At 45.4% G+C, this 288358-nt stretch overlaps 1 protein-coding gene across 1 annotated transcript; it reads right to left on the bottom strand.

Moving 5' to 3' along the window:
• Positions 1-69410: 69410 nt before the first annotated feature.
• LOC146830278 (E3 ubiquitin-protein ligase TRIM39-like) lies at positions 69411-279961 on the bottom strand. The gene is made up of 6 exons (XM_085604036.1): positions 279496-279961; positions 144754-144849; positions 104796-105026; positions 85395-85417; positions 72477-72583; positions 69411-69971 (listed from the first exon to the last, which is right to left on the bottom strand). The coding sequence occupies exons 1-6, from the start codon at positions 279901-279903 to the stop codon at positions 69460-69462; spliced, it is 1377 nt and encodes a 458-aa protein (XP_085460162.1). The 5' UTR covers positions 279904-279961; the 3' UTR covers positions 69411-69459.
• Between the last annotated feature and the right edge of the window lie 8397 nt (positions 279962-288358).

The raw sequence follows: 288358 nt of genomic DNA, 5'->3' as shown, positions 1-288358 counted from the left end.
ATTTCAGAAAATGTCCCTATGTTAACTTTGACTGGTTCAGTAAGGTACGTTTTTATCTGCCTGTTTGATACACCAACTACTTGGATTGTTTCATCCAAGAGAGGAAGATTTTTAACATCAGCTGACCTAACAGTTGAACGAGTAGCACTAGTATCTACTAGGAAAGTAATGTTTTCGTCATTTACCTTTCCATCCACAAAAGGGCCTGTCTGGTCTACTTCTAGAGTTGTGCCAAGCACGCACCCTTCTTCCTCCCTTCGGCACCGTCAATAGCTTTCGTCTGATTCACTCTCATTGCATTGTAGCCAATACTGCGAAACAGCACTGGCGCGCGGCAGCTTAGTTACCTGTTCTTTGTTGTAGAATCCTGTCTAATTACTGTATTTCTGAGGATTTACGCTCTGTGGAAAAGGTGGTTTTGGCACCTGACTCTGTTGGGCAACAACCTGTTGCTGTCGTTATGATTGACAACTCACCTCATTCGGCACCTGTGGATTCAATGATGCATTATCTCCATTAGCACTTGGGGGAAATTTACACTCGTTCTTCCAATGCCCTATCCTTCCGCAATTATGACATGGCCATTTCTTTTTAGCTTCATCTATATTTACTTGTCCTTTTCCTTTCACAAAATTGGATTTTTGTCTCATGCCCCGACTATTTGCTTGTTCCATTAATTGTGCTTCCTATCTTTCTGCTACCTTTACCTGAGCCCACATGGCTTTTTCTTTTAATTTACGCTGTTTTGCTTCGATTTCATCACTAAAATATTTTGCATGTCTCAATACTTCATCTATCTTCTTTTTTTGTCAATCTACAGTATGTTGTTTAATCATTTTGCTTATTTCAGGACGCAATCCATACACGAATCGATATACAAAATGACTCAAATCATTTTCACTCAAATTTTCATCACCACTAAACTGCTTAAAGGCAAGAATCAACCTTTCATAATAGGCATGTACAGATTCTTTCACTTCTCGATGTGTTCTATCAATTTTTACCCAATCAATTTCTTTAGGAGGTACTTTGTTTTTCAAAAAGATAATTACTTGTTCATATTTTCTCATTACTTCTGGATCAGGAGCACCTGTTTTTGAATCTCTTGGGTATTCTTGTGTAGGCCAACTTATAGTTATCTTACACTCTGCCCATAAATATGCTGGTACAATGATGTCAAATAGACTATTCAAATCAATCCATAATACTTTTGATAAGTTTACAAATCTGTCTACCTGCCGGTACCACTCGACCGGTTTCTCGCGCAGTCGGTGAAAATCATTGGTAAATGACAAAATATCTTGTCTAGTCCAGGGGACATGTCCATAACCTCCACCTGGAATCTCTCTCATGGGACATTCTGTTACTACTTTTTCCTTTTCTCTTACTGGGAAAGCTGCAAACGTTTTGTCTGATGCATCGTCTCGTTTTCGAAACCACCTACTTTTCCATTTATCTACATCTCCCCATTTTCTTAATAAAATGATTACATCTTTAATCTGGGTTGTTCGTCCCGTAGTATTTAGATTTTCAATATATTTTTCAGAACAATCTACTCGGTATGGTTTCTGTAAAGACTTTACCTTTTCAAAGTCGATACCCATTTCATTTGCTACTTCTTCAAGCCTCTCATGTAAGTTTCTTGCTCTCCACGTTATACTTTTGCATAGAAACATTAATTCTTCATCCTGATAAGCTTTTAATTTTTCTGTGGGTATGGTTCCTTCTATTAATTCTTCTAGAACTATTTTTAATTGAGCCACATCTAAAGGACGCGGTTCAGCATCTTTTTGCTGTAAACTCCTAAACCATTCACTTAAGTCATCAGAAGTAGGACCTACAGGATTCATTTCAATTCGTTTTGGTTCTAAACTTTTTGGTGATCCTGGTACTGATTTTGTCATCATAATTGCCCTATTCACTAGACTCTGATTTACAGTCAAATTTTTAGGAGTACTTTGTTTGGAAATACCTACTACTTGTCCCCATTGATTTTCTCTGGAATCTCTTTTCTGTGTTTCATTTTCTTTAGTACTGACGTAAGGAATCGTCAGACAATGCTCATTATCCTTTTGCTTATCAAAAATGGGCATTACAGGTCCTATTGTTACAGGAACGGTTACAGCTTCCATGTTTTTTGTCAGTTCTCTAATCTTTTCAGTTAATTCTAAGGTAGTCCTTGCTAATTCTGCTGAATTTTCATTAGTCATTTTACCAGTTTGCATATTTTCTGTCTCTCTAAATGGATTATTTTTCCCTACATCATGTGATATTGTCTCAAATTTCATATTCTGTGGTGATTCTTTTACTGGGGCACTTGGTGTCAATAACGGGGAATTCTGTTGATACGGGGTGGATTTTTATAAAGCATGCCCTCAAGAACATCATCCTCCGATTTATGCACACCATACCTATATTCCACTGGTCCTGTATTGTTTCTTTTCTCCGTACATTTCCTACCACTAGTCTCTTCAGTACTTCTCATAGGAAACATACCATCAGTCATATTCGCACTTCGCCATCTCCTCATTCTATCATCATGATTCTCCTATCCGTACGACCTACCAAACATATATCTGTACCTTCTGCCACTCCGCTACCATTCTCTGTCATGCATCTCATCTTCCCATTCTGTTAATGCTTCAAACTGAGTTGGCCTATGTCTCGGTTCTAATTTCATCATTCTTTCTCTCAAATTCCTCAATACTGCTAAATTAAATGAACCATGTTCTGGAAATGCTAAAACTCCATCATCTTTTGTATATTTCGCCCAATTGTCCAACCAAATACATGTATGATATCCATATTTCGCAATCATGAAAGATGCGGGCGATTTCGGTGAAGGAAGTCATTGTCCCTCTCTAGTCACAATTGGTTTGTCCTTTTTAAATAAACACTTAATCTTTCCAAACCAGGACTTTTTCTCCTTTTCTGGTGGCTCGTAATACATTATTTTGTCTTTTCAATATCGCTAGACTTCTCCTACGACTAGTCTGTTGTTTTAACCAATCGTAGCGCGATTTACACTAACGCACCAATCCGGAGCGTCTATGTCACTTCTGTAATTCTCCAATCCCAGCGCGACTCACACTAACGCACCAATCTGGAGTGTCTACGTTGTTCTACAGCTGGCCAATCCCAGCGCGGTCTTCCTGACATCAGCTTTTCTCGCTACTCCTGCTTCTGCTGACCCCTCCTTTACAAAATTTATCGGCAAACTTTCTTACGTTCTTTCTGACTTACAAATCTGTTAGTAACGACATAAAAACACCACCATCATCTGTTTCGCTAACAAAAGTATAGTTAATTACCTTTTTCACAAGAATTCCGTCTTTCCCGAGAGCAGCGCTTAGCTCTTCCCTACTACGGAATCGTTACTTCCATTGATAAAGTAGCACATCCCTCTACCTTACCCTTCTAAAAAGCAATACCTAACCGTTTCTCTAGAATTAAGACACCTGTTGGAGACGCTCTGCTCCTGAGAAATAAAACCAGAGTTTCACAATTAGCCTGAATGCTATTTCATTCACGCACTTTCATACGGAAAATGTAGTTCACTCACACAGAATTCTGTCTTTCCCGAGAGCAACGCTTACCTCTGCCCTACTACAGAATTATTACACTCGTTAATAAAGTAGCACTTCCCTCTACTTTATCCTTCTATCAAGTTTAGTGAACACCTATTACCTTCCCAGTGATAAGCGTAATCAGAGTGTCTTTTGGACTCCTGGTACCTAAGACCAGAATTTCATAGGCGACCTTCGCTACCCATACACCTCTTTCATACAGAAATGTCCCTAACTGTAACACACAAAGACGTTACCAAATCGAACCCAGACAATGCGTCCGAGTCTGCGCAGTAGACTTCGCGCTTCACAAGACGGTGGCCACTTCTGAACTCGGTTTCTGCTGCCATATTGCGTTAGGCCCAGATGTTAACTTAAGCGAAACAAACACAAAGAGTAATAAAATACAAAGAAATGATGCTTCTAATGTTATACCCTTACTAATCCCTTTATGTATTAGTATTTACCTAGCATATAGCGACATTTAAAGCATTATATTCACCTTTTCGGTCCTCCACGAAGATGCAAACGTCACAAAAGCCACATAAATCATGTAATACCTAATTACCACATATACTAATATTAATATGCGTACATATTTTAGTTATTAGAATTATTTTGCCATGCAAATTGCAAGTTCCCCCGTGTAATTTGTGTATGCAAATGGTTAGTTTTAATACATCACCGCACACAATTAATAAATTATAATAAGTAGGTTATTCAATTAATACGTTCATGCAAAATAGAGGAGGTATACAAAATGTTGCACTACCTGCTCCATCACTTGCACTGTTGTGTAAACCAAGTGATGGCTTATGTTTATTTACAGTCGGTGGAGGTCAGTGCCCTGATTGATGGTATGTTTGTGATACTGCACCTAGAGGCCCATCAGATGAATAAAGGCACTATCTTCTACACTATAATGTTTCATGGATCAGTCCTGTAAGGACTTAATCAATAGTTTCAACAGTTCAGATAATCAATAAAGGCCCCTTGGAGCCCGTGGGGATTTAAACCCCCTCCAGCTCCAAGAGGCCTTCCTAGAAGATTCTGTCCTCTAGGGGTGAAATGTTCTAATAGACTTAGAGTCCCCCATCGCGGGGGCTCTACCACCCATTAAATGCCTGGTCTCTTGATAAAGGCCTTCGACTCGGGTCTTTAACATTGGAGAGGGCCTTTAATGGCAGGTAGAGCCCGCTACAGAGGGCTCAAATGCTATACAACAAAGGTCTCAGGTAGCCCAAGAGGTTTGAAATCCCATTGGGCTCCGTGAGGCCTTTGTTCATAGCAACAGCTCTGAACGACAACATTGCAATTTTGGAGCTCCGGGCTTCTACCGGCCGATAGAAGTCCAGAGGGCTCCATTGTTTTCAGTGGAGCTCCAAACATTCCAATGTTCTAATATATAAAATACCACTTTAGCATGTGAACACACACGTCTAAAAAACTTCTTAATTCTGAACAACTTTATCTTATGTTCAAAGCATGTTTACAGTCATTCTGAGATACGAAGAGTCGAGGGACGTTATCTGATTTTGTTGGAGCACAGCACAGCTCTTCCACACCGCAGTTCCCTCAAGTCATTTAGAGGAAGAAGAACCACTAGATTTCCAATGGCAATGATGTTGTATATTTCGTGCAATGCTTACATTATTGGCAATACATTGTGAAGATGCAGAGCTGTTCAGGATATTGAAAGTAGTGCAATTTATGTGGTGCAGTCTGTCTAGTTAATACTTAAGAGTGCTGCGTAAAATGTGAAAAAAGGAATTCTTATGGTAAGTGGTACAGGTATTTGTTGCTTTGACACTATGAATTCCTTTCTGTTGGGTTCAGTGTTCCTATGTTTAACAGCGGTGAGAAAACATGCAGTACAAGTCTCAGCATGCACTTGGGATGGTTTATACCAATATACAAGATCCTAGCTGTCTGAGGCGTGATGCCTAGGTGCTGCGTCCTAGTGGAGCAGTAGTTGGGCCGGTGAGAGTGCACTAGGTAAAAGCGAACTTATTCAGGTACAGTATATACAAGTGATGGAATGTGCATGAGTGTGACCATGTACACATTGCTTAGACACTGTGCACACTTGGAAATTCTGGGTGTCTAAGCTGTAGGGTATAGGTAAGTTAATTCAGGCCTCCATGGTGTAAACTGGTAGCTGACAGGGCCTGAATCTCAATGGTGCTAGGTATACTCAAATCTATTGAGGAAGAGTGTAAACTAGTGAATGACAGTGTGTGAGTCTCAAAGGAGAGAGGTGTACTCAAACCTATTGAGGGAGTGTGTACACTAGTGAATGACAGGGTGTGGGTCTCTAAGGAGATAGGTGTACATGAACCTATTGAGGGAGTGTGTATATTAGTGAATGACTGGATAGAGGTCAAAGTTCATTCATGCTGGTGTTGCATACTCCAGTCAATTACTGGGTGTGAGACTATAGAATGTGAGGTATATGTAAGTATATGCTGGATGGAACTGTGTATAACCATGGATAATTAGGTGCAACTGCCTATTTATTTATTTTATTTTAGAGGTTTTATTTAGCGCTAGCTTCACCCAGGGGTATCTGAGCACTTTACATTGGAATGATGATAGTAAATGGAATACAAAACAATGGTAAACGAAATGCATCAATAAGATATGGTACACTTGAAGAACAAAAAGAGTAATATATCTTTCTTTGGACATGAGTGCAACATGTAGCTATTTATGAAACAACATATAAATACAGTAATAACAAAATTAACAAGCATTGGCATAGCCAATGGGTCTCACCTTTGGGACCTTATAAGTGTTTAGTTATCTAGCACAATATCCTTGGTGCAACAACATCTAGTGTTGCATGGCTAAAATATTATAAGGTACCAAAGGCGAGAGCTATTGGCTATGCCAATGCTTATTTTGAGTGAGTGGCTCGTGCAGGTATGCCACTGTGAGCTAGAGATGCTACGAGTGCTTTTACAGGAGCCCCTGTGACCCTGCTCCTCTTCAAAATGTATCTTGGGTCTGGTGTAATACTTCTGGCCCCTATTCCCATCTTCTCGCACTCAATACATCCTTAATTGTCCCATGTACAGCCGGGGATAACACTCCTATTACCCCTGCCCTCCAGTGACGCTTTACCTGTCATGGGTGGTGGTGGTGGACGTGGTGGTGGTGGTGGACGTGATGGTGGTGGATGTGGTGGTTGTGGACGTGGTGGTGGATGTGGTGGTGGACGTGGTAGTGGTGGACGTGGTGGTGGTGGACGTGGTGGTGGTGGACATGGTGGTGGTGGTGGACATGGTGGTGGTGGATGTGGTGGTGATGGACGGGGTGGTGGTGGTGCACGTGGTGATGGTGGTGGATGTGTTGGTGGACATGGTGGTGGTTGTGGACGTGGTGGTGGTGGTGGATGTGGTGGTGGTGGACGTGGATGGTGGTGGTGGATGTGGTGGTGGTGGATGTGGTGGACGTGGTGGTGGACGTGGTAGTGGTGGTGGTGGATGTGGTGGCGGTGGACGTGGTGGTGGTGGTGGACATGGTGGTGGATGTGGTGGTGGTGGATATGGTGGTGGTGGACGTGGTGGTGGACGTGGTGGTGGTGGATGTGGTGGTGGACATGGTGGTGGTGGTGGTCGACGTGGTGGTGGTGGTTGACGTGGTGGTAATGGACATGGTGGTGGACATGGTGGTGGTAGACATGGTGGAGGATGTAGTGGTGGTAGTCATGGTGGATGTGGTGGTGGTGGACATGGTGGAGGTGGACGTGGTGGATGTGGTGGTGGTGAATGTGGTGGAGGACATGGTGGCAGTGGAAATGCTGGTGGTGGAGGTGTGGTGGTGGACATGGTGGTGGTGGAAGTGCTGGTAGTGGAGGTGGTAGTGGTGGAGGATGTGGAGGTCGACGTGTTGGTGGTGGACATGGTGGTGGACGTGGTGGTGGTGGTGGACGTGGTGGTGGTGGACATGGTGGTTGTGGACGTGGTGCTGGACATGGAGGTGGACATGGTGGTGGTGGTGGTGGTGGACGTGGTGATGGATGTAGTGGTGGACATGGTGGTGGTGGATGTGGTGGTGGACGTGGTGGTGGACGTGGTGGTGTTGGTGGACATGATGGCGGTGGATGTGGTGGTGGTGGTGGTGTTTGCGGTGGACGTGGTGGTGGTGGACGTGGTGGTGGGGGACTTGGTGGTGGACGTGGTGGTGGTGGTAGATGTTGTGGGGGTGGTGGTGGATGTGGTGGTAGTGGCGGTGGACGTGGTGGTGGACATGGTGGTGGTGAACGTGGTGGTGGTGGACGTGGTGGACGTGGTTGTGGACGTGGTGGTGGTGGACATGGTGGTGGTGGAGGTGGTGGTCGTGGTGGATGTGGTGGACATGGTGGTGGTGATGGTGGTGGTGGTGGTCGGCGTGGTGGACGTGGTGATGGATGTGGTGGTGTTGGTGAACATGGTGGTGGTGGTGGACATGGTGGACATGGTGGTGGACGTGGTGGTGGTGGTGGATGTGCTGGTGGACGTGGTGGTGGGTGTGGCGGTGGTGGCAGACGACTATTGGATAGGAGGGTGCTGACAGAAAGCGGAAGGAGACGAGGATCTCGAAGGGTGCACATGGTAGAGCAGAAAGAGGCCGAATATTATCCGGTTCTCAGTTCTAACATATTTATTCAAAGTATTGGTTCCTAAAGGCATTTGATTCTTGCTGAGAAAAGAAACTTAATTGGCCCTTCAAACACTGACATTAATTTCTGTTTGCATGCTCATATACTCATTCGTCCAAGTCAAGCGTGTCTGTGCACTATAAAATATAATGCTTTGGATTTTGTATCATATTTCTGCTTCCAGGGAGCTATCAGAGGAGGAAAGGGTAACCTCCGCCATTTAGCGATATCTGTTTTAGCCAGCTGAAAATATAAGTTAATATAGTGCGGAAGAGCACAAAACAAAATAAAACATTACAAATATACAGAGCCAATCGCAGCACGGGAGGGGTAAAGACCAAAATGGCAGAAGGGGGTAGAGGTGCAGCATGAGGCGTGCAATCGAATTAAAAGGCAACTGCCATGGTCTGCATCCCAGACACACACAGCATTTCCCTTACGGGAGTGAGCAGGGGCACCATCTGTTTTCAACATAATTACAAACAGATGGCGCCAAAGCTCGCTCCCGCAAAGGAAACGCCAAACATGCAAAAGTTGTAATAGAAAGCAATGCAAAACGTGCACGTTTTTGGCCAAAATGCTGATCGATTGCAAAAGTTCCCCTCCTACGCAACGCATGCGTGCTGCGTAGGCGAGACCTAAAAACAATATTCATATAAATATTTTGAAACATTTGATTTAATCAACCAATCAAATATTTAAAGAGCACGTCAGGTACTCTTATGAATGTTCTGGCGCACATGCCTGGAGGACAGTCCCGGCCATCCTGAACCCTAGATGTACCAGCCCAGGCCGCTACCCCTGAACATGCACCCTATGCCCCCTGAATGGGAGATAAAGGCCCAAATCAATTCCGCGGAAAAAAATTGTATGCTACTCTTGCCCAACAAAGATAAATATTACAATGCTCAAAATCAAAGAATGGATAATAGACTGCAGTGACCCTGAGATGCAAACCTAGCCTTTTCAAATGATCAATAGGTGTAATCCCATACACGCTAGATGAACACATGAGGAGTCAAAATAATTGGTGTCATTCATGGCTGGCAATCACTGACTCAACATTGCTAATGAAAGATTAGTTGGAGTTTCTGGCCCGGGAGAAGTCAGAGAAACCTTTACCCATTCCCCTTTTCCCCTTTACTTTTTTTTCCTTTTCCTTTCCTTGAAGTAACTAAACAGTAGCATTATAAACCTACTGCTAGACTTGGTACCACAATTCCAGCCAGGGCTTTAGGTGGGCTGAAGAAACTGGGTGATCTCTCAGAGGGGCATGGCCAATGTAATGCACGGCGTAACTTGAAACACGCATGTGAAATATCTTAGCATAGTGTGCCGCCCGACAGCTATTTTGTTGCTTCTGACTAGGCGCCCCCCTCGCCTAGTGGAGGGGCGCCCTTAGTCGCGCCATGAAACCGAGCTTCAGTTTGAGGGGATGGTTTGGGTGGTCAGATTTCGCGATGACGTGTGGTATACGTTTGGAAACCGAAACTTATCTCACTGTGGTATATAAGGTGGCGTCCCTGGGGTCTCCTCCTCTTTGTCTCTCTGGACCCAGGGAAACCGCAACAACGTCGGAAACCACCCACCCACCCTGCAGAAGAGAAAGGCGGAGCGCTGGCAGTTAACACCAAAGGGGGCATGCCCAGCAATGGAGGGTCAGCAACTGGATGAACCCCAAGAGGGGGTACGATGGAACTGTGCATTGGATAGGCAGGGAGGGGACTGACCTGCTGGGGGTCCTGGACTCTACTGCCAAGGGTAGGCGCGGTGACGGAACTGACCTGCCGGTGGTCCTGTCTCTACTGCCCTATCCCGCAATGTATGGATTGTGTGGACTCTTTGGGAGGCTGCCTGTGTTCAGGTACCTCGGTGGGCCGGTGCGCTAAGCGGTGCCCAGTATTTCAAGCTATTCAATGTTTGCTGTAGTGCGTTGGGGCCTGCCGGCACAATGTGCGCAACTGAGTGAGTCGGCCGAGTCGGCCAACAAATTTAAGTACATGTGTATGGTGAAGCTGAAATCAATTATAATGTTATGCCTAATGTCTTACTGCCTTTGACATGTGGATGTCGCAAAAAGTCTGTTGCTGTGGTTCATGATATATATCCAAGTAGTACTTTACTACCGTAGTGGTTGTGTAGATTTATATGATTTGATGTGAATAAAAGTCTATTCCTTGGACAACATAACCGATGTTTGCATATTCTTGGGCCCAGTGGGCGATGAGGGGTGTCAGAAGTGAGGGGGAGTGAATGTTTCATTGTGCGCGTACTATGTAATTGCATCCAGATATATAAAACAACAAGTAGCATTACACCTACCGCACGTCAAAACTATTGGCTTTGTCAATGGTTTTTAGTCGCATAAGCAACAACTATGACTTTGTTGAATATAATATGACAATTCTTCAGTTCTGAAATGATGAGACTGTGAAAGAACTTTAAGGAGCCTCTTCGAAGTTGCCCCAAAGGCAGTGAAGGGTGGCACTGCTGCAGAGTTAAGATTTTTACCCGGAGGGTGATGGCAAAAATGGAGAGCCCGATAGGGACCTGTCTCAGGACCGGCGAGACCCACTTCAAGCCCGGATTCCAGCCATGCATACAGAGCTACTGTTGAATGGGGTAAGTGCAGGAATGACGTTTATGAGTGAAATTATGTCTGTGGGTGAGTAGGGGCGAGGATGGTGGACGCTGAGGAAGGTGGTCCCTTTTTACACGCCCACCCCAGCTTGGATTATATGGTAATACGAGCTCCCACATCATTGGCACTTAGACTTTTAAATGCCTATCCTTAGGTCCTGTGCTAAAAGCACTGTGGGCCACCGGCGGAGACATCAGGGCCGGAGACACCAATATTAAGATTTTGTGAGGCCAGAAGCAGGGAAAACATCTACCAGGTCCCCTGCCATAAGTATTTCCCGGAGAAAAATATACATATAACCCCCTTGGTTTTACGGGCAGACTCATAAATAGAGCCTTATGAGTTTAACATTATATGGTGCATTAATATCTGTATCATCGACGGTCAAAACCTATCGTTATTTAAAAGAATAAGTGTGAATATGTTTATGACATAGATAATAAATGCTATAAAGATGTGCATAGTTTCAAATTGTACACTTACGTGACAGCAAAAATGTAAATGTGTGTATAATTCAATTATAAGAAGCATAAACAATTGCAAACATTGTCAGGGGGTTGTGTCAGCTGCTTTATCACATTTATCTTGCAATTAAAATGTGTCTTTCCATTGTATCTGCGGACAATGATTCACAATCCATGTGAAGGGACAGTTTTAGTGAAATATTAGGAAATTGCAATCATTTTTATGGGATTACAGTCGCCTTACATGTAATTTCGAAGTAATGTTACGATGTCATTCTTCAGGTATCATGTGTTTGACCTACGTCCATGATGTCACTTGGTGTGATGGAGTCAGAGCCAGTGCCAGGCAATGTCACTTCTTGTGGCCGGAAAGATCACTTGGTGTCATTTCCTGTGCTGTAATCAAGGTAGAAAGTGTGTCTGATGTCACTTCCTCTATCTGTATTATTTTAGTGCAACAAGCCTCATGTCTGAACCCACCTTTTTGGGCCATAAAAAGGGGCATGGAATTGCAGATTACAGTTTTTATTTAATATGCGATGAGATCATAAACACAGTCTTAAGTGTTCTAAGCATGTCACTGTCAGTGAATTTTGATATATTGAACCGTGTTTGTTTTTTAACCCAACAGGGAGCTGGCTAGCAGCGACTGGAGGAACAGAGAACATGCCAGAAAGAAAACCAAAATCAAACGGGTTTTTAAACGTTGAGGAAACGGCAGAACACGAACCAGACTCCGACTTGAAGCCCACAGACCCTGCCGGAAACATATACAGCCACGAATAGATGACAGCCAGCTCTGACTTCACCCGGTATCAGCATGTGTGGGAGTCGCCCACAGATCGAAGGATGGACATACAGACACACTGACAGACAGGAAGACAGGAGGACAGGGACACTGACGTACTGTGGTCCGTCGGCTGCGCTGCCGACTTTGGTGCAGAAAACCAGGGTTCGAGCCTCGAGGTCGCGTCCACATCCTGTGATTCTGGGCAAATCACTTCATCTCCCCGTGCCTGAATATGTAATGTAAATACGGTGCTATGTAAAGCGCTCCAATACCTTCGGGTCGAGTTCGCGCTATATAAAAAAAGATGCAAAAAAAAAAAAAGCATATAGGCAACAGATCCGTAGACAGGTAGACAGTTTGACAGACAGGTTAACCATCGCAGATTGACAGAAAGCTGCAGACAGAAGTATGTGCAAACAGTCATGGAGTGAGATTGGTAACTTCGCCAGATAAAAGCCAGATACAAAAATCAGACAGTTAAGAAACAGGAGTGAGTGACACATTAACAGGTAGACATGGGTTGGCAGACACACGGAGCAGAGAGAATAATAAAGAAAGTCAGACACACAAGGGTTTTGTAACAGGCTGGTCCCGGACGGTTACATAATGCAGACATCTATTATATTTCCATATGTTTCATTATATTATGTTGTTATTCACAGACACTCAAGTGCTAAAAATAATAAAGAATCTAAAATCGGAGGGAGCCCCAGGTCCAAATGGCCTACCGAACGCCTTGTTCCGACATGACCCTGCATTCTGGTCCCAAGTTTTAACTCCCTTTTATTCCAAAATCACAGCAGATTGTCTGATCCCCGAGTCCTAGAGAGGAAGTATCCTTACCCCAATCCATAAGTCGGGTCCACGTTCGGACCCCTCTAACTATAGACTGATCGCTTCAATAGATGTAGAGGCGAACATTTACACATCTAATCTCTTAGTAGAACTAGAGGCCTGGGTTAGTCTAAAAAACCAAATACCTCCAACGCAAACTGGATTTTGGGCGGGGATGGGCACCTTGACGAATATCTCCGCTGTCACTCTCTTAGCCAATCAGGCCTTCGAAAAATCAAGGCCCCTGTATGCCTGCTTCGTGGACCTTAAGGCGGCCTTCGATAAGGTTTCGAGAGCCGCTCTATGGGCTAAGATGCAGGCCTGGGGGGTTCCGCCGAGACTCCTGGAGGCCATCATCAACCTGTACTCTAACACCTGGGTGCAAATTAAGAAAGGAGACGGGTTAAGGGTCACCGGTAAGATTTCAACTCTGAACGGGCTAAAACAAGGTTGCGTCTTAGCGCTGCTTGTTTAATATCTACACGTCAGATCTCGACAAATACCTTCAGTTAATTCCAGCTGACCCCCCAAAATTGGGCAAAATACCAACGCCATACCTTCAGTACGCCGACGACATAGTACTACTAGCACAAACACCAGCTGGCCTGCAGAAACGGATCACGGGACTAGGAGCCTATACCACCTCCAACCAATTTACGATCAACCATCAAAAGACAAAAGTAATGCGTTTTTCAAAACATAACAAAACCTCGTCCAGGTACTCCTTTTCCTGGAAATTGGGCGAACAACGATTGGCCTGCGTAACTTCCTATAAATATCTAGGCTTTCTGCTAGATAGCAAGTGAAACTTCAAACAACACATGGAACAAGGAAGTATAAAAGCAAAACAACTGCTGTTCGCCTTTAAAGTCTTGAAAAAAAAGCTCACAGGTTGTTCAACCAGCCACCTGCTTCAAGTGATCGCTGCAAAATTTTTGCCCTCCATCTCGAACGGTTCAGAAATCCTGAATACCAAAGATGCAACTACCCTAAATACAGTACAATCCGTATTCTTCATATGATTGTTTACAATTCCGCTACACATCTCACAAGACCAAATCCGCCTAGAATTTGGATTAAAAAAACAGAGCATGGCCAGACAAGGTGCTTTAGTGAAGTACTATTGGAGGATGAGGGAGGCAGAAGATAATACCCTAGCTCATCGTTGTTGGGTTGAGATCGAAAGTCAAGCTAGACATGCCAACTCGACGACGAGAACACTGCAGGAATCCTTGTCGGCGTTACAGCTAGAGGAGGTCTGGTCAATACCAGTAACGTATTCTGGTTTTAAAAATGTGGTAAATTCCGCAATCAAGAGGAACTCCCTACTAACTGACAAAAAATCTTTTTCCCAAAAATATCACGCCTGGGCCCTGATTCAGACATACCAGAGGCTAAAACCGCAACGGTATCTGACTGAACATATTTCTTACTATAAAAAGCATTACTTGATGTTACTACGACTGGGTTCATTCCCCTCAAAAGATTTAACCCTGCAATGGAAATACGCATGGCCATCGAAGGAATGTCGCCTTTGCTGTCAAGGGGAGGAGTCACTATTACACTTATTATGCATATGCCCTATTTTATTGAAAACACGTAAATCCATCCTCCGGGAGATTTTAAAGAAAGAACAGATCAGAACATGCAGAGTTGCGGTCATCAGGTGTCTTGGATGGTTCTCAATTCCACTCTCCTGCAGCGCTATAAAATTTTGGAAAGCAGCAGCAAACGAATTGGACAAAATGTCTTCATGATAAGCAAACATAAAACTCTTTGATGGACTCTTTACTGTGATCATGGCTTTCTTTTCCAATGATTTCTTCCAGATCTAGGTTTCAAAATGATGCAAAAAATAATAAGAATAACTTTTTAAAATAATTATATCTTTTATAGACACATGTTTACATAATGTCTAGAACTAGAATTTTATGATGGTTTGCCATCCTTTTATGATTTTTAAAGAATTAATAAAAGTATTTTTGACTTGACTTGCCATTATATTATGTTGTTTTACACACTGCCGTGTTGTCCATTTTCACCATGGTCGTGCAATGATTACAGGGGTCAGTCACCCTTCACAAGCTCCAGGATGTTCTGCTCGAGTCTGTCTCGAGTCGAGTCTGTGCTCATTTTAAAGAATGTATGTAGTGATGGTGAAGACAGCTGACGCCGCGCCTTGAGGCGCTGTGAGGCACATAGCCTGTCTCTTGTCCTTCGTGTTGGGGAGCAGTGCACTGCTTACAGAGGAATGAACGGACAGACAGGCGGACCCAGAAGCGTCTCCAGGCCCGGGGTGCAGTGCTGCATCTCTCGTCAGCTGTGAGTCTGAGATGAAGCACTGTAGCTCAGGAGAGGAGGGATGTCTGCGTCACGGAAGAGACACTGACCAGGAGAACGACGGAGCACCTTGAAAGAGCAAATTAGGAGACGGTGTGCTATATATAAGTAGCTGCCACAGAAACTCGAAAAAGATAGGGTGGTTTCAGAAATGCATTTTGTTAACACCAGGTTTCATGTAACCTTACTTTTGATGAAGCAGCTTTATAATGTGGACAGAACTGTTTTATATGTAAGTGCTCTAAACTTTGCAAATAGAATATAGTATGATATGTGCTTTCTTCTCCAAATCAAAACAAGCATTGGCCGAGTGCGCGCCTCGCGCTCAAAGTTAAACAAGTAGGGGGTGGGGGTGAGTGCGGCCGAGAGCAGGCAGCGTTTACCTTCGGGAACGAGCGCGATTGCTACCAGATAGCGGCGCTCGCTCCTGCAAGGTAATCGCCAAACGTGCACGCGTTGCCATTCAAAGCAGTGCAACGCGTGCACGTTTTTGCCTCAAAAAAGGAATCGACGGCTAAAGGTCTCTTTCCTATGCTACGTAGGCGAGACCTAAAAACAGTATATAGAGGTAGACTTGTTTTTGTCAAAGGAAGGGTGAAGCGAGTGTGGAAAAAAATGGAGGGGCAGCAGAGTGCTTAAATAGTGGTGGAAGTGGGGAAGAAGAAGGTGAGGATGGTTAAGGTAGGGGGTGAGTAGGTGAGGTAAAGCACAGGAGGGGTGAAAGTGAAGGGGGAAGGAGTGGATTCAGAAAGAAGGGAGAGAACAGCAAGTATGGTAATAGACGGATTAAGGACCCCAATCTTTGTTGAGGAGGTACATTTTAAGATCTTTTTTTAAACTGACGTATGAAGGGTTAAGTCGTAGATCTTTAAGGAAGGCATTCCAGATGATGGGGGCCTTACCAGAGAAGGAGCAAGATTGCGCTGCTTTCTTTTTTAACAGGGGGGGACGAGGAGGAGAGAGTTGGTGCTTCTCATCGGGTGGGTACTACCTGCTTTTTTGAGTTTGTTTGAGAGGTAGGGTGGAGTCTTTTGATGGAGGGCTTTGTATGTAATGCAGGCTATTTTATATGAGGATCTACCTTCGATAGGAAGCCATTTAAGGGTCTTAAGTACCGGTGAGATGTGGTTAGAGCGTTTGGAGTTAGTTGTAAGCCTTGCGCGAAGGTTGAGAACAGATTTTAGTGGGGAGAGGTGAACTTTGGGAGATTCGGAGAGTAGGGCGTTGCCATAGTCAAGAGGACTAGGGATTGAACAACAGATTTGAAATCTTCCTCTGGAATGAAGGGTTTGATTTTTTGAGATGTTGGAGCGTAAAAAGTGCTCCTTTTGCCGAATTTTTTATGTGTGAGTTGAGCGTCAATTTATTGTCGATGGTGATGCCAAGGGAGTTTACTGATTCGGCTAGGGAAAGTGTACAGTTTAGGGCATTAAGGTCAGTGATCCAAGCTTGGATGGGGAGAGGGTTGTTTTTAAGAGAGAAAAGAATGATTTTAATTTTTTTAGGATTAAGTTTGCGATGGTTGGAATAGAACCAGGTTTGGGTATTAGTCTGGGCGGTGTTAAGGTGCAATACATCAGAATGGGATTTGATTTTATAGTACAATTGGGTATCATCCGCATAGAGGTGATAGCTAATACCGGCTTGTTTGAGAATGAGGGTAAGGGGTTCCATGAATAGGTTGAAGAGAGCAGGAGAGTGGATAGATCCTTGGTGGACACCGATTGAGACCGGAGTGGGACTAGAGAGGCAGCTTTGGATTTTGACTTGTTGTGTTCTATGTTGAAAATAGGATTTGAACCAGTTGAGGACGGTGCCATTAAGGCCGAACAGAAGTTTAAGTGTATTGAGTAAGGTTGAATGGTTGACAGTGTCGAAAGCTGCAGAGAGGTCAAGGAGAATGAGGAGGCAGGACTCGCCATTATCTAGGGCATGGTGGATGTCATCAAATATGTTTAGCAATACAGTTTCAGTGCTGCAGCCTTTACGGAAGCCGTATTGTAGAGGGTTGAGTAGGTTGTAAGTACCAATGTGTTCGTCCAATTGCAGAGGGGCACATTTTTCAACGGCTTTTGAGAGAATGGGGAGGTTTGAGATGGGGCGGAGGTTATTGGGGTCATTAGGGTCGGCCTTAGGGTTTTTTGGAATGGGGGTGATTTGTCCGAGTTGGAGGGAGATAGGAACGCACCCTGAGGAGAGGGAGGAGTTGATGATATTGTTCCAATAAGGGACAATAACGTGCTTAAGATATTCGATGAGGGAAGATGGGAGAGGGTCTTTAGTGTGGGAGGGCGGTCTTAATTTGGACAGGATGTTGAAGACTTCTAGTTCGGAAACATGGTGGAAATTCTGGCACGAAGCATTGTTTATGGGCTGAGGGTTTTCAGGTGAATTTTCAGGAGGGGTTAAGGAGAGTGGGGGTGGGGAGGAAGCAGGAGGTATGATCAGAGGTGAGGGAGTTGAAGTATTATCAGGGGCACATGGGGAGTTGGGAGGGATCTGAGTTAGAATGAAGGTCCATTTTGGCGATTTTATCTGAGAAGAAGTTAGCTATTTCTTCGCATTTTTCCGTAAATGCTGTCATGATGGAAGGGGCAGGGGAAGTTTGGTTTCTAATAATGTTGAACAGTACTCTAGGTCTATTTTTGGCACGCGTGAGTTGTGAATGGAAGAATGAAGCCGAGGACAAGGTTGAAGGGGGACGGGTGTTGTCTCCAAGTTCTTTCTGCCAGTCTAAGTGCTCGTCTTTCTTTGTGGAGATCTGAGTTAAACCATGATTTGGAAGGGATATTTTTGAGAGTTTTCAGTTTGGGTGGAGCAAGTTGATCAAGAACCTCAGTGACAGTTTTATTATAATGCTCAGTGAGTACATTTGCATTGAGAGAGGGAGGGGTGAAACAGAGTTGTGTTAGTAGTTTGGCCTCCCGTACACCAGGGGGAATAAGATTGAGGTTTCTGTATGAGTTCCGTTGAACGGGGGTATGTTCTTGCCATCCTTTGCAGAGTACAGATGCCTCAGGGCTTTATCAACTGGATCAGGTTGTTATACTGTCGTCTTGTAGTTCGTATCAGGATAAATAGTATGAGGACCCCTCCAATAGCAATTTCTTGTGGAACTAGGCATGGTTGTCCACTGCCTCTCATCCTGTTCGTGTTAGCCCTGAGACCCCCTAACTCAGGCATTATTTGGACTGTGCACTCAGTTACACCAGCCATTAGAGTTCTAATTTCACTTTAATCTGTCGATACGAGTCTCAATATGAAGGACCCTATAATGCATAAGTTTACAATGTTAGGGAATACTTCATATCATCATAAATTGTGGTAAGTCTCAGATATTCTGACTTTTCGCTGGCACCAGTGAGTCTGCTTCAGAGTTTTCTCTGGAATGGTGTGAGGGTTCAGTTAAATGCCCAGCGTTATGGGTCATTTGAGAAATCTATTTTAGCCACAGAATGATGATGCCATTTTCACCAAATGGGAAGACCAGGTTCCTTGGTTGAAGTCTGAGCCTGGGTCAAGATGAAAGTAAAAGCTGGACTGGAATAATCTACGCTCCCACTGTCTTATCATCCAATACTGAGATGACACGTGAGAAGAAAGTAGTCGCACAGCTGTAGCTGTAGTGTGGGATTTATACAAACATGGGCACTTTATTGGCTTTAAATCCATCATATATACAACAAACCTTACAACTCTAGACGTTTTCCTATATTATTGTCTTCATTGTTCAATGTGTTGTCAAAACAGCGCATGACCAAACGCGATCTCTATCCGTGGAGCGTGAAATGCAAGATCACTCGGCAACCTCTCTCACACCGAGCACTGTGGGATCAACCTCTCCCACACCGAGCACTGGGGGACTTACACCGTCAATGTTTGCTGTAAGATGGCTATTTGTCTTTATTGTGCTGCAAGGTCAATACTTAATAACATGGGGAACTTCCCAAAGATACAAGGCAAGGTAAAATAAAAACATTTTTATATGAAGTAGGGTCAAGATTTGGAGCTGCGTTTTGTTTTTAATGAAAATCAAAATACTGTAAATGGTCGCTTCCCAGCACTGAGACGTACACTCAGAAGCTGCACATTTCTTGCGTCTGTGCACGGATCAGCTGCACTGGAATCAGCAGCGCCTGCGCTTGGAGTCAGCAGTGCCTCTGCTTGAATCAGTAGTGCATGGTGCGCCTATCGTCAAGTGCCTGCACTGGAGTCAGCAGTGCCTGCGCTTGAATCAGCAGTGCATGGTGTGCCTATCGTCAAGTGCCTGCGCTTGGAGTCAGCAGTGCCTGTGCTTGAATCAGTAGTGCATGGTGCTCCTATCGTCAAGTGCCTGTGCTTGGAGTCAGCAGTGCCTGCGCTTGAATCAGCAGTGCATGGTGCGCCTATCGTCAAGTGCCTGCGCTTGGAGTCAGCAGTGCCTGCACTTGAATCAGTAGTGCATGGTGCGCCTATCGTCAAGTGCCTGCGCTTGGAGTCAGCAGTGCCTGTGCTTGAATCAGCAGTGCATTGTGCGCCTATCGTCAAGTGCCTGCGCTTGGAGTCAGCAGTGCCGTACAGCATTGGCTATGACGAAGTCAGCAGTGCCTGTGCTTGAATCAGCAGTGCATGGTGCGCATATCATCAAGTGCCTGCTCTTGGAGTCAGCAGTGCCTGCGCTTGAATCAGTAGTGCATGGTGCGCCTATCGTCAAGTGCCTGCGCTTGGAGTCAGCAGTGCCTGTGCTTGAATCAGTAGTCCATGCCTGCTCCTATCGTCAAGTGCCTGCGCTTGGAGTCAGCAGTGCCTGTGCTTGAATCAGCAGTGCATGGTGCGCCTATCATCAAGGGCCTGCGCTTGGAGTCAGCAGTGCCGTACAGCATTGGCTGTGATGAAGTCAGCAGTGCCTGTGTTGTGAATCAGCAGGACCTGTGCTTGGAGTCCTTGGATCAGGTCAGGTAGCAGCAGTGGAGCCAGGAGGGTGCGCCCGTGCTTCTGGGCAGGATCTGCTGTGCATGGGCGAGGAATGTCTGTGCTTGGAGTCATCAGTGCCTGTGCTAGGAGTCATGTGATACAAGCTTTATTAGATTCAGCAGTGCTCTGACTGGAGTCACAATTAGTTCTATTGGTGCCAGGAGTTATTGTCTGTGCTTGTTCTCAAGGGTGCCTGCGCATCAATCAGGAGTGCTTGTGCTGGGGGTCAGGATTCGCTGAATTTGAGTGCGTTCGCCTTGAAATCTGGTCAGACTACCTGTACTGGAGTATGATATGAGTGTGCTTGGAGCCAACATCAGCTGCACTGGAGCCAGGTGTGATCATTATTGAAGGTTAATTTGTAGAGTCGGTAGTGACGGCTGTGCCTGTAATCAGAGACTGTGCTTGGAATCGAGATCAGCAGGCATGCCAGTGCTCAGAGCCAGCAGTGCCTGTGATGGAATCAGTAGTGTGTGCACCTATCATCAAGTGCCTGCACTTGCAGTCAGCAGTGCCGTATAGCTTTAGCTGTGATGAAGTCAGCATGCCTGTATTTTGAATTAGCAGTGCCTGTGTTTGGAGGCAGGAGTGCCTGTGTATGGAGTCTGGATTACTCCTTACCAAAGCATTTGCTTAGACTCCGGTCAGACTAGCGGCACTGGAGTCAGGAGAGTTTGTTCTTAGTGTCAAGTGCGTCTGTGCTCCAAGTCAGCAGTGCCTGTGCTTGGCGTAAAAAGTGCTGCTACTGGAAATCAGGAAGGTCTGTGCTTGGAGTCCTCAGCGCCTCTGCTGGGAGTCAAGTCATACCACCTGTAAGAGATTCAGGAGTGCCTATGATCAGTGTCCCAATTAGCTGCGTTGGTGCAGGAGTGCCTGTCCGTGCTGGTTCTCACGTGTTCCTCGGCATTGATGAGGAGCGCCTGCACTTTAAATCAGGATTAGCAGAATTTGTGTGCGTTCTGCTGGAAATCAGTTTCAGAATACTTGTAATGGCGTCAGACATGCGTGTGACTGGAGCCACGATCCGCTGCACTGGAGTCAGAAGTGATCAATGTTGGAGTCAGGAGTGCTGTGTTTGGAGTCAGCAGTGCTGTGTTTGGAGTCAGCAGTGCTGTGTTTGGAGTCAGGAGTGCTGTGTTTGGAGTCAGGAGTGCTGTGTTTGGAGTCAGGAGTGCTGTATTTGAGGTCAGCAGTGCCTGTTCTTGGAGTCTGCATTAGTTGTACTAGAGTCAGCAACATCTGTGATTGGAGACAGGAACAGCTGTACTGGAGTCTCAAGTTCTCTTGAGTCACAATTCATTGAATTTGATTCAGGAATGGCCGTATTTCAGTTCAGGTTCCATGACCTGTTCAGGATCCCTTCTTGAGTGTGCTTTGATGCAAGAATTAGAGGCACTGAAGTCAGGAGTGTCTGTATATGGGGTCCATATTATCAATACTGGAGTCAAGCTGTACCGGATTGGAGTGTGAGTGCGCGTTAGGCAGGAGTGCCTGTGCTTGTGTTATGAGTGCCTGTAAGTAATTGTGCTTGGGATCAGGAAGGAGTGACGATGCTTCGAGTTAGGATTAGCCGTAGTGGAGTAAGGAAGGATTGTGCTTGGATTAACTGTACTTGAGTCAGGAGTGTCTGTGCAAGGACTCTAGATTAGCTATATTGGAGTCAAGCAGTACTGGAATAAGGCATGCCTGTGCTTTAGGCAGGAGTGCCTGCACTTGGAATTAAAAGTAATTGTACTGGGAATCAGGATAGAAAGTCTCTATATGTGGAGTCAGGATTTGCTGCATTCAGGAAGGATTGTGCTTGGATTAACTGTACCTGAGTCAGGAGTAACTGTTCTTGGAATTAGGAGTAACTGTGCTGTCGTTGGGAGTACCAGTGATGTGGTAAAAAGGACCTGTGCTCTAATGAGGAGTGCCTGTGCTGTGGTGAGGAGTGCTTGTGCTCTAATGAGGAGTGCCTGTGCTGTGGTGAGGAGTGCTTGTGCTGTGGTAAGGAGTGCTTGTGCTGTAGTGAGGAGTGCTTGTGCTGTGGTAAGGAGTGCTTGTGCTGTAGTGAGGAGTGCCTGTGCTGTGGTGAGGAGTGCTTGTGCTGTGGTGAGGAGTGCTTGTGCTGTGGTAAGGAGTGCTTGTGCTGTAGTGAGGAGTGCCTGTGCTGTGGTGAGGAGTGCTTGTGCTGTGGTGAGGAGTGCTTGTGCTGTGGTAAGGAGTGCTTGTGCTGTAGTGAGGAGTGCCTGTGCTCGTGTGAGGAGTGCATGTCACTTGATGTGTGACATGATCGTGATTGTAAACAGAATCATGACTGGAACGGAACCTCCTTCCAATCTGGATTCTGCAGTAACCACAGCACCAAGATGGCCTCATCATGGCTACCAACAACATCTGAGCCCTCCTCGACCGAGGAAAGAGTGCAGCTCTGATCCTCCTAGACCTCCAAGCAGCTTTCGATACGATCTCCCTCCACACACTCATCACAAGGCTGCAGAACTTAGGCATCCACGGAGGCACTCTTAGATGGATTGCCTCTTTTCCCACCAGAAGAAGGCAAAATGTCTGCCATCCGCCCTTCACCTCCGAACCCAAGAAAACAATCTGTGGAATACCCCAAGGATCCTCGCATAGCCCCACCCTCTTCAACACTTAATTGACACCTTTGCCCAGCATCGCCAAATCCCACATACTCAATGTCATATCCTATGCCGAAAACACACAACTCATCTTCACTCATCCTCTCCATTGCCACAGACACCACCAAGACCAACTTCCACAACTGCATGACGGACATCACCGACTGGATGAAGGACAACTGGCTGGAGCTCAACATGGACAAGACAGAGGTACTGATTTTATCAAACAAAATTCCCATGAAATGCATACTGTGAGAAGTTGGCCTGGCATATGCTGGTCACTAGTTATAGTGGCCACCTTGCACCAGTCCAATTCGACTCTTATGGTGGTAGGTTTAAGACAACCTTTTAAAGAAAGCTATCCTAGTGGTAGCTGTGGAGAGCAGCCTTCAGGCTAAGTCTCAGAGGAAGGTAAAGCAGTTTGTTTTACCTTATAATCTCTTGAATTACCAAATGAAAGGACACCACACAGGTATATATATCAAATATATATGTATTTATTACTAGACACACTCTACTAATCTCTTTATGAGATTAGAAGTCAAGAACATATGCAAATATCAACGTTTCACAATAGGTTAAGCACAAATATGACTGGGGCCCTAGGGGCGTACCAGACCATATACTAAAAAAGGGGTTTAGTAATGTCAACATGCAAGGGGACAAGGCCTAGGACCTGTAGAATCGCTAGGGCCTCACTAATCCACCCAAGGCAGGTAAGTAAAGGACCCACGGGAGACGCGTGCAGTGTGAGAACACAGCCGTGGGTTCCCTATTAATTTCAATAGAGCAAGTCGCGGTTGGAATTTTAAAGTTTTAGGATTCTTCGGGAGAGTCTACAAGCAAGCCACTTACAAGGTAAGTAATTCGGGGGCCAACACGCACAGGAGCACCAGAGTGCACAAGTTACCTCACCCAGGGAAGCCGGGTGCATAGGTGTCTTTTGGTGTCTGGTCCCGTCGTAGTTTTCAATGGAAGCCGAAGAAGATTTGCTGTTTGCGAAGACTGGAGAAGTGTCTGGTGGAATCCAAGGCTGGATTCAGAAGGAAGAAGACCTGAAAGCAGAGAAGACAGTGTTCAAGGTCACTTGCCAGTGACACGGGCCAGGAAGATGGATGCCCACAGTCGTCGGGTGATTTCAGGTGATCAAGTGCGTTTTGACTCTTCAGCCACGAGGTCCAGGAGGCATCGACGATGACCAGGACCTAGATTCGGAGTGTCCCACAAAGTCTGCAGCTTATTGAGGTGTCGGCAACTGGATTGGAGTCAACAAGCCTTGGCAACAGCAAGTCTTGTGGAAACTGAAGAAAGTCAGCGGTGCAGACCAGCAAGGTCTGAGGGACTCACCCAGCGGGGGTAAGGTAGGGCAGGCCTGGAGCAACCAGGTGAGCTCTTTGGTTTGATGAGTAAGTCTTCGGGAGACCCACAAGCCAATGGGCAAGGGATCAGAAAAATGCCTCATGAGGATTCACTTCACAGGAGCCCACTGTCATTCGGGCGGGGTAGGCCTCTGATTTTTGGTGGAAATCCTGCTGGAGGCTGTGACCACACATGGTCCAATGCACAAGTTCGTAGAACGTCGTGAAGGGGTTGCACTCGACAATAGTGCACGGTACCCGGGTATTGCTGTTCCTCATTACTCGTGGGGTCCACTCACCTCAGGTTTGCTGGGGACTCACAATGGCCGTCAAGAAGTCAGGAAATCTACTTCCAGGGCTGCAGCGACTTCGGACTCTGGCGGGAGCAGGAAAGTTTGCGACCGTTGGTTCAAAGTTTTGGTGCCTGCCAAGCAGGGGAGTCATTTCTTGACTCCAAGGGAGATTCTTCAGTCTTCCAAAGGTAGTGGAATGTCGAAGGTCCAGAATTCATCTTGTAGAGCGTCATCCAGGAATATCTAACTTGCAATGGCAAGGGTTCCCGATCTTATACTAAAGAAAAGGGAGGGACTAGCTCTATGACCCCTCCTATGGGAGGGTCAGGGGAGTGGGTGGTTACACCCACTTCCTTTTGTCCAGTTTTGCACCAGAGTAGGGACAGGTAGCCCCTGAACCGGTTTGAGCTGGCATATGCACAGAGGAGAATACTGCTCCCCAGTGCAGGACTTCAAAGCACTCTAGGAGTGCACCCACCCAGCCCCAATACACTAAATCCTGTCTGGAAGGAGGTGACACCTCCCTGTGACAGGATGCCTATTGTTGGGCCTACTCCACTGCGAGTTTCAGTCAGCAGCAGGAGGGCAGCCCAGTGTCTGTGCCGGTGGCATCCATTTTGTGATGCCGGGGCTCTTTCAGATTTCTACTGTGTTTCCACAGTAGGTACATGTCTTCCCCTCTAGAAGGGTGGGATCATACTCCCACACCAGTTACTGGTGTGGGGTTATGATTCACCCCCTCACATGTAAACCAAGCACCCTGCCCTCAGGATTGATAGGCCCTGCCTTAGGGGTGACTGATAGGTTTATATGTGTGTGTAAGGTGAGATATAGGGAACCTATACCTCAGTGAGGAGTGCTAACACTACCTCACCCAGGCTGCTTCCCAGGGGTGGCACAATACATGCTTCAGCCCCTGGTAGGCCTGTGAAGTACCTATGCCCTTGGTACCTAAGGTACCATATACTAGGGCCTCATAAGGTACCACAGTATACAATCACTAGTGCATCTAATATACACTCCAAGTTGTTTAGAGAGAACAGAGAGGCTGGGGCCCTGATTAGCAGGGACCCAGCCAGACTATAGCCAGAAACCAGTGTTAAAATCAGAAAAAAGTGGGGGCAACATAAGTGCAGATCCTACTCTCCTACACCCCCCCCCCCCAAACGCAGGGACACTAAACTAACCTTGACCAGTTGAGTCTTCGTGTTCTAAGTGGAAATACCTTGAGGGTCCATCTACATTGGCATGTTGGTTCCCAGGTCTATGTTCCATTGTATAGTTCATCCCATGTAGAGAAATGGACCACCTTAAATGTTTAGGGATTTCACCTTTCATCTGTTTGAGCCATAGGAGGGGCCTGTGGTTAGTCTGAACTATAAAGTGAGTGCCAAACAAGTATGGCCTCAGCTTCTTCAGGGCCCACACCACAGCAAAGGCCTCCCTCTCTATTGCTGACCAACATTTCTCTCTAGGGGTCAGCCTTCTGCTTATAAAAGCTACTGGCTGGTCTTGACCTTCATCATTCAGTTGAGACAGTACAGCTCCCACACCCAGCTCAGAAGCATCTGTTTGGACAATTAACTTCCTGGTGTAGTCTGGACTATGTAAGATGGGGGCAGTGCACATGGCCTGTTTTAGGCCTTCAAATGCCTTCTGACAGCTAGCTGTACACTGAACCTTTTTTGGCATTTTCTTTGAGGTAAGATCATTTAAGGGGGTCACTATAGATCCATGTCCCTTAACAAACCTCCTATAATACCCAGTCAGGCCTAAAAAGGCTCTCACCTGTGTCTGGGTGGTTGGAGCTACCCATTCCATTATAGTCTGGATTTTGCACTGCAATGGTTGAACCTGGCCCCCACCTACAAGGTGGCCCAGGTACACAACCTGACTCTGCCCTATCTGGCACTTAGTGGCCTTGATAGCGAGACCTGCTTTGTGCAGGGCCTCTAAAACATTTCTGAGGTGGACCAGGTGATCCTTCCAGGTGGAACTAAAGACAGCAATATCATCTAGATAAGCTGAGCAATAAGTTTCAATCCCTGTCAGATCTTTATTCACCAACCTCTGAAAAGTGGAAGGTGCATTCTTCAAACCAAAGGGCATCACCACAAAGTGGTAGTGCCCACCAGGGGTTGAAGATACTGTTTTGGCCTTGGCATCATCAGCTAACTTGATTTGCCAGTAGCCAGCTGTTAGGTCAAATGTACTCAGATATTTGGCTGAGGTCAAAGTATCAATGAGCTCATCTGCTCTGGGAATTGGATAGGCATCAGTCCTGGTGACTGCATTGAGGCCTCTGTAGTCTACACAAAACCTCATTTCTTTCTTACCACTCTGGGTTGAGGTTTGAGCACAAGGACTACTGGGCTAGCCCAAGGGCTATCTGAAGGCACAATTACACCTAGTTCCAACATTTTCTGGACTTCAGTCCAGATACAGTCCCTGAAATGGTCAGGTTGCCTGTAGATTTTACTCTTTACAGGCAGACTGTCTCCAGTGTCCACCTCATGGGTGCACCAGGAAGTCTGACTAGGGGTCAGGCTAAGCATATGTCTGAGCTGCTGCAGGACTTGTCTGTATTCAGTTTGCTGATGGTCAGTGAGGCTGCTTGCCAAAGCAACACCATCTACTGACCCATCATCAGGGTTCTGTGAGAGCAGGTCAGGGAGAGGGTCACTCTCCTCCTCTGGTTCCTCATCAGTTGCCATGAGCAAGCCCATGTCAGCTCTGTCAACATATGATTTCAATCTGTTGATATGGAGCACCCTAAGGGGGCTCCTGGGAGTTCCAAGATTCACCAAGTAGGTGACTTCTCCCTTTTGCTCAACAATTGTATGGGGGCCACTCCACTTGTCTTGGAGAGCTGCTGGGGCCACAGGCTCCAACACCCACACTTTCTATCCTGGCTGGTATACAGTCAGCACAGCCCCAACACCCACACTTTCTATCCTGGCTGGTATACAGCCAGCACAGCCTTTTGGTCATGCCAAGTTTTTTGTAGTTCTTGGCTTGCCTCCAGGTTTTTAGTTGCCTTCTTCATGTATTCAGCCATCCTGGAGCGGAGACCAAGTACATAATCCATCACATCCTGTGTGGGAGGATTGAGAGGTAACTCCCAGCCAAACATAATGGACCTCTTACAGGATGCCCAAACAGAAGTTCAAAAGGGCTGTAGTTAACCCACTTCTGTGGGACCTCTATATATACAAACAGAAGGCAGGGAAGTAAAAGGTCCCAATTTCACCTAAGCTTTTCTGGGAGGCCTTTAATCATTCCCTTTAGGGTTTTGTTGAACCTTTCAACTAACCCATTGCATTGTGGGTGATAGGGAGTAGTGAATTTATAAGTTACACCACACTCCTTCCACATTGCATTTAGATACCCTGACATGAAGTTGGTACCTCTGTCAGATATTACCTCCTTTGGGAAACCCACTCTAGAGAAAACTCCAATGAGGGCTCTTGCCACCACAGGGGCTGTGGTGGTCTTTAGGGGAATTGCTTCTGGGTACCTGGTGGCATGATCCACTACCACCAGTATAAACCTGTGCCCAGATGCTGTTGGAGGGTCAAGGGGACCAACAATGTCAATTCATACCCTTTCAAAGGGAACCCCCACCACAGGTAGTGGTATCAGGGGGGCCTTTGTTGTGCCACCTGACTTGCCACTGGCTTGGCAAGTGAAATAGGAGTGACAAAACTTCTTGGTGTCCTCTGACATGTGTGGCCAATGAAAATGTGGAACACGCCTGTCCTAGGTCTTGTTTTGGCCCAAGTGTCCTGCTAAAGGGATGTCATGTGCTAGGGTCAAGAGGAACCCCCTAAACTTCTGAGGTATTACCAACTTCCTGGTGGCTCCAGGGGTTGGATCTCTAGCCTCAGAATATAGGAGTCCCTCATCCCAATAAACTTTATGGGACCCACTAGCACTCCCAGCAGCCTCAGCAGCAGCCTGCTGTCTGAGGGGTTCAAGAGAGGGGCAGCACTGTTGCTCCTTACCCAGATCTTCCCTGGAAGGTCCCCCTGCCCCCAAGAACTCAACCTGATCAAGCTCAAGTCCCTCTGGGGCAGTTCCTTCTTCAGGATCTGCTTCTCCTCCCTCAGGAGGGGAATCTGAGATCTGAGACAGAGGGGAAGGCACTGCCTTAACCCTACTGCTCCTCCTCTTGGGTAGCACCTGGTCCATACTTTCAGGATCCAGAGCTGATTCAGTGTGATGCATTTTGGTTTGTGACCTAGTCATAGCAAATACCTCTGCAGGTATGCCCAACATCTCTGCATGAGTCCATAACTCTACTTCAGACCAGGCTGAAGTCTCTAGATCATTGCCCAATAGACATTCGACAGGGAGGTCTGCACTGACTATTACCTTCTTGAGGCCAGTTACCCCTCCCCAGGAGAAATTCACAACTACCAGACTATGGTTGGTCCTGACATTGCTTGCATTGGTAACCTGGTAGATTTCACCCAGGATGATCTGCCCAGGGTCCACAAGATCCTCTGCCACCATGGTGACACTAGCACCTGCGTCCCTGAATGCCAAAGCCTGTTTGCCATTTATTACAGGCTGCTGTTTGTATTTGCCCAGACTACTGGGGCTCACTAGGAATTACATATCAATGTCTCCATCACAAATCAGCAATGCCTGAGTGGGAACTCTGACTAGGCCAGAGTCCACTTCAGAACCCAGGGTCAATCCTACTACACCCTTATTCTGAGTACCAACTCCACCAGTAGCTGAACTAGGGGGAACAGATGCCTTAGGGGCTGGAGTGGTGGTGGTTTGGTCTTTGGACTTGTTACAATCAGAAGTCCAGTGCCCTTTCTGTTTACAGAATTTGCATCATGGCTTCTTTTGTCCTTTTCCTTTTGTAGACTGTGAATCCCCATCAGATGGAGATTTTTGGGGCCCTTGTGAAGACTTCTGGTCTTTTGACTTATCCCCACCTTTATCTGAGCCTTTAGGATCTTGCTTCTTAGTGTCACCACCTTGGTTCTGGGTTTTCTGCCTCACCCTGGTTCTGACCCATTTGTCTGCCTTCTTTCCCATTTCTTGGGGAGAGGTCAGATCAGAGTCCATCAGGTATTCATGCAACAACTGGTTTTGGCAGTTATTAAGGATCTGTTCTCTCATCATAATATTATACAATGCCTTAAAATCAGTAACTCTACTACCAACCAGCCAACCCTCCAGAGCCTTGGTTGCACAATCTACAAAGTCTGTCCAGTCCTGATTCTGTGCTTTCTGGGTATCTCTGAACTTCAACCTCTACTGCTCAGTTGTTAAGCCAAACCCATCTATTAATGCACTTTTCAGGACTTCATAGTCATCAGCATCCTCTTCTCTAACAGTGAGGAGCTCGTCTCTATCTTTATCAGAAAAGGAGAGCCACAAGATTGCTGCCCACTGTTTCTGGGGGACCTGTTGTATTCTACAGGCCCTCTCCATAGCAGTTATCCATTTGTGGATATCATCCCCACTCTGGTAGGGAGGAACAACCTTGGACAGGTTCCAATGGTCTGGAATGTATTCTATGACTCTAGGGGCACTGTTGCTACCACCAGGGGGTTCTAACCCCTCTTTTCTAGAAGCTCTCTGGAGCTCAAAGGCTTCTTTATCTAATGCCAACTGCTTGGCCTTAAGGGCAAATCTTGCTTCCTCATACTGGAGCAGTTTGTACATTCTTTCAGTGGAGGTCTCTCTTCTATTAACCCCTTGTGTGCCCTTGACGGAACCACGCCGTCATGAGCCACGGGCAAGTGTTTGACACCAAACATGACATGTTTTGATGCAGCCATCCCAGAGTTAGCATTAACCGCAAGGTTATAATGCACTTAGGAGTATATAGTTTAACCGCATCCACAAACAGCCACAGAGAATAGACTCTGAGAGCTGGAGAGGGGCCCTGCTCAGGCAGAGGCACCCCCTCATATGGAAACCAAGCACCCTGCCCTCAGGATTGATAGGACCTGCCTTAGGGGTGACTGATAGGTTTATATGTGTGTGTAAGGTGAGATATAGGGAACCTATACCTCAGTAAGGAGTGCTAACACTACCTCACCCAGGCTGCAGTAGCAGGCCTGTGGTGTCAGATTTAGTCTGCTTCCCAGAGGTGGCATAATACATGCTTCAGCCCCTGGTAGGACTGTGGAGTACCTATGCCCTTGGTACCTAAGGTACCATATACTAGTGGCTCATAAGGTACCACAGTATCCAATCACTAGTGCATCTAATATGCACTCCAAGTTGTTTAGAGAGAACCGAGAGGCAGGGCCCTGATTATTAGGGACCCAGACAGACTATAGCTAGAAACCAGTGTTAACATCAGAAAAAAGTGGGGGCAACATAAGTGCAGATCCTACTCTCCTACACATCCTGGTGGCTCTTATAGCTTGGTCCTACTCCTACCCCCACTGGCCACGCTATTCTGGACAGCAAGCTAACCATGATGGCTCAGGTCAACTCCGTCTCCTCCTCCTGCTTCTTATCCTCTGCCTGCCTCGGAAGATAGTCAAATGGCTACCCAGGCCCTCATCTTCAGCTGACTGGAGTATGGCAATGCTCTCTATGCAGGGATAGCAGCTCATTTCCTCCGACAACTACAGACCATATAGAAAGCTGTGACCAGACTCATCCTGGATCTTTCTAGACCAACACAAATCACCCCCTACCTCAGGGAACTCCACTGGCTCTCTATTCAGAAAATATGCTAGTTAAAGCTCCTGACCCATGCATGCACGGCCCTACACAACTGCAGACCCACCTACTTAAACCACTGCCTGAACTTACATCAGCCCACCAGACACCCCTGTTCCACATCGCTTTCTCTAACCCTCCCCCGCATCTGATGTAACAGATGCTGAGGTTGCGCTTTCTTCTGCGTAGCAGCCAAGATATGGAATGAGCTACCCTTTCATATACAGACCTCCCCATCCTTTCTAGAGTTCCAAAAGTCCTTGAGGACCTAGCTATTCAGCTAATAAACTGTACCCAGCCAGCGCCTGGACACCCACACATTTGACACGTGGCACTCTACAATTCTACTAATTGATTGATGAGTGATAGAATTTGAGTCAGGGTTAGCTGTACTGAACTCAGGAGTGTTTATAATTGAGTAACACTGCCTTTATTGTGAGGCATTGTGCCTGTACTTAGCACCAAGAGTCAGACGTGCCTGTGTTTGGAATCAATAGCAACCTTACTTAGAGTGAGTAGTTACTGAGCCTGGAGTCACTAGTGACAGTACTTAGAGTGAGTAGAGTCTGTGCCTGCAGTCACCAGTACATGTATTTTAATCAGCAGTGCCTATGCTTGGACTCAGCAGTGCATCTGCTTAGAATCAGTGATATCTATAAGTGAATCAGAGGTGCCTGTGTTTTGAGTCAGAAATGTCTATGTTTCAATTAGCAGTGCCTATGCTTAGATTCAGCAGGGCCTGTGTTCAAATGAATATTTCTGTAATTATGTCAGCAGTATCTTTGCGTGAAATGAGAAAGGCCTGTGTTTTGAGTCACCACTGTCTGTGTTTGGAGTTAAGAATATGTATAATTGACCCAGCAGTGTCTGTGTTGTGAGTCAGCAATGCATTTCCTTGTGCCTCAACAGTGCCTTTGATTCAATTAGTAGTGCCTTTGTTTGGATTCAACAGAGCCTATGCTTGAAATCAGTGTTTCTGTAACTGGGTCATTAGTAGCTGTGCTTGGAGTGAACAGTGCCCATATTTTGTGTCAGCACTGCCCGTGCTTGGAGTCAGGGTAATATATAACCGAGTCAGCAGTGTCTGTGCTTGGAGTCACCATTAGATGTACTGGTGTCAGGTGTGTCTGTGCTTGAAGCCAGCTTTATCTGTAATTTAGTGAGTCACCAGCATGTGTTTGGAGTCAGCAGTGACTGTGCTTGGAGTCACCATTAGATGTACTGGTGTCAGGTGTGTCTGTGCTGGAAGCCAGCTTTATCTGTAATTTAGTGAGTCACCAGCATGTGTTTGGAGTCAGCAGTGTCTGTGCTTGGAGTCACCATTAGATGTACTGGTGTCAGGTGTGTCTGTGCTTGAAGCCTGCTTTATCTGTAATTCAGTGAGTCACCAGCATGTGTTTGGAGTCAGCAGTGACTGTGGTGGGAGAGAGTAGCGCCTGTGGTTTTGAATGAGTAGGGCCTGTGCCTTTAATCAATAGTGCCTTTGCTTGGACTCAATGGTTATCTGAAATTGAGTCAGCAGTGTTTTTCTGGAGCCATCAGTGCCTATGTTTTGAATCGGAAGTGCCTGTGTTTGTATAAAGAGTGCCTATGTGTAGGAGAGTAGGATCTGCACCTTATGTTGCCCCCACTTTTTTTCTGATGTTTACACTGGTTTCTTGCTATAGTCTGGCTGGGACCCTGCTAATCAGGGCCCCAGCCTCTCTGTTCTTTCTAAACAACTTGGAGTGCATATTAGATGCACTAGTGATTGGATACTGTGGTACCTTATGAGCCCCTAGTATATGGTACCTTAGGTACCAAGAGCATAGGTACTTCGCAGGATTACCAGGGGCTGAAGCATGTTTTATGCCACCCCTGGGAAGCAGACTAAATCTGACACCACAGGCCTGCTACTGCAGCCTGAGTGAGGTAGTGTTAGCACTCCTCACTGAGATATAGGTACACTATATCTCTACCTGCACACACATATAAACCTATCAGTCACCCCTAAGGCAGGCCCTATCAATCCTGAGGGCAGGGTGCTTGGTTTCCATGCGAGGGGGTGCCTCTGCCTGAGCAGGGCCCCTCTGCAGCTCTCAGAGTCTATTCGGTGTAGCTGTTTGTGTATGCGGTTAAACCATATACTCCTAAGTGCATTATAACCTCGGGGTTAATGCTAACTCTGGGATGGCTGCATCAAAACATGTCATGTTTGGTGTCAAACGCTTTGGAATTATACCCCCATATCAGTAACTGATGTGGGAGTATGATACCACCCTTCTAGAGGGATAGACATGTACCTACTGTGGAAACACGGTAGAATCCTGAAGAGCCCTGGCATCACAAAATGGATGCCACCAGCACAGACACTGAGCTGCCCTCCTGCTGCTGACCGAAACTCGCAGTGGAGGAGGTACAACAATAGGCATCCTGTCACAGGGAGGTGTAACCACCTCCCAGACAGGATTTAGTGTATTGGGGCTGGGTGGGTGCACTCCTAGAGTGCTTTGAAGTCCTGCACTGGGGGAGCAGTGGACTCCTCTGTGCATATGCCAGCTCAAACCGGCTCAGGGGCTCCCTGCTCCTGCTCTGGCGCGAAACTGGACAAAGGGAAGTGGGTGTAACCACCCACTCCCCTGACCCTCCCATAGGAGGGGTCATAGAGCTAGTCCCTCCCTTTCTTTTAGTATAAGTTAGGGAACCTTTGCCATTGCAAACTAGATATCCCTGGACGATGCTCTGAAGAAGAATTCTGGCCCTTCGACATTCCACTACCTCTGGAAGACTGAAGAATCTCCCTTGGAGTCAAGGAGTGACTCCCCTGCTTGGCAGGCACTAAAACTTTGCATCAGCAGTCGCAAACTTTCCCACTCCTACTGGAGTCCGAAGTCCCTGCAGCCCCGGAAGTGGATTTCCTGACTTCTCCAAAGCCATCGTGAGTTCCCAGTGAAGCTGAGGGAAGTGAACCTCACGAGTGACGGGGAGCCGCAATACCTGGGTTACGTGCACTATTTTCAAGTGCAACCCCTTCACAACATTCTATGAACTTGTGCATTGGACCAAGTGTGGTCCAAGCTTCCAGCAGGATTTCCACCGAAGATCAGAGGCCTACCCTGTCCCAAGTGACCGTGGGCCCCTGTTGAGTGAATCCTCCCGAGGCATCTTTGCGATCCCTTGCCGGTTGGCTTGTGGGTCCCCTGAAGACTTTTCTACAAAACCAAAGGGCTCCTCTGGTTGCTCCCTGACTTACACTTGCTGGGTGAGTCCCTCAGACCTTGCCGGTCTGCGCCGCTGACTTTTTACACTTTCCACAAGACTTGCTGTTGCCAAGGCTTGTTGGATCCAATCTGGTCACTGACACCGCAGTAAGCTGCAGACTTTGGGTGCCCACCGAATCCAGCTCCTGGTTGTCGTCGACGCCTCCTGGGCTTCGTGGCTGAAGAGTCAAGACACCCGTGATCACCTGAAATCATCCGACGACTGTGGGCATCCAGCTTCCTTGCCCCGGGTCACTGCCAATTCACTTTGAACACTGTCCCCTCTGCTTTCAGGTCTTCTTTCTTCTGAATCCAGCCTTGGATTCCACCGGACACTTCTCCTGTCTTCACAAGCAGCAAGTCTTCTTTGGCTCCCATTGAAAACGACGCCGCGACCCGACACCAAAAGACACCTGTGCAACCGGCTTCCCTGGGTGAGATAACTCCTGCACTACGGTGCTCCTGTGTGTGTTGGCTCTAGAACTACTTATTCTGTAAGTGACTTGCTTGTAGACTCTCCCGAAGTATCCTTAAACTTTAAAATTCCAACCACGACTTGCTCCATTGTAGTCTAATGTGATCCGCGGCTGTGTTCTCACACTGCATGCGTCTCCCGTGTGTCCTTTACTTACCTGCCTTGGGTGGATTAGTGAGGCCCCAGCGCTTCTGAAGGCCCTAGGCCTTGTCCCCTCGCAAGTCGATATTCCTAAACCTCTTTTTTAGTATATGGTCTGGTACGCCCCTAGGGCCCCTGTAGGAGAGTAGGATCTGCTTCACATGGGTACCCCCACTTTTTGATGGTGTTTCACTGTTTTTCGACTTTAGTCTGGCTGTGGCCCTGCTAATCAGGACCACAGCATAGCTGCTTCCTCTCTAAAATGGTTTCCATGTACATTAGGTACATATCTAATTGGATTCTGGAGTGCCTTATAAGCCCCTAGTATATGGTATACTTTGTACCTAGGGCATAGGTACCTCAGAGGCCTACCAGGGGCTGCAGCATGTATTATGCCACCCCTGGGAAGCACTCCAAAATGACACCACAGGTCTGCTACTGCAACCTGGGTAAGGGTGTGCTTGCACACCTTACTGTGGTATAGGCTACCTATACCACTACCTTATACAGTCACATATAAACCTATAAGCCACTCCTATGGCAGGCCTTGACAATCCTGAAGGCAGAGTGCTTGGTTTTATGTGAGAGGGTGCCCAAGCATGAGCTGAGCCCCTCTGCAGCATTTGGAAATCCTTCCTTATGCCTGTTCTGTGATACAGCCATACCATATACTCTTAAGTGCATTATAACCTCGCGATAAAAGCTAACTTTGGAATGGCTGCATCAAAACATGTCATGTTTGGTGTCAAACGCTTTGGAATACTCCCCCCCGCCAGTTCTGGCGGCAGGGGTAGCATTCCACCCTTCTAGAGGGAGAGACATGTTCACACTGACTAAACCCGGTTAAATCCTTTCAAAGCCCTGGCATCACAAAATGGATGCCACAGACACGGGTCTGGCCTCCTGCTGCTGACCGAAACTCCAGCAGGAGAGGCCTAGATAATAGGTTTCCTGTCACGAGGAGGTGTAACCACCTCCCCAGACAGGCAGATGTGTATTGGGGCAGGGTGGGTGCATTCACAGAATGCTTTTGAGACACTGCCTGGGGCACACAAGGTGTCCCTGTGCAAAGCCCGGTTCAAACTGGTTGCAGGGGCACTCAGCCCCTGCTATGGTGCGAAACTGGACTAAAGGGGAAGGGGTGTAACCACCCCCACCCCAGGCCCACCCATAGGTGGGGCCTTAGAGGTAGTCCATCCCCTAAACTTAGTATAAGTATAGGAACCCCGTCCCTAGGAATTTAGATTACCCTGGATGAACCTCTGAAACATATATCCTGGACCTTTGACTTTCTATCTCGACTAGAAGACGGAAGAAATCTCCCTTGGGGTCAAGGAGTGACTCCCCTGCTTGGCAGGCACCAAAGAAGCAACTGACCTGTCTGCATTGCTGAAGCTCCCGCCGGATGCCGAAGTCTCTGCATCACCAGAGGTGGATTTCCAGACTTCCCCGAGGCTACCCTGAGTCCACAGCAAAGCTGAGGCCTGTGGGTAATGTGGGTAACGTGGAACCATGACCCCTGGACACGGTGAACTTTTGCAGCAACAACACCTTCCTGGTCATCCTCAAAGTTGTGCTTTGGGCTCTGAGTAGCCCCAGCCTTGAGCACTTCCTTCACTGAAGATTATTGGCCTCCACTCCACGAGTGACCCGTGGGCCAGCTCCAAGTGCGACTGCTCAAGGCTCCTTCGTGATCACTAGCCTGTTGGCTAACAGGTCCCCACGAAGGCAACTCCACTTCTAACTGTGCTTTTCTGGTTACTCCAGACTTGTGCTTACTTACCCTTGCTGGGTGAGTCCATCAGACCTTGCTGGTCTGCACCGAAGTCCTTTCTCTGATTTCCTGAGACTTGCCGTTGCCAAGGCTTGTTGGGTCCTTCCGGGTCGCCGACACTGCAGCACTCAACAGACTTTGTGGGACAGTTCAAATCCAGCTCGTGGACTTTGTCAACGCCTCCTGGACCTCCTGGCTGAAGAGTCAAGACACTCGACAACTCACCTGAAGCACCTGACATCTGTGGGCATTGGTCCATCCTGCCCTAGGTCACTGTCAAGTGACCCAGACTCTGTCCCCTCTGCTTTCAGGTTCCTTACATCCTAGATCCAGGCTTGGATCTCTGCGGACACTTCTCCTCTTCTCGGCAGCAGCAGTTCTTTGCAGGCTTCCATTGGAATCGATGACGCGACCCGACAACAAAAGGCACCTATGCACCCGGCTTCCCTGGGTGAGGTAACTCCAGTACTCCGGTACTCTCGAGGGTGCTAGCCCTAGAACTGTCTAAGTCCAAAAGGGTTTGGTCCTAGTTCGATTTGAAGTGTCTCTAATCTGTAAAATTCCAACCGCGACATTCCCCATTGAAAGTAATAGTAACCCACGGTTGTGTTTCCACACTGCATACGGCTCCTGTGAGTCCCCGACGTCCCTACCTTGGGTGGTTCTTTGGGGTCCCAGCCATTCTAGAGGCGATAGGCACCTTGCCTATCTCAGTCGTGGTTCTTATACCTCTATTTTAGTATATGGTTTGGTACGCCCCTAGGGCCCAAACGTGTATTTGTGCTTTTACTGATGCTTAAACACTTGTACCTGAAGTACTTCGAACTCCAGTTTCATAAAGAGACTAGAGGGGTGTGATTTATCTTAAATACATATATTTTGAATATATACCTGGTGTGGTTGTCTTTTCATTTGATCTTTCAAGAGATTATAGACTGGTAAAACAAGCTGCTTTACATTCCTTCAAGACTTAGCCTGAAGGCTGCTCTCCATAGCTACCACTAGGATAGCTTTCACATAAGGTTGTCTTTTACCTATCACCATAAGGGGTTGTTTGGACTGATACAAGGTGCCCACTAGAACTAGTGGACAGCATATATCAGGCCACCTTCTTACATTGGTGTGCAGCGTGTGGGATTCCAGCCTGCTATTGTTTTACCAGATAATCTCAATTGAATTGATCAACTGAAAACCACTAAAGGTACCTGAGGTACATATAATATCAAGTTTAGCTAAAGTAAGTTCTACTGAACTTAGAGTTGTGTGTCAAGGGATAGCACACCCTTTCTACAACTCAAGAGAGTTTAGTAGGCCACACTAGTGTAGGTAGTGCAGTACACCACACCACATTAGTAATGTCTAACCAGCCAGGAACCACTGATTCCCTACCAGGGACCAGTGGGCTCCTTCCCTACAAGTATGAGGATGTCTCCTTTGCTAGACTTAGGGCCTTATGCAGAATTAGGAAGCTGAAGACAGGCAAAAGTCCATCCACACAGCATTTTATAGAGATACTGAAACTGGATGACATTACAAGTCCAAGTGGGCCTGTAGATGGAGACAGTGTGGGTGGGGCAGCACTTGAGACTGGGTCAAGGGGTGGAAACTCTCCTGACCCTAACTCTGATGCTGACCAGACTGGTGACAATGACCAGACTCTGGTGGACACAGACCATCAGGATGAGGATGAGGACAATAATGCTCCTTCCTTCATTCCTCCTGGTAGGCCTGAACACAGGGCTAAAAGGGATAGATTTCTTTCAAGGGGATCTATTCAGTCTAACACCTCTATTGGAACCTCTATTTCTTCTCATAGAGGGAGAGAAAACTCTCAGGAGAGGAGAGAGAGACTGCTGAAGTATGAGCTGAGCCTGGGTAAAGCACTACGCTACGCTCGCGTAGTTTGCGAAGTTCGCGCTACTTCGCACTACGCGAATTGCACGTAGCACAGTGCGAACATGCGTAGCGTAGTGTTGCGTAGTGCTGCGGTCATTTTTTGCTTGCTCGCGGTCCTCAACGTCAAGTTGGCGACCGCGAGCAAGCAAAATGACATCCCGGCGAGACTTTTTCCTTGTTCTCGATCAGCAACATCAAGTTGGCGATCGCGAGCATGGAAAGTAAACCTCCAGGCGAGATTCCCAACGTGAGGAGGTCAGGTTTCTCATTGCGAGTGGTCGCGTATGCTTGCGACCGCTCGTGATGAGAAACTACCAGTTCGCGTTGAGAAAGCTGCCGCTCGAGTAAAAATCTACTCGAGCAGCAGAAAACTACCGCTCGCACTGTGCAAGATGCCATTTTCAATGATTGCACAGTGCCGGTTGCTTGTCCGCACTGTGCAATCATTGAAAACGGCATCTGGCACAGTGCGAACAAGGTACTACGCAGTTCGCGAAGTGCTACGCGTAGCTCGCGTAGTGCGAAGTGCACTTTGCGTAGCTTCGCGAAGTGCTACTTCGCGAACTACGCCCAGGGTTAGTATGAGCAAGACAAGTTCAACCTCAGAAAGCAGCAGATGGCCTTAGATAGGGAAGCCCTGGAGCTCTACAGAGCTACTAAAAAGGAGGGACTAGAGTCCCTTGGTGGCAGCAATTTCCCTAGAGATAGGGAGAGGTCTTATGACCATAGAAACCCAAGTAAGATTGTCCCTCCCTACCAGAGTGGGGATGACATCCACAAATGGATAATTGCCTTGGAGAGGGCCTGTAAAGTACAGAAGGTCCCTCAAGGTCAGTGGCCAGCAATCTTATGGCTATCCTTTGCAGACAAAGGTAGAGACAAGCTCCTCACTGTAAGAGAAGAGGATGCTGATGATTACAAAGTCTTGAAAAGTGCTCTGATAGATGGGTTTGGCCTAACCACTGAACAATACAGGTTAAAGTTCAGAGATACCCAAAAGGCACAGAATCAGAACTGGGTTGACTTTGTTCACTGTGCTACTAAGGCTCTGGAAGGTTGGTTATTGGGCAGTAACGTGTGTGACTTCAAAGGATTGTATAATCTGATAATGAGGGAGCAGATTCTTAATAACTGTCAAAATCAGCTGTTGCACCAGTACCTGGTAGACTCTGATCTGACCTCTCCCCAAGAATTGGGAAAGAAGGCAGACAAATGGGTCAGAACCAGGGTGAGGCAGAAAGTACAGAACCAAGGTGGTAACCCTAAGAAGCCAGATTCTAAAAACTCTGATAAGGGTGGGGACTAGGGTAAAGACCAGAAGTCTTCACAAGGGCCCCAAAAATCTTCTTCGGGGGTGATTCCCAGTCAGGAAAGGGAAAAGGCCAAAAGAAGCCCTGGAGCAAAATCTGCAAGCACAAAACTCACTGGACTAGTGACTCCACCATGGCTAAAGAAAATACTCCAACCACCACCAATGCCCCTAAGGCACCTGTTCCCCCTAGTACAGTTACAATTGGTAGTGGGAATACACAGAATAAGGGTGTAGTAGGGTTGACCCTGGTTTCTGAGATGGACTCTGGCCTAGTCAGGGTACCATCTCAGGCTGTGCTTGTCAGTGATGGGGGCATGGATATGTCCCCCTTTCTGAGCTCCAGTAAACTGGGCAAATACAGACAGCAGCCATTAATTAATGGAGTAGAAGCTTGGGCATTCAGGGACACAGGAGCAAATGTCACCATGGTGACAAAACATCTTGTGGATCTTGTGCAGATAATACTTGGTGAAATGTGCCAAGTGACCAATGCTAGCAATGTCAGAACAGACCATTCTCTGGCAGTTGTTAACTTCTCCTGTGGAGGGGTAACTGGCCTTAAGAAGGTTGTAGTAAGTGCAGACCTACTAGTACAGTGCTTGCTTAGAAATGATCTGGAAAATTCAGCTTGGGCTGAAGTGGAACTCAGGACTCATGCAGAAATGTTAGGGATCCCTGGACATGTCTTTGCTGTGACTAGGTCACAGGCTAAAATGTCAAATGCTGGACAGGCCAGGATTCTGGAATAATGGACCAGGTGCCTCACAAGAGGAGGAGCAGTAGGGTCAAGGCAGAGCCTTCCCACCTGTCTCATGAAACTGATCAGTCTCCTCAGGGAGATGATCTTGAGCCTGCAGAAGGAACTGTCCCAGAGGAGTTTGAACCTGACCAGGTTGAGTTCTTGGGGACAGGGGGCCCTTCCAGGTCTGATCTGAGCCAGGAGCAGAACACCTGCCCCTCTCTTGAAACCCTCAGAAAGCAAGCTGCTGATGAGGCTGCTGGGAATGCAAGTGGCACCCATAAAGGTTATTGGGATGATGGACTCCTTTACTCAGAGAGTAGAGACCCCAAGCCTGGTGCATCCAGGAGGTTGGTTATTACCTCTGAAGTTTAGGAGTTTCCTATTGACACTAGCCCATGATATTCCCTTAGCAGGACACTTAGGCCAGAACAAGACTTGGAACAGAATTGTTCCTCACTTTCACTGGCCCCACATGTCTGAAGACACAAAGGAGTTTTGTCGCTCCTGTGTAACCTGCCAGGCCAGTGGCAAAGCAGGTGGCACTACAAAGGCCCCCCTGATACCACTACCTGTGGTGGGGGTTCCCTTTGAGAGGGTAGGGATTGACATTGTTGGTCCCATGGATCCTCAAACAGCATCTGGGCACAGGTTTATACTGGTGGTAGTGCCACCAGGTATCCAGAAGCTATACCCCTAAGGACCACTACAGCACCTATAGTGGCAAGAGCTCTCTTGAGTGTGTTCTCAAGAGTAGGTTTTCCAAAGGAGGTTGTATCTGACAGAGATGCAAACTTTATGTCAAGTTACTTAACTGCTATGTGGAAGGAGTGTGGAGTGAATTACAAATTCATGCAATGGTTTAGTTGAAAGGTTCAACAAAACCTTAAAGGGCATGATTAAAGGACTCCCAGAGAAGCTTAGGTGAAAATGGGACCTTCTCTTGCCCTGCCTTTTATTTGCATACAGGGAGGTGCCTCAGAAGGGGGTTGGCTACAGCCCTTTTGAACTTCTGTTTGGTCACCCTGTCAGGGGTCCAGTGTGTTTGGTGAAGTAAGGATGGGAGTTACCTCTCAAGCCCCCAAAGCAAGACATAGTGGACTATGTACTTGGTCTCCGCTGCCGGATGGCTGAGTATATGAAAAAGGCAAACAAAAACCTTGAGGCTAGCCAGGAACTGCAAAAAGCCTGGCATGACCAAAAGGCTGTACTGATTGTGTATCAGCCAGGACAGAACGTGTGGGTGTTGGAGCCTGTGGCCCCAGCAGCTCTCCAGGACAAGTGGAATGGACCCCACACTATTGTTGAACAGAAAGGGGAGGTTACCTACTTAGTAGACCTTGGAACCCCTAGGAGTCCCCATAGGGTTCTCCATGTCAACAGGCTGAAGCCATATGTGGACAGGGCTGACATGGGCTTGCTCATGGAAACTGATGAGGGACAGGAGGAAGAGAGTGACCCACTCCCTGGCCTCCTCTCACAGAACCCTGATGATGGGTCAGTTGATGGTGTAGCCTTGGCAGGCAGCCTCACTGCCCAGCAGCAAACTGATTGCAGACATGTTCTCAATCAGTACAGGCACATGTTTTCACTGACTCCAAGTCAGACTACCTGGTTCACTCATGAAGTGGACACTGGGGACAGTCTGCCTATTAAAAATAAGATTTATGGGCAACCTGACCATGTCAGGGACTGTATCAGGACAGACGTCCAGAAAATGTTGGATCTGGGTGTGATTGAGCCCTCAGATAGCCCTTGGGCTAGTCCAGTGGTCCTTGTACCAAAACCTCACACCAGTGGGGAAAAAAGAGAGGTGAGGTTTTGTGTGGACTACAGAGGCCTCAATGCAGTCACTAGGACTGATGTCCATCCAATACCAAGGGCAGATGAGCTTATAGATACTTTGGCCTCAGCCAAGTACCTTAGCACATTTGACTTGACAGCTGGCTACTGGCAGATCAGACTAGCTGATGATGCAAAGCCAAAAACAGCATTTTCTACCCCTAGTGGGCATTGTCAATTTGTGGTAATGCCCTTTGGTTTGAAGAATGCACCTGCCACTTTCCAAAGGTTGGTGAATACAGTTCTCACAGGCCTGGAAGCCTTTAGTGCAGCATATCTAGATGATATTGCTATCTTTAGCTCCACCTGGGAGGATCACCTAGTCCACCTAAGGAATGTGTTGGAGGCCCTGCAAAAAGCAGGCCTACCTATCAAGGCTACTAAGTGCCAGATAGGGCAGAGTGAGGTTGTATACCTGGGCCACCTTGTAGGTGGAGGCCAGGTTCAACCATTACAGAGCAAAATCCAGACCATAATGGAATGGACTGCTCCAACTACCCAGACTCATGTGAGAGCCTTCTTAGGCCTGACTGGGTACTATAGGAGGTTTGTCAAAGGGTATGGATCAATAGTGACACCCTTGAATGACTTAACGTCTAACAAAATGCCCAAAAAGGTTCAGTGGACAGCTAGCTGTCAAAAGGCATTTGATGACCTGAAGCAGGCCATGTGTACTGCTCCCATTCTGCAGAGTCCCGACTACTCCAAAAAGTTCATTGTTCAAACTGATGCATCTGAATTGGGGGTTGGGGATGTACTGTCACTATTGAATGAAGAAGGTCAGGATCAGCCAGTAGCTTTTATAAGCAGAAGGCTGACCCCTAGAGAGAAACGTTGGTCAGCCATTGAGAGGGAGGTCTTTGCTGTGGTTTGGGCTCTGAAGAAGTTGAGGCCATACTTATTTGGTACTCACTTCCTTGTTCAGACAGACCATAAGCCCCTCTTATGGCTAAAACAGATGAAGGGTGAAAATCCCAAACTGCTAAGGTGGTCCATTTCCCTACAGGGGATGGACTTTACAGCGGAACATAGACCCGGGAGTAACCATGCCAATGCAGATGGACTTTCTAGGTATTTCCACTTAGAACATGAAGACTCAACTGGTCAAGGTTAGTTTAATGTCCTGACGTTTCGGGGGGGGGGGGGGGTTGTGTAGGAGAGTAGGATCTGCTTCACATGGGTACCCCCACTTTTTGCTGGTGTTTCACTGTTTTTTGACTTTAGTCTGGCTGTGGCCTGATAATCAGGACCACAGCCTAGCTGCTTCCTCTCTACAATGGTTTCCATGTACATTAGGTACATATCTAATTGGATTCTGGAGTGCCGTATGAGCCCCTAGTATATGGTATGCTATGTACCTAGGGCATAGGTACCTCAGAGGCCTACCAGGTGCACTCCAAAATGACGCCACAGGTCTGCTACTGCAACCTGGGTAAGGGTGTTCTTACACCCCTTACTGTGGTATAGGCTACCTATACCACTACCTTATACAGATACATATAAACCTATAAGCCACTCCTATGGCAGGCCTTGACAATCCTGAAGGCAGAGTGCTTGGTTTTATGTGAGAGGGTGCCCAAGCATGAGCTGAGCCCCTCAGCAGCATTTGGAAATCCTTCCTTATGCCTGTTCTGTGATACAGCCATACCATATACTCTTAAGTGCATTATAACCTCGCGATAAAAGCTAACTTTGGAATGGCTGCATCAAAACGTGTCGTGTTTGGTGTCAAACGCTTTGGAATACTACCCCCCGCCAGTTCTGGCGGCAGGGGTAGCATTCCACCCTTCTAGAGGGAAAGACATGTTCACACTGACTAAACCCGGTTAAATCCTTTCAAAGCCCTGGCATCACAAAATGGATGCCACTGCCACAGACACGGGTCTGGCCTCCTGTTGCTGACTGAAACTCCAGCAGGAGAGGCCTAGATAATAGGTCACGAGGAGGTGTAACCACCTCCCCAGACAGGCAGATGTGTATTGGGGCAGGGTGGGTGCATTCACAGAATGCTTTTGAGACACTGCCTGGGGCACACAAGGTATCCCTGTGCAAAGCCCGGTACAAACTGGTTGCAGGGGCACTCAGCTCCTGCTCTGGCACGAAACTGGACAAAGGGGAAGGGGTGTATCCACCCCCACCCCAGGCCCACCCATAGGTGGGGCCTTACAGGTAGTCCATCCCCTAAACTTTGTATAAGTATAGGAACCCCGTCCCTAGGACTTTAGATTACCCTGGACGAACCTCTGAAACATATGTCCTGGATCTTCGACTTTCTATCTCGGCTAGAAGATGGAAGAAATCTCCCTTGGGGTCAAGGAGTGACTCCCCTGCTTGGCAGGCACCAAAGAAGCAACTGACTGGTCTGCATTGCTGAAGCTCTCGCCGGACGCCGAAGTCTCTGCATCACCAGAGGTGAATTTACAGACTTCCCCGAGGCTACCCAGAGTTCACAGCAAAGCTGAGGCCCGTGGCTATCGTGGGTAACGTGGAACCGTGACCCCCGGACAGCGTGAACTTTTGCAGTAACAACACCTTCCTGGTCATCCTTGAAGTTGTGCTTTGGGCTCCGAGTAGCCCCAGCCTTGAGCACTTTCTGTATCGAAGATTGTTGGCCTCCACTCCATGAGTGACCCGTGGGCCAGCTCCAAGTGCGACCGCTCGAGGCTCCTTCGCGATCTCTAGCCCGTTGGCTAGCAGTGCCCCACGAAGGCAAATTTACTTCTAACTGTGCTTTTCTGATTGCTCTGATGAATACAAGCCCCAGCTAGGCCCGCAAGAGACAAGGGTTCGCTCTTCTGTAACGAAATCTATAAGGAAGTTGGCACGGAAACTGCAAAGTACAAAAACAACGTTTATTAACCCTTAAGGGTGGTCCTACAATCCACACAACACTCTTCAGTATTGCAAGGAGTAGCACACAGAACTTGCGTACATTGTCCCCTTTTATACACAACAGAGGGGCTCATAAGTGGGTGGATACAACATGAGGCCGAAGAACATTACCATTTATGGTCATTCTCGATACTGAATCAATACATGGGCGGAGCTAACACACTCCTTGGACCCGCGAAAACACATGGTCAAGCAAAGCTAATTATAACAGATGTGGTCAAGTCTGGGCATGCGCCAGACGGACGAGAGAGAGCTATTTATAAACTGTTGCTAGGCAGATTACAAGAGCAACTAACACAGAGGTCGGACTCTCCTCGTGGTGAACACGTGGCAGCATGTCAATACAAAATGGAGTCCGGACTTCGGCCAACATAATGAGGAAAACACAATAAAAGGGAAGCATTAATGTTTTCAGTAAATGCTTAATCACATTCTGCTTTAATTTACAACAGACGACCCTTTCAGCATTTACTGAAGACATCTGGCTTCCAAGAATAATCATCGTATATGTCAATTATCATCATTCCTTTAACCTCTTTAGCTAGACCCTTCTGGCGGGCAACATCGGCAATAGCTTTCTTATCTGGAATGCAGAATGAAATGCATACGGAACAGCACAATGGTCCACATTGAATGCACATACAGAAAAGGAACAGAATTGCTACAATAATACAGAGACCAGTTAGAACCTTCCAACCCCAGGCAGTAACCAACGCCCAAAACCATCCAGAAAAGGACCAAGTGCCGTTTTCTGTGTGGATTTCAGCTGCTATTTTGTGCAGTTTATTAATGGCATTATAAACGGATGGCGTATGATCAGGGATGAACACACAGCAGCTACTTCCAATAATTTTACAGGCTCCTCCTCGATCAGCTAGCATTACGTCTAATACCATACGATTCTGCAATGCAACAATCCTAGTAATTTGTAATTCTTCCGTAAGATTCCCAAGAGCAGCAGCAGTTTGATTAGTCACAGCTTCTACCACTCTCGTCAATCTTCGGATCTTCCTACTATTCAAAGCGGCTCCAACAAAAAAGAACAATCCTAAATTAAAATCAATATACTGTTGCAAACTGGTATCTGTTTGATCCACCTCATCAATTGATAGAGTACGTTTATATCTATTTACAGTCACATTATTCAACAGTTTTAAATCCTTATGGTATGACGCGGGTGCTAAAAATACAGGAGGTAATAGGAATGATACATAGCATACCCCAGACCACCCAGCCGGCAAACGGTAATAACCTTTATTTCCACATACAAAGTAGGTATTATGGGATGCTAGGAAGGTGCTGTTATTTAACCCATCGATGTTTAACACAGTTATACAATCACTGACACCAACAGGGATAAAACCCACACTCTGGACACACAGGTCCGCTTGGGCTTGTGCTACTTGGATTACGAATTTGTCCTTCCCCACAGTGTCTCTGGTGTTCGTGAAGATATAGGGGATGGATTCATTGTCCGGTCGGTACTCTTCCCATTCCCAAATTGTCCCATTCGCTTGTGGATATCCATTCTTGTCCTGATGGCATTCTTTATTAAGTCTGAAAAGCAATCGTCCCACTGTCGGTTTCCGAGTGGCAAACAACAAAGTGTACCATGCTCTACAAGAGCCATTGTGAGAGAAAGGAAGTGGTATGAATGGCGTACCTCCTTTCTTCTGATGGGCTGGCATCATCCCACATATCCAACAGTTCGTAGCATTTGTAGCAACGTGGGTGTGATGCAGCATCTGAATGAAAGTGTTATTCAGATAGGACTGTCGATGCTTCAACTCTTGATATGGCAATGTATAAAAGTAGTGCTCCGCAGGCACTGGAGTCGTCAACACAAGTGTCTCTCGGGCAGGAGTGGCCTCCTCCACAAACCATGTGGTTATACCAACGATAGCTACTGTTAGCATGAACCCCAACGCACAAAAAATTTTCTTCTTCTCCATGTCAAAGGAAACAATACCCTGATATCTTCCTGAAACTAAAAGTCTGTCAGAACTCTTCCCCTTGGGCAGCGGTTGATTTCTTCACCAGCGGGCCAAGACGGGTGTCACTACACTAATGCAGGGCTGATCCCCCCCCCCTTGCCTCATTGGCTCTCCGTTTCACTAACCCAAGGGCCGTTCTGACAGTATGTCCCGGTACTGGAAACCTCACTTCCTTGGTCGCAGATGATATCGCCTTCCTCCAGAAGTCGTATGGTCCGGAAAGAGCTCCTCAGTGTCGTTTGGCTCTGCAGCACGGCCTGTCTCTGCTGCTAGGATGTCTCGTTGATCGGTCAGCACGGCAGACTCCACCAATCCGGGCGGTACCTTTCGACAGTGCAGGGAATGGATCCAATTCTTCCTGTTCGAGACTCGCACTGCCGTCCTTGTTGCAAGGAGGACCTGCTCAGGTCCGACCCATCTCGGCTCCAAACTGTTCGTTCTGTCGAAGACCTTCACCATGACATGATCCCCAGGCCGGAGACCATGTCCTTCGCCGGTAGACCGATCAGGGAGCGCCTCTCGGACCTGTTGATGAATAGAAACCAAGTTATCCGTTAACTGTGCCAGATAATCACTCATCATCACACAAGGTACATCATACACAGCCTTAGGCCTTGGTGGACCCCAAATATTCATTGGGCGTCCAAATACAATCTCATAGGGTGTAAGGCCGGTTCGAGAGTGTGGCACCGACCTAATTGACAATAACGCCAGTGGCAAGGCGTCTGGCCAAGTCAAAGATGTTGAAGCTTGGATTTTGGCGATCTTAAGCTTCAGTGTACCATTATATTTCTCGACTAGTCCTGCAGACTGAGGGTGGAACACGGCGTGGAACTTCTGGGTGATGCCTAGGCCCTTCAAGACATACTTTATAACATCTGCTACAAAGTGAGGGCCATTATCACTCCACAGAAGTCTACAGACGCCGTATCGGGGGAAAAACTCTTTCAGCAATAGCTTCGCTGTAGTCATTGCAGTATTGTCTTTCGCAGGGTACGCCTCAACCCATTTACTGAAGGCGCAAACCACTACTAGAACATACTTCAAATTGTTACAGCGCTCAAGCTGGATGTAATCCATCTGCAGAACCTCAAAGGGTGCAGTGGGTGTCGCAAATCCTCCTGCTGGAGTTCGAGTGCCTTTCCCTGGGTTATACTTCAGACAGATCATACAGGTCTGCACCACCCTCTTTGCCGTGCTAGCAATCTCTGGATGCTCCCAAACTTGGGTAAGCAATTTCACAATTGCGGAAGCTCCAACATGTGCTAGCCCATGTGCCATCTGGACCATAGGTTGTACGAAAGCCGTGGGTAACTTCCATCTATCCATCTGCTTATTTCTCCAGCAACCCTCGTCATCCAGTTCTCCTTCACTAGCCCATTGTTCCCGCTCTTTGTCAGAAGCGGTCTTTTGTATTTCTCGCACTTCCTCCTTCGCATCATGCCATCTCTTCACCTGTGACTTCACTACATACATGGCAGTAGTACCGGGCTGCATCGCAGTCTCCCGTGCTACTCGATCCGCTAACGCATTTCCTTCTCCAACCTTATCAACCACTTTCCTATGGGCGCTACACTTAACAATGGCGATTTTCTTTGGGTATGTCAATGCAGTTAAAAGATTGTGGACTAACTCCCCATACATTATCTGTACCCCATGTGACGTTAGAAAACCTCTCTCCTTCCAGAGTAGGCCGAAATCGTGCGCTACTCCGAAGGCATAGCGGCTGTCTGTGTAAACATTCACACACAATCCTGTACTGAGCTCACACGCTCGTGTTAACGCTATCAGTTCCGCTGCTTGAGCTGATTTCTGTGGTATGCGTGCTGTCTCCACTATCGTCTGTAACGTGGTAATTGCATACGCTGCTGAAGTCGTACCATCTGGTAGCTTCAGGCATGATCCATCTACCCACAACTCTCCATCTACTTCTGAAAAGGGCGTATCCTGGAGATCAATACGACCCTTTGTTTGTTCCTCAGTCACAAGAATACAATCATGCGCTTTCTGTGCCTCAGGCTGAGTCTCGGGGTATGGCAACAATGTGGCCGGGTTTAATGTCACGCACCTTTTTAACGTAATGTGAGGAGCTAAAAGCGTCAACTCATATCCCGTTAAACGGGCACTGGTCAAATGCTGCGTCTTTGTTTGATTAAGCAGGGCATCAACAGCGTGGGGAACTAACACCAACAGTTTATGGGATAACACAATTCCTTCACTCTGCCGTATTGACACAGCTGTCGCCGCAACCGAGCGAAAACACCCTGGCAATGCTCGGGCGACAGGATCAAGTACAGCCGAAAAGTATGCACAAGGGCGCTGCTTATCGCCGTGCATCTGCACTAAGACTGATAATGCACATCCATCTTTCTCATGCACATACAACGAAAAGGGTTTTGCATAATCAGGGGTCCCTAACACTGGTGCTGAACAAAGGGCCTGTCTCAATTGCTGAAAAGCAGCGTCACACTCATCTGACCAGGGGATCGGGATGGGCGTGTCTTTTGTCAAGAGCGCTAGTAATGGCTTAGCTATGTGTGAAAACCCCAATATCCACTGTCTACAAAAAGAAACAAGACCCAAAAATGCACGCACATCCTTCTGCGTGGATGGCCTTGGTGTGTCCAAAATTACTTGGATACGATCTGGTGTGAGTGCACGCCCCTCCTTAGACAAAAGGTGACCCAAATAAGTCACCTTTGGTCTACAGAATTGCAATTTCTTCCTAGAGACCTTGTGATTGTGGGATGCTAAAAAGGAAAGTAAGGCTATCGTGCTTTTCTCGCACAATTCCAGGGTGTCAGCCGCCAACAGGATGTCATCGACATATTGAATGAGGGCGACCCCCTCGAGTAAAACAAAGGAATCCAACTGTCGCTTCAAAGCCTGACTATAAATACTAGGGCTTTCTGTATAGCCTTGGGGAATTCTACAAAAACGATAAGATCTATTGTTTAATGTGAACCCAAAAAGAAATCGGCTATCAGGGTGAATGGGAATAGAAAAGAAGGCATTTTTCAAATCAATCACTGAGAACATGGTCGCCGTAGGCGGGACCAAGGTAAGCAACGTCGTGATATCGGAAACCACCGGATACTGAGGTATCACGATCTTGTTCACCTCCCTCAAATCAATTATGAACCGATAGACCCTTGCATCCGTGTCCTTTTTCAGAATAGGGAGAATCGGACTGTTACAGATATTATAGGGAACTTCTTCCACTACTCCTACTGTGATCAAATCTTGCACAATCTGTATGAGAGCCTCCTCGCCCTCCTGGGAAATACGATACTGTGGGAGGCGCGGTAGTACCGCCCCCTCCTGGACACTAATGTGGACCGGAGGAATCACCATTTGTCCGACATCTGTGTCCGAAGTCGCCCATAAAGCTTGGGGGAGGGTAGCCAACAACGCATCCTCTGATATCGTACACATCCGCCCAGATCGGGGGTAGTTGTCATTTAAAATCACCCTCACACCCTCAGGGGAACAGCGGATTGTAGCCCTAAAATGCTTTAACATATCAAGGCCCATAATGTTATCCGGTGTGTACGGAGCAAGCAGAAACGGACAAGGCGCAGAAAAACAATCAACTTTAAATGCAAGGGGCTGTGAAAGAGGGCTTCGGGAGAGTGTACCGTCAAACCCTACCGATGTAACTATTGAGCCGGATGGGGGAGCCCCCGGAACCAAGTACCTAGACAATGCACTACGTGTCGCTCCTGTATCCACTAGGAACTGATCAGTAGAACCTAAAACCTCAGCCGATACATAAGGACCCGTCTGATCGACCGGCACCTCAACTGATTCGGACCCCCATCCTACGCATTCCTATGCATGCTGAGAATCATGATATCCCGATCGATCGATGTCCGATACATGATACTGGTGCTGGCGATCAAAAACATTTGAGCTATCTCGGTGCTGTCCAGCAGTATCGAAACGGACATTATCGTTGGAATTCCCTCTAAAGTTCGAGAAGCCCCCTCTACCTCTCGGGCCACCTGGAGTGTGCCCCTGACGCGAAGCACGCAACGCTGGGCAATCCCTGGCCCAATGGCCCAACTGCTTGCAATACGCACACTGGTTCCTATTCAAATCAGATCGGCCCGAAGGGGGACCATAAGATCCGCCCCTTCCCCTATTATTATTACCCCGGCGGGGCGGGCCATATACTTGCGCTAACATCACTTTGGTTTTAAGATCTTTCGATTTCTTCTCCTCCTGGCCCTTCGCCTCGTGCTCCTGACGCTCATAATACTGGGCGATGGTCAGAAGGGCCGTCGGTGTCGCGGAGGACCAAGAACTCTCACTCGCTTTTAACCGGGCCGCAACTGCCGGCAGCAGATTAGCCACATATTTGTCCGCGAAAAGGTGGCGGCCCGTGTCGTCAGTAAGCGACTGGCCACTAAAATCATGAAACGTCTCCTCAAAACGCGTAAAGAAGTCCGCGACTGACTCGTCAACTTTCTGTTTACATGCAGCTAACATATTCCAGTCAATCTTTTTAGGGGGGATAATCGTCTTCAACTTAGCCACAATAGCCGCAGGGAGATCTAAAATATTCTGGGGTGGTTTCTGTGCGGGCTTCCGTTCCCTATCCTCATCCTCAAGGTCAGACCACCGGGCCTTGAAGGCAACCGCATCATCTACCTTCCGGACAGAGCGCCACGTATCCGGCGGTAGGATAAGGCCAAAGAACAGGTCTATATCCGCCAAGGTCATAATGCAAGAATTCAAGGCCCCCTCGACTTCTTCATAGAAGGCCGCTGGATTCTTGCGGGGGTCAGGCAGCGCATTCTTTAACGCCATAACATCGGCCCTATGCCATGGAGTATAAACCCAATTGTATACAAAATATCCCCTTGCATCGGCGGAGTTAATATCCGAGCTAGTCCCTGCTCCCTTAGGAGGAACATACAAAGGTGCCGCCTCTCGCATTGGTTTAACATGCACTATGTCATCCTTATCTGACTGGGAGGCGGATGGGTGGCCCCCTGCTGCAGACGAATCCGACTGCTTCTCCTCCTCCGTTTGTTGACGTGCTTTCTCTCTAAGGGCCAGCACCTCGTCCCGCAAAGCGAACAGCCGCCGAGCCGCCTCAGAAGCCTTAGGGGGAGAAAAAACACCATTACGTAATGCTCCGGCATCCGAAGACACGTCGTCAGGCTCAAGGACACTAGAATATTTTCGGAAAGCAGCAATTACTTCTTCTGAAAAATGAGACAGAAAATACACCCTCTCTCTATCGTGCCACGACCCCCAAGCATGGAACAACTCATCCATAGACATCTTGCCCTTAAGTGCACGGAGGGAGAGTTTCCGAAGATCAGCCATATGCTCGGTCGATAACATGGACCGTGTGTCGACCTTACCCGGGGCCGGGCCAGAATCTTGCGGCCGCGGAGCAGATGCGCCAACATAAGGGGGCGGAGAGCGATCTAGTAAATGAAAATCATCATCAGGATTATTAAGGACAGGATAAAGTGGCTGACGAACAACATATTGACCCGAAACTTGTAGCCTACGCTCTTTCTCTTGTCTGTCCGTTTGCTCTTTGTCCTCCCGATGCTTCGCTTCCTGCGCTCGCATATGATCATTCTTTCGCTGCTCCTTATCAAACAGCGCTTTCTCACGTTTCTCTCGCTCACGCACTTCCTTCACCCATAATCGCACACACTCAAACATATCCTGACGAGCACGTCGCTTACACATACACTGTTCCACATACTCAATCTTACGTATATCAAACGATCCATACAAAGGCCATCGCAACTCAGGATCCTTCCTCGTATATTTCCTCCATAACGTGCTGTACATTATGGAAGAAAGACCATGCTTCACGTACATATCCCTATTAGGAGTCCCCTCTGGGGGAGCTGGAGCAGATTCCTGGAGGTTCAACCGGTTCCCAAGACAGCAGCACCACTTACGAAGTGCGCTAAAAGCAGGCATGCTAGGAATAATGCAAAATATGCAGTATTATCAAGAAAAATGGCACTTAATCGTTGCGCCGTTCAAAGTTTACACAGCTCCGGAGAAATTTCTCCACATTACCTGCCTATATGTGTTGCAACGCATATATTTTCACAAAGACAAATTCAAAATATGACTAGTCACCATCAATCAAACTCAAATAGCCAGACCAGGCTTCAAAACTCGGAGCAAGTACCGTACAACGGTTCTTACCAATCAAGAGTCCAGGTTCCAACTGCCAAGCTCCACAATCGCCCAAACGGCTCTCACGGCAGGACCGACAGAAGAGGTCTCAGTCGATGACCGGCGCCACCCAGACGGTCAGCTCGGAAGGGAAGGAAGAAAAACCTCGGGATGCCAAGGCTAAGACGCCGCTGGCAGTGATCACGTCCCCGGCCAAACTCCTCACCTTCGTCGCGACCAGTCCTTCGAGCATCCGAGTCGCCGATGAGCCCCACGTTGGGCGCCAATTGATGAATACAAGCCCCAGCTAGGCCCGCAAGAGACAAGGGTTCGCTCTTCTGTAACGAAATCTATAAGGAAGTTGGCACGGAAACTGCAAAGTACAAAAACAACGTTTATTAACCCTTAAGGGTGGTCCTACAATCCACACAACACTCTTCAGTATTGCAAGGAGTAGCACACAGAACTTGCGTACATTGTCCCCTTTTATACACAACAGAGGGGCTCATAAGTGGGTGGATACAACATGAGGCCGAAGAACATTACCATTTATGGTCATTCTCGATACTGAATCAATACATGGGCGGAGCTAACACACTCCTTGGACCCGCGAAAACACATGGTCAAGCAAAGCTAATTATAACAGATGTGGTCAAGTCTGGGCATGCGCCAGACGGACGAGAGAGAGCTATTTATAAACTGTTGCTAGGCAGATTACAAGAGCAACTAACACAGAGGTCGGACTCTCCTCGTGGTGAACACGTGGCAGCATGTCAATACAAAATGGAGTCCGGACTTCGGCCAACATAATGAGGAAAACACAATAAAAGGGAAGCATTAATGTTTTCAGTAAATGCTATTTACAACAGCTCCAGACTTGTGCCTACTTACCCTCGCTGAGTGAGTCCATCAGACCTTTCTGGTCTGCACCGCAGTCCTTTCTCTGATTTCCTGAGACTTGCCGTTGACAAGGCTTGTTGGGTCCTTCCGGGTCGCTGACACAGCAGCACTCGCCAGACTTTGTAGGACAGCTCAAATCTGGCTCATGGACTTCGTCAACACCTCCTGGACCTCGTGGCTGAAGAGTCAAGACACTTGACAACTCACCTGAAGCACCCGACATCTGTGGGCATTGGTCCATCCTGCCCTAGGTCACTGGCAAGTGACCCAGACTCTGTCCCCTCGGCTTTCAGGTTCCTTACATCCTAGATCCAGGCTTGGATCTCTGCGGACAGCAGCAGTTTTTTGCAGGCTTCCATTGGAATCGATGACGCAACCAGACACCAAAAGGCACCTATGCACCCGGCTTCCCTGGGTGAGGTACCTCCAGTACTCCGGTACTCTCGAGGGTGCTAGCCCTAGAACTGTCTAGTGCCTTTGTTTTGAATCAGCAATGCCTACATTTTGAATCAAAAGTGCACGTGGTAGCAGTAGCTGTTCTTCAATCAGCAGTGCCTGTGTTTGCAATCAGCAGTGCCTAATTTTTTTAATCAGACATGCATATGTAGGAGTGAGGAGTGTGTGTGCTTGTTACTGCAGTACCTTTGCATAGAATCAGAAGTGCTTATGTTTTGAATCAAAAGTCCCTGCACTTGAAGACAGCAGTGTCTGCGTTTTAATTGGGAAGTGCCTGTGACTTGAGTCAGGATTACATGTGCCGGGCACCAGCAGCCCCTCTGTTTGAATCAGAAGTGCCTGTGCTTGGAGTCAGCATTAGCAGTACTAGAGTCAGGAGTGCCTGTGCTTGGAATCTGGAGTGCCTGTATCTGGAGTCAGCAGTGGGTTCTGTCTGTTCATTACAGATACCCTAACTCCGAGGCACAGCTGACTCCAGACACAGAGTGATCAATAAATGAGTCAGAAATGTCTGTGTTTAGAGTCAGAATTTGAAGTACTGGAGTCAGGAGTGCCTGTGATCGGAGTTAGGATTCTCTGTAATTGATTAGGGACAGGTACTGAAGAGAGTATTATCTGTAACTGAAACATAAGTAATTGTGCTTGAAGTCAGCTGGGCTTGAGTTTTAAATCAGCAGTCCTTGTGTTTGTAATCAGGAGTGCCTGTGCTTGGAGTCAGGAGGGCCAGTGTTTCGCATCAGAGGTGTCTGTGCCTGAAATCATCAGAGCCTGTGGTTGACATCACAAGTGCCTATGTTGCGAATCATCAATTCCGTGTGACTCAGAAGTCATCAGTGACTTTGCTTTGAGTTAGAAGATTGTGAGAAAGGAGTGCCTGTTTGGAAAAGGGAATGTCTGTGCTTTGAGTGAGAGCACAGGTTACTGTGCGTACAGTCAGCAGTGCCTGTGGTTTGAATCAGTAGTGCATGAAGTCAATAGTGACTCTGCTTGGAGTCACAGTTATCTGTAATTGAGTCAAGAGTAGCCAGCAGTGCCTGATACTGAATTGGATAAGCCTGTGTTTTGAATCAGAAATGCTGGTGTTTGGAAACAGCAGTGCCTTTGTGTTGAATGAGGGGTGCTAATCTTGCAGTCAGGGGTATCTGTTAAGGAGTCAGCAGTGCGTCTTCTTAAAGTGAGCAGTTTTTGAGCTTGGAGTCAGGAGTGCTTGTGCCTTGAGCCAGAATTAGCGTTGATTGAGTCAGGACTGTTTGTGTTTGGAGTGATCAATCCCTATTTTTTTAACTAGAAGTCCCTCTCCTAAGAAGCATGATAGTCTGAGCTTGGAGTCAGCAGCACCTGCAGTTTGAGTCAGGAGTGTCTGTATTTCAAGTCATCAGTGCCTATGTTTTCCATTAATGGTGCTTTTGCTTGGCATCAGGAGTGTCTCAACCTAGCAGTGCCTGGTTTGAATTAGTAGCACTTGAAGCCAGGAGTCCCTGTGTTTGGGATCAGCAGTGACTATTTTGAATCAGCAGTGCCTATCTTTCAAATAGCTGCTTCTGCCTAGGGTAAGCAGTGCCTGTCAAACATACTTGTTTTTTAAATCAGCAGTGCTTGTGCTTCGAAGATGCAGTATGTATACTCAGAGCCAGGGTTATCTGTAATTGAGTAAGATGTGCATGTGCTTGGAGTCACCCGTGCCTGATATTGGGATCAGAGTTATTGTGTTTCTGTCAGTAATGACTACATTTGGAGCCAAAAGTGCCTTTGCTAGGAGTCAGCTGTGCTAATGCTCGGACTTTGCAGTGTCTGCTGCTGTGATTAGACCAGTAATTCCTGTTTTTTTTTTATCAGCAATGCCTGTGCATGTAGTCAGACCTGTTTGTGCCTGGAGTCTACATTTTCTGTGATTTAAAGCTGAAGTGCCAATAGCTGGAGTCAGGAGTGTCTGTGCCTGCAATCAGCAATGACTGTGTTTGGAATCAGAAGTTCCTGTATTGGAATTTGGAGTGCTTGTGCCTGGAGTCTGCTGTGGCTGTCATCTCTGACACCAAAAAAGGCACTGTTGACTACAAGCACTAGGTTATCACTAATTAAATCAGAGGAGCCTATGATTTGAGTTAGTATTAGTTAAGTATCCAGAGCCCATGTTTTGAATCAGCAGTGCCTGTGCTTGGATTCAGCATTAGGAGTATGCAGTCAGAAGTGTCTGTGCTTGGATGCAACATTAGCCATATGCAGTGCCTGTGATTGGATGTAGCATTAGCAGTATGCAGTCAGCAGCGCCTCTGTCTATAGACAGGAATCCCTGAGCTTGGTTTTCAATTTCTATTTTTGGTACATTCTGGTGGGTTTTTTTCAGTGTTTTCAAGTTATTTTAATACCTTAAAAAACGTGGTTATCAGTGGTTACACATTTTTGCTCATTTAAAAACAACAGAAGCTGTGTTTTTCCAGTGTTTAGGGAATGTTTTACTTTTATTTTTGCTTTGTACACTGATAGTGCATAGTATATAGACAGTGTACGTACAGTGTATATGAGGTCCAAATAAATTTTTACAATCTAAATTATTGTAGTAAACCATACAACACTTCTCCAGTGAGTCTTTGGTCATGCACTATTGCTCTTTCCTTCCAATGTAAACGTTTACCTTTTGAAAGGCCCCCTCAACATTGGCACTTGAGACGTGCAACGCCAAAAGAGTCAGTACACAATTTGCTAACTCTGGCCACTGACATTGCTTTCCATGCCAATATTGGTGCACCTGAAGATTGTGATTTTCTGGGACAGGTTCTGCAAGAAATGCGTTGAAGTGGGCGCATATGCACTCAGTGTTATTGAAGCGGTCAAAAATGAAGCAGCATGTTATAAAGTCAGTTGAAAATTCCCCTTTAGGAAAGGGATCTAGAACTTTTGCAGAGTACCACAGTGAGGCTTCATTGACTTCATATGCCATGGTTGGTGAAAGGACATGTCTATGCATTATTGCAAGCCATTTCTCATACATTGTAAAATAAAATCTCCTGAATTGCTCCTCAACATTTCATTGCTTTGGCAAGCACTATAACATGGAACATGTTGGAGTGCTAAAGTCATTAAAAGTGTCGCCCACCCTACTCTCAAGGAGATGTTTCACATCTACACCAATTATGCTGAACACTTAGTAGACAAGAGAGTTTTCAGACTCTAGTTTTTTATGTCCACTACAGCAGTTATGAGTTTCTGTAAAAATGTAAGAATGCAGTGTTCTTCATTTCACATCACTATCAATTGCTGACCGAAGATCCTCACATTTCTTGCCTTTGGCATCATCACTCAGCAAAAATGCTGTACACAGTTGCCACGTGGATAATATAGCAATCACGGACTCTAGGACTAAGAACCACCAGGTAAATGACACAGTTGGAAAGACTCTTCCTCTGATGCCACAAAAAGCACAAAATGAGAAATATTTGTGTGTTAGTTCTCACGCATAACAGAACAGTGCACCAACATAACATTCTTCATTACCTCTGGAGATTGTAAAGATGCTTTGAGCATACCATCTAGCAAGTGGCAATGATCTCTTAGAGGGAAGGACTTCGGCTCAGGTATCGATTTTTACATCTCATCAAACAACTGTTTCCTATACGTAGCTGAATCACTGCAAATACAATCAATATCTCTCCAATCATGTTTTAACTTGGTGAGAACGTTTTGCAGTGGCATTCCAAGTGACACTGTGTTCCATGTTTTCCAAAAGTCTGTTGTCATGTTTTAACCACTATCCCAGATGCTTGGTGACATCACTCTTTTCACATATCCCTGTCACTTTACTTCGCACTGATTTTTTAAAACCTGGGGTGTTCAGAAATTCACCTACTATCAATACTGACTCACTAGAAAAGGAGGCTGGTATATCAAGAGGTTTTACCCATTCTCTGTGGGTAAATATGATGGTACATCTTGGGAAAGATTCTTATGAGACCAGCAATTTAACTTATCAGTGAAAGAATCAAACATAGCCAAAATATCAAATATGATTTTGATTTTTCCTGATTCTCTACAGTTTATAAACTAATTAAACAAGACATAAAACATGCTTATAAACCCTGCATCTTTAGACCAAAGACCATAAAACTGAAAAAAGGAAGAAGAAACAATATTTTAGTGACATCCCTAAACAACAAAATACACACAGAATAATGTTAGCCCAGTCTTTCTTGCTGCTACCTTGTATAACAAAGTTGCATTGCATTGGCCCCTTCAGGAAGAAATAAAAGTGACTCTTTCACTCTCTTTTTCCTTTCTTTGAATGGCATTTAGTTTGAGGTCATGCAGGTGTTTTTTCAGTGTTATATGTTTACACTGGTGAGGGCTATTTCACTTTCAGTGGGGTTTATCAGTTATTATAGGTTTAAACCTAAAACAGGATAGCCTAATCATATGTAATGAGTATGGGGTGATTGTGATTGGAGTCAAAATTATCTTTAATTAAGGCAGCAGCGCCTGTACAGGATCGAACAATGCCTTTGTTTGCAATCAGGATTACCTGTACGTTAGTTAACGGTGCCTATGCCTGGAGTGAGCATTAAGTGTACCTTAGTCAGCAGGGTCTGTGCTTTCAGAAATAATTATTTATAATTGAGAGAGCACTGAATGTGGTTGAGTCAGCAATTCCTGTGTTTGGAGGCAGTGTCTTGTTGTTCCTCATAATCCGTAGGGCCTGCGTGTAGGACAACATAAACTTTGGGCGAGGTGCCTAGACTGCCTCTGGGCATCCCAGCAGGATATGTCGGCCTAGAGACCAGCTATCTCACAGTGTCCCCACTAATCTTACCAGGGAGGGAATAGTTTCTGGAAACCACTGAACAGGACAACCCTTACCCCTCAGGGATCATGGAAGCAGATCAGAACCTTTCACTCAGTCACTCGTGCTTTCTCGTTCTCAGAGAAATATACAGAATACACAGTGGGACTTTTCAATATATTTATTGAACCAATGTTATTCTGGAATAAAATACATGTGCTGCAATAATCAGTAGACAGAGGCAGGAGAAAGTGATTGCAACCAACAAAAACTTGCATAGTAGATACAGTTCTGCCATGGTGTTAAAACAGTGTAAATATGCAGGCATGTAAATAAGGCAGTAATCAGGTGTACTCCTATTATGCAAAAACCCTACTCTAAGTGTACCTAGAGTGTTTGTAGGTATGAAGTCAAGAATCCCTCCAGAATCCCCATTATCTGACGGGAGACAAAGTAGGAGCCTTTCTTGGTCATGAACTGGACAACCCCTCACGGAGATGTCAAACCACTGATTGGTCAAGTCTCAGCATGCAGGGACCCTTGGTGTCAGCTGAAGTGCTTCCTCTACTAATTTTAGGGGATGCTCTTAGATTTATGATAGGAAGAAGCCTTCTGATGTGCATGTATATTAGTGATGTTATGGATATGTAGATAGCCCTGTCACCCCGTGGATGAAGATAGAAATGACATTTGTACATACACCGTAGAAGGGCTTTGTACATGATGTTCGAGACATCGTGATAATGTTTTGTGAAGCTAGATTTGCAAACAAAGTAGTATCAGAGAACCTAATGCAACATTGTAGTGCATGCAAATATGTGCAAAAGGTCACAACAGAAATGTTACTGTGAAAATAGGACAATGTGAGAAATGAGCAACTTCGCATCACGGGCCTAGCCCGGACCCATAACACCCACTCCTCATACTAAGGGTCGATATGTATAAAAGTTATATAAAAACCAGTAGACCAAAATGAAATTAAACTAAAGATTACTAGAATCACTTTTAAAACCATTTAAAAGCAAGCTTCCATTTAAAATATACATAAAAAGCCTTAAAAAGTCATTATACTACTTGAAATCTCAAGCACTCAGAAAGCCATGGTGTCTAGAAAAATAAAGCAAAAGCTGTTTGGATTCATTTTGTTTAAAAAACAGACCAAATTGTTCCCACCACATGGAAAAGCCAATTGTTTAAGTGAGCAGACCCAATTTTACTGTTGCCCATAACCATAGACAACAGTCCCAGAGGCGCACCTCGAAGCAGGTTAATGGAGCAAAGGTGATTCAATCCAGTTTCCACAGCAGATGCTGAGGAAGGGACTGCATCCTGTAAGTGTATCGTTGAGCCATAATCCATTTCAATAGAAGCCAAAGCATCCCTGGGTAGCTCGAAGAACTCATTTATCAGCAATGGACTACGCTGGGGACAACAATACCCATATGCCTTTCAGGGGTACATTTGCATTTCAGTGTTCAGTGGCTCAACTGATTGTGTTCCTAGGCGTAGATCCAGTATACACTCATGGCTGCAAAGCAGGCAGTAGAATACAGGTTGTTCACAGTGAAGCCAAGCAGGCCTGATGGACAAGAACCAGTGCTCATTCAGTTCTGTAAGCCGAGGTGTGCCAAAGCAGTGTGCCATTAGCTCACAGCATCGCAGCACAAACAGTGCTGTCTCAATTTGAGTTGAAATGGGGCGTCCATTGCGGAGCAGAACATTTAGAATCAGGATTCCCACCACAAGTAGTAGGATAAGTGGGAGCCCTCCAAAAACTCTTCCCAACACGGAGTGTATGAAAGATGGTATAACTCCCAAAATTGTCTGAAAGGTGCTATCCAGTCCAGAGATGATACCTTTAAGAAAGCGTACTATTCCCTTTGTATCTGACATATTAAATATATGGTGAACCAGCTCCCCAAAATGCAGCTGGAAGTTAGTGTGGTGTAGTGTCAGAACATAGCGTTTTCAACGTCCAGCTCAATATTACAATGGACCGTAGTTATGACTGTCCATGCTGTCCATGCTGGTAACCCCCCATTCACTCCCGTTGCGCCACCCCCGATAAACATTTTAAATAGTTTTTATTAAATTGCAGATCCCTGCTTAAACATACTGCAGATCTGTTCATCCTGCTAATGGATGAAGGCCCTGATGCTTTGTTTCTCACTGAAACCTGGCTGAACGCTGGCTCAGAGCCCGACATTGTCCAAGCCCTCCCCCCTGACTATGTTAAACAGAGGTTGGACAGGGTCTCCGCTAAAGGGGGCGGCATTGCCATCATCTATAAAAACCACCTCAATTATCTGACTTTTGGGAGCCCTTTACCTGACTGTTAGAACCTTCATTTCTCAATAGGATTCATGCCTACGCTCTCCCTTTCGGGCATCCTAATTTATCGTCCCCCTGGATCTATGGGCCAGTTCTGCAAATCATTACCTGAAATGGTCCCCAAACTCGCTAGCATCGCCTCAAATTTCACTATTCTGGGCGATTTCAATATCCATTTCGATGATTTGGCTTTGAAGGCTGCATCCAAGTTGTCCTTGGACCTTGCGGCCTATCAGCTCACACAAAGGTGCTACATGTAACACATTCGAATGCGCACCTCCTAGACCCCATTTTTTCCAATCTGGAGGAATTACTCTGTCAGAAACCGGCCCCTATTCCTTGGTTGGACAATTTTCTGATCCCATTTGGTCTCCTATCCATGCTACCTCCCCAATCAGGCCAATGCAGATTATGTCCCGCCACTGGCCAAAACTTTCTTTAGAAAAGTGGGTGTCAGCATTGGAAAATTCCAAGCCGCTCCCTGACTTCGATCCTGTGGTGGCTAATGAGAGATTCAACAACTGGATTAAAGGGACATTAGACCATATCCTTTCGAAGAAAATCACCCAGTCCTGTAAAGGGCATAATAGAACGGCCTGGTACACCCCTAAACTCCGAGAATTAAAGCAAATCTGTAAATGAACTGAGAGTCTGGAGAAAGGACTTCTCCCCTACCAAGAAAAAGGAATATAGGGAGGCTATTAAAATCTACAAACTCGAAATTAAAAAAGCCCAGGCCTCTTATTTTGAGGAAAAAATCTCCTTGGCAGCTAACTCCTCACGAAACATTTTGAATTGCAAAAAAACTACTGAGTGCTCCCGCTCCCCCTGCCACGCCCACAGCTACGGACAAACGTTGCAATGAACTTGCAGAGTACTTTTATAACAAAATTCAAACGATCTAAGGATCTTTCGCTTTGACCGACCATCATATCACCCTTTATTCTGAGGAGTCTTACACATGGAGTAAGGAACGTTCTCTAAAGGCATTTCCCTTAATGGACTGTGAATCACTTCAGACTACCTCTGTACTCGTAAAGAGTGGGTCGCCTAGAGACCCTGCCTGCCTAAGATTTTGAATCAGGTGGCTGAATCAGTTGGTCCAGTCATTATGGATTTGACCAACTCCTCCATATCTGCTGGGGTGGTCCCCCCTCTGTGGAAAAAAGCCATGGTTAAATCCCTCTTGAAAAAACCTAGCCTGGATCCAGACTGTCTTGGTAACTATCGACCAATCTCGCTTCTCACAGGGATTAGCAAAATAGTGGAGAAGTATGTTAATTCGGTGCTTTCCACACATCTGGAATCTTATAACGTTCTCCATCCCTCTCAAACTGGCTTCTGCCCCCGCCTAGGAACGGAAACGGCTCTACTGGCAGTCGTGGAAGAATCCAGAAAGATTCTCGATGCTGGGGGCTCCGCGACCGTGATTCTTTTAGATCTCAGTGCGGCCTTTGATACGGTCAACCACCTCATTCTGGTCCAACGACTTAGAGGTTGGAGTGTGTCCGGAGTAGCCCTAACCTGGCTGCAATCCTTCCTGGAGGAAAGATCTTTCCAGGTTTTCGAGGGTGAGGCCATCTCAAAATCCTGGCCCCTCCACTGTGGGGTTCCTCAGGGGTCCTCCCTGAGCCCCACTCTTTTTAACACATACATAGCTCCTCTTGCGGACATCGTTCTTCCCTATGGTGTGCATATTGTGACCTATGCTGATGACACCCAACTGGCTGTTCCGCTTAATCACTCAGACAGGGCTTCCACTTGCCTCTGTCCCTGCCTTGAAGAAGTAGCCAATTGGATGAAACATTCATATCAATGGTGATAAGACCGAGCTTATGCTCCTTGGCAATCCTTCTCTTTTCAAGGCAGACATTATGTGACCAGCTGCAATGGGTTCTGCACCTACCCCCAAGTCAGAGATAAAGAGCTTAGGATTCTGGTTGGACTCAAACCTCAGCTTCAAAGTCCAATCCAAAAAGGTTGTGGCCTCCTGCTTTGGCATCATAAGGATGCTTCCTAAAGTGCTCCCTCTGCTCCCCTTCCAGGTAAGAAAGCTCATGGTCCAGGCGCCTATCCTTTCACGCCTTATACCTTGGTGCCTCTAGTTCGGTCCTTGCTAAACTTCAAACAGTACAGAACTGTACCGCAAGGATCCTCATGGGGACTCCGAGTAGGCAGTCTGCAAAACCTGCTATGAAAGCTCTCCATTGGCTCCCCGTCCGGGAGAGAGTTCACTTCATAGCCTTGTGTATCACCCACAAGATGATAGGAAGGAAAGGACCAGAGATTATTTCCTCTGTGGTCAAGCCCCATCGAGCTAAAAGGCGACTGCGCCAAGGCGAGCAATACCTGGCCATCGTCCCCAGAATCAAGAGGGCTAGAAGGGGTGGCCGGGTACTTTCGTATAATGCTGCCAACCTATGGAATTCCCTTCTTCTTCAGCTACGAAGGGAACCCATGCATATAGCCTTCCGTAAGCTGTTGAAAACATGGCTCTTTCCTAAGTGATTTTTGAAGATTCAGTTATTTCTCAGCACTGGGATGCCTACGGGTAGCTACGCGCTCTATAAGTGCTTCTTCATTCATGCTGTAAAATGGACATATCTTGCTGTAATATGTTGATTGCAGATGATACAATGTTTCCCAGTGAATACATCCTGGATCATAATGTGGTCATACCGTTATCAACCACAGCTAAAGCCTTTTTTACATTAACCATGTCCATCTTCATAATCAGCAGCTTGCTGTTGAGACATTTTCCACAGCTCATTGTATATTCCAGACAAGAAGCACTTTTGAGTGGGTTCCAGGGACCTAATTGAAAATCTCTGAGATCCATGTCATCAGAAAGAAGGGACAAGTGTTGCTTCAACTGAGAGAGTGATGAGGTTTTTAGTCAATAGAGGCACAACTTACCAATACTTTATGATGTCACCACACCAAGGGCCATATGTAGGTAATTTCTATTTACCGATTCCTAAATACCGAATTTTACCGATTTGGTATTTAAGAATCGGTAAATAGAATGTAGGTAAACAATCGGTGAATTTTACCGATTCGGTAATATTCTTTATTACCGATTCGGTATTTACCGAATCGGTAATAAGGAATATCTTCCCATTCATTCCTATGGGCCTGGAGGCCCATAGGAATGAATCGGAAGCCATTCACTATTACCGATTCGGTAAATACCGAATCGGTAATAGGGGGAGCATATTCAAGGGTGGCAGGGTGTCACATTGACACCCTGTTGCACCCCTGAATCGTGCATGTGTGCACATGTGGCGCACATACATGCCCTAAGGGCATGTATGTCTGCCACATGGTACTTTGAATAAAGCAAAAAATTCCCTAAAATACCGAATCAGTAAATTATAGAATCCTTTAATCCAACCTCCTACATCGCAAAGGGCTAAATACCGGTCGGTAACGGGAAATTTAATGATTTTTGGCCGTTACCGACCGGTATTAGCCCACCTACATATGGCCCTAGGTGTTCTGATTGTATGTATCGTTGATCAGGCCTATTGATCCTAAACCCTTCGGTGATATCCAGGAATCTCGATTGGCACCCGTTTGTGTCCACAGTCCAAACCAACCACCCCATCCAATTAGGATCTGATGAATTAAAAGAACCATTTCGTATCATGGTATCTAGTGTATCTTCACTAAAGTGTGTTAGATGCTGCCAGTTCTCAAAGCGTGAGAATGAAGGGAATACGAAATGTGTTCAAATCCATAATATTTGTTATTCCTAGACAGGAAGTTTGCTGCACTGTTTTATTCAGGAAAATTATTTGATGTGGTATGAGCCATGCTCTAAATAAGGCCTCCGTTCCCTGAACCTGGCAATCCTTGGTCCCCCAGATAGATTTTGTGTTTATGGTGGCTTGCCAAAAGTCGAAACCTTGTATGGACAGTTGTGAAATAAAGGAAACAGAGAATGTCAGCTTGGTGATTGTCAGCATATTTTTCAATGCAGGTGTAGGTGCAAGCCTATAATAATAATGTTGTGCAAAGCTAGATGTGTAAACAAAATCGTTTCAGAGAAACTGATCCAACATTGTCATGCACGCAAATATGTGCAAAGGGTCAAAGCAGAAATGTTATTGTGAAAAAAAGGACAATGTAAGAAATGAGCAGCTTCGCTACATGGGCCTAGCCCGGGCACATAGCAGCAGTGCTTTGCTTGAAGTCAGCGTTAAACTTAAGTTTAATTGAGACAAATTCCTAGTCATAAAGTTTGGATTTTGTCTCAGTTAAACTTAAGTTTGTCTTAAGTTTAACTTAAGACCAAAACTTAAGATTGGCTGAGACAGAATCCTAACTTTAGTACTCCTAAATGCCTTCTGTGAATACCGAAAGTCGTAAAGTTAGGCTTTGTCTCAGATGACTTTTGTGAATCGGGCCCAATGTTAGCTATAACGGAGTCATCAGTACCTGTGTTTTGCATCAGCAGTGCCTGTGTTTGAAGTCAGGAATGCCTGTAGTGCTCATGCTGGAAGACTGGAGTTCCTGTGACTGGAGTTAGAAGTACCCACGTTTGGAGAGAGATTATCTGTAATTGAGTGAGCAGTGCCTGTTTGTGGATTGAGTAGTGACAGTATTTTGCATCAGTAGTGCCCTTGTTTAGCAGCGGATGTATTTGCAGTCAGCATTATCTGTAATGAGTCTTGAGTGACTGTTCTTGGAGTGAGCAGTGCCTGTGTTTTGAAAGATAAGTGTCTGGGCTTGGAGCCGAAAGCCATTGAGTGGAGTCAGTAGTGTTTGTGTTTTGAGTTAGCAGTGCCTGCATTTGGAGTCAAGGTTATCTGTAACTGAGGCAGCAGTGCCTGTGCTTGGGAGTCAGCACTAGATGCACTGGAGACAGTGGTGTTCTGTATTGGGTGTAAGAAGTATCCATAACAGAGTGAGCAGTGCCTGTTCTTGGAATCAGGACGGACTATGACTTGAGGGTTATCTGAAACTGAGTCACCAGTGCATGTGTTTAGATTCAGCAGTGCTTGTAATTTGATTCAGCAGTGCCTGTGGTTGAAGTCAGTTTTGCCAGTATCAGCTGTGTTTATTTTGAATGAGCAGTGCCTGTGTCTGAAGACAGTAGTTCCTGTGTTTTCAATCAGATGTATTTGTTTCTTGCATCAGCAATGCCTGGTTGGGGTCAGCATTAGCAGTACCGTATTCAGCAGTGCCTGTGCTTGCAATCAGGAGTGCCTGTCATTGTAGTTTGAGTTATGTGTGAGCAGTGCCTGTTCATGGAGTAAACAGTGACAGTGTTTTACATTGGTAGTCCACGTGTTTGGAGTCAGCAGTGCCTGTTCTTGAAGTCCACGTTAGCTGTAATGGAGTCAGCAATGCCTGTGTATTGAATAAAAAGTATTTAGAATGAGCAGTGCCCGTGACTGGAAACAGCAGTTCCCACTTTGCATCAGCAGTAATTAATGTTGAATCAGCAGTGCCTGTGCTTTGAGCTAGCATTGTCTGTGCCTGGAGTCAGGTGTATCTGTGCTTCGGTTCAGGAGTGCGTGGGGTTAGCAGTGCACATGTGTGGAGTTGTGAGTGCCCATGACAGGAGTCTGTTATACTTGTGCCTGGAGTTAGGGTTATCTGCATTTGAGTGTGCAGTGCCTGTGTAGGAGTATGTAGTGACAGTAGTGTCCATGTTTAGTTAGCAGTGCCTGGATTTGAAGTTAGGGCTATCTGTAACTGAACAAGCAGTGCCCGTGTCTGGAGCGATCATTATCGTTAATGAGACTGGAGTACCTGTGACTAGGATGAGGAGTGCCTCTGACTGGAGTCTGTAATGCCTGTATTTGGAGTCAGTGTTGTTTGAAATGGAGCCGTGCTGTGTCAGGAACCAGCAGTGCCTGTGGTTGCAGTGCCTACATTTAGGGTGTGCTGTGGAGTCAGTGCGGAATGTTAAATAAATGACAAATCAGGAGCAGAAGGGGTTAAATCTAAGCTGAGAGATGGAATGTCACTGCCCCGCCCCCACACAAGACAGATCCTCCCCCACATGAGACTCATAGACACAGCTCCCCCATATGAGCCACAAGGAGGGTCATTCCTCCCACACTGAAATCAAAGCCCCTCCCCACATGAGCCTTCGAAACATCCCTTCCCATATGAACAACAAGCAGGCTCACCCGTTCCCCACAATGGGGTCACAGCCCTCCCCATATGAGACTTATAGGCACAGCACGCCCTATATGAACCACTAGCAGGGTCCCCCTCCCCCACACAGAAGTCACTGCCCCTCCCCATGTGACCTGGCACCCCTCACCCACACTTGGGTCAGAGCCTCTCCCCCACACAGGAATCACACACCCTCTCCCAAACAGGAGTCACAACCCCTCCTCCATGAGACATATAAACACAGCCCCCCCCCCATATGAACCACTAGTAGGGTCCCCCTACTGGGGTCACAGCCTCTTCCCCACACAGATGTCTCTGCCCTTGCCTCACACAGGAGTCACAGCCCCTCCCCCACACTGGAGTCACAACTCCTCCCCCACATTGGAGTCACAGCCCCTCCCCACACAGGATCCACTGCCCCTCCCCACACAGGAGTCTCTGCCCCTTCCCCACACCGGAATCACTGCCCCACCTCCACACAGAATTCACTGCCTGTCCCCCACACAGAAATTACTGCCCCTCCCCCACACATAGGTCATAGCCCCGCCCCACATGAGACTCATTGACACAGCCCCTTCCCTATGACCCACTAGCAGGGTCACCTCTCCCAACCAGTGGAGTCACAGCTCCCCCACGAGACTCCAGCAAGGGGTACTCCTCCCCCAGGGACCTCTAGGGGTGGGGGAGGGGAGCATGATTGCAGTTGTCAGGGATGGGAAGGGGCTGCAGCTTCTACACCAGCCTCAGCTCTTCTTCTTGGAGGGAGAGGGGCTGCAGTTCCTACTCTCGCCCACTGGTTAATTTGTTTAAAAAAATAAGTACATGAGCACTTGTCAAGAGGTAGCTTGGACAAGCCCATTTATCATGTTACGCCGCTTAAAATAGAGGCAACAACAAACCATGAAGTGGGGAGAGGATGTGGCGTAATGGCCAGAACTGCCCGCTTCAGAGCTGGGGAACCAGGGTAGAGCCTTGACATCAGCTCAACATTCTGTAATTCAGGGCAAATCACGTAATCTCCTACACCAGTCTCAGCTCTGCTCCTGGGGGGGGGGGGGGGGGAGAGCAGCAGTTCCTGCACCAGCCTCTGCTCTGCTCCTGGGGGGGGCTTCAGCTCCTACACCAGACTCAGCTCTACCCCTGGGGGGGCTGCAGCTCCTACACCAGCCTCAGCGCTGCTCCTGGGGGGGCTGGAGCTCCTACACCAGCCTCAGCTCTGCTCCCCAGAGATAGAAAAATGGGAAGAGCCTGGAAGTATAGTGTGCCCGGGGGAAAGTGTAGAGGTGCTCTGTGGAGTCTGCATTGTACAGGGACAGCTGCCCCCCCTCGTAGTCCAGATATACCCCCAGCTTGAGGGGTTTCTCATGAGGGGACAGAGGAGTCCCAGGTGATGTGAGAGCCCAGTACTGATCATTCCACTCCCTCCTCACAACCCAGACTCCCCCCTCAGGTGACCATGTGATCCCTCCCTTCCTCGCCACAGACTCTGCGGCGACCCCCACAGTCCATCCTCCTCCCTCCTGCAGCAGCTGCACCTCCCAGTAATGTCTGCCCGAGGTGATCCCCTCCATCCCCAGCACACATGGACAGGAGGTGAATCTCTTGGGGGTGTCCAGCCAGAATTGTGGTCCGTTTGCCCATCCCACACGTCTCCCCCCCTCAGACAGGAGGAGCTCAGGATGCGCTGTGTCTGGATCCAGAGTCACCGTCACTGCAGAGAAGAGATTCAGAATTAGAGATTTGATCTGCAGCACAGAGGGCCAATCACAAAGAACCACACTGTAATTTACACTGCACTATACAGCATCTATGCAGGAGCACACTGTACTCTACAATATACTGCACCAAGCTGGAAAAAGCGCATTGCACTCTACGGCAATTACATGGAAGGAGGGCACCACACAGTAGACTGTACTGAAAAAGGTCATTGTACTACAGAACGCACGGCAGACAGTAGCTTGTCCTAGGCAGCCACTGTACTACACAGAACACTGCAAGACAGGCCACTGTGGTATTTACTGTGCTAGAGCATCCACTGTGCTAAGAGGTACACTGTCCTAGATGGTGCAGTACACTAGACAGCAAAATCTAATACAGAGCACACTGCAGAGAGTACATAGAGCGAAAAATACCCACTGTCCTAGATGGTAGACTGCACTAGACAGCTTGCTGTACTACAGAACGCACTGCAGACAGTACACTGTGCTAGAGTATCCTCCACTGTCCTAGACAGAACACTGTCCTTGAGAGCCCACTGCGCTAAGCACTGTGATACTCACAGTACTAAACTGCACACTACCCTATACTACTCTTTGCACAGTAGTACTTAGTAATACACGGTAGACCCTAGTATAAAGCTCAATGCACATGCACTAGCCGGCACACTCTATTAGATGGTGCACAGCTCTAGACAGCACATCCCAAAAGAACACTGTATTTGATGTTAAGCTGCACAGTATATCATAAAGATAAAGAAAGTTCACTGTACGAAATGACACACAACACATCACTGTGTAATTTAGTAGAGGGAACGCTGCAAAGCTGCACTCTGCTCTAGACAACACACAATGATAAGCAGCACACTGCACTAGATGGTTTGCTGCACTTGACATTACAGTGCAGTAGAGAGCACATAGTCCTAGATGCACACTGCACTATTAAGCATACTATACTAGACCACACACTCCATTCATCCGAACCGTAAAATAGTGCAATGTACCAGACAGTGCACTGCACCAATTAGCACATTGAATGAGACTGCTTCTGCAATATGCAGCCCAAAGTGCTACACAATACACTGCACAAGAACTAACACTATATTAGACAGCGCATTGCACTGGAAAACACACTATACAAGACAGCACATAGTTCTAGGTAGCACATAGCACTAGAGAGCCCAACACAATAGACAATACGCTATTTCACAAGATGCTGCACCAGACAGCACACTGTACTATGTGTCACACTGTACTAGATGACGCATTGCTCTAGACAGCAAACTGCATTACACAGTAAATTATACTACTCTGTTCACAGTGCTGCACTAGACAGTACATTGTAGTAAATGTTAGATTTGCTGCACCATCTCCATTCCCAGCCACATTGTTTATCTTTTGAAAACAGCTCAAGACCTTTCCGCTCATGCACAACTTCCATTTTGGGTAGTCTCTGCTTTTGTCCATATAACCGCAGCACTAGCAAACACTTTCCTGTATGGAAGACAGCACTAGAAGGATCACTGTACAAGATAGTGCAGTGCACAGGATATTACTGGCAAGAACACAGTACTGTATGGAACACTTCCCTAAGAGCAAACTTCACATGGCAGTACAATGCACAAGACAGCATGAGTAGGAACACTACTTATGGAACACTGCACTAGAGAGCACGCTGTACAAGACAGTAGAGTTCAGAAGACAGCATTAACAAGAACACAACACTGTATGGCACACTGCCCTTGAGGGCACACTGTACAAGACAGTATAATTAGCAAGAACACTGTGCTGTGTGGAACACACTGTACAAGGCAGTACGGTGCACAAGACAGAATTAACAAGAACACTGCACTGTATGGGCTAACTCCCCGAGAGGGCACGCTGTACATGACAGTACAGTGCAAAAGACAGCACTAGCAAAAACACTGCAGTGTGTGGAACACTGCCCTAGAGGGCACACTGTGCAAGAAAGTAAATGCAGACCAGTGGCTGACCTGAGGGAATGGCTCCAGGATATCTAGTGGCATGTTCCACTATCACTAGGATGCACCTATTTGCTGAAGTTGCGGCAGGGTCCATGGGACCAACAATGTCAATCCCTACCCTCTCAGAAGGTGTCCCCACCACTGACGGTGGTATCAGGGGAGCCTTGGGTTTGCGTCGCGCCTTGACACTGGCTTGGCAGGTCACACAGGATCGACAAAACTCCATCACCTTCTCAGACATCTGGGGCCAGTTGAAGTGGTTGACCAGCCTCTCCCACGTCCCAGTCACTACCAGATGCCCAGCCAAGGGGATAACATGGGCTAATGTTAAGAAGGAATTCCCTGTTCTGCTGAGGGACCACCAGCAGCTGAGGAGGTCAGCGTGTGACCCTGCACTCGCCAATTGGTTGGCCAGGTCTTTCCACCGTAAAAGCTGTAGTTGTAGCTGGTGGAGGCCCACAGAAGGTCTCAGTGTGCCTACCAAATTATAATTACAATCAACACAACTCTATTTACATTTATATTTCTTCATCGCCTCTTCAGGTTTCTGAATTTTCATAATTTTGTTTTCCTTTCTTTTCTTCATCTCCTGCTCTGGGCCCTGAAACTTCACATTTTTACACCTGGAAGGACACAAATCATTTTAGTATTACAGAACGCAAAGAGGCTACAGGATCTGAAAAGAAGCACAAGCGCCATGTTATTGAAAATAAAATACTGTAATTACAGGAACTCCTGCAGGACAGCAGTTGGTGTGTCTTTCTATACACATACACGTACAATAAATACCAGCAGCTCTAGGGGCCATACACAAGTGTCACACATTATCTTTTCCACTATGAACGCCCTTCTGTTCAGAATCATGTAGGGATTAGAACAAGATAACACAAGCTTCAGGATCTCAGAGGAAACAGTGAAAAACTCAGCTACCAACACACATGACCACTCTCTCTCACTCTACATCTCCTTTTCTGTTTATTCATCTGATTACCTGTATAACTCTCACATCACTTTGTGTTTCTTGCTCTCGCTGGCCCTCTCTTTCAGAAACCTCCAGATATCTCAAAGGTATTTGTGATTGTTGCCTGTTACTACAAACACTCACACACTAACTCTTTGTGCCATGCTGTCTAAATTTTAATTTATTCTCCCACCTTACTTCATTTTACCTCTCTCTCTCTCTCTCTCTCTTTGCGACTCTAACAGCAAAATCATAATTGTGTACTATTACAGTTATTACCCCAAAACTCTCCATCTTTGTCTGAGCATATATTTCTCTCTCTGTCCCTCTTGGCTTCTCTGTAACTGAATAATACTTGTCACCCCCAGACATACACATACAGACAGACACACGCACACACATACACCCACATCAGATGGACACACACACACACACACGCACACACACACACACATACACACACACTTTTTCTCTATCACTGATGGTTAGTTTGTCTCTTTCTCTGACAGTTCATGAGATCTCAATCAATCAATCAATCAAAACATTTATAGAGCGCGCTACTCACCCGTGAGGGTCTCAAGGCGCTAAGGGGAGGGGTGCTGTCACTGCTTGAATAGCCAGGTCTTGAGGTGTTTCCTGAAGGTGAGGTGGTCCTGGGTCATTCGTAGGTGTGTGGGAAGTGAGTTCCATGTCTTGGCGGCCAGGTGGGAGAACGATCTTCCTCCGGCGGTGGTCCTGCGGATCCGTGGGATGGCGGCGAGGGCGAGGTCGGCTGATCGGAGCTGGCGGGTGGGAGTGTAGAACGAGAGGCGGTTGTTGAGGTATTCGGGTTCTTTGTCGTGGAGCACTTTTTGTGCGTGGGTGAGGAGCCTGAATGGGATCCTCTTGCTGACGGGGAGCCAGGGCAGGTTTCTCCGGTGGGCGGATATGTGGTTGTGGCGGGGGATGTCGAGGACGAATCGGGCGGAAGCGTTCTGTATGCGCTGGAGTCGTTTCTGAAGATTGGCTGTGGTTCCTGCGTAGAGGGTGTTTCCGTAGTCCAGTCGGCTGGTGATCCATTGGAAGATTTTTCAGAGCATGCGTAGGGTGTTGAAGCAGGATGATGAAATGGCGTTGACTTCCTTGGTCATCGAGAGGGAGGAGTCCAGGATGAATCCCAGGTTACGTGCGTGGTCAGTGGGAGTAGGTGCAGAGCCCAGTGCTGTGGGCCACCAGGAGTCATCCCAGGCGGAGGGGGAATGTCCGAGGATGAGGATCTCTGTCTTGTCTGAGTTCAGCTTCAGGCGACTGAGCTTCATCCATTCTGCGTCGTCTTTCATTCCTTCCTGGAGGTTGGTTTTGGCGGTGTCTGGGTCCTTGGTGAGGAAGAGTATCAGTTGGGTGTCGTCGGCGTAGGAGATGATGTTGATGTTGTGTTTGCATGCGATGGCGGCGAGGGGGCTTATGTAGATATTGAAGAGTATTGGGCTACGACGCAGATGATCTTGGTGGCCGTTGAGCGGAAGGGAGGGAGGCGGACTCTCTGGGTTCTGTCGGAGAGGAAGGTGGTGATCCATTCCAGGGCCTTTCCTTGGATCCCGGTGCGGAAGAGGCAGGTTATCAGGGTGCGGTGGCAGACGGTGTCAAAAGCTGCCGAGAGGTCTAGGAGAATGAGGGCGGTTGTTTCTCCGTTGTCCATCAGGGTCCTGATGTCGTCGGTGGCTGCGATGAGGGCGGTCTCGGTGCTGTGGTTGGCTCGAAATTCGGACTGTGATGGGTCGAGTGAGTTGTTTGTCTCGAGGAAAGCAGTCAGCTGTTTATTGACGGTTTTCTCAATGACTTTAGCCGGGAAGGGAAGAAGAGAGATGGGGCGGAAGTTCTTGAGGTCTTTGGGGTCCGCTGTGGGTTTTTTCAGAAGGACGTTGATTTCGGCGTGCTTCCAGCTTTCAGGGAAGGTGGCTGACGTGAAGGAGTTGTTTATGACGTTCCGGAGATGGGGTGCGATGATGTTGTCAGCTTTGTTGAAGATGTGATGGGGGCATGGGTCCGAGGGGGATCCGGAGTGGATGGTGTTCATGACGTGCATGGTGTCTTCAGTACTGATGGGGGTCCAAGCGCTGATGGTGGTGGTGGGGGTCGTTGGTTCGTGGCTGGAGGCGGAGAATGGGGTCCGAAGCTGTCGTGTATATCTGAGATCTTACGGTGGAAGAATGTGGCGAGGAAGTTGCAGAGGTCTTGTGACGGTGTGACGTCGTTGTTGCTGGCGCTGGGGTTGACGATGCTGAAGAGTTCCTTGCTGTTGTGGGTGTTGTTGTCTAGTCGCTCTTTGAATGATGTCCTTTTGGTGGTGCGGATCAGCTGGTGGTGTTTGCGGGTGGCGTTTTTGAGGGCTGTCATGTTTCCTGTGGTCCGATAGTGGCGCCAGGTTTTTTCGAGCGTCCGGCAGGATTTCTTTGATTCTTTGAGGGCGTCTGTGAACCATGAGGTTTTTCTGTTGTCGGTCTTGCCTGAGGGGTTCTTCAGTGGAGCGAGGTCGTCGTGGTCGTGATGATGATGGTGTTTTTGCAGATGATGGCGATTCCTCCTCCGGTTTAGTTGGTGCGGTCCTTTCGGGTGATCTTGTAACCGTCCGGGATGGCTATGGCGATATCTGGGGCTGAGGATGCGTTCATCCAGGTCTCTGTGAGAAAGGTGACGTCTGGTGCCGTTGAGTCGAGGAGATCCCAGAGTTCGACGGCGTGCTTGTGGACGGAGCGTGTGTTGAGGAGGATGCACTTGAGGTTGTTGTTGCTGATGTTAGGTCCGGCGGGCGGTGTGCAGGTTCGGAGGCAGGTGAATCTGCAGGAGAGGCAGGTGAAGGGTCTGTGTGTGCGCTTCGGGGTGGCTCGGTAGCAGGCCGGTGGTCGTCCGGTGTTGAGTGCGTTGAGGGTGGCGATGTCGTATTTCAGTCGGGTTCCATGGTTCCGGCGGGGGCCAGGAGTCCTGGCCCTGGGCGCGGTCCAGGTGCGGACTGGCGCAGATGGGCTTGCCTTAGGCGCGCCTTCGGGGCGCCAACGGCGCGGCCGCACAGCGGCCTACATTATGTAGGGGTAGAGGGAGGGAGGAGCAGCTGGGAGGGGGAGCGGGGACCAATCGGGAGTCAGGGGGCAGGGCCACAGGGGACGCAGCCGCGGGAACGAAGGAGCAACGGTGGGGGGAAAACTACAGTGGGACGGGCACAGGACGCGAAAGGGAAATACAAACAATACAACAGACGCAGCAGGGCACAGAACGCAAAAGGATATACAATAAATCAGTACAATCAGCAGTAGATACAGTAAAGAGATAGAAGGAGGCAAAGCTTACGATCACTGGACCACCAGGGATCGAACCGGCGGCAGCAGCAGCGAGGCACAGGGGCACAAGGACAAAGCACTAGCAGGGTGTGCTAGCGCGGTGGGGGGCGACCTGGCCTGAAAACAGGGTCATGGGTCGCTCCCTTAGCGCGCAGCGGCCTGCATTATGTAGGGGTCGAGGGAGGGAGGAGCAGCTCGGAGGGGGAGCGGGGACCAATCGGGGGTCAGGGGGTGGGGCCGCAGGGGACGCAGCGGCAGGAACGAAGGAGCAATGGCAGGGGAAAACTACAGTGGGACGGGCACAGGACGCGAAAGGGAAATACAAAAAATACAACAGACGCAGCAGGGCACAGAACGCAAAAGGAAATACAATAAATCAGTACAATCAGCAGTAGATACAGTAAAGAGATAGAAGGAGGCAAAGCTTACAATCACTGGACCACCAGGGATCGAACCGGCGGCAGTAGCAGCGAGGCACAGGGGCACAAGGACACAGCACTAGCAGGGTGTGCTAGCGCGGAGGGGGGGTGACCTGGCCTGCCTCAAAGGCAGATGTGAATAATCACACACACTCCATCTTTTTCACTCGCTTTTTCTCTCGATATATATTTTTATATATATATATCTCCCAATATTCTACTAACTCTCACGCTCTCCAGCATTTGTCAGTCTCGCTCTCTCTCTTTCTGTCTCTCTCCCTCTCTTGCTTTCTTCCTATCCCATTTAGACCTCCTGTAAAATCTCAGTAGTGCTGAGAATTAGTATCCATGAAATCTTGCATCCTGCACCTTGTCTGTGAAAGCTTTCAACCTGGAAATACTAAATGCCCTGCATCTTTGAATCATTGAGCTCCTCCACCTCGGGATCTCTGAAATCCAATACCGTGAAATCTTTTGATCCCTGCACCTTAGAATCTGTAAACGCCCTGCACTTTCAAATCCCAGAGATCTTGTATCTTGAAATACTTGAAGTCCTACACCTTGGGATCTCTACAGTCATGATCCTTGGAATCTCTGCATTTCTGCACCTTGAAATTTCTGGTTCCCTGTATTTAGGAAATTGTGGATCCATGTATCTTAGAATCGCTGGATTCCTGTATCTTGGGATCTCTGGATCCCTGTACCTTGGAATCTTTGGATCCCTGTTCATTGGAATAGCTGAAGGCTGTACCTTGAAATCTCTAAACAGCTAAACATTGGACTTATATAAATCATGCATCTTAGAGTCTCTGGGATTCTGCACATTGATTCTCTGGATCCCTGCACACTGGACTCACTGAAGTTATGTAACTCGAATATATCAAGGAATGCACATAGGAGTCTATGAGCTTCACCCTGAGAACTCGGAGGTCCTGCACCCAGGGACGCGGACGTCCTGTACCTTGGGGACACTGAGGTCCTGCACCTTGGGGACACTGAGGTCCTGCACCTTGGGGACACTGAGGTCCTGCACCTTGGGGACTTTGAGGTGCTGAACCTTGGAGACTTGAGGTCCTGCACCCTTAGGACTCTGAGGTCCTGCACCCTGAGTTCCTGCACCTTTGGGACACTGAGTTCCTGCACCTTGTGGACTCTGAGGTGGTGCACCTTGGGGACTCTGAGGTGCTGCACCTTGGGGACTCTGAGGTGGACCCACTGCATATTCTGTTTGCAGACATCTCATTTCAAGGCTTGGACCTTTAGTTTGACTACTTCTTGGTGGCTGCTTCTAACACCTGCACACACGATCTTTGGGGAAGAGGAGAAGACATCTTTAGGTGTACAGCAAGGGATGCACCTTGATGCAAGTGTGACTACAGGGGTCCCTTTACCCTCCTCACATGTGGCAATTAGGACCATATATTAGGGTATATAGGAACACCAGTTTTTATTAGCGGATGACACAGGTCACCCTAAAATATTGGCAATATTTGGAACCAATCTTGTAAGATAGGAGCCTGAATCCCATCCTGATGAATGCCATGGGCTCACTTGAGCATCAGCAGAAACATGTTGACGACAAGAGTGGTGATGGGGTAATAGTTCCCCTAGTTCCTACATTCTAGTTTTTACCACCAAGTAATACCTTACAATTTGGGATAATACAATGTTTTTTAAATCACTATTGCACGGGCTCCCACTTATATTATTAGAAGGGCCCCCCTGTCCCAGGTGTAGGCCCGCTCTCTATCAAACTGGGTTTTTAGAGAGCGAGGACTGCCTATGAAGAAGTGTGACACTTGATGGTGTGTGAGGACAGTCCTGAACATTTTTTGAGATGCCCAACACTCAATCCATTTCGTACTTTTTGGGGATACTGTTACACTATGTAAGTGACCATTATTTCAGGGTAGCTTCTATTGTGTGTGCCTTTGATAGTTTTGGGGACCAGCTCACCATGAAAACACCGTAGCCTGTAGTTCCCTCCCTTGGATACATTCCAAGGGTTTTGTGTTTAGGTGCTTCTAACACCTCCCTAACATAGAGCCTCAATTTTTCTTCTATTTCTTGTTGCTGTGAACTGCTCCCAGGTGCCATTTTCTACGCTATCAGAGGATTAGCTCCTCTGTTAGGACCCAAACTGCTTTCAGACTATCCTAAACCACATGCACTGGATATTCACTCCAGGGCAGCTCCAAACGTGAAATGGGACTTGCCTGAGTTTCTTTTGATTGCCTCCTCAACAGCTTCCTCTGCATCTCTCTCTTCTTCTCATTCACTTCCTGTTCATCTACCCTTGTCTCTTTTTATACATCTCTTTCTCATTTCACCTTCTCTATCTTTCAGAATAATTTAGTCTCCATCTCTCCCCCTCTCTTTTCTGATGCCAGAAGTGAGGGTGCTGGACGCTTTCAGAGGTTTAAAGATTGATTTGGTGCTGATCCCTGCAGACGCTGAGCTGGAGGGAAGTTATTGAGGGCCGAAGAAAGGTTTCTTACCACCAGAAGCAGTCTGAGGAACAGAGTTAGGTTTACGAGGACTGGAGGAGCCCTTTGAGGACTGGAGTGATATTACAAAAGAATGAGTCACCATAAAAGTAGGCACAAATTGAAAAGTATGCACAGGAATTGATATCCACATTAAAGGAACTAAAACTGACAACCCATGGAACAGTGCAGAAATGATAAAGTGTCATTTTTAACAATGGCCATTAGACTTTTTCATACCTGTATTTTGGCCAAATGCATGAGATTGTGACTCAGAGACAGATACAAGTCCCTTTCCGTGCTGAGTGCTACGTTCACTAGTCCAGAGCAGTTTCTCTAAGTGCCATTCCTTCATGTGCAGCTTTATGACACTGAATGATACTGGCATAAGCCATGCCCATTTTATATTGTCTCTTTTTTCAGGAGGTGTTGCACTCTACACCCTTCTCTTATTTATAAACCTTTTTCTCACTGGAGCTGAAACTGGTGGCTTCAGGTGCGGTGCATTACACATGTGTTAGGTGAACATATCGCCTTAAGAGTAGAGGTGTGCTTTAAATTTTAATAACTGTTCTAATGCTTTTCTCCTGGGAAAGCTCTAATGTTGATCACAAGTGGGTGAAAAGTGTTTCGGCAAAGCCTCCTGAACATAAAGCATCTGTGTGGAATGTGCCATTATGTATAAACCTCTGAATATGAAATATTAAGCCTGAATAACAAATGTAATAAAATATTGGGACTCAGCAACCACATCACTTTGCATCAGTTTGAACAAGTTTAGTACAAGTATCTATACTATACCCGTCATCATTGTTTCAGAATAAGTTTCTTTCATTCAGCTTCTAATTACCCTGAAAACCTTTCAAAATTGGGACCTCTTTAATTGTTGATAGTGATTTAACTCTGGGTACTGGGGCCACTTGCAGTCACATAGGAACATGCAATACATTTTGTATGTTCCTTAAACTGGGGCATAAAACTAGGTTTGTAAGCCCTATAGAGCCCTACACAGGCTCCATACTAAAGTATGAGACAGGTTTAGGAGAGGATTCGGGTTTTAGACAATTCCAATGATATTTCAAACCACTAGAAAGATCTTTGAGGATTGTCATTGGCATCAAAAAGTATGGAAGGAGGTTTTAAGGACTGTGGAATATGGAAAATTTGAGGTCGTTTCTTTGGACAAGGGTGCTTTTCCTGGAGACAAGAGCGTTTCCCTGGATTCAGGGGGTATTTTCATAAGACTAGAGGGTATATTTACAAGAACGTGTGATAACTACCGCAAGAGTAGCGTAACGCAACTTTCAATAACGCTGTCTATCATGGAAAAATAACCCCGTGACAACGTGGGATTCACAACAAGGCGGTAGCATGCGATAGTCTGCCGAAACCGGGGACAATGTCTGTGATAAAACCACTTTGATGGAGATAAAAACACAAACCACAACACCAAAAAACCTGCGATGGGCCAAAGCGCGATGAGGAAATCAGTGACAAGCAGCTCCAGGCCTGCAACACACACCTGGCAGGTGGGAAAAATCTCCATAAAAGCAGAAAAAACACCCACACACAAACTGACCTACACCCAAGCACCATGGACGCAGCCGGAGCAGGTTCAGAGGACGAGCGCAACCCCACAAGCACCCCGGACGACCAGCCTGGGACCTCGGGGACAGGGAAGGGCAAGGACAAGAAGACGAGGAAGACAAAGTTCAATCCACTGGCGAACAGGAGTCACAGAGGTGATGGAACACCATCAACAACTCTTCGTCACCGCCAACGTGTCACTGGGCACCAAAACTGCAATATGGCGGGACATCGTCGACAAGGTGACTGCCACCGGAGAGCACAAGAGGACAGTGGACGAGGTCAAGAGGCGATGAAATGACATCAAGCAGAAGACCATGGAGAAACTCTCCGCCAACCAGAAGGTAGCAACGCAGACTGGAGGTGGGGGCCCAGCACCACAGCTGGACCCAGATGACATGGAGGAGCTGGTGTCGACAGTCCTCAGTGTGGAGACTGTGGCCGGAGTCGGGGTACCGGACACTGCTCGACAGGACACAACACAACAGAGTGAGTGACCACCACGTACTGGGGGGACAGGTGGAGATGGGCACAATGGCACACATGCGCAATCAAGCAGAGCACAGTGCACACCCACAATGACTCTGGGTCATCTCCCAGATCTTCAGACTGTCACAATGTACAATGCCGTGCTGTCTGAATGTCAACCTGTACCATGCGTCTACACACATGTGGACACATTGTAATACACCATCTCCCCTTCACATCACAGGAGCACCGTCAACACCTCCTGCAAAGCAGTCCCAGACACTCTTCACGTATGACGAGGAGGACAACACCAGCATCGATGCCCAAACCATTCAAGACATCATTGACCTCATCCGCCACTCACCTCCAGGCTGAGGGCAGCCCAGCTACATCGATGAGACCCCCACACCACCCAAACCACCCAGCAGGAGGCACCCACAGCCTCGGCACCCTCCAAAGACCTCCAGGAACATAACATGGCCTTCCAAAGCCGTGTGGTGGAGTACCAGATGGAGACGACTGAGCAGGTGAGGGTGGGCTTCGGCATCATGGCTGCCAAACTAGACGCCATCATTGGGTGTCTATGTCCGCCCCATGGTCTCCAAACGAGCCCTGACTGACATCGCTGGAGTCATGGCGCGGAGAGAAGAACACCTGTCTGCTCAGAGTGGCTCCGCCATGCCAGCCATGAGCTGGCACACATATGGAGGCTCATGGAGGACATGGTGCGGATTGAGGCGGAAAAGATGGCAGCCACCGCTGCACATCATTGAAATGTAGCTGGGATCTATCATGCCCTACTGACCTTCACCATGGCACTGCCGCCACAAGGTGTGGCGTTGATAAATGTTGCTGCGCCCACACCATCCACATCCCCGCCCCCTGGTGTGTCATTGCCTCCCAGTGCGGCAGCCATATCCACTCAGGCCCTTAATGTGTCAGTGGCACACAGTACGGCAGCCGATTCTGCAACACCCACAGGTGGGGCAGGGCACACACCCGGGGATGAGGACGTGGATGGGACTGTGGTCAGAAGGACCAGGCACTAGCATTCATCACCACCACCTGGCCTGTGTCTGCTTGGTCCCGCACATGGCCTCATGACCTTCCACTGACCCACGATACTCTCCGATGCACTCACCTTGGACAGCGACATGGACTGACACTTCTGGATTGATGCCCAATGACACGGCGACAAGGCTGCAGACTGTACCCTTTCCTTCAGCAGGACTTGTCATTCCCAGATGGACTCTGGCTGGCCCTCCACGGGCCCACATTGTTTAGTGTGCTGGCCATTGCCCTGAAACACTCCAGCAGCATTACTGCACTGGATGTGCAATAAACATCCATTGACGCACTGCTGTGTCATGTCTATCATCAGTCATGTATGCATGTGTGGATAAATGTAGGGACAGTGATTTCCCTTGCCTCAATGATGCGTATCCTGTGGGATGCCAGTCAAAGGGTGCTACATTGCATTTTGTGTACCAGTTCCCGTGGACACTACAACTGGGACACACACATCACTCACTTTCTTGTCCCGACATGGACTGAACCATGCCCAGAGCCCACTTGTCATTGTGGCAAGTCCTGCGCTGGTCTGGCGTACGGCAGGCCAGATCACTCCACTTGTGTTCCGAGGGGGGGCCCTCATTGCTACCCATCACAGCCATACTAGCTGGTGGTGTGCAGGTCACTGGTCTAGTTGTCAGCATGTCACAGCCACTCCCTGAGGGCAGGTTTGCACGCACACCACACCCATCCGGCACAGGCGTCACAGGCCCTGTCACTCCGCCCACATAAGCGGCCAACAACGTCATATTCTCCTCTTCCCGTGGTGACTGGATGATGGACGTCACAGTTCCCAATCATAAAGGCCACAAGAGTTTTGTTGTGCACAGGGTTAGTGGGATCCCAGGCCTGGGTACGGGACGGGCCGACCACCATGTGGTGCTGACTGGGGTTGCACAGGGTTAGTGGCAACCCAGGCATGTGTACCGCATGGGCCGACCACCACGAGGCGCTGAATGGGGTTGCACAGGGTTAGTGGCAACCCAGGCCTGCGTACGGCAAGGGCTGACCACCACGTGGCGCTGACTGGGGTTGCACATGGTTAGTTGCATCCGGCGCATTGTGGCAGGCGCAAGCACCCCACCATGGGACGGTGACTTTGGGTGCACTGAGTCAGTGGCACCTTAAGCTGCTGAGCGGGTGGGCACCCTGCGATGATGCCCTGCCCTGGCGGTCCGGGCAACTCAGGTTTCATGTGCCCTGCTGGACCGCAGTGTAGGCCAGAGCCAGCGGGCAGCGCAGGCCTACTGCCACGCGGCCTCGTGTCGGGGTCACAGACTTAGTGGCACCTATTGGGCTGATTGGGTGTGCAAAAGACACACAATTGATGTATGTAATGCTGAACAGAGCAAAACTGAGCGGGTGTGCAGCCTGCGATGTTGCCGGGTGCACTGGTATGTCCACAGCCATGGAGCATTCAAGACCCAGACACACGTGAGACCTGGTGGCCTGCAGAGCGTGGCTGCATGGTGTGGAGGGTGCCATGTCTGCGGGCTCCGGGCTTGTGGCTTGCAGAGGCACGTGGTGGGACATCCAGTCTACACGCCATTGGCGGAAGGTGGGCAGTGAGGCCTGGGTGTGCATGGGCAGGCATGCTCCGTGGGCGGCGGGTGCCTTTGTGATGCCTATGCCTGGGTGTGCATGGGCGGGTAGGCGCTTTTGTCTTGTGCGAGTGTGTGTACTGTGCCCGTCATGTATCTGGACTCTGTTTCAGATGACAGCTCTGACTCAGATCTGTGACCTAATGGACTGCACTACATGCCGGCAAGTGGTTGGAAACACACCGGTGGCAGCAGGTAAGCTGTGTGGCCTGGGTGCGCAGGGGCAATTCTCCCTCTTATTCTCTCTCTTACTCTCCCTCTCTTCTTCTCTCTCTCTCCCTCCTCTCTTCTTCTCACTCTCTATCTCTCTCCCTCTCTTCTTGTCTCTCTCTCTCTCCCTCTCTTCTTCTCTCTCTCTCTCTCTCTCTCACTCTCCCCCTCTCTTCTTCTCTCTCTCTCTCTCTCTCCTTCTCTCTCTCTCTTCTTCTCTCTCTCTCCCCCTCTCTTCTTCTCTCTCTCTCTCCCTCTCTTCTTCTCTCTCTCTCCTTCACTCTCTCTCTGTCCTTTGATGTGCGCAGGACACACCTTCTCATCATGTTTTTTGTCTTGCAGGCTGTGACCTACGGACAGTCCCGCGGGGAGCCGCCATGTGTTTTCATTTGATTTCGGTGTTCATTTCAATAAAAACATTTTTATTGCTTCAGAAGTGAATGTGTGATGCTCATTCTGTGTCGACACATGCATATCAACTGTTGTGATTGTGCGACATCATTCAGAATATTTTGTACATGTTTTTGTGAAGTTGATGTGGCATATCTTTGTTGAGGGAGTATGCCAGGAAGGGGTGGTTCGGGGGGTGGTGTCGGTGGGTGTTGTGGCCCTCTTGGGTGTCCTGGCCGCACGATGTGTGACTCGATGGCATCTGTTGCACTTCCGATGTGGCCCTGGGTTGGTCTCCCTTTTGTGGTGCTGGCTGCCATCCGACTTTACACCAGGTCAGAGCAGGTGTAGATTTCCTGGTGCTAACACGCCTTTCGCCGGTTTTGTGTTCTTATCGCCGATCTGTCTGGTCGTTGAGAATGTTGAGGCGTGGTGTTGTTGCTGCTTTTGGCACGGGAAAGCCTATTCTCATTAGCGATAGTTGAGGGTATCCTCTGTGGCAATGTTTTTTGCGGCTGCTATCGCGGGTAAACTGATGCTGTGGGCTGTTAGCATCAGCTTGTGAATGGGGAGGTAAATTTATCACGACTTTGGTTGCGATAAAGTGCAATTAATTCGGCGATAGCTCCTCATGAATATGGCCCTAGGAGTTTAAAGAGTATCAAGGTCATTTTTTGAAAACTCAACTAATGTTTCTTAGAATGAAATAGTTTTTAAAGACTGTGGGTGTTTTGAGAACAAGCCAGGGGGCCTCAGCACTGTTTAAAAGATGGGAGATTAGCTATGAGGTGATCTATATATAATAATTGTGTGAGGTAGTATTACTCTGGCAGCAGAGTGGATTTCTGTGAGCTCAGTAATGACATTTCCACACTGCAGCCAGACCTGCTCTTACACACTGAGAGGAGGACAATAAACAAAACGTACCTGTCCAGGGTGCTTCTAACATCCTGCAAAACATAAGAACAGACAGAAGGATATCAGTTTCCACAAACAATTTTAAATTCTCACAGACGTTTAGGTATTAGCTGTGCAATTCAGGTTAATGTGACCACACATGCAAGTATCTCATCCAAGGAGTCCCTAAGGTGACGATCTCACACCTCAACACACATAGTTTGTGATATTGTGAATAGGGTCACATGACACAGCAGTTTGTGATATTCCAAATGGGCCAACAAGGCAGCAGAGCTTTTAAATTCTGATGATGATGAGAGTACAGTCTGATATATTCTGAATGTGTAATGTATTATAGTCTCATGTTCATGAGATCAGGCGGCACATCCTGCTAAGACTTGTGCATCACTAGAAATAATTGGTGCAATACCAGAGAAAGAAATAGTATCCATACTCAAAGTATACCACACCGAAATACTTCTAATGCTCTCACATGGAATTAAATAAACAGGGATTTTAAATAAAGCACAGGATAGGACCTCAAGACAATCAATGAATCGATCAAAAAATGTTGTATAGCGCAGCACTATCATCCCAGGAGGTATCCGATCGCTGAGATTTTACAGGTCTTAGTCAAATAGCCAGGTCTTGAGGCTGCCTCTGAAGTCCGCCAGAGAGGGAGCAGTATGGAGGTGGAGGGGTAGATCGGTCCAGGTCTTAGCAGCGATGTAGGAGAAGGCATGAACATCGTTGAGGGTGCAACAGATGTGGGGATATGAGTGAAGCTCAGGGCGGGGGAACGAAGGTGTGTGGCGCGAAGGTGGAAGTTTACTCAGTAGTTGAGGGAAGCCGGTCTTTGATTGTGTGGAACTTTGTAGGCGTGTGTGAGCAGCTTGAACTGACATCTCTTCTGGATGGGGAGCCAGTGGAGGTTCTTTAGGTGGAGGGTGATGTGGGTTAGTTTGGGAAGGTTGAGTACGAGTCTGGCTGCTGCATTCTGTATCATCTGAGTCCTTTGAGGAGGTGAGTGGAGATGCCGGAGTAGAGAGCCGTAGTCTAGCTGGCTGGTAATACAGGCCTGGGTGACGGTCTTTCTGGTGTTGATCCAGCTAAATATTCTGTGGAGCATGCGGAAGGTGTGGAAACAGGAGGAGCCAACTGTGTTGATTAGAAACTTAATGATGAGTTTTTCATTGAGGATGATGCCGGGCGTGCGTGGCATGGTCCGTTGGTGTGGGTCTAAGCTTGGAGGGGCACCAGCTGTCGTCCCAATGGAAGCTGTTATTCCTGAAGTTTAGTACTTCCGTCTTGTCAAAATTGAATTTTAAGCAGTTATTTCTCATCCATTCAGCGACACTGGTTATGGCATTGCGGAAGTTTGTTCTGGTTGTGGGGGGTCTTCGGTGAGTGAGAGGATGAGTTGTGTGTTGTCCACGTATGATATAATGCTGAGTCCGTGGGATCTGACGATATTTGAGAGGGGGGTTAGATAGGTGTTGAATCGGGTGGTGCTGAGGGACGATCTCTGGGGTAGTAGCAGATGATGCTCTTCTGCTCACAGGAGAAGGGTGTCAGGCGGATTCACTGTGTTTATCTCGTGAATAAGGAAGGAAGCGATCCAAGTCTCTTGTTTCTATTAGGAAACATCTACCCATGCAAGCTGCAACACTGTAAGTGGGCTTAACCAGTACTAAGGAAAAAACACCACTGTCTCCTATCTCAGGGTGTTTTTGTTCATAACAGGTTGCTCTTCATACTCTTGGAGAATTGCTCAAACTTGAACTGGATCAACCTCAGTCATTAAATGATGTTCTAAGTAAAAAGTTGAACTTCGCTCAGAATTGTTGCAGTTGTAAGAAAACAATAGGAAATGAATTGACTCACGTGAGTCAGGTCAGGAAGTCTTTAAGACCACGTGCACCAGAGCTTAATTACAGTTTGGATAAACAGTACTGAACCTTTTTAAAAAGCATGAAACTTATTGTTGATACAACTGTACCAAAGTATGTAACATTATTTCACAATGTGATATTTCTATGAGAAACTTCTTTCTCATCTTTGCACACATGATTTGTTGTTAAAAGAGGCCTGGTAATGTGAGCTCCCGCCTTGCTCTGTGGCTGAAGCAAAGTCAAGAGTAACTTTATTTTGGTTCAGAGAACCATAAAAGTTTGACAAAGCCAATAAAATGCTTCAGTTCATAAAACAATCACTATAAAAAGAAAAAAACAATTCATAAACTTACAGCAGCATATTGTTATTTGAATACAACAGTCAATTTTAACGTGAAAATAATGCACTAGTGATTTTATATGGGTTCACTCATATCTCTTTCTAATTACAATAGAGCACTTTATATAATTCGCTACCACAATACAAATTTCTGCGGTAGCCAATGGGTGTAGGAAATTATAACCATAAATATATGAACAAGGGCAGATATTCCTTAATAATGGAAGCAAAAATATTGTTCTCAATGATTAATATAAAGTGCAAAATAATACAAAGTGCAACGTGCTTTGGCTGGAATAATTATTGCATGGGCAAGGCGTAAGTTTGTCCGACCACCCTTCTTGGCGAGGGAATGCCAACAGAAAGTGCACAGTGCGTAAGCTGGATCTTGTTAGATAAAATCTGAACTGAGAATTAGTAGAGAAAGTTAAATAAAATTGCAGAGGGGCAGGAGACAGGTGGGACACTCCCCTATCGCCTGAGTGATGATCGATGCCTATTACCCCTAAAGCGGTGCGCCTCTTTGATAAGAGCCTTAGCATTAGGTGGGATGCTTTCAGGGTTTTCAAAAAGATATCCTAAACCAATTTCATGGAATCTTTCCTTCAGATAATGGAGCCAGGTATCTTTAGGGCATTTTCCAGGTTTAGACAATCTTTGATGACTGCTCTAGAAAACATTAGGTCATCTGAGAGCCAAATCTTGGTCCATAAAAATAGGGGGGGCGCTGCCTATGCAATCTTCTAGGAACTCTAGACCCAGTTCCTGATGACAAAATTGGGTGGGGGCACTAATCGGGGTCATCAGCAATCGTTTGGTAAATTTATTCTCAATTCCTTGAAGCTGTTGGCTTTTGTTGTATCCCTAAACCTCATCCCTGATAGAGAGTTGCGATAGAGAGAGTGATTAATTCCTTTATAGGTTTATGTCCCAATTTACAAGCAACTCTAAATAGAGCACCTACTGCCCTACTAGTCTGTTGTGCTTTAATGGTTAAAAGTGGTCTCCAACTCAGTTGATTATTAAATAAATTACCCAAATACAAAAAAAACATTTGCTTTTTCTATCCTTTTACCCTGTAAAGTGAAAGTTTTTGTTTTTATAATCTTAGGGCCACATACCATTATATATGACTTGATAAATCGATTTTAAGATCTAGGGAAGACATAAAATCAGTAAAAGTGTCAAAGGATTTCTGTAAGCTTATGGCTGTCCTTGCCAGTAAAACTGTACTGTGTGCATACGATACCAAAGGAACCGGTTTATTGCCAATTTTGGGGAAGTCAAGCTCCCTGATTAATAGAAAAGCAGGAATGGGACTAGGATACATCCTTGCCGGACACCCGCTGTCGAGATAATTGGATGAGTTTTTTTCAATTTATTGCCATGTCTTATGGTAATGATAGTATTGGTGTGAAACCTACGCAGGAGGATTACTAATGCCTTTTCGACACCCATGACTTCCATAATGGCCCACAATTTATCCCGATTAACAGTGTCAAAGGCACTAGATAAGTCCATGAAGGCCAGGTGGATGAAGCCCTTCCTGGTCCTCATGTGCTTACAACAATTAGAGACAAATTAAGACATTGCTCAGTCATGCCCATCCCCCTCCTTCAACCATATTGTGTGTTAGATATAATTCCTGTAGTGGGGGCCCCATCTTCTAAGCGGGCAAGGAGGACCCTACCCAGTACTTTAGCTGCGGCATCAATCAATTAAAAAGGCCTATAGCATGCTGGACCGTTCCCATTGCCCTTTTTAAAAACAGGGACCACTATTGCCTCCTTCCAAGATGCGGGCAAAGTGACAATAATGGATGCTTTAAAGGCATTTGTAAGTAAAAGTGCCAATAGACTTGGATTTCTTTTAAAAAGGTCAAGGGGGACCCCATCTGGGCCATGGGCTTTCAAGCAAATACCCTGCCCTAAGGCCTCCTCCACCTCAGCGACGTAATAGACGAACCCTAGTTGGATGGTTATAATGATATCATTGGGTATATCTCTTTGGTCTGCCTTTATTACCTTGTCATTTTAACACTTTCAGCGTACTTACTTCTATTGAAGTTAATAAAATCCTGCTATCCACCAAGTCACAGTCCCTGAAGGATCCGTGTCCACCAACTGTTATGCATGTGGTTTCTGGGTCTATTAGCAGACATTTAACACCCATTTTAAATCAAGTAATTGAATCGGGGAGTTATCCGTCAGTCTGGGGCTGTTTGTGAATGCGGTCAAACCATATACTCTTAAGTGCATTATAATCTTGTGGTAAATGCTAACTCCGGAATGGCTGCATCAAAACATGTTCTGTTTGGTGTCAAACGCTTTGGAATCATACCCCCACACCAGTAACTGGTGTGGGAGTATGATCCCACCCTTCTAGAGGGATAGACATGTACCTACTGTGGAAACGCGGTAGCATCCTGAAGAGCCCTGGCATCACAAAATGGATGCCACCAGTCACAGACACTGGCCTGCCCTCCTGCTGATGACTGAAACTCGCAGTGGAGGAGGCCCAACAATACGTATCCTGTCACAGGGAGGTGTGACCACCTCCCAGACAGGGTTTAGTGTATTGGGGCTGGGCGGGTGCACTCCTGGAGTGCTTTGAAGACCTGCACTGGGGGAGCAGTAGGCTCCTCTGTGCCTACACCAGTTCAAACCGGCTCAGGGGCTACCTGCCCCTGCTCTGGCACGCAACTGGACAAAGGGAAGTGGGTGTAAACACCCACTCCCCTGACCCTCCTATAGGTGGGGTCTTAGAGCTCGTCCCTCCCTTCCGTCTAGTATAAGTTAGGGAACCCTTGCCATTGCAAACTAGATACCCCTGGACAACGCTCTGAAGATGAATGCTGGACCTTCTACATTCCACTACCTCTGGAAGATGGAAGAATCTCTCTTGGAGTCAAGGAGTGACTCCCCTGCTTGGCACGCACCAAAAACTACAAACAACGGCCGCAAACTCCACCGCTCCCGCCGGATCCTGAAGTCCCTGCAGCCCAGGAAGAGGATTTCCTGACTTCTCCCAGGCCATCATGAGACCCCGCGACGCTAAGGCCAGTGGACCCCACGAGTGATGAGGAACCGCAATCCCTGGGTACCTTGCACTATTTTTGAGTGCAACCCCTTCACGACATTCTATGAACCTGTGCATTGGCCCACGTGTGGTCCAAGCCTCTAGCAGGGATCCCTCCAAAGATCAGAGGCCTACCCCATCCCGAGTGACCATAGGTCCCTGTTGAGTGGATCCTCCTAAGGCGTCTTTGCGATCCCTTGCCGATTGGCTTGTGGGTCCCCTGAAGACTTTCTACAGTTCCAAAGGGCTCCCCTGATTGCTCCAGGCCTGCCCTGACTTACCCTTGCTGGGTGAGTCCCCCAGACCTTGCTTGTCTGCACCGCTGACTTTTTGTCCTTTCCATGAGACTTACTGTTACCAAAGCTTGTTGGCACCAATCTGGTCACCGACACCGCAGTAAGCTGAAGACTTTGTGGGACACGCCGAATCCAGCTCCTGGTCATCATCGACGCCTCCTGGACCTCGTGGCTGAAGAGTCAAGACACCCGTGGACTACCTGACACCCGACGACTGTGGGCATCCATCTTCCTTGCCCCTGGTAACTGCCAAGTGACTTTGAACACTGTCCCCTCTGCTTTCAGGTCTTCCTTCTTCTGAATCCAGGCTTCGATTCCACCGGACACTTCTCCTGTCTTCACAAGCAGCAAGTCTTCATTGGCTCCTATTGAAAACGATGCCGCGACCCGACACCAAAAGACACCTATGCACCCGGCTTCCCTGGGTGAGGTAACTCCAGCACTATGGTGCTCCTGTGGGTGTTGGCTCTAGAACTACTTACCCTGTAATTGACTTGCTTGAAGACTCTCCCGAAGTATCCTTAAACTCTTAATTTCCATTTGCGACTTGCTCCATTGAAGTCAATAGGGATTCGCGGCTGTGTTAACACACTGCAGGCGTCCCCCGTGGGTCCTTTACTTACCTGCCTTGGGTGGTTTTGTGAGGCCCCAATGTCTCTGAAGGCCCTAGGCCTTGCCCCTTTGCAAGTCGTTATCTCTAAGTCTCTTTTTAGATATATGGGGGCAGATTTATGTTGCCTGGCGCATCCCTGCAAATCAGCAAGGATGCGCCAGGAATGATGCGTCACGCAAGTTTACCCTTGCGCCACACATGATGCGCCGCATTTACAATGCGGCGCATCATGGCGCAGGAATAAACAGATGCGTGACGCATCCGATGGCGTAAGGTTGGCGCAGTGCTTCAGTTGCGTCGCAAGCGCGACGCAACTCCAGCACTGTTCCAACCTACCCTATCCCTAACATGGTGCGTCAAGCCTTACGCCTGCTTCAAGCAGGCGCAGGGTTTTGGCGCATCAGCGTTGGGAAAGTGACTCAGTCAAATCTTATAGATTTGACTGAGTCACTTTTCAGGGGCGTTCCTGCGACGGAACGCCCCCCCCTCCGTCGACACGCCCACGTGAAACCTGACGCAGGTTTTACGTGGCGCAGGGCTTTACATCGTGACGCATCTCCATAGATGCGTCCCGATGTAAATATGGCGCAACGTGGCGCAGGGTTTACACCGCCGCTGCGTCACAAAAGTGACGCAACGGCGGCGTAAAAGTGGCGCATCTCCGATATAGATCTGCCCCAAGGTCTGGTACGCCCCTAGGGCCCCAGCCATATTTGTGCTTAATTTATTGTGAAACATTGATTTATGCATATGTTCCTGCCTTCTAATCTCATAAAGAGATTAGCAGAGAGTTGTTTAGTAATAAATACATATATATTTGATATATATACCTGAGTGGTGTCCTTTCATTTGGTAATTCAAGAGATTATATGGTAAAACAAGCTGCTTTACATTCCTCTAAAGACATGGGGGCAGATTTATGTTGCCTGGCGCATCCCTGCAAATCAGCAAGGATGCGCCAGGAATGATGCGTCACGCAAGTTTACCCTTGCGCCACACATGATGCGCCGCATTTACAATGCGGCGCATCATGGCGCAGGAATAAACAGATGCGTGACGCATCCGATGGCGTAAGGTTGGCGCAGTGCTTCAGTTGCGTCGCAAGCGCGACGCAACTCCAGCACTGTTTCAACCTACCCTATCCCTAACATGGTGCGTCAAGCCTTACGCCTGCTTCAAGCAGGCGCAGGGTTTTGGCGCATCAGCGTTGGGAAAGTGACTCAGTCAAACCTTATAGATTTGACTGAGTCACTTTTCAGGGGCGTTCCTGCGACGGAACGCCCCCCCCTCCGTCGACACGCCCACGTGAAACCTGACGCAGGTTTTACGTGGCGCAGGGCTTTACATCGTGACGCATCTCCATAGATGCGTCCCGATGTAAATATGGCGCAACGTGGCGCAGGGTTTACACCGCCGCTGCGTCACAAAAGTGACGCAACGGCGGCGTAAAAGTGGCGCATCTCCGATATAGATCTGCCCCTTAGATTGAAGGCTGTCTCCACAGCTACCACTAGGATAGCTTTCTTTAAAGGTTGTCTTAAACCTACTACCATAAGAGTCGAATTGTACTGGTGCAAGGTGTCCACTTTAATTAGTGAACAGCATATACCAGGCCAACTTCTCACAAAAGTGTTTTCCACCCACTCTAAACAATAAAGCACCTTTTTATGCCTTGTCTAATGTAAATATTCTATAAGACTGATATAGCACTGTTATTGAGTTCATCACTAAAGTAAACCCTGATGCCCCAAATGATTATTTCTAAGAATAGAGGTATAATTTGTTGGAGAGATGGCATGCTTGCGCAATGGCACTTTTTTTTCTCATGGTGGAATAGGCGCTGTAGGGTCTTAGACAGTTTATGCCCTACTTGCTCTATAGGATATGTGAACCTGGTGGTTTGCATTTATCACCCACGTGTTGCCTTGTGATGGGCAGGGTTGACCTACTTTTGATGCTCACTTTAAGTTCTGGTAAGTGCCACTCGCTGTGGGTGGCTATCCGAGTGACACTAATTATGGACCGGGCTATTATCCCCTCTCCTAATGAGCGGTGAACCTTGAGCAAAATTAAGAGGTCGGTGTTGGTGATTGTTTTACACCTCGGCCCCACGGGTATGCGCTGGGGAGTAGCGCAGGGCATCGAGTCTCCCAGTTTGCTGTAGAGCTGAGTTCACCTGATCCGATCACCTGCAGCGTCTGCTAGTGAGATTGGAGTAACCGGAGCTGCCCAGTATCACAGGGCCACAGTCATGTGAAGTCGCTTCATTCACCGCTCTTTGGTCCTTCGGCTGCGACTGTTGCCTTGAGTGTTCCCATGCATGCGTCACCTGTTAAGTATTACCTGATGTGTTAAGGGTTTTGGTGTTGGGTTGCGAGTTCTAGGTGCTTTGTCACTCTTGCTTTTTCTTTGCGCCTTCCTCTCTTTGTCCCGTTCTTCCGCCATTGATCTGTTGGACTAAAAACAATTAACCAGCACTTCATCTCTGCTCCTCCCTTTGCTTGTTCCTTGTCCAGTACCAGTCATTCCCTTTTATTAGGTCTCACCTAGTGTTGCAGCTCGAATGCGCTGCCATTGCTTTGCGAGGCATGCAGTATATACTGTAGTGTGGAAGCTTCATGGAACCCCGGCCCACTCTCCGCCTACTCTCTGCCCATTGGCTTTTGTCTTAAATGCTGCCTTCCGATTGGTTTGAGGCTTGTTAGTCCCTTCTAATTCATCATTTCTATCCTTCCACGGTTATTGGCCCCTTTACTCCTGACACTATTTTCTTTTAGGTCTTGCCTAGCGTTGCGGCGCGAATGCACTGCCTTCGCTTTGCGAGACATGCATTATATACCGTAGTGTGTAAGCTTCATGGAAGCTCCACCCACTCTCTGCCCATTGGCTTTTGTCTTAAATGCTGCCTCCGATTGGTTTGAGGCTTGTTAGTCCCTCATTCATCATTTGTATCCTTCCAAGGCTATTGGCCCCTTTTCTCCTAACTCTATTTTGCCCACCGCCCCCTCCCTGTGTCTGTGACTTCTCACCCTCCCCCGTTCGTGTTTTCTTGCCTGCCAGAACTTCCATTTTCATCTTTATTATTGCCACTTTGAAATATGTGAGTTCAAGATGTGTGCTGTACAAAAACTTCTTGTGTTTAATGAACTAGATTTTAATGTTACTCTAAATATAATAAGACTCTAGGCAACATTCAGGGTATGCAAGGCAACTGACGCCTCCTAGTTCGCAAATGACATTGTTGTCGGGCGGGAGGAGCATCAGTGTTTTAACTCATGCTTAAAACGAGCACTTTTAATAACTTCCTCTCGATTCAGTGCTATAATCTTGTGTACTGAGGTGACGTGCTAAAGAAATGCACTTTTTTGAATTCTGAAGGGACATTATCGCACATTTATATCATCTTTACTGTATGATTAACATGAAGATCATTTTCACGGCTCACCCACTGGCTCATATATGCTTGGCTTGTCTCCTGCTGGCTCTACCTGTTAATTAATATATTGGCTCGTGCACCTCTAACAAAGAGAGATGAATGGCAGTGAGCCCGGTAGATGGTAAAGAAACAGACCGGTGCAGACAAACAGACAAAGTCAGTCACAATTGCCTCACGTTAGAATCATCACTTTCAATAACCTGGAACTCTGCCGGCGACTCCCGCATGCTCCAACCTCATCCCCCTCACCTATTCTTAGCAGAAGCGGCAGATTGTGAGCTGGGCCCTGCTGGTGCAGAGGAGCACGGCAGAGTCTGTAGAAGCGCTGGGATCCCTAGCCTCTCTGGGCAGGCACCTAAGCCTTCCGGGTGTCTTCACACTCAGGATAAATGAATACATTTTGTGCTGTGCTTTAGTCGTCCCTCTGTGAGCACTGTCTGGTAGATGAACCTCTGTGTTAATAAACACATTCAGAGAAGTGGTTTTGTACAAACAAACAACAGCCACAATACCGTACGTTTTGAACGTGTAATTAAATACCTGCTCACCAAGTGCCTCATTGGCTTATCATTCCATGGCACTACCAAAATTACATTTAGACACATTTGCTCAACTGTAAAGCACTCCCTTCTATGGGTCTTTTACCAACTCAGGGTTTTGGGGTTAGGTAACCTACTTTGGATGCTGTTTAAAAGAGAAAATACAAAAATGAATGCAATAAAACTGAGCAACCAGTACTATCTAAAACACTGTGAAAACTGACACGCATTCTAGCATTTTGTTTAGTTAATCTCATAGATGCGTGCAAAGTACTCTTAATATCTTAATGAAATCTACACTCTTTTATCTGATAGCACCGGGCGACCTTTGACAACTAGGCAATGAATGCATTTTCATGTACCCCTGAAGCCCCCCTGCCCCCCGCCCCCTTGGCAAACTTCATTGCCTCCCAGTGTTTGGGGGATAACCAAGATGCAGGAGAGTGAGTCAAATAGTCTAGAAAATGAAAGAGAAGCCGGGATTCGAATTCACATGCTCCGATCCGATCGCGTTGTTTAGTCTGTAAGCACTACTTTTACTAATGAGTTTTGCATTAGTAAAGCACCACGGTGTGCATGTGTGGTGACACTTCACCCATGAGGTACGTGCCAAGCAATTGTTGACACAATCCACACTTTGCGTCTTTTTCAATATATTTATTACAAAGTGCAGGACCTTTCCAAGGGATTTTGCACACTGCATACATTCACTCCAAAAATAAAAGGCGTAGGTAAAAAACATTGCCATTTATAAAGTCAGTAGCTCAAACTCACAAATGCGAGACCTATTTGCATTGCAAATGCTTGTTTACTTATGTGGCTCTCCCTTATTACCCCGTTGTCAAAGCCAGCAAGAGGTCGAGATGGAGTAAAGTAACAAAGAGTGTGCTGGGTAAAAGGAGTGTGCTGGGTAAAAGGAGTGTGCTGGAAGCCTCGTCTGGTGTCTAGACTTGTGAACTGACTCCGTGAATCTGTGATGACCTCATGGTCCCATGCTCGAATCTCAGTGCGTTCTGGCGGCCTTTCATCCTTCTGAGCTGATTAAAATGATTACCTTTGAGTGAAAGTGTGCTTTACAAGTAGACGTTATGTAAGCCTAGTAGAGAGGGTCCCCACCCTTGTGGGTGGCTATCCGAGTGACACTAATTATGGACCGGGCTGTTATCCCCTCTCCAAATGAGCGGTGAACCTTGAGCGAAATTAAGAGGTCGGTGTTGGTGATTGTTTTACACCTCGGCCCCACGGATACGGGCTGGGGAGGAGCGCGCGGCGTCGAGTCTCCCGGTTTTCTGTTGAGTTGAGTTCACCTGATCCAAGCCCCTGCAGCGTCTGCTAGTGAGATCGGAGTAACCGGAGCTGCCCAGGATCACAGGGCCACAGTCATGCAAAGCCGCTTCATTCAACCGCTCTTTGGTCCTTCGGCTGCGACTGTTGCCTTGAGTGTTCCTCCCAAGCACGCGTCACCTGTTAAGTGTTACCTGATGTGTTAAGTGCTTTGGTGTCGGTTTGCGAGTTCTAGGCGTTTTGTGTAACTCTTGCTCTTTCTTTGCACCTGCTTCTCTTTGTCCCGCTCTTCGTCCATTTATCTGTGGGGCTAAAAACGTTTAACCATCAATTTTTATTATCACTTTTCAACATGATGCACAGCAGCCACAATGTTCTAAAACATAGCCAAAGTTCTGGCTAAACACATAACGTCCCAAAGGCGAGACCTAATGGCTATGCCAATGCTTGTTTTGCAATACGTCCATTTAGAGGAGGAAAAAAATAAAAGGTGTGAGGGGTGAGGAAAGAAGGGGGGAGATGAGAATAAGAGAGGGGGGACAGGAAGTAAAGGGGGGAAAGAAGCTAAAGAATTAAGGAATAGGTGTTGCACTGCAACCTGTGGGCAGTCAGTGGGGGCCAAACAGACCCTAGGCCCTCTGGGAAAAGTGGAGTTAAGAAAACTTGCCGGAATCAGGGTTCAAACATCAAGGCGGTTGGGAGTTTCAGCAGCCTGAGGCGGAGCACTAGGTTCCATGTAGGCTGAGGGTGGAGTGGAGGTGTGGCAGAAGCGGTCGAGGCAGCGTTGATGCCGCCTGCAGTACATCTACTTCCTACTCAGGAGTTTCTCCTTTTTAAATACCCTCTTGGCAAAACCTTTGCCGCGGCGGCATTTCCCCCCCGCCCAGAGAACCAGAAACAAGGAACAATCTCTCTCCCCCCACCCACCGACAGTGATCTACTGGATATCTATATAGCAGAGCTCACCGTCATCAGCTGCTGGCCCCTGCAGGGATTCTTCTCTGAAAACGCGTGCGCATGATAAGAACCTTATAGGGGACAAGGGGCAAAAACGACAAATAAGTTACCAGAGTAGCAAATCTTGAAGGAAGGGACCCGACGTGATATATCCCTTTACAGATCTAAGCATAAAACAGGGGATACAATGGACTATGCTTCCAGTCCCGATACCTCCCCCTACACTGCCACCATTTCGGCCAGATGGTAAAGTACTTCAGAAGCTTGGTGGGGGATGGATAAATTGTCATATCCCCTCTCAACATTGGGAGGAGTAAAAGGAGGAATGAAAGACAGCAACATGACAGCGGTGCCCCCTGCCACTAGGAAAATACAGGCAGCGCAACCTAACAGCAATACGGGTGCAGGAGAAACTGCAGAGAATGTAAATAATGAACTGGCTTCACACATGCAGGCTAACATACTTGCATATCCTCAAGCTCTGATTCTAAGCTCAGGGCAATCAGTATCAACTCCCCCCACAATTGAGATGACTTTGAATCAGATACTTCAAGAATTGCAAGATGAAGCTATCTCAGGAGGATGCCCATAGAACTACCAATGAACAGCTGGGACAGATCAGCGAAAATATCCAACAAATTCCGTCTTGGATGTCACAGGTAGAACTAAAGGTTTTAGAGCTCGAGGACACCAATGTCATATAGGACGAGGCCTTCTTGAGAATTCAAGCAGAACTAGAGGATCTACAGTTCAAGACAGACGATGTCGAAAACAAAGCCAGACGCACCAATCTAAGACTTGTAGGAATACCAGAAGATCATGAGGCGGGACAATCCACAATAAAATGGGGTATCTTCCAATTATGTAAACTTAAAGTACTTCACAAGGGCCAATGTCCCGGGTCTAATTTGCACTATATAAAACAAAAAAAAAAAAAGGTCGGACTCACAGATTTGAATCAGTAAATCAGGCTAGGGCCAGACTCACATATTTTTATCAGGGTAAGGGACTTTTTGGCTTTATTTAGAAAAGAAGGTGGCCACACAGAAAGCAATGGTGTCAGATGAAAAAGATGGGGGAGGGAGTGGAGGGAAGAAGGAGAAGATGAGCCAGCTAAATGTTCAATACTAGGCAATTGGAATGTTAGAGGCCAAGAAATCTGATTCAGCAGGGTAACATGTATGCAGCGCCCTGCAGCGTAAAAGTTCACCCTATAGCAGATACTCTCCGGGGAGGTGCGGGGGGTGCAGAGAGTATTATACCAAGGTACTCAAGTAGGGGGAGGGATATGGGGGTAGGGGTGGCACAAAGGGTGGAGGGACGTTGGGGAGGAAACCGGAGGCAGGGAAGCATGTAGGAAGGGATGGGAGTGAGGATGGGGGTTCTTGGGGCAAGGGGTGATTTGGCAGAGAGTGAGGGGGAAATATCGGGAGAAATGGCTTTCTGGCTCAAGCTATCATGATCCCCTTAAAAAAAGAGGAAAAAAGATGCAGCTGGAATAAATAGAATTATACAGTTAAAGCAAGAACATTAGTAAAGGGAGATTCAATGAGGATTCAAGAAGAACATGGCAGATAGACACTTAAGAATTATTTCTTGCAATGCTAATGGCTTAAATAATACAATTGAGGAAAGAGCAATGCTGGCCCGGTTTAAATCACTGCCGGCAAATATTGTCTTTTTTCAAGAAACACATCTAAAGAATGATACTCTCTTATTTAATAACTTGGGGTGTTTTCAGCATGCAGTATATGCGTTCACAAATGCTGCTGTGAATGGAGTCGCAATTCTAATCGCTAGAGAAGTACCCTGTGAAATAATGAAAGTAAATAGGGACCCAGGCGCGCAGTTGGGTTTGGGTACAGAGTAAGGAGACAAATCAATTGATTAACTTAACGAGCTAGTATGGTCCTATAGAAGACTCTCTAGGGGACCTGGACAAATTATTCAATTTTTGCGAAAGGAGAGCAAGACGATTGGATAATAGGGGGCGATTTTAATGTGGTTCCTGATATCAAACTTGATGCGTCTCGCCCTAATAGAAATCAAAATAAGCCAAAAACCTGTAACGTTTTTTAATCACTTAATGAAGGATTTTGCTCTGATCGATCTTTGGCGTACCTCCCACCCAAATGAGAGACTCTATACATGCCATTCAAAAAAATTAAATTCCTCATCGCGCATAGATTTCTTTCTAGCCTCCCATTCGGTACACAAAATGCAATCCAAATTTATTAACCCTTTTTTGGACCATTCACTGGTCATCTTGAGCTTCATAACTATAGATCTGGGCAAAGAAAAACGTAGATGGGTTTTCGACAAATCTCTTTCAGCAAATATAACATGGGTGGATCAAACGCATACAATATTAAGCCAGCTCTTAGAGCGAAATCTTGAAACCGCGACTGATTTCTCCATATGGGGGGGCTCTAAGAGCCGTCTTCAGGGGGGAAGTGACAACAATTACTATAGGGCTGAAAAGGGTAGAAAGGGAAGGGACACAGCAACTACAAACATGTTTTAACAAGGCTACAGCAGATTTGTTAGTAGCCCCTTCAAGACAGGCTAAGTGCCTCGCAATAACGGCACAGAATCAAATAAAGGATCATTTTTGGGCTAGAGAGATTCAAAATCATAATACAATCTTTCAACACAGGTACGAAGAAAATAAACATATTGGGAAATATTTGGCATGGGAGGTCAAGCGGAGGTCCAATCTCAATTGCATAAAGAAAAAAAAAGACCCTAAAGAGGATAGTATAAGAACTGAAATACAAGGGATAGCAGAGGTGTTTGTTCAGCATTATGAGAATATATACTCAGGGGCATATGACATATCTCCATAGCAGTGATTAGTATGCTGGATAGGTTAGATTTACCGACCTTACCAAGAGAGCGGGCGGAAGCACTTCTTGCTCCAATCAGCCAGAAGAGGTGGTACAGGTAGTTCATTCCACCCAGAACCCAAAGTCTGCACAAGTTTAGAAAGTGTTCTCTCCCCAGCTTAATACTTTTTTAGTAGGACTGTTCAACAGTATTATGAGGGGAGCGGTGATCCACACTTCTTTCACTGTTCTTTATCCATGGGGACCACAATGGTTTCATCTTGGACAGACAGATGGCAGACATCACACACTATCTAACACAGGAAATAGACGACTGCTCCTCACGTGACATTGAAGCCGCAGTGATAATGCTGGATGCGGAGAAAGCCTTCGACTGCGTCCACTGGAGTGTTTTATTCACGATTTTGAGGAGATTTGGATCCCCAGCCGCATGCATTTCAGTTGTAAGTAATCGATACGTATGAGTAAAGGCCAATATAACTATGAATGGAAAAACAGCAGGAAATACCATTGTAAGGTGCGGGACCCGTCAGGGATGCGCATTGTCACCAATCCTCTTCGAGTTGTCTATTGAACCTCTCGCACGCGCCATACGTCACGAGCCCAGTATCAGGTCACCTGTTCCAGAGACTTCAAAACTAACATTATTTGTGGATGATATGCTGCTGTATTTAAAGGTGGAGGAAGTTAATCTCTCTAATGTAATGAAAAAGATAGAAGTCTTCTCCAACCTGGGAGGGTATAAAATAAATCATGCAAAATCCAAAGCTCTCCTTTATAAGTGCACAACAGATGTATCACCCAATACTATGCAATCATACTTCTCGCAGAATAGACCGTCACCCATAAGATACTTGGGAATATTCGTCACTGATGACATGGGTGGTCTGTTCAGCCTAAATCATTTATCCACGCTCGACAAGATTCGTAGTCGGCTGCGGCTGAACAGATGGCAGAATGGTTCCATGACGATTATGGGATGAGTAGCTTTGGTGAAAATGAATATTCTACCATTCTTGCTGTTCCTGTTAACTAATGTACGGACCAAAGTCCCTCAGTCCTTTATTCTGTCAATTAATTGGTCCACCTGCCATTTTATTTGGCAGGGCAAAAAAAACGAGATTAAACCTAGAGGCCATTGAGCTGCACTATGAGGTTGAAGGACTAGCACTGCCCAACATAAACTGATACTATCAGGCGGCCTTCATGAAGTGGTTAGTGAGGTCTTATTCCAACATCTTGTTCCTAGCGAGGCTAACTTTTATCTAGAACAGATAGTGAAGACATCAAAAATCAACCTTCCCCCTTTCCTGTTTATGCCAAGACTTCTGAAGAAAAAAAGATATAGGACACCTCGTATTATTGTAACGGCGATAACGGGCTTGATAATATGCTCTATGGAATTCCAATTGAAGCCCATGTTAGATGTGAAGGACATCTAACATGGGCTTCTATTGGAATTGTCTGTGGCATATTATCAAGCCCATTATCGCCGTTTTAGCAGCAGTTTTCTGCCGCTAAAGAGGCGATCATTTTATCACCTGTCTTGATAATATGCCCCATTGGCTTTTAGGAGTGCAATTATCTACAGTTACGTGTAGTTAAGTGGTATAGAGCAGGATATAGGAGGAATAGTGATTTCTTTTGTAATAATGAATTCATGACCTGGCAGCAATTGGGTAACTCAGATCCCGTTCTTATCCCTTCGCTTCGTTTTAGTTTTCTCTCAATCAAGAATTTTTGCGAGGGCTGTATTATAGAGGAGCGGGTCCTTATCAAACCTCTCAGTTCAGCGCATTTTGGGCCTCATGTAGGTACCTCAATACCGGTCGGTAACGGCCGAAAATCGGTAAATATCCCGTTACTGACCGGTATTGAGGCACTTGAGATGTAGGTGGCTGATTTCTGGATTCGGTATTTACTGAATCGGAATTTTAAGAAATCGGTAAAATACCGAATCGGTAAATACCGAATCCAGAAGTGCAATGTAGGGGGCACTCAAGTGAGTGCATTATTGGTGTCTGGATTCGTTATTTACCACCAACTACAAGTTGATGGTAAATGACGAATACCTTACAAAAAGCATTTTTGTGCTATTTGTAAAGTGCCATGTGGCAGACATACATGCCCTTAGGGCATGTATGTGCGCCACATGTGCACACATGCACGAATCAGGGGTGCAACAGGGTGTCAATGTGACACCCTGCCACCCATGATAATGCCTCCCCTATTACCGATTCGGTATTTACCGAATCAGTAATAGTAACTGGCTTCCCATTCATTCCTATGGGCCGCCAGGCCCATAGGAATGAATGGGAAGGGATGCATTATTACCGATTCGGTAAATACCGATTCATAAATACCGATATTTACCGAATCGGTAATAATTACCGATTATTTACCTACATACTATTTACCGATTCATAAATACCGAATCGGTAAAATTCGGTATTTATGAATCGGTAAATAGTATGTTACCTACATGAGGCCCTTTGTATCTAAATTAGCAGGCATAGAACATTGGTACAAATTGCTGCAGTAATATATCACAGTACGATATCTGAGTTATTACATTGGATTGAATCCTCTACTGGGTGCAAAGTGGATATCTCACAGTGGAGGTTCTTTAATCGCATTCGTGCTAAGGTGGTTAAAGCCGCTAATCTAAGAAGAATGTCATTTTATAGCAAGTGACTGCTGTTTCATACCCCAGTGAACGGCATAAACTCTACCCCGAGGTGGAGCCCATCGTTTTGGCGCAATGATAGGACTGGCGACTGGCTCCACACTATATTCACCTGCAGCCATCTAAGGGATTATTGGCATGATATTTTTGCTAGCTCGAAAAAAGGGGTAAATATTTGCCTAAATCCATACGGAGCCCTTTTGTGCTAGTAGTTCGGAAAGGAGACCTCTCTATTAGACAGCAACAAATATTCTTCATTTCAATATTGGTGGCTAAATTGCTGATCTTAGCAAACATGAACTGGGATAAGATCCCCACTTTCTTGCAGTGGATGAACAAGATGCACAAAGTACATTCTAACGAAGTGCTGTACGGTAAAAGTATGGGATCCTTACAGAAAATAGATCAAATCTGGAAGACATGGGAGGTACCAACATCCGAAGTACACAAGGGTTGAGAGTGGACTGCGGAGAGGGTGGTGCTAGATCATTGGGCTCATTGGCTTTTTGTACTGTATATGCGTGATATGCTAAGCTTATTGTACTTGGTTATTCGCTTCTTTTTTTTGGGGGGGGGGTCTGTTTTTTTATCTATGTATACCATGCATGAATATTTATATATCAATTAATTGGACTAAGTTCGATCGATATAAATACATTTAAAAAAATTAAAATGTAAAAAAAGAAAATTGGTGTTAAATGTTAATAAGGGAAGGTGGAACGGTGTTAACGGGATTGAGCAAAACGGCACACACTGTAGTAATTATATTCATAGGTTCAACCAGTTAATGAATGTCCCCAGCGATCACTCTATTTATTTAAATTCCAATGATAATTGCACCAATTACAAATCTATCAAATGTGTTAATATCATAATATTTCAGCTTAAGAACAAAATTGAAATATATTTATATTTTACACTGTTTTATCCTCTTTGCTGCGGCGCAAATTGCGCAGCAGCGCCGCCGCAGTGCTGGACATTCCATTCCTGGGCGTGGTCATGACGTCTCCCGGCCGTCGTCCGCACACGCCCATCGTGACTCATGACGGCCGGGAGACGTCATGAGCATGGAAGAGGTTAAGGATGTTCATTGTTGACCTCCATAGAAGATTTTTAGCAATACAAAATAATCCGTAACCACATTCTGAATAAGATCACACAGCACAGCACAGTGTGATATTGTGAATGAAGTCACATGATGCAGCGCAGTATTGGGCTGTCAGCATACAAGTAGGCTCCTCTGTGCTGAATCGGTGTGTACATTGCGTTGGGCTGTCAGTGCAGAAGGATCTGCTGTTAGTTTAACTTGTCTGCATATTTTGTTGAGTTGTCAGAATACAGGAGGTCAGTGTATATTAACCCTGTCTGTTGATCATGCATGTTCTCCACTTACATTCAACGCCTCACACATCATATAAATGCAGCTCTTCTGTATTGTCTTGTATTTACCAAGCGGTGTCTCACCTTCAGGAGGTCTAACGCTGATTCCTCACATTTCTTCTCTAGATCTGTTATCAGGGCATTAAGAGAAGCAATTTGATTGGACAGTTTGGAGATATTTTCATTTTCTACCATGATAATTGTCTTCTCCATCTGCTCCAGTCTTTCATACAGTGTCTGTTCTTTATCTCTCAGGAGCTGGTGCAGCTGTTCAAGCTCAGTCGCAATTTTCTGCTTCTCAGCTCTCACCTTGTCCTGTCAGGATCAGAGAAATGATGGTTAGATCCCGGGAAGATTTCAATGAGCAATGCCATATGCAGCTGCCCACTCTTGCTAACTTCCTTTCTATGATCTTAGTTCTCTGCGCCACACTGGACAGTGCACTGCCCACCAATACAGACCCCCCACTGAGCGGTTCCTTAACCACCCACCTCTCCTACTGAGCTGTGCACTAACCACCCACCCCCCCCCCCACTGAGCCGTGCACTGCCCACCAACACAGACCCACCCCCCACTGAGCTGTACACTACCCACCCACCTCCCCCACTGAGCTGTGCACTGCCCACCAACACAGACCCACCTCCCAATGAGCTGTGCACTACCCATCCACCTCCCACCGCTGAGCCGTGCAAGATCCATTCACACAGAACTTTATGGAGTTGTGCTTTGATCACCACACTACCCTCCAGTGAGCTGCGTATTTACATAGCCTCTGACTAAGCTGCACATTTTCACCTACTCAGGTCCCACTGAGCTGTGCACTGTGCTCCACCCTCAGACCACTGAGCTGTACACTGCCACCCACCAAATTCCACACATAAACCCCACCCTGAGCTGTGTACTGCCTGCCCAATAGCCCAACTGAGCTGTGCACTGTCGTCCCAGGCAGCGTTCTACTGAGCTGGATACCACCAACCCGCATAGCCCTTCACTGACTGACCTGAGCACTGCCAACCCACACAGCCCTCTCCCAAGCTGAGCACTGCCCACCTACATAGCCTTCCACTGTTGTGTGCACTTCACACCTACATTCCCAATGAGCAATACACAACCCACCCACACAGAACTTCTTCGGACTGTGCATTGCCAACACACAGACCCCAAACAGCACCTGCTGCATTGAGTTGTGCATGGCCCACACACAGCTCCCCACTGAGCTCTGTACTTTCCGCCCACAACACCTCCCCCACTGAGCTGTGCGCTGTTCATCCATACAGCCCCCATTGAGCCGTGCACTGGTCATCCATACAGCCCCCATTGAGCCGTGCACTGGTCATCCACACAGCCCCCAATGAGCCGTGCACTGGTCATCCACACAGCCCCCCGTCGTGTGTGGCAGCCCAGGATGAGACAGCTTCCCAGGGCACACACAGCCGCACCCGAGCACTTCACAGGTAAAAGTCCATTTTCATGTTAATGAGGCCTCGCTGTTGTTTCAGCCCTTCTAAGAGCCCCTGCAGCTCCACTCTGCCTATGGCTTAAAAGATTCAGACCCCCCCCGAAATTTTTTCTTAGCCCCCCCCCCCCCCCTCCCGAAATTTGGCTCTAGTTGCGCCTCTGGTCTTAACCTCTATTGGATGAGCCCATGGGGACACCGCACTGATGTAGTAAATGTATGAAGTCTGCGTTTGTTTTGCTATAAAAGAGACCGATTTCTTCTGTTTAAGATGAGATCCTTTCTTCATTGTATAAAGGAGAATCTATGCCCGATTTTGTATTGAATCTTGCTGGACTACGTGCACCTGCTACTTGCTTATGGCTACATTCAGTGCTTTTACACATTCTGAGTAAACCTTTAAAACGTACATCGTTGTGTGTCATCTGTGATTGGACTCCTTTGTTTAAGGGACGGCCTCTCTCTGACAGCCCGGTTGTGAAACTGGTCCAGAGTCATGAAAAGGGACTACACCTCTCCCGACCCAGAATCCTTTGTGCGCAGCCCCTGGAAGGGAGACATTTCGCAGGGCCCAGGAGGCAGAGATGCTGCTGAGAGATCTGGGAGCAGAGCTGATGGTTCCGACTTGATCCTGAGGAGACCTGTGCAGGCAAACTGGACTTGGAGCCAAACACCCGACCTGCATGGTATAGGCTGTTGTGCCCCGAGATTTAAATTGCCCCTGCCCACATCTCAGTCCGCATCAGAGACAAGGTGGTCGGTGCGGTGAACCGAAGACAGCGACGTGAGTATCAATAGGGACTATTGAGTATGTGTGAGTGAGAGTGGAGTGACCGCAGTGCAGTTTGGGACTTGTAGTGCTATAGATGGACTTGTAGTGAAATATTATGTGCTTTTATTTTTGGGATTTGTAGGAACAGCTGTCGTCATTTTAATGTTGGAATTTTAATTTGAATTCCGGAGCTAGAAAATGTATTGTATTGTCTGCCAAGGTGAGGTGCACTGTGAGGCTTTATCAGTGACACCAAGATACGGACGTCATTTATTAATGGATGGCTGTTCTAACTAGATGCCAGGTGCCATTTGATTTGAAGTGCATGTGGGCGGAGGAGCTGGTTGAAGCAAGCTCTAGCAGGTCGAGAGATTGCTATTGCATGAATGTGCTCAGAAATCCAGTTGTTGAGCACAATCTTACTGTCTTTAGAATTGCAGGCAAGGTTGAGCTAGGGAAACAAGCGAAAAAAGAGGGTCAAACTAGAGTAAAATCTGATCATGCACAGACAGTGAAGCCACACAGAGACAGGCCGACAGGGCGTCAAGTACCACGCGCCTCTTGGTAGGCTTTTGAGCTGGTTGTGCTGTCATTGGTGGACTAGTTGTACGCTCTTGGAACGTAGGAAAGCTTCAGAAGAAGGGCAAACAATTGTTTTAGGGGATGAAATGGGTGCAGCACCCACAAAAGCACAGTCAAGATAGAAAAGGGAGACAAGTTGCTGCCCGAAGGAACACCAGCTAGGGAAATGGCGGTCAAAAAAGGGTTACGTATCTGTATCTGGTTGAAGCAGTGATGCCAGAATTCTAGGAAAGGTGGAAACTTGCAGTTTCCTGAAAAAGGCTCCTTTAAGAGACCGAGGGGCATACTAACAAGCGGCAGCGATAATTATTGCCGGACGCTCTAAGCGAGAAAAATGTTATCGCTGGCTATTGCAGAAAATTATCGCCATGCTAGCGTTGTATTAACAACGCATAGCGCAATGGCGATAATTTCCCAGCGATAGCGATGTTTTCCATGGAACATCGCTGTTTTTCCAGCGATGTTCCATGGAAAACGGCGATAACCTTGCTGATATGACCCTGTAGTCGTATCAGCATAATCCACCCCAATGGTAAGTATAGCTAAGTCTGCATTTTAGCAGACGTTAGTTTTTGGAGAAAACAGCTGTTTTCTCCAAAAACATTCTCTTTCTCAACTACTTGAGAAAGAGAATGTTTATTATGAATCCTCCCCCTTAGACCCACGCAGTTTGAGGAGTTATATCGATGTGAACAGATGGCGAGAGAAAAGCACGATGGAGATTTGAGCTAAGGACACGAAGGAAGTTTTATTCATGCTTTAACATTCAGAGTGACGAGAATCAACAGGGATTGTGAGAATGCATGGTTGAGACAGTAGGAGCATACCCAGCAATAGATAGTTAGACCTCTGATGACGAAAAAATAGGCTCAAAGAAAGACTCACCCGAAGAGTCAGACCCGGTCAGTGAACATGAAGGAGAGGCTTCTATAGAGGAGCTCTTGCAAGCTCCACCACTCCCGTACTATGCGGCCCCTGTGCACCCTCTAAATATGGAGAATCTGTGGGCACTCAGACCCCAACCGTACTTACAACTCCAGCACAGGCAGTTGGATTTCCCCCTCAGACCGAGTGCGTCACCATAAGGCAGACCCCCATTGTACCCCAACTTATGCCGGTTTCACAGAACACTATGCCAAGATGGCAGGACACCCTAAGGAAGGAAGATGACTCTCCAGAAGGAGCAACTCCTAGAAGGATTAGCATAACTCAGCTAAAGACTGAATTCGAAAAGATGGTTAAGGGAAATGTGTAATTATACTTTTTAGGTCACTACGCAGAAGACAAGCTGATGTCTTTGAGCAAGGAAGCTGCCAGAGTAGCGTGAAATACATATCCTAAGTTGGAAAGGCTGGCAAATGAATGTGGATATGATTTGACCTAGAGGTAGAAGCTGAGGTGAAATTCCAGAATGTCAATGGCTGACAAGGAGATTAAGGTTTCTAAGCCAAGAGGGTTGAGGACGCATGTGAAGGAGTTTATTGAGTGCATCAGAGAATTGGGGGATCTGGCGAAGTTTAGGGAACAGTGGTCTAAGAAAGAGAGGGCAAAGATGAAGTTAAGGGATGAGTTTCAGAGGTCAGGAGAAGAGAAGGTCACAGAATCAATGATTAAAGAGTACCCCTTACGAAGGTACGTGGAGGAGCTTTTGTGCATGTCGCCTGGTCTTGGGCAGATTTTTTAAATTTTGTAAACTTGCTTTTGAAAGTAAGAGAGAACCCTGACAAATGGCACATGCAGATAGATATGAGTGTGACAGTATCAAAGGTGTTGTGGAAAGACTTTGATGTACTCTTTGAAGTAGGGGTCCACAGAGATTTATGGGCAGAGTTACAAAGCGCAGTTGATTGGTTAGCTGAAGAACCACTGAGAGTAGCAGGGATGTATGTTGTGTCACACATTTTTAAGGCAAAGAACAAAAGCTGTCATTAATCACCTAAAAACAAAAATGCCCCTGAATGAAATAGATTGGCCAAAGATTTTTATAACAAGGCAGGAAGCCAAGGAATTGGTACATGTCTACTTTCACCACCTGATGCAGGTTTTCTGAGAGCACGAGGGAATGAATGACCCAGTGGAAAATAACCTCCGGATATATTTCTAAAGACAGTGGTCCCTAGACAAGGATGAATGAGAGCAAACAATAAATATAGACCCAATCAGTATTATATTTTACAGCTGTTCAGCCGGACAAGTGTTTTTAATATATAGTTGCTTAAATATACACAAAATTCAGCAAGAAACAAATAAAGTGGGACACAATCCTGTATCCAACTTAGTGGGAATTACGGACAACATGAAACAAAAACACTGAGGCAGAGTAAATTTTTTGTATGAGACACATTTTGGTAGGACAAAAAAATTATAGTGGAGACACCATTACACATAATAAGTATTAAATAAAGAGGTGTATATGGTGTACAACAAGCAGACGGCGTTTTTATCCTTACAAAATATATAGGATCATCATCAGGACATTGACAATGGTATACCTGTATACATTTTGCTTATATCCAGGTCAGAGTGACTTGAAGGAGGTTTGTTTCAGGCGAAGACCGAGTAGAAGTCCAGGCCAAGTATAAGGAAAGTAAAGGATGCAGACAGCCGCCACCGCGGTCTGTGCAGTTGGATGCTGGGTCAGAGTAAACATTTTGCAGTGGGCTGCTGTATATCAGGGATGGCAAGCCAGTAACCTGTGAGCCGTTCTGCGGTCTCTAGTGACAAGGAATGGGGTCAAGACCAATCTGTGAACAACTTCTGTTACAGCATGTCTTGCCGGTTGGGATATCCCTGATCCCGACAGGCAAGACATGCTGTAAGAGAGGTTGTTCACAGATTGGCCTCGACCCCATTCCTTGTCGCTAGAGACCGCGGACGCAGCTCATAGGTTACTATCTATCTAACCGATCTATCAACAACACTTGACCCCGTAACTACAGCTTTGCCTAGTTATCTTAAAGTGGATGCAGCGGTACGCTTGAGTATCCAACAAACCGAGGGAACTGTCGTGGGTCACCCAATGCTAGTGATGGTGCTGCATTCAATTGAGATCCTACTGAGCAAGACGCCTACCCAACAGCTTAAATAGCCACCTAACTCTGCATGAGATAAGCATTTTGGCCACAGTAAATGTCTCCCTAAGGTATAGTGATGTTCTGAGCTCTGCCAAATTGATGCCCCAACCAGATGAAGAGGATGAGACTGAATATGATCAGTCAGTCAAAATCACTTTATTCGGGTATTTAAAACCATAAAAGCATGTTAAAATATTAAAATATCCATCACATAAAAGCCAAATATTACACAATCATAAAACGAAAATCAATCATAGTTAATATACAATCCCACTTAAAAATACACATGATTAGAAACAGGAACATGCAAAAACAGGTAAAGCTCAAGCTTTCTGGTGTTTGACAGCCAAACTGTACCAAAAGAAAATTTGAACAAGTAATGTTAAAGGCATTTCTTTTTTGTTTGGATCTAGATTTTGTTTGCTTTCAACATTAGTTTATGTGAAATTCAGTGTATAACCAGCTTTTTACTCTCACTGTAGGAAAACCATTGTAAAGGTGACTTGTTAGATACTTAGAGGACTAGTGCATGATATTACATTATGACATATTCACATAGGGGCGTGGTTACGACGCCGATCAAGATGGCAGCGTAACTCCGAGGCTCCTAGACCGGGCTCCGCTCGCAACTTCTCCCTGTACGTGGAACACTGTCTGCACACCTGAAATGTAGGTCAAAGCGCTTTACAACCAACGCGCGCCCGCATTTCGGACATTATGCCTTAGTTTTGAGCATTTTCTCCACTTCGCGACTTTCCCTTCATAACAGCCGCCATTTCGAGCGCGAAGCATTTCAATGTCGCCTTCGCTCCACATTTGTTTTACATGCCTTATTGTTGCATGTATCCATAGCGCTTCTCCTATGACTGCTCCCGATCTCTTAATGTGCTCTACCACTTATTTATGCTTTTTTGGCAATTATCTCATTTTTAAAGTTTAATGGCTTTACATGGCAGCCATTTTGTGACCCTCCCATTTTCACCATATTTGGACACGTTTAATGTCCTGATATGCTCTCCTCATTATTGATTTTTATTCTCTACCATTGAGCATTTTAGTTCCATTTGACTCCCGTTACTATATGTTTTTTTCTCTCACTGGGGCATGACTCTTCCTTATATTTGGTTCCCATATGTCGTCTGTTGGAGGTCCACCAATTACAACTTTCGGTCACCTACTCCATGACCGGTGAACACACTTCAGAATTTTTGTCAAACTTCCAACAAAGTAGACGCTACTTGCCGCAACTAACTAAAAGGCTTTTGAAGATTTTTGGTACTGCGACAAGTGACTTTTCTGTGTTTTGAGTGGACCTCATATGGGAAGGCTGAAAAACCTTAAACTAAGCTCCTCATCTAAACCTGCGAAACCTTGTATGTACTCTGACTCAGATTCCGCTCTTAACGACATGGAAGACTCTTCATCTCACAAACCTGATCTCCCCACAGGTGCCATCCCAAAGTCTTCTATCACCAGTAATCTTCCTGCGATCTTCACAAAGCGCACGAAAAAAGATCCTCCTTCTCTTGTGAATTCTTCCTCGCCCGCCATGGATATCATTCATGAGGAAATACGCACTCTGAAACCCTTCATAAAAGATACTAAAAAGATGACAAATGGTCTTCGCTGGAGTCACGTGTGCTTGTGGTTGAACAAAAGACTGACTCTCTTCAAACTTCTTGTTCTCGTCTCTCTACTCTGGAATCTGAGATATCTTTGCTCAAGAAACAAACCGAAGATTTGGAAAACCGGAATCGCCGAAACAATCTTAGAATTTACGGCCTTCCAGAAAATATTGAAGGATCTAGTCCTACAACTTTCTTTCAGTCTTTTTTGTCACAAATCTTGGGCATGTCTCCTATTTCTCCCTTAAACATTCAAAGAGCTCACAGACAACGTCCCAAAATTTCAACAAGATCTTGTGGAGTCATTATGTTCTTCTTACAATACACAGATCTCATGCAAGTTTTATCTATAGTTAAATAAAAAAAAAAAGTTTTTGGGGAGGGTCTCTGACTTTATCTTTCTCAAGATGTGGCCAAGGTTACAGCGGATCATCGCAAACAATTTCTGGATCTTCGACCTCAACTACGTTCCCTTAATGCTCGTTTTGGATTAATTCATCCCTGCATTTTCAAAGTCACTGATAAAGATAAAACCAGGACTTTCAATGATCTAAACTTCCTGAAAGAATTCCTCCGTCAACAAGGAGCTATGGCCATGGACACCTCTTGACCTACCTGATTGGTTTTCTTACATTGTTTTATCTGATTGTTTTGTGACTGTATAATTCTCTTTGTTGTTTACTGTTTTTTGGTATCATGTTGTTTTGTCCTTTCTTTCTCTCTCTCATATACCTTCATATTTTTTCTTCCCTTACAGGTATATTCCGTCTTCATCTCATACTCCTATATGGTTTCTCCCTTAAGTTGTTTTATCCCGGATTCGTTTGGAGTTCGGTGGAGCTCTGCTGGTTCAGTCATCAACTCCCTGGTGTCGCCATCACCCTCTCTTGTTCTGTGTTATCCGTATGTGTTTCAGTCATTTCAGTTGTTTGAATATTTTTATCCTCACATATTCTTGTATGACTTGTACTGTTTTCTTGTTCTCTGTTTTCTTCTTATTTCCTTTCTGATTCTCTATGCCTATAACCTACTTCTTTTGTTTCTCTTTCTTTTTCACCTTGTTATTAGCATCTCCCTTTTTTTTCTCAATTTAGAATATGAATATGACACTGTATGCTTATTGTTGGTTTCTGTTCTTCTTTTCTGGTTACCTTCAGAGTTACAACTTGGAATATTAAAGGGTTAGGTAACCCAATTAGCTAAGTTACAAACTGACATTGCTCTTCTCCAAGAGACACATTTATCCAATGCTGAAGCTACTAAACTTAAAAAATGTTGGGTTGGTAATGTTTTTTCTTCCCCAGCCCTTGGTAAGAAAAATGGTGTATTAATTTTGTGCCATAAAAAATTCCATGTTAATGTTGTTCATCAAGAATCTGATTCTGAGGGTCATTGGGTCATTATTAGACTACTTATAGATAAAGTACCGCTAGTTATTTTTAATGTTTATGGTCCAGTTTCTGTCGATAAAAAATTCTGGTCTTCAATTTCTGACAAGTTAATTACATTTGATGATGATTACATTATTTTTGGTGGCGATTGTCACCAAGTCTGTGACCCCATATTAGACAGACACTAAATTTGTAAGCAATAAGATGCATTCACAATTCACCTCCACCATACGCCGTAAACCTTTAGTGGATATCTGGAGTATATGCCATCCAGACCTTAGAGAGTGCAGCTTTTACTCACACCTACATCATTCCCAATCCGGCATGGACTATTTATTCTTAAGTGAATCCCTAACTCATTATCCAATCCAAGATAGGCTCTATTTTGATATCGGACCACGCTCCGGTTTGGGTTGAATTTGATTTGCTGCCCTTTGTCCCCGGTGCTGGTAGATGGCGCTTTTATAATGCATTGCTTACAGACCGTGATTTTTCCAGCCAATTCAACTCCTTTGCCTCTAAATTTGTTGTTATTAATATGACTCCAAATTCCACCCCTGTACTGGTTTGGGATTCCTTTAAAGCTGCTGTAAGCGGTTTTATAATCAATTTTGTTTCACGTAAGAAAAAAGGTCTTGAGAAACAAACTAACCAACGTCTCATGAAAATTAAGTAACTGGAGTATGCTTATTAGCACTCAAATACTGAATCTTCTTTGCAGGATCTCCTTAAGGCCATACTCACCTTTAATCAACTTTCTACAGAAGCCGCCTCCTCTTATCTTTTGAAAAGTAGTTCTTGCTATTACAGTGGTCAAAATAAGATGGGAGAGTTATTAGCAAACTACTTAAAAAAGAGACGAGATCACACTAAAATAGAATTGTTGCAAAGCTCTAATGGTTCTCCACTTTGTAAGGACGAAGACATTTTAAACAAATTTGGCTCTTTTTAAAAACATTTATATTTGCCTGAATCTTTGCCATCCCAATCAGATTTGTCTTCTTATTTCTAATCCATTACTCCCCCTCCTTCCCACGACATTGACTTTGATTCCATAGATACTGATATCTCTCTAACTGAATTTCCTCATGCTATATCAGTATTACGCCGTGGTAAAACCCCTGGACCTGACGGATTTACATTTGAATTTTATGAACACTTTTCTAAACTTCTCCTTCCACATCTTCACCTTCTGTTTAATTATTTCATTTCCCTTGGTTCTTCGCAAGGTTCTTTCCAAAAAGCTTTGATCTGTTTAATTCCAAAGGAAAATACTGTCCCATCTCCTTAGTTATCACAGATTACAAGATTTTTGCGAAACTTTTAGCTTTACTAATTGCCCCTATCCTTCCTGATCTTATTGGCCCAGAACAATCGGGCTATGTTAAAGGTCGTTTATCTTCTGATAATTCCTGTGTTTTCTTTAATGTTCTCAGTAAAGCCTCTTCTTTAGATTATCCTCTTGCTGCTAAAGCCTTGGACGCTGAGAAGGCTTTCGATAGAATAGGTTGGGATTTTATGTTTCATGTGTTGAAATGGATTGGCTTCCCCCCCAAATTGATCTCATTGATTTCCCTTTTGTATTCCGGCCCTAAATCATCTATCTTTGTAAATGGTAAGATCTCAAAATATTTCTCACTTTCTAGGAGGGTCCAACAGGGATGTCCCCTTTCACCCATACTGTTTATAGTGGCTTTGGAACCTTTTCTAATTAAAATTATGCAAGATACTCAAATCTCTGGATTTCAACTTGGCCCTCAACAAGCTATCTCCCTCCCTCCTTTCTTACAACAAGTTGATATTTTTTCTTGCTTTTCTGGTTACCCCCTTAATTAAGATAAATGTGAAATTTTGCCTCTTAATGTTTTATGTCTTAAACACTCTTTTCTTCATACAGGCTACTCCTGGCAACCTTCTAAGATAAAGGGGCAGATTTATGTTGCACTTGCGCCACTTTTGCGCCGCCGTTGCGTCACTTTTGTGACGCAGCAGCGGCGCAAATCCTTCGCCATGGTGCGGGGTATTTACAACGTTGTAAAGCCCTGCGCCACATGTAGGCGTTCCAGGGCAGGTGGGGGCGTTCCGGCGCAGGAACGCCTCCTAAAAGTGGCTGAGTGAAATCTACAAGATTTCACTCAGTCACTTTTAGGCCCTTGCTGCGTCAAAACCCTGCGCTTGCTTGAAGCAGGCGTAAGGATTGACGCAGCATTGTACAGATAGGGCCCCCCAGAACATTGCTGGAGCTGCGTCGCGCTTGCGACGCAACTCCAGCAATGCGCCACTTTTACGGAACAGATGCGTCACGCATCTGTGCCGTTTTTGCCCCATGGTGCGCCGCATTATAAATGCGGCGCATCCATGGTGGCGCAGCTGTGGCACATTATAACTGGCGCATCCCTGCTGATATGCAGGGATGCGCCAGTTATCATAAATCTGCCCCAAAGTACTTAGGCTTATGGTTTTCCTCCAATATCTCGGAAACTCTAAAATTGAATTTTAATTCTATTATTAAGGCATCAAGTGACTCCATTACCAGGTGTCATCCTTTTTGTCTTTCCTGGTGGGGTCGCTTAGATTCAATTAAGATGATGCTTACTCCTTTAACCCCTTTGCCGCGGGGGTAATTCCCCCACGGCGCAGAGGGGGCGCGCGGAGCCGCGGTGCTCGTGACGAGCCCAGCTCGTCATGAGGCACAGTGGAGCTGTGCTCATGACGAGCTGAGCTCGTCACGACCCCGCCCTCTGATTGATTCTCCCGCACAGGGGAATCAATCGCACGTGGGCGGGCCGTGACCGTTATGATGAGCCCAGCTCGTCATGACCACAGCACCACTGTGCCTCATGACGAGCTGGGCTCGTGATGAGCATGGAGGCGGTTAATTCTTTACTCTCTCTCCATGATTTCTGCCCATATGCCTGGACATTACTTTAAGAAAATTGATTCACTATTAGTAAAATTCCTTTTGAACAACAAACGACCCCGTTTAGCCTTGTCCATGCTGAAGAAAGATAAATATCATGGTGGTCTTAAATTCCCTGATTTTAATTCTTATCACTATGCCTCTTCCCTTAAACAAGCTTCTCACTAGATTTCCTCTGCTATTTCTACACATCCCCCGGTGTGGTTAACCATAGAAGAAAATTGTGTCTCCCCTTTTGATTTTCAAGAAATCCTTACCTTTACTCACACTTTTTCCTCTTTGTGCTCTTTTGTCATCGCTCATACTTGTAAGCTGTTAAACCCTCTTCTGCCCTCTTCTTATCCTTCTATGACTTTGTTATCTCAACAACCTATTTGGCACAATAAATCTTTACAAATCAAACACCGTTCTATTTACTGGAAATCTTGGCACTCCAAGGGTCTAACTTGGATTTCCCAACTCTTGGAGCATCAAACTCCTTTATCTTTTCTTGCTCTTCAATCCAAATTCTCTCTCCCTAATACTTTCAAAGCTCAATATAATATCTTGCTTCCCTCACTTAATCAATATCTCCTCCTTCTTCCACCTGTCTCTAACCCTCCTTTATTATGTTCTACCATTTTTCCCCATTTAGATTCTTCCCCCTCAGCATCTTCCATCCATAAATGTTTATTATCAAACCTTGAGCGACAAAAAACAAGGACTGAATTGGCATGTGAACAGGATCTCCTGCAATGTTGGTCGGCCTCCACTTGGGACAAGTTATGGCTCAAGATTCACAAAACTTCACGTGCTGCTAATACCACCCAAATACTCTATTTCATTTACACCGTCTCTTACTTTCCCCTGCAAAACTATCTTCTTTCTCCTCTACCACTCCCTCTACTTGCTGCTCATGTCACTGCCCTTCTGCTAATTTAAAACACATGTTATTCAAATGCCCTCCTATTTCCCAATTTTGGCACTCTGTTTGGTCACAAATACGCAAGGATTTTAAAGTCCACGTCCCTTTTTCCTTATCTAACATCTTGCTTGGTTCACTCTAACTTCAATGGCCCCAGTCACCATCTCATTTTCAGTTAATAGATTTATTAAGAGCTATCGCCTTTCATTTAATTACTTCAAATTGGAAACAAGCTCATAAAGTCACTGTTAAAGCTTGGTGGAATGCTGTGTGTTTTCATCATAGACTCGACACTAACTATGTTACCCCCATTTCTCTTGCAATTAAAAGAGATTTGTTATGGCTTCCTTTTACTACATATTTCTCATTGCTCGCTTCTCTGAATATCTCCACTGTGAATGCTGTTAATACATCAGATGATGTTCGGAAACCACCATGATTGCACCCCGTTGTTCTTTTATTGGTTTTGATGTTTTATTTTATAGCAATGTCATGTCTGCCTATTTATTCTGCCTACAGTGTTTAATTTCATATTTTCTTCGTTAATCTTTATAATATGATGATGTACTCCCCCCTTCCTTCCCTCCCCCCTCTTCCTTCCCGCCCCCCTCCCCTCCTTACACTTCCTTTATTCATCATTTGTTTTTTATTATGTCACTATTGTATTGTTCTTTATCCTCTGGTTTTCAATAAACTCAAACTAAAAAAAAAAAACATATTCACATAGCGCCTGAAACTGTAGATTTGTTTATCGAATATTCACAATCACAAATGTGTTCCCCTTCATGACTGGAATTCTTGCTGCAATAGTAAAAATTAAACTGCTGTTCTGACTATTTTCACCATTCAATTGGTAAAAATAAAAAAATATTCTCCTAAATAAAAAACACATGATTAAAAGAAATCTGTAAAAAGTTCGGACAATGTAATGTAAAGTGCATATTATATGAGAGAAAACATTTCACATTAAACAAGCATTGGCATAGCCAATAGGTCTCGCATTTGGGACCTTATACGTTTTTAGCTATGCAATAGTTGATGTTATTGTACCAAGGATATTGTGCTGCATAACTAAATACTTATAAGGTCCCAAAAGCGAGACCTATTGGCTATGCCAATGCTTGTTTTTGTATGGCCACCTTCACTATCCTCACTGTGTGCCCACACTGAGCGCATATCTTTTCCCATTATTTATTACTGATGAAATGTTTACACAATGGTTTGGAATATTTGTTTATATGAACACAATTCTTGAATAAATGTCATATTTTTCGTGTTTTCCTCGGTTTGCATTTGTGGGGTTTATAATGTACTGAAGGTATTTTATAAATATTCAGTTTTTCTATATTCATTCCCTCATGCACATTATTGATGCCAAATGTTAGTAACCCCGTCCATTGGGGTCTGTGGGGTGCTCCTGTGGCATCTTCTAGTTTTGGAGATTAGTGATGGAGGTGTGGGGTACACAATCCGTGCGAGGGTCCTTATGTCTCACCCCAAAGTGATGAACCCTCATCCTCTGCCTTGAATGTACCTCGAAGCCTCTCACTTGCTTCAGTGATACACGGATGCATTCTCATTAGTAAGACGAGGCTTCATTTTGTGTTCCTGTGTCCTGCTCTTTACTGTGGTGTTCGGAGCTCGGGGTGGGTGTGGTGCAGTTTCACGCAGGGACTTGTGATCATGTGATTGCACACCTGTTGCACGGATCACATCGCTGTACAGTGTAACCTCAGCTGTAAATATGTTCCAGCCTTTCAGCTACTTGTGAAAAAACCTTCTAGTATCTAGCATTATTTATTACGATTTCTTTCAAATATAGTAGGTGTATTTCAGACACGGTGGATGTGAGGCTGTGGTTCAACACCTGTGTCCCGGAATAGTTGCTTGCTTCAGATTGCACAGAACGTGATAAGAGCACACTGTGCGTCAGTCATATGATAGGTTTGTCCCCCGTGGTGAATGCGATGCTTCCCGAATCTTGCACAGCTGGTGAGATGACTTAAGATCACACAGCGCGTTAGGAACGTGAAACCAGATTTGTAGTTCACTGCTGAAGGGCCACCAGTGTGGTGACCCCCGGGGTAATGACGTGACAGCGGACGTTAAAGCTGAACAGTTTTTGATAGAAGGTGAACCCGGCTACGAGCGGAAATGCATAAGGTGAAAAACAGCAAAGAGCATTGAAAGTCACCGAGTTAAAGAACCTGCGTAGGAAAGAAAAGTCAAGATATTGGAAGTTTATAGTCCGCCTTCAGTGGGGAGGGCGCGTGCTTGGAGTGGGTCCTGCAAGCAGGTTTAAGGGCATCGCTGTGTGGTTCTTTAGTTCCATGTGTTGAGCCGGTCTGCCTCTCCTTGGGATTGTCTATCCAAAAATAAATTTGAATATTGTTTGCGATGAGTTGGGCTTGTAGGATTTCTCTTGTAGAGGTCCATATAGAAATCCTGAAAGCAACAGTTTTAGCTACCTCTCGTGAGCGCTTTATCCATTACTGTCTCTAACTTCTAGTATGAAGCTTTTTGCCTGTCACGCTCTGAGGAAGTTGGCCAGGAGTGTTTGGTTTGTTACTAAAACGCAAAGGGAGGGGGTGGCAAATGGTGAGCACTTTCGCGGCCGCTTTGATGTTCTCAGTGACCGCGCGGCTCACTGAGAACATCAAAGCGGCCGCGAAAGTGAATCGGCAAGCTGACAAATGATGCGCGCGCCCGGCGCACATGCACTGTATTTGGAGGCCTGAAAAGCACTAGTTTGCACTTCCAAATCCCCCGTTTACTAAAGCTCTGGCTCAGGCGAGCCCCAAAAAAAGATATACATTGAATATGATCATAACTGTGCTGATGTGACTGAATTATGCACAAAAGCAAGACCTGACTAGCTGGTTCATGTCTAAGAGTCAGATGTGCCATTTTAAGAGCAGCCTATTCTGTCGGTACCATTGCGGTAGTTGTTAAAGTGCCAGACCTATGTCATGTGACATCTGTTTAAGTATCAGAACAGATTGCACTTACTAGAACCTGTTATGCATCTAAGGGATTGGGAGTCACAATCTATACAAACAGCTAGTATGGATTTGGTGTTGTGCATGACTTTTGGCAAATATGGTCCCAAAGGTGTTTCCGGACATATGTGGGTTCCCAAATATGCAACAGCATATATATTTCAAATTTACTGAATGCTTCTTCTCTGCAGATTGCAGTAGCAAAGTGTGCTTCTCATCAGAGTGGATTTGACTTTTTAACCAGAGGCAACATGTATGCAGATGAAATGCCTCTCTACTGTGCCCTGGAAGCTAATTCATTCCTTTTAAATGAAGTGGATGGTGAGAGGGATGCTATATCAAACATGTTGTTGAATACTATACACACCTTTGATGAAATGCGAGAATTACAACACTACATGCCCATAACAGACCAGTCTGAATGGGAAAAGGTGAAATGTGTAAAGAATGCCAGTGATATTTGGGTACCAAGTGAGGGAAAACCTGTTTTCCCCAATTCCATGTTGTCCAGAATGGTCCAACACGTGCATGACCAGACACACATGGGGACGGATGGCATGGTCCTGTTATTCAGAAAATATTGGAACAATCTCCATGTCCAGAGTATGGCCGAAAGTCTGTGTCAAAGATTGTGGTGTGTCAACGACAGGATGTGGAGAACAGAGTCACTGTAACCACAAGTCATATTGACAAGTCAGATGGACACTTTAGTAGGCACCAGATTGACTTCTTTGAGATACCGTGGAATAATCAACTGAGGTATGTTTTGGTAAAAGTCTATTTGTTTTCTAGGTGGGTTGAGAAATACCCCACTAGGAGATATGATAGTCTGACGTTTGCCAAGCTACTCCTCGTTTTGGCATGCCAGCCTGTCGAGAATCATATCAAGGTACTTACTTCAAGAATGAGATTGTGTAGCTGTTGTGCAGGACATTAGGGATTGACCAAAGATTTCACTGCCGTTATCAACCAGAGGCTACAGGTGTTGTAGAGAGTGTTAACAGGACGAACAGAGCAAAACTGGCCAAAGTGTGTGCTTCAAGGTCTTTGAAATGGTCAGATGCCCTTCCCTTAGTATTGATGAGCATCTGAAATACTCCATGCAAGAGAACAGGACTTTCCCCACATGAACTATTAATGGGGAGAGCAAAGAGAATACCGTCTGCACCAACTGCTGCACTTCTCAATATCGCTGATGATGTACTACTTAAATACTGTAAAGGAATGGCTGACACAGTGTTTTTTGTTTCTCGCCTGGTTGACTTTGCCACCCCAGTTGTGAGTGTGATTCCCTGCCTTGATCTGAACCCTGGAGAATGGGTTCATGTGAAACCTCATGTCCGCTAGTATTGACTGGAAGAGCGTTGGTGCGGTCTCTACCAGATTATTCTGATGACCGATACTGCTGTGAAGTGTGCTGGATTACTGAACTGGATCCATGCATCCCTTTTAATGAGGGCAAGACGTGCTGAGGAGGACAAGGACCCACCGGCAGAGTCAATATAGAGGCTTCATTTTGAAGTGTCTGATCCGTCAAAGGGGATGGGCTCTTTATTCAGGAGGTCTGGGGTAAAGGTTGTGGTGTGACCTTTCTCTGTATTTTGGTGGTTGAGGTTGATGATGTTCACACCTGTGTGTTTCCAGTGATTGAACTCTGTGGGCCCTTGTCCATTGCCACTCGTTGTGCGTTGTTCAATAAATGTAATATCACATGGAATTTTCTCAGATGTGTACTGCTTTTATATTTTGATTTTGTTTCTCACATTTAATTTCCACCATTGTTGGAATGGTAATGTCACTTTCGTGAAGTACAGTTGTGTCCCCTACATATACCTGTGATCCTGTTTTTATACATTTTTGGTGAAGCCACACACCGATCCTGTGTGCCTGCGGTGATCTAGGCCTGGTCTGTGACAATGATCAGTTCTAGAAACTGTTCTGAATTGCACACCCTCACAGTGAACGTTGGTGTTGTAGGTTTCACGCATGAAGCATGGTGTTAGCAGCGTACCATGGATGTTGAATTATACAGACAGGCCTTTTACCTGTGAGACGTCATTACACACTTACAGGCACATTTATCTAAAGTTACGCTGCACACGATGAACCACTAATCTTCAACAATGACATCCCGGGTGTTGTACATGTGATGTGCTTATGTGCCAGGATAGATAGTGTGGCGTGCACAAGTGTTACAGGCCTGCGGGATTCATTTTGGGAGGACACAGCCTGTACTAGAGACAAGATGCAGAAGAGGTTGCTTTTCCTAGACCTCATATGTATATTGCTGCCATCTCCTAAATGGAAGGGGGAGCACCAGGCACTGTAGTAAGGAAAGAGGAGACAGGCTTTCTTTAGAAGTTTCAGAACCGTTCCTGATATATTGGACAATAAATGAGCCTGACTACAGCTTCTGGTAGGAGATGGTAGGGGGTGCAGGGTGAGGCCTGCAGTATCTGTTGAGAGGGAAAGGAGTCCTTTGCAAAGGCAAAGATTCTTGTGTCTGTTTTGATCTATGTAATCTGGGTGAAGCCTGCTCACACCCCCCTAAGGTGGTCCCTCCACCTGGAAACCATCCTGCAGGGCAGAGCTTCATTGCAGACAAAGGCCAGGCCTGGAAGGTGGCCTGGCCAGGACACACAAAAAGGGAAACCAACCCAAACTGGTTCCAAGGAAGTAGACATGGAAAACAAATCATCCATCTGTGAAATCGATAGACAGGGTGGGACTCCAAAACCCATTGTTGTTGTGATTTCTTCTACTGAGTAAGGGGTACTCGGCAGAGTACTCAGGCAGTACTAAGCAGCCAAGGGTTGGTGTTGTACTGGCCGCCAACTCCCCAGACATAAGAGAACATCACCTGGACTCCGATCTGAAGGATGAGCCACTGTCTTGGGTGCCAGGATATCCTGCCTGAGAATGAGAAAAGGAAGAACCAACCCTGCAGGAGGATCTGATTGTGGAAGGGACTGTTGCAGGAGTAGAGTCCATCCAAAACTGACTCCCTAAGCAAGTGTGCTGGAGTAATCACTGTACTGTCTGACATGGCAGTAGGATCTTTGTTGTTTATCCCTGTTGTTTATCCCTGTCATACCAACCAAGTCACCTGGAGCTGTTTGCCTGCATGGCAGGCCCAACTGAAGCTGTGATAAATGCCTGCTGGTGGCCTGCGTGCCCCACAAGTGGACCGCATGACTGACGGATGGCCGAAGTTTGTCTTTGGGTCGGGACTAGTCCTGAAGACTAGGTGAAAGCAGAGTTGCCCCATGGGTGCCTCGTGAAGACTCGCGGGTGTCATCTTAAGAATGTGTCTTAAGAATGTGTATGCCAATGATAGTGACTGGAATCTGCCATGTTAAAGAATCACCACCTGCAGGCATGTGGCTATTATGCCCAAGAAGAAGTACCAAATACTCACCAAAGTGTCAAGAGTGAGCCGCACAATGAGTCAACACCCACCGGTGTGTTGGAGTGAGTCGTACCATAAGTCAAGCATTCATGGAGTGCCAGAGCGAGACATGACCTACAGCCAGATGCCAACTAGATGGCCACAGATAGAAGCTGCCACTCCTGCTGCGACCCTCCAAGTCACAAGCTGCCCAGGCACAGTTACCTGAAAAAATGTTGTGTGTGCCTGGAAGTTTCCTGCTACTGGGTGAGATTTTACTGCTGCAGGAGGGCTGAATGCACCCCACTGCTGCTCCTACGAAATTGGTGAGAAACTGAAAGGGCCTTGGTTTGAGACATCGAATGCTAAAGGCACTGTCAGTGTGAATTTTCATGAGAGGTATTTTTACTGTGGCTTGATGTCTGATTCTTAAAGGAAGTAGCGGCACACTATGCCTGTTACCTATATGGTGTTAGGCATCTAAAAAAGTGTAAGGACTATCCTCACACACCACCAGGTGTCATGCTTCATCATCGGCAGTCCTCGCTCTCTAAAAATCGTGTTTGATAGAGAGCGGGAGACAGGGAGGCACTTCTACAACTAAGTGGGGGCCCATGCTAGGAAAGTGAGTGAGTGGTATAAAAATCGATGCAAATGCAACATGTAAATTTTAATTGTGCAGTATTTGCTCAATATTAAAACTAATAGAGAGACTCAGGGGTTTAGTACCCCATCCCCATCATTGTTGCCAACATGTTTCCACCATGATGGCCAGGAGGGTCCATGGCATTCATTAGGGCGTGAGAAAATGGGCTCCTGTCTAGTCTCTAGCTGGCACATGCATCAAGCAAAATTGTCCTCGCTAAATTAGCAAATCGCTAAAATAGGCCGTTAGCGAACGCCAAACAACAGATTCCAATGCATCAACCCCAATAGCGAAAAAACTAAAGAATCTCTAAAATAAACCCCGGTAAATTACTGAATTGCAAACTAAATAATCGTAAATAGCGAAAACACCAATTGCGCTTGCCAATAGCGATTAGCAAACAAAGAATCGCAAAAGAATGCATCAAAAATCGCTAATATCAAAAACCATCAAAATCGCTATTTATCATGAGCAGAATAAGGGGAATCTCAACCAGGAGGTAAAGTTGCTGAAACACCAAAAAAAAAGAAAAGTGTACCACAGGTGTAATGAATCAGAAACCCTTCAAAAATGGCCCTGGAGACCCCGTATTCTTTTCCAAAATGGCAGCCCTCTACGTGCTCGCAAGGAGGATGAGAATAAATGCAGCAGCACAGCGCAGGAGGAGGATCCAGGAGAGGGTATTCAGAGTGCGCATTACATTGCTGGGCCAAAATGAGAATGAAGTATATGACAAGTACCGTCTGAATCGTGCAATGATAATGCGCCTAATTGCTGACCTGGAACCACTACTGCAGCACCTGACCCGTAGGACCAATGCCATTCCTGCGGACGTCCAGATCCTAGGCAGCCTGCACCTACTGGCGTCTGGAAGTTTCCAGGGGGTCGTAGCGGTAGCGGGAGGCGTCTCACAAAGCGCACCTTCACGCTTCTTCCATAAATTCATTGATGCCATGCTGACAATGATACATACCCACATCACCTTCCCCACAACCCCACAGCAGTTGAACCAGACCAAACAGGACTTCTACCAGGTGGCCCAATTCCCCCATGTCATAGGATGCATTGACTGCACGCATGTCCCCATCTGTCCCCCCTCAGCCAATGAGTACATCTTCCGTAACAGGAAGTCCTATCACTCAATCAACGTGCAGGTGATGTACAATGCCAAGCACATAATTACAGACATAGTGGCACAATTTCCAGGGAGCACACACGACTCGTATATATTCAGACACAGTGGCATCCACAGGCGTCTGCTCAATGGTGAATTCGGACTGGGACTCCTGCTTGGTACATACTCATACCTATTCATTACATCAGTATCACATATGTATTTGTATTACTGCCGCTAAGCCTTTGCTTCCCCCCCCTGTAGGTGACAGCGCATACGCCTTACGGGAATATATCCTCACCCCCTACCTCAACCCAGCAACACCACAGGAGCAACGCTACAATGCGGCACATATTAGCACCAGAAATATGGTTGAGAGAACATTTGGGATCCTGAAGAGTCGCTTCAGGATCTTACATAAGACTGGTGGTGCTTTGCAATATAACCCTGAGACCTGCTGCAGGATTGTAGCAGTATGTGCCATGCTGCACAACATTGCAACCAGAAGGGGGATAGCCATAGAGATGGACAGAAATGACAACGATCGGGATGACCAACCACCCGCACAACACCGACAGTCACACTTGCCAAACACAGCTGAAGGTCAAAGGAGGCGGACATACATCACACAACATTACTTCAGAACCAGGTAAGAATGAGCCATGACAATATATTGTGGAGTGCTAATGTTTACTTCACATGAGCACTTGTCAAAGTGAATTTACATGAGTAGAAAACATGACAGTGATTCTACACATTGTGGAAAAAGCAGATCCGTTGGCATCACGGGAGTACAAATGCAATATGCAAGTGGCCCATGGTTACACCAGCATGGACAAATAGGCGGGACTGAATGTCTAGTGCCACTTCCCACGTACCCCCAGCCTCCTGTCGCGTGTATCCTCTACCTCACCACGCTGTGTGTCTGTGGCTGTAGAGCTGCGCGAACTGCGCCTCCTGTTACTGGTCTCCGGCACGGACACGCTACTCACACTCGATGCCGCCTCACTGCCCTCCTCCCCTCCCAAGTTTCTGGCACTAAATGTGCCAGACTGTAAGTGTCCAACTGCAGTGGTCACCTGGCCTAAGGCCTTCGCTACATCCCCACAGTAATGCCCTAGGTCGACCTGCAGTGACACGGAGCGGCGCGAAAAAACTGCAGTGCTGTTGCAGAGCTTGGTGATGGCCCTGGTAGATGCAGTAGTACGGAGCAAGTTCTGCCGATGCCTCCTGCGCTCACTGTGTTGTCCTGCTAGGATGGCACGGGTGAGCTCCTGTAAGCTCTTGTTGATGTCACGATTCCCCTCGGCTACAACTGTGGTCATGTGACGCTCAGCGTCTGTCAAAATACACATGTGTTTTGTCAGTTTGGAGAGATTGAGGTTAATTGTTCCCATATGTCTCCACTGGAAGGCGCTCAACAGCAGCATCTGGGCCTCTACACCACCATAGACGTTTGTTGGCTGTTCGGAGAGCTCAGCAATACTGCGCATGGACCTGTGCCGCTGTGTGACTCGGCCACATGCTGTCGGAGTGACACGTGTCTGACTGGGAACACTTGTGGGTGCTGGTCTCGGCTCTGTATCCATCACCTGCAGGAAGGGGACATGTGCCCTGCGTCTTGGTGATGTTGTCGGTGGTGGTGGTGGTGTTGTTGTCGGTGGTGGTGGTGGTGGTGTTGTCGGTGGTGGTGGTGTGGATTGACGTTCCTGCGGAGTCTCTCTATCGGTCTCTGCCGGTGTCTCGGAGATGATGAGGCGCTCGCTGTCATCAGAGTCCACCGGAGATGCATCTGTGTGTGAAACAGTGCATTGTTAGTTTATTTTGTAACTATATCTGTTTATCATTCCGCATACTTTTACTACAATAAATGACATATTTAGACACACTGTTGGGCCTGTACTGCTGGTCTCATTTATTGTGCATTGGTGATCATACATGCACACTTGGCTAACATGACTACAACTCCCATGATGCAATACTAATGTGAGGGTATATGTGTTATGCACTTCTCCCTGCACACTGTGATTAACCTGGGGGGATGGGCATGGGTATACAATGCGCAGCGTATCAGCGCAGGCATGCATCTTACCTTGTTCTGTGGCTGCTGCACCGGAGGTGTCCATTTGGGTTACTCCGACGACTGCCTCTGGCTCAATGGTCCCCTCAACGAGCTCCTCCAGGGCTGTGTTGGCAGGTACTCTGGATGGCCCCCCTCCTGTGCCAGCTGCTTCCTTCACCCTTTCGGCAATGCACTCCTTTGCCCTTTCCCTGAGGTCATACCACCTCTTCTTCAGGTCGTCTCTGCTGCGGTGCGTGACTTCAACAGCATTCACCCTCTCCCTAATGCGCAGCCATATCTTGCGCTTCTCGGCTTCGGGCACCTTGAGTGACAGCTTCCCAAACAGCTTATCATGCTGTCTGCTCACCCCCTCTATCAAATGCTCCAGTTCCCTGTCAGAGAACTTTCTCTTCCTCTTCCTGGGCGTCGCTGATGGATTAGATGCATTCTTGTCCATCCTGGATAACTGTAGTCTGGCTGGGTTGTGAGGGTGAAGTCTCTTAGCTCAGCTTCTATGCTCTGCCTCCTCCTCTGAGCTCCTCAGGGTAATGAATGAGGCATGGGCTGGATGACTTCCTGGTTGGGATGTCATCAGCCTGCTTAAGGGGCGACCCGTTTTTTGCGAATTCGCTATTTCCGAATTCGCAAATACCGAATTTGGTAATACCGAATTCGGTATTTGCTATTCTTTATTTTAAGGAATCCCTATTGTGTTTTCGGTTAGTTTTAGCGATTTTTAAGGAATCGCAAAATTTTACCGAATCTGTACATGCATCCCGAACAACAAATCCTTATTTGCGATTCCTTATTTATCGCTAATAAGGACTCGCTTTTCAGAATTTTGATGCATGTGCACCTTACAGACTAAGACGAATCCACTAAAGTAGGGTGACCTTTGTCTGACTCTACTATGAGACTCCAAAAACCTGTAAAGATAAGGTAAATCACAGTATCAGAAAGAGTTTAAGCTAACACTGGAGAACATGCAAATATACATTATAATTCATGTGATTGTGAACAAGCGTGTCACTGCTAATGAATGGTGCACATGAAGAATCAAACGTCGTGAGACCAGTTCACAATCTTACCCCAGATTAGGGATAGGGATGTCCCCTGTAGTCACATTCTGTAGACCGAGTTGGGAGAGATTAAAAAACAATATATACATTTTGTTAGGACTTTGTCACAGCGATTCATTCATACTGGAAAAGGAGGCAAACTCCAGGCTTTTTATCAAGCATTCATACAACCCCTTACTGCCTCAAGGTTCATGCATCGCGATGCTCCTACGTACTCTCCTCCTTGCCTCCCCGCTGGTAAATGAAGGAGGCAGGGAGCAGGGTTTATAAATGCTTCCAAAACGTTAATTGAATCATTGAGGTGTGGGAGTGCGCCGCCCAAATTACTAATGGGTTGCAGCTGGGATAAATAACCCTTTTTGTGCCTTATGACGCTCAGAAAGATCGACTCGCATCCGCTGTCATGAGGTCTGCCTGACTGGCGTGTCGTAAGAAGGAGACACACTGGTATGTAATTAGCGCCTTACTGCAGCGTATCATGCTGAAAGGTGGCGGGTGCAGTCATTTGCATAACCCCACAGTAGTGGTACTGTGTCCGTGCCGCAGTGATAGCGGACTGGCGGGGTCATGCGCATTGCCCCATGGGAGAGGTCCTGTGTCTGCGCCGGTGAAATTGAGTTGCGGGTGCGGTGTGCGCCCGCGCAGAATGAGAGAGGTGTAAAGACTCTCCTCCGAGTCCAGAGCAATATACATAGATCGGGTATTAATAGCATAAATAACGAGAATGGACTTTAGGAAAGCGGGAGTTACCCAGACTGAGGGCAGCTAGCAGGACGTTGTGTACTTCAGCGTCCTTAAGATCTAAGGGCTTTATGAAAGGGCTGGTGGGGTTAGGAATGAGAATAAAGGCAGAATGTCAGGGTGTAAGTACTGAACAGTGAAAGAACGATGCCCTAAAGGGAAGATGTTGTGTTAAAGATATACACAGTCTGCAGAAATGATGATGAAACCAGGCATATGTGTTCCATCCCTCAGAAGGGAGGTAGAGACCACTCCATCCCTCAGGCTTTGGTTGTTTAACCTATCTGGAGCCATGGGATATCATTGTTTAAGCCCTGATTACAAGACTTAAGGTGGTACACCCAACGTTGTTCGCAGAAGTGTAATTTCCTTTGTATGTTTGGGGTGCCTGTGTGCATCTTCTCCAGGATTACCCATTCTAGGTCTTTACCACAGTGTCCGTGCTCCAAGAAGTGGCGTGTCAGGTTTGTGTTGCTCTCCTTGCATCTGATGGTGCTTCGATGCTTGTTAATTCTTATTTTAAGTTTCCGGAGTGTCATGCCCACGTAGAAGAGGTTGCAGGGGCATTTGATTAGCTATACCGCATTCTCACTGTTACAGTTTGTAAGGTTCCTTAGAACCCATGGTCTACCCGTTTGTATGTCAACTTCATTGGTGTGATGGGTATATTGACACGTCACACAGTTTCCACAGGGGTAATGTCCAACCGGTCTCTGATGATCCCATAAAGTTTGCTGGGTCTGAGTCTTTTGCTATGATGTTTTGGCATGGACTAGTTTGTCTCGGATGTTGGAGTTCCTCTTGAATGCGAACATTGGTGCAGGCCATTGTTTACCTGCCCCATTAAGTATGCACCAGTGTTTACGAATGATGCTCTGCACTTTGTTAGAAATTGGAATATATGTGGAAACACATACCACCTTATCATTTTCTTCTTTCTCATGATGTTCCAACAGTGCCTCTCGATTGTTGTTACAGGTTTTTTTCCCACCCTTGTTATCATTTTTCTTGGATAGTGGTGTTGGATCAGTTTGCTTTCCAGGGATTGGGCTTGGTTGTCATATGTTTCAAAAGAAGAGCAGTTCCTCCTCACGCGTAGGATCTGTCCCACCGGGAGGTTTTGTTTCAGTGCCCTCGGATGGAAGCTCTCATACTAAGAAGTCTATTCTTGTCAGTTGGTTTGTTATGAACTTTCGTTCTAAACCCTTCTTCGTCTAGGGTGATCATCAGATCCAGAAATACAGCTTTGTCTTTGCTAATGCTGTGTGTAAATTTGAGGTGTTTGTCTCTCGTGTTTACCCATTCACAAAACTCCATTGCTTGTTGTTGGTTTCCATGCCAGACGATGAGGACGTTGTCAATATACCTACACCATAACTTCTGTTGTTGTTTGAAGAGGTTTTCTTGGCAGTATATGTGGTCTTCCTCAAACTGATGTACATAGAGGCACACCATGCTGGGAGCAAAGGTGCTTCCCATAGACATGTCCCTGATCTGGTGGTAACTGGTATCCTAATATTCAAAAATGTTTTCTGTGAAAGCAATCTCTGCGAACACCATGATGAAGTTACGTGGGGTTAGGAAGTCCCACTCCTTTTCCTTAAGGAGGTGTTTGACTACTGCCAGTGTGCGTTTTTGCAGGATGCTCGTGTATTGTGCTTCTCTGTCCATCGTGATCAGCCAGTCTTCATTGGGGTCAATATCCATGTATTTTAGAACACATAAGACATCCTTGGCATCCTTAACATAGGATGCCGAGGTTTGAACAATAGGCTTCAAGAACCAGTTGCAAAACTGCTATGAGGGTTCGAGCACCGAGCCGATACCAGACACAATTGGTCTTCCTGGTGGTGAGTCCTTGTTCTTGTGACTTTTTGGCAGGGTGTAGAATCTTGGTGTGCATGGGGCATCACCCACAAGAAATTCTGCATGGTGTATTGTGATTTAATCATTGCCGAGGCCTTCCTCAACCAGGGTGTTGACCTTGGTGGTAAGTCTTGGTTTGGGGTCCATTGTAGCGACCTCATAGTTGTCCCGGTCTGATAGGAGATGCATACATTCTGTTTGGTATCTATGTTAGTCCATTACAACAAGTGCTCCACCCTTATCAGCTAGTTTTATGACCAGTTGTGTGTTCCTTGTCAAGTTCTCAAGTGCTGTCCTTTCCCCGCATCCGAGGTTCTGAAACCCTTTGTTTTGTGTGCAGTTGATGGCATAGACTTCCTTCAGAACCACCTGTTTGAAATCCAATATGTGGCAAGGGATTGATTGTGTGTGGGATACAAAAGTAGACTTTTTTCTGAAACCCGTGGTGTTAGTTGCTTGTTCCTTGTCGAGATCCTTCTCCTCGAAGAAATCCCTTAGTTTGATTTTCCTGAAAAACTGTGCCAGTTCGGTGCGAAGGGTAAAAAGATCATTTTTAGGCATAGTTACAAACCCTAATGCTTTTGAGAAAACTGCCTCCTCATCTTGCGTCAGGGTGTGGTTGCTCAGGTTTACCACATTTGATGCTTTTTACTCGTTGATGGTCCCAGGTCTCTCCCTCTGCTCCTTGTCATGACTATGTTGGGTGTTTGGTCTCCCCAGTGGACTCGGGCCACTTGTCTTTGGTTCTTTTGTCATCCTCTGCCGTGGTTTTGGCCTCTGTATAAAAAAGGCAGTGGGCCTTGTTGTAACGGGAAACCCTGTGGGTAAAAGGGTTGCCTCCAATAGCCTATTTGTGGTGTCGGAGGTGGTAGTTGCGGTTCTTGATAGAATTGTCTCTGTCCTCTCGTCGAAGTTCCCTCATCTCCATTCTCACTGCTACTCTGTTCATCCCCGGAGCTGAAGGTCCAGCTCATTGGGGTAGGTCGGGGTCTTGGTTGTTTTTTAATTGTTGTCTGGCTTTGCGGTCTCTCGTAGTATTCTTCTATAACAAACGGGTCCGTGGTCTCATGGCTGAATTTCTGCACATCATTCTTCAATTTTGTCAGTTTAGATTGTGTCAGATAGTCTCTGTACTCATTGTGTTGGTTATTAATCTCTTCCAACTTCTTTTTGAAAACAGAGATGTGTAGAGTTGTTTTCAAATTGTTCTCACTTGTTTGAATATCCACTAGTAAAAGATCGGCTAGTTTTCGTGCCGTATTGATGAGAAGTACGAGCCTTTTGTGCACTTCCATGTAATGTATGACCTGTTTTTTCTAAACTCTTTGTTATTGAGAAAAATGTGAGGTTTGTTGGTTACTATCAGTCCCCTGGGTGCGCTGTTTTTTCTCAGATATTCAGTCATGAAGGCGCCATGGAAAGCAGAGCGGACCTGTTCTTTCTTACTCACCGCAAGTGCTTCCCATTCATCAGAGTTCTTAAGTGTCTGTGTGATTACATTGTCTGCTAACAAAGATGGTGTTCTCAAGTTCTCGACTATGGTGGCTTCATCAAAAGCCAGTTCATTAGCCTAGTCCATGTTGACTACAGGGAAAGTCCGGAATTAATCAATTCTATTAATTCTATCAGTGAGTGTGACAAAATTGGTCACCTTAAATGCCCCAAATGTGTTCCCACAACCGACAGCTGTACAATCACATATACGGGGAGAGAACAAGAGGCTACAGGGCAGTCAGGGTAAGCTGGCCTCCAAATAACATGTAACATGTAACACACAGCAAGAAGCTACCCTGGGTCAGTGTCTGATTCTTAAAGGAAGTAGCGGCGCACTATGCCTGATACTTGTGTTGGGCATCTCAAAACAATTTAAGGACTGTCCTCACACACCACCAGGTGTCATGTTTCATTATCGACAGTTCTCGCTCTCTAAAAAGCGAAAAGTGAATGAGTAGTATCAAAATCGATGCAAATTCTACATGTAGATTTTAATTGTGCAGTATTTTCTCAATATTAAAACTAATTGAGGGGACTCGGGGGGTTTAGTACCCCATCTCCATCAGTGTTGCCAACATGTTTCTGCCATCGTGGACCGGAGGGTCCATGGCATTCATCAGGGTGTGAGAAAATGGGCTCCTATCTAGTCTGAAAGAGACTAAGATGAATCCCTCATGCCCTGATGAATGCCATGTACTAAACCCTGAGTCCCCTCTCTTAGTATTAATATTGAGCAAATACTGCGTAATTACAATTTACATGTATCATTTAAATCGATGTTTATACTACTCACTCTCTTTCCTAGCACGGGCTCCCACTTAGTTGTAAAAGTGCCTCCCTGTCTCCAGGTGAAGGCCCACTCTCTATCAAACGCGGTTTTTAGAGAGCGAGGACTGCCGATGATGAAGCATGACACCTGGTGGTGTGTGAGGACAGTCCTTACATTTTTGGAGTTGCCCAACACCACATAGGTAACAGGCATAGTATGCCGCTACTTCCTTTAAAAATCAGACACCGAGCCTGGGTAGCTTCTTGTTGTGTGTTACATGTTATTTGGGGGCCAGCTTACCCTGACTGCCCCATAGCCTCTTGTTCCCTCCCCCTTTTGAATATCAGGGGTTTTGTGCGTATAGGTGTTTTTACTGCCCTTCTTCATGTACATTTAAACAAACTGTGTATCAAGATTGACTTTTTTCTCTGCAGTTAGCACTCAAGACCTGCAACCAACCCGCAGAATACTTTACTCTGACATTATGACAAACCAGCTGAATTTTGGAAATTCACTAGTCAGAGGTAAGAGGCCTACAGCCAGACTTTGCCCACCACCAGTATGACCATTCCTCCCACCATCAAATGCTCATGACACATTAACCAGGCCTTAGGACTCAACAGTCAGGCCGCAAGACATGCCGGTATGGCCCAGAATACACCAGCCAGGCTGCTGGGCACACCAGTCTGGGCATCAGGCTCACCATCATGATCTCAGAACCAACCAGTTGGATCTTGACACCCTACAGCAGGATATCTAACAACAGACAGACTTTGTGACCACTAAACAGATCTTGCAACCCTAAAGATGGATCTGAGGCCCCTCTGGACTAATCTCTGCTCCTAGCAGCTGAACCTTAGCGCACAACAGTAGGACCTCATGATCCATAGACATAACACCAGGGCCCAGCAGTCGCATCTCAGCATCCATCATCCAAACCTCTACCTCCTTGTCAGACCTCCCAGTCAGACCTTGTTACTGACCACATGGGCCACGCAGCCCATGATCAGAATCTCCTGAGCCTACTCCTCCTCCAATACTCCTGGTGCTGGGCCTCCTGGTGCTGGTCCATGCCCTTCCCCTTATGGTCCTTGCGCCTGTTCCTGATAATCATCCAGGTTGAACTTATTTGATTCCTTTCCTCCTGATCCTCCAGGTCATGACCATCCTGGCCTTACTCCTCATTATAATGCTCCTATTCTTCACCCTCTTGGTTGTTTTACTCCTGGTTCTCTTTCTCCTGCTACTGGTCCTTCTATACCTATTCCTAGCTGGTGTCCTACTGGTCTTCTACTTCCTGGTTACATTGGTGGTCTCCACAGTCTCCTCTCACACTCCACTCATCTCCACACCTACCTTAGGGCCAGGAAGAGCCATCCATCAAGCATCTCATACAGATACAACTGTTATCGATTCTTACGCTGATGGGCATGTTTAAGATGGAAAAGAAACATCTGTAGTGACTTGACTTAGCAATGTCTGTTTTAGCTTTACTAGTGCTGAACCCCAGGCATCTCAGATCCATTAATGTACTAGGTCCACCTCTCTGGGATACCTTACCCTATTTTTGGAGAGCCATGAACACCATCCCAAAATATTTCTCTTTGAATTCTGGACCTTGAAGAGATGAACGAATAATAGGATGAACTTGTCCATAGGCCCTAGATTGAGAAGAACATATTTTTGTCTCAATATGGTACTTGCACACAGACCTCCCTCCACCTGCCACCTGGTAATGAATCAGACCTCACTTTTTGATACTCAGCACACATTATGCACGGTACCACCCACCACCCCTTGTTCTCCCACCACTCTTCTGGATCCTCAGCACATTCTTCAAGGGGCCACTGGACACCGCTTGTTCTCCACCACCCCTTCTTCTCCACTACTCTTCTAGATCCTCAACACAGATTCTGCATGAGGCCACCCACCACCTCTTGTTCTCCACCACCCCTTGTTCTACACCACTCTTCTGGATCCTTGGCATACATTCTTCACGGGACCAGCCACCAGCCCTTGTTCTCAGCCAGTCCTCTGGATCATCAGCATACATTCTATATGGAGACACCCCCCCACCCCTTGTTCTCCAGTCAATCAATCAAGGTTTGTATAGCGTGACTACTCACCTGTGAGGGTCTCAAGGCACTGAAGGGGGAATGGGGTGCTGCTGATCCGTCTGGGTGCTGGGGTTCAGTCGAAGAGCCAGGTCTTGAGATCCTTCCTAAATTGGGTCAGCATGGGGGCTTGTCTGAGGTGCAGAGGCAGGGTGTTCCAAGTCTTGGTGGCAAGGTAGGAGAAGGATCTTCTTCTGGTCCTGGTCTTGCAGATCTGTGGGATGGTGGCCAGGGCCAGTTGGACGAAGCGGAGGTGTCTGGTGGGTATGTATAGTGAGAGGCGGTGGTTCAGAAATGCTGGTCCTGCGTCATGGAGGGCTTTGTATACGTGAGTGAGAAGCTTGAAAGTGACTCTTTTGTTGACTGGGAGCCAGTGGAGTTCGCGCAGTTGTTTGGTGATGTGGCTATGGTGGGGGGTGTTGAGGACCAGTCTGGCTGTGGCATTTTGAACATTGTGCAGTTTCCTGAGGAGTTTCTGGGTGTTGCCGGCATAGAGTGCATTGCCGTAGTTGTGTCTGCTGTTGATAAGTTCATGGGTGACCGTCTTTCTGGATTTGGTGGGAGTCCATATGAACATCTTTTGAAGCATGTGGAAGCATGATGAGGAGATGGCGTTGATCTGGCAGTACATTGTGAACGAGGAGTCCAGTATGATGGTGAGGTTTTGTTCGTGGTCCGCGTGTGTGAGTGGAGTTCCTAGCACAGTGGACCACCAGGAGTCAGCACAGCTGTGGAGGTGGGTCCCAGCATGAGGACTTGAGTCTTGATCGAGTTGAGTTTAAGGCAGATGTCTCTCATTCAGGTGGTGATGGCCTTCATCCCATTGTGTACGTTTTTTCTGGTGTCAGTGGATTTTTTGGTGATGGAGCAGATAAGCTGGGTGTCATTGGTGTAGGAGACAATGTTGAGTCTGTCGTCCCTGATGATGGCTGCGAGTGAGGCCATGTAGACGTTGAAGATGTCCTCCACCAAACCTTGTTCTCCACCACCCCTTGTTCCCTCACAACCCCTTGTTCTCCACAATCCCTAGTTCTCCACCACTCTTTTTGATCTTCAGTAGCTCCTCTCCATACACTCCAAAATAAGGCATGAAACCCCTGACTCTAGAAACAAAAATGGGTTAAATTTCCCAATACTTGCTCTAAATCTCCCTCTCATGTTTTCTCAAATAATGGTGTTAATGTTTATCCTTCCTTAAGGTTAAAAGGCTAACAACATTGTTTTCACAGCTTAAGCTATAAAACTACAAGTGTGGAAATACGTTCTTCTCATCATAATATAAAACATTTGATTCAGTCATTAAATCGTTCCTGCGTGTAAAATAACACACCCGCAAAAATATATTTGGGTTTTATTTTATACATGAATCTCCTAAAAAAAACATACAACCAATCATCACTGTTCTCTGTATTCATACAACCGTCAGGCCCTCCAAACAGAAGTTAAAACAGTATTAATCACTGGCAGCTCACTAAACCCTACTAACAGTGGCATTTTATAGTGCCAAATAGAAAGTAGGCAACAATGCTTATCAACCAAACCCAGACAGCAACATAAGCATCCCTCCCACATGCAATGCGTAGAGCATGGAAAGCAGCATTGCAGGCTTTCCTCCTTCGCACAACAGGTACAGCCTGGAAAGCAGAATGTTGGGATATAATATCGCTTTTTAAATATTTTTTAAAAAAATATGGTTACTACCAAATATATCATGAAAAGGTATATTGTAGTCAAGAATACCATTTTTTGAAGATAATTTAATTTTCAGGATTATTGTTGTTTTTAATATCGTTTCTTTAACATAACTGTAAAAATATTGTTTTTTTAATTACTTTAATGTGTTTTAGTAATTCATTTTTTAATTTAATTAGTAATTTACGGTGTATTAGCAGGTTGTGGGGTTGTAGGGGTAAGATGGAAAGTTAACTAAAATCTGCATAATTTTGATTGTATAGTTAATCGCTTTTTATTGTGAATTAATTATTTAATTAATTATTCTTTATGTAAATTGTTTCATTTTTATATTATATTTTTTAATTAATTTGTTAATTCTTATGTATATTTTATTGTTAGTAATGCTAATTTATATTTTAGTTGTTGGGTTTGTAAGGGAATCTGGTGAGTAGTTAATTGAAATAAAATGTATTTAAATGTAATAATACCTTATTTTTAGGTAAATTATATATTTTGTGAATATTAATTCTGTAAAATACTGATTTTTGTAATTGTTGGGTAATTGTTTTAACATTGTATTCCATATAATGATTATTTTAATGTGGATATGTTTATTGCATATGCATTTTTTAATACTGTGGTACTTATTTGAGGGGCCTACGGTGGTAAGATATTAACTTCTAATATGCCATATATTAATTGGTATTTCGATGTAATTGATAGTTAATTGTGTATAATTGTACTCTTTTACTTGCATTAGTTCTTTGCTTTTTTCATTCACAATTAAATTAATGTTTAGGTTTTTTTCTGAAACTCTTTTAATTAATTTCGCTCATAAGACCATACAATTTTAGAACCACATATGATTGTGCATCATTAGGTTGCTTCAACACAATAATGTCCCCTAAGTGGGGTATAGGGCATTCCGCCTCCCGGAACCCAAAAGGAACAGAACAATCCCGACAAATGTCATACTTTTATATACCGTCTCCTCAGCTCATTGGTACCAGTCCAGATCTCTTTCCCATTCATTCAAAGACGAAGTTTGGGGAGCTCCCCATCTTCTTGCAATGTTTCTCTTAGCGACCCATGCGGCTAGGGCTCACCAAAGACCGATGTATCTGGGGTGGTCTGTCTCTCCCTTCATCATCAATAGGAGCTATCTAGCATCCATTGGGACCTCTACTCCGGACACTTTGGACATTACTGTTGTGACCCCCTGCCAGAACCAGGAGACCCCAAGGCACTCCCATAGGATGTTGAAAAAGGAACCCTAAATAAACTAAATAATTTGGCACTTATTTTATTATTTTGAATTTTTGTAGTTAGAGAAGTGAATGGTATTATTTTATAATTTATTAAGTAACAATATTTGTTTATATATAATATTATTTAATATTTTCTTTATTAGATATAACAATATTTTAGTAAATGATTAGGATTTGTAATCTTTATATGTAATTACTTTGAAGTCCAAAACTTTCCCTCCTGTTGGAGTGAGAACAGTAAATCTAACCACTTTGAAGTGCAACACTTAACTAACTGTTGCTTGGACTGCAGTATGAATAGTGAATCTAGCCCCTCCAAAGTCAGTATAGGGACACCTTACTGTGTTAAACAATATTTTTGACACAATATTTTTGTCAACTAACTTTTTTACCACGATATTGTATCAGTGATCACAAAGTATTTCACATGGAAATAAATCTCTTTAGAAGTTTCACCAGCCGTTGTTTTTATAGACGCTTAATGTAACAGGGTCAAAGAAACATATTTCCATAGAAAAATATATTATTTATTTTTCAAAATATCTTTACTTTTTTACTGTAATCAACAAGAAATAGTGCTTGTGCTTTTCAGTGGAGAGAAGGTGTAGTGGGGTGTGATGGATGTAATAACAAACAGGACATCGCTTAAAAAAAGACAAAAGACTCCTATCTGGATCGACGATTCGACCTCCATTATTCTGAGCTATTCATCAGGACAGAGCAAGAGCGCTATAGATCTCTATATAGGAGCCAAGAGCAACATTAAATGATCCAGAATAGGCGTGTTGATGAAGCTCATGTGCGAACGACACAGACAGTCACTTGCATCAGACCGGGACGAGGGATCAAAGCCTATGTCCTCAAGGCCAGCCCGCCAAAGACAAAACCATAATTTACTTGATGTGGCTCTAATTCAGCGATAAGGGGGTATCACGCATGCCTAAGTAGTATGTGGGTTCCTAAGATATAGATGCACTTAATGCAGAGCCAGCATCAGTGTAAGAATCATACGTATTAGAATGCAGATATAAAGGCTTATTTAAATGAAAGCCGAAAAAATTGACTCTAACCCTCATGAGCAATCAGCGGTATGGTAGTCAAAATCTTCTCTCTGGAACCAGCATTACAATCTTTCCTCCCTCGCATGGTGGACTCTGCTTGGCAAGCAGTATTACAAGATTTCCACACTCTCACAATGGGCACAACAGTATTACAAGCTTCCCTCAATTACACAACAGATGCAGCAGCATTGCAAGCTACCCTCCCTTACACAAAGGATACAGCAGCATTAGGTTTTGAGAAAAAATTGTGATAAATGGTCAGACATTTATGCCAAAACAAATATAAAATAGCACACCAAGAATTACATGTGAGTGATTTATAGTGATTGGTGCTTCTAGAACAGACACATTTAACCCAAGAAAACTGTCTGGTGGCAGCACAGGTGTTTAGGGGCTGGGCTTGCTATGAGAAGGCGGGTTTGGTCATTCCTAGACAGTCAAGGGTCATAGAATGGGCAACTAGCAGAATGAGAGAAGGGGGATTTGGAGCAAGCTTGTTTTGCAGTTGTGACTAGACACATGGGTTCCAGAGTGATTCTGAGCCGAACATTCAACGGGAGAATATGTTTCCTCTTTTATCCTCTTTTGTGTCTACCTCCTCTGCTTCCATTTCTCACTTTTCTCAATCTCTTCTCATGTTTATTCTTCGCTTCTGTTGTCACACTCTTCTCTCACATTCTTTATTCTTACATGCCTCTTTCCCACTCTCTTCTCACCTTTCCCATCCTATTCTCTTACACCTTTTCTGTGTCACACTTCCTTTTTCCTTTCTGTCCCACCCATTCCTTCCCTTACTCCCTCCTATCTAGTACTTCACTCTTCCTCTCCGCCTCCTAGGACAGGTGCAAGGATTTCCTGCCCTGGAAAAAGTAGCAGTTTTCTCTACCACTGTTCCCCCAAGCAATGGAGCCATATTTTCTCCTGAAACTAGTAATATGAAATCCTCAGCCAGCAGCAGCATAGGTGTTCATTTATTATTCCTTCTGCAAAGCTTACTCAATCCACTCCCCTCCACATCATGTTTCCTTTCTCTTCTTTTTTTATATCATTTTTATTGAAATTTCCCAGAGATGCCAAATATTCCCCTAAATTGACAGCTCACCTTTCACACAGAATAGAAATAATTATAAAGTTTAAACCTGAGTGAACAGGTCGCCGCATGGTCAGCGAATGGGTTACAAACAGGAATATCCACCTTCCCCGATTCCCGCCAACCCCATCGCCGCCACAAAAATTCCTCTATAATATCACCAAGCTGTCCATATCTTAGCATGTTTCTTCAGGAAGTCGTAGATTACCACCTTCTTCTTAATCACACATTTCTCCCACTGCTCTGCGAGGCATGCTGTATCCAGTGTATGGGCATTCAGCATGCTCATCGCTTTTGATTGGCTTCTTCATGTGTAGTGCTGCTAGCTGCTTCTCTGGTCCAGTCAGTTATTCCTAATTCTAATTACTCTAGGCAGTACTGCTAGCTGCTTCGTTGTTCCCAGTGGTAATTTCTCATTCTAAGTCCTCTAGACAGTGCTGCTAGCTGCAACTCAGGTCCCATTGGTTATTCCTCATTCTACGTCCTCTAGGCAGTGCTGCAGCTGTCTCTCTGGTCACAGTGGTAATTCCCTGTTCATATTCCTCTAGGCAGTGCTGCTAGCTGCTTCTCTGGGCCCAGTGATAATTCCTCTTTCTTAGTCCTCTAGACAGTGCTGCAGCAACGTCTCTAGTTTTAGTGGTAATTCCTCATTCTAAGTCTTCTAGACAGTGCAGCAGCTGCTTCTCCGGTCCTAGTAGTCATTCCTCATTGTTAGTCCTCAAGGATGTGATGCTGACTGCTTCTCTAGTCCCTTCGGTAATTATTATTCCATGTCCTCTAGACCGTGCTGCTAGCTGCTACCCTGGTCCTGCCTGCAATTCCTCATTCTAAGTCCTCTAGGCTGTGCTGCTAGCTGCCTCTCTGGTCGCAGTGGTAATTCCTCATTCTAAGGCCTCTTGACAGTACTGTTAGCTGCTACTCTGCTCCTGTCGGTAATTCCTCCTTCTAAGTCTTCTTAGCAGTGCTTCTAGCTCCTTCTCTGGTCCCACTGGCAATTCCTCATTTTGTTTCCTCTAGACAGTGCTGGAGCAACTTTTCTGGTCACAGTGGTAATTCCTCATTCTTAGTCCTCAAGGATGTGCTGCTGTGCTGCTGACTACTTCTCTAGTCCTAAGCTGCTACTCTGGTCCCGTTGGTAAATCCTCATTGTTAGCCCTCTAGACAGTGCTGATAGCTGCATGCCTGATTCCAATGGTAACCCCGCATTCTAGGTCCTCTAGAATTTTCTACTAGCTACTTCTCTTTTCCTCTCAGTAACTCCTCCATTCTAAGTCCTCTGGGCAGTGCTTCAGCTGTGTATCTGTTCCCAGTGGTAATTCCCCTTTCTTAGTCCTCTGGGCAGTGCTGCAGCAACAATTCTGTTCACGGTGGAATTTCCTGATTCTTAGTCCTACACCAAGTGCTGCTAGCTGCTTCTCTGGTCCTGTCTGTAATTGCTCATTATAAGTGCTCTTGTCAGCGTTGCTAGCTGTGACTCTAGTCCCAGTGGTATTTACTGATTCTAAGACTTCTAGGCAGTGCTGCTAGCTGCTTCTCTAGTCCCAGTGAGACTCATTTTAAGTCCTCAGTACAATGCTGCTAGCTTCTACTCTGGTTACGTCTGTAATTTCCAATTCTAAGTCCTCTAGACAGTGCAGTAGCTGTGTCTCTGGTCTCAGTGGCAATTTCTCATTCTTAGTCCTCTAGGAAATGCTGCTAGCTGCTTCTTTTGTCTTGTTGGTAATTCCTCATTCTAAGCCTTCCAGACAGTGCTGCTAGCTGCTACTGTGGTCCCGTCGGTAATTCCACTTTCTGAGTCCTCAAAACAGTACTGCTCGCTGTTTCTATAGTGCTAGTGGTAATTCCTCATTCTAAGTCTTCCAAACCGTACTGCTAGCTGCTATTCTGGTTCCAGTGGTAATTCCTCATTCTATGTCCTCTAGACAGTAATGCTAGCTGCTTCTCGTGTCCCATCGGTAACTCCTTCATTCTAAGTCCTCAGTGCTGCAGCTGTATATCTGTTCCCAGTAGTAATTTCCCATTCTTATTCCACCTGGCAGTACTTCCAGCTACTTCGTTGTTCCCAGTGGTAATTGCTCCTTCTCAGGCCTCTAGGCAGTGCTGCTATCTCCTTGTCAGGTCCTAGTGGTAATTCCTCATTCTTAGTCCTCTAGTGAGTGCTGCAGCCACTTCTCTGGTCCTCAGTGGTAATTCCTCATTTTAAGCCTTCTAGACAGTGCTGCTGCTGTTTCTCTTGTCCCAGTGGTAATTCCTTATTTTAAGTCCTCTAGACAGTGGTGCTAGCTGCTTGCTAGTCTGGCCCCATAGGTAATTCCTCATTCTAAGCCCTCTTAGCAGTGCTGTTACCTGCTTCTCTGGTCACATCTGTAATTCCCCATTGTACGTCCTCTAGACAGTGCTGCTAGCTGCTTCTCTAGTCCTAGTGGTAATTCCTCATTCAAAGTCTTCTAGACAGTGCTGCTAGCTGCTTCTCTAGTCCTAGTGGTAATTCCTCATTCAAAGTCTTCTAGACAGTGCTGCTAGCTTCTACTCTGATTCCTTTGGTAATTTATCATACAAAGTCTTCCAGACAGTGCTGGTAGCGCTACTCTGGTCCCATTCGTAATTCCTCATTGTAAGTCCTCTAGACAGTACTGATAGCTGCTTTCCTGGACCCAATGGAAATTCCTCGCTCTAAGTCCTCTAGACAGTACTTCTAGCTGCTCCTCTGGTCTCATCAGTAACTCCTCTATTCTAAGTCCTATTGGCAGTGTTGCAGCTGTGTCTCTGTTGCAAGTGGTAATTCCCCATTCTTAGTCCTCTAGGCAGTGCTGCAGCTGCGTCTTGACATGACAATTTGGCCGGCCATCTCGGGCTGGTCAGACCGCCATGAGCACTTTGCTTGTTCTCCACCCAGGCTGCATTACAGTCTGGTAGGGGTGTGTGCCCAGGCTCCCATTCCCTCGCTGAGCATCAAACCACGGTGCTCAGACCAATCACAAGGCTGCATGCAGCATTGTGATTGTGTACGGGGAGCCTGGTGCTTCAAGCCCTGGAGTCCTGGAAGCGGGTGCAGAGGACCGAGAGGCAGCAGAAGTGGCATCAGCAGCGATATAGTGGTAAGTGGTTCATTATTATTTTTTATACCCCGCGATTCGCCCCCGACGGCCGTTAAATACACGCCACCACTAAAAGAAGCATATTATGTTGCTAGTGACAAGCTGATCATAAGCACACATCAGCAATAATGTAATCAGTATTCTGGAATCCTGATCTAGTTATGGTGACCTTTTGGAATACAGAATATGACAGCAGAAGAAAAGTGCAAAGAAACATATAAATAAATACCCAAAATTGAGACACAGCTGCATATCTGCATATACAAACTTACTGACAGGGGATTCCAGACCCATTCAGACACAAACTCAGTGATGCACACACACACAAATGCACATGTGCACATACACAGTCACAGATTTTTCCATACCCAAGCAGACACAAACCTGTAGTCAGACATGTACAGACATAGGCAAGTGCACGTTCACAAAGAGATGACTAATTACTCATGCACACACACTGACAAATGATTGTTGTCATACACATACAAGCACACCAACAGAAAAATGTGTGGAAATAACAGACACACGCCTCCATGGACACACTTACAGTCAGTAGCCCACGGTCCATGCAAACAAATTCTGACACAGACCATGTAATCATTTGATTATTACGTAAAGCTCGGGAGAGTAATACTTGTATTTGATTCTTTCAGAGAGACCCCTGAAAAGATCTGGGCCCCTTCGCCTCTCTGACAGTGACTCCCCACCCAGTATATTTATCTGGTAGAAGCAAGACCCAGGCTGGGGGTGAACCATTGGCTTCTCTATATCTCTAACCTAAACAGGCACATGCACAGATCTGCATATAGAAAATGGCAGATCTTTAATTGCACAGGACTCAAGGCTGCCACTCACCCTCATGGTGTAATATTGTTCCTCTTCCTTGAGTTTAGACTCCAGCATGTATCCCATCTCTCCCCTCAGAGGACACAGCCAGTCCTGCAGCTTCACCTGTAAGGAGGAAGAACACAAATGACAACGGTATACCTCTAAAGTGAAGTTTTTCATAATTCACTACAAAATCACATCTTCTATTACCAGCCACTCACATCTTGATTATAAGTTTTAGGCAAAGCTTTCCAAAATAGAAGTATAAACCACACTTATCTGACTGATAAGTACGAAGCCACACATGTACACATTGTAAGTATAAGGTCACATGTTTCCAGATCATGTGTACCAGCCACACATGTACAGATTGTTGTAAGTATCAGGTCACATGTTTCCACATCATGTGTACATATTGTAAGTATCAGGTCACATGTTTCTAGATCATGTGTACCAGACACACATGTACAGATTGTAAGTACCAGGTCACATGTTTCCAGATTATGTGCACAAACCATACGTGTGCAGATTGTAAATATCAGGTTACATGTTTCCAGATCATGTAGGCTAGCCACACATGTACAGATTGTAAGTCTCAGAGCAAACACAAGGAGATGATGGACGGAGCACTGAAACTTAACAGACACTCATCCCCAGTCACAGATCTAGGTTGAATCCATCATCGTTCTTTAGCTCACTTCACCACCCCGGCCATATGCAAATCAGTCTTGACCCTGTGCCTCATGGGAACGGTCCAGCCCAAACTTCCAGGCCAGATCAGGCTACATGATTCCATATCAATTATACCAGCCACACATGGACAGATTTTAACTACCAGATCACAGGTTTCCAGATCTGTGTACTAACCACACATGTACATGTTGTAAATAACAGGCCACGCCTGTACAGACTGTAAATTCCTGCCCTATATATGTTTAGATTGTAAGTACCAAGTCACATGTTTCCAGATCATATGTACCAGCTGCACATATTCAGGCTGGGATTTCCAGAACACACATCCATAATAAAATACCAGGACAGTCTTATCCAAACCATAATTACTAAGAAAGAGGTCCCAGTTTTTTTTCGGTGACACCATGACCTTGGGCTACAGAGAATTCACTTCTATTACTACGTCTTATACAGAAAAAACAGGCAGCAGGGAGCAGTCATCAATCTGTGAGAGGTCGGTGGCAGCCCTTAGAGGGTCGTTGAAGGGGAACAGGCACCGGCCCCACAAAGAGCAGTCATCAGCCTAATGCAGGGTCTGTGCCACAGAACAGGCAGTCATAACCAGAGAGAGCATACACCGGTCCTTTACAGGCAGGCAACAAGAGAGCAGGTTACATCCCCTTACAGGGTCTGCTTCAGGGAACAAACACCAGTCCCGTACAGGGTCTGTGACAGGAAAAAAACTCCAGCCTCATACAGGGTCTGCCTCAGGTGACAAACACCAGTCTCATACAGGGTATGCAACAGGGAACACACACCAGCCTTGACCGGGGTCCCCCTCAGGGAACAAACACCAACCTCACACACCATCTGCCTCAGAGAACAAATACCAGTCTCATACAGGGTCTGTGGCAGGGAACAAACACTAGCCTCATACAGGGTCTGTGACAGGGATAAGGCAGCCATAACTGAGGAAGCAGACACCAGCTCCCAACAAGCAGGCAGCAAGAGAGCAGGCACCCTTACAGGGTCTGCAAGAAGAAACAGGTCCCAGCTTCTTGCAGGGTATGTGCTAGGAAAGAGCGAGTCATAAGCAGAGGGAGATTTCAGTAAAGAATCTGCAATCACACCGAGACAGAAAGAAATGCACCATTCAGTTGCTGGATCTGTGACAGGGAATATGCAGCAAGGCACCTCACCTTACAGGATATACCACTGGGAACAGGGAGTGAGAAAGGGAGAGAGAGGAAAAAAAACATATATATATTGACCGTGAACAAAGCCAAGAGTAGGCTGAAACGCGTTGGTCTGAGCAGTGAATGCGACATTAAAAGTTAAAAAGTCAAGTCTTGAGTGCCGCGTCTCTTACACATATATATATATAGAGAGAGAGAGAGAGAGAGAGAGAGAGAGAGAGAGATAGAGAAAGAGAGAAAGGAACAGAAAGAGAGAGAGTTAGAAACAGAGAGAGAGAAAGAGAGCGAGAGAGAGAGAGAGAGAGAAAGCGAGAGAAAGCGAGAGAGAGAGAGCGAGAGTGAGAGAGAGAGAGCGAGAGAGAGAGAGAAAGAGAGAGAGATTAGCAGCATGGCAGCAAATGTGTATCCTTCGGGTTCATATACAGCCTAGAGCCAGTGCCGGACTAGTAAGCTTCAGGTAGGGCAGAGGAAAAGAACAAACCCTCAGCGATAAAACCTAGTTATGTACCTTATTTTTTACTTGACATCGTCAGCAAACCCACACCGAAACAAACCGGCTAGGGGAAACAGTCCGCTGCCTACCCATAGAAAATCTTCTGCACCACCACACAAAAAACGTAAACCTTACAGTACAAGATGACAAGAAATAAACTGGCTATCCAGTCAAAATCAGTTGCTGACAAGAACAAGGGCGTAGACTCACCATGCCAAGATCCCTCCACAATTGCCATGACCACTCAAGGCACAGGCCAGCCCCCTGGGCCACTTAAGATGAAGAACAATCAGAAGATCTCTGTAGCTGGCCCGGTTATCAAATACTTGGTTGCAGCACTTCAAAATGACGTCCTAACTTCAGCCGGAGCAGACCTCCCTGACAGCAACTCAAGTAGCAAAGAGGAGGCCCTCCCTTCAAAAAGCTTTCAAATATGCATCCTTCTGGACTCACACGACCTGGGCCCCACAGTCACAAAACGCAGTACTCACTCCTGCCCAAGCATGGAGGGTGTTGTCGGGTCCATTCCATCACCTTTTGGGCTGGATACTGAGCCAAAAGCCCACATGAGCTTTGCCTCAATGGACCAATCAATCCTTCTTTACTGACCGATCTAAGTTGACATTGAGTGTGCCAGGAAAGACTTTTAACAATCGCTGCCCTGATGCATCAACCACAACGATCACCCCCCCAGAACCTCACAAAGACTACTGCTCTAGATTCCCTATGAACCCCGCATAAACAGCGGATGGAGGATCTAACGTCATCATTTCTACCAAATCTAGAAACTAAAATTGACCACTGGAGCTCACCCTGCAGCTGTTCAGATCCCCTAGCGGAACCAACAATGTTTCATTCCACTACCCAAAACATAGATAACTCATATGGAATGGCAGCCTCTGAGTCCCCAAAACTTAGCAATCCTCAATATATAACGGCCAAAGCACTACTTTGGCCAAATAGACTTATTACGATCAATAGCCCAGCACTTGGCGGATCTGAAAAAAATAAATGGACACCTATCTTACCTTGCAAAGTCACTTTTCCTGCTCCTGTGCAGCAATTATTGATCAGTGAGCAACCTTACCAGCAGTATTGACAACACTGGTGGATGAATCCGCGATACTACTGGACGACCTTCCTCAAGCCTGCAATCAACTTTAACATAACATGTGTATTTGTAAAGCGCACATTCCCCACTATGGGTATCTTGGCACTGAATAACAGATGTTTGTTGTTACCCAACTTAATGGTACTCATATTATCAACCCCAGATGGATGAAAGGCTGAGTGGACCCGCCAGGATTTGAACCTGTGACCATGAGGTCGAACACAGGCTCCTGCAGTAAACGCATTAGTCCACTGAGCCACCAGACCCAGCTCAGTGGACCTTTAACTAGCCCTGAATTAGCTATCCAACCTCCTGACCATCAAATCAATCCACCAGAAGGTTCACCCCAACAAAAAAAAAACATTACCTTTGCAATCATACACTTTACCAGAGCTCTCAGTCCCCCCAGGTCCTCCAAACGCTGGGCACAGTTCTTCCACCAGGCACCTTGCAGAGGTAGGATCAGAAGGTTCATCGATCCCCAAGTGGATTGAAGGCTCACTTTCCAGAAAGGCAAAGAAAAAGCTGCTGGCTCTGCACAGTTTTAGCCAATTTTCACAGCAAAGCCCAACTGTAACAATCCCAAGGCTATCGTAGTGAAAGATCCATGCTCCAACAAACAAAGCCCAGTCAAAAGAGGAGCAGCAGATGGATCAGGTGGTAGGTTAAGTCCTGTTCGGGCCATTTCCGCTCCCCTCCCCTGCAGAAAGAAGATGGCCGCCTGCACCCAAGCCACTGTGATCATCCCTTTATGAAGTCTCAGATGCAAGGTTATTCCCCCATCTCTCTGACTATAAAAATCTCACCAAAAACAAGGGGACCGACGGATACTTGCACGCAAGCCTCTCCTAACGTAGAACACAATAACAATAGCGTAAAGAGCTACAACTGAGGACTCCATAACTAGACCTGTCCTGCACCAAATGCCCCCCTCGGCACTTCAGTGCACAGACAGTTCCTAACACTCCAAACCCCAGTAGCCTCCGAATGTCACTCTAAAATTGTCGATCCACTGAGCAGCAGTCACCTGAAGTCAGAGCATCCGAGATACCACTTAAAAGGCCACCAAGATATTTTGAACAGGGGCAACCTACTCCGTCTAGTGACACATATACCATTGCTGGCTCACATAAGATCAGCAGATCTCGCCTGAGTCATATTTCAGTGCCTATCTGGGGACACCCATGTCCAGTCTACACTGGTCAGGCTGCATCAGCAGTCACACCAAATAGCACTGCTACGCGAAGCCAATCAACTGGCAGATTAGGGCATAGAGATCAAGCATCGCTCCCCAAGACAAATATCCCCATGTCCTAAATACCAAAATCCAAAAGCCGACAACTTATTCCATCCTAAAACGCATTGATGGCATTCGCACAGGAAACTACCTCTCTGACAAGCCCTTCCAACACGATGCCCTGAGAATGATATGTTCTTCAGACCAAAGGTCATTTCCTTCTGGCAAATCCAATATGTAATCACATTGGACTCCGAGCCCTTTCTGGTAACCACCTCTCTCAATGGCGTCTTTAAATCTCCCAGATGTAACTTCGGCAGCCCTGTGAATTGCCCAAACATATATCTAACCATCATCTCCTGGAATATGGCAGGCATCCAGAAACACATTCAGGAAAACTCAGCACTAGAGTATCTCCACAGCAGCAACATCATCTGCCTGCAGGAGACGTGGGTAATGACTACAACAACTCTACCAGGGTACTTTAAAATTTAAACCCCGGCCATCAGGCATAACATTTTTGGGCAACCAACCGGCGGGCTCTCCGTTTACATCCAACACGCCAGAAGACTGGACGCCACCACAATTGTAATCCCCTCACCTGGAATACAAGTTCTACTCATCAATGGAATAAAAAAATAAGAACTAGGTGCTTCAACTGCTTCTATTCAACTGCTATGTTAATCCCATGCTGCACCAGAAGAATCAGGCACAAAGCGACCTTTTGTGATAGGCAATTTTGATGCCTACTTAATAAATTTTGTGCCCTTGACTGTCGTGGGTACTTGGGCCTCCCACTCGTGCGAGGCACCATTTTTATCGGGAGACCTGGGGGAACGCTGGGTGGTAGGAAATTTGTGTCAGCCCGGTGATGCCACGACTTTCCCACACAAAAATGTGTGGAAAAGGTGATTTTTTCAGCTAAATTTGAGGTTTGCAAGGGAATTCTTAGTAAGAAAACGTTGGGGGATCCACGCAAGCCATACCTCCCTAGAAACTCCCGGGTGTCTAGTTCTCGGAAATTTGTGGGTGCGGTAGGTCTCCCTAGCAGGCCGCCAAGCAAGGGGCCAAAAACCCAGGTGACTCCCCTTGCAAAACCAGGTGGTTTTGTGATAGGCAATTTTGACGTCGCCTCAATACGTTTTGGGCCCTTGCCTGTCGCGGGTACTTTGCCCTCCCACGCGAAAAAGGCACCATTTTTATCAGGAGACTTAGGGGGACGCTGGGTGGTAGGAAATTTGTGTCAGCCCGGTGATGCCACAACTTTCCCACACAAAAATGTTTGGAAAAAGTGATTTTTTCAGCTAAATTTGAGGTGTGCAGGGGATTCTGGGTAAGAGAACATTGGAGGATCCATGCAAGCCATACCTTCCTTGAATTCCACGGGTGTCTAATTTTCAGAAATGTGTGGTTTTGGTAGGTTTCCCTAGCGGGCCGCCGAGCACGGGACAAAAACCCAGGTGACACTCCTAGCAAAACCAGGTTGTTTTGTGATAGGCAATTTTGATGGCGCCTCAATACGTTTCGGGCCCTTGCCTGTCACGAGTATTTGGGCCTCCCACACGAGTGAGGCACCATTTGTATCAGGAGACTTGGGAGAATGCTGGGTGGTAGGAAATTTGTGTTAGCCCGGTGATGCCACAACTTTCTCACACAAAAATATGTGAAAAAATTGATTTATTTAGCTTAATTTGAGGTTTGCAGGGGATTCTGGGTAAGAAAACCTTGGGAGATCCACACAAGCCATATCACTCTAGCATCTCCTGGGTGTCTATTTTTTAAAAATGTATAGGTTTGCCAGGTTTCCCTAGGTCCCCGGACAGCTAGGGTTAAAAAACTACAGCTAGACACTTTGCAAAAAAAGGCTCATTTTTCGCTGTGAAAATGTGGTGTGTCCACCTTGCGATTTGGGCCATTTCCTTTCGAGGACACTAGGACTACATAGACAAGTGAGGTACCATTTATCTCGGAAGACATTGGGGAATGCAGGATGAGTGAAATTTGGTGGACCCACGCAGATTCCAGAACTTTCAACCACAGAAATGTGAGGAATTTTTTTTTTTTTTAACAATTGTTTAGGTTTGCAAGGGATTCTGGGTAACAGAACCTGGTGAGAGCCAGTCAAGTCACCCCATCCTGGATTTCCTTGGGTGTCTAGTTTTTAAAAATGTATAGGTTTGCTAGGTTTCTCTAGGTGCCGGCAGAGTAATGGTTAAAAAAACACAGCTAGGCACTTTGGAAAAATAGGGTAATTTTTCACTGTGAAAATGCGGTGTGTCCACCTTGCGTTTTGGGCCATTTCCTGTTACGGGCACTAGGCCTACCCACACAAGTGAGGTATCATCTTTCTTGGAAGACTTTGGGGAACGCGGGGGGAGCGGAATTTTGTGGATCCACGCTGATTCCAGAACTTTCCACCACAGAAACGTGAGGAAAATGTGTTTTTTTGGACAATTTTTCAGGTTTGCAAGGGATTCTGGGTAGCAGAACCTGGTGAGAGCCAGTCAAGTCACACCATCCTCGATACCCCTGGTTGTATAGTTTTTAAAAATGTATAGGTTTGCTAGGTTTCCCTAGGTTCCGGCAGAGCTAGGGTTAAAAAACTACAGCTAGGCACTTTGCAAAAAATGGGTCATTTTTCACTGTGAAAATGTGGTATGTCCACCTGGCGTTTTAGGACGTTTCCTTTTCATGGGCACTAGGCCTACCCACACAAGTGGGGTACCATTTTTCGTGGAATATTTTAGGGAATACGGGTTGGGCGGAAATATGTGGATCCACTCAGATTCCAGAACTTTCCACCACAGAAATGTGAGGAAAATTTAGTTTTTTGACAATTCTTCAGGTTTGCAAGGGATTCTGGGTAACAGAACTTGGTGAGAGCCAGTCAAGTCACCACGTCCTGGATTCCTGTGGGTGCCTAGTTTCGAAAAATGTATAGGTTTGCTAGGTACCCTAGGTGCCGGCAGAGCTAGGGTTAAAAAATCACAGCTAGGGACTTTGCAAAAAAAGGGTAATTTTTCTGTGTGAAAATGTGGTGTGTCCACGTTGTGTTTTGGGCCATTTCCTGTCCCGGGCACAAGGCCTACCCACACAAGTGAGGTACCATTTTTATCGGAAGACTTTTGGGAACGCAGAGTGGGTGAAATTTTGTGGATCCACTCAGATTCCAGAACTTTCCACCACAGAAATGTGAGGAAAATATGTTTTTTTGACACTTTTTTAGGTTTGCAAGGGATTCTGGGTAACAGAACCTGGTGGGAGCCAGTCAAGTCACCCCATCCTGGATTTCCTTGGGAGTCTAGTTTTAAAAAATGTATAGGTTTGCTAGGTTTAACTAGGTGCCAGCAGAGCTAGGGTTAAAATACAACAGCTTCAAGACCGCCTGTACGGCGCCCCCATCCCCGCCTCCTGCCTGGATATTACTAAAGCAATATTCCTGGCCTGGCGAGCCCGCCACACCCGATGGACTGGGAAGCTGACCCGCGCCACCCCTCTATGGCATGGGACATGGTTGCGGGAGGTTACGGAACTAGAGGGCTTTAAATCGTGGGATCTACTCGGCATTTCCCAGCTGGGAGATGTCTGGCGGGGGGGACGTATGTGCTCATATCCAGAGCTGCAGGCGCGCTTCTCCCTCCACTCATCCCAATTTTATAAATACCTTCAAGTACGCCATGCCATACGCACTTACACCCCACTGGACGTTAGGCTGCCGGATCACAGCCCCCCGGAGGCTCACGTCATGATGGGTAACCTGGGGAGGGGAGGCATTTCCAGGATCTACCGTTCCCTCATCAACAGCACCCCCACATCCCTGGAGGGCCTTAAGGAACGATAGGAGGGGTGGGTAGGTCCCCTGGATGAGGCCGATTGGCGGGATGCCCTTATGGCCCCCAGACTGGTGACGGCTTCCACCAAACTGCGGCTTATCCAAATTTACTACCTGCACAACGCTTATCTCACACCGGCTCGACTACACCGTGCGGGCCTCTTCGCTGACGCAGCTTGTCCCCGTTGTGGCTCTGAGCCGGCCGACTTCATTCACATGGTGTGGTCTTGCCCGGAACTGGGGGGGTACTGGAGGGGCATAGAAACCGAACTCACGGAGGTCCTAGGGTGGGAGGTGCCACATGACCCTAGACACACCCTACTAGGCATCACGGACGGCCTGGATGGCACACGCCCAGAGAAGTTATTCCTTATGACGGCCTTAATGGTAGCGAAGCGTGACATTGCAGCGGCATGGAAGCAGCCGCAGCCGCCTAGCTTGGCCTGGGTGGACTGGTGTGCGACACAGGAACAAACTCTTTATCAGGCAAGGGGTTGCCCCAAGAAATACCGAAGGGTCTGGGGGAAATGGCTGGGCAACATACCATAAAAGTGCTGTTTAGAAGAAGGGGAGGGACGGGGGGGGGTTTCGGGGGGAGGGCGGGACTATGGTGCGTTTTCATGCTGTGTTGCTGTGTGGTGGTGGTTCGAAGGGCCCAAAAGTTTTTCATGTTGTAAAACTTATTTATCAAAAAAAAAAAGAATTCTGATGTCAGGGGTTTAGACATCTCAGGGCGTTATTTTTTTTGTCTGAGGAGTTACCTTTGTCATTTATGTCAGAGGTTGTCTTGAGACAAAGGTTGTTTTTAGATTTATATATAAAATGTTGTTTATCTTGATTAACTGAGATATCTCTTGATTTGAAACACATTTGATGAAAGAACTGAATAACAGGTTGTATTTTTTTAGGAAGATTGTATCAGAAAACGAACACTGAATAGGAAAGATTAGAATTTCCTCAAGTGAAAAATAGGAACTTTAGGACTTGATCAGATTACTTTTTAATGGACTGAGTTTTGTGATTGGTGGAAAGCGTGGTTACTTTGATGCTTGTGTTCTTTGGGAAATTGTTTTTTTTATATTAAAAAAATGCACTTGGTAACAACTGCTGTCAAATAAAGTGAAGAAAGAAGTGCATAAAAATAAAAAAACAAAATAAAAAAAATACAACAGCTAGGCACTTTGGAAAAAAAATGGTTCATTTTTCACTGTGAAAATGTGGTGTGTCCATGTTGCGTATTGAGCCGTTTCCTGTCGTGGGCACAAGGCCTACCCACACAAGTGAGGTACCATTTTTATTGGGAGACTTAGGGTGACACGGAATTGTAGAGCAACTGTTATTAACTATTGACTTTTGATGCAGTCCTGCCTTCCAAATGAAAGACAATGTGTAAAAAAGAAGTCGTTTTGAAAAATGACCTATAATTCTCATGCTAGTATGGGTACTCCCAATCTCGGAAATGTGCAAATATCTACTGTTTCTAAACTCTTTATTTTGTTCTGATTTCAGAAATACATAGGAGTCTTTCATACCAATGTTTCCATGTATACATTTTCCCAAAATAATTGCTATATACCCGGTACATAATAAAAAACCATTGCAAGACGCTGCTCAGTAATTGGCTCTGGGTTTTTTGGGTTCTTGGTGAACCTACAAGTCCTATATATCCCCACAACCAGAAAGGTCTAGCAAATGTAATGGTATATTGCTTTCAAACAGCTGTCATAATTAGTAGAAGTTACAGGTGAAAAGGTTGACACAAATGGCTTTTTTGTTCAACTAATATTCAATATTTCCTCTACTTAACTGTTAGTGTCTTTGAAGAAAACTTGAAGGATCTACACAAATGACCCCTTGCTGAATTCAGAATATTGTCTACTTTTCTAAAATGTATAGGTTTCCAGGATCCATTATTGCTTTTATACACATTTCTACCATTAACTGGAAGGAGGTTGAAAGCAGAAAAAATAGCAAAAATAGGCAATGGCACAGAAAAATACCATAACTGTGTAAAAAATGTTGGTTTTCTGACAAAAGTCTGCTTGTTTCTGAAAGCGGGGAAGATGGTGATTTCAGCACCAGGACCCCTTTTTTTATACCATTTGCAGGGAAACAAAACAGACGCTTTCATCTGGAGCCCTTTTTTCCTATTTTCTCCCCCGAAAACTAAAATAAGCAGAAAGCCCACTATACGCCAGGGATTTATTTTTTCTTGTAATTCGTGGTGGGGGCTGCCCAATATGGGCATGCCCATGCCCCCACCCACCCTCCGCAAAAATGACAGCCTTTCTGCCCCCCCTGGGGGGCAGATGGGGGCATTAGCCCCAAATCTGCCCCCCGGGGGGGCAAAAAGCCCAGTAGACACCAGGGATTTTTTAGGCAAATTTTAATTAGGGTGGGGGCATTGGCCTGCCCGTTTTGGGCAGCCCCCACCCTAATTAAAATTTGCCCAAAAACTCCTTGGCGTCTAGTGGACTTTCTGTACCCCCTGCGGACAGATGGGGGCAGTAGCCCCCAATCTGCCATGCCAGGGGGGCAAAAAAGCCCAATAGATGCCAGGGAGTTTTTGGGGGCAAATTTGAATTAGGGTGGGGGCTCCAAAAACGGGCATGCCCATGCCCCCACCCCCAACCCCTGCAAAAATAACAGCCTTCCTGCTCCCCTGGGGGGCAGATGGGGCAGTAGCCCCCAATCTGCCCCCCCGGGGGGCAAAAAGCCCACTAGATGCCAGGGATTTTTTTGGCAAATTTTAATTAGGGTGGGGACATTGGCATGCCCGTTTTGGGCAGCCCCCAACCTAATAGAAATTTGCCCAAAAACCTCCCTGGCATCTAATGGACTTTCTACCCCCCCCCCCCCCCGGGGCAGAAGGGGGCTTTAGCCGCCAATCTGCCCCACCGTGGGGGCAAAAACCCCACTAGACGCCAGGGATTTTTTTGGGGCAAATTTGTATTAGGGTGATGGGCAGATGGGACAGTAGCCCCCAGTCTGCCACCCCGGGGGGCAAAACACCCACTAGACGCCAGATATTTTTTGGGACAAATTTTAACTAGGGTGGGGGCATTGGCATACCCGTTTTGGGCAGCCCCCTCCCTAATAAAAATTTGCCCCAAAAACTCCCTGGCGTCTAGTGGACATTCTGCCTCCCCTGGGGGGCAGATGGGGGCGTCAGCCCCCAATCTGCCCTGCCAGGGGGGCAAAAAGCCCACTAGATGCCAGGGATTATTTTGGGGCAAATTTGAATTAGGGTGGGGGTTGCCTAAAACGGACATGCTCAGGCCCCCACCCCCTCCCTGCAAAAATTAAAGCCCATTAGATGCCAGGGATTTTTTTGGGCAAAATTTAATTAGGGTGGGGGCATTGGCATGCCCGTTTTGGGCAGCCCCCACCCTAATTAAAATTTGCCCCAAAAACTCCCTGGCGTCTAGTGGATTTTCTACCTCCCCTGGGGAGCAGATTGGGGCATCAGCCCCCAATCTGCCCTGTTGGGGGGGGGTAAAAAGCCCACTAGATGCCAGGGATTATTTTGGGGCAAATTTTAATTAGGTTGGGGGTTGCCCAAAACTGACATGCCCATGCCCCCACCCCCTCCCTGCAAAAGTTACAGCCTTCCTGCCCCCCGTGGGGGACAGATTGGGCAGTAGCCCCCAATCTTCTCCCCCTGGGGGACAAAAAGCCCACTAGACACCAGGGATTTTTCGGGGCAAATTTTAATTAGGATGGGGGTTGCCCAAAACGGGCATGCTAATGCCCCCACCCTAATTAAAATTTACCCAAAAAACTCACTGGCACCTAGTGGACTTTCTGCCTCTCCTGGGGGGCAGATGGGGGCATTAGCCCCCAATCTGCCCCACCGGGGGGGGGGGGGCAAAAAGCCCACTAGACGCCAGGGAGTGTTTTGGGGAAAATTTGAATTAGGGTGGGGGTTGCCCAAAAAGGGCATGCCCATGCCCCCACCCCCTCCCCGAAAAAATTACAGCCTTCCTGCTCCCCCGGGGGACAGATGGGGCAGTAGTCCCCAATCTGCCCCTCTCGGGGGCAAAAAGCCCACTAGACACCAGGGATTTCTTTAGGCAAATTTTAAATAGGGTGGGGGCATTGGCATGCCCGTTTTGAACAGCCCCCACCCTAATTCAAATTTGCCCAAAAAATCACTGGCATCTAGTAGACCTTCTGCCCCCCGGGGGGGCAGAGAGGGGCAGTAGCCCTCAATCTGCCCCCCTTGGGGGGCAAAAAGCCCACTAGACGCCAACAATTACGCTGGCTTTTTTATGTGTGGGGGTGGGGGCTGCCCAGAATGGGCATACCAATGCCCCCACCCCCTAAAAAATAGCCGCAGTGTTTCTGCCCCCCTTGGGGGCATATCGGGGAACCCCCTCCCCCTGATGCCCCCCCGGGTGGCAGAAAGCCAACTAGGCACAGAGTTGTTTTTAGCAATGCGCCTACGTGTGGATTTTGGGCCTAGTGCAGTCGGCACATAGGGAAACCTACCAAACCCACACATTTCTGAAAACTAGACACCCGGGGCCTTCCAGGGAGGTATGGCTTGCATGGATCCCCCAACGTTTCCTTACCCAGAATCCCCTGCAAACCTCAATTTTAGCTAAAAAAAACCACTTTTTTCACATATTTCTGTGTGGGAAAGTCGTAGCATCAATGGGCTCACACAAATTTCCCACCACCCAGTGTTCCCCTAGGTCTAGCGGTAAAAATAGTGCCTCACTTGTGTGGGAGGCCCAAGTACCAACGACAGGCAAGGGCCCAAAACGTAGTGAGGCGGCATCAAAATTGCCTCTCTCAAAACCACCTGGTTTTGCAAGGGGGGTCACCAGGGTTTTTGGTCCCTACTCGGCGGCCATCTAGGGAAACCTACCAAACCCACACATTTCTGAAAACTAGACACCCGGGGACTTCCAGGGAGGTATGGCTTGCATGGATCCCCCAACGTTTCCTTACCCAGAATCCCCTGCAAACCTCAATTTTAGCTGAAAAAATCAATCTTTTCACACATTTTTGTGTGGGAAAGATGTGGCATCACCGGGCTCACACAGATTTCCCACCACCCAGCATTCCCCCAGGTCTCCCGATAAAAATGGTGCCTCACTCGTGTGGGAGGCCCTTGTAACCGCGACAGGCAAGGGCCCAAAACGTAGTGAGGCGACATCAAAATGGCCTATCGCAAAACCACCTGGTTTTGCAAGGGGGGTCACATGGGTTTTTGGCCCGGTGCTCGGCGGCCATCTAAGAAAACCTACCAAACCCATACATTTCTGAAAACTAGACACCCGGCGGCTTCCAGGGAGGTATGGCTTGCATGGATCCCCCAACGTTTCCTTACCCAGAATCCCCTGCAAACCTCAATTTTAGCTGAAAAAATCACTTTTTTCACACATTTTGGTGTGGGAAAGTTGTGGCATATCCGGGCTCACACAGATTTACCACCACCCAGCATTCCCCGAGGTCTCCCGGTAAAAATGGTGCCTCACTTGTGTGGAAGGCCCAAGTACCCGCGACAGGCAAGGGCCCAAAACGTAGTGAGGCGACATCAAAATGGCCTATCGCAAAACCACCTGGTTTTGCAAGGGGGTCACTTCGGTTTTTTGCCCGGTGCTCGGCGGCCATCTAGGGAAACCTACCAAACCCATACATTTCTGAAAACTAGACACCCGGCGGCTTCCAGGGAGGTATGGCTTGCGTAGATCCCCCAACGTTTCCTTACCCAGAATCCCCTGCAAACCTCAATTTTAGCCGAAAAAATCACTTTTTTCCCACATTTTGGTGTGGGAAAGTTGTGGCATCACTGGGCTCACACAAATTTACCACCACCCAGCGTTCCCCCAGGTCTCCCTGTAAAAATGGTGCCTGACTTGTGTGGGAGGCCCAACTACCCGCGACAGGCAAGGGCTCAAAACGTTGTGAGGCAAAATCAAGATTGCCTATCAAAAAAAATTTTAGGCCCTTGCCTGCCGCGGGTACTTGGGCCTCCCTCACAAGTGAGGCACCATTTTTACCGGGAGACCTGGGGGAATGATGGGTGGTGGTAAATTTTTGTTGTGGGAAACTTCTCAAAACGCCTATTGTACGATAGGGATCATCCATGTGAATTTCTTTCAGCTCTCAGTTGTGGACAAGTGAACAAGCAGAACACTTCTGGAAATGTAAACATTTCAAGGTGGCAGCCTTGGCAGAGATGTCTGAATCGGCATGTTTTGCAGATAAACAATTAGAGCACTCACTGACTCCAAACATGTTGCACTTAGAGCATCATTAACATGGCACGTCACTGACAAAGAAAGGACACTCGCAGATGGGGCAAAGGTTACGCTCCACAATCCTCTGCGACTTTTGCATTCCTCACTAAACACCAACCTCAAAGCCCCTATTTCTGCATTTCATACCACATTGCATTTCACTGCTGCATTGACAAAGTGGTTTAGCACTATTGATGAAAAAGGCTCATGGAAATCAAAGCGAAAACATAGGAGAGGGCCACTGGTCATAAAGCTTCCATTTGTCACTATTAGCAACACTAAATCAGACCATGTTTCAAAGTGTGGGTGTCTGGAGTGGAGTGGACTCAAGTAACGTTGAGGATTGTCAGCATAGTGTGAGATGTGATGCGATCAGTGTGTGGAGCCATAAGGCGTTTCATACAGAGGCTGAAGATGAAAGGGGAGTCTGCATGTGAAAGGCGTCCTCTGGGACTGGGTGCTTCCAATGCGACCCAAATGATGCTGATTGGAAGGGATGAGTATATCAGTCGTTCACTGAGACGCCTTTTATTCAATTGTTTGCTTATGTTTTTTAGGTCTGGCAGAGAAAACAAGGAGTGATATTTCCTTTCTAGTGAGCAGGGGTAAAAAACCGTATTTGTAAATTGCCAACTACTCACCCTTGCGGGTCTCAAGGAACAGGGGGCTGTTGTGTAAATTAAGTGAGCTATTGCCCAGAGTCACATGGTGCCTAGCTGCCGCCGCAGCCGGGGATTGAACTGTGAACCCTGTGTTTTGAAGTCAGCTGCCCAGACCGCTGCACCACACTATATCTTCAAAGCAAAACAAGAAGCATTAGCATTGACATTATATAAAAACAAACAACCTCGTAAAATATAAATTTACATTTTGACTACTAATTACATTTCATATACTATTTCAGTAAAGGTTTCCACCCATGGCAGTAGCCATTTTTCTGAAAATGTAGTCCTGTAATTGGGGCAGTTCACAGGGGCCCGTAGTCTCCCATATTCTACATATAAACGTTGGTCTTGGACTGGGGGGAGGGGGGCTTTAGGGCTTGGGGCTTCCTTTGGGTCACAGAGACCTGCAGTACACTCCTGCAGCTGCATCAACTAAATAGCTGTCAATTGGCCAAAAGTCAGCAGAGACACTGCAAACCAGTCCTGGTTTTCTAACCAGCAGCACCTTGACTTCTGGGAGTTGTAGTTGTGCTTTGGCCGCTGCAAGCTTGGGCCTACCCGGATTCAGCATCAAAGTGCTACAGAAAAGAAAGTCAGGACTCGGTCCTGTACTTTGAAGATATGCCCGTGTATGTGAAATTCAGATTAATTTAAAACCCATCTCTCGAATGCGTAGAAAGGAGAAAAGAGAGGTAGCTAACTGCAGGAAATATTTTTTTAGCCCATGACCCAGTGCTTAATTTTATGAAGTGCGCTCTAAATACATGTTAACATAACCTAATAAAATCATATTTTGAAATGGCAGAGGCGCAGAAGGAGGGCATATCTGTTACTGGGCGGTGAAGGTTGTGTCGCGTAAATGGAAGGAAACACTGAATATGAAATCAACTTGAATGCGCTCAGCCCCTTGCAAATTTGCAAGGGTGCTAACATGCAAATTTGCATGTTAGCACCCTTTTACTCTACGCTTCCCCTTGCATCTCTAATGAGATGCAAAGGGGGCGTTCCAGAGTAAAATAATAGGAGAAATGTCGCTAAGCGACATTTCTCCTATTATCAAGAATATCGCTAACCCTGTTAGAGACAAAAAAAGCAGCGCTAACCGCGGTTAACGCTGCTTTTTTACATCTGGTATTTTTCTGACTTAGCCATGATATCCTATGGAAGGAGGATATCATGGCTAAGTTTGCCTGTCCCTATCAACAAGGTAACGTGAGATTATCGCTGGGTTTCCAGCGATAATCTCACGTTAGCCTGTTAGCGTGAGGATTTTTATCGTTATTGAGATAAGCGTTGCTAATAGCACGCTATCTCAGCGATAAAAATTCACGCTAGCCGGCGATAATTATCCTAGCGCTAAGTGCGCTTAAAGATAACTATCGCCGGTTGTTGTTGATATGCCCCTACATTTCTTCTTGGAGCATAATAAGCAGGGAGGTATTACTGAGTGCTTGTTATATTGACCTTGGCATGATGAAGGGCTTGGTTGACTGTGCTTGGAGTCTAACATACACAATTATGTCGGCAAATTCTCAAACATACCAGCTTTAGAAGAACATTTCATCCCGTGCATTCGTCAGTAAGTATCGCCTTCTATGGTCTCTATTATACGCTTTTCTTGAGCTTTCCTTTTGCAAATCACTGTCATTAGGTTTGTTCTTCAAATGGGTTTTAAAAAAAATAAAGACTACATTTACCAGATGCACTAGCGTTATACCTGAAACCTCAGTACTGTTCACTTGCTATCCCAGTGACGTAGAGACATAAAGTCTCCCTTTATTAAGCATACATGACTACACGTCAACAAAGAAATAGTGCCCCAGTCCTCTGGACTTTCTTTTACACATCCTCGTTTTCAGGTGTGCTAGTAACAAACTGTACGTCTGCATGGAATTATTGATATTCAAAGCATCATATCAGAATGTATTTCTATTTGGTAGCAAATGCTTAGTATAATGGTCACAGCTCAGGGGGGAGGAAGGTGGGCGCATCACTTGCCTTTTATAGCTCATCCAAGAGGTATTTGTGTCATTTTCTGCCTCTTTCACCCACTCAATGCTGTGTGTACAAGATCTCAGGAATCGTGTCTCCCGACCCCCCCCCATTCAAAATATGTAACAATATCGCAGTCACTCAGCGCTCGGCCTTCCTCATCTGGAGCCTTTCAGCGTCTTCACAAACAGGCCTGTCCCATGACACAGTTTAGGGCCAAACAGCTCGGTCCTTCAGCAGGCCACAAACAATAACAAGCGAGAGGGGTGGGAGGAGTGCACAGAAAGGAAGAGACGCCCTCTGAATGCTTACCATTACAACTAATTGTTTCAAAGAAACTACCTTCAAATAAAATGTAAACTCAAAAGCAGCATTCAACTTAAATATTTGACATGCTATGTGCCGCTAAACCATGCAGGACCAAAATAAAAAAAGTGGGAGAGAAGGGGGAAGCGCACGGAACAGGCGCCCTTGGAATGACTCAACAACAAAGGAAAAGCACGGCTGCCAGTAATCCAACTGAACCTTGCAGTGCTAGTTAAATAAGTAAACAACGGGGAGGGGATGGCTGGGGGGTAGGGGGAGAAGGCAATAAACTAAATAGTGCTCACCCACTAGATAAAGCATGCCATGTTAGAGGCGAAGTAAAAGGTCCAGTCCTGATGGGCAGTCCCAAAAGGAGACAGGGTGGTAACAAGGAGGGGCTAAGAAGCCTCAATATCAATCGGAAGCCAGCATTCACCATGGACGATGCCGACAGCCAATGAAAAATATGGGCGGGGCTTCCACACCACTTCTAAAAAATACCCTAATACAGCATGCTTCGCAAAGAGAGCATTGCTTTGCACTGAAACGCTATGCGAGACCTAAAAAGGGTAGGTAGACATGACACTGTGGATGCAGTGTAAAACTGCATCCATAGGCTCTGCAATGGCAGTCCTGAAACATGATTAAAGGGCTACTTCAGTGGGTAACACAATCAGTACTGCAGTCACTAGTAACAATCAATTTACAGGCTCTGGCTACACGTAGTACCACTTTACTAGGGACTTATAAGTAAATTAAATATGCCAATTGGGGATGAACCGATATTACACATTTTAGGCGCGAGAGCAAAATAATTTTAGCCGGGCGCCCTCCCTCCTGGAGCCATAGTTGGAAATGCAGACCGCCACCCCCAGGGTACCCACCCCCGGGACATCGCAGTATGCTATGGGTTGCCATGCCGTAGCAAGCAAGTGTGCTCCGCTTTGAATAAGCGAGAGCATTCTGCTCTTGCTTGTTCGGAGCTTAGCACACTTTGCTTTTTACACCCAAGGAGCTTTATGTCAGCAGCTCCCTGGGTGTAAAACGCAATGCCGCACCAGGAGGGAGCTGACCGGGACCATGGGGGCTTCAGACTCTCCCCGCAGTCCCAAAGGAGATGACTATACCCAAGAGGAGGGCTGCTCGGCCCCTTCCCTTTAAAACAAAAAAAAGAAATGTCTTGGCCCGGGAATGGGGTCTCCAGAGCCTAAATCATCCTGGGAAGGAGGGTTGCGCTGCCTCCTTCCCTTTTTTATTTAAAAATCAATAAAAAGCAAGCCCCAGGGATGGGATCCCACGGGGCGAGAATGGCCCAAGAGGGGGGCCGCTTGGTCCGCCTCCCTTCAAAGAAAAAAGAAAAAGAAAAGGCTGTGCCCCGTGTGATGGGATACCAGGGGCCGATGTCAGCCTAGGAAGAGAGGAGTATGACCCCCTCCCCTTTAAATAAATATATAGACATAAAGGCTGAACCCCGGGGATGGGGTCCCTGGAGCCCTCCTGTCACCTCCAGTAAGCCTTATGCAGCTGTATTGCTGAGAGGTGGTCAGAGGCCCGCCCCTGTCTCCACTACTCTGCAAACACGCCTCCTGGTGCATTCTTGGTTGTGGGATGAAGTCCCCTTCGCTGATGAGGGTTCCTAAAGGCCAAATAGCCCACCTGTTACCTCCAGTAACCCCCACAAAGTGGGATTGCTGAGAGGTGGTGGCAGGCCATGCCCCTTTCTCCACCACACTGTAAACGTGTCTCTCGGCGCAATGCTGGTGGGGGATGATGTCCCCTGGCTTCCCGAGGGCCTCAGGACTAAAGTGGACTCCATCCCACAAGCAGCAGTGCACCAGGAGGCTTTTTTGCAGAGTAGTAGCATGGCCTCTGACCAGCTCTCAGTAATCCAGCTGTGTGCTGCTTACTGGATGTGACAGGAGGGCTAGTTGGCCCCTAAGGACCCTCAAGAGCCAAGGGGACTTCATCCCCCAAATAGCAGTGCATCAGTAGGTGCGTTTGCAGAGTGGTGGAGAAAGGGGGCATGGCCTGCCATCAGATCTCAGCAATCCTACTGTATGAGATTTACTGGAGGTAATAGATGGGGTACTTGGCCCTCAAATATGTCCTTGGGGGCCAACTACCCCTCCTTTTACCTCCTGTAAGTCCCACATTGCAAGATTGCTGAGAGGTTGTGAGAGGCCCTGCTCCCTTTCTCCACCACTTTGCAAACATGCCTCCTGGTGCACTACTAGCTGGGGGATAAAGTCCCCTTGGCTCCAAAGGGGGTTGGGGCCAAGAAGCCTACCTGGTAACACCTGTAATCCCTACGCAGCAGAATTCCTGAGCGCTGGTCGGAGGCCCAGCCCCCTTTCTCTACCACTCTGCAAATGCGACTACTAGTTAAAGAAGCATTTGAAATGCAATAGGTCTCGCATTTCCAAAAGTTACGGCTATTTGAGTTGTAAAGGTAAAAGTTTTTTACTAATGTTTTTTGGAGCGGAGTGGATGTACTTTGTGTGTAGAGGAATTATGCGGTATGTTGTGCATTGAAATTATCTGGATATAAAGTATGTGGTATTTAGTGTATAGGAATTATGTAGAGGGAGATTACGTGTCATGGAGAGTAATTATGTGGTATGGTAGTCTGTGTTGTGGAGTGGTAACCTTAGGTTTAGTCTTCCTCATTTCCATAGAAGCTAAACTATAAACTCAATTAGATAAAGAAGAAGGAACCACTGAGGAGCACTTCTGGACCTAGTCGGAGGTATGACAAGGGCCACTAGAATTATGTGACTGTTCAGCTGCACCAATTTTCGCATAGTTAGACATTTTCTGCATTCACCACATAATCCATCATCTGCTGCCTCATCTGCAGTATTAAAAATAAAAAACTTGCTTCTAGCTCAAATGGCTCAAACGTTACCAATATTGCAGTGACAAGTGTTACAGATTGGTGGAATGCCCTTGGCAAATCAGGAATGGTCACCTGTACTTATTGCTAATTGTGGGTGTTAAATTGGTACTCATGGTGCGCAAACCACTCTTGCTTCTTTCTGCGCCTCTCTTGCCTCTTTCTGCTTTTATCTTGCTTCCTTGTGCACCTTTCTTCCTTTTTCTGCTCTTCTCTTGCCTTTTTCTGCACATCTCTTCCACTTTATGTACCTCCCTCCTTTCTGCACTTTTCTTCCTTTTTTCTTCTGCACTTCTCTTGTCTCTTTCTGTACCTCTGTTGCTTCATTCAGCACCCCTCATGCCTCTTTCTGCACCTCTCATCAGTCTTTCTATACCTCTCTTCCCTCTTTTTGCACCCCTGTTCCCTTTTTCTGCACCACTCCTGTCTGTTTCTGCACCTCCGTAGGTTCTTTCTGCACTCTCTTGCCTCTTTCTGTGCCTGTGTTGCTTCTTTCTGCACCCCTGTTACCTTTTCTGGACCTGTCCTGTCTGTTTCGGCACCTCTCGTGCCTCTTTCTGTACTTCTCTTGCCTCTTTCTGCACCTCTGTTGCTTCTTTCTACACCCCTCTTGCCTCTTTCAATACCCATGTTCCCTCTTTCTGCACATCTCTTCCCTCTTTCTGCACTAGTCTTCCCTCTTTCTGCACCCCTCTTGCCTCTTTCTGCACATCACTTGCCTTTTTCTGCACCTCTCTTTCCTCTTTCTGCAACTATCTTGCCTCTTTCTGCACCTCACTTGACCCTTTCTGCACCTCTCTTGCCTCTGTCTGCACCTGTCTTGCCTCTTTCTGCATGTCACTTGCCTCTTTCTGCACTACTCTTCCTTTTTTCTGCACGTTTCTTGTTACTTTCTGCAACTCTCTTGTCTGTTTCATCATTACTCGTGCTTCTTTCTGCACCTCTGTTGCTTCTTTCAGCACTTCTTTTGCCTCTTTCTGCACTTCTTTAGCCTGTTTCTGCAACTCTCTTGTCTCTTTCATCACTTCTATTGCATCTTTCTGCGTACCTGTTGCCTCTTTCTGCACCTCTCCTGCCTGTTTCTGCACCTCTCTTTATACTTTTTGCACTTCCCTTGCCTATTTCTGTACCTATGTTGCTTCTTTCTGCACTTCTCTTACCTCTTTCTGCATTGCTGTTTCTTCTTTCTGCACCTTTTTTGCTTCTTTCTGCCCTTCTCTTGCTTCTTTCTGTACCTGTCTTCCTTCTTGCTGCATCCCTCTTGCCTCTTTCTGTACCCCTGTTCCCTCTTTCTGCACATCTCTACCCTCTTTCTGCTCTTCTCTGCCCTCTTTCTACACCCCTCTTGCCTCTTTCTGCACCTCGCTTGCCTCTCTCTGCACCTCTCTAGCCTCTTTATGCACCTGTCTTGCCTCTTTCTGCATCTCACTTGTCTCTTTATGCACCTGTCTTGCCTCTTTCTGCACTTCTCTTCCTTTTTTCTGCACCTTTCTTGTTTCTTTCTACAACTCTCTTGTCTGCTTCTTTATTTCTCTTGCCTCTTTCTGCACTTGTTTTGCCTGATTCTATAACTCTCTTGTCTTTTTCAGAACTTCTCTAACCTCTTCCTGCACATCTCTTGCTTCTTCTTTCTGCACCCATCTTGCCTCTTTCTTCACCCCTCTTCTGTCTTTCTGTACCACTCTAACCTATTTTTGCACCCATGGTCTTTCTTTCTTCACCTCTCCTGCCTGTTTCTGCACCTCTCTTGTCTCTTTCTGCACTTCTCTTGCCTATTCCTGTACCTATGTTGCTTCTTTCTGCACTTAAGATCCCCCTTTCTGTACCTCTCCTGCCTCTTTTTGCACCTCCCTTGCCTCTTTCTATACTTCTCTTGTTTCTTTCTCGATCTCTTTTGCTTCTTTCTGCACCCCTCTTGCCTCTTTCTTTACCTCTCTTGCCTCTTTCTGCACCTCTCTTGACTCTTTCTGTACTTCTCTTGCCCCTTTCAGTACCTCTGTTGCTTCTTTCTGTACCCCTCTTGCCTCTTTCTGCACCTCACTTTCCTCTTTCTGCACATCTCTTGCCTCTTTCTGTACCTGTCTTCCCTCTTTATGCATCTTACTTGCCTCTTTCTGCACTTCTCTTGTTTTTCGGCACCTTTTCTTGTCTCTTTCTGCAACTCTTTTTCCGTTTCATTACTTCTCTTTCTTCTTTCTGGACCTCTGTTGCTTCTTTCAGCACTTCTCTTGCCTCTTTCTGCACTTCTTTTGCCTGTTTATGCAACTCTCTTGTTTCCTTCATCACTTCTCTTGCCTCTTTCTGCAATGCTCTTGCCTCTTTCTGTACTTTTCTTGCCTCTTTCTGTACCCCTCTTGACTCTTTCTGTACCCTTTTTCCCTCTTTCAGCAGTTCTCTTGCCTCTTTCTGCACCTCTGTTGCTTCTTTCTGCACTTCTCTTGCCTCTTTCTGCACTCCTCTTGCTTCTTTCTGCATTTTTATTTGTTATTTCTGCACTCCCCTTGCTTCTTTTGGCACCTCTCTTGCAAATTTCTGTACCCCTCTTGCCTCTTTCTGCACCCCTCTTCCCTATTTCTATGCCTCTCTTGCATCTGTCTGCACCCCTTTTTCATCTTTGTGCACCTTGTTTTCCTGTTTGTCAAACTTTCTTGCCTCTTTCTGCAGTTCTCTTGCCTCCTTCTGCACCACTGTTGCTTCTTTGTGCACTGCTCTTTCTTCTGTGTGCACCCCTCTTGCTTCTTTCTGAAATTCTCTTTAATCTTTCTGTACCTCTCTTGCTTCTTTCTGCACCTCTTTTGCTTCTTTCAGCACTTCTCTTGCCTCCTTCTGTACTTCTTTTGCCTGTTTCTTCAACTCTCTTGTCTCTTTCATCACCTCTCTTGCTTCTTTCTGCACCTCTGTTGCTTCTTTCTGCACCCCTCTTCCCTCTTTTTGCACCTCTATTGCCTGTTTCTACAACACTCTTTCCTCTTTCTGTAGTTCTCTTTCCTGTTTGTGCACCTCTCTTGACTCTTTATGCTCCTCTCTTGCCTCTTTCTGGACTTCTCTCTATTTACACCTCTCTTGTTTTTTTCTGTACTTCTTTCGCCTGTTTCTAGATTGAAATGAGAAGTGCAAGCTGTTAATTTTAAAGGTCTGCGTGCTCTCGTGACTGAGGTACATGTCTGCTTGTACATGTATTCTCACATGTGTTATGGATCTGAAGATGGAAGCTTAAAAAGCGGGTAGCTTCTCTTACAGGTGGTCAAATCTTGTTAGTTCTGCTCTATCATTTGGTTGCACAGGCAGACATGCGCTATGTATATAAGTGTTATAGAGCCCCTTAAATGTACTAATGCCCTGTATTAGGAGCAGAAAGCAATATATACACCTTCTTGTACACAAGTTTATGGATGTTAGAACTGGGGGTCTCTAGTTGGCAGAGGTAGGTACCTTTGACCAAATAGGGACCCTTGCTTCTAAGTCAGGGAAAGGGGATTACACTACTGGTTAACCCCTGCATACCCCTTGATAGCTTGGTACGAGCAGACAGGCTCATCTCAGAGGCAGAGTGTTAAGCATTTGTGAACACATACAGTAATACAGTGAAAACACTACAGATGGACGCCACACAGGCTTTATAAAAATAAGTATTCTTTATATCAGGGGTCTTCAATCTGTGGGGCGCGACCCATAGGGGGGGCGTGGAGTCGGGGGAAGGGGGTCGCGCCTTCCGGCCGCACTTCTGCTTGGAACTGCCTGACTCTGGAATCCAAAACGTTTACCCTTCGTTTTGGATTCCAAACAGTGCATCACAAGGAGCTCTCTGATTGGCAGACAGGCGACTGTCCTCCAATCAGAGAAACTGCAGGATGCACACCAGGAAATGCCGGGAACTGGGGCCATAAATATGCACCTGCGGAGTGTGAACGGCGCTGGAGTGCTTCAGTATTTGTTTGTTCCGGTTACCTTTCCTGGACTTGCTCGTTGCTGCTGCGTTGTTCTAGCTGGTGTCCTTCTTCCTTGTGGCTGCCTCTGAAATCCGATCTCCCAGCTGTATCCTGGTTTCCAAGGCAACCGGAGCTTCACAAAACTTGTAAGTAAAGCTGCCTCTTTCCCCACCTTCCAAGCTGACTTTTAACCCCTCAGACACACACAGACACACACACACATACATACACACACACACGAAGGATGGGAATTTCTTTCTTGATTCAAAAAGTGCAAATGTACAACATGATACTGTGTTGGAGGCATTTTTTGAAGGCACGCATATCTGAAGCTATGGGATTTCTAGCAAGCTGCTGCACACACATCATTTGTGAAAATAGCAACCTGAAGAGCGATCTACGCAGGCTTGTGGCAATTTGGTGCATAGTTTTATGGCATTTGAATTACCCAGTGATGCTTTAAGAAAAGGTGTCCTTATGTTTGCCATAGTGAGGAAAGCATAGTGTTGCGCATCACACAGAGACTGCACTTTCTTGAGATAGTGAACCTTGGAATTAACTTAAGAAAAAGGATGATCATTAATATCAAACTGAAAACTGGGAGAAAGGTATAGGAGGCAGGAGGGGCTGAAAACCATAACTCACTGGGGATCCACACAGTGTCATGCTGTAAAGTACGATGGCACCACCAACATTTTACCGTTTGCACTTATTTGTAAGAAATGGAGGGACTGTTTTGTTGTGTATGTAATAGTTAATGTAGGTATGTTTACAAAAAAAGAGAAAGCAATCAATTTCAAACAATTACCTCCTTAACTGATAGAGAGCAAATGAGGAACTTTATCGCCTATAGTTAGCTGTATATAAAAAATATTTCAATCATTGCAAAAGAAAAATACGTTGTAGAGCGGCACAAGTTTATAAACAGAAGATAAATTGTGGGGGAACCAGTTCATAGCCACATGGCAGCATCGAGATTGTTTAAAGATGTAATTCCTTACTGACAAGTTATTAAAAAACGTGTTAGTTCAGCAAACAAATAACAAAAAGGTGCAGGAAAAATAAATACTCATATTTCACAATACATTTAACATTAGACATAGTGGTGGAGATAGATTGCACTCAGATGGAAGAAACCTCACAGAGAATAAAGGGATTGGCAATGGTTGAAGGGGGTCAAATGCATTCCCAAGAGAGTCAAGTTAAATGTAAGAAAAACGCTATGGGGTCTACTATGATGTCGGGTGGATCGCCACCGCCCGCATGGCGGTGGCGATCCGCCCAACATCATCCCCCGCCCGCCTCCTATTTCCCCTCCGCCATATTATGATGGCGGGGGATACCGCGGCCGACGGGAAGTCCGTGCGGACTGGGCGGAAAAGGGTTGAATATGGTGGCGGTGTCTGCTAGACACCGCCATCCATATTACAATGTCAGCGGGAAGCAGCCTTTCCGTGGCAGTACTGCCGCCACAGAAAGGCATGCGGATTAATCGGTTTGGGGGCCCGTTGCGGGCCCCCAGGATGTTGGGGCGGAAACATGGGGGGACGACATGGCAGGCTCCGCGTGGTGCCTGCCACGTTGTGCATGCAAATGCACAGATGCCTTTTTTGCATTGCGGCGGGTGCTGCTGACAGCAACACCCGTCGCAATGCAAAAAATTCGGAATGCGCCCGCCAACGTGGCGGGCGCATCCTAATTGTACATGCGAAACCGTCGCACACATAGCGGGCGGTCCCATTCTTTAATAATATTTCCCCACTGTAAAAATGATTTGCCATGGGAACTGGGGGCGTTTGTGGTTGTCGGTGATGAGGAGTACCAAGTTCGAGGAATTTTTGTCAGGAGGGGGTCCTTATGCCTGGAAATTTTGACAGGAGGGTCTCGGCATCCAAAAGTTTGAAGACCTCTGCTTTATATAGACTTAACACAAGACCACGAACGACAAAAATCCACAATACTGTGCTTAAAATAGACTCAAAGATGGTAGAAGTCACTTAATTTAAGGTGATGATAAATGCGACAAAGTTCTCATAAAAGTACCTGGATGTGTAATGCAAAACAAACAAAATATTTACAGGGATGGAGATGCGGTGGTTCCTTACTTTGGGGGAGACGATGCGTTGTGCCTCAATGCTTGCGCAGAGTAGGGGATGCAAAATGGTCCTTACCAGAGAGGAGGTGATGCGTAGATTCTCGTACTGCGTTCCAGTTATGATGCGACAAGATGGCGCCTCGATGCGATGCGACGATCCGGTGCAATGCGATAAGATGGTGCCCTTGATGCGACAACGTGAAGGTGAGGCCTGCACGCCCGGCGGCCGTGCGGCGAACTCTGTACTTTGGAGCCACGACAGGCCCTGCGACACGCTTCTCCGGTGATGCGACGGTGACCTCTGCGGCGCCGACACGCTTCTCCGGTGATGCGTCGGGTAACAGCTTTGACGAAGAAACACTTCTCTGGTGATGTGGCGGCGACCTTTGTGGTGGTGACACGCTTCTCTGGCAATGCGATGGCAACAGCTGTGACTGTGACACACTTCTTCTCGTTGAGTCGTGCTTCCAGCTCCCAGCGACATACAGGCCTCTGCATAAAAAATTCCCAGCAAGGAAATTCAGAGGGGAGCTGGTGGTAAAGTCTTTTGACCCTGAGACTTCAGCAGGATGCAAGCACAAGTTTGAAGCCCTTGGAGTAATATTCTGCAAGATGATGAAAGTTCTTTAAAAGTTCCTTTTCTTCTCCTTGGCACTGAAGACACTACTGTAGGTCAACCCAGCAACACAGCACACTGGCAGGGGGGGGAGGCAGTTCAACTCCTACAACTTCCTTGGTTCTTCTTCTTGGCAGAGGTTTGTCTTGTTGTTCCAGAAGTGATCTAAACTCTTGGGGTCTGGGTCCCCATATTTATACTACTAAATCCTTTGTTCTCTGAAGGCAGAGGGACCTGTACCTAGTCCAAACCAGTTTTGTGCAGTCCTGCAGCACTTTGTTTACATGACTCCTTCTTTCCTTTGGCAGGGTGGGCCAGAGACATCAGACGCACCACAGGAGGTGGAGCCAGCATTGTGGAAGGCACAGCCCTATTCAGACCCAGGTGCTGACTCCTCCCACCACTCTACACGCAGATAGGTCTATTCAGCCCTGTGCTGACTCACCCTGTCTCCTGGAATCCCCCAGCCCCTGTCACTCACAAAACCAGACACACAATACACAAGCTAGCAGAGGCAGGCTGGATGATTAGGTAAGAAAATACCTACTTTCTAAAAGTGGTATTTTCAAAACAGAATGTTAAAACCAACTTTACTAAAAGATGTATTTTATAATTCTGAGGTCAGGCATACTAAACTCGAATTTCCACCATGATCCCTCGGTCAGTTAGGATTATAAGATGTTATAATCAAACCGCCCATTCGGGCCTATGGGGACTGGTAGCCTTGCAATAGTGAAAAATGAAAATGGCTGTAATTCACTATTAGGACATACCACACCCACCAGGGCATGTCCTACCTTATACTTACAATGCACACAGCCCTTGGGCCTACCTTAGGGGTGTCTGATATGAAGAAAGGGGAAGGTTTAGGGACTGGTAAGTGGGTGCCCTTACCAAGTCGGCATGGCATTACTAGACTACACACAGGCTGTGCAATGGCAGGTCTGAGACACACTTTACAGGCTGCTTCAGGTGGCACAACCAGCAGCATTTGATTTAGATGCCTTAGGCACACATGGTGCACTATACTAAGGTCTGACAATTAAATCAAATAAGCCAATCATGGAGTCACTAATCCAGTACATCATTTTACAATAGAGAGCATATGCACTTTAGCACTGATCAGCAGTGGTAAAATGCCCAGAGTCATAAAACCAACAAAAACAGGTCAGAGAAAATACAGGAAGAAGGCAAAAGGTTCAGGGATGACCCTGCAAAAAGGGCCAAGTCCAACAAACAGAGTATGCTGTTTGAAACACAGATATTCAACTTTTTGTGTGTTTATTTTTATGTAACATGTCACCAGGTAAAAGCAGAGACACCGCATGCATACCTTCTCAAACTTGGTCAGACTAACAACAGTGATATGGTTAGGATTGTTGTTTTAAATTTGGTCGGACTAACATTCTGAACAGTCAATGAACAGTGAACCTTCAAGGGAAAAGTGAGGTTTAAGACATCTTGGGAGAAGGATTAGTGACTAGGCTACTTTGTACGAGTCTGTGGAACGGTACAGTCAAAGTAGGCCTCTTTCTGCACCTGTGTTGCTTCTTTCTGCACTTCTATTGCTTCTTTTTGCACCTTTTTCTCTTCCTAGACTTCTGTTGCCTCTTTCTGCACTTCTGTTGCCTCTTTCTGCACTTCTCCTGCTTCTTTCTGCTCCTTTCTCCCTCTTTCTGCACATGTCCTACCTATGTAGGCATATTTAGAAATTAGCATATAAAAAACCTTAGGAATTCAGAGAAAGAAACATAGGTTTAAAAAACCTTCACAGAAGAAAACCACAGGTTTCAGGGACGTTATAGTTAGTTGGACATTTCACTCGTACAAAACGAGAGAAATTCAGCCATTATAGTTAGTTGAGCTAACTATAACTTGCGCCCCCTCAATGCACTGCTTATGACATCACATATTACATCATTCATGACGTGGTCAGTGACATCACTGATGCAATCACTGATGACATCTCAAATGACATCACTGATGACATCCACATGATAATCTGATGCACCCTCATACCCTATTATAACCTTTGATACACCCACTCTAAAATACACACCATTTTGTCTATGGTTCCAAATACCCCTTACTACATACCCACTCACTGATCCCTAGGTCTACACACACACCCACTCATTCACCCATACAGTCACTCATACATGCAGTCACTCATCAATACAGTACATTCATATGCACTCATACACCTATACAGACACTCACACACCACCACACATCCATAGAGTTACTCACACACCTAGTCAGTCATGCAATTAATTAACCACACTCCCATTTACTCACCTATACAGTTATACACACACCACCTCACATATTCATACAGATACTAACACATACTTACTCTCTTATACAATCACTGATACAAGCACACACTCATCCATACAGCCACTCTTATAATCACTCACTCTCACATATAGTCATTTATATACTCCAAAACTCACATATACTGCCTTTCACATATGTGGTTACTCACACATGTACCACTGAGATATTCCTTCACTCAGCAACATATCCATACACACACTCACCCACCCATACAGCCCTTCACAGATGCACTCTTAAACCCATACACCCAGTGAATCACCCACTCACAAATCTATGCACAGAGTCACACCCCCCACCCACCCACACAGACACGCAGGTACCCATAAATATACTCCAACAACCAATCAATAACCCATATAGACACTCATGTAACTACTCACCAAACCATGCAGCCGCTTACAAACCAACTGACACTAACCCATGCATTCAGTACGACACGTTTAATCACGCACCTATACAGTCAGTCACGCACCTACTAAATCATTCATTCAGACACTCATACACCCACTCATTCTTCAATACACCTTGGCATATATATATATATATATATATATATATATATATGTATATATTTCAACAAATCCTTCTGGATCCTTGGAAGGAAAACGAAGCCGTGTGTGGTCCTTCAAAATCTTTATTCCGCCACTTCTGCCAAACGCGTTTCGAGTGCCACGCACTCTTGTTCACTGACAAATGAAATCAAAGCAAGCGGCCATTTTTACATTGTTACCCACGTGATTGAATTAAACTACAAAAAAAGTGCATTGGAAGACAGACTTGTAGTTCTTTGGTGAAACTGTTACGTATAAGCAGCACGAGGTAGGTGACAATTACGCATTAATTAAAATTCATTTGATATTGAATAAAACAAGTGTAGAACAACTGCATAAAATATATACAAACTTTTCTTTACGATACAGCTATATACACTGTGAATTAAATATTAAATATATATAAATATTAAATATTTTATAAAAGCCTCTGTTGTTTGTCAATGTAGCCCCAGTGGGCTTACGTCTCCAAGATTATACCTCTTATGCTGCTAGGTAACTTTTCAAATCGTGAACAATACCAGCACCGAAGTCTACAGCGGAGCCAACTCCAGAGAGGGGAAGACAATGCTGGAACTTTGCGGTAAGGCTGGGTTTCGTTTCGTTTTTATTGTGCTCAGCGGGAGTAAGTAAAGTTTAGGTGCAGTGTATTAACGGCACGGAGCACCAAACGGTTGTGGTTCACAGGGAATCCCTGTCAAAAAGTTCTAATGTCAGCCACTGAAATCAAAGAACGCGAGGAGGCAGCTTCTCAAGTATTCAATGACGAGTACACAACAACAGATAAAGAATTGGGGGCAGTCCAGAAAAGCGGAACAGTCAGTAATTTAAGAATGCATCTTAAACGTTTTGAAAAACTGCACCGCCTTGAACTTTCAAAATGGTGGGAGTCGAAATCCCTACAACGATACCTTGAAGTACAGCGAGTGCCCAGAGGTCTACGGATTATGGTTACACCTACGTATGAGGAGCCCAACCCGGACATGTTACGAGAGTGGGCAGCTAATAACAACGATGCCTCAAGAAGAATGTTAGCTATCCTAATCAAGTATGCGGATATTGATCGCAAAAAAATCCTTGCTGAAATAGAGACACTGTCAGAAATTCTAAGCAAAGAGGAAGATCAAGAGCAGATAAAAGTATTCAAATCAGCAATGAGAGAGAGAATAAAGAAATTGGAAACATCGATAAAGGAGAGAAAAGCTCAGAAATTTACAAGAGATAAACAAGATTATGACAGAGGTCAAATCTATACTTTTGCAAAGAAGTTCGACAGCATAAGGAGAAATAAGATGGGAAAAGCTAACAGTACAACACAAGAGCCACATTCAGAACAAAGCAGCATACAAAGCTCTGAGGTGGATACAGATCAGGATGAAGAACAACAAGTACAAGGCCAAACACCAACCGTAATCGATGAATTCGATTTTTTACGCGAAGAACGCAGGTTCAATCTGCGACCAAGGCCACAAATACAAATATCAAGACCACCAAGTGGAAGAGGCAGAGGACGAAGAGGAGGAAGGGGGCAGCTCGCAGGAAGAGGGCAGCAGGGACAGGAGAAAAAGAAGAACAATTGGGATTAACAACACCCAACGAAGTAACAATAGTTAATTTAGCAAAAGTTACTCTCACCAAGCAAGAAGAAGATATATTGAAATTGGGATTATCATTCTGCCCAGAAACCAATTTAGACTATGTTCAGACCCGAATTGACTTATTTAAATTCATCAGACTACTGAAATTGAGGAAACATTTTTTATCCAATCCTACGCAGAAAATAATCTGTAGCAACACAAGCATTCCCCAGAAAGAAGGATTGCAAGTGGTAGACCTTGATTTGATGTTGGAACTCAAAGATATGGACATGGATAATGTAGAAGCAATCGATATGAGAGCTGAGAAAATTGCCCAAGAAGAATGTATATCTATCACACAAGAAGCGCCTACAAAATTTAGACCAGTTTTACGCTTCATTCCTATGATGGCTAGAGATGGGATAGATGTGTTTTGTGACATTGTAACTAATGAATTGAAAAAGTTGAGCACACAAGTGAGCATGAGTGGAGGGATAAATAAATATAACACTGCTAAGCACAAAGATTATGAGGCTCTAATTAAACAATTGTCAGAGAATGACAACTGTATTGTGAGAAACGCAGATAAGGGGGGCAATATAGTCCTCTGGGACAAACAAAAATATTTAATAGAAGCCTACAAACAACTTAACAACAAAAAGTGCTATTTAAAAGTGGTAGAAAAAGATCTAATAGAAAGTAACAATAGTTATAATACTGAGCTGAGAATTTGGTTTGAACAGGGTTTACTCAACCATGATGAATACAAATTTCTCATAATTGATCATCCTATTACACCAGTCTTCTACCTAATCCCAAAAGTCCACAAAAATATCACAGATCCCCCAGGGCGTCCAATCATCTCAGCCATAGGGAGTTCATTAGAGAATACATCCAAATACGTTGATACTTTTTTAAATCCTTTGGTGCAATCTTTACCTTCCTACATTCAGGATACTGGAGATTTTTTAAGAGGAATCTATGATATACCCTGGGAAGATGATTATTTACTTGTAACCATCGATGTGGCAACGCTGTATACCAGCATTCGCCACAAGGATGGCTTGATGGCTATCAAGCACTTTTTGGGGATGCGACCGATATCATTGTGGTCACACACCCAAATGATCCTCAGCATGGTTGAAAAATGTCTGACAAGTAATTATTTCCTCTTTAATGAGGAATATTTTCAACAAACCTGCGGTACGGCAATGGGCACCTGCTTCGCCCCCAGCTATGCTAATTTGCATATGGGCTGGTGGGAGGAGCAGGTGGTCAGGGCCCAATACAGCAAAGAATGGGAAGAAAACATCATGCATTGGAGCAGGTACATAGACGACCTATTTGTAGTGTGGAAAGGTACTGAAAGTCAAATGACCTCAATTTAAGTTTTACTAGTGAAATTAGCCGGACCAGTGTCAACTTTCTAGATGTAACAGTGTTTATAGAGGATGGGAAATTACAAACCAAACTTTACAGGAAACCCACATCCAGTAATACAATTCTACATGCCAAAAGCTTCCACCCGGTAAAATTAAAAAGGAGCATCCCCTACGGGGAATGCTTAAGAACCAAACGGAATTGTAGTAGTGAACAGGAATTGGAAAAAGAAATGAAAATCTTAGAAAAAAAGGTTCAAAGCTAGAGGGTATCCTGTTAATTGTGTTGAAGATGCAATGCGTAGAACCAATGAAAAGAAAAGAGAAGAAATCTTGTTTAATAATAAAAAATCAAAACAAAAAAATGAAAAAGAAATAAACAAGGAGTGTAGATTTGTGACGTCCTACAGCATTCAGCATGAAAAACTAAGGAACATCTGCAATAAACATTGGCACTTAATAAAGAATGACCCCATTTTAGGTAAATCTGTCACAAGGAGACCCCAGATTACATTCCGCAAAGTGAAATCTTTTAAACAAGCCCTGGTGAAAAATACTATGAGCAAACCACAACAAAAAACGACATGGCTTATAAGACGCAAGGGATTTGTAAAATGCCCCAAGTGCAAAGCTTGCACACATGGCGTAAATACAGAAAGGTACAAACCAGGCTTTAGTAAACACTCTAAGAAAATTAGAGGCAAGTACACCTGTAAAACAGATTTTGCTGTCTACGTGCTTCAGTGCCCTTGTGGCCTGAAGTACGTAGGCAGCACAATCTTGGAGGTGCATAAGAGAATTTTACAACACCTCAGGGCCATCAAGAATGGCGATCGGACATATCCAGTCGCCGGATATTTTGAGAAATTTCACAAAAAAGATGTTAAAGGATTATCATACTTTGTAATTGATGCGGTGCCAAAAAATGTAAGAGGAGGGAACCGTGAAAGGATTTTAAGACAATTAGAGTCACGTTATATTGTTGAACTCAATTCCAAACAACCAGACGGTCTGAATATAGAAGAAGATCTGTACACTCATCTAGTCTGAATAATGTGATATTTTTTCATTATCAGTTTTAAAGTTGGGTTTTAATAATGGGTTTTTAGATGAATTCATGACTTGTAGTATAAAAATGATTATTTTTACGATGCTTACAGGCCCACTGGGGCAACAATAACTAGCAGCATAAGAGGTATAATCTTGGAGACGTAAGCCCACTGGGGCTACATTGACAAACAACAGAGGCTTTTTTAAAATATTTAATATTTATATATATTTAATATTTAATTCACAGTGTATATAGCTGTATCGTAAAGAAAAGTTTGTATATATTTTATGCAGTTGTTCTATGCTTGTTTTATTCAATATCAAATGAATTTTAATTAATGCGTAATTGTCACCTACCACGTGCTGCTTATACGTAACAGTTTCACCAAAGAACTACAAGTCTGTCTTCCAATGCACTTTTTTTGTAGTTTAATTCAATCACGTGGGTAACAATGTAAAAATGGCCGCTTGCTTTGATTTCATTTGTCAGTGAACAAGAGTGCGTGGCACTCGAAACGCGTTTGGCAGAAGTGGCGGAATAAAGATTTTGAAGGACCACACACGGCTTCGTTTTCCTTCCAAGGATCCAGAAGGATTTGTTGAAATTTAACAGGACCCGCTTCTGTGGGGTCCTCCCGTAATGAAGCGACTTCCGTTGTGGAGGAGGCAGTTTATACACAGAGGACGTCTTCCTATATGTATATATATATATATTCACTGAAAAAACCATGGGTTTCACACACGTTATAGTTAGGAATTAGCATTTTAAAAACCTTTGAAATTCAGTGAAAAAACCATAGGTTTCACACACGTTATAGTTAGGAATTAGCATTTAAAAAACCTTAGAAATTCAGTGAAAAAACCATAGGTTTCACACATGTTATAGTTAGCTGGACATTTTACTCGTAAAAAACCAATGAAATTGCCCCGTTATAGTTAGTTCAGCTAACTATAACTCGCGCGCCCGCAATGCACTGCTGATGACGTCACATATTACATCACTCATGACATGGTCAGTGACATCACTCATGACATCACTGATGACATCTCAAATGACATCACTGATGACATCACTGATGACATCATCCAGTGAATGTGGGTTTTTCTGAAAATTAAATATGTTTTATATATGTATATCTCAAGGTCAATGGAAGAATAAATGGGTATATAAGTGTCTAAATGGATGATTTGTTTTTGAAAAATTGATTGTTTAACTGACTGATTAAGTGTATCATAGTGAATACATGTTTTAGTGAGTAATGTTTAAATATGTATATATCTGTATCAGTCTCTCACTTTGTGTATAAGTGGCTGCATGGGTTGGTGAGTAGATACATGGGTGTCTATATAGGTTATTAGTTGGTTTTTTGAGTATCAGTCTGAGTGTCTGCATGGTTCGGTGGGGGGTATTACGTAGTGCATAGGTGTATGAATGAGTGACTCACTGTTTGTATGTGTTGAACACAGCATGTGTGCAGGACTGTATGGGTGGATGAGTGTGTGCATGGATGTGTTAGTGAGTGAATGACTGTCTCAATAGTGTCTTTATGAGTAACTACATATGTTTTAAACTAGTATATGTGACTATTTGTGTATATATGTGAGTATATGTGAGAGTGAGAGATTGAAAGAGTTCTTGTATGAATAAGTATGTGTTTCTATAAGTGATTGTTTAAAAGACTAAGTATGTGTAAGTTTCCGTAGAAGTAAGTGTGGTGGTGTGTGTATAACTGTATATGCAAGTAAATGTATGTTTGATTCTTTGTTAGCATGAGTGACTATGTGTGTGAGTAACTCTATGGATGAGTGGCATTGTGTAACAGGATGTATAGGTGTATGAGTACATATGATGAGTGAGTACATGTATGAGTGACTGAATTGGACTGTTGGTGAATGAGTGGATGTGTATGTGGGTCTTAGAATTACTGAAAAGGTTGTTTTATCTGGTATTGGTATGTCCATTGTTTTGAACATTGTAGTTTCTATTTTTGAATGTGTGTGTCAAAGGTTATATTAGGGGAAGAGGAGGTCTGCCACTCTATCACAAGGATGATGTCATCAGTGATGTCATCAGTGATGTCATTTGAGATGTCATCAGTGATGTCATGAGTGATGTCACTGACCATGTCATGAGTGATGTAATATGTGACGTCATCAGCAGTGCATTGCGGGCGCGCGAGTTATAGTTAGCTGAACTAACTATAACGGGGCAATTTCATTGGTTTTTTACGAGTAAAATGTCCAGCTAACTATAACATGTGTGAAACCTATGGTTTTTTCACTGAATTTCTAAGGTTTTTTAAATGCTAATTCCTAACTATAACGTGTGTGAAACCTATGGTTTTTTCACTGAATTTCAAAGGTTTTTAAAATGCTAATTCCTAACTATAACGTGTGTGAAACCCATGGTTTTTTCAGTGAATTTGCAAGGTTTTTTAAATGCTAATTTTTTTTTTATTCTTCAATTTTTTCAAACATATTTTTAATTTAATTTACTTACCTTTTATAAAGACTATGCTTTAATTTTTAAAATCCTTAAATATTTTTTTTTAATATATTTTTTAAAATAAACATGTAAAATTTATTTCCAGATCTTTTTTTTTTTTTTTTTTTTTTTTTTTTGGTACGCGTACCGTAAGCTCACGGTAAGCGTACGGTTTACGCAACGTCCGTAATCTATCTACGCTGCTTGCGTATAGTTACGCACTTTGCGTAGCCGCGCGTACTGCGCGTGGGACGCGTGCGCGCTTACGCCACACGCGCACGTTACGCGGAAGTGCCGGGAAATGACTGTTATGCGCATGCGCGCAAGCGCGTGTCTTTTTTACGCGCACGCGTACTTTTTGCCGTAAGCGTACCGTAAGCGTACCGTAAGCGTACCGTAAGCGTACGGTAGGTCATGTGATCTTGAAACACAACTTTTGATTGGTTGAAACTACTTTCAGTTCTAGAACTCTCCTACACCACACCCATTCCCCTCATTTCTGCTTGTGATCCCTTGGGAGAAGGAGCTGGTTTGTCTTTGGGATACGATGGCAGAACAGCAGAGCCCTTCTGAGAGTGAGGCTAGCACCAGCAGCACTGTCTTGAGGCAGAGAGCGAGGAAACAAAAGCCCTCTTATGTATGGGATTATTTTACTTTTCCTGAAGGCCAGCAAAAGGTGAATGCACCCTTAGTTACTTGCAGGCTGTGTCAGCGTGTACTTTCTAGAGGTAATCCTGACAGGAAGTATTCCTTTGGGAATCACACCATGAAGAGACACCTCCAGGATGTACACAGAAGGACACATGGTCATCTTTTTGGAGGTAACTCTTCAGAAAGACGAGCCAGTACATCCACAGCAGCTCAGCCTGGACCATCATCTGCAGGGCTGACTCCTTCTTCTGCAGGTCAGGTGAGCCCTTCATCTGTGGGGGGAGAATCTCCTTTTGCTGGCCCTCTGGAAATTAACCCTCGGTTTGCGAGGGTTGAAGTACGGTGCGCCACTTGTCACGATCTAATTACTTATAGGGAGACCAGTGTTTCCCTGGTGAACAGTAAAATAGATCAGCACACTTGTCGTACCGTCTAATATTCCCAATCTTTCTTTCCTCTGTCCCTGCATGAACACAACGGTTCTTTTAAGAGCCAACCTTATCTTTCATCTTTTTTTTACATATGTTTTTAAAAACTTTTTTTTATTTTTTTTTACCGTACGCGTACGGTGCGCGTACTTTTTTTTTATTTTTTAAAAAAAACACTAAAAATCATTTATCACATTACATTGTCCTTGAGAGACTACAATTATTATTATTGACTTACCATACTCACTGAAAAAATATTTATTCATTTCTTTTTTTAAAAAATAGTTTTAAAAATGTTTGTAGTTTTCTAAATTTTTCTATATCTATCTGGAAAAAAAGAAAAAAGTATTAATATTTTTAAAACATTTTATAATACAGTACACATATTTACATTTTTTCCCAAAAAATATTTTTGCCTTATTTTTGCTGTTTTCAGAATATATTGCATTTCACTATAAATTGTGAAAGCAATTGCATTCATCATTTTACAGCGGGCAAAAAAAAATACCAATCACAAAGATTGTATTAAAAAAGCCCTGATTCTTTTTTTACTTAAACTTAACATTATAGAAATGCATAATATTGTAAAAAAATATCATCTAATACCAATACTTATTCCTTTAAAATACCGTCTGATATGTTTGTTTCAGAAGTATAATCACAATATTATATCTCAAATAAGTCCAAAAAACATCTGATTTCATTTCCTTTAGGCCAAATAGTAATTTTAAATTTTTGTTTGGATTAAATTACCAACGGTAATCCAATAAAATTCTAAAGTTTAATTTGTCCAGATCTCACAGATTCTCTGTAACATTTTGGTTCCCGAAAAATTTTTGATTAATTTATTTAGTCCACAATAGAATTGGTTACTTTTCCACATGGCCAAATAGTAATTTTTTTAATCATTTTTGAAAAAATTTCCAATGGCAGTCCAATAACATTCCAAAATTTAAATTGTGCAGATGTTACCGATAATCTCAAAATTATTGGTTTTTCAAAATTTCATTAAAAATTAAAAAAGTCCACATTACAATTGGTTATCTTTCCATTAGGCCAAATGATAATTTAAAACATTTTTTTTTACAAAATTGCAATGGTAATCCAGTAAAATGGTAAAATTATTTTGTCCAGATCTTGTCAAATCTGTCTAAAATTTAGGTTTCAGGAAGATTAGATATGAATTTGCTAAATCAAAAGGCAAACGTTGTTTGAAAATCAATTGAGAATCATTACACAGTGTCCAGCCTTTTTCACATTTAAGATAAACTGTGTAATGTCCAGAAGTAACAGTAGGTCTATCATGGAAAATTATTGCAACAGTTACAAAAGTTTTTCCTGAAATTGATAATTGCTGTCCTGTAAACTTCTTTATTAAAGTATCCAATTTTGAACCATCAGCTCTACATCGTTGCATCATTAAAATTACATACTGTCCGTATTCCTTTAAAATTAATGTTGAAAACATGTCAGAATTACACTCACCACATTTCATGCTATGATTAGCATCTTTAACTAATTTTGCAAAAGTGACTGTTTTACTCTCTGGTAATGTCAAATAAATAAACCTTTCATTATCAACAATAGAGCCACTTATATTATAACAATTATCACAACTATGTTCCCATTTATAAGAGAGACCAAAAAAAATGTCAATGGGAACTCCTTCTTCTTCCACTACCTGAAGAAAATACATCAAAAATTCATGTGCATCTTGCTGTTCATTTTGAGAAAACTGTGTTCGTCCTGAACATACATCTAAAAGTTTTCTAATGTCAGTAGCACTTTCTATTTGAGTTTTATCTTTACTCAGCTTTTGAAAAAGGAGACTCACCTCTGAACAGAATCTTTTTCCCTGATTTACTATTATCTGCTCTTGCAAACTTTCCAGATAAAATGCAACATTCAGCACTACATTTGCGTAGCAGTTGACACCAGAGCTATTTTCAAAATGACATCCTACAACCAGTTCTTCATTTTCCTTTTTCTTTTTGCTTGCAATTACATCACTCCTCTTTTATTTCCTCTTCTCTACATCTTCACTACAGATATTCTCATTTTTCCTTTTACGAGAAACTACACGTTTCTCCAACACAGGATACTGACCTAAATGAGGAGCATAGCTTCTTCTTAATCTATTATACTCCTTTACACAATTTGTATCAGCACTAACTTTTGATTCTTCAAAGTCTATCATGAATAAACCTGATAATGTTTTGACTCGTGACAAAGCAACATATGTCATACCTTCTTTGAACACAGTTGAACCAATGTTCACAAATGCACAATCTACAGTCAATCCTTGAGACTTGTGAATAGTTACAGCATATGCTAGAGAAAACGGAAACTGCTTCCTACGTACATATAAGTCTTTCACAAGCATGAAACGAACTGTACAACGACAAATATCTTTAACTTCATCTATCTGATCAAATTTTATTTTTAAACATTCAATTCCTTCTTTTTTCTGATAATTAATAAAACCCACAACTCTTCCCATCGCTCCATTAACTAAACCTTTCTCAACATCCAAATTTCTCCTTAAAAACACTCTACAGTTCATGCAAACATATAGATTTTTTTCTAATCCAGCTGTTTTGGAGATGTTCTTCTCTAGTGAGTCCAATTTATTTTTCAGTTTGCCTGTTACTGTGACAGTAATTCTTCCATCCTCAATTTTGTCCACTGCTTCCAATTTCCTGATCTCTTCCTTTTCCAATTTCAAAAGCTCCTCATTGAATATTGAGCATTCACGTAGAGTTGGCATTAAGCAGATGACACTTTTGTTTTCTGCAATATTCTTGTATATTTTCTCTGCAACTATTTCTTCCTTTGGAAATAAATTATGTAGCAGCCGACTCTGTAATGCTTTTTTGCCAACTTCTGTGAGTAGTCCAATTCTGATATCTTTCAGAATACTTCCATATTCTTCATCGTTTGCTTGCCTCATATTAGTTGTAAGTTCCTTGTACTCAAAGAAGGACCAAATATTTGTATTTCCGATGCTTCCCAATGACTTCTTCGTGTCTTCATGTGTCACAGTATTAAACACTGGTTGTCCTTTAACTGGAGTAAGTTGCAAAAGATCTCCAAAAACTATGACGTGTTTTCCACCAAATAACACGTCATAGTCTGTCTTCAAAATTTGCTGCATTCTTAAATGCACAAAGGCAAGCATTAAGTTTGATACCATGCTCACCTCATCAATAATGAGAACTTGCATCTTCTTCAATACTCGTGAAACTTCCAAGGATGCTTCTCCAGTTAGCTTGTTGAATTGTATTTTATTCTCATGCTCCACTGGTAACATTAGCAAACGATGTAAGGTGATTCCTTTTATGTTATATGCTGCTAACCCAGTTGGAGCAGTAACCACACAAGACAAAGTAGAATCCGTTTTTTGCTTTAGGTAGCTTCTGATGACTTTAATTAGGAAACTTTTTCCAGTGCCAGCTTGTCCACTTACATACATCCTGATTGGATGAAATGATGTGCATGAGCACTCTTTTTTTACATGTAGAAATCCGTGATCAATTTTGTTTTTGATCTCTTCATAAATTTGTTGCTGCTCTTGATTCAGTTGTCTTTCCAAATTTTCTAAGTCTATAAATTCTTCTTGAGCTTGATTCATAGCCGTTTCCACTTCATTCATGGCTATTGATGCTTCATTTTCAACGATTGGTTGTCCTAGGGGATCTTGACTGTGTGTTCCTGAACTTTGGCTGTCCTGAGAACTGTCTCTAGCTATTTCTGCTGCAATTGTAGTTTCCTGTTCAATTTCTTCATTTAACATTTGCAGATAAGTTGTGAATGTATTGCATTGTATGCTGTCTTTGCAAGCATTAAATGAATCCTCATAGCTTTGAAATTCTCCCAGTAGTTCATCCTCTGTACGCCATGGTTTAAACAACTGTAAAAGAGCCAAGTAGTAAAATTCTTTCTTGTCGGTAGTGTCGCAACTCAGCTTCCGGTGATTTATCAAACTTCCTTTGGTTTGCTTCACCAAACATCCTTCTTCACCAACAACTTTATATTTTCCATTATTAATGTCTTCTGCAGCTTTCCGTGAATAAATGTAGTTCTGCAACACTTCATAGAGACACATGTTCTCCAGATGATGACTTCTCTTGGGATAATATGTGTCCAACATGTTTGTTTTCAATATATCTGTACTTTCTGGGTCATTCTCGGCCAAATATTCAATTTCTCCAACAGATTTCAGTACCCGATTTCTCATTGCTGCAAGGCCTAAACTTGCCCAAATTATTCTTCTTGACTTCGAGTAGAGACTTGCAGAAGATAACCTATCTGAACATTCGTAGGATCCAATTTCTCGATGCGATAACATCTTCAAACTGAAACTGTACAGCTTCTTACTGACAGTCTTCTCGTGAGAAATCTCTTCCCACATTTCCTTCAATTCTGTTTTTTCTGATTTCGTAATGTAAGACGTTACATATCGTGCAACAGCAATGGAATTGTCAGCTACATACTGTATATCCATGTTAGCGTTCCACATGGATAAAATGACTGGGTTGTAGTCATTTATATTTTTTGATTCTTCTTTTCTTTTAAGGTTGTAGGTATTCTTAGGTGATTTTCTTGTGATAGTATGTCTCACAGCTGACATAAAACTGTTTACTCTTCCATTTGAAAGAACAGGTCTAGGAAATCCAAATCGACATTTAGTGTAGTATTTTTCTTTGCTCTTGTATTTCCGTCGACAGTATTTTCCACACCGATGACTTTGGAAACGTAAAACTTGCTCCTTTAACTTGTTCTCTTCTGTGCTTTTTGGTATACCACATGTTGCATATTCTTCAATGTAAGATAACACTGCTTCATCAGTATCTGTTCCAAACTTTGGGGCATCCTTGATCCACAACAGCATATGAATATGAGGAGCACCTCTTGCCTGGTACTCTTTTCTCCAAAAGAAATCCACTACTTCTCCAAGGGGTGGATTTTTTTTATTGCAGATGAAGGACATCATAGCCTCAAATCTATGATTGAAATATCTGCAAACATTAACCGGATCCAATGAGCACAGTTCTCCTGCTGTCTTGTATTCGATGTTTTTAATGTTTGAATTGGCCTCTCGTAGAAAATCCAGTAAATCATCCCAAGCGTACTCGGCACAGCTTAGGGTAAGGAACCATGTTGGTGTTCCTAAATTGCGTAACATGCATTTTAGTTCACCATGGCGTCAGTACCAATATTCATTAGTCCCACGCTGACAAGCCATCAGATTGATCAGTTGTGTTTCCAAATGATCATCTCGGTGCTGCACTTTCTCCATAAAATCCTTAGCAGACACATTTTGTAAATGTACTCCACTTTTTAAAATGTGATTTACTGCATAAGACAGTGCAGACAAGTCGCTTTCAAATAAAAGATGAAACAAATAAGGAATACTTTGTCGAAATCTGGGATCTTCAGCATATAGTCTTGTAGTCCGATACTCTGAAGCTGGAATCTGTTCTGGACGTTCATCGTATCGTCCTCCTTTTCCCGTAGGAAACAGCTGGGGAAAACATCGAGCTTCCAAGCTCTCCTCCCATACACTCACGGGAGTTCCTTTTGCTTTCTTCATCTGAAAGAGATCAATATTGTCTCCCATAACTTCTTTCGAATGAAGAGGATGTATGCTAAAATGTTCATAAATTTCTTCTTCCTTTGTCTTGTCCACTTTTTCAATTTGTCCAGTTGGTGTTTCTGTGTCTTCTTGAAAATCTTCGTCTTCTTCTTCTTCTTCTATATAAATTGATTCATACCATTTGTTATTTTTTTTCAAATACAAATTTGCTCTTTGTACTTTCCGCACATCTACCAGCTCCTGCCAAATCTTCTTATTCTTTGTAGGTACACCATTAACCAGAATAATTAATGGTTCAGTTTCCAAAGTATCCGCATCAATAGTTTCCATATTTTTTTTCAAATCCAAGGGCAAATACACCACTCTACCTTTTAAACCTCTCAGTAAATCTGAAGGAGGTAATTTACCAGTTTTGGGCTCCATACGTACTATGGTCTGGAACGGATGAACACATTGAATGAGTATAGACTCATATGTATTTAATTCAGAAAGTTCAGCAGGAATAGCATCCAATTCTAAATTATTATGTACAGCTCTGGTCGGCATTCTATTTTCCTCTAACTTGTTGTAACAGTATTTACAAATACGCTGATCTTCACCCAATTCAAAACAATTTTCAAGAAATATATATGTGGCAAAATCCATCCACTTATAATTATCTTCATTTTCACTCTTTCTGTAGAGATCAACATTCCTAGTTTGTTTTCTATAATGAGTTCTGCGGCAACAAATACAAGTAACATTTGGGTGCCGATCACAATCCGGTAAAAACCGGGTACGAACCGTCGGACGGAGCATATTCTCCGTCCGACGCGTACCCGGTCGTCAAAATATACAAACATGGAATTACGATTCGCACGGGTACACCATTACCGTACGAATCGTAAAAAAGACCGACCGAACAAAAAACACCTACCAATGCGATCCGGGAAAGCGCCGACCTGACGTCGGGACGCACGCAGCCAGCCATTCACGACCCAGGAATCACGATTCGCACCGACGTCACCCCGCACGGTGAATATTTTGCGGCACCCAAAAACTGCCGGGAAATCAGGACGACGCGAACAAGGACCACCAGTACGCGACGGACAGACGGCGACGCGAACAAGGAGGACCAGTACGTGACGGACACACAGGACGACGCCACCAAGGAGGACCCGTACGCGACAGGACGACGCGATCAAGGAGGACCCGTACGCGACAGGACGACGCGAGCAAGGAGTACCAGTACGCGACGGACAGACATGGACCCGAACCTACGAGTCATCCCTGCCCTCATAGCAGTACACCTCCTCTACAGGTTACGACGCAGACGCCGCAGAAGGTCAGAATAACTAAGGGAGGGGGGAAAGTGGGGTGGGGTGGGGGTGGCACTACCAGGGCAGGCCACAAAACAACCACATGAGTGACACACTACACATGGCCTGGACATACCTGACTCCCATGCCCTGGTCACCACGAGGGGGTGGGGGCGTGTCCTGATAATCCAGCGACCGCCACAACGGAAGTCCGTCACCACGCGAACCGGCAACACAACCAGACAGGTACGTCCCGTACCCACGCCTGAAGAGCGTGGGTACGAGTCGGACCACGCCCACACACGTCACCCCAACAATGGCGGGACGGATCGCACCCACGTGGCAAAGGCCTGGGTACGGGCCGCACAAACATCACATAGCGTGGGGACGGATATGTACGGACCCTACCCCCACCCCGTATGCAAGGAGCGTACCCCCCTGCCCAACAGTGTAAGTACGACCCGTACCCCCACCCGCGTATGCATGGAGCGTACCCCCCATGCCAACAGTGTAAGTACGACTCGAACCCCCACCCACGAATGCAAGGAGCGTACCCCCCTGCCCAACAGTGTAAGTACGACCCGTACCCACACCCGCGGACGTACGGAGCGTACCCCCAGCCCAACAGTGTAAGTACGACCCGTACCCCCACCCGCGGACGTACGGAGCGTACCCCCAGCCCAACAGTGTAAGTACGACCCGTACCCCCACCCGCGGACGTACGGAGCGTACCCCCAGCCCAACAGTGTAAGTACGACCCGTACCCCCACCCGCGAATGCAAGGAGCGGACCCCCCTGCCCAACAGTGTAAGTACGACCCGTACCCCCACCCGCGTATGCATGGAGCGTACCCCCCATGCCAACAGTGTAAGTACGACTCGAACCCCCACCCACGAATGCAAGGAGCGTACCCCCCTGCCCAACAGTGTAAGTACGACCCGTACCCACACCCGCGGACGTACGGAGCGTACCCCCAGCCCAACAGTGTAAGTACGACCCGTACCCCCACCCGCGGACGTACGGAGCGTACCCCCAGCCCAACAGTGTAAGTACGACCCGTACCCCCACCCGCGGACGTACGGAGCGTACCCCCAGCCCAACAGTGTAAGTACGACCCGTACCCCCACCCGCGAATGCAAGGAGCGGACCCCCCTGCCCAACAGTGTAAGTACGACCCGTACCCCCACCCGCGTATGCATGGAGCGTACCCCCCATGCCAACAGTGTAAGTACGACTCGAACCCCCACCCACGAATGCAAGGAGCGTACCCCCCTGCCCAACAGTGTAAGTACGACCCGTACCCACACCCGCGGACGTACGGAGCGTACCCCCAGCCCAACAGTGTAAGTACGACCCGTACCCCCACCCGCGGACGTACGGAGCGTACCCCCAGCCCAACAGTGTAAGTACGACCCATACCCCCACCCGCGGACGTACGGAGCGTACCCCCAGCCCAACAGTGTAAGTACGACCCGTACCCCCACCCGCGGACGTACGGAGCGTACCCCCAGCCCAACAGTGTAAGTACGACCCGTACCCCCACCCGCGGACGTACGGAGCGTACCCCCAGCCCAACAGTGTAAGTACGACCCGTACCCCCACCCGCGGACGTACGGAGCGTACCCCCAGCCCAACAGTGTAAGTACGACCCGTACCCCCACCCGCGGACGTACGGAGCGTACCCCCAGCCCAACAGTGTAAGTACGACCCGTACCCCCACCCGCGGACGTACGGAGCGTACCCCCAGCCCAACAGTGTAAGTACGACCCGTACCCCCACCCGCGGACGTACGGAGCGTACCCCCAGCCCAACAGTGTAAGTACGACCCGTACCCCCACCCGCGAATGCAAGGAGCGGACCCCCCTGCCCAACAGTGTAAGTACGACCCGTACCCCCACCCGCGAATGCAAGGAGCGTACCCCCCTGCCCAACAGTGTAAGTACGACCCGTACCCCCACCCGCGTATGCATGGAGCGTACCCCCCATGCCAACAGTGTAAGTACGACTCGAACCCCCACCCACGAATGCAAGGAGCGTACCCCCCTGCCCAACAGTGTAAGTACGACCCGTACCCACACCCGCGGACGTACGGAGCGTACCCCCAGCCCAACAGTGTAAGTACGACCCGTACCCCCACCCGCGGACGTACGGAGCGTACCCCCCATGCCAACAGTGTAAGTACGACTCGAACCCCCACCCACGAATGCAAGGAGCGTACCCCCCTGCCCAACAGTGTAAGTACGACCCGTACCCACACCCGCGGACGTACGGAGCGTACCCCCACCACACCAGTGTCAGTAGACACGTACCCTCACCTCTAATGCAGTGTGCGTAACCCCACCGTGTATGTGCCAAGCGCACATATCCAGAAATCGGAGGTGTGTGTGCAGAGTCCACCCAGCAGTGCCCTGAGACAGGAGGGGTGGGTGCAGAGTCCTCCCAGCAGTGTCCAGACCCAGGAGGGGTGGGTGGTGAGTCCTCCCAGCAGTGCCCAGAGACAGGAGGGGTGGGTGCAGAGACCTCCCAGCAGTGCCCTGAGACAGGAGGGGTGTGTGCAGAGTCCTCCCAGCAGTGTCCAGACCCAGGAGGGGTGGGTGGTGAGTCCTCCCAGCAGTGCCCAGAGACAGGAGGGGTGGGTGCAGAGTCCTCCCAGCAGTGTCCAGACCCAGGAGGGGTGGGTGCAGACACCTCCCAGCAGTGCCCAGAGACAGGAGGGGTGTGTGCAGAGTCCTCCCAGCAGTGTCCAGACCCAGGAGGGGTGGGTGCAGAGTCCTCCCAGCAGTGTCCACACCCAGGAGGGGTGTAACACATGTGTGTGATGCCACAATTACCCACATCCATACTGCCTACAAGGGAACATGTCCCCATGAACTCATGTCAACTGACTCCACACACAAGTACAGTGATCACCAAGGATGCCACGATTGTTGCAGGTGGAGACATGGCCATGCATGCATGGCCAAAGTAGAAGGGCTCCGTCACACACACAGCTCATGTAGACACAGCTCTGCGCTAAACATTGGGATCACCCTGCAGGGAAGAAAGCTGGGTACACAGAGGAAGGAATACACCCTGGGACAAGTGCACCATGCAGTAACTGCTTACATGAACAAAGAAAGTTAGCCAACACCTTGTGATGGCACACAGATCCTAGGGTGGCCCCAAAGAGCAGAACACTACTACAAATCCCACACACCCAAAGCCTTAAACACCACCCAAAACAATGTAGCAGCCCCACCAACACCAATACCACCATAGCAGGAGTGTGATAATGAAAAAAAAAATAAGCTTTAATCAGCATGAGCACAATGTCCGTGGATCAACGGCAGTTCAAAGTCAACAAAGGCCATAGGGCAGTCAATTATTCCCAGCTGCATGGGGGACACAGTGGGATGTGTGTCCCCTACCTTGCCTGCACAGTCAAATGCCATCGTCTTCCATACTGGTGAGGGCATCAGGGGGGGGGGAAGCAACAGGCACCGCAGGGACATCAGGGCAAAGGGGCGGCGTTGTGGGTGCAGGGATGGAGGACTCAACCACAGGGGGTGTGTCATGGCCAAAGGCGGAGGCCAGGATGGCACTACACACCTTAGCAAGGTCCTCCAGGGAGTCCCCTGCACCCGAAGTGACCTCAGGCCCCAAGGAGGGGGGGGGTTCAGAGGGATGGGTTGCAGCGCCACCGGGGGAGGGTGGAGACAGGGGGGGAGACTCAACCACCCTGACCGAGGACTTCCTTGACCGCTTGCGTGGTGGCGTCACTGTGGGGCTCAGGGACAGAGCGGCCATGAAGGAGTCCTTGGGGGAGATGTGGCCAGGAGAGCTGAGGGGAGGGGATTTGGAGGGAGTGGATTGTGTGGAATGCGGACTCCCACTCTGGCTGCGTGTCACACGTTTGCCCCCTGACCCAGTGGGTGTGCCTATCTCACCCTGTGTGTGCGTGTCAGGAGGAGTGCGGTGGACCTTCCCTGCTGGTGTGGTGCCTGTGTCTGTTGTGGTGGGTGCATGCCGACGTCTGGGTGTACGTGGGACAGGCATGGAAGTGGGAAGTGTGGATGGGGCAGGGGTAGGTGGGGGGAGGTCGCGCTGCAGGAGACCCACTGCTGCAGTCAGTGTGGAGTCTAGGGACCTCAGCAAGTTGCGTTGGTCAGCCTGCAAAGAATGAATGCCCTCCAAGAATGCCTCGATGTTGGTGAGGGTTTTCCCGTGGGAATGGAGGACATTCAGGATCGCAGCCTGACCAACCTGCATTTGCCGCTGGATGTCCATAGACTCAGCATTGGCGGCAGCAGTGGAGACAGGGGCAGGGGGTGCGGTGCCTGGCAGGAAGGAGACATGCGGTGACCGGGCACGCTGGGAAGGGACACGAGCAAGTGGGAGGCGGTTGGTGGGAACTGAGGGGGCGGTGGCAGGTGTTGTTCCACTGTCAGCTGCTGGTGCAGCCTCCGCCAACCCTGAGACATCCTCCTCGGACCTGTCAGCTTCGTAGTCTGATGTGCCAGTCGACAGGTCCTCGGCCACACTATCCTCCGCCTCTGTCCCACTCGATGTGCCAGCCCCGATGTCACGGCTGCCACTGGTGCTCGGTCCCTCCGCCTGGTCCGTGTCCATGTCTCCCTCTGTGTCCCCCGACGATGCTGTGGGCAGGGTGGAGAGACAGAAATTAATCAGACACCTGTACACATCTGTCACATGAGTCCAATCTACATAGTCAACATTGCATAGCCTGAAGAGGCAGATCCCTAACATCTGCAAAACAAGGTACCGATGTAGGGCATGAAACACAGTTGGTTGAGCCACCATGCCACTGAAATACCATGGAGAGCATGAGACAATAGCTGATGACAGGAAACGGAGTCTGACATAGCACCCAGGCCCTGGGGACAATCCTGCACTGCCTCTGCACCACACAGCGTTTGTGAAAATACCTATGACCAGGGACAATATCCATGAACTTGAGACACATGCTGCATAGGTAATGCTGCAAACATGCCCAACATAACTCGGTCACTGCACCTTGCGTGTGTGTCCAGTAACATCACACACTGTCCAGACCCAGCAATTAGGAATCAGGATTTGACACATAGGCATTGCCCGCCCCAAGCAACCCCCACACGATGCTAATTGCTGAGACACAGGTGGCACCAACATCTCATAGTCTGGGTGATAAACACAGTGGCAGGCAAAAGGCTAGATTGGACGCAAAACAGCAAAGGTGCGCCTGTACAAATAATGAGGTACCAGTGCCCATCCTCAGATGAGTATAACAAGACACACAGGCACTGGCAACTGTGAGTATGAAGAGGGACAATCAGGTCAGGCTGCACAGTGGACACCTGTACATAATAGCACGTCTATATACATGGTGACAGGGGACAATGGCACAGAGCACAACCTACGCTGTAGACAGTGAGAGTGTCCACGTTGATGATGACACAAACAACACTGAGGATAAGCTGCCCCAGGGGACAGTATTGGGCACGCAACTACATGCTACTGAATGGCTGAATGGGAATGACTGCTACACACGTCACCATCCCTGCACTATGCGTAGCGCACACTCATGCACATCATGTCACAGGCCACTACATAGGACATGCGCGCTGTAAGGCATGACACATGAGAGACCAACTCCCATGTCTGGAGCCAGCATCAGTGCCAACTGACATGGAACCCACATGCAGTGAACTTGACAGTTCACAGGCAAGGTCCCACAACCTGTTACCCACCACCACCACCCATGATGCTACAGTCATTGTTCTCGTGGACAAAGCGCCAGCCTACATTACCTTGTGAAGGAGTGACTACACACAGACCAGGGAACACATTGCAAGGAGGGGAAGGGTGGCAGGGGCGCAGCGCTACACTTGGGCAAACTGGATGGGCACAGCACCTTTAAACCCTGCCAGTGAATTAATGCCACTGTGCCCTTACAAATGCCGGTGACACACAACAAACGCACATGTACCTACCCCCTTCCGCCTGCTGCATCGCCTGTAAGCGCCTCTCCAGGTCTGGAAAGACCACCGGCAGCACACGCCTGTGGAGGTGGGTCAGACGGCGGCGGCCGCGGTTCTTGTGGCTCTCAGGTGAGTCCCCCAGCAGGAGCCGTGCAATCCTCCGCGTCCAGCACCGGATATCCTGCCAGCGTTTCCTCACCTGGGACAGGCTCCGCCTCCGACCATCCACACGCCTCACGGCACTGACGGCGGTCAGCCAGATCTGCTCCTTGGCAGAGGCGCCTACCTGTGAGGAAGTACAAGTGACACCACATCAATACACCAGCCACATGTCACAGAGAGACATATGTGAACATAATAGCTGGTTACTACATGGCATGTAATGCAGACAACGCATTGCACCTCTGTCATAGGGACATCATCCTCTGGTGAGGGAAAAGGCAGTACGTGCCATAGTGGGTACTCAGGTGGAATGATGGCAATGTCACAATCAATGATCAAGGTTCACACTGTGCATCACACCCACCCCTCCTGTCTCAGGGCACTGCTGGGAGGACTCCACACCCACCCCTCCTGTCTCAGGGCACTGCTGTTAGTGATAGGTCCCCACCCCTCCTGTCTCAGGGCACTGCTGGGAGGACTCCACACCCACCCCTCCTGTCTCAGGGCACTGCTGTTAGTGATAGGTCCCCACCCCTCCTGTCTCAGGGCACTGCTGGGAGGACTCCACACCCACCCCTCCTGTCTCAGGGCACTGCTGTTAGTGATAGGTCCCCACCCCTCCTGTCTCAGGGCACTGCTGGGAGGACTCCACACCCACCCCTCCTGTCTCAGGGCACTGCTGGGAGGACTCCACACCCACCCCTCCTGTCTCAGGGCACTGCTGTTAGTGATAGGTCCCCACCCCTCCTGTCTCAGGGCACTGCTGGGAGGACTCTGCACACACCCCTCCTGTCTCAGGGCACTGCTGGGAGACATCAGGCACCCCCCCCCTGGTACCCCCCCGACAGTACATGGCATGTGTGTCACACCGGGTCACAATGCCTGAAGACACAGTCACAACATAGGGACAGTCTGTGGCAGTGGCCTATGCACTCACCTGATACCCTGGTCGCCCATACAGCATGGGGTACTGTGGGAGGATCACATCCAGCAGAGCCATGTTCTCCTCCAGGGTGAATGGCTGTGTCCTCTCCACAGCCCTTGACATGGTTCCAGGGAATCAGTAGCAGCAGCTTGGTCGACAAATGCAAAGATGTGCAGGCAAGTAATCCCTCATGGGACCTGGCTGCCTTATATGTGGCCTTCTGCCCAGTCTCATGCACAGGAGTACAGAGTGATTGGTCACTCACATTTGCATCCTATGTTTCCACCAATCCCTTCAAACCTAGCAGTCTGTGGGTTCTCTATCGGTTTCATTCTCCTGCATGATGTCAGCCCCACAAACACATTGCAACAAAGTAGAAGAATTCCAACTGACTTCTGCTGTGCACCTTCCAGAACAAAATCGAAATTTGAACCTGGTCGCCATGACAACCAGCATGCATGTAGGCCTTAATACTTGTCCCCTATGTAATTAGGAGAATCACACACAGGTACGGTGCGTTTCCGGGCCCTAGGGCACCCCAAATGCATGGCAACGGCCCGTACATGCATGCCGACGTTCAAAATCACTATGGGTCTGCACGCGTATGCGTACACGTAGTGGTACGGACCGTACACACGCATGTACGCTCACTATCACTATGGGTCTGCACGCGTATGCGTACACGTAGTGGTACGGACCGTACAAATGCCTGTACGCTCACTATCACTATGGTTCTGCACGCGTATGCGTACTCGTCGTGGTACGGACCGTACAAATGCCTGTACGCTCACTATCACTATGGGTCTGTGTACCCGTAGTGATAGTGAGCGTACATGCGAGTGTACGGTCCGTACCACAACGAGTACGCATACGCGTGCAGACCCATAGTGATAGTGAGCGCACAGGCATTTGTACGGTCCGTACCACTACGTGTACGCATACGCGTGCAGACCCATAGTGATAGTGAGCGTAGATGCGAGTGTACGGTCCGTACCACAACGAGTACGCATACGCGTGCAGAACCATAGTGATAGTGAGCGTAGATGCGAGTGTACGGTCCGTACCACTACGTGTACGCATACGCGTGCAGAACCATAGTGATAGTGAGCGTACAGGCATTTGTACGGTCCGTACCACTACGTGTACGCATACGCGTGCAGACCCATAGTGATAGTGAGCGTAGATGCGAGTGTACGGTCCGTACCACAACGAGTACGCATACGCGTGCAGAACCATAGTGATAGTGAGCGTACAGGCATTTGTACGGTCCGTACCACAACGAGTACGCATACGCGTGCAGACCCATAGTGAGAGGGCCGTACACTCGCATGTACGCTCACTATCACTATGGGTCTGCACGCGTATGCGTACTCGTTGTGGTACGGACCGTACACTCGCATCTACGCTCACTATCACTATGGGTCTGCACGCGTATGCGTACACGTAGTGGTACGGACCGTACAAATGCCTGTACGCTCACTATCACTATGGGTCTGCACGCGTATGCGTACACGTAGTGGTACGGACCGTACAAATGCCTGTACGCTCACTATCACTATGGGTCTGCACGCGTATGCGTACTCGTTGTGGTACGGACCGTACAAATGCCTGTACGCTCGCCATCACGATGGGTACACATACGGCAGCACTCCCACAGTGATTGGGGAACATACACAGGCCCTCTTAGCAGCAGTACGCCGGTTTGTACACATCACTGTGGTGATAGTCGACACACAGGTAGGAATAGGGCGGACATACTTGTCCATGGATGGACATACTTGTCCAGGAATGGACATCAAGGCATCGTCTGTGCATTACTACATGTGTGGGGCACAGGTGTGACAGGCTGTGATGTGGAACATGCCTCCTGAGTGGAGGAGGCACCAGATGTATGATGAGATGTGTACAGGTGTACTGTGTGAGGGTGCAATGTGTGCCAGGCATGCCCTTGACTCCTTTGACATGTGTGCATGTCGTACTGCGCACTTGGGGTGAGCGTCACTGGCATGGCACGGACACCAACACACGGAAGTGTCCCATGATGCCCGGTACAGGGGTCATGACACCTGACTTGTCACTACCCACAGTGCACAATGTGACTATGTCATTTATGTGTCCGGGATTTACATCAGGTTGATGTTGTAGCACCCTCAAAAGCTGCAGCCGTTGCAGCAACCAACATGTGTCTGTGTGTAGATTGTCATTGCACACTGTTCCGCACACCATGCCACATGTGGTATCTGATGTGAGCTGCACATGTATGCATGGGACACGGAGTAGCGTGACAAGGCCATGTCAGCATCCTCACAAGGAATGTGTGGTGAGTCATGACATGTGCACCTTCATGGCAAGGTGTGTGGGCAGGCCTAGTGTAATGTCATGTGACCTGTGGCTCCGGTGTTCCGCTACCAGTCTCTACAATCGGCATCCTACTTCTGCTGATGTGTGTGTGTATGTCACTTCTGTCTTGCGTCGGGCTGTTCACTTGCACTGGGACACAGCTATTCCCATGGCGTGGCATGGGGAGGTTCTCAATCACCGTGTGTAGCTGGGTCTTGGAAGGAGTGTCACCTTGCATCCATACGTGTCCTGGGCATGTAGCACATGCCTGACTCCCTATGTGGCATGTGTGTATTGGCAGATTTACATGTGCTCAGTAGACATGAGTTGTTCTCGTAGTGCACTCACTCTTCCTTGTCACTTCCAAATTACTGCAGAGCGCCTCCTGTTGCCCGAAGAATTCCAGACTTGGCCACCATGCAGGAGAATGACAGGATCCGGCTCTACCGCTTCACCCAACCGTTGATTCTGGAGCTGACGGCGAGACTGGCACCACACCTGCAACCGCAGCACAGGTATCCTACGGCACTGACACCCCAGCTGAAGGTAATGGCTGCCCTACATTTCCTTGCCACGGGTACCTTCCAATATACCATAGCCCATGTTGGTGGCATGTCCCAGAGCATGTTCAGCGGTGTGCTGCATGATTTCTTGGAGGCCATGTTGATTCACCTGGATGACTTCATCAAGTTCCCAACCCCTGAACAGATGACTGAGGTCAAACGTGGTTTCTATGCCCTGGGAGGGATGCCCCATGTCATTGGGTCCATAGATGGGACACATGTAGGTTTGGTACCACCACACGCACGGGAGGTGGCGTACCGCAATCGGAAGCACTACCACTCCATCAATGCCCTTGTGGTGTGTCTGTCCAACATGGTGATTTCACATGTCTGTGCTCGTTTTCCAGGATCAGCACACGATGCCTACATCATGAGGCGTAGCGGGATGCCTGATATGATGATGCAGCTGCGCAACGAACGTGCATGTGTTGTTGGTGGGTACAGTCTGTCTGTCCTGTATTCTGTTTGGCCGAGCAGCACTACCGCTTCGCCAGTTCTAACGATATCCATGTGCTTTCCATTTAGGGGACGCTGGCTATCCCAACATGCCTTGGCTGCTGACACCTCTCCGCAACCCCATCACGCCGGCCCAGCTCCGCTACAACACCGCCCATGGCCGGACAAGGCGAGTGATAGAGAGGACGTTTGGCATGCTGAAGAGCCGATTCCGGTGCCTCCACAAGACCGGCGGCGCACTCCCATATGCCCCGGCGAAGGTCTGCAAGATCTTCATGGTCTGCTGCATGCTGCACAACATGGCAGTTGAAAGAGCTGTGCCCCTCATCCTGGATCAAGATGACGAGGACCATCCACCCGTGGAGGACGAAGGGCTTGGCAATGGGGCTAGTGATGTGGAGGATGTGGAGCCTCAAGAGGACATCCGGACTCGGCTCATACGCGACTTCTTTGCTTAGTGGTGAGTACCAGGGTCTGAGTGTGCACGCATTGGTCCACGTGTGGCATGCGTTGTGATGTGTGTCTCCACCTGCATGTATGGCACGTGGGTCAGAGGTGTGTGTGGGTGTGTCACTGGAGTGATGGTGGCAGTGATGGTAGTATTTCCCCAGACATAATTGTGACCTAGCATGTTGTCATACATACATGTGTCGAGTACATGCACATGCAAGTGGCTGTGCTTCTTGTGGCTGACTTCTTGTGTGTCTCTCTTCCCCAGGTACCTGCGCATGCCGTTTGCTGGTTGCATTGTTGTGGCACTGCTATTCCTCATGGACATGGCATCGTGGGCTGACTCAGCGTTACAGGCACGGACACGTTTGGAAGTCTCCATGGGGTAAGGGATGCATCTGGGGTGTATTGGGTGTGGCAGTTGTTCACGATGTGTGCACACTGCCCCGGTCGGGGTTTGGGTCCTCTGCAGACATGTGGCATCCCCATGGGACACGACATGCAGCTGGGTACACCTGAATAGATGGGCTGCCTGGTTGTCAGTCATCAGTGATGGGATGGTGGATTGTGATGAAGGCATCAATGTGTGTGACACTGCCCTCGGACACATACGGTTAACATTGTCTTGACATGGCGTGGGACTTCCACATCAGCGGATGTATGGTGTATGGCAGGCTCTCCGTGAGCAGCTGTGGGTATTTAGCTATTATCCGACACTTGTGTGCCAGTTCCATGGCTATCACGCATTTGTGCTGCAGAGTGGGGTGCCAGTGTTGGAGCCACATGTTACTCCACATGATGTGTTCATGTGTACTTCAAGTTGCCTCTGCAATCCCAAACACATGACTATTAAAGATGTCCCTATGCCTCCAAGGTGCCTCTTCTCAGTCAATGCTGGTGTGTTGGCACGGTGCATCCTGCATGTCTGGCATGGTATTCCCTGATTGTGGCTATGTGTCAATGTGTCGAGTGGCAAGATGCAAGCTGTGTGTGTGTGCTGAGACTGTGTAATGGGCATGATGTCCATGACTGTGTGGGTATTGTGACATGTGCCATCCCCATGCATCCAACGTTGTCCATGACCCCATTCTCTGCATCCACCGGACTCAAGCTTGCAGGACATGGTTCTGCCACCTGTCTACACGTACCTGGGTGCCCCCCAGGACACGGGCCAGGATCCCTGACCTCTGCGCATGACTGTTGCTGTACTCAATGTGTCTGTCAGCACGGTTGTTCGGCCACCCCCTCAGCTGGTTCTGACCATCACGGGTGTGTATGGTGCTCCATGTCTGTCTTGCCTAGAAAACTGTGACCCATGTGTCCTGTGCCAGACTCAGGCCCCAGGGTGTGGATGGTTGAAGTGAACAGATGACTCAGGCATGTTTAGACTGTACAAGACACATGTTAGGTAATAATGCTACCAGCAGGCATCAACTCATAATAGTGTGATTTATTATTGGGGGGGGGCCAAGTGAGGGCCTTTCCGGGATTAGGGAATCCAAAGTTCAGTAGGGGAGTTGGTGTCCTTGCCATTGGAAATCCTCAGAGTCCATGCCACAGTCTTTGTCAACATTGGTCAGCCAGTGACCAGCAGGGCCATGTGGCAGAGAATGTCTCTTGATGCTGTGATGCTGTTGCTCCAGTGGGCCAGGTGCCAGGCCAGGTGTCCTGGGAGATGGTGATGTAGCAGCCACCCTCACGGTCCTTTCCGTGGACGACCCGGCTTCCTGCGGGGAACCTCAGCAGCAGGCCGTGACGACGTCTGGGATGCTCCGTCGGATGTTTCCTCCTCCTCCTCATGATCCCTCCCTGTGGGTGGTGATGTTCTCCGCCTTCTGGCACAGGGAGGGTCGGCCATGGTGTCGGCCATCCGACGGAGTTCAGCGTGAATCCCCTGGGACGCCGTCACTTGCTCAGCCTGTCTGTCCTCCATCCTCCGTTGGTGTAGCTGTAGACAGGCTATTAGCTCCGCATGTTGCTGGGCCTGCTGGACCTTGATCCCCTCGAGGACGGACACAACCTGGGCCATGCCCGTGGTGTCCTGCCGGTATGAGTCCAGGATGTTACGGACATGTGAAAATACCGGATCCCCAGCCAACTGGTCAGGCTCGCGCCTCCGCCGCTCTCCACTCCCACCACCCCTGCCCACTTGCGTCTGGCCTGCACTTGTGGGCACATGGGGTCTCCGGGACCCCTGAGGGGTGGCATTGGCGTTGTCGCCTGCCTCCTCCTGGGTGCCCGGGACACCGTGTCCCTCCTGGCGAGCCTGGCTGCATTGTGGTGTTGGGGCAGGGATCCTGGGTGTCTCCTGGGATGTGGCAGGAGTGGGGGTGGTGGTTGGCACGGTTGTACCTGACGCAGGTGCTGCAGGTGGTTGGACACCAGAGGGGCCAGGTCGGTCGGGGTCGTCCGCAGAGTGGTGAGAGTGGTCGCTGCCGGTGGGATCGGTCTCCTGCAGATCCGGGTCCTGTGAGTGTTCCCCCCCAGTGTTGGGGGGTGCAGCACGACGTTGACCTGTGTGTGAGAGAGACAATGTTACTTTGGATCCATGCAACATCCATGTTGCATCCGTTACAAAGTTGGCACATTTCCTCTTGGAATTAGGATCTGTCTTGCATTCCACTCACAGTGCACTTGTGCATGTGTGTGTCCCTTGGGCACCAATTTGGCCCCTTTAACTATGTGTGGCACAGTCTTACTTGCTGCGTCAAGTGTGACTGCAGTCAGCAGTGGAGTGTGCATGTGTGCCGAGCTATGCGTTTGCGCCTTCCTTGTAGCACTGTACATGTGCACATGGAGTGGATCCACACACTCATATGATGCAGGTGGCTGTCCTTGTGCTCGTGTACAGGTTGTGACATGGCCCTGCGTTTTGCCATGATGAAGAGGGGGGGTTCTGGCACTGGGCACCCTTGTCTACATGCACGCAGTCCACCTGCTGACGAGCAGACATTCCCACACACCAAAGGACTGATTTGCTCTCCCTGTGTCTCCCTCCTTCTCTGTCCCCCTCTCCCTCCCTCTCTGTCCCCCTCTCCCTCCCTCTGTGTCCCCCTCTCCCTCCCTCTCTGTCCCCCTCTCCCTCCCTCTGTGTGTCAGCCTCCTCCCTCTGTCCATCTTCCTGTGTCTCCCTTCCTCTCTGTCCCCCTCTCCCTCCCTCTGTGTCCCCCTCTCCCTCCCTCCGTGTGTCACCCTCTGTCACCTTGGCCCAGCTTCCTGGGCACACACTGTTAGCAGATCTTTGAGTGGCCCTTGGCCTGTTGATGTGAGTTTGTTTCTGATCTCCAGGCACCCATTTTGTCTGCTGTGTGTCTGTGCGCTGCTGCTGTGGTGGTGTGTGCTGCCACTCTTTCACACTGTTGGCTGTTCATTAGCTGCTGGCATGTGCAAAACAGTGCCTTCACCCCCATGTGTTGATGCAAGGCATCCGCCATTTGCTGGCAAGTCATTCCTGTGTTGGGACACAGTGTTTGTCTGGCTGTGACCTAGGCCATATGGGCAGAGGGCATTGTTGTCTGCTTTGGAGTCGCACTATGTGATTCTTGGTGCCCAGCCTCCCGCCATCCGGGTTACCGTGTCATGTGTTGTTGTCTTCTGTGGCCTGTGACTTGACATTGTCCAGCTGGGTGCATGGGGCATGGTGGCAGCAGTGGCATGTGCCTGCTCATGGAGTGTGGTTGAGTAATGCGATGGCTTGTGGTGTTTGCGTGCCTGTTATTAATTTTGGTTGTGGTTGCAGTTCCCCCCATGTGAGGTGCGTTGTTTGTGTACTCACCCGGGTCTCGGAGTCCTTCTACTCCTTCAACTGCCTCCACCGGCAGTATGGCCATCACCCTCTCCTCCCAGGGATGGTACTGTACGGGTCTGCGGGAGGGCCCTCCTCCGGTGGCGTTGGCCTGGTCGTGTTCCTCCTGTCTCTTGGCTCTGACCCTCCTCCGCAGATCGTACCACCTGTTCTGGCAATCCTGCTTGGTCCTCCTGGTGTCCGCAACAGCATTCACAGCATCGACGATGGTCTGCCACATGGCTGTTTTGGCTGCCTGGCTGGTGCTTCTGACCAATGTTCCAAAGATCTGTGGCTCGACTCTGAGGATTTGATCAACAAGGACCTCCAACTCTCGGTGACTGAACTTTGGATTCTTGGTAGTGGGCATGGTGAGGGGTGTGGGTGGGGATGGTGTGGGTGTGGGGGGTGTGTGGATGTTGGGGGGGGGGTGTGGATGGTTGTGTGTGTGTGTGAATGTGATGAGAGGGTGTTTGTGAGGGTGGTCGTGTGAAGGTGTGCAAGTGTAAGATGTGGTGTCGCTTGTAGTCTGGTTCTGTGGTGTCTGGCAGCAGTGGGTCTGTTGCAAAGGCTCATGGTTTGTGTGTGTGGGCCCTTTTTATTGGTCCATGGGTGGGTGTGGCAGTGTTTGAATTTTGGGTGGGTGTGTTATAAGGAGTGGTGGTGTATTGGGCCTCTGTTTGTTTTTGACAGTTGCAGGTCAGTGATTGTGTTATTTTAGTGGTTGTTGGCCATGTTTAGTGGCTGTGTGCCTTGCGAATGGTGTATTGTTGAGTTGTTTTGTTTTGTCCTTGTTGTGTACGTGCGTTTTGAGCGTGTGTACGGTGTGTACATGGGCCATTTGGTTGTACGATTTGGTCCTTGTGTGTGGCTTTGTACGACTCGTACATGCGGTTGTGATGTTGGGGCATGGGGTGCGCTCCGTACTTAGAAGGTTGTGTTGGGGGTGCGCCAGGAACGTACTGGGGTGGGGGTACGACTGGAACGTACTGGGGTGTTCATAGACGGTGGTACGACACGTACTGGGGTGGGGGTACGACTGGAACGTACTGGGGTGTTCATAGACGGTGGTACGACACGTACAGGGGTGGGGGGTGTACATAGACGGTGGTACGACACGTACAGGGGTGGGGGGGTGTACATAGACGGTGGTACGACACGTACAGGGGTGGGGGGTGTACATTGACGGTGGTACGACACGTACTGGGGTGGGGGTACGACTGGAACGTACTGGGGTGTTCATAGACGGTGGTACGACACGTACAGGGGTGGGGGGGTGTACATAGACGGTGGTACGACACGTACAGGGGTGGGGGGGTGTACATAGACGGTGGTACGACACGTACAGGGGTGGGGGGGTGTACATAGACGGTGGTACGACACGTACTGGGGTGGGGGTACGACTGGAACGTACTGGGGTGTACATGGGCGGTGGTACGACACGTACAGGGGTGGGGGGGTGTACATGGGCGGTGGTACGACACGTACAGGGGTGGGGGGGTGTACATAGACGGTGGTACGACACGTACAGGGGTGGGAGGTGTACATTGACGGTGGTACGACACGTACTGGGGTGGGGGTACGACTGGAACGTACTGGGGTGTTCATAGACGGTGGTACGACACGTACAGGGGTGGGGGGGTGTACATAGACGGTGGTACGACACGTACAGGGGTGGGGGGGTGTACATAGACGGTGGTACGACACGTACTGGGGTGGGGGTACGACTGGAACGTACTGGGGTGTACATGGGCGGTGGTACGACACGTACAGGGGTGGGGGGGTGTACATGGGCGGTGGTACGACACGTACAGGGGTGGGGGGGTGTACATAGACGGTGGTACGACACGTACAGGGGTGGGGGGGTGTACATAGACGGTGGTACGACACGTACTGGGGTGGGGGTACGACTGGAACGTACTGGGGTGTTCATAGACGGTGGTACGACACGTACAGGGGTGGGGGGTGTACATAGACGGTGGTACGACACGTACTGGGGTGGGGGTACGACTGGAACGTACTGGGGTGTACATGGGCGGTGGTTCGACACGTACAGGGGTGGGGGGGTGTACATAGACGGTGGTACGACACGTACAGGGGTGGGGGGTGTACATTGACGGTGGTACGACACGTACTGGGGTGGGGGTATGACTGGAACGTACTGGGGTGTTCATAGACGGTGGTACGACACGTACAGGGGTGGGGGGTGTACATAGACGGTGGTACGACACGTACAGGGGTGGGGGGTGTACATAGACGGTGGTACGACACGTACTGGGGTGGGGGTACGACTGGAACGTACTGGGGTGTACATGGGCGGTGGTTCGACACGTACAGGGGTGGGGGGGTGTACATAGACGGTGGTACGACACGTACTGGGGTGGGGGTACGACTGGAACGTACTGGGGTGTACATGGGCGGTGGTACGACACGTACAGGGGTGGGGGGGTGTACATAGACGGTGGTACGACACGTACAGGGGTGGGGGGTGTACATAGACGGTGGTACGACACGTACTGGGGTGGGGGTACGACTGGAACGTACTGGGGTGTACATGGGCGGTGGTTCGACACGTACAGGGGTGGGGGGGTGTACATAGACGGTGGTACGACACGTACAGGGGTGGGGGGTGTACATTGACGGTGGTACGACACGTACTGGGGTGGGGGTACGACTGGAACGTACTGGGGTGTACATGGGCGGTGGTACGACACGTACAGGGGTGGGGGGGTGTACATAGACGGTGGTACGACACGTACAGGGGTGGGGGGTGTACATTGACGGTGGTACGACACGTACTGGGGTGGGGGTACGACTGGAACGTACTGGGGTGTTCATAGACGGTGGTACGACACGTACAGGGGTGGGGGGGTGTACATAGACGGTGGTACGACACGTACAGGGGTGGGGGGGTGTACATAGACGGTGGTACGACACGTACAGGGGTGGGGGGTGTACATAGACGGTGGTACGACACGTACTGGGGTGGGGGTACGACTGGAACGTACTGGGGTGTACATGGGCGGTGGTTCGACACGTACAGGGGTGGGGGGGTGTACATAGACGGTGGTACGACACGTACAGGGGTGGGGGGTGTACATTGACGGTGGTACGACACGTACTGGGGTGGGGGTACGACTGGAACGTACTGGGGTGTACATGGGCGGTGGTACGACACGTACAGGGGTGGGGGGGTGTACATAGACGGTGGTACGACACGTACAGGGGTGGGGGGTGTACATTGACGGTGGTACGACACGTACTGGGGTGGGGGTACGACTGGAACGTACTGGGGTGTTCATAGACGGTGGTACGACACGTACAGGGGTGGGGGGGTGTACATAGACGGTGGTACGACACGTACAGGGGTGGGGGGGTGTACATAGACGGTGGTACGACACGTACTGGGGTGGGGGTACGACTGGAACGTACTGGGGTGTACATGGACGGGTGGGGGTATACATATACGGGGGGTACGTGTCGGACGTACGGGGGCTGGGGGGAGTGTTGGGCGCGTATGCGGGCACATGTCTCCATGGTTGCTATTGGTGTTCGGTGCGGACGGTGTTTTTTCCATACGGTTGTAGGCTCGGACGCACGGGATGGATCGTGATTCCTCGGTCGGACTTGGATTTTTACGTTTGTAAGGTAAATCGTCCGAGGACGTGTCGGACACATTTTCCGTCCCGAGGACGTGTGGGGATTGATTCCCGGTGCGGGTCGTATGGACTTTTTACCATGCGAATCGTGATTGCCAGTTCGTACGGCACTTGGACGATTCGTACGGTAAAAAGACCCGATACGAGTCGCACGGGGGAATTTTTTACCGGATCGTGATCGGCACCTTGGTCTTTCATTAGAGACTATTGCAAATTTTGTTATGTGATCATTAAATGTCTTACTTACAGAAGGTTCTACATTCTCTTCCACTTCTTCCTCATTTACTGTGTCCTTCTCTGCACTGTTTTGTTCAGGACCAAAGTAACAAAACTGAATTTCATCAACAACCTTCTCTACATCTGATACCGTTCCTCGGAACAGAGCCCTATTCAATTCATTTAACTTTATTGCTGGACTTTTGGCAAAATACAACCGTCTCACAAACTTTCTCATTTCAGTATGATGAACAGCCAGCATCCTAAAATGATGGAAAACACTATTGCACACTTTTCTAGATAGACAAGCCAGAGAATGACCCTGCAAACCAGTATTCTCTCTCACTCTGCATGGATCCAGACTTTAAAGCACCTTAATCTTCTGTTTTACACTTTTTTTACTATATTCTCTTAGAAACTCTCGAAATCTGTCAATAGATTCCTGACGCACAGTGCAAATACTACTACAATTCCAAGTGTACACTGGGGCTTTAGGACGTCTCCCCATTGCCTCATCTGCCATCACTTGTACCTCATCTCTTGGAACCATTATCTCCTTCTCCATTATGCAACCATTTTTTACTTCGTATGAACGACCTCTGGTGTCAACTGCATGCAGCAAACTATTACTTTGAAAATAGCTCTCTTCATTAAAAAAAGGTTCACTACTTGAACTATGCATCCACTTTCCTAAAAACACTTTACAAAAGTTTGTTCTGTTCACTACTCTTTTGCTTTTGCTTTGTGATTTCAGTACATTAACCATTTTATCTAATGTACGCATCCTATTCAAAATTAATATGAATAGTTTCCTTTTTAATTCTAATGCTTTTGCTGCAATGGCTTCAATTTCTTTTTTTCTCTTGTAATATTTTGCCTTTTGCTTATATTTCTTCACATCCTTTATCAAATTGGACATAACTCTTCTCTGAAACATTTTTCTACGTATCTCTTTAAACGCTGTTTTTCTGTTTATGTAAAACTTTTCAGTTGCAGAAGGTATATTTGCATTAACTAAATTCTCAATTTTTTGCTGTTCTCTTCGTATTGTTACATTCTTCCCTGGACAGACATTTTGTACATTTTTCTTTGTTTTGAATATTTTTTTAAGAAATTCTTTTTTCTGCTTACCAGAAGATTTTTTCTTTTTCCCAACATGAGCATCTTCTACTAACTTTGGTCCTCCAGTTGTCTTCAAATATAGTTTTTTTTTTAGCGTTTTTTGAACTCGAGATTTTGTAGGCATCTTAAATTTTGTTCACTGTTCTTCAGCAATACCTGAAAAAAACTAAAAAAAAATCCTTTATTGTATTTAAATATATTACTACATTTCTTTTCACAATAGTCACAAAACAAAATTTCTTTGCCAATTTGAATGCACACAAACTGCTCTTTTTTTTGGGCAAGTGAAAATCTCTTTTACAAACTGTCACATTATGAAACCACTTTTCAGATTTTTTAAAAAGCCCATGTCCAGAGTGCTACACTCCAGCAAGGGCAACCAGCCTTAGTGAAGCTCAATGTCTTTGCATTACAGACTGAAACCTGAAAACCCCACTCGCTTCTAAATACTGTGCATGACTATACACGGCAAGCACATGGGTGTGTGCTAAGACTCTGCTTCTTCCCCCAAAAATTCACTCCCCCTTTCCATCTAATGCAACTGTGAAATCACCAGAGCAAGACGCAATAAATCTCTGCCTATAATTCCTCTATGCACACAGAGTCATGTTTTCACATTAGTCCCAAAACGAAATTTCTTTGCCATTTTTAAAGCACACTTACTGCTCTTTTTTTTTTCGGGGCAAGTGAAAATCACTTTTACAGACTGACACATTATGAAACCTTTTTTTTTTATTTATTTAATTGCACTTGTCCAAGCTGTTTTTTTCAGACCACCACCATGTGTATTCGCGGTGACTGCCTACACTCCAGCAAGGGCAACCAGCCTTAGTGATGCTGAATGTATTTGCATTACAGACTTAAACCTAAAAACCCCACTCGCTTGTAAATACTGTGCATGACTATACATGGCAAGCACATGGGTGTGTGCTAAGACTCTGCTTCTTCCCCCAAAAATTCGCTCCCCCTTTCCATCTAATGCAACTGTGAAATCACCAGAGCAAGACGCAATAAATCTCTGCCTATAATTCCTCTATACACACAGAGTCATTTTTTCACATTAGTCCCAAAACGAAATTTCTTTGCCATTTTGAAAGCACACTTACTGCTCTTTTTTTTTCGGGCCAAGTGAAAATCACTTTTTACAATTGAAAATCACTTTTACAGACTGACACATTATAAAACCACTTTTTTTGATTTATTTAAATGCACATGTCCAAGCTGTTTTTTCAGACCACCACCATGTGTATTCTCTGTGACTGCCTACACTCCAGCAAGGGCAACCAGCCTTAGTGATGCTGAATGTATTTGCATTACAGACTTAAACCTGAAAACCCCACTCGCTTCTAAATACTGTGCATGACTATACATGGCAAGCACATGGGTGTGTGCTAAGACTCTGCTTCTTCCCCCAAAAATTCGCTCCCCCTTTCCATCTAATGCAACTGTGAAATCACCAGAGCAAGACGCAATAAATCTCTGCCTATAATTCCTCTATACACACAGAGTCATTTTTTCACATTAGTCCCAAAACGAAATTTCTTTGCCATTTTGAAAGCACACTTACTGCTCTTTTTTTTTCGGGCCAAGTGAAAATCACTTTTTACAATTGGAAATCACTTTTACAGACTGACACATTATAAAACCACTTTTTTTGATTTATTTAAATGCACATGTCCAAGCTGTTTTTTCAGACCACCACCATGTGTATTCTCTGTGACTGCCTACACTCCAGCAAGGGCAACCAGCCTTAGTGATGCTGAATGTATTTGCATTACAGACTTAAACCTGAAAACCCCACTCGCTTCTAAATACTGTGCATGACTATACATGGCAAGCACATGGGTGTGTGCTAAGACTCTGCTTCTTCCCCCAAAAATTCGCTCCCCCTTTCCATCTAATGCAACTGTGAAATCACCAGAGCAAGACGCAATAAATCTCTGCCTATAATTCCTCTATGCACACAGAGTCATGTTTTCACATTAGTCCCAAAACGAAATATCTTTGCCATTTTTAAAGCACACTTACTGCTCTTTTTTTTTCGGGCCAAGTGAAAATCACTTTTTACAATTGGAAATCACTTTTACAGACTGACACATTATGAAACCACTTTTTTTGATTTATTTAAATGCACATGTCCAAGCTGTTTTTTCAGACCACCACCATGTGTATTCTCTGTGACTGCCTACACTCCAGCAAGGGCAACCAGCCTTAGTGATGCTGAATGTATTTGCATTACAGACTTAAACCTGAAAACCCCACTCGCTTCTAAATACTGTGCATGACTATACATGGCAAGCACATGGGTGTGTGCTAAGACTCTGCTTCTTCCCCCAAAAATTCGCTCCCCCTTTCCATCTAATGCAACTGTGAAATCACCAGAGCAAGACGCAATAAATCTCTGCCTATAATTCCTCTATGCACACAGAGTCATGTTTTCACATTAGTCCCAAAACGAAATATCTTTGCCATTTTTAAAGCACACTTACTGCTCTTTTTTTTTCGGGCCAAGTGAAAATCACTTTTTACAATTGGAAATCACTTTTACAGACTGACACATTATGAAACCACTTTTTTTGATTTATTTAAATGCACATGTCCAAGCTGTTTTTTCAGACCACCACCATGTGTATTCTCTGTGACTGCCTACACTCCAGCAAGGGCAACCAGCCTTAGTGATGCTGAATGTATTTGCATTACAGACTTAAACCTGAAAACCCCACTCGCTTCTAAATACTGTGCATGACTATACATGGCAAGCACATGGGTGTGTGCTAAGACTCTGCTTCTTCCCCCAAAAATTCGCTCCCCCTTTCCATCTAATGCAACTGTGAAATCACCAGAGCAAGACGCAATAAATCTCTGCCTATAATTCCTCTATGCACACAGAGTCATGTTTTCACATTAGTCCCAAAACGAAATTTCTTTGCCATTTTTAAAGCACACTTACTGCTCTTTTTTTTTTCGGGGCAAGTGAAAATCACTTTTACAGACTGACACATTATGAAACCTTTTTTTTTAATTTATTTAATTGCACATGTCCAAGCTGTTTTTTCAGACCACCACCATGTGTATTCTCTGTGACTGCCTACACTCCAGCAAGGGCAACCAGCCTTAGTGATGCTGAATGTATTTGCATTACAGACTTAAACCTGAAAACCCCACTCGCTTCTAAATACTGTGCATGACTATACATGGCAAGCACATGGGTGTGTGCTAAGACTCTGCTTCTTCCCCCAAAAATTCGCCCCCCTTTCCATCTAATGCAACTGTGAAATCACCAGAGCAAGACGCAATAAATCTCTGCCTATAATTCCTCTATGCACACAGAGTCATGTTTTCACATTAGTCCCAAAACGAAATTTCTTTGCCATTTTGAAAGCACACTTACTGCTCTTTTTTTTTCGGGCCAAGTGAAAATCACTTTTTACAATTGGAAATCACTTTTACAGACTGACACATTATGAAACCACTTTTTTTGATTTATTTAAATGCACATGTCCAAGCTGTTTTTTCAGACCACCACCATGTGTATTCTCTGTGACTGCCTACACTCCAGCAAGGGCAACCAGCCTTAGTGATGCTGAATGTATTTGCATTACAGACTTAAACCTGAAAACCCCACTCGCTTCTAAATACTGTGCGTGACTATACATGGCAAGCACATGAGTGTGTGCTAAGACTCTGCTTCTTCCCCCAAAAATTTGCTCCCCCTTTCCATCTAATGCAACTGTGAAATCACCAGAGCAAGACGCAATAAATCTCTGCCTATAATTCCTCTATGCACACAGAGTCATGTTTTCACATTAGTCCCAAAACGAAATTTCTTTGCCAATTTGAAAGCACACTTACTGCTCTTTTTTTTTCGGGCCAAGTGAAAATCACTTTTTACAATTGGAAATCACTTTTACAGACTGACACATTATAAAACCACTTTTTTTGATTTATTTAAATGCACATGTCCAAGCTGTTTTTTCAGACCACCACCATGTGTATTCTCTGTGACTGCCTACACTCCAGCAAGGGCAACCAGCCTTAGTGATGCTGAATGTATTTGCATTACAGACTTAAACCTGAAAACCCCACTCGCTTCTAAATACTGTGCATGACTATACATGGCAAGCACATGGGTGTGTGCTAAGACTCTGCTTCTTCCCCCAAAAATTCGCTCCCCCTTTCCATCTAATGCAACTGTGAAATCACCAGAGCATGACGCAATAAATCTCTGCCTATAATTCTTCTATGCACACAGAGTCATGTTTTCACATTAGTCCCAAAACGAAATTTCTTTGCCAATTTGAAAGCACACTTACTGCTCTTTTTTTTTTCGGGGCAAGTGTAAATCACTTTTACAGACTGACACATTATGAAACCACCATGTGTAACTACAACAAAAACAATTCCCATTTCTATTATTCATTTCTTAAGTTACCACATACATCCCCTCTCAAACTGTAAACTCACCTTTAAAATTAGTTAGTTGTGAAAGAAATGTGACACTCAAACAGCAGATTATCAGAGCCAGGATCTCTGTTGTGTTCACCTCTCTCCTCTCAGCAGAACCAGATAATGGCAAACTTTCCCTCTATTTTTCCACACATATACATGTAAGTTTCAAATCTCAGTCCTTCCCCCTTTTTTTCAAATGTAATCACACATTTCTATTGGTTGAAAACCAACCCTTTTCCAAAAGTACCCTTCCCCCAACTTGACTTCTGCCTAGTACCCTTCCCCCAACTTGACTTCTGCCTGCTACCATAGCAACAGCTCATGGAACACTGCTGTGTTGAATTAGGTCAGAAGTTCGACACACAATGTTTCAATTCCACAGAGCAAGAGTGCTTGACTTTTCAAACCTTACAGCAAATCCATAGTACTGTTCTTTGGTTACACATTTTTCTGTACCAATACAAAACATGCTTCTATTAATTTACACATACAGCCTAGTTTTTATTCTAGAATGGTATGAAACAGCCAATCAGTTCTTTTTGTTTTGAAAAAAATATGTATGCCTCCATTTCCAAACTGTCTTTCTTTTCATATTGCCATTCTACTGAAAGACACCTCCTGAGTGCATCCAGTTCTCCTTTGAAGATGTTCACAGTGTGGATTGTAGGGCACAGCTATGTCTTCTGGAGTGAAAAGTTTGCAGAGAAAACAGGTATGGTGAGAGACCTTGCTTTGCCAAATGTAGACATTAAATGGATTGGTCAGAGAGGGTTAAAGTGGCACCAATTGATGCCATTGGTGAAATCCTTCATTCAAATCCAACACCCTGACCTCATAATAGTGCACTGTGGTGGCAATGACCTAGGCACTTTGACTGGGGTAGGTCTGGAAATGCTTATGAAGGACACCTTTGCACAACTGTTTACACTTTTCCCTAAAACTGCCTTTGTGTTTTCCAACATATGCCAAAGGCAAAAATGGAACTGGTCCAATCATTTCTGTCCGCAGATTGACAAAGCAAGAAAGCACGTCAACAAATCTGTTTCTGCTTTCCTCCGTGACTATGGTATGGGTGCCATTTACCACAACAACTTGCATTATGACATGCAAGACATTTATAGAGGAGATGGTGTGCACTTCAATGATGAAGGGAACAGAGTCTTCCTCTTGAACCTTAGACTCTGCATCGGTACTTACTTGTAGGTACCACTAAAAAAATGACTTCATAAACACAACAGCTCTTTTTAGAGCTCCCTAATTTCTAAACTCTTAAATCTGCTTTTCATTTATTTTTTTTTATTTTTTTTACCGTACGCTTACCGTAAGCTTACGGTACGCGTACCCCGTGATTTTTTTTAAAATCAATAAATGTTTTTTTTGTACTTTTCTGTCCTTCTTTGACCCCCTTACAAATGTTAGGGGGTCTGTAACTCTCCTCATTGCCCCCTTTCCTTGTTTTCTCTGTTTTTTTTCTGAGTGAAACACACAAAATGGCGGCCGCCGCTTCCTGGTTTCGGCCGATTCGAATGTTTACTAAGATCTATGGGCCAATCAGAATCTCCTTCGCGCACGCCATGTTTCTTCCGTACGCTTACCGTAAGCTTACCGTACGCGTACCCCGTGATTTTTTTAAAAAATCAATAAATGTTTGTTTTGTACTTTACAGTCCTTCTTTGACCCCCTCACAAATGTAAGGGGGTCTGTAACTCTCCTCATTGCCCCCTTTTCTTGTTTTCACTCTTTTTTTTTCAGAGTGAAACACAGAAAATGGCGGCCGCCGCTTCCTGGTTTCGGCCGATTCGAATGTTTACTAAGATCTAAGAGCCAATCAGAATCGCGCTCGCGCACGCCACCGTACGCTTACCGTAAGCGTACGGTAAGCGTACCGTAAGCGGGCTCAGATATATATATTGATTTAAAGGCTATTTTCTCAGAATCTACTGAACAGATTTACACCAAACCTACAAAAGGCACTTCCTTGACCTAGGGACTACCTCTCTGCCAAATTTCTAGTAATTCTGTTCAGCCGTTCGGGCTGTAGGTCGTTCTAAAGGTCCTATGGAAAAATGCATGGGAAAAACGCGTTTTGGGACCCCCCTTTTATCTCAGCCCCCGCTTGACGGATCCCCCGGAGACTTTCAGGATAGGAGCGGAGCGTAGCGCCCCACCTATTTTGAGAAATTCGCGAGGATTCGTCGACCGGCGCCAAAGTTATTCAAAATAGAATGTTGAGGTTTTCCTATGGAAACGTGGTCCTAACTATAACTACCTACTGGCGACCGCCAGTAGGTAATATATATATACATATATACATATATATATATATATATATATATATATATAGTCACTGAAAAAATCATAGGTATTACAGACGTTATAGTTAGGAATTAGCATTTAAAAAACCTTAGAAAGTCACAAAAAAACCCATAAGTTTCAGGGACATTATAGTTAGTTGAACATTTGACTCATATAAAACCAGAGAAATTTGCAATGCACTGCTGATGATGCCACATATTACATCACTCATGACATGGTCAGTGATATCACTGATGACATCATTGATGACATCTCAAATGACATAACTTATAACACCATAAGTACTGCCCGTGTGATTACAGAACAAATAAGGCACTGCCTAGCACCACCGAGGCTTCGGGGACTGCCGAGGCCCACACTGCATATTTAAATAAAGACCCGGAGTGTGGTGATCCCCAGACTTAAGTTGGCCTCGAACTCCCCAAACAATTGGTAAACAATACCCGGGAAGGTGGCGCTCTCCTAGGCTGCAAAACGTCTCTGTGCCCTTCCGTGCCTAATTTTCATGTGACATTAAGATCCCCAGTCCTAAAGAGACCCCGCAATATAATAATTGGATTGGCTATGGAATATTACCCACACACCCGGGGCCTCATTTAAAAGAACGGGTGATACCCCGCTTTTTTATTTTTTAGTTCTTTTCTCTCCATTTTTAGCATCCGCATACCCTCTATTACAGCGATACAAGGTTTTCCTCCTCTCGCTTCAAGTAGTCGAACAAGTATTTGCTATGACAGGGTGGAAGCCATGCACCACCCTCTAATAGCAAACACAAATATCCAGCAAATGCACATCTCGGGACATTGTAAAAGCTGCACCGGAGAGGTCGCCCTCCCTACTATCATGATGCATTTGTTAGTATAAACGCATACTAACACTACTTACACACGTGTAGTACAGCAACCAGAATGTAGTGAAGAAGCAGAGGAAGTACAAAATCTAAAAACATAAATCCTACCAGAAGTCGGATGACATAGTTCAATGAGCCAACGACCCTGGCATGGGTAGAAACAGCTACATGAACGAAACGGGTCTTCAGCACAATGCAAGCAATTTTGAAATATTGCTGAGTGGTGCCTTCTTTTTGCCTTCTCCCACTTGTCACCAAATTTATGTAGTGAAGAGGCAGACAGCAGTGAATCCAATAAGTAGATTTATTACAAGATAACAAGACACCTGAATCAACGACCAACAGGAGCAGTCAGCAAAGCAACCCAGCACCGTGTACAAACTCCGTAAGGTTCCCCTCATGACAGCCCTACATTTTAACATTACATACTGAGGGCCATATTATCAAGGAATGGCGTTAAAATTATCGCCTCTTTAGCGGCAGAAAACTGCTGCTAAAATGGCAATAATGGGCTTGATAATATGCCATAGAGAATTCCAATAGAAGCCCATGTTCTCATGTTAATATGGGCATCTATTTGAATTCTCTACGGCATATTATCAAGCCCATTATTGCCGTTTTAGCTAAAGCGGCGATAATTTTAACGCCGTTCCTTGATAATATGCCCCTTAGATTCTAGTAGAATTACATACTAACATTCTACTATGACTTACAATGGAATACTACACAGAGCACATGACTTTACAGCAATGAGCTCATAGTTTCATCCACGAGTCTTGACACCGGTAAGGGTAAGACTTTCGTTTCCCACTCCCTATATTGTATAAACGTAAACTAACACTTCTTCCACAAGTATGCTACAGCGCCCAGAGCACATCACTTTACAGCAATGAGCACACAATTTAGACTCACAGTTTAATCCCTGAGTCTTCACACCAGTAGGGATGAGAAGTTCGCTTCCCACTCCCTATATACTATAAACCAATACTAACACTACTTACACACTTATACTACAGCGGTTAGTATCCTACACCGCCCAGAGTCCATCACTTTACAGCAATCAGCTCGGTTTCATCCCCAAGTCTTCACACCGGTAGGCGTAACTACTTTGCTTCCCGCTTCCGGTATACTATCAACACACAGTAGCGGTCAGTAGTTCGCTTCCCACTCCCTGTATGATATAACACCTACTAACACTACTTGCACACGTATGCTACAAACACCAGACCACATCACTTTACAGCAATGACCTCATGGTTTAGACTCTCGGTTTCATACCCGAGTGTAGCACCATATCATATCACCACCATGCCACTCTGAGCAACACCGCACTTTTTTAGACCGTTAACAGTGATAATTACCTACTGGCGACTGCCAGTAGGTAATCAAGAACAAATAACAATAGTTCCTTGATTTTTTTAGCTTTCAAAAATTCTCTCTATTACTGTCTTCCTACTATTCCATATAATTCGTTTTTTTAATATATAAGTACACATCGAAGTCAGAAATGCTGCGTATTCTATCAACACACTTTCTAGAACATTCTACAACACGTGGACGTTAAAAGTTCATCAATTTTTTTAAACCTAACGATATCTTTTTGCAACATTTTCTCAAACATTTAACGGCACGTGCAGCTTAAAAGTTCACACTTGTTTTAAGTTCGAACAGTGCCTTCCAAATGCAAGTAGCAGGTGTGGTTGAGTTGAGCAAATTTTATCCTATAATATGTACTATAATATGTACGTGCAAACTGCTTTTTCCTAACCAATCACAAACATACTTTTCCACAAAACGAATGTGCACCCTACTTTTAAAAAACAATGCTTTTCATCTCCGAATCAGGTACCGTTTTATATGCGAAAAGAAACTAGTTCCCCATCTTTAAACATATCTCTTATTCTACGAAGGAACTGCATGAGCTACAGACATCTTTCCATACCTTCCAGCCATACCTTCAAAATGCTAGTGTGGATCGTAGGACATAGCTATGTTTTCTGGTGCAAGAGGTATGCAGAACAGAGACGTATTGACTTAGACCTAGGTTTACAAAATGTGGACATTAAATGGTTTGGTCACAGAGGATAGAAGTGGCAACAATTGTTGCCTTTGGTTAAAACCTGTTTGCATCTCCAACACCCTGACCTCATGATTGTGCACTGTGGTGGAAACGTCCTAAGCACATTTACTGGGGTAGATTTGGAAATGCATAGGAAGGACACCTTTGGACAATTGATGTTACTTTTGCCTCAAACTGTCTTTTTATATTCCAATATATGCCAAAGACAGAAGTGGAAATGGTCCAAACAATTTTGTCCTCAGATTGAAAAATCTCTGAAAAAAGTTAACAAAGCTGTCTCTGCATACCTCAGAGACCACAAAATGTGGTCCATATACAACAAGAACATACGTTTTGATATGGCAGATATATACAGAAGTGATGGAGTACACTTCACAGATCAGGGAAACCGAGTTTTCCTGAATAACTTGAAGCTGTGCATCCAAACTTATATGTAGCTCCAACTAATGAACACAAGAGCTCTTTTTAGAGCCACCCTATATCTTACAACTTAGGCCCTCTATTATAGGGCCATAGAATGCCAACTCCCGCACCCTCACCAAAATGTATTCTCCACACAGCTGTGGTGCAGCGGCCAGACCATCTCACTTTGCAGCACAGACCTCTCGCTTTTATCCCCAGCTCTACTCACCCATTGGGGTGAGTAGTTTGCGCTCTACAAATACCATATTCATTTACCTTCGCACTCCCTATACAACACCACCTAAGCACCATATACAAGCTACAAAGTACATATAACTACATGCTGACACTACTTGCACAGATGTGGCACAGCGGCCAGAGAACATAACTTCACAGCATATGACACACAGTTTGGGCTTATGCTTTAATCCCTGACTCCGACAGCAGCTCAGCTTAGCAACATGAGACTCAAGACAATACCTCACATATATTCCGTGCCCCAGGACTTTCTTACCAGTACAGGTCAGTAGTTTGTCCTAGTAGTTATAAACACATCGGGGCAACACTTCCACAACTGGAGTGCAGCGGCCACGGCACATGACTTCACAGCATAAGACACAAAATTTGGGCTCCTGCTTTAATCCCCGAGTCCCGCACCAGTTCACCTTACCCGCATCAGACTCTACCCATTACCTCACTTAATTTCTGTAGCCCACCACTTACACATCGGTAGGGGTAAATACTTCGCTTTGCACCCTCTCTATAGCACACCCTAAACACCCCACAGAGGTTACAGTGCTCCTACCCTCCTATTTCCCACTTGTTTCCCCGTTTTTTCCCCTGTTTTTCACCTTACTCACTTCAACGGAATCATAAAATGGCGGCCAACACTTCCTAGTTGCAACCACTTGCATCGCTTGCAGCCAATCAGCAACAAGCTCGTGCTCGTAACGCCTCAGCCAATCAGATGGCAGAATTCCCAAATATCGATATCCGTAAATTTCGATACTTCTCAAAAACTACTAAACGAATTAACACCAAATAAACAAAAGCGTGCTTTCCAGACCAAGACCCTTCAGCCTGCCAAATTTGGGGTAATTCCGTTCACCCGTTTTACCTGTAGCCTTGTCTAAAGTTTCCTATGGAAATTCACATGGAGAAAACACGTTTTGGGACCCCCCCTTTTTTCTTGGCTCCCCTTGACGAATCACCCCCAAGCTTTTAACATAGGAGTTTATCTCAACAAATAATTAGTTTTAAAAAGTTTGCGAAGATTCCTCAATCGGCGCCAAAGTTATTGCGAATAGAATGTTGCCATTTTCCTATAGAAACTAGGTCCTAACTATAACTACCTACTGTCGACGGCCAGTAGGTAATATAAAACATATTTAAAATGTACAGAAACACGCAGTTACTGGATGATGTCATCAGTGATGTCATTTGAGATGTCATCAGTGATGTCCCTGACCATGTCATGAATGATGTGATATGTGACATCATCAGCAGTGCACTGCGGGGGAGGGAGTTATAGTTAGCTCAACTAACTATAGCGGCCGAATTTCACTGGATTTTTATGAGTGAAATGTCCAACTAATTATAACGTCCCTGAAACCTGTGTTTTTTTCAGTGAATATATATATATATATATATAAATATATATATATTCACTGAAAAAACCATAGGTTTCACACACGTTATAGTTAGGAATTATCATTTACAAAACCTTGCAAATTCACTTAAAAAACCATAGGTTTCACACATGTTATAGTTAGCTGTACATTTCACTCGTAAAAAACCAATGAAATTCCACGTTATAGTTAGATCAGGTAACTATAACTTGCGCGCCCACAATAAACTGCTGATGACGTCACATATTACATCACTCATGACATGGTCAGTGACATCACTCATGACATCAATGATGACATCTGAAATTACACATTGTGGATTGCGGTCGCGCAAGTTATAGTTACCTGATCTAACTATAATGTGGAATTTCATTGGTTTTTTACGAGTGAAATGTACAGCTAACTATAACATGTGTGAAACCTATGGTTTTTTAAGTGAATTTGCAAGGTTTTGTAAATGATAATTCCTAACTATAACGTGTGTGAAACCTATGGTATTTTCAGTGAATTTGTACGGTTTTTTAAATGCTAAGTTATGTATTTTTTTATTTATTTTTTTTCTGGTTTTTCACTGTGCGCACACCCTGCGCGCACGGTGTGCTTCGCGCACCATGCGCGCGCTGTGGGCACTCGGCGCACCGAGCGCCCACATAGCGCAGTCCATGCCGTGCGCGCCTCGCCTTTTTTTACACAGTAACATTTGTTTTTTTCTCCCTTGTGGGTCCTTTAATTTATTTAATAAATGTGATTGTTACTTCTTTATTTATTTATTTATTTATTTTTTCCGTGCGCGTACGGTAAGCTTACCGTACGCGCACTCCGCGATTTTTTTTAAAAATTATTAAATGTATTTTTCGTACTTTTGGGTCCTTCTTGGACCCCCTGACAAACACTAGGGGGTCTGCAACTCTCTTCGTTGCCCCCTTTTCACGTTCCCCACCTTTGTTTCTCAGTGCGAGAGACAGAAAATGGCGGCCGACACTTCCTGATTGCGACCGATTCGAATGTTTACAGTCATGTAACCACCAATCAGAATTGATCTCGCGCACGGCACCGTACGCGTACGGTAAGCTTACGGTAAGCGCACGGAGCGCGCTTACAGATATATATATTGATTTAAATGCTATTTTCTCAGGACCTACTGAACAGATTTACACCAAACCTACAAAAGGCACACCCTTGACCTGAGGACTACCTCTCTGCCAAATTTCAAGTAATTCTGTTCAGCCGTTCGGGCTGTAGCTCGGACTAAAGGTCCTATGGGAAAATGCATGGGGAAAACGCGTTTTGGGACCCCCCTTTTTTCTCAGCCCCCGCTTGACGAATCCCCCCGAGACTTTCAGGGTAGGAGCGGAGCGTAGCGCCCCCTTAGTTTTGAAAATTTCGCGAGGATTCGCCGACCGGCGCCAAAGTTATTCCAAATAGAATGTTGCGGATTTCCTATGGAAACACGGTCCTAACTATAACTATCTACTGGCGACCACCAGTAGATAAAATATATATATATATATATATATATATATATATATATATATATATATATATATATATATATATATATATATATATATAATATATATATATATCTATGTATATACTTGCTATTTTAATTATACAGAGTTTATATAGCGCGAGCTTGACCCGAAGGTATCAGGTATCAGAGCTATTTACATAGCACCAGTTGCGTTACATGAGGACACATTGATTTCTTTTTTTTTGTTAGTCACCGGAAGATTAAGTGATTTACCCACAATCAAAGGATGTTCAGCATCATTGCCGAGCCTCAAACTCAGTTCCCCAGATTTGAGGTCGACTGCCCTAGCCGTTAGGCCAACTCCTCTCCCACATATATATATCTACATAGTTAAAGAAGAAGGATCACAAGTAAACAACAGCCAGCCAGGGCAAAAATCTGGATCCTCATGATACAATGAGTCACAAAGAAATAAAATATCGAAGAAAGAAGTGACTCAAACAGATGGATTTACCAAAGAACAAAAATCTATTTCCACTACAACGTTTCAGCTTCCGCCTTCCTCAGGTAGTACAAGATGCTTTGCTGAGTGGCTGCATAGATGACACGGCAGATTTTCCAAAAATCATCATGAGTGACGATTCCATTTGCAATGTGGAATCAATGCAGTTCTGAGAGTTCTTGAGATATGTGGTAATCTGGTGGTATTGTCAGTAATGTCCAGTCCATCTGGATGCATTGATTTTAAACGGTATATCCAGACGTTTTCTCTGGAGTCCCGTAGTTCTTCCATTAAGTAATGTTCCACAGGGAAAATTTTCAAATCTGATAGTAAATGACCCACAAGGTTTAAAATGATTGGCTATAGGCTGGTCAATTTTCTTATTATTATTGCAGATTTGTGGTTCCTGAATCATGTACGGAATTCATTCACTGTTTGGCCTACATATTGTTTCTTACATCTATGGCATTGGCACTGAATCACATAACTAATGCATGTTGAGCAGCATGTAAGATGCTGTCTTATTCCATAGGTCGTTCTCGTAACAGAACTAGTTACTGATGATGTTTGAAAAAGGTTTTCACATTTGATGCTCATATTAGAGTCACAGCAACGAACCCCTACATTTATTACAACTTGCTTGAGTTTAGCTCTCACAATAAGAGATTGTAAATTGGGAGCTCTGCGATTCTGGAAAAACATTTTGCAATTTTTTACAAGTGGACAGTAAAGGAAATGTTTTTTGCATTATATTTCTGTAATTGGGAGCTGATGGATGATAGTCAACCACAAATGGAGTTCTGTCACTTTTGTTTCTGCTGTTGGTATTCCAAATAAGTGCTTCCCTGGGTAACTGCAAAGACTTATCAATCTTTTGCTGTATGATATGCAGAGGATAGCCTCACCTTTTAAATAATGTAGCAAGCTCCTGTAGATGGTCTTTACAGGTGTTCTCATTGCTGCAGATGCATCTTGTTCTGAGTGCTTGGCTTTAGATGATGCTCAGTTTAGTGTGGTGTGGGTGAGATGAAGTCCAGTGTAAATACAAATGAGCATCTGTAGGCTTGTGGAAGAGATCAGTTGCAATTTTGTGTTCATGAATGGTGAGTAGCACATCCAGAAAAGGGAGAAGATGCTTCTGTTTAGTTGTGTTGCTGGTAAATTTGATGGTAGGATGGATATTGTTGATATAAGCTGTAAATTGTTCCAATGTTCTGCTTCCTGCATTCCTTATTATAAATATGTCATCAATGCATCGTAGCCATACCAGTGGGTTGATGCTAGAAGTAGCAAGTATACAGATCCCTAGTTTGCCCATTAAGATATTTGCATAGGGTGGAGCAATCCGAGTTGCCATGGAAGTCCTTTGTATCTCCAGACAGTGTTTAACATTGAAGGTACCATTGTTGGATTTAAGGATAACTCTTGCAAAGTTGGTAAGCACATTTGTTGATGGCTCTTTCACAGTTCTTTTATTAAGAGCTTCAGATAATGCCATAAGCCCATCCTCATTGGTATAATAACGTAACATCAAATGTAACCAGAAGAGTATCATCATCAAATGTGTAGGTTTGGTTTAATTTTTCAATAATCTTGTCTCTTTAACAAATAATGGGCTGGAGGTGCAGGTCGACAAATAAAGATAGTCTCTCAGTTGCTGTGTCATTGCCAGAGATGATGGGATGGCCAGGATCATTCATTTTGTGAATTTTGGGACGCAAATAAAATCTCCCAGGTCTTGGTTTGGGATGAACAAGTATATCTGCTGTAGTTTGAGGTTTAAGCTTCTGTACCTTACAACCGTGTTCTTAATTTCTTTGTTCAAGTCTTCTGTGGGATCAGTTTCCAAAGGTTTGTAAGTGTTGGTATTCATTAGTTGTCTCATTCCCTCCTCAATATAACCACTTACTTTCATGGCAAACACTGCACCACCTTTGTCTGCTGGTTATATAATGACATCATTTCTCTGTTGAAGGAGGTTGAGAGCTTTTCTTTCTTCTCGGGTAATGTTATCAAAAATCCTTTTAGGTGTTGATTCCTTGATGAGTTTGTTGATTGATAAAATGTATGTATCAAGAACAAGATTTCTACCACATTGAGGAGTCCATGATTTGGGATGGCTGAACTTCTTAAATTGATCTGAAAGGTAGCTTTGCAGATCAACATTAGAATTATTGTAAAAGTATTCTGCAAGTCTGTATCTTCTCTCGAAAGTTTTTAGGTCTCTTTTCTTGTTGGCCGTATTATGGTCCTTAGGTACAGGACATAAATAGAGGCCTTTACTCAAGAGGTTCTATTCACTTGGTGATAGGAGCCCTCCAGTCAAGTCAATAACCGGGTCTGATGTGTGGAAGGGTTGTAGCTGTGAGTTTAACTTTTTTTAAATAAGTATAATTGTTTGATTAATTTAAAAAAAGATTAAATCTTTTTTTAAAATTATATTAATGTTACTATTTATATATTTAAAATGTACAATTTCAAAATATGTATATTTAAAAAAGGATATTTTATATATTGATATTAGTTATAATGATATTTTTTTGCCTCCATTTTTGTACTTACCATTATAAGTATGGCATGACGATATTTTTGCCTTCGATATTTATGTCCTGATATTTTTGTAGCACAATATTTTAGAAGGAGATATTTTGTCACAGAACCCACCGCTGGCCCAGCTGTGATCTCTGTACTTTAAGAGAAGCTGATGACACAGCGGGTCTTCTGAAGGTACAAATGGTTTGGTGGACGGCAGCTGTGGTTTTTAGAAGAAGGACCTCGTTTTTGAAAAACAAATATCTAATATTCCTCTGCCCAGGGAGCTTTTTCCCATGGTGTGGGGGTCATTATTTTTATTTAATAGTTAGCATTCCAATTGATTGCTCTTCTGCCCATTGTGCCACTTCAGTTTGGACCCAATCATATGTGAACCAGTCTTTGCCCAACTCCAATAGGAAAAGTCCAGGGGTCGGTCACAGTTAGAGTACCCATGCATTGTAAAGGGAACTTACTGATTGAACCCTAAGGAAACAAATCAATTCTTAGATTTTAGAAGAACGCGGCTTTGTGGGCTGATTGATCCCAAAGTACAGGCACATCATAACAAGAGAGATAAAACTAGGTGACTGTCTGATAATTGTGGCGGCAGTAGTGGTGTAAGTGTTCACTATGAATTGAGAAGTCAAAATAACTTACTTGTACAATTGATGTGCTCGGTAGAAAAATCACAGAGCTCCTATGACTAATGAGGTATTTCTTAGACAGAAGAGAGGGGAACCAAGCCCCTGTTAGGCCAAGAGCGAGTCAATCACCACTGTATCACTTGGCCATATGATGAATCTAAATGGGAGGTTAAGCCGGATGGCAATTAATGTATGAAAAACAGGGGAATATAAAGGAAAGCTAAGTGCACAAAACTTACTTAGGGTGTACCGTTTAGTCGGTAAAAGAAGATGACGGGCAGATGCTCGGTCTGTCTCTGTGAAGCAGCTATGCCGCGAGTACTTATCACATCCTGGTTAAAGACCCGGAAGTGCGGCATGGGGGCAAACAACTAGACTGCTCCCCAGAGAATAAAGGTGCATGCGCAAGTTAAAGCGTGCATATAATGATTGAACTCTTAAAGACGTTTGTGGTGCTAACATTTCAAGGGTAGCTCACAGAGATGAGCAGTGTCAGATTTAGGAGTGTGGAGAGCAAAAAATATTTTAAAACTCATATATACACAATGTTCCACTGGATAGACTGAAGACTGACAACAGCATGAGGGGAGATTAGTATGCAATACGAATTATGTTACACATATATGGTAAAAATGAAGGCATATTTAATTAGTTGATATACATATATGACGGGCAATGACCTCAGGGGTATACAGGTACATGATTATATGAACATATATTTATCAAAGTTTGAGGGTGAAAATCATTGTATTTGCAACACAATAACAGACACAGATAAAGAAATACAGCAAGAGTGTTTCCAGACTTGGAAGTACTGGTGCATTCAGTTGTATATATACACAGTGGCAGCATTGTTGGTTGAAGCGAGGAGATTCAAAGGATAGCATTCCACTCATCCTTTGTGTTCAGCCCATGGTTGATAGATTGAAATTGATGATCCATGTGCATTCCAGCCTGTTCAAGATCAGTTGGTTGTTGCCGCCTCTGGGCTGTGGACGCAAAATGTCAATTACTTTCCAGATTAAGTCATTTTCAGAATGTCTTTTTTCAGCAGAGGGGCTATGATGGCTTTGCGACGGATTCTGCTTTTGTGATGAGATATTCTTGTCTTGATATTCTATGTGGTTTGGTCTATGTATTGCATGTTACAAGGGTAAAGAATGCAGTAAATAACATGACATGAATTGCAATTGTAGAAAAAGTTGAGCGTGCTTTTGATGTTGCCATACTCAAAAACTTTGGTATTTGTGGTGGAAACACAAGTCAAACAATTTCTGCATTTATAATTACCCAGGACAGGAGGGAGTCCTAGATACAAGTGAGTAGAGGTCTCGGGTCATTTGGGCTAGTATGTTTACACAAAATTATCTCTATTGTTGCGACCTCTTTTAAAGGATAAGAGGGGGACTTCGCTGGTGATATTAGCCAATGTGAGAACTGGCAAATGTTTTTTTATGCTTTTGGTCAATTTGTTACTGATGGGACAGAAAGTAGTTACGCATGTGATTCTGGACATGGATGTTCTTTGTTCTGGTTGTAACATGAACTCCCTATGGGAATAAGAAGCACACTTAAGTGAGTGTTTGATAAGGCTGCTGGGATAGCCTTTGTCTATGAGTTTCTTGGAGAGTATTTCCGACTCTCTAAAGTATTCCTCCTTGAATTTTCTGTTGCGGATGATCCTCAAGAACTGGCCATAGGGAAGGCCATCCCGTAGGGCTCTGGGATGTGAGCTGGTGTAATGAAGTAGAGTATTACGTTCTGTGGGTTTACAAAGCAGTGTGGTATATAATTCTCCTTCTAGGGTTTTTACTGTAACATCCAATTAGTCAATTTGTTCTTTGCTGAATTTCAGATTTGGTTGGCAAGTGGCAATATAAGTCAATGAGGAAAATACATTTCCCATATTTCTTTTTTTTTTAAACATCTTTTTATTGAGAAAATAAAAACAAAGCAAAATGCTTTCCTTTCAATGAGACAAGTTACTCAGCAGTGGGCCAGCAAATACAGTTACATAGCATTATTCATAATGTACATTTCCCTTAGTTCTCTAATATCCCCAAGGCAATCCCCATTTTCCCAAGAGCCCCCCCTCACGTTGGAAGGTGATGCCCCTCAATAGTTCAATAAATTGCCCCGGTATGCCATCCAAGCCCCCCAAATCTTTTCCCACTTCTGCGGTCACCCTCTACTCTGGTACATAGTATGTTCTGTCCTTTGACACCAATCGAGATCCCTTTTCCAGCCCCCACCGAGGGAACCTCACTAGCCCCCCAGAGTCTGGCTATGTTTCGTTTTGCCACTATGCCGCCAATGCGAGCCAGATCGCAGCCCATTTGAGCCATACTACCTCCCCAGTCACTCCAAGGATATGCCAACTAGCATCCACCGGAACCGTGGAACCCACCACCACAGACATGACCTGGGCCACCTTCTTCCAGTACCTTTGTATCAGAGGACACTCCCACAGGATATGGAAGAATGTCCCAGTCTCTTTACATCCCTGCATGCACTTGTCAGACCCACAGTAGCCAATGCGATGCTGCACTGTCCTAGGGACGTATGAACGATGCAGAATTCAAAGCTGTACAAGACAAAACCGTGCCCTTATCGCTATTTCTCTTTGTCTCTGTAGGGCCTCTGACAAGTCATCATCCTCGAGAAGGCCCACGTCTGATTCCCAGGCCTTTCATAATGGTCCCAGGGAGTCTGGTGTGTTGTTTATTAGTTTTTTTATATGTGAGTGAGATAGCTTTATCAATCATTGGATCAAGCAGAAGCCTGTCTTCCAACAAGCAATATTCTAACAATTTTTCCCCATCCTTCAGATGACAGTGTATTGCATGCCTGACCTGGTGATAGCGGAAATATTCCCCCTCCCCACCTGATATTCCGACTGCATGGTGGCAAAGTCTATCATCCTCCTTTTTTCCAGACGTCACCCATGAGATCTATATCGATGTCGCTCCAGCCACGGAGGCCTCTCAGGCGCGCTGTTTCTGACAGAAAATCCCCTTCCCATAGTGGGATATGTTCTGTGAGTTTAGATTCCCACCCCGTCATCTTAGTTGCCTTCCGCCATAGAGCGACCACTGTCTTCGTATGAGTTGGGAGAGTCGAAGTGCCTCTCCGTTTCATGTTTAGGGCTGCAAGATAGCTGCTCCTCCCCAGAGCCATACGATCCACCCAATACACTGGTTCCTCCGTGGAGGAGAATACCGATCCATTAATGTTTACCAGCTGCATCACCCAATAATACTTTCTGAGGTCCGGCACCACTAGTCCTCCCTCATAGACCCCCAATTGGAGCTGCAGTAGGGCGATTCTGGGACTCCCACCCCCCACAGCAGTGTGCGCTGCTCTGCTTCCAGTGCACGAAAAAAACTCTCCGGGACTAAGAAGGGAGTATTCTGTAGCGCATACAATAGTTGCAGGAGGGCCATCATTTTAAACAGGACAGCACGTCCCATGAGTGAAACCGGCAGACTCCGCCAGTGGGTGACATCTCCCGTTAATCTATCCAATTGTGTATAGATGTTGAGGCGCAAAAAGGCCGATTCAGATTTTGTGATCCATGTACCCAGATACTTAAACTTCTCCTTACATGTCAGGTCTTGACACGCCAATGTCAGCACCAGAGGCGCACCCGCAAGCATGAACACAAGTGACTTGCTCCAGTTAATGTGGTAACCAGAGTAATCTCTGAAAGATCTTAAGATGTGGATGAGCCTATGGAAAGTTTGTCTAGGGCAGTGTGCATAGAGTAAGACATCATTGGCATAAAGGGAGATGCGCTCCTCCCAGCCTCCCCCTGTGTCAATGCTCCTCACCAGTGGGTCACCCTGCACCCATGATGCCAGTGGCTCAAGCGCAAGTGCAAAGAGAATCGGGGAGAGGTGACAGCCCTGTCGTGTGCCTCTGCTCAGCTCGAAGACCCTAGACACATTCCCATTCACTCTGACCCGTGTCCGCGCCGCAGTGTATAAGAGCCTATCCCACGCCCAGAAGTTCGGTCCAAAGACTAACTTTGCCAGGGACGCAAATAAGTATGCCCATTCGATACTGTCAAACACCATATGAGCGTCAAGTGACAGGAGTGCGGCCTGTGTTTCCGGGTGTTGTGATTCCATGTGCATCACATCATAAAGGTGTCGGAGGTTAAGCCAAGTGGCCCTATGGGGCATAACCTTTGAGAGCACTTTAGTCTCAAAATTAAGTAAGGAGATAGGCCTGTAGGAGCTACACAGCTCCTGCGGCTTGTCCGGTTTATGAATCACGACAGTGGTCGCAGTTCTTAGATCTTCCGACAGCTGGCCTGCTACCTGTGCATCATTGAACATACTCAACATGTATGGGGTGACCGTCTCCGCCACACATTCTGTAGGGAATCCATTGGGGCCCAGTGCCTTCCTTGCCGACAGATCCCTTATGGCCCCTTCTACTTCCTCAACAGACAGGTCCAAGTCTGCCGCCTCTCGTTCTTCCTGATCAAGCGTGGGCAGCGTTATATCTTTGAGAAACTCAAGACAGTCCTCCTCCCCTTTCCCCGTCTGCAACTGGTATACCCCCTCATAGTATTGTGCAAATGCCTCCACAATATCCTTCCCCACCAATCTTGGTGTGCCCTCATTGGACTGAATGCCTGAGACCCTTCTTTCTACTCTTATCCCTTCTTTCTAGCCCGGTAATAACTTTGTTAGCTTTGTTCCCCAGGTCATACACATGTCTTTGTGTCGCTATCGCATGTGCACGAGTCAAATTCTCTCCAATATCTCTGAGCTCCTTCTGCTTAAGCTGAATTATGTGTTTGCGTCCTGCCTCACTCACCGAACCCAGGTTCCACCCGTCTCTAGTAATAATATCTCTTGTTCCAGATCATCACATTGCACTTGCTTTTCCTTGCGTTCGGCCCCTACTTCTGCTTGCACAAAATCCCTTGACACCATCTTATATGCCTCCCATAACACACATTATGTTTGCACCGGCATTCTTTACAAAATATTGCTCTGCTCGTTCCTGATACCGGTCTCTGAATAAATATGGGTCTAGACATGGAGGGACCGTCCTCTCTCTCTCAGGGCCCCATAGCCACACCTCCACAGGAGAGTGGTCCGGAATGCCTCTGGCCCGGTGGCAACTGGCTCTAAACAGGCCAGCCGAGGTTGTGTGTGTAAAGATGTAGTCTAAGTGGGCACAGCTACTGTGGGCCGCAGAGATGTGTGTGTAGTGTCGAGCATCAGGATTATGTGTTCTCCATAGGTCCACCAATCCCATTGCATTCACAAATGTAGTCAGTGGTCGTGTCCCTTGGGTTCTGTGCAATAGAGTTTCCCTATCAAGGTCCTGCGACATTGTCTCATTCATGTCTCCCCCCATAATCAAAGTGCCCATGGGCATATCTAGCAGGAGCTCACTAAGGTTGGGAAATGCCACCCCTTGCATCCTTGGCAGTATGTATACAGAGCATATATTCAGGGAAAGCCCCTCCCACATCCCCGTGAGTGCCATGTATCGACCCATAGGGTCGCACCATGTGCAGTTTGGCACCAATGGTAGGGAGTTCCTGGACACGATCGCCGTTCCCCTTGAACCAGAAGTAAACCCTGCATGAGCCAGCAGGGTGTATCCAAACCGATTCAGGGTTAGATAATTATTACCTTTCAAGTGCTTCTCCTGAAGGAGCACTAAATTGGGGGAATGTCTATGTAAATATTGAAGTACCATAATTCATTTAATCCTGTCCTTGAGGCTGTTCACATTCCAGGATAGCACCTTGAGTCACTTGGCCCGCTGCGTAGTCATCGGGAAGTGTACAGTGCCCCCTCCCCCTCCCATGTGCCTCCCATGCCGCCCACCACCACCCATCCCAAATTTGCAAATATTAGAAAGCATTGAAAACATCAACAATCGACAATAAACCCCACTAACCAACCCCACCCCCAGCTACCCTGCATCATATTCCCAACCCCCTCCCTGCTACCCTGATACGTGGGCTCAGAACTACCCACATTCCCAACTAGCTGAGCACCTGTCGCCCACAAAACAGTAAACCAAAATTGAGGGGTGCCGAGCACCGCCCATCTATAGCTCCCCAGGTCCCCGTTCCAGCCCAAGTTCAGGAGATAGGCAGCTGAAAGAAGTCAGCAGATCTAGAAAAGCAATCATCTTAAGGATGCAGTGGCCAACAAAACACCCCCGCAATATACGTTACGTGATAAAATAAAGAGCCCCAACCACACTGACATATCGGTGAAGTCATCAGCCAGGAACTTCGGATGTTGCTGGGCTCAGTGATCTGGATCAGCTGGAGCACCCGTCGCACCAGTCGCGCCGGTTGCGCCTGTCCCTCTCTTCGCGCCAACTGGAGGAGCCTGGAGAACATTTGTGGGTATCTCTCCATCCTCCCGCCCCTCTTGTGGTGCTGGCCTGTGACCGCGGCTCATCCAGCCATGCCTGCACCTCCGACAGGGTTGTGAAGAACCAAAATTTCCCACCAGCGATAATTTTGAGCTTTGCCAGAAGGAACATCATATACTTGATACCGCTATCTCGCAATGCTCGTTTCACTCCGTCAAAGGTTCGGCGTTCCTGTTGCACCTTTAATGTGAAGTCCGGGAAGAACGTCACCATCGCATTTTCATATGGGAGGTCTCCAAGCTGCCGAGCTGCCTGTAGGATAGCATCCCGATCCTGGTAGTTGAGTATCCGGGCGATGATATTTCTTGGGGCACTCCCGGTTTCGGTGAGGGGACAGGGGACCTATGTACCCTTTCCACTGTGAAAAAGGCAGAGTGGCGTTTTGGCTTCAGGTGTGTAAATATGGGGTCTTCAGTCTTCAAGGAACAGGTCCATGCTGAGGCCCTCTGCCCCTTCTGGGACACCCACTACAAGGATGTTGTTCCGGCAGGCCCTCTCCTCCTGGTCCTCCAGCTTTAGGGCCACTAGGCAGTGCTAATGTACCAACTGCTGAACCCTCTCCTCTAGGCTCTGAGTGGCATTCCCCATATTTTTATTTCAAAATCTCCCACTTACGAGTATGAAATGACTGCCATGTGTGTGTTTTCCACCTGCGACAGCAGAGCAAGCAGCAGCCCTGCCTTGAAAATGTGATGGCTCCCAAACTGAGAATGGAGCGGGCGGTCTGAATGTTTGGCAGACAGGGTACTCCGTCACATTTGTCTCAGGAAGAGAATGGTTTTGCATTGCCTCTTTCCTCAGCAGGACAGAGTTCTATTGTTAATCATGGTTGTGAGCTGAAAAGCATGTGGAGACAAGAACCTTAGTCTGATCTTATGAGTTTATTGTGGAAGACATGAGCAAAGTTTCGACACTTTCTGGGTAGAAGATCTCTACAAGAAAAATAGCATTTTATAATTTGGAATAATTATAGCCCAAAAAAGCTGTTATCCATCCACCATTCTGAATTCTTTAAGTCCAGGTTCTATCTAAAACCATGGACCAATTTGACCACAATTTTTCAAAAGATTCTCAGTAGACAATCTCCCAAACCCTCTTTTGCTAATTTCAGTTTGCTTGCTTTGCTCTCTCCTACCATGAAAGTCATAAATGATTTCTATATCCCAACACGTTCACATTTTGCTAGCAGCCACTAGCAATTCGACCAGTAAAGTGCTGGGTACAGGCCAAATGACCCTCTTTATAGTGTAATTCCACAAGTAGGTTGCGGGCAGGTTGAATTCTTAGGTGGTTCTTCCCCAGTTTTGCCTCCTTTCTAACTCCACCTTTGGGGGCAAGGTAATGGTGAATCTCCCTGTTTCTGTTGTGATTCCACTATTATGGTTCTTCCCTAGTTTTGTGTGGTGGTTGCAGGTTAGTCTCCCTGTCTCTCTTGTGACTCCACCATTAGGGTGGTGGTCGCAGGTTGGATTCTGTGAAGATGAGTGTTGGCCATAGGTCACTGGGGAATGATGATGTGCATCAGTCTTTTGTTTTTAGACTGAATTCAGTTCTGCTTCCCTTTCTGTATGTATAGGATGTACCTTGTGACACATGTGCATGTGATCACAATGTCGCTCTATGCTCACATGCAGATTAGGGGTGGGCGGAATTTGCGAAATCCACTTTCGCATATTATCGCGAAAATGTTAAAAATTATCGCAAACACGCGGAAATATCGCGAAGATGCGGAAGTTTTTTTCCCGCATGTTCGCGAGATTTTCTGCATGGTTGCGGCTCGCCAACTTACTCATGTGGTTGCTTGCGGGTGCGGCCATCTTGTTTTCAGTTGTCTCGCGGTGCATGATCGCGAGAAGAAAGACGTGATCGCGCGACGCATGACATCACTGCGGGCACGAACTGTCGCGAGACAGCGCAAATGGCTAAAAACAATACAACATCTCATGGAGAACGCGACCGGATCAAGAAAACTTGTCGGCGAACGCAGGGATTGAGGTAAGGCGATCGCGCGCGCGCGCGAGAATGTATTATTTTACAGCACGAGCAAGAAACAAATTATCGCCAAGCTGCGGAATGCGGAAATTTTGACATTTTCGCGCTTTCCGCGGAACGCGAAAATGTCAAATTATCGCAATTTCCGCGAACGGAACGAAATTTTAGCCCAGGCCTAATGCAGATGTTTGTCTCCGTGAAACCTGGTACAAAATGTGGGAGTAAATACTGCACATGGCAGTGGCATAATGCAACATGATGCCCCCCGTAGAATGTGGTAAGGGACCAATGAGTCTCCCATATCTTACAGATATTCATTGACCTTGTTATTACGGAGTAATGGAATAAAGAAAATGACTTATCTTCACTCGTGAGTGAGATATAACTTCTTTATGAAGTATTATGACTGATGTTGATACAGCATGGCTCTGTCGTTGTAACGAACCCACACTGCCATTGATGCACCAATGGTATCTAGCTAAAAAGGGAGCCACTATTTGCTGTGGATGTATATATATCAACGTGTGAGCCAGCAAGATTGGATACTGTATATAAATACAATGCGTTGCCCCCAAGCAGATTTGCCACCACTGCGTATTACTTGCTCGCATGGAGAGAAAGCAAGCAGTACTTACTGCAGGGGTTACAAGTGGTTTCAGCGAGGCACCATTATTACACAGTGCCCCCAGGACCTGGCCCACCCTCGGGCTTTAAGAAAACAAAGTGCTGGAGACCGCACTTTGTTTTAAAAAAAAAAAAGTAATTCTGCTTGACTCTGGCTAAATGTTTTGTATACTGTTTTCTAGTGTTGACAGCCAATCAGAATAAAGCTTGTGATTGGGAGGGTTCGCAAATCCACCGCGGTCACCAGATATTGATATTTTATATTTTTAAGTTTCTCAGCAACAACTGAACAGATTTACACCATATAGCAAAGAGTGCACTCTGGCCCAAGAGCTACCTCTCTGCCAAATTTGGTGTAATTCCATTCAGCAGTTTAGGCTGTAGCCGCGACAAACCTTCCTATAGAAATTAACATGGAGAATATGCGTTTTGGGACACCCTGTTTTTCTTGGCCCCCGCTTGACGAATCACCCCGAAACTGTTAAGACGTGAGCTGACTGGAGCGGTCAATTATTTTTGAAAATTTCGCTAAGATTCATCAAGCGGCACCAAAGATATTGGCAAATCGAAAAAACACTTTTCCTATGGAAGCTAGGTCTTAAATATAACTACCTACTGGTGATAGCAAGTAGGTAATATATATATATATATATTCACTGAAAAAACCATAGGTTTCAGGGGCGTTATAGTTGGGAATTGGCATTTAAAAAACCTTAGAAATTCACTGAAAAAACCATAGGTTTCAGGGGCGTTATAGTTAGCTGGACATTTCCCTCGTACAAAACCCTAGAAATTCCCCTGTTATAGTTAGTTCAGCTGCTGATGACATCACATATTACATGACATGGTCAGTGACATTACTGATGACATCACTGATGACATCTCAAATGACATCACTGATGACATCACTGATGACGTCATCCAGTGAGTCTGTGTTTCTGTAAAGTTTTAATATGTTTAATATATATATTGAAAGGCCTGTTGAAGAATGAGTGGGTGTACAAGTGTGTGAATGGATGATTTTCTAGGTGCGTAACTGACTCTATAAGTGAGTCATTAAATGTATCTTACTGCAGACTAGTGACTAAACTGTGTGAATGTCTGTATGTGTCTGTGTGTTGGTGTATAAGTGGCTGCATGGTTTTGTGAATAGCTATATGAGTGTCCATATGGGTTATTGATTGGTTGTCTGAGTATCTGTATGGGTGCCTGAGTGTTTGTGTGGGTAGGCTGTGTGTGACTCTGTGCATAGATGTGTGAGTGGGTGATTCTATGGGTGCATGGTTTTAAGAGTGCATCTGTGATGAACTTTATAGTTGAGTAAGTGTATGTATGGGTGTGTTAGGGATTGAATGTATATCTCAGTGGTACATTTGTGACTAACTACATATGTTAAAGGCAGTATATATGCGTGTAAGAGTATATAAGTGGGTATATGTAAGAGTGTGTGATTGTGAGAGTGGCTGTATGGATAAGTGTGTGCTTGTATCAATGATTGTATAAGAGCGTAAGAATGTGGTACTATTTTAATGAGTAAGTGAACTTGAGTGTGTATAACTGCATAGGTGAGTAAATGGGAGTGTAATTAATTATTTGCATGACTGACTAGGTGTGAGAGTACCTCTATGGATGATTGGTGGTGTGTGAGTGTCTATGTAGGTGTATAAATGCATATGATAGTCTTATACGGAGTGACTGTAAGTATGAGTGACTGTACAGGTGAATGAGTGGGGGTGTATGTAGACCTAAGAGTTAATGAGGGGGTATGTAGATATTGGTTTTTGAGTATCTATGGTTTTGAGAATGGAAGTCTGAAATTTTGAGTCGGTGTATCAAAGGTTATATTAGGGTGTGAGAAGATGCGGTAATTTATCACATGGGTGACGTCATCAGTGATGTCATCAGTGATGTCATTTGAGATGTCATCAGTGATGTCATCAGTGATGTCACTGACCATGTCATGAGTGATGTAATATGTGACGTCATCAGCAGTGCATTGCGGGGGCGCGAGTTATAGTTAGCTGAACTAACTATAACAGGGGAATTTCTAGGGTTTTGTACGAGGGAAATGTCCAGCTAACTATAACGCCCCTGAAACCTATGGTTTTTTCAGTGAATTTCTAAGGTTTTTTAAATGACATTTCCTATCTATAACGCCCCTGAAACCTATGTTTTTTTCAGTGAATTTCAAAGGTTTTTTAAATGCCAATTCCTAACTATAACGCCCCTGAAACCTATGGTTTTTTCAGTGAATTTCAAAGGTTTTTTAAATGCTAATTCCTATCTATAACTGATCTCTAAAGATACCATGAAAAGCATTCTTTTTTAAAGGTAGGGTGCACATTAGTTTTGTGGAAAAGCATCTTTGTGATTGGTTAAGAAAAAGCAGTTTCAACGTGGAGTACATATCATAGGATAAAATTTGCTCAGATCAACCACACCTGCCATTTGCATTTGGAAGGCACTGTTGGAACTTAAAACAATCATCAACTTTTAACCTGCACGTGTCGTTAAATATTCAAGAAAATGTTACAAAAAAATATCGTTAAGTTTTAAAAAATTTATGAACTTTTAACCTGCACGTGTTGTAGAATGTTCTAGAAAGTGTGTTGATAGAATACGTTGCACTTCTGAATTTTATGTGTTGTTGAATATTAAAAAAACGGTTCATATGGAAAATTAAAAAGAAACCAATAGAGAAGTTTTCAAACCTAAAAGAATCAAAGAACTATTCTAATTTATTGTTTACATGTATTTATGTGTGCAGCAACAAAATTATAGGCACAACAGCACTAGGAAGAGGAAGAAGCAGGGAGTGGGGGGAGATGGGCAGAATGGCACACATGCACAATTAAGTACAACACACATATAGACTAACAATGTCCAAAATGAAACACACCAACAAGGAGCACAAGTCACACAACCCGCCAACATCACACCACTGAACGAGCATAGAAGTGAAAACCACGCTGCATTCATACAGGATGTGTACAAAGGCCAGTCGTTGGTGTTGTGGGATGTCTGCGACTGTGGTCATCATGGATGAGATGCCCAGCATGTGGCACATGGTCGAGTTCACTGTGTGTTATGTTGCCAAACAGCTGATCCTCCCTCCCACGAGCCCCCTCACGTTTGTACGGTGAGCTGTTGTATCTAGTGCACTCGTACGGCACGCCATTGTGATTCCTATTTGCGCATGTCCTGCTACATTCCAACTACAACATCACAGTGCCGTTTGGAGGTGGTGCATGCCACTTGCAACATCGACTGCTGCAGCTCTTGCAACAGGCCACACCAGAACACAGAGACACACTTACCGCACTTCCTGAACACGGACATGTCCGAGACACCCCGTTCCCCTTGCCGGATAGGCACACCCCTGCACTGACCTGTGAACCCCAGACCAGCACAAGCCAGTTGTGCATTCCGGCAGGATGCGTACGTAGCTACACATCCAGGCTCACTGCCAACGCTGAGGTGATAGCACACTGTGATGTTGCAGGGCTCATGCCTATCATGCTAAGACAATGACCACAGGGACACACTTACTAAGATATGGGTTTGGGGGGCATTGGTGGTCCTGGAGTTGTTGCGATGAGTCTTCTGGCCCTCATGGGTATCCCTGTATCATGCTTATTGACTCCATGGCACCTGTGGGTGTTCTGGTGTGGCTCTTGGCTGTGTTCCCTTTCATGGTGCAGGTAGTTGTCCTGCTTAACACCAGCAGAAAGCAGGTGTAAAATCCCTGGTGCTAACGTGTCTTATCGCCGGAATTTGTTTTGCATTGCAATTGCTGTGAAAGTTGTGATGTGATTTTTTTCGTGTGCAGAACAACATACGAACTGAGCAGTGTATCTCGTCAAGATCCAGCACCTGACGCACTATTCCCAATCAATATAAATACAATGAGATTTCTTAATAGATTTCGTGTGTACACTGTAAGTGCAGCCAATACCTCAGTGCAATACAATACAGGATTTTAGTATTTAGAATAAATCGCAAACGTGCACCTCATGTCTTTTTGCATGGGAACGGCTACTCGCTATTTCATTATCAGCACTTTAACGGAAGTAAAGTTCAGAAAAATCTAACACACTATTCAGAAGTTGGTGCAAACTGCAGATATCACTAGTATTCCAGCGATAAGTGCCCCAAAATGTAACACCATGGTGGACTCCATCAAATAACAGTAATAAGAACAAGAAAGAGTCATACAGCACTTAAGAGAACAACCAAAAACATTATTAATTTTTTTTTCAAACTTTATATTTTTATTAACATAAATATAAACAATAAACTAATAAACAAAATGTAACAACCATAATACAAAACAACAAAGCGGAACACTCCTGTGGGAACCACGGATGTCGATGACAGACCTGCAAAATCAAAAAGATTGTTAAAAAAACAACAACATGGTATTCTTAAAAAAATACCACAAGAAACAAATCACAGATATATAAAATGTATATAGCTAACAAAATTTTATAAGTTTAACTTACAAAAACTGTAATTGTTGCCGCTTTAAAATATTTACCGAATCTGAGGATTTTTTTTTGCAGAAGGCACCACGCCCACAACGTTTTCCTTCAGTGGTGTGGAAATTTTGTACCTTTCCCAAGGGGCAAACAAAGATCAATGCCACCTTGGTCACGTGCAAGATTTGCAAAAGAGTTCTGTTGCGAGGGGATCCTAACAAGTAATTATTAGTACGGCACGGCAAGTATGATGAAACACCGAAGGACCCTTCATCCAAACAATCTTGCACGAGAAGAGTGCAAACGGATAAGAAACACTCCTATTCTGTATCTGTAAAAAAGAATCACAAATAAATGTATATTAATAACTTTTAAATTTATACTATTCCATTACTGTACAAACACATTTTATATAAAAACTGACTAAGAAACTATAGCCCTGAACCACAAGTGTGACGATTGTTAAAACACTACATGCATAGTGCATACTACTTTGAAGAAGTTCATGCCCTAAAGCCTACCTCACTAAAAGACTACATGCTAACTGACTAAATGATTACAGTACTATAAGGAGACACACTGGGTGAGTGACAGGGTGTTTGCTAGAAGAGTATGAATACTAACTAGTGAATTCAAGGTGTGAAACACAACTGTGTAGGTGATTAGAGGACTGCATCAATACTGCATAGGCATTTAAAGCAGTCCATGTGCTAAGGCCTAGCTCACTGCATGACTACTTGGGTACTGACTGAATGATTAGACTACAACAAAGAGAGTGCCTAGGTGAATTTATTAGTGCTAGGCTTTTCGCACAGGGAATGGATTAGTACTTGGTACTGAATGACTCACTAGAGGAGTGCAAAGGCAGTCACAAGTGCTGGACTGTATGGATACTGACTAGGAAATTGAAAGTGTGAAAGACAAGTATCTAGGTGGTTAGAAGACTGCATGCATAGTGCATAGGGGTTTGATGCAGTCCATGTGCTAAGGCCTGGCTCAGTGTATGAATACATAGGCACTGACTGAATGATTAGAGTACTGCAAAGATAGTATATTGGTGAATTTATAAGTGTTTGGGTTTTAGCACAGTGAATGGATTAGTACATGATGCTGAATGGGTCAGTAGAGGACTGCAGAGGGAGTGACAGGGTATTTCCTGAAAGTGTATGGATACTGACTAGGGAATTGAAGGTGAGAAAGACAATTGGGTAGGTGGTTAGAGGACTGCATGTATAGTGGATGACGGTTTGAAGCAGTCCATATACTAAGGCCTGGGTCACTGAATGAGTACTTGGGTACTGACTGAATGATTAGAGTACTGCAAGGAGAGTGCCTGGGTGAATTTATTAGGGTTTGTGGCAGTGAATGCAATAGTACATTATGCTGAATGGGTCACTAGAGGAGTGCAAATGGAGTAACAGGGTGTGTGCTGGAAGTGAACGGATACTGACTGGGGAATTGAAGGAGTGAAAGACAAGTGTGTAGGTGCTTAGAGGACTGCATGCATAGTGGATAGGGGGTTGAAGACGTCCATATGCAAAGACCTGGCTCTGTGCATGAATACTTAGGCAGTGACTGAATCATTAGAGTACTGGAAAGAGAGTGTCTGGGTGAATTTATAAGTGTTTGGGTTTTGGCACAGTGAATGGATTAGTACATGCTGTTGAATGGGTCTCTAGAGGACTGCAAAGGAAGTGACAGGATGTTTCCTGGAAGTGTATGGATACTGACTAGGGAATTGAAGGTGTAAAAGACAAGTGTATAGTATGTTAGAACACTACATGCATACTGCATAGACATTTGAAGCAGTCTATTTGGTACTTAGATTCTGACTAAATAATCAGACTACTTCTAGGACAGTGCTTAGGTAAAACTTTGAAATTTTCAGTTCTGCCACAGTGAACAGAATAGTACATGGTACTACACCTTGGTGTCAAACCCTGACTCATTTTATCAATGCATAAGCAAAGACTAGCTTCAAATGCTACTAAGACTTGACAACATAACAGGTTTTAAATTAGTTATCTGTCAGCAAATACACGATGTTACCAAATGCCTCTCTCACAGTGGTTCTCAAATGCACACAGACTCACAGTGTGATTCTACACAACAACCACTATACCAAGAAGTTTACCAAAAACCATTCACTACTGTGGTAAGCGAACTGCACACAATCTTCATATTTCAGGACTGCACTTTTATGTCAAAGCCCGACTCATATAATCAAAGCATAAGAAAAGACTGGTTTCTAATTCTACTAAAACTTCACAACATGACCGGTTTTAAAACAGGTATATGTCAGCAAATACACAATGTTACCAAACTCTTCTCTCACAGTGGTTCCCAAATGCACACAGACACACAGTGTGATTCTAGACAAACAACACTATCCCTAGGAGTTTACCAAAACTCATTCACTACAGTGGAAGTGGTAAAGGAACTGCATACAATCTACATATTTCACGACTACACTTTAATGTCAATGCCTGACTAATTTAATCAACGCATAAGCAAAGACTGGCTTCTAATGCTACTAAAACTTCACAACAATACAAGTTTTAAAACAGTTATCTGTCAGCAAATACACGATGTTACCAAATGCTTCTCTCACAATCCTTACCCAAATGCACACAGACTCACAGTGTTATTTTAGACAAGCAACACTATCCTAGCACTTTACCAAAACTCATTCACTACTGTGGAAGGGGTTCGGGGGACTGCACACAATCTACATATTTAAGTACAGCACATCAGTGTCAAAGCATGACTCATTTAATCAACGCAGAAGCAAAGACTGGATTCTAATCCTACTAAAACTTCACAACATGACAGGTTTTAAAACAGGTATATGTCAGCAAATACACGGTGTTACCAAATGCTTCTCTCACAATCCTTACCCAAATGCACACAGACTCACAGTGTGATTTTAGACAAGCAACACTATCCTAGGAGTTTACCAAAACTCATTCACTACTCTGGAAGAGTTAATGGTACTGCACACAATCTACATATTTAAGTACACCACATCAGTGTCAAAGCATGACTCATTTAATCGACGCATAAGCAAAGACTGGATTCTAATCCTACTAAAACTTCACAACATGACAGGTTTTAAAACAGTTATCTGTCAGCAAATACATGATGTTACCAAATGCTTCTCTCACAGTGATCCCAAATACACACTAACTCACAGTGTGATTCTAGACAAGCACCACTATCCCTATGAGTTTACCAAAACTCATTCACTACAATGCAAGTGGTAAGCGAACTGCACACAATCTACATATTTCACAACTGCAATTTACCGTCAATGCCTGACTCATATAATGAAAGCACAAGCCATAACTGTCTTCTAATGCTACTAAAACTTGACAACATGACATGTTTTATAACACTTATCTGTCAGCAAATACACAATCTTACCAAACACTTCTCTCACAGTGGTTCCCAAATGCACACAGACTCACAGTGTGATTCTAAACAAACAACACTATCCCTGGGAGTTTACCAAAACTCATTACTATGTCAGTAAATACACGATGTTACCAAATGCTTCTCTCACAATCCTTACCCAAATGCACACAGACTCACAGTGCGATTTTAGACAATCAACACTATCCTAGGACTTTACCAAACATCATTCACTACTGTGGAAGGGGTGAGGGGACTGCACACAATCTACATATTTAAGTACAGTACATCAGTGTCAAGGCATGACTCATTTAATCAACATATAAGCAAAGACTGGATTCTAATGCTACTAAAACTTCACAACATGACAGATTTTAAAACAGTTATCTGTCAGCAAATACATGATTTTACCAAATGATTCTCTCACACTGATCCCAAATACACACTAACTCACAGTGTGCTTCTAGACAAGCACCACTATCCCTATCAGTTTACCAAAACTCATCCACTACAGTGCAAGTGGTAAGGGAACTGCACACAATCTACATATTTCAGGACTGCACTTTTATGTCAAAGCCTGACTCATTTAATGAAAGCATAAGCCATAACTGTCTTCTAATGCTATTAAACTTGACAACATAACATGTTTTAAAACAGTTATCTGTCAGCAAATACACAATGTTACCAAATGCTTCTCTCACAGTGGTTCCCAAATGCACACAGACTCACTCTGTGATTCTAGACAAACAACACTATCCCTTGCATTATATCAAAACACATTTCTTCATCTAGAAGTAGTACTACAATTTAGTATAGAAATATAACATAACTCATTTCACAAATTCATAAACAATGATTGGTTTCTAATTCTACCAAAATATAAAAACTGCACAGTTATCTGTCTACAAACACATGAAAAGCACAAATGCCTATCACAGAATGGTTTCTACATGCACACACATTGTAGAGAAAAAAAGTACTCCCTACACTTTAGCAGGAAAAATACATTAGACTGATTAAAATAGTTTACATACATCCCCTCACAATTAAATAACTCATCTTTCAAGTTCTTTTGTAGATTAAGGAGTATATCAATCACTCACCATATTTTCTTGTACAGAATTTCTGCACTGTGCACCTCTCAGCAAAAGCAAAGAATGAAAAAGTTTCCCTTTCATTTTCCACACATATACATGTAAACATCAAATCACAATCCTTCGCACATAAACTCAAAAGCAAATACACATTTCTATTGGTTAAACATTTCAACCCTTTCCAACTGAAATACATTTCAACCCTTCCCCCAATCTGCCTTCTGCCTGTTACCATAGAAACAGGTCATGGAACACTGCACTGAGCTCACAGGTCACAAGTTCAGCACACAATGTTCCTACACAAGACAGGAAGTGTGCTTGACTTTTCAACATATCAGCTTATCATATATAATGTTCCTTACAATCTGTTTTTGTTAACCAATAACAATCATACCTTTAAAAAACAAAAATATACACCCTACCTTTCAGAGTAGAAAGTTTTTAACCAACCAATGATTTCTTGTCGTTTTTCAAAAAACGTTGCCGTGGATCCGCGCACCCACCGCGAGAGAATCCGTGCATCCAACGCGATAGGATGCGCGCACCGTGCGTGCATTTCGCCACTTTTTTGTTTTAAAAAAGGGGGGCCCCAGGGGGTCCTTCTGGGACCCCCTAAGCACCTCTAGAGGGTCAGAGTATTTCCACTCTGCCCCCTTTATATGTTTTACGCACTTATTCCCCTTGCTTCTTCAGCCTCGCTTCTACCGAGGCAGAAAATGGCCGCCAACAGTTCCTGGTTTCGAATGTAGAGAGACGCTCGACAGCCAATTAGCATTCAGCGCGCGATCGGGAGGGTGCGTGCTCGGTTTGGGGGGGGTTCGCGTACGGTGCGGGTAGGGTCCGCGGATCCTCCGCGGCCACAGATATCACTAACTTTTTTACCCTAGTTTTCTCAGGAACTACTGAACAGATTCACACCAAATATGCAAAAGGCATGAGACCGAACTGAGGACTACCTCTTTGCCAAATTTGGTGTCATTCCATTCAGCGGTTCGGGCTGTTGCTGCGACAACAGATCCTATGGGAAATTGCATGAGGAAAACGCGTTTTGGTACCCCCTTTTTTCTCGACCCCCGCTTGACGAATCACCACGAAACTTTCAGGGTAGGAGCGGAGCGGAGCTGGCCAAAAGTTTGGAGAATTTCATGAAGATTCGTCAATCGGCGCCAAAGAAATTCCCAATAGAATGTTGCGGATTTCCTATGGAAAATAGGTCCTAACTATAACTATCTACTGGCGACCGCCAGTAGATAATATATATATATATATGTATATATTTCTTAAACAAAATCCAAAATGAAAAATGGGAGGATGATTTGTTATTAGTGGTAATGGACATTGAGTCTCTATATACCAGCATTGACCATCATGCTGGTCTCACAGCTGTTAAACACTATTTGGATAATAGACCTTTGGGCCTGTATAACCACAACATTATGCTCTTAGAGATGGTCAAATGGTGTCTTTTCAATAATTTTTTTATGTTTGAAAATGCAGTATATCGCCAGATACGGGGTGTAGCCATGGGGGCCTGCTTCTCTCCCAGCTATGCGTGTTTGCACGTGGGCTGGTGGGAGGAGCAGACCCTCCACGGCACCTTGGCCAAAGTGGTTGACAAACATGTTTTGCATTGGCATAGATACATAGACGATGTATTTTTTATTTGGAAAGGTGACCGTGAGAGTGCTTTATTGTTCATCGATGAACTCAATAACAACATCTGTAATCTTAAGTTTACTGCATCGATCAGTTCCTCCGAGGTTCCCTTTCTCGACACTAAGATTTACATCAGGGAAGGTTGTCTTAAATCAACACTCTTTAGAAAGCCAACAGCAGGGAATGCCACTCTACATGCGACCAGTTCTCACCCCAGTCATCTGATTCGGAGTATCCCCTATGGGGAACTCCTTAGGTTGAAACGTATCTGCAGCACCTATGAGGAATTTGTCAAATGCTCTGAACAGGCATTGTCCAGATTCAGAGAAAGGGGATACAATAACAATATCCTCCGACAAGCCCAGGTGAAGATGGCCCTCAAATCCAGAGAGGACCTTCTATCCCCTAACAGTGACACTACGACACCATTGACGAGCAGTTCTGAAAATACCAACGCACCCCGTCTCATTATTACATTTAACAAACAACATAACCAGCTTAGAAGGATAGTCAATCACAATTGGCCAATACTGAAAACAGATGCAGTACTGGCACCCAGATTACCATCTACACCCACTATTACCTTCAGACGGGCAGTTTCGATGAGAAACCAGTTGGTTTTCAAAAATTCAGAAATTTCAACCAAAACAAATTGGTTGCAGCCCACCAAAGGTTTCTTTAAATGCGCATCATGCAGGGCATGTAAATTTGAGTGAATACTTCGCATTATAACACTCCTTTTAGTCCCACTCCAATACGAATCAGGGGGCATTACACCTGCCGTACTGAATTTGCAGTATATATTTAACCTTGCACCTGCGGTCTTAAATAAGTGGGCAGCACCAAACTGCAGGTACATACGCGCATCTTACAGCACCTTAGGGCCATTGTAAACAACGATTCCACTTATCCTGTGGCCCGTCATTTTAGAGCAGTCCATGACAATGACTTAACCTGCCTCTCATACTTTGTAATAGACGCAATCCCTAAATTAAAACATGGGGGAAATAGAGAGCGGATGCTTAGACAACTGGAGACTCGGTTAATTATTGAGCTTGACAGCAAGACTCCGCTCGGGCTCAACACAACGGAAGACTTGCACAACTTGTTATGAATTTTTATGATAATGGAAAAGATTTGATCATAAATATTGAACAGTTTGACTCTCATATCTATTCATTACATTTTGTTTGTGCATTGACTATGTTCCTTGTCTTCATATATGTTTTCAATTTGACAGTATGTCCATTGACTTTTAGAGTCTTGCGGTTCACATTGGGATGTGACTGCAGCCGCGCTTTCATGGTTATTATTTAGAAAAGATAAAAAAATGTTTTTTACAACACCTACATTTCTATGTAATTCAAAAACACCATTTTAGGCGATATTAGGATTCTATCGTTATGTATCATCTTAATGTATGTGCTTTATGAGTGTTACATATTTTGCACATTTATTGCGCATTTGCACATATACTTGAATTGCACTTTTGCACCATTTGCACTTTATCAATTGCACTTATATGCACTTTTTGCACTTTAATCTGATTGCACATACATATTAAAGAAACAAATTATTAAAAAATACATAACAAACAAAAAATATAGCAAAAAAACTACAATTCATATCGATAGAAAGCCACATAGTATTTTTTGAATGGACTGAAATAGAACTTTATTGAATACACGAGGTTCCTGCCTTTCGGATTTTATCCATCTGATATTTTTTGCAGGTCCTAAGATACACTGCTAGCAATATTTGCACATTTAGTTATAAGTGTTTAGTGCTGTAGGATATGTATTATATAGAAGATCTGCTTGGGATTGCCCATTTACTCTATACGATCTAACTTTGGCATAGAATTGGCTTTATGTGTTCTGAGTTTGTCAAAATTAATAGTATTTAGACTCTTCATTAAATGTAAAACCCGGGATGTTAAATCGAATATTGTATTGAATATATACACACACACGAACAATAACTCTTTATTTGCATTATGCGAGTATTATGATGTTGTTTTTTGCAGGTAATTGAATTCGTAAATGATAGTATGTTTTCTATTTCTCTCCATCACGTGATATGGGTGTTAGTATTTTTAAACACTGTCACACGCAAAGTTTGCTTCATGTGATCAAGGCCGTTGTTCGGCCGAAACGCGTCATGACAGATAAAGGGAGATTCTAATACAAAAAAAGTTCTTACCGACGAAGAGGAGTTCGTGCATTCTTTTTCTTGGAGAAATTGACGAATGCTCTGTGCCTATATATATATATATATATATATATATATATATATATATTCACAGAAAAAACCATAGGTTTCAGGCACGTTATAGTTAGGAATTAGCATTTAAAAAACCTCAGAAATTCACTGAAAAAACCATAGGTTTCAGGGGTGTTATAGTTAGCTGGACTTCTCACTTGTACAAAACCATTGAAATTCCCCCGTTATAGTTAGTTCAGCTAACTATAACTCGCGCGCCCGCAATGCACTGCTGATGACGTCACATATTACATCACTCATGACATGGTCAGTGACATCACTCATGACATCACTGATGACACCTCAAATGACATCACTGATGACATCACTGATGACATCATCCAGTGAATGTGTGTTTTTCTGAAAATTAAATATGTTTTATATATGTATATCTCAAGGTCGATGGAAGAATAAATGGGTATATAAGTGTCTAAATGGATGATTTGTTTTTGAAAAATTGATTGTGTAACTGACTGATTAAGTGTATCATAGTGAATACATGGCTTAGTGAGTAATGTTTAAATATGTAAATATCTGTATCAGTCTCTCACTTTGTGTATAAGTGGCTGCATGGGTTGGTGAGTAGCTACATGGGTGTCTATATAGGTTATTAGTTGGTTTTTTGAGTATCAGTCTGAGTGTCTGCATGGTTCGGTGGGGGGTATTACGTAGTGCATAGGTGCATGAATGAGTGACTCACTGTTTGTATGTGTTGAACACAGCATGTGTGCAGGACTGTATGGGTGGATGAGTGTGTGTATGGGTGTGTTAGTGAGTGAATGACTGTCTCAATAGTGTCTTTATGAGTAACTACATATGTTTTAAACTAGTATATGTGACTATTGGTGTATATATGTGAGTATATGTGAGAGTGAGAGATTGAAAGAGTTCCTGTATGAATAAGTATGTGTTTCTATAAGTGATTGTTTAAAAGACTAAGTATGTGTAAGTTTCCGTAGAAGTAAGTATGGTGGTGTGTGTATAACTGTATATGCAAGTAAATGTATGTTTGATTCTTTATTAGCATGAGTGACTATGTGTGTGAGTAACTCTATGGATGAGTGGCATTGTGTAACAGGATGTATAGGTGTATGAGTACATATGATGAGTGAGTACATGTATGAGTGACTGTATAGGACTGTTGGTGAATGAGTGGATGTGTACGTGGATCTTAGAATTACTGAAGAGGTTGTTGTAACTGGTATTGGTATGTCCATTGTTTTGAAAATTTTAGTCTCTATTTTTGAATGTGTGTATCAAAGGTTATATTAGGGTGAGAGGTGGTCTGCCACTCTATCACAAGGATGATGTCATCAGTGATGTCATCAGTGATGTCATTTGAGATGTCATCAGTGATGTCATGAGTGATGTCACTGACCATGTCATGAGTGATGTAATATGTGACGTCATCAGCAGTGCATTGCGGGCGCGCGAGTTATAGTTAGCTGAACTAACTATAACGGGGGAATTTCAATGGTTTTGTACAAGTGAGAAGTCCAGCTAACTATAACACCCCTGAAACCTATGGTTTTTTCAGTGAATTTCAAAGGTTTTTTAAATGCTAATTTCTAACTATGCCTACAGAGATAGGACATGTGAAGAAAGAAGAAAAAATGCACAGAAAGAAACAAAAGAAGTGCAGAAAGAAGCAACAGAAGTCCTCAAATCTGAAGATAAGTGCAGGAAGAAGGATAACGTGCAGAAAGAACAAAAAGAAGAGCAGAAAGAAGCCTTGTTGCAAAATCATCCTGTACCCTCAACTTTTACAGACGGATACTGGTGGTAACTGAGTCTGACTAACCAGTCCTAGAGCCAGTGCTATGTTAAAAGACACTTAGAATACAGTGAAAACACCTACATACACTAGGGAACATTTTGCGTTGGGGTCCCCCTGTGATTAGCATGACCTCCTCTGTAAGCCCCTAGTGTATAATAGGGCATGGGGATTAAAACTACCTCTTAAAACAGGCCACAGGGCGTTTTTGCACACGTTAACTCAGGCCCCGTCCCCTCCCTTCACCACTGTGTAAACACGCCCTGTGTCCATTTTTAGTTATTATGACAGCTGTATGATTATCTGGATTCTGTATTTTGTACTTTATGTCTCTATTCTGCGGTTTCTTTGAAGTTGCATCTTCTCATTAAACTGCCATTGTATTCTGCCTCCAATTCCATGTCTCATATGTCTGTTTTCTTCATTTTTGGAGCAAGCGTTCCTAGGCACCCCGGCTCAAATTAAGGTGCCCCTTTTGTCCCTGACTCACTCTCCTGCTCAGTTCTGTGGTGGCTCCCGGGGATCTGGGGACCGCCCCTAGCTTCCTTGACCCGTAATAGATCTTCCCTCCAACAGCCTCTCTTGCAAGTCCTGTATTGTTGGTTTGTTGCCCCTGCCCCCCTTTCCACTGCCCTCCATAGTCTGTTGTGCTTCCACGGCCCTTCCTGCCTGCTCAGTGTGGTTAAATTGTTGCCTTTGCACCCTCCTACCTGCCTTCAATTTTCAGAGTCCGTGCCCCTGGCCTCTGCCTCTCAACAGTATCCTAATGAACAACTAGATTGCTAACATTCTATATTTATTACAAAAGTGTGGAACGCCTGACATCATCTTGATGTAATCAAAACTGTAATACCTAGATCATTTCCTTTAGAAATTACATATATGAGAGGGTCTTATTGGCATCAAAATTATGGTTAGTGCTCTAAAAGACTAAAATAAGGACATATTTTCTGAGTTTTCAAATAGCGACAAAGCACTTTTAAATTATTTGTTATCTTTATGTTTTTTTATCCAGTTGACCACTTGATTAAATGTTGCACTTAGGGGAGAGGATGTGGTGTTACTTCCAGAACTGCAGACTTTGCAACTGGGGAACCAGGTTGAAGTTTCTGCTTCAGCTCAACATTCTGTGATTCTGGTCAAATCATTTAGTCTCCCCATGTCTACAACCAAAATGAATTTGTTCTTGTGTGGTGTAACCAATGCTCATGTAAAGCACTCCAATACCTGACAAGTCTGCACTATATAACACTGCAAAAACACAAAATAATAAGTGTTTTGCACACTTCTGTCATTGGGCTATATTTGGGCTACATCTGGGTGATTTTGGGCTACATTTGGGCTCTTTTGTCTCCGGTGGCCATCTTGGGAGATTTATTTGTTATGAAGTTTCCTAATTTCCTCATGTACTGCAGTCTCCTCAGTAGGAAATGTTTTCAGTTTTTTACTTTGATTCCATCATGAAGGTATTCAGATATGTCACACATTTGCCATAAATTCTGAATGTTAGCACTCTAGTTGCTCATTAGATCACTGTAGTAAAACTACTGCACCATGGAAGTCTGCTCCTGGTATTAAAAGTGCATGTTTCAGTCTGCATGTCAGAATTTTTTAATGAAATAGAAGAGGATTTGAGAAGTCACTCAAAATGTGCCCTCATTTTCTTTCTTCAGCATTAATCATAATTTCTATGGCAAAATGAACCTCCTCATTGTGTTCCTTTTTAAATTAAATGTTTTAAGTTTCACCAGTTTATTCCAATCAAGATGGCTTCAGGTGTGCCATACTTTTGTCATAATGAAGACAGTAAGCGCTCTAGTTGTTTTTAAGAACATTCTGGGACATTCTGTCATTGGGCTATACTTGGGCTACATCTGGGTGATATTTGGGCTACATTTGGGCTCTTTTGTCTCTGGTGGCCATCTTGGGAGACTTATTTGTTATGAAGTTTCCTAATTTCCTCATTTACTGCAGTCTCCTCAGTAGGAAATACTTTCAGTTTTTTACTTTGATTCCATCAAGAAGGCATTGAGATGTGTCACACATTTGCCTTAAATTCAGAATGTTAGCACTCTTTTTGCTCATTAGATCACTGTAGTAAAGCTACTGCTCACCAGGGAAAACTGCTGCTGGTATTGAAAGTGCATGTTTCAGTCTGCATGTCAGAATTTTTTAATGAAATAGAAGAGGATTTGAGAAGTCACTCAAAATGTGCCCTAATTTTTCTTTCTGCAGCACTAATCATACTTTTTATGGAAAAATGAACCCCCTCATTTTGTTCCTTTTTAAATTAAATGTTTTAAGAGTTACCACTTTAATCCAAGCAAGATGGCTTCAGGTGTGCCATACGTTTATCATAAGTAGGACTGTTAGCGCTCTAGTAGTTCTTTGGAACACTCTGGGAAGCTGCAGTAGAACACAAAGGAATCAACTGACAGTCTCTGCCCTTGTTGGATGTACATGTTTTACTGAGAATGTCAGACTTCATTCTCACATGACTGAGAAAGATAATGTGAATTTACAGAAAATAAGCTCTCAGTTTAGCCTATAGATCACCTTCCAAACCTCTGTGGTAAAAGCATGAGAAAATATTTTTCTCTCAATCATGATATCCCAGCAGAAGGCTTTTTCACATGGTGAAATCACCTTAGAACATACCACAATTCCTAAAATGAGTATGGTACCATCAACAAATGATTTATAATGTAACTAAAGTCTTAAAACCTTCTATTAACTGCAATGCTTTTTAATGAGGTGCTATCATGTATATTGGTCCCAAGATGGCTGCCACCACTTCTTGGATGAAGTGCTGACAGCCAATCAGATCTCAGGATGAGATGTGTGGTTAGGCTCCGCCCACATATATATATGCTTTTAAATGCTATTTTCTCAGGAAATACTGAACAGATTTACACCAGACCTGCAAAAGGCACTTCCTTGACCTTATGGCTACCTCTCTGCCAAATTTCAAGTAATTCTGTTCAGCCGTTCGGGCTGTAGCTGTGTCTAAAGGTCCTATGGAAAAATGCATGGGGAAAACGCGTTTTGGGACCCCCCTTTTTTCTCGGCCCCTGCTTGACGAATCCCCCCGAGACTTTTAGGGTAGGAGCGGAGCGTAGCGCCCCACCTATTTTGAAAATTTCGCGAGGATTCGTCGACCGGCGCCAAAGTTATTCCAAATAGAATGTTGCGGATTTCCTATGGAAACAGGGTCCTAACTATAACTACCTACTGGCGACCGCCAGTAGGTAATATATATATATATATATATATATATATATATATATATATATATATATATATATATATTATCTACTGGCGGTCGCCAGTAGACAGTTATAGTTAGGACCGTGTTTCCATAGGAAATCCGCAACATTCTATTTGGAATAACTTTGGCGCCGGTTGACGAATCCTCGCGAAATTTTCAAAATAGGTGGGGCGCTTCGCTCCGCTCCTACCCTGAAAGTCTCGGGGGGATTCGTCAAGCGGGGGCTGAGAAAAAAGGGGGGTACCAAAACACGTTTTCCCCATGCAATTTTCCATAGGGACCTTTAGTCCAAGGTACAGCCCGAACGGCTGAACAGAATTACTTGAAATTTGGCAGAGAGGTAGTCCTCAGGTCAGGGAAGTGCCTTTTGCAGGCCTGGTGTCAATCTGTTCAGTAGTTCCTGAGAAAATCAAAAGTAAAATCATATATATATGTGGGCGGAGCCTAACCACACATCTCATCCTGAGATCTGATTGGCTGTCAGCACTTCATCCAAGAAGTGTTGGCAGCCTTCTTGGGACCAATATACATGACAGCACCTCATTAAAAAGCATTGCAGTTAATAGAAGGTTTTAAGACTTTAGTTACATTATAAATCATTTGTTGATGGTACCATACTCATTTTAGGAATTGTGGTATGTTCTAAGGTGATTTCACCATGTGAAAAAGCCCCTTGCTGGGATATCATGATTGAGAGAAAAATATTTTCTCATGCTTTTCCCACAGAGGTTTGGAAGGTGATCTATAAGTTAAACTGAGAGCTTATTTTCTGTAAATTCACATTATCTTTCTCAGTCATGTGAGAATGAATTCTGACATTCTCAGTAAAACATGTACATCCAACAAGGGCAGAGACTGTCAGTTGATTCCTTTGTGTTCTACTGCAGCTTCCCAGAGTGTTCCAAAGAACAACTAGAGCGCTAACAGTCCTACTTATGATAAACGTATGGCACACCTGAAGCCATCTTGCTTGGATTAAAGTGGTAACTCTTAAAACATTTAATATAAAAAGGAACAAAATGAGGGGGTTCATTTTTCCATAAAAAGTATGATTAGTGCTGCAGAAAGAAAAATTAGGGCACATTTTGAGTGACTTCTCAAATCCTCTTCTATTTCATTAAAAAATTCTGACATGCAGACTGAAACATGCACTTTCAATACCAGCAGCAGTTTTCCCTGGTGAGCAGTAGCTTTACTACAGTGATTTAATGAGCAACAAGAGTGCTAACATTCTGAATTTATGGCAAATGTGTGACACATCTGAATGCCTTCTTGATGGAATCAAAGTAAAAAACTGAAAGTATTTCCTACTGAGGAGACTGCAGTAAATGAGGAAATTAGGAAACTTCATAACAAAGAAGTCTCCCAAGATGGCCACCAGAGACAAAAGAGCCCAAATGTAGCCCAAATATCACCCAGATGTAGCCCAAGTATAGCCCAATGACAGAATGTCCCAGAGTGTTCTTAAAAACAACTAGAGCGCTTACTGTCTTCATTATGACAAAAGTATGGCACACCTGAAGCCATCTTGATTGGAATAAACTGGTAACACTTAAAACATTTAATTTAAAAAGGAACACAATGAGGGGGTTCATTTTGCCATAGAAATTATGATTAATGCTGAAGAAAGAAAATGAGGGCACATTTTGAGTGACTTCTCAAATCCGCTTCTATTTCATTAAAAAATTCTGACATGCAGACTGAAACATGCACTTTTAATACCAGGAGCAGACTTCCATGGTGAACAGTAGTTTTACTACAGTGATCTAATGAGCAACTAGAGTGCTAACTTTCAGAAATTATGGCAAATGTGTGACATATCTGAATACCTTCATGATGGAATCAAAGTAAAAAACTGAAAGCATTTCCTACTGAGGAGACTGCAGTACATGAGGAAATTAGGAAACTTCATAACAAATAAATCTCCCAAGATGGCCACCGGAGACAAAAGAGCCCAAAATGTAGCCCAAAATCACCCAGATGTAGCCCAAATATCGCCCAATGACAGAAGTGTGCAAAACACTTATTATTTTGTGTTTTTGCAGTGTTATATAGTGCAGACTTGTCAGGTATTGGAGTGCTTTACATGAGCATTGGTTACATCACACAAGAACAAATTCATTTTGGTTGTAGACATGGGGAGACTAAGTGATTTGACCAGAATCATAGAATGTCGAGCTGAAGCAGAAACTCCAACCTGGTTCCCCAGTTGCAAAGTCTGCAGTTCTGGAAGTAACACCACATCCTCTCCCCTAAGTGCAACATTTAATCAAGTGGTCAACTGGATAAAAAAATATAAAGATAACAAATATTTAAAAGTGCTTTGTCGCTATTTGAAAACTCAGAAAATATGTCCTTATTTTAGTCTTTTAGAGCACTAACCATAATTTTGATGCCAATAAGACCCTCTCATATATGTAATTTCTAAAGGAAATGCTCTAGGTATTACAGTTTTGATTACATCAAGATGACGTCAGGCGTTCCACACTTTTGTAATAAATATAGAATGTTAGCAATCTAGTTGTTCATTAGGATACTGTTGAGAGGCAGAGGCCAGGGGCACGGACTCTGAAAATTGAAGGCAGGTAGGAGGGTGCAAAGGCAACAATTTAACCACACTGAGCAGGCAGGAAGGGGCGTGGCAGCACAACAGACTATGGAGGGCAGTGGAAAGGGGGGCAGGGGCAACAAACCAACAATACAGGACTTGCAAGAGAGGCTGTGGCAATGTAATAGACCATTGTGGGCAGAAGGAAGAGGCAATGGTAGTACAACCATACATGCCAACAGACCCGATTCAGCCAGGAAACGTCCAATGTTTTTAAGCTCAAATGGGCTTTATTTGATCTGTCTCCTGTCTACAATCTCCTCTTTTTCAATGTAACTCAAAGGGGAAAATCAATAGCCCAGTTTTTTTTCAAAATCTCCCTCTTACCAAGTTCAAAATGTTCACAAGTATGGTACATTGGATCATGGAAGGAAATGGGGTAGGGACATGTACTTGGATAACAGAGGACAGGAGGGACATGGAGAGGTGCACCAAACTGACCCTGCAGGGCAGGCATCAGGGTTTGCAGCAGCACAATACACCACACAAGGCATGCGGGACGGGAGTGCAGCACAACAATCCATAGAAAGCAAGAGGGAGGGGACAGGACCATGCACATGGACAACAGAGAACAGAGGGGCAAGAGGCAATGGTAGCTAGCTGACCATAATGGACAGACAGGAGAGAAAGCTGCAGCATAACAGACCATAAAGGGCAGGAGGGACGGATCAGGGGCATTACAATGGAACAGACAAGCCGAGAGGGAGGGAGTAGGGGTCTGCACATGTAAACAGAGGGCTGGGGGCAAGGGGGCAGGGCAGGAGCAGCAAGATAGCCATGGAGGTCAGGCAGGATGGGCACTGGAAGCAAGACACACCGTGAAGAGCAACAGTGAGACTGTGATGGCATACACACAGACCATAGAGGGAAGGTGGGAGGGGGTCAGGGGCAGGTAACTGGCCACACAGGTAAGGTGGGAGGGGCCATGGCAGCACAGAAGACCATGCATGGCAAGTGGGATGGTTAGTGGCAGCACAATGGCTATGATGGGCAAGAAGGAGGGTGCAGGGGCATTCACAAAGGATGATGGAGGATAGAAGGGAGGGTCAGGACCTGTGCACAGACAAGAAAGTTCAGGGGAAGGGGCCTCACAACAGACCGCACGGGGCAGGCAGGAGGAGCAGTTGAAGCACAACAGACCAGGGAGGGCAGAAGGGTGTGGCAGTACAATGGACCATGTAGGACAGGAGGAAGAGGATAGGGGCATGGCATGTGGACAGGCAGGGTGGAGGTGGCAGGGACAGGTTACAGTCATCTGACAATGCTAGGCAGGTGGGAGGGGAGTGGCAGCTCAACAGAACACTCAGAGTAGATAGGAGTGGCAGGTCCATGGAACATGGTGGGCAAAAAGGATGGAGCAAGGGCATGCACAAAGACATCGGAGGGCAGGGGGAAGGAGAATAGGGGCAGCAAGCTAAGCACAGAGTTTAAGCAGGAGGTCAATGATGGGGCATAGAATTGGGCAATGGAGGGCAGGAGGAGTGGACTGGTACATTATACTAAATTGAGGGCAGTGGCAGCACATCAGACCATGCATGGCAGCAGGGAGGAGGCTAGTTCATGAATTCACACAACAGAGGATCGGGAGGAGGGGGATGGGGTAGCAAGCTAACTGTTCAGAGAAGGCGGGTAATGGGAACTTTATTGTTTTTAAAACGTGTGTCTGTGCGAACTACTTAAAATATGAACAAGTATGCAGCATAATCTCACTTTTATTTAGGAAGAAGAGGACGTTTGTGACTGTGACTCCGGGCTCACTTGGCAGAAACACCCCCTGACCCTCCACCCCCTATCGCAAAATGTAATGCCTGTGAAAAGGGTAGGTGAACACAGTGTTATATAGAACATAGTCCTGAGAGCACGATTGAAAATGAAAACTAGATATAGTGTATGGTATAAACTATGCACCAAAAAGTGTGATATAAGATGAACCAGGCGTGAAATATAATATGCAATACATTGTGCGCAATGACAGATTCATTGGAGAGCGCGAGATAGCACAGGCACTAGAGCGTGCTATGCGATATGCGCCTTGGAGTGTAATATGCACAGGGCAGTGTTGTGTAACCTAACTAGTCTCTAAAGTTGTAATATAAAATATGTGCTGGGGAGTGTAATGTTGCATATGCACTGTGACAAAGATATGGATCCCAGATTGTAATATGTATGGCATAGCACTGTGCGTTATAACATAGGCATCGAGGAAGGCACGTTGGATGGGGCAATATAACCCGTGCGAAGACAAGTGTGGCATGACATATTCACGGGGTGGTGTTACAGTGCACCTGGGCTAGAGAGTGTCATAGCATATGCACTAGCTGGTGGAATACAACACAGAGGTGTGTGGCACTCGGCAGGCAATGGTGGGTGTAACACAGCATTGGGCTCTGCCAGGAGCGCGCTGTGACTCTCAAGTGATGTTCGTCCCCTTTCCAGAGAGTAAAATAAAAAGTATTACACATCCGGCAGTGGATGTGTGTTTTATTAACCGTGAGGGGGGTTTCTTGCATAGTTTTGGTCGAATTTTTGTCGAATCCCCTTTGAATGGCTTGGTGTGCATGTGTATTAAATGTGCCCGTCAATAGCTACACATGTTTGTATAAATAAACGACAAGGGTGTCTACCGGGATTAGGCACGGTAGGGCATCAGATATGTCAGAGCTTCACTAGTGGTGTAAATACATTCCACGTGGTTTCATTGTATGCATAGTCGCCTTTTAATGAATATCACGCAAATCGTCATGGTGATAGGTACGTACGGTTTGTCCAGCATGTCCTAGGTGTGTCTATAAATATATATTTTTTTAAAATAATAAAAAACAGTGGCCGGCCCTGGGGATTGGGGTCAAAAAAATATAATTAGGAGACAGGCCCTGGGGGATGGGGTCATAAGGGCCAATAAATTAGAATAAGAAGGGGAACCACACAGCCCCCCTTCTTAAAAAATTAAAATAAATAAAAGACTGGCATCGTGCCGGAGGCCACGCCCCCTCCTTGCAGCACTCTGCAAACGCGCCCCCTGGCGAGTTGCAAGTTGGGGAATTAATTCCTCTTCAATACTGAGGGTCCCTGAGGGCCAACTAGCCCAACAGGCATCTCCAGTATGCGCCAGGGAGCTGCGCTGCAGACAGGTGTTCTGAGGCCAAGCCCCTTTTTACACCTCTCTGCAACGCAGCTCTGTGACGCTTACTGGAGGTACCTAGTGGTCTAGTTTGACCCTAGGGACCCTTACGATTCAAGCGGACTTAATCTCTCAACTTAGAACAGCCACAGGGCGCGTTTACACAGTGGTGAAGGGAGGGGACGGGGCCTGAGGTGACGTGTGCAAACACGCACTATGGCACGTTTTATATTGGGGATATAATTTCCCTTCAATACTGAGGGCACTTGGGGGCAAACTAGCCCACCAAGGGCTTCCAGTAAGCGCCACTGAGCTGCATTGCAGAGAGGTGGTCCAGGCCGTGCCACTTTTTACACCTCTCTGCAACGCAGCTCTGTGGCACTTACTGGAGGTACCTAGTGGGCTAGTTGGACCCTAGGGACCCTCAGGATTCAAATGAACCTAATCTCCCAACTAAAAAGGGACACAGGGCGTGTTTACACAGTGGTGAAGGGAGGGGACGGGGCCTGAGTTAACGTGTAAAAAAACGCCCTGTGGCCTGTTTTAAGAGGTAGTTTTAATCCCCCTGCCCTATTATATACTAGGGGCTTACAGAGGAGGTCATGCTAATCACAGGGGGACCCCAACGCATAATGTTCCCTAGTGTATGTAGGTGTTTTCACTGTATTCTAAGTGTCTTTTAACATAGCACTGGCTCTAGGACTGGTTAGTCAGACTCAGTTACCACCAGTATCCGTCTGAAAAAGTTGAGGGTACAGGATGATTTTGCAACAAGGATTCTTTCTGCTCTTCTTTTTGTTCTTTCTGCACGTTATCCTTCTTCCTGCACTTTTCTTCGTCTTTGAGGACTTCTGTTGCTTCTTTCTGCACTTCTGTTTTTTTCTTTCTGTGCATTTTTTCTTCTTTCTTCACATGTCCTATCTCTGTAGGCATAGTTAGAAATTAGCATTTCAAAAACCTTTGAAATTCACAGAAAAAACCATAGGTTTCAGGCACGTTATAGTTAGGAATTAGCATTTAAAAAACCTCAGAAATTCACTGAAAAAACCATAGGTTTCAGGGGTGTTATAGTTAGCTGAACTTTTCACTTGTACAAAACCATTGAAATTCCCCCGTTATAGTTAGTTCAGTTAACTATAACTCGCGCGCCCGCAATGCAATGCTGATGACGTCACATATTTATTTTATTTATTTATTTTTTCAATTTGTAGGGCGCAACAGCTACCCAAAAAGGGTTTCCCGGCGCCTAGACACAGCTAGATAGAAGACAGGAGAAAGGGTAATGGCTATTGAGATTTATTGTTCAAATAGCCAGGTCTTCACATGCTTTCTAAACCTGGCATAATTTTCCTCCTTTCGGATGAAGGGAGGGAGTGTGTTCCAGAGAGATGGTCCCAGATGGGCGAAAGATCTGCCACCTACTCTCGCCCGTTTGAATCTCGGCACGCAGAAAAAGGCTGCCGACTGCGACCGAAGGTTACGTTTGGGAGTGTAGGGGTGGGCTAGGGTTAGAAGATATTTAGGTGCCGTGCCTGCTTTAATTCTGAACATAAAGTTCAGGGCTTTAAAGCGGATTCTGTTTTCAACCCTAAGCCAATGGAGTTCCCGGCGGTGACTCGAGACTCCGGAGTTTTTAGGAATATTGTACAATAGACGCACTGCTGCGTTTTGCACCAGTTGTAGTCGGCCGACTACTGATTTGTTGGCGCCCAGATACAGAATGTTGCCGTAGTCAAGCCTCGATGTTATGAGGGCATTGACTACTGTCTTCTGCGTGGAAAGAGGCAGTATCCAGAGGATTTTCCTCAACCATTTGACTATGGTGAGGCATAGACCAGTAACTTTACTGGCCTGTTGATTCATGGAAAGGGAGTTATCTAGAATAAATCCCAGATTTTGAACATGGGTCACCGGGGTAGGAAGAGCGCCCATCTGATCAGGCCAATGTAAGGGATTCCACAGATCTTGATGTTTTCCCAGAACCAGAATCTCTGTCTTGTCACCGTTGAGTTTTAGTTGATTTCTCGTCATCCAATTCAGGATGTTTAGGAGTCCTGCTTTGAGTAGAGAAGGGGAGTTGGGACAGGATTCGGATAGGGAAAAAATGATTTGGGAGTCGTCAGCATAGCTCATAAGAGTGAGACCAGATTGTTCAACAAGGTCGGCCAGGGGTCTAAGGTATAAATTAAAGAACAAAGGAATGAGAATAGACCCCTGAGGCACTCCATGGGGTGCCAACAAGGTATCTGAGGAGGCTCGTGAAGAGGTAATTTGGATGGTTCGATTTGCCAGGAAGGACCGTATCCAATCTAGTGCCTTTCCGCGTACACCATTTTTGTACAATTCCTTAACGAGAGTTTCGTGGGAAATGGTGTCGAAGGCCGCGCTCAGATCTAATAGCATGAGCGCGACCGTCTGACCTTGATCAAGGAGCTTACGAATGTGCTCAGTGACTCCAAGCAGGGCGGTTTCTGTAGAAAATGCAGCCCTGAAACCCGACTGTGAGGGGTGCAGAAGAGAGTTTTCTTCAGCAAAAATAGATAGAACAGAATGCACGTGCCTCTCCAAACATTTGGAGAACGCAGGGAGCAGGGATATGGGTCTGTAATTGGCAAGGATTTCCGGGTTTGCAGTAGATTTTTTTAGAAGAGGCGTAACCATGGCATGTTTCCATAGGGCTGGGACAGTGGCAAGGTCAAGAGAGGAGTTCAGAAGGTTTGTAATGATTTCTAAGGGACTGTCACAAAATTGTTTAATGATTTTGATTGGAATAGGGTCCCTAGGGGAGCCGGATTTGATGGTCTTAAGAATCACTTTTAGTTTATCTACTGAGAGAGCAGGCCAGGATTCCAGTGTGTTGCCACAAGGAGGAGTTAAATCTGAGTCAGAAAAAGAGGGTGCTTCTTTATTATTAGCATTTATATCTAGGACGATTTTATCAATTTTTTCAGTAAAAAAGAGTGCTAACGCCTGGCATTGTTGAGTGTTAAGTGGAGGTGCTGCAGCTGTAGTGTGAGCACCAGCCAATTCTTTAACTTTGTTGAATAGGGTTTTTGGCATATTGGTGGCTTCCAAGATGGTTTTTGAGACGAATGCAGCTCTTGCTTTTGCGCAGGCCGTGTGGTACAAATTCCTGGCTTCATGATAGCTTTTCTTGGCGTCAGGGGCGTAGTTTTTGCGCCAATTGCGTTCAAGCGCTTTACATTTAGATTTTTCGGCTTTTAGGCTATCATTAAACCATGGAGCCGGGTGGCGGTGTCTGCTCCCTTTAATGCAAGTAGAGGGCAAGCATTTGTTGGCGGCATCGCTAAGCCACTTTTGTGCTGCAGCCGCTAGGCTGTCCATATTTGGGCTATTACCCGGAGGGTTGTCTTGTAATGTTAAATTTAGCAATTCTAAGTTCACTGATTTCCAATTTTTCCTAGATGTATCTGGGAAATCATATTGCAAATTAAGGGAGGGAGGAAAAATGATACTGAATTTTATTAGATGGTGGTCAGACCAGCATGTGGGCATAGTAGCGAGACATTTTAGTTCTCTGATGTTGGAAAATATAGGGTCCAACAAATGGCCAGCTATGTGAGTAGGGCTAGAGTTGATCAGGGACAAATTTAGAGCCTTCAAGTCGTCAAGTAGGTTAGAACAGGAAGAGCTGGTGGGGTCGTCTAGATGCAAGTTAAAATCGCCCAGCAGGGAAAAATTACTTGAAGTAATATAATGAGGTAAGATGAGATTGGCTAAATTTGATACCCATTGAGAGGGGTTTCCTGGGGGACGATAAATCAAAAGGCCTGACATCGTGAAATTCGGGTTCAAGAAAATTTTGAAAAGGCCCGCTTCACAGTCTGGAATAGCTACTGGTTCAAGAGTGCATTTTAGATCTCTATTAAAAATAATTGCTATTCCGCCACCTAACTGTTTGTTCCTGTCTATTCTGGCAATGGCGTAGTTGTCAGGGAGGGCGGTAGCAATATCCGGTCCGGCACTGTCGTGCAACCAAGTCTCAGTTAAAAAGAGGGCACTGGGGTTGTTTTCAGCTAAAAGGTTGAAAATGTCATATTTATGTTTCGGTAATGAACGACAATTAGTACTATAAAAAACGTAATTTCGAAGCTCGTTTTTGCGCAATAATTTGCGTTTTCTGTGTCTTCTGGAGGTGTCAGGATGGGGTTGACATATTGAAGTGGTCAGTTTGCAGTTAGCGCAGGAGCGTATTCCAATTTTATGGAGATTACCTATTGAGCACCTAGGATTGGGGGTAGGGCGTAGAGCTTTCAATTCCGACGACGATCTTACCAGCCTGGATTGTACAATGGGACCGGTGGCCTCTGCCCCGTGCCCCGTCCTGGCACGGACGGGCACAGACGGGCTAGTCTTTGGCGTGTCTTCGGCGTGCCATTGGTGTGCCCGCTGCGCTCGTCCGCTGCGCTTCCGAGAGGAGAGCATGGTAATAAGTGGGAGGAGGGGGCGTGGCTACTTGGAAGGGGCGTGGCCCCGAGTCACGTGGGTGGTGACGTTTACCGGGATATTGATCTTCCCCCAAGCAGCTCTCGCGAAAAGTGCAGCAAGATAAACACAGTTAACGTTCTAAAATCAACAGAAAACAGTGCAAGTGAGTACATTTTTTAAAAAGTTGAGGAGCAACACCCCCGGCTTCCGCCTCAAGGGTAACTAGCAGATCAACACCAGCTGCAGCTCAGCACGGCGTTTTAAGCCTCCGGGAGGGGGCGTGGCTCCTTGGACTCATTCATGACATCACTCATGACATGGTCAGTGACATCACTCATGACATCACTGATGACATCTCAAATGACATCACTGATGACATCACTGATGACATCATCCTTGTGATAGAGTGGCAGACCTCCTCTCACCCTAATATAACCTTTGATACACACATTCAAAAATAGAGACTAAAATTTTCAAAACAATGGACATACCAATACCAGTTACAACAACCTCTTCAGTAATTCTAAGATCCACATACACATCCACTCATTCACCAACAGTCCTATACAGTCACTCATACATGTACTCACTCATCATATGTACTCATACACCTATACATCCTGTTACACAATGCCACTCATCCATAGAGTTACTCACACACATAGTCACTCATGCTAATAAAGAATCAAACATACATGTAATTGCATATACAGTTATACACACACCACCACACTTACTTCTAGGGAAACTTACACATACTTAGTCTTTTAAACAATCACTTATAGAAACACATACTTATTCATACAGGAACTCTTTCAATCTCTCACTCTCACATATACTCACTTATATACACCAATAGTCACATATACTAGTTTAACACATATGTAGTTACTCATAAATACACTATTGAGACAGTCATTCACTCACTAACACACCCATACACACACTCATCCACCCATACAGTCCTGCACACATGCTGTCTTCAACACATACAAACAATGAGTCACTCATTTATGCACCTATGCACTACGTAATACCCCCCACCGAACCGTGCAGACACTCAGACTGATACTCAAAAAACCAACTAATAACCTATATAGACACCCATGTAGCTACTCACCAACCCATGCAGCCACTTATACACAAAGTGAGAGACTGATACAGATATTTACATATTTAAACATTACTCACTAAGCCATGTATTCACTATGATACACTTAATCAGTCAGTTACACAATCAATTTTTCAAAAACGAATCATCCATTTAGACACTTATATACCCATTTATTCTTCCATTGACCTTGAGATATACATATATAAAACATATTTAATTTTCAGAAAAACACACATTCACTGGATGATGTCATCAGTGATGTCATCAGTGATGTCATTTGAGATGTCATGAGTGATGTCATGAGTGATGTCACTGACCATGTCATGAGTGATGTAATATGTGACGTCATCAGCAGTACATTGCGGGCGCGCGAGTTATAGTTAGCTGAAATAACTATAACAGGGGAATTTCAATGGTTTTGTACAAGTGAAAAGTCCAGCTAACTATAACACCCCTGAAACCTATGGTTTTTTCAGTGAATTTCTGAGGTTTTTTAAATGCTAATTCCTAACTATAACGTGCCTGAAACCTATGTTTTTTTCTGTGAGATATATATATATATATATATATATATATATATATATATATATATATATATATATATAAACACAAACAACTAACTTCCACAGAGTGAGCCATGGTGGAAGACACGGACTCGAGGCAGGTAAGGTACGGCATCTGTTTTATTTGATCAGATCAGCCTCAATCCCAAAATAAAAAAATGAGACGCGTTTCGGCTTGCTAGAAGCCTTTGTCAATTTGGTTGGTGCCATATTAGCAGCAATCTTTATAGCCCATCCCCCTTAAGGCATCAATAGACATAGAGAGCATACTGAGAGTCCCAAAATCGCAATACACACACTGCAATAAATCTACTCGATATCTATATGTTAATCTCAGCAATCTAACAAGTAAAAAATCATTCAGTGATATTTCAATTGCAACGTGCAAATATATAACCGGTTTGATTTGCATGCATATAAAAATAGTATAATGAACAAGCCCTCTGCCCTGGTTGGAAACTGGGTTACATATGCATTGTGCAGCCAAACCCCCATTACTTGTCACCTAGAAAATAAAAAGCAAAATGTATTGCGTTCTTTTAAAAGATTCATGCTGTTGAATTTTCCCCGCAAAATAATCAATTAACAGTACCATTATATATATATATATATTCACTGAAAAAACCATAGGTTTCAGGGACGTTATAGTTAGTTGGACATTTGACTCATATAAAATCAGAGAAATTCGCCTGTTATAGTTAGTTGAGCTAACTACAACTCGTGCGCCTGCAATGCACTGCTGATGACGTCACATATTACATCACTCATGACATGGTCAGTGACATCACTCATGACATCACTGATGACATCTCAAATGACATCGCTGATGACATCACTGATGACATCATCCAGTGAATGCGTGTTTCTGTAAAGTTAAAATATTTTTCATATATATCTATGCCAAGTTCTATTCAAGAAAAAGTCGATGTAAAAGTGCCTGAATACATTATTTAGTAGATGCATGACTGACTCAATAAGTCACTGATTGAATGTATGTTACTGAATGCATGGATTAGTGACTAGACTGCGTGAATGTCTCTCTTAGTCTCTCACTTGGTGTGTAAGCAGGTGCATGGCTTGGTGAGTAGCTACATCAGTGTGTATATGTGTTTTTCATTGATTGTATGAGTATCTGTATGGGGGTCTGACTGTCTATGTGGATGTGTGGGTGGTGTCTGACTCTGTGCATACATGTCTGAATGGCCGATTCACTGGTTCTATAGATTCAAAAGTGCATCTCAGAAGGGCTGTATAGATAGCTGACTGTGTGAACAGGTGAGTTCATTAGTGAATTGATGTCTCAGTTGTATATATGTGAGTAACTATATATGTTTTTACACACTATGGGCCCGATACACAGAATTAACTTAAGACTAAATCCTAAACTTACTACTTTGTGGTATTCACAGAATGCACTTACTACTTTTGGTATTCACAGAATGCACTTACTACTTATGGTATTCACAGAATGGATTTACGACTACTAACTTTACGTCCGCACTCGGGCCGGAAATTCCGGCCCGGAGGCGGAGCTTCCAGCCCGGAGGCGGGGCTTTCCGGCTCGGAGGCGGAGCTTCTGGGCCAGAGGCGGAGCTTCCGGGCCGGAGGTGGAGATTTCGGCCATGGCTAAATCTCCGCCACCAGCCGGAATCCCCACCTCCGGGCCGGAAGCTCCGCCTCCGGGACGGAATTTCCAGCCCGAGTGCGGACGTAAAGTTAGTAGTCGTAAATCCATTCTGTGAATAGCAAAAGTAGTAAGTTTATTCTGTGAATCGCAAAAGTAGTAAGTTCATTCTGTGAATACCAGAAGTAGTAAGTGCATTCTGTGAATACCAAAATGGTACTAAGTTTAGGATTTTGTCTTAAGTTTGTTCTGTGAATCGGCCCCGATATAATCTTTAATATCTTCCCCACAAAATATATATAGATGTACGATGTCGCGTCCAATACGCCATTCCCTCATTTTTTTGTCTCAAAACTATATCTAAAAAACTTTAAAGTGTATATGAGAGCAAGCGATAATTAAACATATTTTAAACAGTTATATATTTCTAACTCTAATAAAATTATATTATAATAAATATATTTTCTCAAAATCACATCGGGTGCGGTCTCATTGCGCACTGGCTGCACGATTACCATGTACCCATAAAAAAAGCATTTCATTAGTTCATAACATTCCCCATTGTAACAGTTCGAAAACGCCACCCATTTTAGTCAATATCTGTACTGCATTTCATTAGACACACCTCTTCTGCTTAGAGAGCTTTGTTCAAAACGTGCTCTGTAAAGTAGCCTTCCACCTTTGATACCCATACACCTAAAATTTACATTACCGAAAATGTCTCCAATACCACAGGTAATATGGTTACATACGCTGACCACAACACAACGTAATATAGTACAGCCCAGAGACAGTATCATGCATAGATAATGAACACACGGACACAGATAGATAGTGGAAGTGGATACGGGCACGTACGCTCCACTCCTTTTAATTACCATGGTGACATATCCAGTGACGTCTGTGCTGGATGTGTGTGCGGTAAGTCTAAACCAGCCTTCAGACAATGGCTGCTGGTAGCATCAACTACAACAGTAATCAATGGATCACACACAGAGATTCAATATTAAAGAATCAATAATTTATGCTGCAGTAAGGTAGGGACAGTAGATGTCAAATAATACAAAAATAATTCCATCATAAAAGAATAACAACTTGTGGTATACTGACACACAATCAATAGATCTGAAATAATACACAAAATGTTTATATCATAAACGCTCCATCAGTTCTAGTGCACTCACATAACCACATCAAAAGCATTCAACATGTGCACAGCCACCGATAATGCGTGCTGTAGACAGGCCGTACTAGTAGCAATATCTGTTGCTATCAACACTGCATCATCTGCAATACCGACTCAATCTGAATTATGAACACTGCTGTCTGCAGTGTAGGCCAGAGTGAGCGGTCACAAGGGCCCACAGATACGCCTACTCAGTTTGTCGTCAGCGAAGCAACAAAAAAGAGTGTGCAAAGCCTGCAATGATACATATGCATGGTGCAGACAGTACACACCGGAGCAATGTCTTTTCCTATAGGAATACCTCGTCTACAATAGCGACTCAATCTCAATTTTGAACACTGCTGTCTGCAGTGTAGGCCAGAGTGAGCGGTCACAAGGGCCCACAGTCACATGGCATTCACTTGAGCTCTACAGTTTGCAATACACAAACTAAAAAAAAAAGTGTGCCGAGCCTGCAGTGATGCATATGAGTGGTGCAGACAGAGCGCACTGGAGCAATATCTTTTCCTACAGGACTGCATCATCTACAATACCGACTCAATGTCAAATGTGGACATAGAAGTCTGCAATATAGGCCAGAGAGACCGTTCAGCAAGGGCACACAGCCACGTGGCATTGACTTGACCTCTACAGTTTGGAATACATTAAGCAAAAAAAAGTGTACAGAGCCTACAATGATGCGTATGAGTGCTGCAGACAGAGCACACTGGAGCAATGTTTTTTCCTACAGAACTACCTAATCTAAAATAGCGACTCCATCTGAATTATGAAAACTGCTGTCTGCAGTGTAGGTCAGAGAGAGCAATCAGCAAGAGCCCACAGCCACCTAGCATTCACTTGAGCTCTACAGTTTGCAATACACGAAGAAAAAAAATCGTGCAGATCCTGCAATGATGCATATCAGTGGTGCAGACAGAGCGCACTGGAGCAATGTCAATTCCTACAGGACTGCATCATCTACAATACCGACTCAATGTCAAATGTGAACACTGAAGTCTGCAGTATAGGCCAGAGAGAGTGTTCATCAAGGGCCCACAGTCATGTAGCATTGACTTGAGCTCTACAGTTTGCAATACATGAAGCAAAGAAAACGTGTGCTGAGCCTGCAATGATGCGTATGAGTGGTGGAGACAGAGCACATTACAGCAATCTCTTCTCTTACAGGACTGCATCATCTACAATAGCAACTCGATCTGAATTGTGAACACTACTGTCTGCATTGTTAATTAAAAGCAGTATTCACACACACAACCATCAATACTTTTTCTCACTCCCTCTTTACAAAATAAAACAACATAAATTACAGAGAACTCTACAATGAATAAATCAAAAGAATTTGAATTGGGATTTCATCTCTCCACAGTATACACTATTCACTGTTTCTTTGGACTTCCAAGATACATTTGGTAATTTCACTAAACCTATAACTGATATAAAAAAACTTCTTGAAACAAGTATACTAAAACAATATTGTGTATGTTTCAATAGACGTTCTAATTACTTAACTACTGGAAACAATCACCACGCAATCTAAAGTGTGAACCCTGCAAACTGAAGTCTACACCAAATCCAGTGGTCATTCACAACTCACAGCCACATACCGTTGGATTCGGAAGCACGGAGTTAGTTGCACCTGATCAGAGGGGGTACACAAAGATCATCACAGACTTTAACTTATGACATCCTCAATCATAGAATCAAGACCCCATTTCACTGTTTGCACCGACTACTGTCAACCAAGCCCAATAATCATGTGCAGCAGTTAGGTATGGAATCACAGACTATGATGCACCTCAACACAGGAACTTCTGAAAAAAGCAAGCAGCAGGTAATATCGGACATCATCCATTGTGGGATCAAGACACCTTTCCACAGTTGTGACCTAAAGTTAGATAAACCTGATCGAAGAGAGTACCTTCATCTCCACTCTCAAATGCAGTTCTAATATCGTCCATTGTGGAGTCAACACACCGTTCTACTTTTAGAACCTAGAGTTGGTTGCAGCTGGTAGAATGGAATACCTCCATCTCCACTCTCAGATACAGTTCTAACATCATCCATTGTGGGATCAACACACCATTCCACTGTTGGGACCTAGAGTTATTTGCACCTCACCGGAGGGGGTACACAGAAATCATCACAAACTGTAACTTCTAACATCCTCAATCACATAATTAAGACCCCATTTCACTGTTTGGACCTGCTCTACCGCGGTGTATTCCAGCAAACCAGTCAACTAAGCCCAATAACCATGTGCAGCACTTAACTACAGAAGCACAGAATCTGAAGCACCTCAACAGACGGAGTTCTGTGAAAAACCAGCAACAGGTAATATCGGACATCGTCCATTGTGTGATCAAGACACCATTCCACTGTTGGTACCTAGAGTTGGTTGCGCCTCATCAGAAGCTATACACAAAAATCATCACACACTTTAACTTCTGACATCCTCAATCTTAGAATTAAGACCTTGTTTCACTGTTCGAACATGCTGTACCGCTGTGTACTCTAGCAACTGCAATAAACCATGCCTAATAATCATGTGCAGCAGTTAACTACAGAGGCACAGAGTCTAATCCACCTCAACGCAAGGAGTTCTGTAAAAATTAAGCAGAATGTAATATCGGACATCTTCCAATGTGAAATCAAGACAACGTTCCACTGTTGAAACCTAGAGTTGGTTCCACCTGGTCAAAGGGAGTACCTTCATCTCCACTCTCACATGCAGTTCTAACATCATCCATTATGGCATCAAGACACCGTTCCACTGTTGGGACCCAGAGTTGGTTGCAGCTGGTCAAAGAGGAGTACCTTCATCTCCACTTGCAGATGCAGTTCTAACATCGCCCATTGTGGGATCAAGACACCGTTCCACTGTTCGGACCTAGAGTTGGTTGCACCTGATCAGAGGGGGTACACCAAAATCATCACAGACTTTATCTTCTGACATCCTCAATCATAGAATCAGGACCCCGTTTCATTGTTCGGACCTGCTGTACCGTGCTATAGTCCAGCAACTACAGTCAACAAAGCCCAATAATCCTGTACCGCAGTTAGCTACGGAAGCACAGAGTGTGATGCATCTCAATTATCGGACATCATCAATTATGGGATCAAGACACCATTCCACTGTTGGGACCCAGAGTTGGTTGCAGCTGGTCGAAGGGAGTACCTTCATCTCCGCTGTCACATACAGTTCTAACATCGTCCACTATGGTATCAAAACACCATTCCACTGTCGGTACCTGTGGGACTACTGTGTTACTATTATACAGAGCACTCCACGCTCGTGGGCCTCAGGCTGGGCTCTGTGTACCTGTGTGGCGGTAGCCAGCGTTAATCTCAGGAGCCTTCCGAGCTTGCAGACCTCGGCCCAGGACCTTCCACCGGCACGTGGTCGGCCCTCTTTCACATACAGCGGTGTCAAAAGGTAAACTGTGGGGCATATATGCGTCACAGCGGCCATGACGGTTTCTGAGTACCAGCAGGCTGAGAGCATTATTCACGCACCCACCTTCACTCACAGCATCAGCCTCGTGGCGGTGTGAGCTACGCAGACCCGGCAGACACGTTCTCCAATCCGGAAGAGAACCACACCCAAAGAAACGTGCCCTTTATTCATACCCCTAGGCTAGCCTTGCATACAGCGAGCCAGCCCACTTCCCTAAACATTCGAGGGGGAAGGCACGTACGCGCTACCATTCGGTAATCTTCCCTACTGAGTGTACTATCATGGTTGTGTCCACTGTCCACTTCACTCAATAGACCATCAGTGTATGTTGACATGTACATGTCTGTTCTCTGCATACTCAAGTCTGTCCGGCACATCCCCTCAAGACTTTGCATTGTATACTTTTATAATCAAGAATTACTTGCCACCTTCGCACATACTTCGCTCTCATCTCGCCCCGCATTCTGCTTAGTGAGGCAGAGGTGCCATGCCATGTCTAGTTTGTATACATGGCTAGCCACGGTTCCCACAGTAAGTAGTGTCATTGAGTCTGCTACGTGCACATGTTGTTTGTCATGTTGAATGTCATTATATAAGGTAGCGCGTTTATTCACGAGCAGTGGCTTATTCCATTTACATATTGCTGTCTTAAAGAGCATACAAATGTTTTTCTCACAGGTGAATAGTGCGACCACAATGGCAGTCATTCATTACTATCCAAGAATGTCCAACTACACAGCGCTTCTAAGCGCACAGCCACCAATATTGCGTCCTTTCTTAAACGGACGCCAACTCCCACAATCACACCCACATTCACACAGCTTTCTAACGACAGTTATCTGCTTCTCAATAACATACACTCCTACGGAATATGAGCTGGCATACCGCATGTCCTTACTCTTTCAAACACAGCAACTTCCTGTGGCAATATCTATTCCCACCCACACAAACTAACTCCCAAACTTCAACTTGCCCTTCAATTCCTAGTTTGAAAACACATTTCAAGAAACAAACCAAACTAAACCTTTGTTTAGAACAGAAGTCTCCCTTACTTCTGCAAAAGAAATTTATCGACTGCAGATACCAAGAACTTCAAATAAAATACACTCCCTTTTAAATATGAACTGCCAATTACACTTTGTGAATTGTTACACAATTTTCAACACATGTCACACTCAAGGTCTGGCACACTTTTTTAACACATTCTCCTACAGCCTTCTAACATGCTTTCAAACTGTTCTTCTTTTAATACCAGACTACATTCAGACATTCTTTCGATCATCTCTGGAATAACAGGAACAGTGCCCATAATTCTCCCCCTCTTTGCGGCAATCCTACTACTAATTCTACTTCTAGAAATGGCTACGCTGTCTATGGTAACAACTATGTCTGACAGAATATGCCTCTACACCAAGTTACATCACTACTATCTATTATCGGAGCTAGCTACAACATAACATTTATCTACACTTATGCAATATGCGTACAACCATCGTTTGATTACATAACGTGCCCATTCGACTGGCGAATGGATGTATGCCTTGCCAACATCTCAACAATCGCTCCAGATATCTATCAGATATCTATCAGGTAATGTAGTATCTTGAAAACCATGAACGTGATTGTTCTGGCAGCGGAGCAATGGAGAATGCAATGAAAAAAGGAATCGCAGTGCAATGGGATTTCTGCGCAGCCGCAAAAGATCTCCTGCAACGTGCAACCTTTCAGATTGCCTGCCCATTCAAATTACCGCTCCAACATTCGAGGAACATTACTTTCCCTTCGAGGATATGAATTGAATCGCTTCGCTTTTCTCACACGATGGCAACAATAGCGTCTTGGAACATTACGCATCTCAAGCAGCTGAAGAATTTCTGGACTGGAATCTCCAAGACTTGTAAGAAACTCACATTATTCTTGAATGGATTTTTTTCCATCTTTTTGGACTTTTTCCTTTAAATTTTTTATAATACATTTGAATCCTACTACTTTGATATATTAACTTTCTAAGTATACTCAGACATTTGAACTCTATCCTCATTATTCCCCCTTACGTCTCCAGTGTAACCAGGAATCGGTGATGTAGGGCCTGTGCAAATACGCTATTTACTTCCAAAATTAACCTAAACCTGACACCCATTTAGAAACCACATCTATTCTTTGTGCACACACCTCTCTGCCTGCCTGTTATTCACAACGCCCTTTCACACATTTTTACTCAAAGTCAGCCTCTGCTCAGAACCTCACGATAAAAATGTAAAAAGACAACTTTGTTTATGGACTGGTTGGCACAGTGTGGTAATCGTAAACTACCTTTATTTTCATTATACAATGTATTTATTCATGTCTAATAGCTATTCAGTAGGTTATATAGACCTGTAACATATAATGTGCAATTCACTTATGCAGGAGCTTCGATTTGACTACAGCAGAAGCAATTGGAGTTTGTCTAAGCTCGATGCCATAGCTCTCTACACAAGAATGTTTTTTTGAAACAGCTGAAGACAATAATGTACGGTTTGACTACAGAGGTACCGAATGTGCTTCTCAGAAGCAAAATGTTTGTATTCATCCTCAAAGTTCCAAAGTGGGTAGAACTAGTACCAATTCTGACACGCACCACATTGAATCTACTGTACAACAGATTACTAACTATTCTACTGTTGTTAATTTTCTGTTACAAAAAAGCACTGCCAAGGTACATAAAAAGTTTGATGACTACATTTTGCAATTTTTTTAATGTATTTATTTTCTTAAACGATACATGTGGTAATAGTATCCTACCTTTATTTTCTTTATAGAATGTAGAGTCATTCAAGTGTAATAGCTATTGTTTATTTCACATACAACTGTAACATGTAATATACAATTCACCGATGCCGGAGCTTACGCTTGAATACAGCAGAAGTGGTTCAACTTTGCAGCAGCTGGATACCCTGGCTCTTGCACCAGTGGGTCCAATTATGGCACTTAAATAAAGACACTTTCTATATAATTTTCAAACTCCATCCCTTTATTACACGCAACCACTTTCTTAGACACAACTCATTATACCATTTTCCTTCTCTGGCATTGCAACATTCCGCATTATATTCTTCACAATTATTCCTTTATTTCTGCTTCCTAAAACACCACATTCGACTCATCAGACCAATAGGGATGAGTCGTTTGTTTCACACTCCCTGTATAGAATAAACGCACACTAACACTACTTACACAGGTATGCTACAACGGTCAGTATCCTGCAGCGCCCACAGCACATCACTTCACAGCAATAAACTCACGACTTACACTCACAGTTTCATCCCCGAGTCTTCATACCGATACCACTAAGTACTTTGCTTCCCACTCCCGCTATACTCTAAACGCATACTAACACCACCTGCACAGATATGCTACAGCGCCCACTATGCTACAGCGCCCAGAGCACATCACTTTATAGGACTCAGCTCACAGTTTAGAAGCACGGTTTCATCCCAGAGTGTACTGGCACCTCACCTCAGCACCATCTCACAGTGGGCAAAACAACACTTTCACACCAGTAGGGATAAATAATTTGCTTCACCCTCCCTATGTAGCACACCCTACCCACCCTACAAACCTCACAGCACTCCTACCATCCTCTTTCCCAATTTTTTCATCCCTTTTTTCCCCTTACTCGCTTCAACGGAATCACAAAATGGCGGCCAACACTTCCTATTTGCAACCGCTCGCAGCCAATCACCAGCAAGCGCTTGCTCGTAATGCCTCAGCCAATCAGATGGTAGAATTCCCAAATATCGATATCTGTAAATGTTGATATTTCTCAAAATCTATTGAACGGATTTACACCAAATAAACAAAACATGCTTTCTAGACAAAGACCCTTCTCCCTTCCAAATTTGGGCTAATTCGGTTCACCCGTTCGACCTGTAGCCTTGTCTAAAATTTCCTATGGAAATTAACATTGAAAAAACACATTTTGGGACCCCTTTTTTTTCCTGGCCCCCCCTTCATGGATCACCCCCAAACTTTCAACATAGGAGCTGATCTCAACAAAGAATTTGTTTTCAAACTTTTGAGAAGATTCGTCAATCGGTGCCAAAGTTATTGGCAATAGAATGTTGCCATTTTCCTATGGTAACTAGGTCCTAACTATAACTACCTACTACCTATATGTATATATATATGGTTCACTGAGGACTTTATAGTGAGCAGTAATTGTGCGTATCTTACATTTCAAAGGTGAAAATGAATTGCACTACATCCCCCATAATGCCTACAGCACTGTCTGATTGCAGCTTCCCCATTCAGGGGCGTGTCATTGTTGGTCAATGTATGAGGGGACAGGCACATATATGTAAGCAGTACGCTTACCTTCCGCCAAAAGCCTTAGAAAAAGCTAATCAGCGAAACGCGTCAGGCATCGCGAAAGGCTGCTTTTAACCTACCTGCTGCATTAACTCTGCCCATACCTGTGACTGAGGCTGGTAACCTCCGTCGTGTCTTCGAGTGCTGCTCAATTGGGACTACCACGTGTTTGCATCTAAAGACGGCGGCCCGGCTGTCGAGGAAGCACCACCCCAGAATGAAGGGGGCCGTGAGGTCGGATACACTGGCCTTGATATGGAGGAGCAGCGCAGGATTAAGGACAGGTTTCCGTAGCGGGGGTTCACTGAGGACTTTATAGTGAGCAGTAATTGTGCGTATCTTACATTTTAAAGGTGAAAATGAATTGCACTACATCCCCCATAATGCCTACAGCACTGTCTGATTGCAGCTGCCCCATTCAGGGGCGTGTCATTGTTGGTCAATATATGAGGGGACAGGCACACCGCAGTACGCTTACCTTCCGCCAAAAGCCTTTGAAAAAGCTAATCAGCGAAACGCGTCAGGCATTGCGAAAGGCTGCTTTTAACCTACCTGCTGCATTAACTCTGCCCATACCTGTGACTGAGGCTGGTAACCTCCGTCGTGTCTTCGAGTGCTGCTCAATTGGGACTACCACGTGTTTGCATATATATATGTATATAAAACACCATGGGCAGCCAACCGCTCCCTGTGCACAGTCACCAAATTAAAACATTTACACAATATAAACGAGTGTCATTTTAAATAATGCAGCTCTACTAGCTTCCTCAAGGGGACACTGCATCAATTCATAAACAACAGTATTATTGATTGTGAAAAGGTGACCACATCACTATACAAGGTAAGCCTACAGACTTTGTCAAAGAGTCTCCACATCATTATGTAAAGGCAAACCTATTGGCTTTGTCAAGGGGGTGACCACATCATTATAGAAAGAAAAACCTATTAGCTCTGTCAAGAGGGTGGCAATTATACAAGCCAATAGTATAACACACTTATTAAAGCCTTCCTTTTCCCTTTCAACGGCCATCTAATGCAGCCATAACTCAAACCACAATAAAACCCTGATGTCTTAGCTGAAGAATAAAAGCTCAATCTTCAAAAATGATTTAAAACACAAGCAACTTTTTCTGGAGTCATGTTGTACATACCCCAGGAGACATAGAGTTACCTTTAATAATTGATTTCAGGGGGCTGCTGCTCTCACTTAAGCCCCACCCCAATAACTCTTCTGTAACATGTTAGGGTTGTCCTTTCACAGATTTGGGCACCACAGAGCAGAATAAATATCAAATCAGTCCATGAAGGGCATTATGAGGCACTGCTAACCAGGAGCAGTGAATACTACATGAGCCTCCTAAACCATGTATTTGTGTGTGTGTGTGGATGTGTGTGTGTGTGTGTGTGTGTATATATATATATATATATATATTATCTACTGGCGGTCGCCAGTAGATAGTTATAGTTAGGACCGTGTTTCCATAGGAAATATGCAACATTCTATTTGGAATAACTTTGGCGCCGGTTGACGAATCCTCGCGAAATTCTCAAAATAGGTGGGGCGCTCCGCTCCGCTCCGCTCCGCTCCTACCCTGAAAGTCTCGGGGGGATTCGTCAAGCGGGGGCTGAGAAAAAGGGGGGGTCCGAAAACACGTTTTCCCCATGCATTTTTCCATAGGACCTTTAGTCCGAGCTACAGCCCGAACGGCTGAACAGAATTACTTGAAATTTGGCAGAGAGGTAGCCGTCAGGTCAGGGATGTGCCTTTTGAAGGTCTCGTGTAAATCTGTTCAGTATTTCCTGAGAAAATAGCATTTAAATCAATATATATATCTATAGGCGCGCTCCGAGCGCGTACCGTAAGCTTACCGTACGCGCACGCTGCCGTGCACGAGCGTGATTCTGATGGGTTGTTAGATCTCAGTAAACATTCGAATCGGTCGAAACCAGGAAGTGTCGGCCGCCATTTTGTCTCTCGCAGTCTGAGGGGGTGAAAAACAAAGGTGGAGAATGTGAAAAGGGGGCAGGGTGGACAGTTCCTGACCCCCTAGCCTTTGTCAGGGGGTCCCAGAAGGACCCCCAAGGGCAAAATTTTATTTTAATTTTTTTTCAAAAAATCGCCGAATGCGCGTAGTGTATGCGCACGGCGTAAGCGGAAAAATTCCGCGAACTTCGCGTAATTACGCGTACCGTGCGCGCACGGCAAAAAAAAAATTTCAAAAAGGAAAGCTTAAAAAAAAATTTTAAAAATTGTGAGGTAAGGTTGGCTCTTAAAAGAGCCGTTGGGTTAATACAGGGATGGAGGAAAGAAAGAATGGGAATATTATGAGCGTCTACAAACGTGCTAGTCTATCTTATTGTTAATAAGGGAAACACTGGTCTCCCCAAAAACAATAAGACCACAACACGTTGTACACCTCATTGAAACCCTTCAAAATCGAGGGTTAATGTCCAGAGGAGCAGAAGAAGGTGATGCTCCCACCTCAGAGGAAGGGCTCAGCTGAGCTGCCGATGATGTACTCGGCTGAGCTTCTGAGGTTGGGCTCCGGTGACCTACTGAAGAGTTTTCTTCAGTATGTCAAGCAAAGGTCCTGGGATGTTTATCCCTAATGTGTCTCCTCATAGAGTGATTTCCAAAGGAATACTTCTTCCTTGGATCTCCTCTAGATAAAACACGGTCACAAAGTGTGCAAGTGACCAATGGAGCATTGACCTTTTTCTGCCCCTCTGGAAAAGTAAAATACTCCCACACAAAAGAATCCTTTTGTTTCCTCCTTCTCTCTCTGATGATGGTGCTGCTAGGCTCACTGTCAGAAGAGGTCTGCTGCTCTGCCATTGTATCTCAATGTCAATTCAGCTCCTTCTCCTAGGGGATCTCAAGCAGTAATGAGGGGAATGGGTGTGGTGTGGGAAGTTTCTGGAACTGAAAGTAGTTTCAACCAATGAAAAGTGTTCTTTGTGGATCACATGACCTACCGTGCGCGCTCCGTAAGCTTACGGTACGCGCTCGTAAACAAGTACGCATGCGCAAACATGACGCTTACGGAGCGCTTACGGAGCGCGTACGTAAGACGCACTCGCGCATGCGCATTACACGCCCCTGCATAAACGCGACGTTGCTTCCGCGCAACGCACATGCGTGTACGCGTACGTCACGTACGTATCACGTAAGCGCACTGTACTTATGACGTACGGAGCGCGTAGCGTCAGCTTACCGTACGCGCATCGTATCACGTAAGCGCACCGTACTTATGACGTGCGGAGCGCGTAGCGTCAGCTTACCGTACGCGCACAGTAAAAAATTCATTAAAAAAAAAATTAACCATTCCATAATGCAGGATATAGTACATATATTATTTTATACATAGGTTTACCAAAAATCCAAAAAAAAAATTTGCATTTAAAAAACCGTACAAATTCACTGAAATAACCATAGGTTTCACACACGTTATAGTTAGGAATTAGCATTTAAAAAACCTTGCAAATTCACTGAAAAAACCATAGGTTTCACACATGTTATAGTTAGCTGGACATTTCACTCGTAAAAAACCAATGAAATTCCCCCGTTATAGTTAGTGCAGGCAACTATAACTCACGCGACCGCAATCCTCTGTTGATGCTAATACTGTATCTTTAGCTATACATATATTACAAATATTTATTTTTCATAAAGACACATATGTCATCAGTGATGTAATATTTGACATCATCAGCAGAGGATTGCGGTCGCGTGAGTTATAGTTGCCTGCACTAACTATAACGGGGGAATTTCATTGGTTTTTTACGAGTGAAATGTCCAGCTAACTATAACATGTGTGAAACCTATGGTTTTTTCAGTGAATTTGCAAGGTTTTTTAAATGCTAATTCCTAACTATAACGTGTGTGAAACCTATGGTTTTTTCAGTGAATATATATATATATATATATATATATATATATATATATATATATATATATATATATATATATATATAGTGTTTTTATTTACCTTACAAATTGTTACCATGCATGGTAAAGGCATGTGTTGTAATGTCATATATTTGTGTGAGATGTGAATCCCTGTGTGAGACCTTTGCTCATGGGATATTCTGCACAGCAGGCAGAAGCACACTAACACACACACAGGCACATTTAGCTACAGGTGAGGCACAGTGCAGTGAAGCGCATACCTTGTGTTCTTGGGCAGCCTCTTCTATGGGGATCACTTTGTGAAACGTGTGCTCTCGGGACATGCTGCACACCAGACAGAGTACCATTTGGTCATCCTCACAGTATAGCTTCAGAGGTTCTTGATGCTTTTTGCAGAGATCTTGTGGTTTCCTTTGAGTCAGTTGAAGTTGTTTGATGTTTTCTACCATATTTGCAAGTTGCCTGTTAGTGATTAGCTTCTGAAGCTGAGGTTTTGCTCTGCACTCAGGACACAAGGCATTGTCGCCAGACCCCCTCCAGTACTCGGTGATACAGGGACGACAGAAGTTGTGTCCACACTCTGTAATCACCGGATCATTAAAAAACTCCAGACAAATGGAACATGAGGCTTCTTCTTGGAGGTTTCTCTCAGGTTGTAAAGCAGCCATGGCTCTCGGAAGAGAGTGATTACATATAATGCGTCTCTCTCTGCACTGAGCAGAAACAAGGAGTGCCTATCACCTGGTATGTGAACTCTGATCACAAGAGTTGAGACCAATCACCTCACACTGTTTAAATTGCAGACTTTTATCCCAGAGGCTGGGATAGTGTCTGAGAAATCTCAGTCCAAAGGTCCAGTGCAGTTTCACATGTAACATAACTCATTAAAGGGCTACATGGTAGAATGCACACAGCTTTTCTCTAAGTCACACAATCAGTCAAGCTACTTCACCCTACACCACTCCACTCTACAGCATCTCTTTGCCTCAACACTCTACCACACTTCACTCTAGGATGCTATACTCCATGCCGCTCCATGCCACTTTAGAAAATTCCGCTTTATGCCACTCTACTCCACTCTGAAACACTCCACTCTATGCTACTCCACTCCACTCTACTCTATAACACTCCACTCTACAACACTCTACAACACTCTACTCCTCTCTTATCAATGGCACTCCACTCTAGGACACTCTAACCTATGCCACTCTACTCCATTCTGACAGACTACTTCATTCTTTGACACTCCAATCTACAACAACCCTACTACACAACACTCTTCTCAACGCCACTCTACTCTGTGCCACTCCACAACACTTTACTCCATGCCACCCCACCCACTCTATGCCACTCTATGCCACTCCACTCCACTCACCTGTGTGCTAATCTGCTCTACGCCACTTACTCTACTCTATGCCACTCTACTCCACTCGCCTTCATGCAAAGGTTTGACCATTCTAACATTTAGCCATGCTCAACAGCAGCCACGCTGGTGTACAACATGGTTAAAACACATTGATGTATTTTGTTCACATGCTAGTCAGAAGACAGTCTGGATCAGTATGAAAGAATAATAAAAGGCATGCTTTGTATCAAAGGCAAATAGTGCACCTGCACATCAATTCAATGATTTTGACAGTGGACCTGCATCGCAGCCATGCCTTGTTTCATTTACAGAAAAAGCTAGAGAAAATAAGTGTGGCTGGCATCATCAAAAAGGCAAATCTTTCTCTGTGGGCATCTCAAATTCTGGTCCCAAGAATCTCAATCAAATGTAGCTGCAAAAGATTTGTGTGGCATTCTGACTCATGCTCATTCATTCACGCTCCACAGTTCTCCAGCCTCTAGAATTGTGGACCTCACCACCTATAACAGCTTGATGCTCTCTTCATCACAGAAACATGAATATCACCAATATCCTCACACATTATATTTGTCTGTGTTTTTATAAATCACACTGTGCATATAAGAGGGGAGAAGGCCATGCTGTGATCCATACATTCTCCAGATGACACTCTACTCCAGGGAGTTCCTGGCATGCTACTTGCCACTCTCTGCAATTCAGACTGCCACCATCCACCTCACCTACACACCATCCAGACAAAAAAAGAACTTGATGGATTGAATTCTCAGATCTTCTCACAACTTTATCCATCTATCACACCAACAACATCTTGCTGAGAGACTTTTAACCTCCCAGGCAAGGCATGTGCAAAATAACAAAACATTCTTCTCAACCTTATTCACACACTCATCATGGTGCAGAATGTCACCCCCCTAACACACTGCAAATGCCATATCCTTCTCAAAATCAGCATTCATTCAATACAACCCCATCCCCCTACTGCTGGACTGGACCAACCAAGTCATCCCTATCTCCCTTTTCAGCATTTACCCTGTGTTGAAAAGTGGATATTTGAGAGGGATCGGTCGGCACCTAACACCAGCAATCAAGCCACAAACATGGTACTCAGTCCTAAATAGGTTCTCTATAAATGTGTCCCTTGCTTAACCCTGGTAGCTGTCACTGAGTAATGTGGCTTAACTTAGGAGACAGGCATGTGAAGCACCTAAAAACAACATTAAATTAAATAAGTAAAGCACAGCACACAATAAAAATACAACACAAACATAAAAAAATAGAAAGTGTATGCTTGTAATGGCACTGAAACCATCAAAATCCAATGTAGGGACCCAGAGATATATATATTTTTAGAGTGAATACCTTCTATTGCTTAGAAACCAAAAGCGCCACTTCTGGACATCTGGTCGTGCTTGACTTGGACAGAGATGGAGCCCTACTTGGATACTTGACACGGGAGGCCTCTGTCAAGCCTTTTCCTTCGCATTTAGACACTTTCTGGAGCTTTTTATGCCTGGGACCCTCTATGCTCCCCAACAGTCCGGATTCGAAGAGGGTTCACCGACTTGACTTTCCTCAAGTTTCCCGGTCAAACACTAGAAGTCGGACCTCTGGATCTCTTCAGCAGGACAAACCTGGAATACTGTCTGGGTCACGGCTAAAGGTGGCCGGCTAGGCCATTGCGGTCGAGTCGGTCCGCTTATGGAGCATTTTTCTAAAACGTTTCCCAGAGTTTCCTAAACGTCTGGAGGTCCTTCCAGAAGCTCTCCTGGTGGGTTGCTACGGTCCAAAACACACATTCAAGGGCCTGGAATCTCCTAGAGGGTCCTTGGCAGGCCTGGACTTCAATTCCCACATTGCACTTGGTCAACCTTTTAAAACACCACTGGATGCACTCCAGGAGGGAGACTCTGGCTAGAGAAGGGTCAGTTAAGCTCTGTTAACCTGTAGATGCAGGTAGTCCACTCCTTACTCCATCTTGAAGCAAGGCAACACCCTTAGAGCTGTAGTTCCAGATAGTACAGCAGGTGAAGTCTTCACCAGGCAGGCCCTTGTGTGCACATCAGGATTCTAGCAGGACAATCCTCCATCCTCTTTTAGTTCCAGGCAGCAGATCTCAAAGGCTATGCAGGTCTCACATATTTATTCAGTGGTCTCTAACAACAAGCAGGGGGAGCACCCCTGCCCAATGAGGTGTAGGGCAATACCTGAAAGGCATGACAACTTCCTCCAAAGTGTGGTCTTGTCTCAGAAAGCGCTGTTCTTCCAAAATCCATGATGGCTGAAGATTTAGCAGAGCAGCAAGAGCTAACTAAACCAAGAAAGATATATTTATTGTTTGGTTAGTTAAAACCTTTACAGTTATTTTAATCCTTGTGCTGAAGTACTGGGTATTTTAGACCCAGCGGTGCAGGGGCACACACCCTATGACTTCTGGGTTCACCCTGTTCCAGACCTACAGAAACACAGAGTCTTCTGGGTGAAGTCAAAGATCGTTTATTGGCTGCAGACCAATTACAGGTATCCTAGAAGTACAACAGCGTGTATGTTCTCAGGAGACTGCTGAAAATCATAGAAACGGACTTCACCTTAAATACGCTTTTTCCTGCCTCAAGCATACATTCCTAGGTTTTATGATACGGTAATAAACAAGTGTACATTTCAAACGAAAGAGCAGAGTCATGATGACCATCCCACATTCCAGTTAAGCCAGCCCACAATGATTTACACAGTAAGGTTCAGATCCCACATTCGATATCGATAGGCCCCTATAAACATGAGCATCTCCTGTTTTGGGAAACAAGCCATAAAGCAGGAACAAGTAGGTGCGAAAGTGATTAGCCGGGGGCTCGTGTAGAATGAAAGGGTTTTATGATGGGTCAAGCCCTGATGCTAATCACAGGTGGAAGGAGGAAGGGGAGCTCGTGAGACCAGTTTGACCTGGGGCAGCAGAGCCAGCTGCCCAGGTCACAGAGAAGTCAAAGGAAAGCACATGTACTGTGAGGCCCGTATTTGCTCCATTATAGCCTATGTGAGGGCAATGACAAGATGGCCACCGCTTCCAAAATGGAACCCGCGAAGTAACGTAAAACAACGTGTACACAGTGCATTCATAGCTAGAACGATATATAAAGCACTTGTACATACCGCATTAACCATTTGCGGTTTGCTAATACCAGGATAGACAGGGGTGGGGCCCTGTCCCCTACGCGAACACAGAGATTAAAGTACGACAGACCCTCCCTTTGCCCTTACATAGGCAATCACTACACTCATCTTAATCCGAGTCTAGGTCAATGTTCACGAAGTCATGGAGATGTTGCTGTAGCATCATCCTATTACTTAGCTCGTCCCTCGATACAGGTTTCCTTACACATAAGGTAGCACAGAGGCCACATATCGCAGGAGCACACTGTATGCACAGACAGAACAGGAAAAGAATGGCTAAGATCATTCCAATGACCATTAGAACTTTCCAACCCCAGGCAGATATCAATTCCCAGAACCACCCCACCAGTGACCAGTCTCCTTTATCCACGTGTATGGATTCAGATATTTTATGGAGTTTGGAGATGGCTTGATAGACTGTTGGAGCGTTATCTGGTATGAAAATGCAACAACTGGATTGGATAACCTTACATACCCCACCGCGGTCTGCAAGAATAACGTCTAGAACCATGCGGTTCTGCAAAGTCATAAGGCGATCCACTTGGAGCTCAGCTGTCAGATTACCAAGGGCACCAGCCGTTACATTAACAGTGGATTCAACCACACGAGTCAGTTGTCTCAGGTTCCTACTATTTACCATAGGTCCCCAAAACGGCAGGAAACCCAAAAAGAAATCTCCCGCTTCCTGACCGGCAGTATCTTCCTTACTAATCACGCCTCTCACAACTCTAGTCTTGTGATAATCAGAGGCAGCAGTAAATGTTGGCGGTAGCAAGTTCGCAATATAACATGTGCCCGAGAAATCAGGGGGGAACCATGTATATGCTCGGTCATTGCAGATGAAATATGTACCCTTGGCAGCCAAAAACGCAGGGGAAAACTGTGACGGGAAAGTGTACGTTTCAGTACAGTCACTTCTCCCCAGTTGAGCTCTAGGATTCTGACCATTACCCTGTAAGCAGAACCGACCCATGTGGGGTACGACCCAGATTGGGGATGAGATTTTTCGCTGTCTTTCACCCAGACTAATACTATACCCCGTCGCGTTCCACCCTACATAAGCTCTCAGCTCTTCTTTGGGAATGGATGAGTATGCATCAATGTCCCTACTCATATCGGCAATTCCTCTCACTAAGGCTTTATTATTTGTACCAGGTCTGATGGAACGCGGTTGTCGCGGGGAGTAAGCATCTAGAGCATAGAGAAACATGGTCTGGAATGCCCATGACGATCCATTGTAACTAAATGGCAGCACCAAATAAGGAATACCCTTATTAATGGTATGTGGCATTAACCCACACACCCAGCAATTGGTCGTATTCATTACTAGTTGGTGCTGGTGCAAGAGCTGGAGGAACGAGTTATTTACAAACTCTGATCGTCTGGTCTGTTCGTGCTCAGGCAAAGGGTGAAAAGAGTGAGAGGAGGCAGTAGAAAGAGGTATAGGCTGTACAGTGGGCGCAATGGTCTTTTGAGAGGAGAAAAACACAAATCCTACGATGAACATTATTATACTACACAGTGTAAATAGGCATAAAAATACAAAACATTTACTTTTTACAATTCTACACATCCTTGCTTTAAAGTTCATTACCTCAACGGGTCTCTCCATCTTGAAAAACTCCATCCTCTAATCGGGCCGCTCGCGGCGGATGAGTTTCTTCTGCTAAGGAGTACGCCTGTCAGTCCAGGGAAACGCCCTAGACCAACCAGAACCGTTGACCTAACGTCTTCGGCCTGTACCCCAAAGTCTTGGCACCGCGACCCTGCGGCTGAACCCGGATGGTGGTTCGAAAAACAAAAATCAAGAAAGTCCTTCAGATGGGAGAGCTAAAATGTCAAAAAGGAAATAGTAAGGAAATCTTTATTTGTCCATGGGCCTCGGTCTCAAATTATAGCGGAGACGGCCAGGTGCTGTTTGGTCTTGGAACAAAAGTTCAGGCTCTGTGGTGTCCAGTCGATTTGATGGTGGCACAGCTTTTTGTAAAATATTGTCACTCTCTTGGTCTGAAGCTGTGTCTCTTATGCGTGCGTCACTGAATGGTACAAAACGAGGTACAGTGTCTGTCTCAGAGTCGGCGATACCCTCCTGGACCCACTGGTCGTATGGCAGAGGCAAGGGGACTACCTTGCAGTGGGTGCCATGGATCCAGTGTTTCTTCCCCTTTACTCGCACCGCTGATCTTGTTGATAGAAGTACAAGGTGAGGGCCGATCCAGCGAGGCTCGTCGTTGCTCTTGCGCTGGAAATTTCGGACCAGCACCCACGTACCAGGGTTGTACTTCAAGTATACCATGCAATTCTTGACCACATTCTCTGCACACTTAGGAATTCCAGCATTCTGCCATACTGGAGCCAACAACTTACAAATTCCTTTCGTACTGATATGTGCCATTCCATGTGCCATAGTAACCACTGGGAGCACATATGCGTTAGGTAACAACCATCGCCTATGTTCTGTCAGATCAATCCAACAACCATTCTCATCCAACTTACCCATACTTTCTCTCCACTTGCTTAACTCTTTCTCTGTGGCTTCAGCTTGAAGCGACTTCACACTCTCTATTGTGTTTTCACACATCCCGACATCGTCAACCCATCTTGCGGGGCCTGCATGTTAGCAGACTTTTCAAAGCGCATTACTGGTGGGGGGACAATGCACAAGTTACAAGGGTTAAAATTTGAACAATATTAAAATTGGAAGTTGGCAGTGCAGGTGTGGGATGCCTGCTCAAGTCACTTGGCGCGAGGTGAGACACTTTGCTCAATGAAAAGCCTAATAAAACACTGAACATGTCCTAAATAAAAGATGGATGTCATACAAATACTGACCAAGTGCTTTTGTGTGACTGTTAGATAAATCTGGCAGAACTTTGAACAATGAAATGTTGTCAATATTATCATAATTAACATTGGTCTCTGTACCAAGGCCAACAAACGTTTGCTGGGTACTGACCGCTTCTGGCATGCTTGAAGCTGTCTCACTAAACGTAAGTGAATTCACCTCAATTGGAATCCATTGATGACTCTGCTTTCCATGGAGCACTCGCTGGTGGGCCACGCTCAATAAGGTAACCATAATTTAAGCCAACTTCGATACATGATACTGGAACAAAAACCTATAGAAACTTGGGAGGATAATACCCGATTTTTGTTCCAAAGAGAAATATTTTGAATTCACAATTTGGACACAGTGAATGCTAAGGGTCTCAACGAACGCATGGACTTTCATTGTTTTTTGTAGGACGCCCTGTACATGAATATACATTGTGTTGAGGAATAATTGCCATGTATTATTTAACGTGTTGTTGTCAATGTATATGTACTCATTTATAACGACAGACTACAACAGCTATGGTGTGGTCAAAATTGACTCCCAGTGTGTTACGTAACATGGTTTAATCACCAATGTTTTCAGCAAGTTTGAATATGAGGACATGGCATACCAAGAACATACAGAGTACTGAGTTATAATTGACATTCATTATTTATTTTAATGTGTTGGTGACACCGTATACATATTGTTATTCATTATTTGTAGACTGTAACAGTAGTGTCATTCTCAAAATTGACATTCAGTGGGTTATGCACTTAATTACCTATGTTTTCAGTAAGTTAGAAAGAGCATGAGCTCTTAGTACTTTTTAAAATCCAGATCTACAGTCCTGTTCACATTTTCCCCATATTCTTTTAGTATCAACTTGGATTGGTTCGCATCACACGCATCGGGTGATGCGATTGGACACTACCATATCTTTTGTAAGCGGCTATACGATTTTACGTTTCTCATAACCTGCGCACTTTTTTCTCGAACCGCGGGTCCCTTCTTGGGCTCCGGCTTCACACGTGGGTATACCCTTGTGCATGAGGTAACTCCTTTAATTCCGGGTCATGCTAGACACGGAAACACTTCAGTCGGACACCACTCCTGGAGACGCGCGCGGCCAGGAGCTTTACAAAGACCGCCACGGGTCAGGGGCGTAACACAGGCCCCCACAGCCCCCGCGGTGCGGAGGGGCCCCCACGCTCCAGGGGCCCCTTCACTCTCAGCGAGGGAGACCAGTCTTCTCAAATTAAATAGTGCTCCTGCGCGCACGGCCTCCTCAAGTCCCCATAAATTAAACTGTGCACACACGCCACGGTGACGGCCTCTAGGCCTCCGAGTCTTCCCTCTCTTTCTGTCTCGCTCCTCAGCTAGTGAAAACCGAGACTTCAAGAAACGGGTATTAACCTCTCATTCCTCCTTTCGTTTATTTGCTCCCCTGTGAAATGGATCCAAAAAAGAAAAACATTTTTGCTGGAAACGTTTTCTTTTTCTGACACAAGTGCAGCCTCAGGGTGGAGAGAAATAAAACATTCCAATTGTGAAAAATAAATAACTAATAAAAGCAAGACAGAGTGGTTTCAAGGTGGCCAGATTGATTTACACCTAAACACATTAGCGCCACTTTACAGTGTTTGCCAGTGAAGTGATACTTTTGTTTTCTCCTCTCCCTTTGAACAACATTGTTTTCCCTGTGTGGGAAAGTGCACCTTGCCTGGAGGTACTGAAATACCTGCTTGATGGGTGAATTGGAAAACAAAGGGGCATA

Source organism: Triturus cristatus, chromosome 5_1 (assembly GCF_964204655.1).
Source record: "Triturus cristatus chromosome 5_1, aTriCri1.1, whole genome shotgun sequence".
In the NCBI taxonomy this organism is placed as follows: Eukaryota; Metazoa; Chordata; class Amphibia; order Caudata; family Salamandridae; genus Triturus; species Triturus cristatus.
Note: the sequence above shows the minus strand (reverse complement) of the source record. Positions and strands in the feature narration are given on the sequence as shown.

What these genes read in the sequence shown, in the direction of transcription:
- LOC146830278 (XM_085604036.1), bottom strand. Translation starts at nt 279,903, where the DNA reads ATGGCTGCTTTACAACCTGAGAGAAACCTCCAAGAAGAAGCCTCATGT. An exon ending in AGGCTGCCCAAGAACACAAG is followed by an intron (nt 144,850 to 279,495) that starts GTATGCGCTTCA and finishes TCCTCCTTACAG; the next exon opens with GTGAAGCTGCAGGACTGGCT. An exon ending in CAGCGTTAGACCTCCTGAAG is followed by an intron (nt 85,418 to 104,795) that starts GTGAGACACCGC and finishes TATGTTTTGCAG; the next exon opens with GATGTTAGAAGCACCCTGGA.